We start from the raw sequence: 275,191 nt of genomic DNA on the forward strand, positions 1-275,191 counted from the left end.
ATAAGATATTGCTATGTTTATGATGTTTACAATGTGGTTTCCTCATACAATGAAACAAGATACTTCAAACTGGAAGCATCTACTCTCTCTCTCTCTCTCTCTCTCTGCTGCATGCCACCACATTAGGAACATAGAAAACACATGTATGCTTTTACTAATCTCTTCAATATTCTTCTCTCTGATCTAAAATAGAAATGATTAAGTACCAATTTGTTTTATGGTGTTGTCAACAGCATTCTCAATTTTGAACAGGAAGTATCTTCTATTGCTCAACTGTTTTCCCACTTGGAGTCAAAGAAAAACAAAAGACAAAAGTAAGCTTCATAGACTTCAGATTTCTGTCACTTTCCCATGCATCTCAATAGCATCTGCCTTGCAGAGTTGCCTTAAGCTCAGGTGCATTAATTTGTTTTCACTAGTAAAATAACATTTTTGGGGCTTGGTTGATGAGAGGTATGATTGACATGCTTTGGAAGGCCAAATTGTTGCTCATCTTATGCTAAGATTTAGAGAAATTTTGATATCAATTCACAACTTTAATCAATTGGAATGTCATACTGTGCTTTAAGAAGTTCTAAAACAAATATTTGGCATCAGAGCATCTTAGGTTCATCATTTATCAAGTGGCCTCCCATATAGTTTGTGAGCAGAATCAATCAATCAATCAATCAATCAAGCAAGCAAGCTCTACTTATTAATTACTTTACATCAGTTCTCAAAAAGACTAAAAAAGTTTTATCCTTCTTTATCTGCATTTCACTGCATAGCCTTGCATACCATAAGAAGAAGAAGAAGAACTGCCGTGACTTGAGCATATGTATTTTGCATCAGCAATAATTGTTCCCTGTTATGCCTTGCCATGGCTGCAAATGTCTGATCTTGTTCTTGTATCTGGTAGGTTTGGCTTGTGGAAGCTTCTAAATGTGTCTCATTAGCCCATGGCTGGCAACTGTGATTCCAGCATTCAATACTTTCTTGATCTAACAACTGATATAGTAGAAGAAAGCAAGTATTTACAGTCCACAAAATTGGCTCTAGATTCTGCTTTTCTCATAACAATGTCAAGGTATTGATCCTCCAGTTGTTGATGCATCCTGTGGTTTTATGCTGGCTTCAACCCCATCATTACTTTTTCAGCTGCTCTCTGCATATAATTCCACCGCTGTCTTTCACTGTCAGCAGCCACCAGCAAGAATTTACTTTTTGGAGGTCATCAAACTCCTGTAGGAAATGGAGTGTTCATGTAACTTTTATCAATGGAGTACTTTTTATCTTGTCTTGACACCAGTAATTGCAGCATCTTTCCTGGACATAACAGAGACAGGCATGAGCACAGGAGTCATGGTACCAGGTCTTTTAATTCATAGTGGGGTTGACAAGCCAATAGGGACAATTTTGCTGGTGTTGCTCTCACTTGGCCCCTTCAATTATTGAGATGAAGACTGCCATCCTGGTAAACTAACAAGATTGAAAGACATTGTGGTCAACTGAGGATTCAGACAGCAAATCCTGTGTATAAACAGATGGAGCTTCATGAAGGAAGAAGAAAAATATCAGCACATGCAGTGACTAATATTAGATGTCAAATTTGGCCAACTCTTGCAGAAAGAAAGAAGAGCACAAGGATGATCAGAATTGCATCAAAATACAGCAAACTACAACCTGAGATCAAGGTGTGCATTACCAGAAGTAATCCAACCAAGTCTGCACCATCTCTTTACCTCTTTCTGATCCTGAGAAGAGAGTGATAGTCCATAGCAAACAAATTCTTGTCTGAGAATTCAGGCAGAAGCCATCCTCAAAGCCAATATATATATCTTTTTTATGAACTGCATACTACTAATCTTACACAAAACATCAAGTTCGGCATTGCGATCCTAGCCACTGCGGTAAGTCCAAATACAAAGGGCACAAAGCTCATCATATAATGCTTTGTTGACCTACCAAGTTTACAAGCATATCTGGGAGGAACCAGCAAACAACTTCCTCACCACATACATTCTGCAAAATAAGTATTGCTCAAAACAAACATATGCAAGATCCTGCATCAATTGTAAGAAGTATCTGTTGGACAAGACTTGTGCAGCGCTCAGATGATGGTTAGTACTTAACCAATCCTTTTTGCTCAGCTACACCGAAAGGGTAGAGGTACATGGAACTACAATAGCAGTCATTTATCTTTCGATTGGTGGGCAATTGCCACTCGGTGATACCACTATTCAGACTCATGATTGAAGGGAAAATTTTCTACTAATTTTAAAAACAACAAACCAACTTGATCCCTCATGATTAGCATGAAGACTGTTAATTACAGTATTCTCAGGAAACACAAGCAAACAGAATGGGTGCTCCCACCCATTAGGTCTTATCTAAGATACATAGAGATAATGGTTAACAGTATATCAAAAGTTAAAAACTATTAAAAGAGAATACAACCATCAGAAACCCTTTGAAAGCATCAAGCAAAAGAAGCATTTACAGATATGAAACAGGTCCATAAGAATGAGAGTGAAAAATTGTGTTCCATCTTCCTATCAGAATGATGAGAATCTCATGATATAGCAGAACTATTTCCTGACAGTGCAAATTAGATTTACAAACATCATTTGACAGGGAAGAAGATCCATTCATAACTTTGTGATGCCACAGATTGCTAAGCAAACTCTAAAAAAGGGTTGCCCGGTGCATGAGTCTCCCGCCAATGCGGGATCTGGAAATGGACAATATACACGGTCATACCTCTACAAGTAGAGAGGTTGTTTCCGTGACTGAAGTTCTGATCAGCCAGGTTGCAAATGAGCAGCCATACAGTGAAGACAAGGCACCCTCAAGTTCTATGTCAAACAAAAAGATGGATACCTAGGAAAAGGTGAAGAATGAATAAATTCACGTGAAGCACCAGAATTTGTCATTTTTTCGGATAGGGAGACTCGAGGATGCATAACAAATAGAGCAAAGGTTTATATCTTCCCCTTGTGCTTCTAATTATCTCCATTTCCTGATCAAACATTCACAGCGGTTCATAATTGATTCTTTTGCTTTGAGCAGCACAAGAGGTTGCTGGTTCACTTAAATCTTTGGAAAATCTCCAGAAGAATATTTCAGCAGCTATGTTTCTGAAGTCTCTGCAATAGTGGACAGTCCATCGGTCTCGATAAAAGCAGGATCCAGAAACTTGGCCACGAATGCCCACATCCTGTATACATCCTCAAAGTTTGTGAGGAACCCAAGCGAAGCAGTAACGACCTCCACCCTAGCCACAGTGTTCTTACTATTTTTCTTACTGTCATGGTGACCATTTGCAGAATGATGGGTATCAGTTAAAACTTCTCCATGTAAATGTTTTTGATTGTCCATGACCCTTACATGACTAAGGAAGCCAATGCCCAAGGAAATTCCATTTTTCTCACCCAGCTTTTGAACAATCTCTGGTTTGATCACTGCTCCGCTAGCATCCTTCACATTGAATGCCACAGCTGCACCCCTTTCATACTTGATCTTTGGGCCATAGATCTGGACAAGAGGCAAACTGTTATCCCCAGCCGAATCTCGTAATTGCAGCTGCAGTAATGATGTCACAAGCCAGTTTATCAGATACCGTAATCTCAGAGTTGTTTTATTGAGACCCATCATGTTCACATGATCAAGATGTCTGCATACTATTTCAGGCTCTAATCTGCCCCACTCTTCAGCATCATCGTCGTAACCATCACGAATGGCATCAACATCATCGTCATCATCATCATCATCGACTAGTGCATGCCCAGACACTTCGCCAGCATCAGAACTACGATAAGATACTTCTGTAGTTTTGTTGTCCTCCACGATGAAGGATACCCTTTGGTCCATGCTCAAGACTCGGTCATTCTCTTGCACACCCAAGAGCTTACCACCTGCAAATCTGTTGTTATTTCCTTCCCTCCTCCCTAACAGCCGAAACTCACCTTCTGTTTCCCTTCTTATGGCACTCTCTTTCACCTCCATATGGTTTTCAGGGAAAATTTCAGAAGTTAAGCCATTCTCATGACCAGTGTGCTGTCCAAAAACAGAACTCGAGCTAACAATTTTGCTCCCATTGGTAGAACAGAACTTCACAGCACGTTTTCCTGATGCTTCTTTCAGTTTGTGTTCTTCCTCAATCTCACTGACATGCTGGAAGCGTGCATATTTTGGGCCATTTTCTGAAGGTCCTTCTCCTGGGTCTTCCTTTACGCGGTCCAGTTCTTGCGAGACTGATAGAACAGCTGCATCAAAGGATAGCACGTGATCATCAAAAATAGGGCTCTTTGACATCCTGGATGCAAGTTTTGGTGATGCCTTCTTATGAGTCTTCCTTCCGGTAAACCATGAAGGTGGTGCTGGAGACCCTGGCTTACCCTTGTTCAACTGCCCTGAGTGGTCTGATCCAAATGGGCTCTGACCCAAATCAATCCAGAAGGAGTTGTCGGACGATTCATCCTCACTAAAAACAGGGCTCTTCATGACCTCCCCGACCGAAATGCTCTCTGTCTCCTCAAAGATAGTACTGGCCCCATCACGGTCAGAGCTGTTGTCCTGATCCATCTCGCTCTCAAACACATCTCTCACTTGAGATGATGTGAATGCACCTGAAAAAACAGGCAACTGTGATCCTCTGTGAGTATCAGGCATGAAAGATTCATCATTCCCATTGATCGTTTCATCTTCAGTTCCATCCAACATATCCAGGCCATCCACGGAGTCACTCAAATATTGAGGAAACACAGGAACAATCCTCACCATTCCGGATCCAGTGCCACCATTCTGGTTCTGCAAGCTTCCCATCACGGATTTCTTGATTAGTAGGCATCCAAAACCTGTCGGATCCAACCCAAACACCCGGTAGAAAGACGTGATGATGAAATCCGGCCGGAAGAGTGACAGGCCAAGAGAATCCATGTCCTTTGGGCCCAGCGAACCAGCATCAAGCAACACATGCCAATGATTCTGTTGAGCCAAAGCCATCCACTGGTACGAATACTTTGCTCCGGTCACTCTCGACTGGACTGGGAACACAAAGAGCCCAACGGCTGAGTCTTTCTTCTTCCTCCGCTTGCTAGAGATCTGCTTCCTCAGCTCTGTTGAGCAGAGCTTGAGCGTGGGCCACTTGAACCATGCGCTATGGACCTTGGCTCCTTTCTCCCGCGCACTCTGGGCCATCCAATTCACAGACTGGCTCTCATGATCAAACATCGTCAACAGCTTCTTGTTCGTATGAAATGGGTAAGTCTCGGCGAGCAATTTAAAAGCAGAACCTCTACTGAAAGTAAAAACTAGGCCATACTCATTCTCGGGAATGTTCAGGTAGTCCATTATCCGGGCCTTAATGTCGTGCTCGGCAGTGCCTTTCTCAGCGCCGCCGTACAAAGCATGGTTGCCCAAGTTAGCAGTGATCTCGGAGAGGCTAAAAGCCGAAGACTCCCAGTTCTGGAAGCTCTGAAGGTAGGAGAACAAGCCAAAGCCGCAGTAATCTAGGCATACCTTGGCGCCGGTTTCCGAGAGGTGACAATACTCGTCCAATCTCAGCCTGTCGATCCTGTTCGAAGAATGGTACTTCGGGTACATGGTGACGAACTTGGACAAGGCCTCTTCGAGGGCGGGGATGGAATCGGCAGAGTGGAAGGTGCGCTCGGCAGCGAGGGCTGTGGCCTGGAGAAACTCCCGCTGGGCGTTGAGGCGGGCGAGCGATCTGGACCGGCTGACGGAGACCTCATCGGGGTTGCCGAAGGCCTCGGGGTCCATGTCTTGGGTCTTGACGAGGGAGCCATCCTCGGAGGCCTCCTCCAGGGCCTCCCGGAGCTTGTTCTCCTGCAGCTGCCGGAGCATCGAGGGCCGCCGCCTGGCCCCCTCCTCCGACGAACCCTTGCCGGAGCCACCGTCCCGCCATCGGTTCTTCTTGTCGAGGATGAGAGCGGCGCAGTGGGAGATGGGCTTCCATAGAGAGAGATGCATGTATACTGTTCATCCAAGCCCTCCCAGCCAAGAACCCTAGGAGGCCATCAGACCATCAGGTTCAGATCAAAACCCTAACTTGAGGAAAGCACAAAGAAGGTAAAAATCTGAGCTTTCTTCCAAAAAAAAAAAAACCAAACTTCAAGGTTTTCAAGATGAGATTTTGAGGGCGAAAAGAGGGGAAGGAAAGAACCCTCGGTGAGGATTCAGCAGACTTCCACTTTTCGTGACGGTAACAAGTCAATAAAAAGGGGAACATTCAAACCCTAATCTCCGGGATTCCCATCGAGAACACCCAAAGATGCCGACTCTGAGAAGGCTCCAACCTCACTTATATACGAGAAAACAATAGAGGAGATGAGCAAAGAAGCGGAGGAAAGAAAGGGGGTGAGGTAGCTACAGAACGGAGGAAGAGAAAGAAGAGGATTCCTCAGCACAAACCCCTTTTCCTTTTCCCACACCAGATCAGCGCAGGTCAAAGTGGCAACCCCCACAAAGTTGAACTCAGACCGAAGCAAGGACTTTGGAGGAAGAAAAGAAAATGGAACAGAGATCCAGCAAGCGTTCAACAATTCAAGCGGAGAACACCACCCAAAACAGATCAGAGATGGGAGGGCCGCCAAAAAGAACAGATCTTTCCCTTCCCACAGACAGCCACCGATCCTCTACTCCGCCTCAGGGATGACCTCTGCTTCTCTCACCTCTCTCTCTCTCTCTCTTCCCTTGCTCGCTTCTCTCCACCAACCCCCTTCCCTGCAGCACAATTAAAGACGGGCCATCTTTCCCATCATCTCCATTACTCCGGTGGTCAATCCATACAAACATGCATTAATTATCTGCCCCTCTCTGCCCGTTATAGCCACCTGCACAAAGACTACCCCACCTTTTGCTCCTCAGCTCTCAGTAAAAATATAAAAAAAATTCAAGTAAAAAATAAAAGAAAACAAACAAGCAATCGAGCTCATTGTTTACCAACTTTATGCTGCTCATCACAAATAAGATGATCATTGACTTCTCATCGAGCAACCCCCATTAAAGAATGTGAGGTGGGCCTCCTGCCAACTGTTGTGGTCTTGGCGTAAAGTCAATCGCTCTACCTCCCTCGCATCAATCTCAGCTCAGATGCTGCTGCCCCCATGCATTGCCGATTTGTCGCAACACTCGCTGCATTTTTCCCCTCTCGATTCATCCTGCTCTTCGATTAGGAGCAAACTATACCTAAATCTCTTGAACGAAGCAGCAAATTGGTAGGCTGTGGTCTGTCGACAGCCATGAGATATGATGAGCAGAGACCACATGAAGATTAAGGTTAATCTTTAATGATTGATCAAATGAATGATTAATCGCCCATGAGAGAAAAAAAAAAAAAAAAAAACCTTCATTTTATGTGTTATAATTAATCTTCCCTTACTAGTAAATTTCAATATACTAATCACGAACATCCTTATCCAAGGATTGATCGAGAAACACATACATTATATACTACTACTACTACATATTTGTGTCTTTTAGCTACAGGCTTGTGCTCCAATGTCAAATGCTCTCAAAAGCAAAAGTCAAACATGATCAAAGTGACAGTTCCATTGAGATTTTTTTTGGCATAAGATCACATATTCTAATCAATCAGAAGGTTAAATTGGACCACGAACCATATATGATCATTTCAGTCATTATCATTATATCAAATCAGTCTCATCTTTTAAAGAAAAAAATGCTACCTTATGTAATATGTATATATACACACATATATATATTTATATATGACTATTCTTATACCGAAACTCATGGAATCTGACCAAGAGCCGTATAGGAAGCCATCACATCGGGGAAAAAAGTCACATGGAAGTCAGCTCGTGGCTTGAATACGTTGAGATCGGAGAAGATTTTTCTGTAGGTCAGCGCAGGTTGCGTGCAGCTACTCCATCTTATTGATGCACTCAAAGCACAAGACTTGGTAACCTCGTGGCAGAAGGTTGACTGGAATCTAATCTCTCCTGTGCTTCCAAATTGATTAGTCTTTTTTTTCTCCTAAAGAAAAAAGAAACCCCAAGCAAGAGAGATAGATCCACTTGGACTTTTTATTATAGAGTTGCCAATGAGTCATCGTTCACTTTACAGCACAAACCTTGCACTTAAATGGTCGTATCAGTCGAGTGTGATTTAAAGTGGAAAAGTGTCAGCAGAGTTAAACGTACTTGATTATTTTAATCTCATGACATATTTTCACTTTTATCATTGTACATATTAACATGTAAAAAGTCAACATATACATTCATATTTACTGCAATATAATATATTTTCTGGTTGTCTTTTGACTTTTTTGGCAGCTAATTCATATTTAGGGTTGTGTTTTTTACCCCCCAACATCGTTTTCTGCCGTCCTTCAAAGCTCCTCCTTTTGCCTTGTGGACTCTTTATCTTGGCATTCTTCATCTTTACGAATGGCTCCCGCAAATCTGAAAGCACAGTGAATCCTGCAGCGTGAGAAGCATCCACTGATGTTTATGCCAAGTTTCATCGATGGGTGATGAACCAACTCAACTCGTGCGATCGGAAGAGTTTCTTAAAGGAGTGTGATCAGGTGAGATCCTAAACAGCGCGAGATTCCTTCTTCTTCTTCATCGATGCATGCACGGTGAGGTGTGTGCAGAGTGCGGCAAATGAGCCTGTCGAGGCTTAAACTATAAGGAACAAGTACCCACTTGCCATTGCCCACGTAACAACCCCACCACCATGAGATTATTGAATGTCTTCGGTGGTGGACTGGGGGAGTCTCTCGGCGAGAGCATGTCCATGGAACAGGCTCCACATCGGGGGACTTCCTCCTGTGGCTGCTAACTCACGCTTCCCCTCCCTCCCCTTCTCGTTTGTTGTCATGCGTTTGCTCTCGTAGCTGATGTCTCTCTGCGCCCTTCTCTTCCACTGCCTCGTTCCCTAAGCGAACGGTGGCGTGAGCGTATGGTCTGAAGCGTCCAAGGAAGAAGAAGCGGAGTTCTATGTTACTGTTCTCTCTATCCTCCCGAGATGGCTGTCTTCCTTAGGGACCAAAACACCTCTTCCATTGATTTCGAGACTGCTAAGAAACTTTGGCCCACTCGGTTGGGAGTATCATCCACCCCCTCATGTTTAGTGGAGGGTGCTTTATGAATCAATCAAGGGGTGTCATCTTTCTCTGAAGTGGAGCTGAGACCCCAGCTCGAGTGCAACTGGTCTGTGGTCCCTTTCTCCCTCATGTTTCTCTGTCCCTTTTCCCATGATGGCCAATACCAGGTTTATATGAAGGTGGAGCTCAAATCACATCCGCAAAGTTCACGGTCTGTGAGTCAATTGCTTGGCCACTCTTGCGGTAGTGGGTGCCTTTGGATTTGAACTCAAAAACTGAGAAGCCAGGAGTAGGTTTGGTTTGGTTTCTTTTTGCCTGCTGCACAAGGCAGAAGCCAGTCCAAACCTCCGAGGTGATGGTGTTTTAGCGGTTTGTGCTCACTAGCAGTCTGAAACATCAGCACATCTTATTTAATGGAGAAACCTCAAACACGTAGATGCTGCTATTAAAATCCATGGTTAAGAGAGAGAGAGAGAGAGAGAGAGAGAGAGATAAAATGTTGCTTCTCGTGATACGATTGCTGGACTGCTGCATGCTTGGCTCAAAAGATGTCATGATGCATGCTGAGTTGTAAGATATTATTTCCATCGAAGTTTCCATTGTCATGCATATTATTGCTCTCTGGATCGCATTCCATCGAATAGCATCACTGGGGAACTGCATAAATCACCAACGGGTGTAAATGAATCTTTCGAATTAAGTAAAATTGAGATGGATCCGTGATCAGATATAAAATGCGTTTAGTAGCCAAAGGGTTTCATCAATGACTTGGTGTTAACTTCACAAAGACATTTAGCCCTATTGTTAAACATATAACAATCCGACTTATTCTGAGTTTGACCATCTCAAAAGATTAGCATTTACGTCAACTCGACGTTAACAATGTCTTTCTACAGGGGATCTTAACTGACGATGTTTTCATGCAGCAATATTCTGGCTTCATCCACCCTCAATATCCAAAGCATGTTTGTAAACTACAAAAAGTCATTTATGGACTTCGTCGGGCTTTAAGAGCTTGGTACATCAAACTTGACTCATTTTTTGTATCAATTAGCTTCACCAACTCTATGTCTGATACCTCATTATTTCTTCGTCACCAAAGTGGAAATATATTATATCTTCTGATATATGTGGATGATATTATTGTCACTGGCAATAATCATATGGAAATCAAGGCATTCCTCAAGTATTTAGCAAATCGATTCTCCCTTAAAGATATAGGAATCTTGAGTTTTTTTTTTTTGGGAGTGGAAGCAACATATATATCTTCTGGGCTCTTCCTATCATAACGAAAGTATATTCAAGATATATTATCTAAAACAAACATGCAAGATGCAAAGGCAGTTACAACATCTCTGTCTACTGGCAAGTCGCTCAAATTATGTGATGGAAGTCTTGCTAACCCAATTCAATACCGTCAAGTCCTTGGCTCCTTACAGTACTTATCTCTCAGCCGTCCAAATATCTCATTTGCGGTCAATAAATTATCCAATTCATGCATCGACCATCTACTATGCATTGGTTTGTAGTCAAACGAATATTGCGATATCTTCACAGGACTATCAATCATAGCCTCTTTTTTTGTAAACACTCCTCCTTTCATCTCCATGCCTTTGCTGATGCTGATTGAGTAGGGAATTTTGATGGCAGAACATCAACATCGATGTATATTTTCTTTCTTGGATTTAATCCAATCAGTTGGAGTTCCAAGAAGCAAAAGACAATTGTACGTTCTACAACTGAAGTTGAATATCGTGCCATTGCCACCGTTGTTGCAGAATTCAATTGGGTCATGAATCTCCTCAAGGAATTTGGCATCAACTTCAACTTTACTCCTACAATATATTGTGATAATGTCGGAGCTATTTATCTATGCGTCAATCCGGTATTCCACTCACGCATGAAACACATCGTCATCGATTTTCACTTTGTGTGAACATCAATTATGTGTTTCTTCACTTGATGATATATCATAAATCTGTTGAGAAAAATTCATCCTTCTATAAATATGGAGTATTTTGTATTATTTCGATCAATATAATCTTCTTTTTTCTATTTCATTTATATAATAGTTAATCCTGCACACTTATCTCAACACATAGATTAGATAACAAATGACAATTGACTTCATCATCAAAATCCGAGATTCAACAGCCATTGCCACCGTTGCTGCAGAATTCAATTGGGTCATGAATCTCCTCAAGGAATTTGGCATCAACTTCAACTTTACTCCTACAATATATTGTGATAATGTCGGAGCTATTTATCTATGCGCCAATCCGGTATTCCACTCACGCATGAAACACATCGTCATCGATTTTCACTTTGTGTGAACATCAATTATGTGTTTCTTCACTTGATGATATATCATAAATCTGTTGAGAAAAATTCATCCTTCGTATTTTGTATTATTTCGATCAATATAATCTTCTTTTTTCTATTTCATTTATATAAATATGGAGGAAAATTCTCCTTTCAGGAGGCCAAAATAATTTGCATAGCTAACATTATGGTTCATAAGCCGCGAGGTTGTCATCATGGGCCCATGGATTAATGACTACCAACGATCGGGAGTTCACCTGGTCGAACAACAAAGGCTGCAACATATGAACACTACGACAGCATTTATGTGTTCTCGTGTTCTTCTGTCTACAGTAATAGAGGTCGAGGAAGAAGGATACACCACCAAGGTGATCGGACAACCCAAGAATCTACCGACAGAAAATACTGGCCGAGTAGATCGTAGAAGCCAGCATGTCCTTAATGTCAAAATGAGAGCAGAGATATCTTGCAGGACTTAAGATGCAAGACCGAACTAAACTTGGAAGAAGAGAGATACCTTTGCGTGTTGATGTCCATATAGCAGCCATAACAGGCTTCTGATTACAGAGCTTTAATTGTTTCTGATTCTGCTAGTTTCCATATGTTGCATCGCAGTAAAGATTGTTACGGTCGTAGAAAGGAACTTTCTGCAGCAAGTCTTCCATTACGACGAAAGCTTCCCTCGTTGAAACAAGAAGAAGGAATTCACACGATCTTTAGATCCTCTGTTAAAGCATATGACTTGAGGTGGCAGGAAGAAGACTCAGGAATGGTCACCATGCTTAGCTCAAGCTCATCCGTCTCAAGAGGCCCAAAACTCTTCTGCAGGCCAACTATTCTTGAGTTCGCAGGCTTACTTTTGCTGTATCTTTATCCCAATAAAAAGTATGAAAAGGTTGACAAAGACTAGGCAATAAAAAACATCTCCTGCAAAAGAGATCACCACTCACTGATCATTGTATCTTCAACAGGGCATCTACTTGCACTCCACAAGTCCGCAAAGAATCCACAAGTAGGACGACAAATCCAGTCTCCATCTTACGAGTTCCGAATGCGATGTCCAATTCTCGCATGTGTGAATGCCATGCAAACCCAATTCACGTCATAAGAGAACAGTAGCACTCTGTTTCCGCCCCCGGAGAAGCGGAACTGTGGCTTAAGATAAGGTCCGCACGCGGTAACCGTATCCCGCTGTGTCCCGCCCCCCGTTTTCCTCGTCTCGGGCCCCAATCGAACGCGAATCCGACGGCTCAGATTACGGCTATCTCCTTCGGACCTGATTATAAAAATTCGAAGATAGAAAACACACCCATCTTTTCGTACCCATCACCGTACCTGTTTACACGTCACCTCATGACATGCTTCATATCTCTGAGGTTCTTTTCTGGGGGTAACTGACGAAGTATCGTTAGTCTACATTTTTAAAGATACTTCCTTTGGTTATCCTTATCCGATCTCCTCTCGCTTTCGGGTTTTGCTTGCATGAGACTCGGCTTCGCCTAGAAGAGGGGCTGCAGAAGATCGAAACTTGGTGGTGAGAAGAGGAGGAATTGAAAGATTGAGATGCTCGGATCGGTCGCTCTACAATCTCCGCCGCTCCAGATCAGGCCGGGTTACGTGTGGGAGACCGCCGCCGCTGGCCTCTCGTCGTCGAGGCTGGCGCCGAGGTCGATCGTCGTCTGCGACGCGCAGCGGAGCCACGGGTCCATCCCCAAGCTCAAGCCTTTCAGCAGGAGCCGCTTCGAACGCTGGTTAAAGGATCCGCCTTTCTTGCAGCAGATCGAGAACGAGATCTCCGGTATGTGATGGTTCGATCTTTGATTTATGTGGCTTGTTTCTCTTTGATAATATGGATCATGAACTTGGCTAAGAAAAGATTTTTCTTGGTCGTAAAGATGATGGTGTGATTTTTGATAGATGGTGTTTAGGCATAGATAGCCCTTTTGCTACTGCTAATTGTCGTGTAAAAGATTGTAGATTATGGGGATTGAGATGAGAGTTTCGATAGAAGGTCTGATGTCAACGGACAACGAGCTAAGCTCCAGGACAAAGATTTGGTAAATGGTGTCTATTGATCACTGACTCGAGCCAAAAAGATATTGATTAGCTAAGTGACATGGTTGTAGGCCTGGCCTTATATTTGCATCAATTCGTGCCATTGAACTGCATCTGCTTGTATGCATTTTGTTGGTAAAGTCGGAAATTCCAACTTGTTTTTCATGTATAATTAGCTTTATTGTAATATATTATCTTTGAGGAATCCATATGTAGCATAAAATTGAAGTTGTTCTTCACTGATTGTATACCAAAAGCTCAGGAGATGTGCAATAAGAGCGTGTACTGCTGGCTGATTTTTGTCATATAAACCCATATTACTCTCTGATCTTTACCAGAATGGGCCTGTTGATATCCTTTTTCTTCTTCTTGGCACTAGCCACCTTTTCTTCATCTTCTGATTCTGCATCTATTTTTGTGATGTGTTGGCTATATTTGGTTGAGTTCATCCATGTGCTCTATCTCAATATGATAAAAAAGAATACCATCTCTCAGAGGTTCTTTACCCTTTTCTCTTCCCATCATTGTACTATTTAGAAGTATCAAAATGGTTGATGGAAATTCCATAATACTTCTATTTTCAAGTATTTACTGGCTTCTCCAGTAAATATGCTTAGTTAAATATGAAATAAAAGTGATATTTATTTGTGTGTTTTCTCATACGCATCTTCTGAGCATGTCTTCTATTTTAATCGATACCATTTAAAATCATTATCATGCATGCATCATACATTAGATGTGTTTCTAGATTTGCAAACCATCCTATTTTACAATAGTTCTGAGTCTGTCATCTTTGCAAACCATAAGCTGGGGTGCTACATATTCTTTGCTCATGCATTTCATCGATAAATAAAAAAGGAACGACCGATTCAGTCTCATTTAAGCTTTAGGCCTTTGGTAGTCCTCCATTATGTGTATTTCTTTGAAATATATATATTACCTGACCATCTTTTTACTCAACTTCCGTTTCTATTTCTTCATTCATTGGTGAAAGGGATGTTTCAGTTTTGTTTGATTTGACTTGGAAGGTGCATCCATCTTTTGGCATACTAATATCTGTCGCTTTTTTTAATTTTTCCAGATTACTGCACAACACTTGAAGGTGATGATTGCTATAGCTGTTGGAGGGCCTATTTTGAGCTGAAGGATCTTGAAGTATGTGTTCTTGGATTAGAATTGTCCATCGTTAGCATGCTACGCTCTGTTACATCTCCTCACTCGTTCTTTTCTTTGGTTTATTGCAGCAACAATGGCCAAAAGAAGATGTGGAGAAGCTGGTGAGGCAGGTTGGTGGAATCAAGATGCTGATTGACTGTTTGCATGGCATCACAGCAATGCTAAAGAAGAAAGAAAAAGAAACCGAACCACCGAAACCTGTGACCTCATGCCCTCAAAGAGAGAGACCTGTGACCTCATGCCCTCAAAGAGAGAGACCTTTTCCTGTTCCCGACGGATTGCCTCCGACCGAGGAAGAGCTTGAAGAAGCCGAAAGGGCCAGAATGCCGGATTCTCCTTTTACCAGACTACTCAGAAGCAAAGGGAAGTTCCCTGCTTGGTACACACCACCCCCAGACCATGAGACTGATTGAATTGTTTGTGGTACTGGTAGCTGAACTATAGAATATATGTACATATCAGACAACCTAATGTAGTGGCATATATGAAGTTGTTGAACATCTTGGAGTGTGGTTTCATCATCATTCCATGTGTGTTATGTAGTCGAACAGCTACAGACCTTTGTTTCACTTAACTGGGCATAGATTTGGATTGCATCTGATATATGCAAGTTGTTCAAAATCACTGCAAAAGGTTTCTGTTTGCATCTTTTTCCTGTCTTTATGGTTCATGCAGTAGCTGCTGAAGTGACAATAGGTATGGTTTCTTCACACCTCATGAACTAGAAAGCCTGAATCATTATCATTTAAAGGTATTCGTCTCAATAAACTGCCCTCCTTATCCTGTTTAAATGGATGGAGGAAATGTGAAAATTGATGATGGATCAATTGTTCATGCATCTATCTCATCATGCTTGTTTTTTCAAGCAGTTCTTGACAGCATAAAGCATGCAATTTTGTCTCATCAAGCTTTTATCTTGAACCCTACTTAATTGCCAGGTATCAAGTTCTGTACCAATTCGACTCAAAAGACTTATCCACCTTCTCATTTCATGAGCCTAAATGGCCCATGAGATGAGAGAGAGAGAGAGAGAGAGAGAGAGAGAGAGAGAGAGAGAGAGACTAATTCTTTTCTGTATTATAGATCAAGCAAATAAGAAGCAATTATGACTTGAATTTCTACATATAATTCAAATTACAAATAGGGATTCTTTTTCTTAGTTTTCAGATATATAATTATTTATAAATCATTGAACCTTGGAATTTTATGATTTTAAAATTATCCAAGAACTCCTATTTTTAAGATTCAGTATATTTACCAATATGCCCCTGACAAAACCCGGATTCGTGCCTTCAAAGCGGCGGCGTAGGGTTTTCTTCTTGCGGTTCGGTGAGGCTCGCAAATTCCTAACTTGAAACCCTCCTCGTGGCCAAATCAAACCTCGGGCCCCAAATTGGGATCCTGATAGAGTCGCTATCCCTGTCTCATCACCCCGCGGCGACGCTGCACCGTCGCCGGTAAGTGGGGCCGGCGGCGGAACCATCGGCCCGTGGAAGAGCGCAGATGGCGTTCTCCTTCCATACTCCACCACCCCAACTACAGCAGCCGCAGCCTTCGCCGTTCCAGACCCCGCAACAACCGTCTTCGCTCTTCCAAACGCCTCAACCGCCGCAGCAGAACTCGCTGTTTTCATCGGTCGGGCAGCAGCAGTCGCCGTTCCAGTTGCAGCCGCAGCAGCATATTCAGTTTCAGCAACCGCAGCAGGCGGCGGCTGCTGCGCCGCAGCAGCAGTTGTTGCTTTATACGAAGGATAGGGCGCCGGCAGGGTATAATACCAAGTGGGACGATCTGCACCCTGACTCGCAGAAGCTTCTTATGCTGATCGAGTATGTGTTTTTTGCCTCCTCTTTTTTTGGTTGTCTTTTTTTTTGTTAGGGTTTCGATGAAGGATTTAGTGCGATTCAGCCACAAAAAATGATGTTTTATATTAAGATTTATTGATTTGGTATATGCGTATTTCTACAATGTTGGTTCCTTTTTTGTTATTTGTTATCCTTTTCCTATCTATATTTACTTAGTCTGAGAGAGAATATCGATGACTATCGTCGATTTCTTTGCCTCCTTCTATGGTATACTAATTCATTTTAGATTATTTTTTCAATCATGTGATATAGTTATAACTGGCTATTCATTTTTGGCTAATGCTAGTGGAGGTTCGACGTCTATAGATCGGTTGTTCTTCCATTTTATTTCTTACGAGATACTGACATGTGAAAAGCCATTCTTCAGGGTGCGGATTCTCGAGTACAAGGATGAGAGCCAGAGGTTGGATCAGTGCAGTCGACTCTATGATTCATCAATATCAGGTGACAGTTTTGAGCTCACTGCCAGTAGAATCATTCAGGTTTAGTTCTTCTCTATCCTGTTTTAACATATCTTTGCAGCTCTCAGACATTTTATATTTTAAATGCATCTGTACCCCATTTTTATTCTCCTGCATTATCTTACTCTTTATATTTATCAAAAAGTGTATTTTCCATAACTTTAATCATTATTCTCTGTCCATCTTTAGCTTGGCCAGTAGTAGGTGGGTTGATGTGATACATCTTTGTTGGAAGTGTTATGTATACGCTAGATGTTTCATAAGTATGTTTAGTGATGGTATGGCACCATTATTTAGTGATTGCCATGTCAAGGCATGTTGGTGATAAGAAATGACAACAAAGATACATATTGCATTAACTACATTGATTGGAGGCAGCCAATTATTGATGCTGCTCTTGTATATTTTATACCAAAAGCAATTTTTTTTAACATAACAAGTGAATATAATATCAATTGATCTGTCTGTTTCTTAACCTATTCAGTCTGAACTTTCGCTAAGCAATGTTTGGAAAACCTTCCCAGGATTTATTTTCATTCTCAATTTTTTCTTTTGGTTGATGAGGTGAGCGTGGAGACAAAAGAGTTTTTTTTGTCTTATGTCTTCTCATAAAATGACTGTTGCTTTTGACCCACTCTATTCTACCAGTCTTACAATTTTTGTTGAAGTACTTAATGAAGCTTCCTTTAATATAGTAGTTTCTTTCTGGATGAGACTTACTAATGGCTCCACAAGTTAAAGTCTAAACCATAGTTTTTTATTTTTAAGTCTAGACCATAGGTTGATATCACGATAAAACAAGGTCTCTTTTGTAGACATACAACCAATTGATGATTAAAATGATTACATATGTTCAGCTGTTTTCCCTTTTTAAACATCTTATTTGCAAGTACTTTTTGTTCCAAATCTTCACTTTTTTTTTACAAAGTGAATTTACTGTTCTTATGAGTGATTAATATGATACATCTCCTTTTTGTTGAATTTTGTTTGTTCACAAGAATTAGTATGCTTATTTGTGAAATCTATATCATCTACATGAGTTGATGATGTACACAACTGCTGTTGCATTTTTTGACATCTTATGAAATTATAGTTTACTAAAGCAGTTCAGTAGATCATTATGGGATTATTGTAAACTATCATTTGTATACTGTAAATGAGGAAAAAAATTGCTTCAAGGACAGTCATTCAATACAGCCATTTGCCAAAAGTGAATAAAAATTAAAAAAACTTGTGTATCACAAGATTCTGTGGGAGCACAATGTTCGGTTGATCCAAAGCTCTATTACAGTTTCTTTTGTATGCAAGAGGAAGGGGTAATTTCCAGGCTAGGGATTCATTTGGGTGGTCCATCAGTTCTAAAGCTAAGGAATAGGATTTGATTTCCTAACTTATATAGGGATATAAAGGTTAAATGTGGAGCTTGGCTTTGTGCCCCTGCTTTTTCTTCCTCTCCATAATTTTTCCATGTTTCTATTTTTCTCCTCTAATATTATTTTTATTTGATAAGGACCTGCCAGTACCAGAAATATACCTTTTTTTAACACCGATGCCAAACTGGGTTTAATACGATATTCGTTGCTAATGATACATAATACTTGTCCCACATGCAAACCCATTTGAGTTTTGGTCTTGCAATGACTCACTTGAACAAGCTAGATACTTAACCAGACTCCAATTTTATTAAATGATTGGTCAGATACTATGGCATTGAATCTCAATTTCAGTCCATATAGTTGTCCAATACTGATTTAATATTTTTGTGCATTGAGGTCAACTTAAAAGGGGTGGTAGCCATTGTTCTATTTTGTTTCATTTGTTGTTTCTTTTTTTTTTTTTTTCCTTTTTCCTTTTTTCATGGGTTTTCTATGTTTGTTCAATTTGGGAACTCATGTTGTTGTTTTCGAGATTGATGATGCTGGGGCAAGCATGAAGAGGGAGTGCATGGATCTATTGTTTTACTTTCCTTACTCTCCATGAGTTATAGTTGAAACCAAGATTTTTAATTTCAAATGATACCACCCGTATCGGGCAGTACGTACCGGCCTGCACGGACCACCCACTATCGGGAGGTACCGTCGATTGGGGATATTTCTGCCATGTTACCACGCGAAATCAGTCGGTAACAGTCGAAATCCCATTATGGGGCAGTATTATTCTAGGGAGAAGGAAGAAGAGGGAGAAGAAAAGGGAGACCTTGGAGATCTGGCGTCGCTCTTCCTCGACAATCCCGATCCGTCGTCGGACATCGCAGATGAGATGTTGCCTCCTTGTTTGAGGCAATGAGGCCTCGGCGTTGTCGGTGACTTCTCCTCATCCGCGCGGGGAGAAGAAGCCTCGGCAGCTTCGTGGGAGAGGAAACGAGGCGACGTCGCCTCGACGACGTTGCCCTTTTTTTTATTTTTTAACTTTATTATATATATATATATATATATATATATATACACCAGTTATACGCTAGAGTGTACTGCTCGATATACTCATACCATACCGTACCTAGCTAAGCTTGATACTCCGGTACGATACGAAATTACGAACCTTGGTTAAAACTGTATTGATGTTGAATATTATAATATATTGTAGTTCCTTTTATGTAGATATGAAATCAAAGATTGGGTTTCTCAATACAAGTATACTGTTTTATTTAGGCACCATTCTGAAATGATCATTGTAAACAAATCTTGCATATGCTTAAGCTGATGTTCTCTTGAGGATGAGAAAATTGTATGCAATTTGGAAACCCTACACTTAGGTTCTCATTTTTCTTGCTTTTCATTACCCTTACCAACCATTATTTCATTATATCGGAACGTTTTACTGTCTCTTTATGCTACTTTGCTTATCCTTTTTGTACATTAAAGGATGTCTAATGATTCTTGATTTGATCTGTAGGAACTTGGGGTAATCAGTACCGTGATGGAAAGAGAAAAGGTTTCAATCCAAGAATTAATGGCCTCTGTGAACAAAATGATGTGGGACACAGAGTTTGCTATTCGGTCATACATGATGCTGAGGCCAAAGTTTCATCGTCAGAATGTTCCAGCTATTACAAATGTTGCATCTGGAAGTCAGAATACAGGATCAGGAATCGCTTCCAACCCAACTAATCAACTAGCTACTGGCTCTGTAGCTCCAGTTTTTGATTTTTACAGTGGGCTTCCAAAAAGACCATCTATTTTTATGGAGCATACAGTTGCTAGATTTGAGAAATATCTCACCGAGTGTTGCCAATGGATTGAAGAAGTAGAACAACTAGTCATGATGGATACTAGCAAAATGTCTTCAAGTTCTCTGGAAGCTTTACCGCAAGTCATATCAAATGTCCATGATTTTTTCATTCATGTGGCTGCCAAGGTTAGATGACAAATTTGTTCCTTATAGTGTTCAGGATGCCTCATCATTGTATCAAGGCTTGCATTTTTTAACTTTTATATAGCTTTGTACTACATGTCAGCCATATATGATATTCTTCTATATGACTACAGAGAAGAAAAACTTGTGTAGAATACTAGAATATATCAAGCTCTCATGACAGGATGGTTGATGGTTCATATAATAGAAATGTATAAATATTATTGATTTCAGTATCTATAATTGGATGATTTGTCAGTACAGTACTGGTGGCCACTAGCGTTCTCCTCTTTTGAATTACTTTAATTTTGGTATTAAAGTTGTCAATCATGTCGTGGAATGCAGGTAGAGAACCTTCACCAGTATGTTGAATCTATGAAGACAGCATATCTTGCTGATCAGCGTCGACGTGGTGATGGGAATGATCCATTTCTTGAGGCCAACAGAAGAGAAGCAGCTAAACAAGAAGCTGCTGCTAGAAGAGTTCACCCAACATTGCATTTACCAGCAATTTCTGCACAATCAACTACTCAAGTTTCTGGTGCCTTTGTTAGTTCAGCAATACCTGTGTCAAGCACTCTGCAGCCATCTGGAGCCCCTTCAGCCGCATCTTCTGGTGGTGGATTTTCATTGTTTAGCACTCCATCTTCAGCTCCTGCTGCCTCTTCCTCTTCCCTATTTTCAACTCCTACAGCTTCTGCTCCTTCAGCCTTGTTTGGTTCTTCCGGCTTTTCACCTCAGTCAACACCATTTGGAACTCCCTCTGCATCTCTGTTTGGTTCCACTCAGACTCCATCAGGGTTTGCAACTAGCACTCCATTTGGATCCACCCCTGCTGCCGGTAGCTCTTCACTGTTCTCCACTCCCACACTGACTGCCACAGGTACGAGTTAAATATCGTCATTGAATATTTATTGTAACCTTATTATTTAAAATATAAGACTCATTGTGCTCAATAAGTGTCTAATAGCAGCCAATTTAAATGGCTATCTTAGTTTGGTTTATTAATTAAGCTTTCTACACAATATTCCATACAGATTTATCATTCAATTTGTTTCCTGTTTCTTTCAGGAGTCGCACTAATATTTCTAAACCATATTATATTAATTTATTCTTGCATATGCCATGGGCAATCTGAAAATTTTAATTTGCCAATTGAGTATGCGATGATCGACTTTAATTTTGTCACCTCGAACTTGTCTTACACCTGGTGCACGTTAAATCAGTGCCTCAATTATTCTACAGTTCATTTGTAAAATTTTTCATACACTCTTTCTTCTGTGTTTAACATGGCTATTTTTCATACCTTTAGGTGCTGCAATCGGTTCGGGTGCTAGCTTTGGTCCATCTGTGAGTACAATGTTGTCGATCAATAAATCTTGTAGTATTACGCGTGTGCTCACTGTAGCAACCGGATGCAATTGTATTTTGTTCCCCATTTCTTTCTTTCTTTCTTTCTTTAATGTCTTATTTCCATCATCACTGTTTATTTGCAGAAATCATCCAGGCCAAAGACTCGCACCAGCAGGCGTTAGTCGTATGTATGCCATAACTCAAGCTGGTAATCCACAAACCGTTTGCTTAAGGAATTTGTTGTATGCCCTAAAACAGGCCAGTGATGTGGAACTCCTTGCAGATGTTTTGGACTAAGAATTTTAATTAGTAAATCAAGTGAGTCTTCTAATGCATAATCATTTTAGTCGGTGTACATTGTTCTTTAGCTTTGTGCGGTTTTGGCTTGGAATGTGTATAATTGAAGCTTTGGTGGTGTTAGCTGTCTTGGTATCCTGTGACTGAGGAAGAATGTTGAGTATATTCTTATAAAATTGTTAAGACAATCAGATTAATTGGCTGAGGTTTGGCATTAAGACAATTCGATTGCAAGGAATTAGTCCACATCACATTTGATCAGAGAACACAGGAAAGCACACAATGTGAGAAGTGCCAAAGGGGCAGCTGTTTGTTTGTTGGTGATACATACACATCCAGCTGCATAATCCTGAAAGAGTGTTGAGATACATGCTTTTTGACCAACCGATTATTAAGATTTGCTGGTTGATATGGATCACATCTTCTGGTTCAGAAACAGAGATGTAAGCACTGATGAATTCTACGATTGTTGATGTATATCCGTGCCCTTTGGAATACTCCCACCTCACCTCAGTCGCAGCAACTCCCACCTCACCTCAGTCGCAGGAACTGCCAGATGGATCTGCATGCGTGACGATCCAAGGGTGCTTCAGGATCTTTTGAAGAGACAGCCTCTTGGATGAATCCTTCACCAGTAGCTACAACAAAATCCAAACCAAGTAAAGACGACGTCAGAAACCCCGAAGGCCCAAACTTTTTTCTTCTTGCCAAAAGAAATCCGGAAAGCCCGACGACCAACACAGCTTACTTTGCAGATAAGATCCTTGGCTTCAACAGAAACAGCAGGACTGGAAGGAAACTTCAAGTCAACTTTCATTATCCTGTTTCAAAGATTCTACTCACTGTAATAATGTTTAGCAGAGAGCAGAGAGCACGAGGAAGAGTTACCGACAACCCTACCTCCTGAATGTACCGTACTCGTCTTCGGCTTCAAACGGTGGGACCCCATACAGGAACTCATAGCAGAGAATGCCCAGAGTCCAATTGTCAACCGCATGGTCATGTTCCTTCTTCTCTACCATTTCTGGGGCAAGATAGTCGATGGTACCACACATGGTGTGCCTCTTTGCATTCGACTGCACCGCCCACCCAAAATCTGCTATTTTTAGTCGACCCTGCCAATTTTCATGACACAGCTATTGAGATCGATCTATCTATCGATCTTCTCTGTTTTCACTATCCCCATCAAAACAGAGTTCATAAGATGGAACCTAAAATTTGAACCAAATCATCACCCTGACCCTGACCACTCGATCGATAGTATAGTGTTAGGCAAGAACAACTTTTGACCGGTTAAAACAAGGAGGAAGATGAAGAAGGACAAAAGACCAGATGCAATACGCCCAATTAGAGGAGGAGAAGTGCGCACACCTCAATATCCAGCAACAGGTTCTCCGGCTTGATGTCCCTGTGGATCACATGCTTCTCGTGGCAATACGCCAGCGCTCCCGCAAGGCTCGATACATACTACCAATCCGCAAAACCCTACTGTTATCCATGAATTCAAAACCCCACCTTGTAACTGTTTCCCGCAATCAGAACATCACTCACCGTGGCGGCCCGCTTCTCGGAGAAGTGGTGGAGGCTCTTGAGGAGCTTGTAGAGCTCGCCCCGCGCCGCATACTCCAAGACCAAGAAGACGCGGGTCTCGTCGTGGAACCAGGCGAAGAGGCGGAGGACGTTCGGGTGGTTCAAGCCGTGCTGGATCTCGATCTCCCGCCGGAGATGGGCGTGCGATCGGTACTTCTCCAGCTTCGCCTTGAAGATCACCTTGAGTGCCACGACGTATCCACTCTGACCACCGATTTCGACGCCAAGAAAAGCATCAGGGAGAGAAAGAAGGGATCTTTCGCAAGGAACGGGAGGATTAGAGGGTGGTGGCCAGGATCGAATCGAACCTGTTTCTCTCTCGCGAGGTAGACTTTGCCGAACTTTCCTTCGCCGATGAATTTCCCGATTTCGAAATCGGAGATGCTCCATTCTTCCTTGGCCGCCATCGGAGGACGCGATCGATGGGTTTGCGGATGAGCGCAGCGAGGGCTTCGGAATCGAGAGCGACAACAGGAGCGGGAGGTGTGCATTCAAATTGGGGATGATGAAGCGGATATCGGGCACCAATTGACCCGATTACCCTCTTGTTATCGATTATAATCCGACCCGATAATAAAGCTATGTAACAAAGCCGCCCAAGTATTTGGCATATGGGATACGGCACTCGCTAAATGTGATATCCTCTTCTTGTACACGCCGGGGATATCTCCGCTCCATGGAATAAGCGATCCATCATTACCTCGACGCCCCACCTTCTCCCATGGCATAAAGATGTTGGAGAGATCGGTTCTTCGAGTCTCAGCCAGTTAGCGAGGCGATGGCTTCTCCGCTTCCCGTGCTCCGCCTTCCCCTGCCTACTCTTCCTTTCCCCTCGTCGAGCGTAGCAGCTCAGAAGCCAAATCCCTCCGCTGCTCTTCCCAGATCCACGGGAAGCTCCTCCTCGCTCACTCTTTTTCCAATCTCTTGCATCTAAAATGTCTCTCTCCTTTTTCGATTTCTTCGCTTCCTGTGGCTCACGTGCTTCGAAGTTTTAATCTTTATCTCCACTAACTCTTACTCCGTTTATCTCTGCTGGAACAGGTGCAATGGCCAATGCCAAACCAATGTCTGACGACCGGACTTCGTGGGTTTTCCAGGTCTGATGGCGGGATATGCCTCGTTCCGCTTGCGATGAGTGCAGCAGCTTCTGGAGGTTCTGATGGTTCGACGAGATTAACTATGGGTCCCATCCGTAAGTTGTTCGATGGATTTCCTCAACCAATTAAAAGCTTTCCGTGGAAGAAAGTGATATCGATATCTCAGCGTGCCTCTTCTAGCTGTGGCATGCCTCAGCGAGATGTCATACTGTGTCCATGATAGAAAGATGGGTGTGATACCGATTCCATTCATTGTCGGGTTTACTCTTGCTGGGGTTCTTAAGAATACAGCGGAGGAGGTTCTGTCAGATCTCAAGGTGTGTGATATTCGATTCACTTACTTTTGTCAGAGTTCATGAGCGTTGCTTCGTATGCTGGTGTGCTTCTTACAATTGGTTGCCTTTCTCAGGAAGAAGGGTTTCCCTGGTATTTGTTTCTGATTGTGAGCTTCTTCACATTACTCAAATTGCCTGGCCCATATTATCCATACTGGGGCCGGTTATTGATTCCTCACTTTGCTAATGGTGGTCTTTGGAGGACTGTTTGGCTAATATTTGTGGTATAAAGGGCCTAATGTGACACCTGAAGCTTCCTTATAGGCTGTTGTTTATAGATGGATGCCTTATCTCTTTATGGTGTAAGCAACAGGTACTTTTTTTCTTTATATTACTGTAAGTGGAATAACTTATGAGTAGATCATTCTTACCATAGTGGAATACATCAATTTTGTTAAGAACATGATCCTTTGGCATTGGTCATTCTTATTTTGGTAATCGTTGTCATAACTTCTTGATGACTTGTCTAAACTCATATAGAGAACTTCAGGAAAATGATAACCAGATGCTATCATGAAGCATCATGTTTCATAGGTATAGTAGCATAAAAATTCATGCAGTGAAACTGACCTCTGGGTGCAATTCAATGTCAAGCAATATGTGGTATCATTTCACTTTTCATGTTGTTTTATTTGCAGTTTTAATATGTTAAACTATTCCCCTTTATTTTTGCAGTTGATGTGAGTAATATCTTAAACTATTTTGTTTTCTGTCAAAGAATCCTGCTGATAAGAGGAATGTTGTCTGTAGGAGGGGTTTCATCAAAGAAAACAGTGGGATGCACCTTCAAAACTTTTCTATAATCCATGAAAATGGAAAATTATGTCCAAGTGTAACTCTAACTTCTCAAACATTTCAGTTCATTAGATTGAACTGTCGAATTGCTTTCTGGTCTTTCTGCATAGCAGTACTAAACTACTAAATTTCTCAGTTATAGAGTTCTAATGTTGAAATATTGAGCTAATTTTCTAATCAGCACTTTAAGGATGCTTAGGTAGATCATTGGCTGTTATGCAAGACAAATGCATTTTAGGTGCAGCTTTAGCAGGAAAAGTGCTCGAGACCAATTTTTGATCATAACTGACAATTTTCTCCGTTGGAAATCTCGGTTTATGACGAAACGAGCAACGATAGTAAATGTATTTTAGCTCTGTTTGGTTGCTAAAATATGGTGGTTTGTTTTGCATCGTTCGGCTACTGAAATGGAGATGGTCGAGGAGAACGAGAGACCACTGGTTAAATTTTGAGGTAGTATTTCAGAGAGCACGAGAAAGAGTTCAAGTATTTGGATAACTTGTCCAAATATTTGTGCTGTCTCGAAGCTTCCCTGTCATTTCCTCTGTTTCACAGGGGCAGAACCTATTGACAACTTGTCATCAAATATGATGCAGATGATGAATGGTGGTAAGCTCAGAATTAAGCGAACTCTTTGTTCGGTTTCTCCAACTTTGTCTGTTAAATACCAACTGCTTGTCATCTTTTCTAAATTCAATATGTTCTGCTCATATTTATGAACCTTTGAAATTCTTGTGCACCGAAAATGAACATATTTGTATTGGTAGCTGCAGCAAAATAGAATCTGATTAAATTTTAAAGCAAGATTAGAAAAAGAATTTTATTCTCTGCTTTTTTTTTTTCAGATATTGTTGTAGACACACTAGTTACTAGTTCCATTATTTAGGAAGATTGTGAATTTATCAATCCATTATCTTTGCATTAAATTTCATTTTTCATTATCGTCAGTGTTCTCGCTCGCAATATTTCCCATTTATGCTCTGCTTGAAAGCTTGTTAGGAAGCTACCTTTTCTTATTGAAAAACTAGATTCAATTATTATGGCCCATGAAAAAGTACAAAGTTGACACAAAATGTAGTTTATGGTTTGTATATAACCTTCAGCATGTTTCAGCATCTTTTGTAGTAAAATATAGATCCATCTTGTAACTTACACGGAATGTCTCAGATTATGTAGCTCTTGTTTTCATAATTCAAAAAAGCTACGCATGATTTGTGTTTGGCAAAGTTCACCGGTGGTGTCAGATTCTTGTTTGGTTGTCCATTTGTGATGCCATCATAGCAAGGGATCAAAGGACAGGCTGTTGCGTTTCTGGCCCTAGTCCAAGATGTGAGCCATTGCTTTAGTTTTCATTCTCGTCATGAATGAATCCATTAGTCTAATTAATTTTATGGCTGATAGGCATCGATGAGGGAGCATGCGGAAGTCGGTCCATGCGAAGTGGGACCTCATGGAAACCATCAGCAGATTCTTTGATCCCAATTGGATACAATCTTGGATATCATCCTCGCTGCAGTCCGAAGAAGGAAACCATCAGTTTGAACTAAGTGGGAGGACAGGAACTTGGAGACTGACTCTACTTTTTCCGGATTCAACAGCTACTACGAACTCCAATTCATCATGCAGTCTCGTCATCATCATCATCATGCACCATATTCACATTGGTAAATCTTGTGAATAATAACTTACCAGTCCAAACATAACTTACTTTGCTGATCTTTTCCGTCCATGCCTTTCTCCAGATCGGAGAGCAAGTAATCTCAGCTGCCTAATGTTTATAATGGATTGGGCATTTGCCTTTGGAAATTCTTGCTTACGCTCGAACACGAAGCTAATGCTCTGCTGCAAAGTCGAATACTTGGATGTTTCTGCATTGTGTCATGAATCAGAAAGAGGAAATTAGCATCCATGACCTGGACAGTGATAAACCTGGAGCATAATACTTATATATGACTAGTGGTGGGATCGATCCGAGTGACATTTTAACCTTGAGAAGGCCATCGATCTTTGTTGTTAGTTGTGACTCTGTCTGTACATGGATACACCTCCGAGGAGGACATGGAAATTTGACATGAAAGGATAAGCTGTGAAAGCATTGCAAATCTTGAAAGGCAAAAGAGAAAGTTTTGGGTTCTTACGAACAAGGTTAAAATGTCAAAAAATCTAGCACTCCACTCCATTGGCAGGGCAAAGCAAAGGTGTGTACTTACTACTTATAAGGTGCTGTGCTTATTCCACAACCAAAGTGGCGTTGGCGTTGCTGCTTTGCTTTAGAATCCCAAACACCCAAAGCGAAATGATGAGTGGACATCCCCAAGTGGGGTTGAGTAATGTTCTGCTTTACGCAGCAGAATCTTAGCAATCTGTTCACCAACCTCTGTCCCTATCTATCTATCTATCGGAGGAGGAGATGAGATGAATAGAGCAGATTCTATCTATCTATCTATTACTTTATTCCTCCCGAGACCCCATGTAACTCGCATCTTGAGTGACCATTCATTTACCCACTCCCCCCCCCCCCCCCTTCATCCCATGTCTCGGATACCTTCTCCCATCTCCCGAGATGCCCATAAAAATTGACCATCTACTACTCGTGGGGATGACTTGCTTCTCAAGCATCATCTTGACTCGTTCGTCGTCGAGGGGACGACCGACAGTAACATCGACGGAAACCGAACTCTGGAGAGATCTGATTGCTGCCGCTTCTTTGTGGGAACAACAACAACACGATTCAACGTTTCAATCGAGACCACCATATCATCGTGGGTGGAATTCCAAGTTGTGGATTCTTTCTTAGCAGGGGACAGACGTTCGCTCGCTCGCTCGCTCGCTCGCTCGGAAGAACTCTCCGATGGCAGAGAGTAGAGTCAGAGTTTGACGAAAAGTAGCAGTCAATCAAATACTACTGCAGTCAATGGAAAATCGACCGATACTGCTTCTTCCAAACATCCCCTCTTCCATTGATTCGTACGGCCATAGCGAAAAATAAAATGACTTTTTTATTCTTCCAACCAACCATGTCTTTCTTCTTCTTCTTCTTCTTCTTCTTCTTCTTCCTTGCAGATAGATCCCAAATCACCCAAAAGAAGAAAAAGGAAAGCTTAGCTTAGCAATCTCATCGAGCTTCGATTACCACAACGATCGATGATAACTCGTAAATCGCAATAGATTGATTGGCTTTTGGGAAGAGAAGGGGGGTGGGGAGGGGTTGCTGCGTTCCTCCCATGGCATCTTCTAAGCACTCATTCCACTCTTCCCATTCGTGAACCCCTCCCTCGATAGGAGGAGGAATCAATCGAGACAAGGAAGGACGACCGTCCTTTCATGTGCCACGAGGTTATCGACCATCCATCACCACAGAACGGAAACGAAATGTTACCCCCATCTACCATCCATCCATCCATCCATCCATCCCCTCACACACCCTTCGAATTATATCTAGGCTTGTCGCATTTCCAAGATTCTTGCACGGTGGATGACCCAACACGATCTACCAAAATTAATTGCATCACGAGGGATGTTATATTTCCTACCCTTTGTTCATCTCTCTCTCTCTCTCTCTCTCTCTTTTAGGTTCTATCGAGAATAAAAAAAGAGAAATATGAATCCATACAAGTAATATAATCATGTATTTAGTGTGATTATTTTTCACAGAATAGGATCCTCTACTTTGCATCCATATGTTTCTTTTCTAATATATATATATATATATATATATATATATATATATATATATATATATATATATATATATATACAGTCTAAAATAAATTGACATCGTGATTAAATCATTACATAAAAAATATAAATAAATAATAAAAAAATAAATAAATAAAATAAAATAAAAAGGTGGCACGAAGATTCCAAGTCGAAGCGAGTTGGATGGAGAAGCGCGTGTTGGCGTCGGATGACTTACGCGACCGCTCGAGCTCGACCTCGTGGATATCCTCCCGTTCGTTTTGTCCCCTCTTCCACGATTCCCTCGAACCGGACGATTCCTCTCCGCTCCCTTTTCTTCTCCTCCGTTCAAAAAAAAAGACGACGACGACGACGGGAGGGATGATAGAGCCAGCGGCGATGGGCTCGGAGGTGGGGTTGGCGTTGCAGCTCTGCGCCATGCGGACCGTCGGCGGCTTCGTGAAGGATGCGGCGACGGAGAGCGCCGGCAGGGCGGCTAGGCTGGTGGAGTCCATCAAGATCTTGGAGGAGGAGAAGCGCAAGATCGAAGCTTTCCAGCGCGAGCTCCCTCTCTGCATGCATCTCCTCGGCGAGGGTCCGTTGGATGCCTCCTTTTCCCTTTCTTTCCATTGGATTCGTTTTCTTGCGGTTCTGAGAATTCCGGTCGCAGTGATCGACGGATTGAAGAAGGAAACGGAGCGATGCCGCGGCGGGTGTTTCGGGCGTGTTCTCCAGGAGTTGTTACCCGTGGAGAGTAGGGTCGAGGAGGATGGAGAGGTAAAAGTAGACGACAAGATGAACTGGATGAGCTCCGCCCAGCTCTGGACCGATAACTACGGCGAGAACGGCATCAGTCACGAGAATCACGAGGTGATGATCTGCGGTAAAAAAAAGGAGGAACTTTTCGTGATATTTTTTTTGCTTACATGGATCTTCCACTTCTGGTAGCGGCAGGAGGGACGCAGGCAGGGGAAGGAGAACTTGTTCTTGGAATGCAAGAGCCCCGGCGGCGACGGCGCTTTCTTACCGTTTGAAGCGCTGTCGACGGTTTCTGCGAGCTCCGAGGAGAAGAAGCCTGCCGCCGCGTTGACCGACCGCCGTGGCTGCGGTCGCGGCCCCAAAAGCGTCGGCAGAGCACCGGAGTCGTCTCCAGCTCCAGCGACGGTGTGCGGCCGCCTCGGCTTCCAGTCCCAGCATCAGCCGTCGAGGAAGGCGAGGAGGTGTTGGTCGCAGGAGCTGCATCGGCGGTTCACGCTCGCCATCCAACAGCTCGGCGGTGCCCAAGGCGAGTGGCTTTTGCAGAATTGTCCCCCTTTTTCTCTTTGCTGGTGTCGTCGATCCATCATGTTCTACTTACTCCCCGAATACACTACTATTCTTTGGCTTGGATCCGATTGTCGTGTTCGTTGATGCAGTGGCTACTCCCAAGCAGATACGGGAAGTGATGAAGGTGGAGGGGCTCACGAACGATGAGGTGAAAAGCCATCTGCAGGTGGCTTCCCAGTTCTTCCTCCTCCTCCTCCTCGTGGATTACTTACCTTACTGCTTCCTAATCCTTGTCGTGAGATGGCGTTTTCCGACGTTCTGCTCCTGCTATTTCAGAAATATCGATTGCACGCTGGAAAGCTGCCTAATGCTTCTTCATCAGCCATGGCGAGTCCACCGGGTGCGGTGGGAGGCTCATCATGCGTCCGGCTTCAGCAGCAATGCATCAGTCCTCCTCCACAGCAGAGCGTTTCGCCTTCTGGTTCTCTCTCCACAGAGCCCTCTTCAGCTGGTTAGCTCTACCCGAGCCCCGTCGATCGCTGCCGGAGATAGCTTCGAGGAAGATGGCAAACGAAGTAACATAGAGAGGTGGAATTTTGCAGGTGAGGTCGTTTGACTCCTCGGTTCTCTTTTGCTTAATTTTGGCTTCGGACAATGAAGGCATCGAGTAGAGTGTTTAGTTTCTTTTCTGATGAAGATTTCGATCGTCATCATCAAAAGAAAGATCACCAGAAATATATGAATACTGCTGGAATGGAATCATCTCGTCATTTATTATTATTATTATTATTATTATTATTAATATTATTATTATTATTAATGAAGAGAAGGAAAAAAAAAAGGTCTACACGACTGGTGCATTGCTTACCGTGGCATGTAAATGAGACGACGACATAAGAAGACGAGGATTGTCGCCGGACCAGATGTGAAGTGCTCAGTGCTCCGAGAACTCGCCTGTTATGCGGCTGGAACACGAAGCAAGCGCATTGATTTGGCCGACAATATCTTCTTTCGGATCGGGGAACCACCGCTCACAATCTTGGGAGCCTGTTGGTCAACAGTCCCAAGTCTTCCTTGTCAAACACGTCAACCGCTAATTACCACTCGATATTTAAGGAAAAGGAGCAAAAAATAATAAAGACTACGGACAACTTATACAAACTGCTGTCGTTGGATTTGACAAGGCCTCGGGGAATCAGGTGGTCGTCATCATCACCTTAATTCTTTCTAGACGTGCCCAGAAACTAAGGTCGGAATCACCTGCATTTGCATTAGCATTAGCATTAGCATTAGCATTAGCATGGGGCCACGAGCGGATCTCGAAGAAAGGACGGGTCTCACCTCAAACACGTAGGTTCCAAGCCTCTTTCCAACCTTGAGTCTTCTGAGCTGCTCACGAACAAAGGTCTTCGTGATCCTGACACCAACCTTATTCCGACTTCCTCCGGAAGTAGAGCAAGTCTCCTATGGAAACGGGAAGCTCGTTACCAGTGTCCTATCCTCGGATCGGAAAGACTATCCAAATCTCCTATTAGATTATGAACCCTTTATAATTAAATAAAATATATAATAAATCTAATTAAATTCTCATGATAAATATTGATTAATAAAAATTATATTATACTAAAATTCTTTAGAGGATAATGTGTTTGATGAAAAAAACTCTCTTAATAATTTATCCTAAACCTTATATTTTTGTCTACAAATAGACCGGGATTAAACGAGATATGTCATAAAAAAATTACAATCGAGCGATTACGATTTTTCTTTCAACCTTCCAAAACCATCAACAATAGTAATCTTTTTCATTACGAGATATGCATATCTTTCGATGTCATAGAAAACACAATACAGATCGACGACATTATGATATTCGAATCCAGATGACAGTGTTTTTGCATAATCTTTTTCATATGACATCGAAAGATGTGCATTATAAATCCGATCTAATGTTATTTGATTTCAATCCTGACATAAATTTTTTTTCGCATTACATATAACATATCACATATTTTATACAAAGAAGAAAGAATGTTCTGAATATTTTTATGTAGGCTGTAGAGAAATGCACTACATACTCTGAGATGAATCAAACATGACATGAGGAAAACAGTACTTCTGATATGTCAAACATCACGAGCTTCCTTTTTTTAAAGAATCAAAAGGATATGAAAGAGCAAGTTCGCTTAATGATGCAATTCTACTGCCATAGTGATGCCCCTAATCAGCCAAATGCATCAACAGGCAAGAGCAATGCACCTCAAGATTTTTGCTCGTGGCAATGAATCCTCATGCTGTCAGGTCCTATCCACGATTAGCAACGCCTCAAGTTCTTCCTTGCGCCGCATCAGTTCCTGTAATGATCCCACAACTTGGGGTTAGGGAACAGAAAACAGAAAAACTTGACATCACAATACTAACAAGTCATAAACTATAAAGATTTCCATTAAACCAGTGCCCAACATGGAACGATCAAGGCTACAATGACGAGGGCGACAAAAACAATAGTCTTACTGCCAACTGTTTGGAATTAGCCACATGGATTCTTCCACACCCAATATTTAGTTCAAATAAGGACGGTGTCAAGAACAGGAGACCTCCTGATCTGCACTTGCAAAGATTCTTGTTCATACTGTTTGACAGAGTTATATGCACCACTCCTTTGTTCAAGTACAAAAACATAATGTTATGTGCACACAAACAAAAGTTAAAAGCATTAATACACAATCTTGTGAGTTAAAATTAGACATCAGTTGTTAATAACGAAACATCGTCAGGGGCCATATTGCCAAAGACTTGTTTGGAATGGTCAAAGCATTCCGACTGATGATAGCACATCAAATTCATAACATAACATGATCAAAGTCATATCCGCAGGCCAACAAGACAATGACTCGAAACCATTAGAAAGCAGATAACATAAAACAAAGACTGCTTCTTGTACTAGTGTCAAACCATCCTCATCTCGACAACGTATAGCAATGTGTTCAAAAAAATATTGAGAAAGAACACATGTTCGTTGCCACCTTTAGGATAGACAGTTTGATTACACAAATTTTCTATTTGCATGCAATAAATTAAATTCACATATGACAAATGTTATCCTTTTCTGCATGGAAAACTAGGATAAGACTTTACTTTATAGGCGTTAACTCATGAAATATTAAAATTATGACCCCAGCAGGATAGTTAAATTTTCTGCATTCCAAAATGACAAACGCAACCAAATTTCCTATCACATATGACGAATGTCATCCTTTTCTACATCTAAAACTAGGATAAGATTTTACTTTATAGGAGTTAACTCAATGAAATATTTAAATTATGACCCCAGCAGCAGGATAGTTAAATTTCTGCATTCCAAAAATGACAAATGCAACCAATGTAACAAAACTTCTTATCACTTGCCTACTCGACAATTTAAGATTCTGCACTACTATCTAGAACAAAATGTTTTCTTCTTTTACCTTATTCGTTAGGACAGTCTATCAAATTGAGCAATGATTGATACAATTAGAATGTCAAGTGGGGCAATCCTTCTCAATAAACCCAGTTAACAAACAAATAAATCTTTGATTCCAGAAAACACAGCATCATCTAATACATTTATCATGACCAAGTGGCTTTCTCCCCAAGACTGCTTACCTCTAGATCTCTAGCTGCTTGCTCTCTTGTTGTTTCCTGATGCTGGCGCGATCGCTTCAAGAAACCAATGCATGATGCACCCTGAATATTTGTGCCCACGTATCAATTTGCGGAATATCAAAAATAAGATATATGAACCGATTCAAAAATATGCCAACTAATGGATTTGACATGGCCATACAGCATGCAACACATCCGGGTGCCACTCAAATATTGGGATTGTTCGATGAAGGTACAATGATCATGATTCATGTAAGGAAAACAAGGCCAAGAATTATTTGAATGTTTGTGCCCCCATATCATTTTGTGGAATATCAAAAATAAGATATATGAACCGATCCAAAAATATGCCAACTAATGGATTTGACATGGCCATACAGCATGCAACACATCCGGGTGCCACTCAAATATTGGGATTGTTCGATGAAGGTACAATGATCATGATTCATGTAAGGAAAACAAGGCCAAGAATTATTTGAATGTTTGTGCCCCCATATCATTTTGTGGAATATCAAAAATAAGATATATGAACCGATCCAAAAATATGCCAACTAATGGATTTGACATGGCCATACAGCATGCAACACATCCGGGTGGCACTCAAATATTGGGATTGTTCGATGAAGGTACAATGATCATGCTTCATGTGAGGAAAAAAAGGACAAGAATTATGCGAGTGCAGACCAACCGAGATCACATAGGTTAAGCCACAAGCAAGAAGCAAGTAGCTGGAGATCTCCTGAAGAAGCACCAGGTACCTCGGTTCTCCACTGACAACCGGGAAAGCTCTTGTCATGACAGCAACACTAGAATGGAAGAAAATCCCCAATTCAAAACCACTAATCACAGCACCAAAGAAGTTAACTTTGCCATTGATGCTTCAAACACTAAAGGTAAATATATAAACGGTATAAGAACATACAAAATCTGCAGCATGCCCCTGCATGCCCAGTACTCCAATATCTGTTCGTCATCAAAAGGAGATACGCGTTGTAAAACCTAACTGGACAAAGAATCAACAATCGAATTCAAACTGAAAGCAAAAAGAATATCAAAACAAACCCTCCAGATTTTGATGATGAAACCCCATTCGGTCTCAGCGACAGCCACGAAGAGGGAGATGGCAACCGCGTAGCATCGAAATATTCCGCCAAAGATCTATCCGAAGGAGCTCAGAACGGAAGAATCATAGATGAGAGAGAGGGATGATGTTAGAGAAGGAAGTGCGAGCCAGGGTTCGAGGGGGAGTACATCAGATCCGTTTCTGAAGGATCGGACGGCGAAGAGGGCGTTCACGAAGACACAGGCGACGGCGGCGACAGCGGTGACGAAGCTGAAGCAGCGGCAGACGATCAGCAAGGGGTCCGGCCTCGCCCGCACCCGTAGGGCCTGGATGTTGGGCGGCGGCCGCGAAGTCTCGCCGGCTTCGGCACCTCTCGCCATCAGACGGGTCCGCTCCCTTGGTTTCTTCTACTCCCTCCTCTTCTTAATCCGCTCGCTTAAGGTTTCGGATGCGGGGAGCTCGCTCACTTCGCCTCTCCTAATGGCATCCAGAAGAAGGAACGCCGCACAAGGAATCGGGAGCGTAGAGGAGGAAGCGAGCACACTTTCCTTCGGTGGCGGTTTTGGTATAAAGCGAGCTTAGCGGAGCGAGAGAGGGTTGCTTGCAGTTGGCCGGGCAAGTGGTCGATGCCCGTAGATGCGGCGCCCACACACCACACTGCCCGTCCCAAGTATTCAGACCTAACAATCAACCGCACCGAAATTATATAATTATATAATTATATATATATATATATATATATTGGCACACGAACTTTTTGGTTGCCACGTCTTTTGCTTTCTCAGAAATGACTCGAACACTTAACTTGTTCCGTATGGTGAAACCATTGGACCACGGTCCAGATGTCAAAAGAGGAGAGAGGTGACCTTTTGCGTGTGAGCCACTGTTGACCACCCCAAACCGACTTCTTCCAAGGACTTCCAAGCAAATAGGTCAAAGTTCCATGGCGATTTCAATCGACCCAACGGACCATTCACTGCCACCAGTTGGAACGCATCTCGTTCGAACAGTCCCTCATAGCTTGTCCCTCTTTACCTTCCTTCCTTGTACACGTAGTGCTGGAGCATGACGAATGGTCGTGGAAAGCAGAGCTACCGGTTGGCAATGTAGTTTAATGCGTGATTCATGTCATGAGCATCATATGATATGTGATGATGGACTTTTATGCCAATTTTCTAAGATTTACCGATCGATTAGACACCGACAAAACGACACGACGACAAAGACGACGACGGCGACGGGGGGCGTCGGACGCAAACCGAAGAATCGGGTACCGGCCGTGGGCGTCTAACCCTATAAAGAAGACGGGGGAAAATGAAAGGAAAAAAGTAATATGCCATCATCAAATTCGCATTAAAGAAAGGCCTCCATCACCGGCCACCTCCAATGAGCAGTGACGGAAAAAAGGGGGAGGAAAAGTTTTACCTGCTCTGCTCCACTCTTCATAACGTTGACTGCACTCTCCGTTTCCTCCCGTCCCCCCATTCCGCCCCCAATCCACCCCACCCCGCCCATGTTCTTCCCAGTTCCCCATAATTTACGGGGCGGATAGAATAATCCTCCGTCCTCCGTCCTCAGATCTCATCTCTGCATATCTAGGAAGCATTGAGGCGGGTGGTGGTTGTGGAGGAGTCGAGTCGGCTCATCCGTTTGTTCTTGTTCTAGGTCTGGTTTGTTGACATGGAGAGCTACCTCAACGACAATTTTGGGGGCGTCAAGTCGAAGAACTCGTCGGAGGACGCGCTCCGGCGATGGCGGAAGCTCTGCAGCGTCGTCAAGAACCCCAAGCGCCGCTTCCGCTTCACCGCCAACCTCTCCAAGCGCTCCGAGGCCGAGGCCATGAAGAAAACCAACCAGGTCCCTCTTCCTCCCCACCTCACTCGACGTTTTTCTTCTTTGGATCTGGCCTGCTGTTTCTTGATCTCTTCTTTTTGCGAGGGTTTTACTTGAGGGGTGGAGTTTAGGGTTCCGGGACATATTATATATTTTGGTTCATGAAGTCAAACTTGGCTTGTGATGTCAACCAGGCTAAGTAGCGTAAGCAACAAGGAATTAGGATATGAGAAATTTCTTTGTTGATCAGATCAAAGGAACTATATTTGAGTTTGAATGCGTGGTTTTGCCACAAGCGAAGCTGGATAATCGGCACATCAGCTCGAATCATACAAGCTGAACGTTAGAAATGCAATATATGTTGACTGGTCCTGATTCAAGTTTTGAGGATCCTTTCTGGTTCTTGATCTCGTACTAAATTTGCCAGCTCGATGCTCCCACAGCATCACAATGCGATGAAACGAGGAGTTCGTTTTTTCCTTTTAATTTACTTGTTGCATCATTCACATCTATATCACAAAGGAGATATGAGTACGAGCCATATCTGCGTGGTCTGACAGATTGTGTGATGCCGCCAGCAAAGTGATGATTTAATACAAATTTTACATCCTGTAATCGAGCCAATTTTATTGCAACTTTGTGATAATGGAACTAACCAGAGAAAATAATTAGTTCTAATAGTCAAAATTTTAAATTTCATGTTGACTTAATATCATGCATGCGTGTTATCCAGATGAGAGACATCTGCCGCCATCTAAACATGACCTGAAACTTCAAGGACAAAAACAAATCGGAGGGACATTCAAAATCATAGGCTAATCATAGATTGTTAATTTGCTTCTCTGGTGCTTCGATTTTTTGTTTTCCATTTTTTAAAATTATGTCATTTTATTTGTTTACATTTCCTTTGAATATTGGGAACTAGTCTTTTCTTCTCATTAACCTATTCTTTAATTCACATGTATCTAAAATTTCAAGCCTCTGTGAACTCCGGCTTATCCAGTCTTTCTTATGTGTGTACACGTTTGAGTAATTTCATGGTAAATTCTCACCAAGTATGCCATTTAGTTTGACAATGCTTTCCTCATGCTGTTCAATAGCTCGTGGTACTTATGGACCTCTCTGTACTCAGATTTGATTCCTAAACATTGCCACTCTATCCTTTAGCTAGAAACAACTCACAGATATTTTTTGTAGATCATCCTTGCTTTGTTGCAGATTTGACGACTGTACTTGCATTTATTTTGAGTAAAAAATTTGTTATGAGTTGTGGTTTCTGTAAAATTTACTAAGGTTGCTTCTAACCCCTTCTATCTTTTCTTTCTGATCTTTTGGAGGGATTACTCGATACAACTTTTTCTTGAATTTATCAGTTCATTTTAATGATCAAAAGTAGGTTCCTCAATCATTTGACAAGTGCCACCGAGGTACTTCATTTGTTCTCATCCCTTCGTTTCAAAAACTGCTTTGATGGTGTCTCCCAGTAGATGTGATTAATGGTGATCCTTGACCTGCTTGTAATCACAATCTGTTCTTGAGAATCTTATAAATGTATGTCGTTTCATCATTAGTAATACTTAATAGGTTTAGAGATCTTAATACTCTGCTACACTCCATTCATATAGCTTGTCTGACAACCTTGCATCAGCCATCAAATTAACTCGCTGCATTTGACAGGAGAAATTGCGGATTGCTGTTTTGGTTTCAAAAGCTGCACTACAGTTTATACAGGGTACTTTTGTAATTTCTTGTCATTCTAGCCCGTATGGATCTCTTTAGCAAGTTTGTTGATTTTACTGACATGTCACATCTGTTAAAAAATTGTAATTCCAAAATGTATTTCAGGAATCACATTACGTAGTGAATATGTCGTACCTGATATGGTAAAGGCAGCAGGTTTTCAGATTGGTGCTGATGAGTTGGGATCTATTGTCGAAGGCCATGATGTGAAGAAGTTGAAAATGCATGGTGGCGTGGACGGCATTGGAAATAAGCTTTCCACATCTACAACTAATGGACTGACTACCACCGAGGATAGGTTAAAGAGGAGGCAAGAGATTTATGGTATAAATAAGTTCACTGAAAGCAAGGTCCGGAGTTTTTGGGTATTTGTATGGGAAGCGCTTCAAGACACTACATTGATAATTCTCGCGGCTTGTGCCTTCATATCTCTAGTTGTTGGCATTGCCATGGAAGGATGGCCAAAAGGTGCCCATGATGGCCTTGGAATTGTCGCAAGCATCCTGTTAGTTGTGTTTGTCACTGCAACGAGCGACTACAGGCAGTCTTTACAATTCAAAGATTTGGATAAGGAGAAAAAGAAGATTTCTATACAAGTGACACGCGATGGTTTCAGACAGAAGATTTCTATTTATGATCTTGTTCCTGGTGATATCGTGCATTTATCAATTGGGGATCAAGTCCCTGCTGATGGGCTTTTTATATCTGGATATTCCTTATTGATCAATGAATCAAGTCTGACGGGTGAGAGTGAACCTGTTTGTGTAAATGCAGAATACCCTTTTCTTCTGTCTGGGACTAAAGTCCAGGATGGATATTGTAAAATGTTGGTAACGACCGTTGGCATGAGAACACAATGGGGTAAGCTGCTTGCTACACTCAGTGAAGGAGGAGATGATGAAACTCCATTACAGGTCAAACTGAATGGAGTTGCAACTATCATTGGAAAAATTGGTTTGTTTTTTGCAGTAATAACATTTGCAGTGCTGGCTCAAAGCCTTGTTAGTCGGAAATATCACGACGGCCTGCTATTGAGCTGGTCAGGCGATGATGCACTGGAGATGTTGGAATTTTTTGCTATTGCAGTCACAATTGTTGTGGTTGCAGTTCCAGAAGGGCTTCCCTTAGCTGTGACATTGAGCCTTGCTTTTGCAATGAAGAAGATGATGAATGATAAGGCACTAGTCCGCCACCTTGCAGCTTGTGAAACTATGGGCTCAGCGACAACAATTTGTAGTGACAAAACTGGAACGCTGACAACCAATCATATGACTGTTGTAAAAGCTTGTATCTGCAGAAATGTCGTGGAAGTAAATAGTTGTGAGAAAGTTGATGACTTAAGCTCCTATGTCCCAGATTCTGCACGTAAAACTCTTTTACAATCCATTTTTAATAACACAGGTGGTGAGGTGGTGACCAACCAGGATGGAAAGCTTGAAATCTTGGGAACACCAACAGAGACTGCCTTGTTGGAACTGGGTTTATCACTGGGTGGGGATTTTCAGGCACAACGTCAGGAAACTAAGCTTGTTAAAGTTGAGCCCTTTAATTCCATAAAGAAGAGAATGGGGGTGGTGCTCCAACTTTCTGAAGGAGGATACTGTGCACACTGTAAAGGTGCTTCTGAGATAATTTTGGGCGCTTGCGACAATTATGTAGATCCCTCAGGTAATGTCGTGCCTCTTGATGAAGCAGCTCTGAATCTTCTTAAGAGCACAATTGATAGTTTTGCTGGCGAAGCTCTTCGAACTCTGTGCCTTGCATATAAGGAAATTGGCGACAATTTCTCTGCTGAGGATAAAATTTCATTCGAAGGATATACATGTATTGGAATTGTAGGAATCAAGGATCCTGTCCGTCCGGGTGTCAAGGAGTCTGTTGCAACTTGTAGGGCTGCAGGAATTACTGTGAGAATGGTTACAGGAGACAACATAAATACAGCAAAAGCAATTGCTAGGGAATGTGGTATTCTCACTGATGAGGGTGTAGCTATAGAAGGTCCAGAGTTCCGTGAGAAGAATCTGGAAGAATTGATGGAACTGATTCCAAAAATTCAGGTTGCTCTCGTGATACTTTTGATATATCTCTTGTTGACTGTTAAATAAAGCTTGGATCTCATCAACTTGTTCATTTTTTATTTGCTAGGTAATGGCCAGATCTTCACCATTAGATAAGCATACCTTAGTAAAACACTTGCGGACCATCTTCAATGAAGTTGTTGCTGTGACTGGTGATGGCACAAATGATGCTCCTGCACTTCACGAGGCAGATATTGGACTTGCAATGGGCATTGCAGGAACCGAGGTAATTCTCAAATGGTTTTTCTCGAAACCTGATTTATTTAAAGCATTATGAAACAAAAAAAAAAGTATTATCCACCAGTGATTACCTTACCTGTCAAAGTATAGATTTCCAGTCGATATATGGAAGTAATCAGTTTTTAAAGTTCAAGAACATTCATTATTCCAAACATGGGTGTTTTAGTGCACAATGTTTTATTTGCACTGAAGCCCTTGTTTTGTGGATTAAGGATGTAAATTTATGTTGGAAACATTCCACCTCGATAGTGTTCATCAACACCTCACTGAATCTGACACACCCAATGAGTCAGCAGGTCAAGTAATTGTTTCATAATCTAACAGTAGTAAGTGGGAAGACTTCCAGGGCTCGTGTACCCAGTTTGATGGTAGTTACCTATACGAGATTAACAGTCTAATTTATACTCAGTTTTTATTTATAAAAACTGGGCTCTTGTGTACCCAGTTTGTTTTGCATGGCTCGTAGGCTTGTCAAACTATACTAGTTTGCATCACTAATGCTGCTAAATGTTGGCCATAATTTCATGTTAGCTCACTTTGAAAAATAACAAATGTGTGGCGATTATTTTGCTGCATCGGCCTAGCTTACAAAATGTAGCTTTACATGCTAAATTGCACTTCTTACATTTTTATCTAAATCTTTCTCAGCATTTGCATGTAGATAGAATTTTGATTTTGCATAAGATACAAAATTTGTACACTTTAAAGTAACATTTTGTTTTTCTTGGCACTGTGCTGATCATTAAGAGAGAAACCACCGATGACTACATTATCAAGGAATTTGTCTAGCTGAAATTGTACATATTTACTCATATAACTATTATCAAATGGATCCCATTGAACTATCAATATTTTTGTAACTGACTAGCAGATTAATATCATGTTCATTTGGCACCCGAAGTTATATTTTCCACTTACTATGTTACATCATGCAGGTAGCTAAAGAAAGTGCTGATGTCATAATTCTAGATGACAATTTCTCGACAATTGTGACTGTGGCAAAATGGGGACGTTCTATATACATTAACATTCAAAAGTTTGTACAGTTTCAGCTTACGGTTAATGTGGTCGCTCTAGTTGTTAATTTCTCCTCAGCCTGCTGGTCAGGTTAAGCATATTTAACTTGCTTTCTGGGCCAAATTTACTTTTCCAGTTTTATTTTTTATTTTTAATTTTTAGTATCATTTCCTCTTACTTTGCCCTTCTTTTGCTCTAGGAAATGCTCCACTTACTGCTGTTCAGCTACTTTGGGTGAACATGATTATGGACACCTTAGGAGCATTAGCATTAGCCACTGAACCACCACGTGATGACTTGATGCAAAGAGCACCAGTTGGAAGGACTGGGAAATTTATCAACAACACAATGTGGAGAAATATCCTGGGACAATCAATATACCAATTCATCACAATATGGTATCTCCAGACACAGGGAAAATGGTTATTTCAGCTTGATGGCCCTGACACCGATCTTACTCTTAACACTATCACATTCAATTCGTTTGTTTTCTGTCAGGTAATTCACTAGATTCTAGAATTTTATTTTCGAAACATATGTTGTTTCAGGATTCGTTAGTGTTGTTCCTACTAGAAGAAACTACTAGATATATGTGTGAACTTTTTTGAGAAAGAACTAACCTTTACATTTAAAAAAAAAAAGAAATCAATGGATAATTCATCAGTGACTTGCCTCAGGTTTAGACTGACGTAAGAATGCCATTTAACTAGGATTTCTTGTTGATTTGCACAATAAATGAGAAGAATGGTGCAAATTTGTGAACAGCACAAGTGTAATTATTGGATCTTAGATCTTCCAGATAACGTGCACACTATTTGTTTAGACACAGGATTACTTAATTTTAAATACAACCCACGAAAGATTAAAATTATTATTCACATATCATTTCAATCATTCTTGTACATCTTACAGCCTTATCCCTTTTACTCGATAGCCACTGTTATAACACTTTACACTTGTAAAATATCTTTCTAAAACCCAGCATATTGAACAATTTTTAACATCTTAGTTGTCTCAGAATTAGTAGTTTGTTTAGCAAGTTGCTCCTGTACTATCCAGAGCATGTGTTTTTTTACTTAATGAATTGTCTTATGCAGGTGTTCAATGAGATAAGCTCTAGAGAGATGGAGAAGATAAATGTATTCCGGGGCATCTTGCAGAACTATGTCTTTCTGGCCGTTCTCATCAGCACCGTCGTCTTTCAATTTATAATTGTCCAATTTCTTGGGGACTTTGCAAACACGATACCACTTACAATGTCACAGTGGTTTGTAACTGTTTTCCTTGGGTTCTTAGGAATGCCCATTGCTGCAGTCGTCAAGTTATTACCAGTAGGGTCTCTTTAAGGATCATGCAGCAGAGGTCAGGTAAACATGCCTAAATTGCTTTTTGCTGTTTTTCCAAGTTGCTTCTTTTTGATCCCCACATGGAAAGATCTACAGCATCAGTTTCTTGGTTTCTATGACGGGAAGCTACAAGTGGAAGTAAAGCCCCCTCCTTGACAACACTTCCATTCTTGGATTTTTCTTTGTTGTGGCACATTGTTAAAGATTTTGTTCGAAACTCTTTTATCAGAAAGAGGAAGATGACTCATGTAAGGTTTTACACATTGGTGGTATTGGACATGTAAGCATCATCTGACATGTTGTTTTATGTTCTATATTATCTGATTGTAGTGGATGATTTGCATGCGGTGCTTCCTCTTTTCTAAGCATTTTTTGATTTGGTGGCAGACTTCATGGATATGATAGATTGCTGGCTATGCAGATTTAACTTAACACTCTCGATAATAAATGAACATGGATGGATGTGGTTATATTTCACCTGATGATAAAAGAAAGGTACTTTTAAATGACTAGTGGGACCCCAACCTGGTTGTTAGCCTTTGATTTGGGTTCCCGCTGGTGGTGCATGCAAATACGACAAAGTCGGCCGCATACTAAAGGGAAGATACAAGTGGGACAAATGGAGATTGGACTCCTCTCTCCCTCTCTCTCGCTTCTCCTTCCGTCTCATCCAAACCCACCCCAATCTTCCTCCGATGGGACCTCCCCCGATTCCAGCGATCGCTTCCTCGTCTCATCTTGCGACAGGTAATGCACCTCGATCCCTCTTCCCTCTGTTTAGGGTTTCGTATCTTGATCTCCAACCCGCTGTTTAGGGTTCGTCCGCTCTTTCTATCTAGGACGTGAGGTCGAATGCTCTACTGGGACGGTTTTCATCCGAGGATCGGTGCCCCGTTGCTGCTTCCGCGACGACCTCTCGGTGTTCGCCGCCTGCTCGGATCGGAAGGTCCGACTAATTCCTTTGGCTCAGGTATCATCGATTTGTCCTGTTCTCCAAGAATCTTTGTCGAGATGGCTTCTTGATCCCGTTCCTTCACGGCTTTTCTTTCTGTTCTTCGTCTTTTTTTCTCGTCTCCAAGAATCTTCCTAGTACTCAAAATAAGATGGGCTTTTCTTTCCGTTCTTTGTTCGTACGAGTTTCAAGAATCTTCGGAGTATTTCAGATTAAGATCGCTCCTTGATCCCATTTCTTGCTGACCTTTGGATCGATTCGATCGCGTAATTTCTTCGACAAAATATGGGCGGGAAAATAGCAGAGAGCAATTTTATCTTAGCCCGTAAAAGAGCTTAAACTCATGTCCGTTAACCTATGGGTAATCCCGTCTTATTTCGCATCAAACTGGATCTTTGTAACCATAGGCTCCATATTTCTATCGGAACAAACTAATTTGTGTTATAAAAAATCAATTAATTTTTCGCACTTTCCTGATGCTGTTCGATCAGGGGAAGTAGTAGTAGTTCTTGAAGGCTCCAATGAGTGGATCGCAGAAATTTTTACGGGGTGATGTGAGCACGACTACCGTGGGACCAGCGACGCACGTCGTCACCGTCACAGTTTTCAGGGGTGAGCCACGCAGCAGCTAGAGGCGGTGGCCGTTATGAGTCCGTGGCTGTGTGCACGTGACAAAGTCGATCGAGTTAAAAGGAGAAATCTCCCCGCTCCCGTCCCCGCCCGACCTGTCCAAAGCCCTCTCGGTCTTTTCTCTTCTCTTTCCCCACAAGAAGAAACCCTACCCTCCATGGATCTTTCGATCCCATCCTCCATAGGAGCCTTCCCAGGTCGAATAGTTTGAGCTTTCTAATCAATCCCTCCTCCGATTGCATAACCAACCTCCCAAGAGTCTCATCGTGGGATAGGGTATGCCCCTCGACCTCTCTTCTTCCTTCCTTCGTTTAGGGTCGTTTTTATTTATTTATATATCGATCTTGGTACCGTTTCCATCGTCGTTCGTTCGACTATGTCATATGAGGTCGAATGATCTCTTGGGACGGTGAAGGTCCTCCTGCCCTCGATAACTGCTTCTGCGTTGCACTACCTGCTCGGATCACAAGGACCGGGAGCAAGAGGGAGTAACTCTGGCTATTTGTTCTGCTTTCAAAGAATTTTCGGAGTCGTGGTTGAATCAAGATCGCTTGCTGATCGCATTAACTGTACTTTTTTTTGTTCCTTGTTCCTTTTCTTCAAGAATCTTTAGAATAATGAGTATGCTCGCTTCTTGTTCGAATTCCGTGATCTTTATCGCATTGTTTGGGTTTATCTTTTTTGGTGATCAATCCCCAGGTCTGTCTGTCTGTCACAGCGATCCCCCTTAGGGTCCTAGAACAGAATCCTGTGATAGGCAGGGAGTGGTCTTTTGTGTTTTTTCATTTCTTTTTGTAAAAAAAAAGAGGGCTGTCCTTGAGGATTTAATCGGAAAGATGATGATATTTGCTTCTTGAATACGCTTTGTGACAGACATTTGGACTAATTTAACAGCATAGATCGTTAGACGATGATATTATTCATTGGGGGGGGGGGGGGAGAGCTTAGTGTGAAATGTTAAGCTGTCCAAAGAAGAGCGTGGCGTCGTATGTTATCTTTAGACTATAGACTAAATAAAAGTAGGTATGCTCTTCTGTTTCTCACCTGGTTGATATTTGAATCCGGATGATCTATGATGGATGGTTTGTTTGGGAATTTCGTGTCTCATTCTGCGAGTTTATTTCGCGTGTGAAACGGATTTGGTAATCGTACGTGATTCTTATCATTATTCTTTTGGGAGCAACTTACTTGGGTGCCCTGATGATTGATTGTTTCTGAAGGAAAAAAAATTATTTATTCATTTGTTTTGTTCCAAGAATTAGTCAAATTCTCACACTTGATTATTTCTTTCTGTTCCTTGCTCCAAAGAATCTCTAGGGTAATGAATATATATATATATATATATATATATATATATATATATATATATATATATATATATATATATATATATGTATATATGCTTGCTTCTCTTCTCGATCCAAGTTCTTGATCTTTACTGGAATGATTTAAGTTTTTTGGTCACAGCGACCCCCCCCTTTGGTTTCTTGAACATCATCATCATCATCATCCTCTCTTGTTTTCGCTTGTTGGATATTGATATCAGATCATGTTCTATCAGGTCTAGCCTCGCCAATGGCTGGGAATTAAAATCTGGAATGCACGAAGAAAGCTCCAACGAGATTCATCGAATACTCTTCTTCTTCTTCTTTTGTTTTTTTTCATCTTCCCAGCTATTTATTAGTGGATAGGCTAAGAAAGTTTAGGATTTGGAGTCAATTAATATTAGCAGTAAATTAACATGGAATCAGTTATGTTGTACGCTTTAAATAACTGACTCTTTCCAACAGTGAAACATATTTGAATCAATGATCGTCCGAGGCAATGATCGGAATGTCTGGATTCACATTCCTAGAGAACTGTCCTGATAATTGTATTTCTTCTGAACGACGCGAAATTATTATTAATTTTTACCAGACTGGTCTAAAAAATATTACTTGTGTGCGACAGCACAGTTTGGACGCCTTTATTTTATTAGCCGCAAATTTAGCCAAAATATTGTTTGGAAATAGATTAAAAATACTGGACTTCTCTGAGTTGCAAAACACACTTTGTAATTTGTATTTTAACAGAGTTTTAATATATATATATTTTCCGTAATTGGGAGCAGCTCCTGATTTTGTTCAACAAAAGCTATCATCACATTACAACTGTTTGTAAATGGATGAAACAAACAATGCACTTCGCCGAGCAAACTATCATCGCCTGCCTAACCTCTCACGTCCCCGTTCCAGCAACAAAATAAATAAATTTCATTCTGCATTTATCAAATAAAAATAGTACAAATAAAAAAAAAAGTACTATTCCCCAATAGATAAAGATATTAAACAGCGAACGTGTAACTTATGCTTACATCTTTTATCAACTGGTAAACTGGTGAGAAAGGCTTTGGACAGAGAGGACACAAAAGCACAAAAGGTATTTCGATGACACAAAAGCACAACATTCAACCACTTCAGTCATGCTTCTCATCTATCAATCTTAAAGGTATTTCGAGTAAATAAGGTATTTCCACTAACATGTACTGTTAACCTAAACGAATAAAAGACTTCAAATGGCTGACCGTTTAATCATAATCATCATGCACAATGATTTTAAAAGTGGACACAATATATAAAGCAATAACAACATGTACTGCAAAAACAAATATCTGTTCGTATAGCAGAGAGGGTCGGTCTGCATTCATCTGCCCTGTTAAGATAATCCATCCCCTAAGCCAGGAATTGCAGCTTAACCAACAAATATGTGCTTAAAACAACTTCATATTAAAGATTTCAAAATATGTGTTAAGGTAGAAATTTTGGGGAAATTTCTAATAATTTTGTGCTTAAAACAACTTCATATTAAAGATTTCTGAAACCTATCTAACTTTCAAAATACTTAAATAACAAAATTGTATTAATGTATAAATAACATAACCTATTTCACTACACATGACCATGAAAAAGTGTCTTCTATAAGAGTGGCAACTTAAACACAAATTGTACAGTTTCAGCGTACAGCTGGGAATTCCAACCGTAAACCATGTTTTGACTTGTCGTTCATCTAGCAACCTTATAAATTTCCTAAAACCCTCCAACAAAGATTTCAGATCTACTTTTTATTTTTCTAAATCAAAAGATTTCATGATATGCAATATATGACAAATATAGATAGATATAAATTTTCTTGTTATTACAACTTTATATTCAAAATAACTAAAAAATATGAAAAATACAAGAATTGCTAGAGGATCACTGAATTACCAAAATAGAGCAACACAACGCACAGAGCTTTTCTAAATAAGGGAATCCAGAAGGGCCATATTTTAGCACCCTTACCTCTCTCTGCGAAGCAACAGAGGTGGATATCTCAAACCTGAACTCATTAAGCCAACCTAATAAGTTATAATATGAGAGGGACCTGCAAGGAATATGGATCGGAACATGATCAACAAATCCTAACCCATTGATTGATCCTGCTGAGCATATGTTTCCTTTATTGTCAACTTCAACCTTATTGAATCCTTTTGTTTTTTCTTTTTGCAAATAAAATAAAGCAAATTATTCCTTAAAATACCGACCCGACATAACCCATTTTGTCCTACTCGATCCAACTCAAAACCCATATCGGTCAGATCCAGTTCAACGAATCCTGACCCATTAGACGGTTGGTCCAACTTATGGATGCAGTATACATTCATTATCCCATCTGAACCTGAGATGATCAATAATACCCAGCTTTAGCAGATAAAAAGGTTGTTTCCATGGTTTGAACAACTAACATCCAAGAAACTGTAAAGTAACCTACCATTAGCACTTAATGCTTGCCTCCAGATAACTAGATTGTTATTCTTTGAAACACTATATCAGTTGATAAGCCAGATTAAAGCAATAATTTCATTAAAAAAACATCATACAACTGGAACATGGATGGCATTACTAGAGGAAGAACCTCAGTCCAACGAAAAAGAATGTTAGTGTTATTTTTTTGCAAATATTTAATAACAAATGGAGCTTTACTTTTGAATGCTAAGAAAATATGACTTAAATCCTCAAAAATAAGAAGCAACACACAAGCATGCAGGCTTGACCAAAAAGCATGTGTATTAATTAAAACATTTGGTTAAAAATTGATGACATCTAACATTACAAAACGAACTTCTCAAAACTTATTTAAATACAATATCATTTTTTGTGGTAAAATCTACTAAATACATCAAAACATCTTTAGCCATCATGTGTGTTTATTATATTCCCAAGGTGATTGTTCTTCGTATATGTCTCCATTATCATCAATTTATTTTCCCTAAATTAAGTTGTGCGGAAGAAAAACTTTTATCATAGATAACTGCAAAATATAGATGGACACCTTTAACCATAATAGGCGGTTAAAACACTCATGTGACTGTTCCTCAACATGCATTTCCATCATTGTCAATTAATTTCCTCCAGGATGATCATATTGCACATTAGAGCGGTGATCAATGTAACCATGACACAGTGGATATAAAAGCACCTTATGACAGGAAAACCAACAGCTTGAAGAATGAATCAATGGCAAATTACCCGGGAGCCTGATTGCAGCAGATAATGTCCCTCCAGTTGCAATTAAATCATCAATGACAAGGGCTCGATCCCCTGGCTGTACAGCTCCTACATGCATTTCCATTCTGTCTGTACCATATTCTAGGGAGTATTCCTCAGAAATAACTTTCCCTAGTAAGCAACATAAATGGTTAGCTATTGTTTGCAACACACTTCTAACAAGAAAAAGATGCAAGAGAACAACATACCAGGAAGCTTCTTTGGCTTTCTCATAGGAACAAACTTCGCTCCTATAGCTAACGCAATGGGAGGGCCAAATATGAATCCTCTTGCTTCGACACCTGTTCAAACTATAGAAATCAAACTGAGGAACAACATCTTAATGCAAGTATATTTTAGTGGATATAATTATGCGTTGTGCAGTAACAGATGAACAAGAAAAGACATGATCATATTTATACACTGACAATATCAGCAATTAAAAAAATATATGATTAAGTAAATGAACATATTGTACAATAGAATTCAACTAAAAAGGGGATCTGACTTTTATTCTATCTAAAACAAAGAAAAGAAAAGAACAGCTTGTTGAATCAAAAGTTCTGTCACCAACTACTTTTGTTGGTCCCTCCAGTATCCACATCATTCATAATCAAGAAAATGAGGCGACAAGCAAATGAATGGTGAAAAGAATGCTTAATTTCCAAAACATTCAACATCCATAACCGTCTAGAGTGGCACAAAAGGAGAAGTAATCTGCTTATCCTAGAAAAGAACCTAGAATTTCCTAGGCTTCTACCCTTCCAATCTTGGGAAACGTGATGGTCTGCCTTCAGAATGTAGCAATTCAGCCTCACTCGATGTTTTTCTAGTGTTCGAATTCGTAGATTACCCCATGTCATTCTTATCTTGAACATCTTTAGGATGTAAACAAGAAGAATAGTGAAGGAAGCATATGTTCATGCATCTTCCATGCCCTTATCACAAACGAAACAGAAGGTATACAGCAAACTTCATTGGCATAATAAAACTAGATTAAGATTTACTTATAAGAATGCTGTGAACACGATTACCTGCGATAACCGTGATCTCTTGATCTCTGTACCTCTCCACGAACATATCGATGGTATCCCTGAACGCCTTGGGATCGAGCAGCAGGGTCGTGATATCTTGAAACATGATACCTACACCCACACTAAACCCATCAAGAACAGCGAAACCCGCAACCGATCGCCCCAAAACCCCGATCTCCAACACGGGGTTTTCAAGAAGCCCACTAAGGTGCCAGGGTTTCCAAGATCCGTGAATTACCAGGCTTGGGAAAGTCGGGAATGACGCGTATGGCGGACGCGATCCGCGTCAGGCGGTAGTCCTCACCGCCTTCGGAGGCCATCATTCCGACGAGAGCGACGGCGGCGGCAAGGACGCGGGGGAAGGGGGAGTGGGAGTGGGAGGGGGAGGGGAGCGGTTGGGGGTTGTTGCGGCCACTGTCGTGTGAAGCGGGCTTATAAAATGGGGCTTGGAATCGGGTCTTTTCCACCGTCCAAGATCATCCGATACCGGTGCAATCGGACCGTGCATCTGATGACGGATCTGTAATGGATCGGATCCCCAAACCCGGTACTCGTCCGCTCCGCGAAGTGGGGCCCAGATCTTGCGGGGTCATTTTTGTTGTCATTCTACACGTGTCATTCACCTGCCTTGCGATTGAAGATTGCTGCGGGCCCGACATGATGTAACTCTGACACGGGCTCGAAGGATGAGTTATATTTATGGACGGGTGTGGCGGTAAGCAAAGCAGTTTTTATGACTGATGTATGAATGTACATTACATCATACGTACAAATAACATTATATTGTTATGTTTCTTGTGATACATTAGGTGGACCGGTCGAGCATGTGTTTCGCTCTCATCCCGTTGTGTTAAGGGAAATAAAGCAAACACGATCGGAGGATGTATCTCTCTTCGCCATCCATCCTACGTAATCCCTCACGACATCCGATCGGGATCCGGTCCAACATCTGCTGCGTTGGGAACACCCCTTTCCAGCATCTGAACCATGCATCGAAGCCGCCCCCACCGTTTCTTGGAATTGCAACCGTCAGATCGAGCAACCGCTCACCGCTCATGGACGCGATCGAACGGCGGATCCAGATACAAACCTCATGCACCGCTGGCCTCGCTCTCACAACCCCATGGCCTCGGGCGGATCCTCTCGTCTCTCTCGCTCGCTATATACAGAGCAGGGAAGGAGAGTGTCTTTGTGATCGTTGTCGGATGAGATATCGATAGATAGAAGATGAGCTGCAACGGTTGCAGAGTACTGCGGAGGGGCTGCAGCGCCACCTGCATCCTCCGGCCGTGTATCCAGTGCATCGACGGCGCCGGCGCGCAGGCTCACGCCACCGCCTTCGTCGCCAAGTTCTTCGGCCGCTCCACCCTCCTTTCCTTCCTCTCCTCCGTCCCTCTTCCCCGTCGCCCCGGTGTGTACTGCTCACGTCTACCTGATAGAACTCTCTTATCGTCCTAAAAGACTGGAACTAAGCGTCGCTCTCCTGCAGCTGCCTTCCGATCCTTGCTTTACGAGGCGTGCGGCCGAACCATCAACCCCGTGACCGGCGCCACGGGGCTGCTGTGGACCGGGAACTGGCACCTGTGCCAGGCGGCGGTGGCGACAGTGCTTGGTGGTGGAACCATTCATCCGCTGCCGGAACTGGCCGGCGCAGCCGATGCGAAGGAGCTGTACGAGTATCAAAGGAGAGGGGTCTCGTCCTCGTCGTCCTCCTCCTCGCCACCACCGAGGAAGAGGAGAGATTATGATGCCAAGAGACCTCCCGCTCGCGAGCTGTACCCGATGCCAGAGTCACCAGATGGCGGCGGGGTCAACAGGCGGCGGGCGTCGACGCCATCGGCAACGTCAGCGAGCTCGGTGACGACGATAAGCGAGGGAGGATGTGGAGATCAGACCGCAGCAGAGACGCCGACGATTCTAAATCTCTTCGTATGAGGACGCGTGGCTTCTCAAAGTCCCGTGTGGTGATGAAGATGGTCGAACATCACATGCGCACATCAATCAATGTTTTCTAAGCTGTAGTGTCTTTGTTATCTTCTGATCACTTAATCGTATCATGAAAATTTGATTGATCGACTAGTCTTTATCAGTGACACGTCCTTTCGTATACGTAGATGGCAAGTATCTGATACCTTATCGAACGTCAATTTGTGGTTATCTGAACTGCTGATCGAGGTAGATGTGAGTTTATTGGCATTTCCTAAGGTAGATGTGCATGTGTATGTAGTTATCTGAGAAGAGTTCGTCGCCGTTGTGGTAATTGTTTTGTTTGGTAAGAGTACAGGTCGATCACGCCATCGAGTACGCACTCAAAAGATGTCAGTTTTTTGGTTTTAGTAGCTCATTGACATCATCTACGTAGCCAATCGAACATGTTTCAACGTCACAATGTAATGAAACATGCTGCATGCCGGCGACTGCCGTCCGATCTCGGGGTCGGGCTTCCGCAGCATCTCCCGCAGGACGTGCACGTCCTCAGCCCTGTGAACACAAGCAAAGCCAAGAGTCGTAAGGTCATCACGATTCCAGCTCCGCGGAGAAAAACTTGCCCAAAGGCTCATCGTCTTACCGGCCCTTCGGATGCCGAGACGGGCGGCGACGCCGACCGGAACTCGCCTCATGGGAAGCACCACCACTCCATCATCAAACGTCTGAAACACGCTGCTTGATCTCTCTTTCCTTCTCTGTAACACAAGATGATGGGATGTGGTGGTGCGGCTGCGGCTGCGGCAGCTTCAGCTTTGGAGAAGGGTCGAGAGAAGGCGAGTGATGGGGACATGCACGGTGGCAGTGTCCGCACACGTAGACGCCGCGTTTGGCGCTACTCGTCGGCGATGTTGCCGCGCGCGGTTGGAAGATTTTGCCGTGGACCGACACGAGCGACTCGTTTTGGATGCCGCCAAAAGCGTCCAGAAGCGCGTTTCGTGCGCGCGTCCTTACGGGTAGCGTGTCGCCATCACAAGTCATACGTGGACGCCAGAGAAGGCATCCAACGGTGGTTCCCATCATCGCTAAGGGGATTTCGACACGAGTGAAACCAAGATAGCGGATCACGGAATGCCACCGGATAGCAGAGCGTCATACGCGATTAGAGATCATGCTTGGGCTATGATGCTTTCAAAGGTTTGTTTATACGTACGTGTCTTCGAGCCGATGTGTGCTGATCGGCTGCCGAATGCATCGTATGGTAGAAACTCATATAACTATATATATAGCTCTCGGGAATATTTACTGTGCTAAATTTAAGCAACCAACAAAAATACTGTCCTAACATTCAAGAAATTCCCATACAACATGCAATCGCCTAAAAGTATATGATTAGGAATCGACATATGTATTAAATAATTAACTCATCTGCCATGGGAAAAACAAACTACAGTAACATACATGGCAACAAGGTTACGGCAATCAACCTTTCAATCCCTTCAGGCGTATTGAGCAATCTACCGACGATAATAGCTTTGCTCGGCTGGTCTGAACAACAATTCACGGATCTTTCATCAGCTGATCAAGTGGCTCCAAAAAATTTTCCCTCTTGATTCTGTCAAGAGGATCAACTCTTCCTCTTTTTTTTTTTTTACCCCTTTCCCTAATTGTTGGCCAAGTGAAATTGTCTTCTTTTTTTTTCCCATCACGTTGTTTTATACAGTAACAGGTAAATGCACAAGGAACAAATATTGAGAAATCTACACTGCAGATTACTTCTCAGTTTGATCTCTAATCCACTTTGTTGCTACCCATTTCTCTCCCTTGATCACGGGGCAGCTACCATGGAGTGATGTCTGGAAAGTAGAAAAACAGAAATATAAGTCAAATTCTCAGCATCATAATAAACTTTTAATCCCTTTTTCTTTTCTTTTTTTGCATGTATAACCCGGTTAAGTTGCATGTTATTGTGTGCAGTCAAGTTACCATTTGATCGTATGGACCTCGAAACTAGATTTTTTGGACTTGTACCTCTAACATGCATCTCAAGTCATAATGTTCCACTACCTAAGGTTAGCTACATAGATTTTCTTTCATCGTTGAATTATGTAGAAAGCAATATTTTTATTTTGATTCAAAATGTTTATATTTTATCTATAACTTCTAGTAAAACCTTTTAATGCCTCCCTCCGCATCTCCTCGTGCCACTCATACTAATTATCCTACCTCGTCTATACTAGTTATATTTTATCTATAGCTTCTAGTAAAACCTTTTAATGCCTCCCTCCGCATCTCCTCGTGCCACTCATACTAATTATCCTACCTCGTCTATCCACAATAGCTATAGGTCTTCTTAAAATATGCCCACATCCCTAACATATAATTTCTTTACGAAAAAATCATGATGTCACACCAGAAGTTGTATTGTTGATATTTCATACTTGAATAGTCAATTTTCAAGTATTGGGCAGACCCAGCTGCAAAGATCATACTTGAGAGTGGCACAAATAACACTTGGCAAACATAATAAATGCTGAAGTTTGATAAAGTTTCATTGGAAAACACACAAAATTGACAAGCATGAGATGATTCCCTATCAACACAGAACAAAACATAAACTTTGAATGCTGGAGAAGTCCCTAACTGATCAAATAACACTGCACGAATATTATAAACATAACAGTGTATGCTCATGCAAAGCAGTTCCTTTTGTTATTCTTTATCTAGAGTTTCAACTCTCAATTACACCATCATCCCATATATTTTCCTGTAGCTTGTTTAGACCTTTATATATGAAATACAAAAGTGAATGACAATTTGGCCCGTTATCTGGAGAAACCAGAGCTGCTGCTAATGCCATGTAGAATTAGAAGTACAGGACAACGCTTAACTGCCTATTGCAAACAGATAAATGCACTTCCTACCACAAGCACATTTGATGAAGCCATCGAGAGAAATGAACCGAGGGAAAACTAAGGAGAGAAAATTAAAGAATACAAGAAGCACAAATTAAACCTGTTCGTTTGAAAATAATATATTGAAAAACAACATTTAGCAAACCAAAAACCAAGTCCATTTCTGATATACTTCTCAAGTTTGCTTGGCTGTAGTTCTTGATTACACTAGCTTCCATCATACACAAGTTGCTCGAGTGATACAATGCAAGTTTGACCTGTTAGTGAATATGGCATCTATGCTAACCTACTGTCACGGACAAACTTCTAAACAGGATGTTTGATGCAGTGCTTATATATGTCCGTGTCTTTTGGTATGTTCATGCTTTGTACAGCATGTAGAGGGACGGCCGAAGGCTTAAAAGTCTCATTTTAGTTAGGTTGGTGACCGCTTTAGGCGTGTAAATAAAGGTTGTGTCATGTGGACACGTGTGAGAGATTTTCGATCTATAATGGACCATTTTACCCTTTGTTGTGCAATTGTTCAGAGCTTCTAAAGTCTGTTTGTAATTTGCATTGTCTATGAAGTGTTTTCGGAGATGTTTGCTTGTAGATCCCGAGTAAGGCGTTTTCTCTATCCTGTTCTCTCTTTTGTGGGTCCTAAGAGACCATGGGAGGATTCGGGGAGGCTGACCTTTGCGGACGAACACGCAAGGGTGCCGCACGACTTAAGCAAAACCAGCTAAGTCCATGACAGATGGAATCAGAGCGGGACAAGCACTCATAGAAACACTTAGTATGCAAACGTGGGGGACCTAGCGGGGCTGCGTTGAGGGCAGTCAGCACACGCGCGACCGTTTAGGGGAAAACGGGCATGGAGATATAGGGAAAAGGAGTCGCTCGGAGGAGCGGGCATCTGAGATTGGCATTCAGAGGAATGGCCAACCCTTCGCGCAAGAGGCATCACGAGAACAGACAAGCTTGGAAGAATATGAAGCGCACAAAGGTTGGGATGGCTGAGTTTGAGCTACGACTCAACGTTGACAACCATACTTGATGGTGCTCAAGGCAAGCGAGGCGCTTGGTAAAGGATGAGACCATGCAAGGTGGAATGAGTTGCTCAACGACCAAAAGAGTTATGCAAAGCTCACAGAGGTGAGGGGAATTGCTAGCTCGAAGAATTTGGTACTCATGCATGGGCTTGTATGCGGACGATGGAATGTTCGTGGCCATCCCAAGGCGACCGAAACTCGGTGTCATGGAGCATTGAAACTTTCTCTTCGGCATGTGAAGGATACGTCCGTAGGAGGCTGAAGTGTGCAACGAGTTCAGCATGTTGCTAGGCCTTGAGTGGTGTAGCGGGGGCTATATTGACGTGGAGTCGCAATCTAGCAAGGGCGTTTGCAGGAGGCAGAACAATGCACAGTTTGTTTAGCAGATCGGAGTAGTCCAAGGGGATGGTGGTCTCTGAAACGAAGAGAGATGTTGCTCCAACGGGACAGTTATCCAGGAGGGATAAGTCCCGGCTCTCCAGAGGGAGAATCATGTGGGACGGACCTCACAAGTTGAGGAGGAGTACCTCAACAAACAACAACTCCACGAAGCTCAATGGACTGAACAAGTGGGGAGGAGTCGTCGCATGATCTCGCTTGAGAGAATGCATTGGTGGATGCATTGCGAGATCAAGTGGAGGAGCAACCCAAAGTAACACAAATGAAGGCACACTTGGAGTCAATATGGAGATTAGACTCAAGGGAGGGCTGACCCATGGAATGGTGGACACGAGGGCCACCATCAACTCAATGCAAAAAACGAGGAGCGGAACAACTTGGGTGTAACTTGGCGAAGTACCTAAGCCGCATGAAAGGAGACAGCATAGAAGATGGAACATAGAGCAGAGGCATAGTGCTTTCCTTGGACAGAGGTCAAGGACATGAACTCTTGCAGAGGCATGAGCAAGATCATGTTGTTCCATGGGTCATTCATTCTGACGGAGCGAACTCATCTTGCATGGTGCCAAAGACGAAGGGAGCTTCTGGGCACATGCACTTTATCTCGGAGGAGCATTTGATGGAGGAACTAAAGCGACTCAATTTGCGGAGGCGAAGTTGGGTTCAGAAGGCCTTAGCACGGGGCAAGAGGACGCAGAGGCGAGTACTCTTGAAGAATATGCCACAGTGTTGCCATTCAAGTTGCTATAAAGGAAGCGGTGCACAACGAAGATTGTACTGGTATGGGTAGAGGCTCAGGATCCAGACAATGGTGCACTAATTGCAGCGAAGTCGGGGGACTTTAGGAGCTACTAGGCGACGGACTGTCCTAGAGCAGTGCTTCTTCTTGGTGTGACCCAAGAGTGGGTGGATGAAGGTCGATTGCCAAAGGAGCGAACAAAATTGAAGGTGGAAGAGACCCTGCGATGTATTGGCAGAGGCCACACATGAAGGGTTCACAATTCGAGTTCATCACACAAGGATCAGAATGCAATAGAGATGTCACCAGGAGGCGACATGGTGCAGTGGATCGTGGTGGAACAGTTCGTGGCAATACGATACACACAACCTAGCCCTGTGAGGGACTAGATCATACGGAGGTATGATCGGGAGCTACTGGAAGCTCCACTTCGGTGAACAACACGACGACAAGAAGGGCTATGGATTCAAGGAGTGAAGGCCATGTTACCGCAGAGGCGGGTCTTCCGTGCGTGTATCGAATTTTGCATCAGATGAAAGCCTTGGTTATCAGCATATGGGGGCTGTGTTCCACAAAGGGAAAAGTTCGAATGTAAGTACCAGTGAGTCCCATGGGAGGGACTTGATCATACAGCGGTATGATCGAAGCAGCTGAAGAGTTGGACTGCTCCAAAGCTCATATTCGCTTAAGGGAGCCCGACAAGTCAAAGGACAAGGTCAAGTAAACGAACATTGCTACCAAGGAAGCTAAGGAGAATATAATCGGTGCAAACCTTACAACATGATGGCAGAGACTATGCATGAGAGTTGCAGTCTGTCTTTCCATCGACCAAAGGGAGCTGCTTGAAGAACACAGAGGTGTTGAAGTAGGGGGTCGAAAGGGGCGAGGAAGCGACGACGAGTCCAGAGGGACTTAGCTACCCAAAATCAAGCATAAGATAGAATGGAGGTGGACTCAGAGGAGTACCACAGAGGCATATCTACTGATTGTGAAGAAAATGGATGTAGATGCGAGGCGACGGATAGTAGTGCCATGGGCATGGCAACGCCATGGTACCGTAGAGGCGGGACTTCCGTGAAAGTCATTGATCCCTTGCTCTTATGGAGGGAGAGCGCTTGTTCGTGAAAGGGGCCGAGGAGGTGGAGCATGCAGAGGCAAACTCCAAGTACCGAGACAAGGCTGAAGGGCAGAGGCCAAGAAACTTCGTAAGACCGATGTCAATGAGTTTCTCATCAAGATAGCCGAAAGTGAAGGACTTCGGGTCATGCAAGAGTGCACGACCAAGGAACGAAGTAGTCAGTACGCGGTGCTATACCTTCGCTACTCAGGGGAGTAGGCGGCAGGGTTGATGGAGAAGACGGTACAATCCCAGAGGCGACTAAATCTATTAGAGAATTACTCCAAGTTGGGGTGAAAACTTCCTACATTCCAGAAGTTCGATGGCATTGAGAAGGTGAATCATAGTAGCTAACTCAACGCAAGGAGTGCAAACACTTCAAGTGCTTCAGAAGTGTGAGCAAAGAGCAGGCGAAGGCTAGTAACCAGCTCGATGCATGGAGTACAACCTCGAGGAGGCGGGCGAAGTCAAGTAACCTTTGCCTTCTCAACCCTTAAGAGAATGGGCGAAACCGAGTACCCCAATTCTCTTATCTATCCAGCAGAGGAGCTCTGCACAAGTTCAAAGACCCTTCGAAGATAATGGAAGATAATAGTTGTCAAATCCTCACCAACGGTGATCAGTGCTACTGAGAGTAGATTGTCCGCTTCATTTCCCAACGAAATGCCAATCGAAAACGGAAATGATGCGAACCTACTTGGATATGACAACTAAGTGAAAGAAGAGTCAATGAGCAAATTTTGTAGAGGAAGGACCCAAAACTTCAGAAGTTTGCGAGACGATGCTCGTTAAAGCTTCAACAAGCATCCACCCAGTTCAAGCAGCATGAGGCATTTGAGAGACTGGCGCAGTAAGGATGGTCTTTTCCTTCATTTGGAGGATCCGCAGGAATCAACAAGGATCAACACAACTCAACCAACCCCACACCAGAGTCAGAGTCATTGGTGAGTTGAAGCAGCATGACAGATCAAAGGTTCGACTACTCAAAAATAGCAACGGAGAGTAGCTGGGAGCCAAGAGGCGCATTGTAGCTGGAGCAGAAGATTGAAGACTCAGCAAAGGCGAGGAGGTGCAGTGTCGGCAAAAGCTTCAACGAGGACGTCAAAGGAATAAGTGGGGGAGAATGTCACGGACAAACTTCTAAACAGGACGTTTGATGCAATGCTTATGTATGTCCATGTCTTTTGGTATATTCATGCTTTGTACAGCATGTAGAGGGACGACCGAAGGCTTAATAGTCCCATTTTAGTTAGGTTGGTGGCCGCTTTAGGCGTGTAAATAAAGGTTGTGTCATGTGGACACGTGTGAGAGATTTTCGGTCTATAATGGACCATTTTACCCTTTGTTGTGCAACTGTTCAGAGCTTGTAAAGTCTGTTTGTAATTTGCATTGTCTATGAAGTGTTTTCGGAGATGTTTGCTTGTGGATCCTGAGTGAGGCGTTTTCTCTATCATGTTTTCTCTTTTGTGGGTCCTAAGGGACCATGGGAGGCTTCGGGGAGGCTGACCTTTGCGGACGGACACGCAAGGGTGTCGTACGACTTAGGCAAAACCAGCTAAGTCCGTGACACTACAGTGCATAAGCTAGCAAGCTATTCGGGTAAAATAAAACCTTTGAGCATGATATATTCACATTTGTCGAATATAGCTTCATTAATATATGGTGCATATTTCATGAGCTCATCAAAGTAAAGGTGATTACAAGATAATGATATGTCTCACAGTCTTTAAAGGCCATAATTTTTTTTTTAAATTGGGGTTCTTATATTTAAAAGGATAATAATGACTTGTGCATGTGTTGGCCTACAATTTTTATCACTAAATGCTACAATTTTATCATATAGCATAAAAAATTAGTCAATAATCATAAAAGAATGAGATTCTGTAACTTACTGGGTCAATTGTCCCATTTGTAAACAGAGAATAAAATAAGAGCCCATCTCCTTTGCGTGGTTTCACCTTCAAGCCAATGCACTTCTCATAATCATAGGCAATGTCCATATTGGATCCATTCTGTTTGTAGTTACAAGAAATAATTTAATGCAAAAAACAAAGATAAATTAAAACACTAGACAAAATAATGTTGTTCAAGTCACAACAAATTTCAAATTGTTTACCTCATAAGGAAACATGGTTTCCCCTCCTTCCTCAACATCCGACAAGTACAATAAAAATGAAGCTACCTGAGAAGTTATTAACCTTAGGAATGAGGAAGGTGGAATTTTTATACTATAATCCCAATTAACGAAATGCAATACAAGAAAGGAATAAACACAAAGAAAATTGAAACTACTAGTAGCACTTGTTTAAATATAAATGGCGATACCATCGAAGAGAGAGGACTTAAACTATTGTTGTTTATTAAATCACACATCAAATCTTCAATAAACTTCAGACTTCTTGAAATAGTATACTTCAACCTCTAAAGTTTATTGAACTGGGGCAACGCGGACTGTCATAATTTTACACAAGCTTCAGAACTAGCCCTGTCAGACTTGAGCCTTTTAGAACCTAAAATCCCCAGGTACCATAAGCAAATTTCTCCTTTGTCCAGCCAGCATACTTGTGTTTGTATCATTAAGCAACCATCTGTCAGATTTGGACATTCTTGGACCTTGTGCCTCAAAAGTATGCAGGTTAATAACTGCCCTCACAGTCAAGGTCAATCATCAACCTCTGACAACATAGGTTGCAGAATGGGGTCAGCATATTAGAACCTTTCCGGTTTAAGTTTGATCTGTAAATAATTTGATAATTCCTCTATCACTTCAGAAAAATGAGATCAATTTGGGATTTTATAAGGCTAGTTCAGAGTTCTTATGGCTCATTACTTCTATGTGATCAAAAGAAAGAGATCTAGGATACTGTTTGCAGCGAGACAGCCAACTATGCCAATGATGACAACAGGATCATGATGCCTGAGGTAACAACTAACGAAGGAACCAACATGGGAAATTGGGAATAATTTGTTGTCCTTTTTTTCCTCTAAGTCCCTTTACCTATTTCCTTTCCTTTTCTTGCCTCTTAATTCTCCCACTAACACACCTGTGTGAGCATTGCATGTCAGCCTGTGCCAATAGCATGTACTGTGACAGCCACCACTGTTATATGGCATGCTGCTAGTAGAGTAATCCTAGCGCACAGCAATAACCTTATATCTTACCTAATTGTTCATCCATATTTCAAGCCTTTCCATTATCATATTAACAACCTACCTGGAAAATAGTTCCTTTTGTGAATACATGTTCTGTGCTCAAATTTGTATTATACCTTTCGACTTATCAACAACTGACATCTCTTGATCATCAACCTAACCAAAACAAACTTTTGAGTTTCATGCCCTAATTATCCATTATAACTATAAATGGCAAAGCTATCAAAAATTGAAAAAGCCAGGAACCAGCATTTGGCCAGTTCAGACTCCATTAATTAGGTCATCAATATCTAAAACCCATACTGGATCAGAAAACATATCAAGATAATACCTTTCTTCTGCCACCAGCGAGAAGGCCGAATCCTACCACAGCAGTGAGAATGTAAGATAAATCTAGAGTTCATCCATCAAAATTGGCTAACACATTCTGTGGCAAATTAAAGCTAGTCAAATACAGACCATTGGAAGTTGTCATGGACAGTATGAATAACCCAACCTTCCGGTTCAATCATTCTAAACTTAATCTAACCTTTCTAAAATTTTAGATCCAGGTAGAAGACTCATTGACCCAGCTATCATGGCTAAAGTAACATTCATGTTGCAAATTTTGTTGGTATTAATCACGATGATGAGGTCAATTTTCATGAAACATAAAATGAGCAGAAAGACACTACCATTTATACCATAGTGTCCAATGTTTATAGGTTCAAGTCTCAAGTCACCATTGTCGATATGCTTCAGTATAAGCAAAGGAATTCTGGAACTTCTAGGTCAAAACAAATCAATAACTTCTAAGTTTAAAATAACTCCATAGAGATGTCAACACCAGCCTACTACATAATCTGACATGCATTATGCCTGATCAGTTTTTGATTAATGATAATCGACTAATTAAACTGTTCAATATTTTCACATCTGCAGAATCAATACTCAAGTTTAAGAATGCAAAATTTAGACAGGGAAATATGTGACTATGCATTGCTGATAAGATTCTTGTTAAAATTATAGACTACCACAGCATAGTTTGTTGTGGAAAGTAGTGAGATACATACTCTTTGGCTTTTCTGAGGGCCATATTCAGCAGGGTTGAATGCATCATAGTGAGAAGCATACCTCTGCCCAATCTCATAGCGCAAGATGTTAAAGGCCTGCAACATGATGACCCATATCTTGATGTCATCCCAAAGTTGTGAAGTAACTAATTGCACCCAAAAATAATTACAGACCTATATATGTTAAAATATAAAACATGTTTTTCAAGTTGCATAATGTTATTTATTACTAACCAATAAAATTATCATTTACCAGATAATTGTGGTCAAGTAATCAATGAGCTCAATTGCTTAATGATGTTTATTCTATTTCTTGTAATGCAATCACAGACACAAAATGTTTGACTTCTAGCCATTGTTAAGTTATTTTTCCCTTGATATCAAGTATGAACTTGATAATATAATTTCAAATTACCATAAAAGCCTTGCCTAGCTATAGAGACAAACATGTCACTTGACAAGCTGAATATGTTTTACTTTAAATAGGACTTATTAAATCGGCTAAAATGCTAAACTTACTTAATCAATTAAGAAACGTTGAACTATATGAGCAATACCTCTCCCTGCTCTCTCGGAATCATTGTGGCCCTAGCAATCTTCTCCTCTATCTGGCCCAAGACACCACTTGAATCTTCAGATGCACTTATGAATGTGCCAGAACTGTTGTCAGCATCAAGAATAATAAGCTTTTGCAGTGCAGAGAAAATCAAAATCCATCATTGAAGAAGCAAGGTACTGCATTTGAAAAATGATAGCCTAAGTTGCATTTTGTGTGGCATATAATCATGGGTATAAGACTGATGGAAAAATAGCAACAAGATGTTAAAAGAGAGTTCAGATACCTTCCCAATAATATAATTTAGACCAAGACTCGTTTATACATCCAATATTCATTAGAACTCAGGGTTTTCCTTCATAAATGGGGACTAATAAGCTACAGAATTAGATGCTATTTGTCATTCATAATGACCTGTGTAGCCTATAATCCTACGCATACATGATTAGTGTACACTTGTGTCAAACTTTGGCAATGTAATTATAGGTGCCATGAGGTCCATGACCCAATATCTGTGCTCAGTCTATCCATCTTGAGATTTGTCTGCAACACAAATATTTCATCTTGACATCTATGATACTCAGTTTGATGAAGAAGATATTATTGATACCAGAAACTTTACCGCATGAATATTAGATATCAAGATAATTGAGCAGAACTACAAAGAAATAGAGGACATATAATTTATAAAAACAAAAGTGAACAAGTGCATAACAACACTTTTAACTCTCACGTAAAGGTTACGTCAGCAAGAAAAGATTCATGACCCAAACCGAAATAGTCGAAATAAAAACTTATAATGAAAATAGTAATATATCACATGTGATGCTAACAAGCCATGGATTGTGAAGAAGAACATGCAACCAGAAGAGGGAAAACAAATGATTTTGAACGTAATCAACATTAATGTTTACATCAGACATATGCATCAATAACAAATCAATTGGGTAAACATAAAACAGCAATACACAAAGAAAAAGAAAAACAGGATGATGGAGTAAGGTCCACCACAAACAAAATACATTTATAAAATATGACACAAGAAACTTAATGTCAAAATAATCGTCACCTTTACTGATTTCACAACCTTTGTCATCTTAATGAGTATTCTAAATACTGAGTCTAAACATCAATAATCTTCTTGTTACAAGGCAACAAGCGAATGTATATATTCTTGAATCCTTGAAAGGAAATTGGTAAGAGGCACCTTGTTCTTATTCCTTGAGTATTCTCTGCAGTTTCCCCGTTCCGTAAAGCTAATGTTGAAGGCCTAAGCCTAGACTTAGCTTTTTGTACAATTGTTTGGCATTGTTCTGCTGTGGCAAAATTTGGAAAATACAATGCACGAGGTTTCCAGCTCAAAACCTGCACACAAGCACTATAAAACTAGTATTTTAAATCCCTAAAAAGGTATAACTCACACTATATGGACAATTATTGCTAATCCACATGATGATGTCATATGTTCATTGTAAAACTTATATAACAAAATGTTAGTTTATATAGCATTACTCATACTCGTTCAGTTCTGGATAGAATACAACTCACTAAAATACATACATTGAAATTACAAACTTGTGTAATTTTCTGGAGCAAATTTTTCAGCATAAATATCATCTCAGGTGTTATCTTTCTGTTTCGCTTGCTCCCTACCGATCAGACACATTGTTCTGAAAGCAAATGAGTCCTATTTAAGTGACAGCACAAGCTAAACCACTTGGTGCAGACCACAGAATTTGGAGAGTTTTTTCTTTTCACAAAATTTTTAATTTTCTCATGGCAAACATTGCAGAATATTAAAAACCTATTAAACCCACAACATCTAGTGACTTTGGGAGACGGAGAACTAAAGAGAAGCAGAATAGTTTAAATCTTCTTTTGTTACTTCAGAAAACTGTGGTAGAAGATGACAAATGGTGCCAATAACTGCAACAGCTCACCGTCATGCCCTATAAATGCATTTTTTGTGTTAGAAACTCCTAACACTGTCATCTACGTCCTTTCCCCAAACCTACCGTGAGCATCTGTTGCACCGAGCATGCTGCAAAGATGGCTCGTGCCTGCTCATCTTAATTGCTTAATGATTTGTCCATGTGGAAAATCACCAACATCTTCGCCAATAATTAATTGCTTAATGATTTGTCCTTTGTCGAATCAAAATCATCAATATATTTGACATGTTTTGGAGGTTTGAATTAGGCGCTAGCTTTGCTACCATAAAATTTAGATGCAAATCTAATACTTCCCCGATAATAGTCTTCGCATATAATGCCTAATGGTATCGGTGCCCAGTCTTCATCCAAGACACAAGATAATTGTCATTGGAGAATGAGCCACCGGAGATGACTACCACCCCAGGTGCTCACCTTAAATTGATTATAGTCATATAGAGTAGATTTATTTTCCTCTTTCACGAATAAACCATTAACAATTTTATCTCAAAGAAAACATATTCTAACGAAGTCCTAAATTAAAATTCAAGATCTACGTATTCTTTAAGGTATAAAAATCTAGGGTTAGAAACATAAAGACAATGGTCGAAGAGGTTGCCGAAAACCTGGAAAGGGATCAAAGACGGGGTAGATTCCCCGGTCTTCCCGTGGGGCATCGGCGACCGCTCGGGATCCTCATCGTCGAGCTCCAGCAGCCGAGATCGGGTAAGGCGACCCCCGCCGGAAGGATCCTGCGGGCCAAAAACTCAGGAGGAGGAAGAGGCGGAGAAGATGGATCAAAGAGGAGAAGAGACCGACCTGAGAGGGAGAGGAGATGAGAATGGAGACGAAGAGGCCGGCGAGGAAGAAGACGACGCACAAGAGAAGGGCAGCGGGGAGCCTTATCTTCTCGCGTGCCAACCGAGATACTAAGGGCGACCTGGGCCCTCTGTTTCCCTTCATCGCGGCGGCCGAGGTGGGATCTTTCTCCCGGTCTCTTCGGAAGGAAAAGGAACGAAAAGGCGCGTCGACAACGAGAGAGAGAGAGAGAGAGAGAAGAGAGAGAGAGAGGGAGGCGGAGGACGAACGAAAAGAAAGAAACAAAGGGTCTCTCACATATCGTTCTTTATCGGGTGTCACGACATCAATATAAAGCGATGTCACGGTGCCAAAGTCTTCCTTTTATTTTTATTTAATTTTCCTTTTTTTTATAAATGGTAAATAATGAAGAAGAAATTTAATGTCCAGATGATAAAGCCAAAAGCACTTTCCCAATTAATATCCATTTGCCAAAAGCACTTTTCTCACACACACACACACACATATATATATATATATGTATATAGGATACAGAAAATTCTGGTCTTCTACGTGTTGCAGTCATGCGCTCACCGGCTGCAATTCTTCGTCAGCAGTGCGCCAAGTCGAATCTTTTCCGTTCTCGAGGGAATGGGGAGTGGGTTCATCGATATCTCCACAGCCTCCCCCGTCTTAACTCCCTCCGTCGCTTTTCTTCCCCCACAAGTTCCCTTTTCTCCTTGCTCGCGCCCTCGTCGTTTTCCCAACAACTCTTTCTGCCCCGCCCCCTCCTATTGAATACTGGAAGGAGGAAGGAGGGGCAGAGTGACAGGGAGAAGGAAAGTGCGTTCTTTGCATGACGATAGCTTCCAAGTTCTTCTACTGCCGGAGGACGTCTGCCTCCAGCAGGAGCTCGGAGCAAGAGCTGGATCGCGTCAACGCGGATCGAGACCGCCGCCTTCGTCGTGACCGCCGCAGCAGCCACGAGGAGCGCCGGCCTGATGGCCCTTCCCGCGCTCGGCAGCTCCTCCACCCCCGCTCCGACCGAACGGTAGATTTTCTCAGTCGGAATAGAACAATTTGTAGCTGTTATTACTTGGTGTTGGGGGTTTCTCGTTGCAATATAAACTAGAGCAGCTCGATTTCCCCAATTTTTAAGCATAAATCTTGAAACAGAAGTACTAATTTTCCTTCTGCTGAGAAAAGATCGATCTTTTCGGTCAGAAGATAGCAAGCTACTCTTTCCATGTGTCTAAATGCGAAGGATCAGATCACAAGACACTTTTAGTGTATTTTAGAGAGTTTTACTCTTTCTCTTTTACTGCTTCACTTACCTTGTTTTCCTGTCCTATAATTTTTATTGATTCCCAAAAAATTCACCAATTTAATATGTAATTGATCGAATGATTGTGATCATGAACATGCTAGTGATTTGAGAACTCCTAATTTGTATGAAAGGAGAAGAGGCATCAGGTGACAGGCATATCACCTTGATGTCTAAACTTGGTCAATCTTCTTTCTCAATTAGTTATCATCGAACAGTGGTTCTATGGTTGGATGATGTTGCCCCTATAATGAAATTTTTGGGTTCTGATGCTTACCAATAACTAAGATCGATTTTTGCCATATGTGCAAATCATGGCTAGTGGCTATCGGCTAACTGCGATTTCCCATCATTGTTCTGAATTCATACATTAATATCTACTATTGTTTGTTTCATAATACCTTCTAAGACAAGATTCTTAGTACCTGTACTTTTAAACTTCTGATACTGCAAACTGTTTAAGGTAGCACTTACGAGCTCATCTTTGTTGCACAATTACTCAAGTTAGTTATCTTCTGCTAAATCATAAATATCCTCATCAGCAATATCTCTTTACTTTCCTGATAGAGCTATAGTAACACTGGACTAGAAAGCTATAAAATCATGGAGATGGAAGAATCTTTTGGATGTTTGTGCCACTATCATGCTGATTAGCAAATTTTTGGGTCTTCTAACCTATGTCATGTCACACTTTTAAGGTCACTAAAATGAGGAAAACTTGTCTACTATAACATGAACATGTTATAAGAAAACACATGGATATTATAATTAGACATGGGAACACAACTAGTATTAGCAACATAAACAAGTATAGAGAGAAAACTAAGAATACCTCAATAAAAGATTATAAATAAAGATTTGAATTTAGGATATTGCCTACAAAGCTTAATTGACGGAAAATCATCCATGTAGTTAACCCTAAAAGATGGGACATTATAGCTTGTGTTGCACAAATTCATCCTTCCCACAGATTTTTCATGCTGTTTTCAAACGGCATTTTTTTAGTGATATGGAAGCATTTGTGTTCGCACCCCTGTTCTCCGGCTGTTTTCACTATTTTGCTTGATGTAGAATCATCATCTGCGCAAGTACAGGTCACTTTTCTCTTGGCAAAAGTTTAGGACTCTTTAAATCATATCGATAGATAACCAACCGCATGCAACCTTGGCACTGGCAGCCACATGAATCGATTGGACCGAACAAAAGCACTAGCGAACTTGAAGAAGGCAATAGCAGGAATCATCGGTATGCATCCGGTAGAGTTGTTCGGTCGTCGAGAGTGCTTGGAGACGAGTTCCATGATCATCTTCCTGATTCTGTCCTGGAAGCTAGAACTCGACTTCAAGAGAGACTGAAAGGTGTTCATCTAACGGGGAGCAGGTCATAAACTCGTTTTATCTGTATGTTCTGTGAATTCACTATCGATAAAGATAAAAATCTTCAGTGTAGACTCAGATTCTATAGACTCACAACTAGCTGATGGCTAATTTTTGTTCTCTCACCAGGCAAGAGAGCCAAGCCGCAGACATCTCTGATCACCCTCCTGCTGAAGTATCGAACGCGAGTAAATGCTATCACTGGAAAACTGCAACCGCCTCCGATCAGCTGAAACCCGGTGATCCAGCTGCTGAAATTATATTTCAAGCAGAGCAGGTATCATCTTCCGGTGATATAAACAAAAAGCCATGTGTAGTCGGTCATCGTCTGAAGGATGAGCTGTTCATCGACACAGACGGCGATGGAATTCCTAAAGGGTTACTCGAGTGTTCTATTTGTCTGGAGAAGTTCTCGGAGGGGGAAGGAGTGATCCGACTGCCGTGTGGGCATATGTATCATCATGCTTGCTTAGAACCATGGATGCAGGCTCATCAGCTTTGCCCATATTGTCGAGCAAGTGTCGTAGGCTGACCATAGAACAGAAGTCAAACTTTTTTTATAATCCAAAGCGTACGCTTGTCTGTTGTCTTAAATAATAATAGTGTAGTGTAGTGTAGTGTAAGTCTTGTTATGTGTTGGAATGGTGCTGTAGCTCTTATCGACGGCATGCATATAAATAAATCTATTACTTTTAGGTTGGAACTACGTTATGATATCTAATCATACTTAATGATCTTAAAAAATATGTTAAAACATATAGTCAATTATTTTCTAATCGTTTAAGCTTTTGGAGTTATGATCATTAAAATCATGTCTTTAAGATGGTATCAAGACATATCATGAATTGATTGGTATACCGCAAAGATTATCGAGACATATCATGAATTGTTAGAACCTACCTCTCTGACCACTAGACGAAGTGATTCCTGCTGACCCACTCCACTTCGCTTGCTTGGGACGGAGAAGATGTTCCTCTTTCTTCTACTGTGCCAACACCTCGTCTTGTTCGTCCTCATCCTCCTATTCCTTGTTGCTTTCGGGTCATCAAAGCTGCCACCACGTAGTCCGACACCGCTTCACGTTCGTCTCGTCTCGTCTCCACAGCATCGATTTTTCTTTTCGTTGCTTTCTTCTTGCAGTCGAAGCACGAGGGGCGGAAGAATCCTACGGTGAGTCCACCAGACCGTGTCTGTGTAAGAAATAGTCATTACATGTCCTGTATCACTTTAACCTTTCGCCCTGTCGTGTCAAGCGAGCACGGGCCGAGTGTCATTGGATGAAGCAAAGCATATCTTGCGTGCGTGCTTTGGCTTCCTTCCAACTTCTGTGGATGCACGTTTCCACCACCGCCACCACCTCACTCCGTATTCATCTTCTCCCGTAGTTTGTATTTCGTTTTATATTCATGCAATGGTGACATACTCGTCATTATAGGTATTAATATCACGTACCAATGTTTCCAAAGTATTATTGTGTTTGACGACGTTAGTCTGTTCCGGTTAATGAATGATATATATAATATTATTTCTAATAAATTATTAGAATTCTCACCGACAGTAGTCAACTGTGATTATTCCAACACTGCACAGAAAGAGTCAACAAGACGGAATCAGATACAAGTAGACCCACATCTCACAACCTCAAGCAAAACAGCCTCCGACAACAACACAGTCCCCTCCACTCACACCCACAGCAAAGAATCAAACCTGCCTTCCTACGCCAAGCCACCAAACATTGCTTTTATAATAAAGATTAAAAGGAAGGAAGGAAGGAAGGCAGGCAAAATAAAGGAGACAGATAGTTGGATGAGACATCAACGGTAGCAGATTATTGAACATGCAATAATATATCATCATACCCAACAACAACATATGCTATGCGGTCTAGACGACCAACATGCCGATGGATAGCAGCGCCACCCCCAAACTGTTCATCATCTTCCTCGCTCTCCCTGCTCCGCTCTGCATCACAGATGACAAGTGGTAACAGCCGATAAGAACACTAAATGGGTGCAAGAGACACACGACGCAAATGACTAGCTAGTGAAAGTGTCATGTCTCAGAGCTATGCTGTGGTCAAAGACTTATTTGCCCTCCTCGCGTATTTTCGATTTAATTACTTGCTCCGCCGCACGAATCGCGAAGCAGCTTGGCGCTGGAACTGACGGTCGGATCTCATCTTTTTTTTAAATGGAGTGTACACGTGGACACCTCCTTCCACCACTTACATCCACTGATGCGGGTGGGACACCGTGGGGACGGCGAGGATAACTACGGTTGGCGGGGAAGTAACACCGAGTCACCGGACTTCAAAGTTCACGGAGAACCCGATTTCAGTGGGGGCTCTGAGTTCCGGTTTCCGCACTTTTGCATCCTCTTTTCCGTCCGCGGGTAGACGCCAGAGCACAAGCCACGTGCGGCCGAAACGCCGGGGAATGACCGGGCACGGCCGTGTCCAAACCGACGGCTTAGGTTTTTCCGGCGCCATTTTTGGACAAATGCTGCTATCCTGTACCGTCGGTGGAGGTCGCGGTGACCGTTAAGATCGGAACCGACGGTTGGATCTGGCGGATCGTTGACGTGGGGTGTAGAGGGACTAGAGAACGTACCGTCTCTTCGGCTCCACTGGGGCCGGGCGAGGCGGCCTCGTTGGCCGGGGATGCTGCGGTACTTGACGGCGGGATGACGGCGGCCGGCGAAGAGGCAGGGGCGCCCTTCTTCGGTTTAGACGGCGCTGGAGCTGGAACCTCGGCGAGGTTCGGAGGGGCTGCGGCCGGCGCAGGGGCGGCAGCACGGACCGGGGCCGGGGCCGGGGATGGCAATGTGGGTGGAATGCTCGGTGGAGGGCTGGCGGGGACCGGCGTGGGCGGAGAAGTCGAGGGAGCCGGGGGCGGCACAGTCGGGGGCGAGGCAAGGGGAGCGGTCACATGGGAGGAGATGGGTGCGGAGGTGGGAGGGGCAGCCGTCGGTGGTGAGGAGACGGGTACGACGGTGGGAGGGGCAGCTCTCGGTGATGAGGAGACGGGTGCGGTGGTGGGAGGGGCTGCGGTCGCAGGGGAGTGGACGGGTGCGGAGGTGGGAGGGACGGCGAGAACAGGGGAGGAGACGGGTGCGGAGGTGGGAGGGGTAGCGGTCACATGAGAGGAGACGGGTGCGGAGGTGGGAGGAACAGCGATCACAGGGGAGGAGACGGGTGCGGAGGTGGGAGGGGAGGCGGTCACATGGGAGGAGACGGGTGCGGAGGTGGGAGGGGAGGCGGTCACATGGGAGGAGATGGGTGCGGAGGTGGGAGGAGAGGTGATGTGTCCGGTGGGAGCGGAGGCGGTCACATGGGAGGAGATGGGTGCGGAGGCGGGAGGAGAGGTGATGCGTCTGGTGGACTTGGTGGGTGGTTGGGCGGCGGGGGGTGGGGCGGTGGCGGTAGATCTGGCGGGGGCAGTGGCGGGGTAGAGGTGGGCGGAGGACTTAGTGGGGGAAGAGGCGGGGGAGAGGGTACTGCGTTTGGTGGGAGGAGCGGCGGGGACGGGGACAGCGAGTCTGGTTGGGGCGGGAACAGTGTGTTTGGTGGGAGCGGCAGCAGCAGAGGAAACGGGAGGGACGGCAACGGCGGCGGGGGATGCAGCCGGCGACGGTGCGACGGCGGAGGAGAGATGAAGGCAGACGAGGGCGACGGCGAGGGCGGCGTGCCTGCCCATGCTCGCTCGACCACTCTAGCCGCAGAGAGAGCGAGAGTAAGAGTGGAGCAGGGTGAGAGGGAGGGGGGAGTGCGTTAATAGGTAACATATGGTGACTCCTCGTCGCGTCCCGACTCAACCAACGATTCGGCGCTCGGTGGGCAGTACGCCAAACGCCGTGAGATCATTCGGGAAAGGAGTCACGAAGGGACGTCCACCATAACGTTCACATTCATAGACACGGTGGCCCCGTTTTCGTGGACGCCTTCTATACGACGCCAGGTTGGTCCGTATCACCGCTTTAAATGGAGGAATGCCACCCCAAGTTACGAGCAAACACACCGTACCCACGAGGACCATAAGACACGTTGCTCACGAGCAGTGTGGGGTCCAGTTCCCCGTTGCAGATTTAGGGTGGGGGCCTTCTTGGTAGGAGACCTGCAGCTATTGGAATGAGCTTTTGTGCGTGTGTGTGTGTGTGTGTGTGAGAGAGAGAGAGAGAGACAGAGGTCGGGTGGGTTAGAGTTGGTGAGTGGGCGCGGGCGGTCGATGTCAGTGAGCCTTCGGGAGACGAGCATCTCAAAGCCAAGGTGTCGTGCGTGTTCTATCACATCAGGCAGCCAACAGGGACCCGCCACGGATCCCTCGCCAAAACCATCTCATCCTACGTGCCACTCTCACCAACCCGGACACTCGGAGCTCATCAAGCACCGCAGCCTGAGGGTGTCCTGCCGGTGACTCACAGGGCTTCTATTACTTGGCGTTGGCCATCGAGCAGTACGAGAGGCATGCAGGATGACGAGAGGTACGTTCCGACGCAGAGCGTGTCTGTGGTCAGTCAAAGCTCTACCAGTGTGCGTACGGCCATTCAATCGAACATGTCAAATTCGTATAGATATAAGATGAGTGATCCAATCATACGTCGAGGTGGAATACAATTACTTGTAATTACCTTTGCATCGTAAGAAAATTATAGTGATTATTTAGCTAATGTAGACAATCCAACCTGATCAAGAACACAAGCAGGAAAGTAGGGGTTTGAAATCTCTACCATTAAAACCTTAGTCATGCCTGATTAATGATCTTTTATGTTTGTGATGGAATACATAAAAGCCATGGATACACCTCTTCACAAGGAAGACGAAGATGAAAGACTCACTAATGCAGTTATCAAATGATCAAGAATACATACATACTTGCATACATACAAACACACATATAGCATAAAACATTCAGTAAATCTATCTGCAATGTCTCAGTCAAAGAACTTTCCCTTCAACCACTCATCAATGGTTTATCTCGCAACAGACTAGTAGTAGTAGTAGTAGTAGCAGTACAATTGTAAGTAATTGAGATAAATCAACAGACTTTGATCCATGGAATCAGACATGCAAAACATATAGCATCAGATAAAACAAAGAGTTCGGTCTACAGCCACTTCTTTAGCAAGATTAAGACTCCATATGGATGGAGTAGACTAGGAAAAGTTACATCCAAGTCCACTACCAATCCACAGTTACATCAATTAGCTCAACACATCCTGAACAACTAACTTGCAAACGATTAAAAAAGCAAAACACATAGGAGAACTGAATTGGAGCCATCTCACCGGCGCACAATTCCCCAGCGAAGTTTTTCATGCACCAGAAAAAAAAAAAAAAATCGGCTTTTGATCAGGGAAGAAGTATCAACACTGACATGATCCTCTCCTTTCGGGAACAGAAGCAGCAACCTGTTAAAAAGATGAGAAGGAACAAACACTGTTCCCATTCCACAGCTGACAAACCGAAAAACACCAAACCAGTGAACCCTGCCTTCGCTTCGGAAGGATTCATCAAGGCCTGCAGGTCCAAGAGCACTGAACCACAATGCTCCAATATCAAAAAGCATCGAACCATTCTGGCACTATCTATAGGGGAAATAATCCTCCAGACCCCACAGAATTAGTCCCTAGAGATCTACATTTCATGGTCAGTCGGTCAGCGTAAACAAGCACGGTGCAGGTATAGACAATTCAATTCATATCAAATCTTATATGGTGTTAGCATTAGACTTCCACCCTCCACACGATGTTACCATCGGCGCCATCATGTGACTTCTCCAGTGCCGCGACCTTGGCCCGATGATTCCCAGCCACGGTGTTCTCCCCTCTTTCTCCCTGAGGTAGCTCACAGGCTTCGCTGATGGACCCACGTTTTATATCAGCCGGAGGGATAAAACAATCCATAGAGAGACCAGGAACATTAAAGGCAACCTCCTCGATGGTCCAAGCCTCCTCCATCCTGGTTTTCGTGTGGCTCATGGCCACTTCACCGAACCGAAAAAGAGTGACAACCGAGTGACCAGAGTGCGCAATCATCATGCCATCGACCGGGCGATAATCGTCGATGAAGGAGTTGATGGAGGTTTCCCAGTAAGCAGCATCACCGCCGGCACTTGCTTGGATTCGAGTCAGATGTGAATCCTCAATATGGATGAGTAGTCCCGTTCTCTGGCTAAAGTAACCAAATAAGACATGCCTAATGACCTCGGCAGGTCCCTCGCTCCTTGCCCTGAGCGTCTGTGGATCCGCACATAGCTTGAGGATGAAGCAATCCTCCCCGTTGACCTTCTTCTCCCCGATGCATCGTGCATTGGCGAACATGCTAGCTGTGGTCAGCGGATCAAGACCCTATTTCGTATAGCAACACAGAACCATCTCGATCATCTATCATAGTCAAAGCAATCCATCAAACACAAGGTGAAATAGGGTCATCTTCTATACCTGAAGAGCCCGACGAAGGGGCCGGACAGGGCCCTTGGCGGCATGGGCACCGAGCCATGGTGTGTGGCGCCAAACTAGCTTCCCATTACAACCGGCACGGACCTTGCTGCCACCGGCTGCGAGCTCCACATACCACATGTCAGGTGCCATCTGCCAGAGGACGAAGCTACCGGACTCTGCATCCCTGGATGCATTCCTCTTCCTCACGATCTTGGTGGCCATCTCGAGCTCGGTTGCCACCATCCTAACCTTCCCCATTGCGTAAGCATTCCTGACGGAGCTTAGCAACTTCAGACCTCCTGATGCCGCTGTATACTGCTGAAGGATGTACTGCGCCGACGACGTCTCCTGCAACAACAAATCGAGAGGAGTTGCTCACAAACCAAAGCAAGGATCGATTACAAACATGTAACCAATTGGAAACGAGATGCATTTATCACAGTGCATCATGAATTAATTGTCTATTGAATCTTTAAATAGGGAAAATTCGCATGAATGAAAGATATTGCCACGAAATCCTATGAAGAAACAAGTTGATCAAAATGCACATCCGTTACATCAAACAGAGGCACAGTATTATCGATAACCTAAGTAAAGTCTTGAAGATGAAGCCAATATCTTTGCCACACCATATAATTCGATGTTAAGGACGAACGTAAATGATGGCAAGATATGACAATCCAGGGAAGGAAGAAGGATAGGAGCGCTCACGATGGGAGTATCCTTGATACTAAGGTGAGGAAGCGGGTCGGTGGAGCAGACGTGGATGGGGGCGAGGGGCGCCGCCATGACCCCAAGAAGAAGCCGGAGGTCCGAAGGCCGGCACGAGGCGGCGGCGGAGGTGGATACGGATGGCGCCCGGGAGAGCTGTCCCTTCACCCACTGCCCCCACCCCCGCTCCTTGCGCGCCTCATCCCCCTCCCCCTCCCCCGAATCAGGGCCCTCCATCAGCGGCGCCAGGCTCCCGGATCTCGGCACCGCCGGTCCCCCCACCATCCCGCGCCGCCTCCACCGCCGCCGCGGCAGCAGCAGAAGCTCCACCACCGGCGACGGTCCCCGTCGGGGGCTCTCCGACCTCGACCTCGACCTCCCCGGCGCCCGCGCCCGGGCTGGCGTCAGCCCCCTCGCCACCTCCTCCCTCAGCGCCGAAAAGAACCCTTGCTTCTTCTCCATCCGGCCTTGCCCCTCGTCCAAAACCCTAAAAGAGGGAGAGAGATAGTAGAAGAAGACGACGAGGCGAACGGACTCTTCTAAGGGAGCGAAGACTCGGGCCAAACTCCACCAAGGAGCTACGAGTGTTTTGCGGCGTAGAGGTCGCACGAAGCCGCCAAGGAAGACAGGGAGGGACCAAGGCGTGATTATTAATCCGACCAAGGAGTGGACTTGAAGACGGAGGAGAAGAAGAAGAAGAATGGGAAAGAGACGGGGCAGAGCGCGTGACTGCGGCTGTCCGAGGACGGAGGAAAAGGAAAGCGGAGGGAGGGATGGGAATGATAAGAAAAAAGAAGGGAGGGGGTTAACTGTAAAAAAGGAAGACAGCACAGAAGGACCGAAATAGAAAAAAGAAGAAATAGAGGAACCAAAACAGAATGTGGCCACCACTAGATGAGTAGGCCCTATAGATATGATGGGTCCCGTCGATACGCTCACCTCAGGTGGGGTTAACCTTGCCAACTCTCCACTCCGAATAATAATAGTCCCCAACATATTTTCCTATTTTATGGGGCTAAAAAAAAATAAAAATAAAGAGAGAATTAATATGCTTTTAGCAGCATCAAATTACTTAGGTGCAGATAATAAATACTAAGATATGGTCTACATTGTTTTTGTGTGTCATCGAAATGAGGAGATTTCATGAACTCAGCGAGTGAATATTCAGAAGACATTCCTCCGTGGCATCAGTGCATTGAGTCTCAGAACTATGTCGTCGGTCCAACAAAAAAAGTCTCGATCACTGTTACGATGCTGTTTAAGCATCAGCGCGTGATGGAGACAATGGTTTGAGGCGAGGCATCGGCACGAGCTGAGTGCTTCCTGTTGTTCTTGGCGTCTGATGACCGAGAAAACAGTGGGGGAAAATGGAGTAATGAATCACGATAGAGTTGCTTCGTGCAGAAAAGTGCTACGTCGTCTCCACTCGGCACGCCCGGTGAAGGAAGAAGATGTTAGAGACGGCAGCGAAGAGTTTTGCAGCTTCATGCGCAGCTTTACGTAGTTTAGATGCATTCTCTGCATGGAATGCGGAGATAGATGTGTCTCGTTCTATCGTTCTCCCATCGACGTCACTCGCAGCGATGGGTGGTCGACTGTCGTCGAAAGACGAAGATGAAGTCGTTGTTTGGACAGGCATGGCCAGCAATTGGTCCAAACTTTCGAGTCATTGATTGACCTTATTATGCCTGGTTTCAAGTGAGAGTAGTGCTCGGTGACATCAAGGACAAAGGAAGCAATGGAGCTTTCAGATGCTGCTGTCACGAAGGCCAGCAGGCAGGTGAGAAGGGTGAAAACTCAGTGGAGCCAACCAGAATGACATCCATCGCTTGCTCCATCTACAAACCATTTGGTGGTCCATTCGTACCAACAAGGGTGCAGTCAGCAAAAAGGTCACCTCTTCCCTCGGCCATCACAAATCAATTCTATGTTCGCGGTGGCAGTGCAGGTTAATCAAATGACTCTTTGTTCCTAACTTCAATTCCTGGGAGAAATAGGGAGCTTGTGTTCATGCATTTACTCCTGTAGTGGTCCTTCGGAATGCATCAAAAAGCACAACTCTACAACGGCATAAAACCCGAGGAAACAACAAGCCATAATGGACAAGTTGCATAAGGGTTTTTGTGCTGCTTTCCAACTGGCTCCCTCCCTCACTTAAAAGCATGTACTTTACTTATCTCTCTCTCTCTCAGTGTCATCCTTCCAAGAACGAGTAATCCATGGATGGGGCCACAGCTAACCTAATTAGATCCAGCTTCAGCGGACGAGTAATCCAACCTCTCGATGATGATGATGATGATGATGATGATGATCGTCTCAGAGTCTCTGGTTCATGAAGTTAAGATAGGAAGATCGACGTACATCCATCAGAGGATGGGAGAAGATAAGGCGTGCATGGAGTCGCTCACCGTGCTTGGACCAGCACGGCCTTCCTCCCTTTGCAGCACATGCACAGTTCACCCTGGTTGGTGGGGGAAACGGATCTGATTCCGACACCGTTCCAGCGTCACATGAGATCACTGTGCTCGCCCTTCCCCTCTCCTTTACCCTTGTACTGTTTTGCCGTCGGTTCCATCGACAGGAGGTTGTGCAGGGAAAGCAAAAGAACTCAAAGAGAATGGAGCGCAGGAGCTTGCATGACTGCGAGCACCGTAAGCTGCACGTCGCAGTCGTGTTACACCACTGTGTGCTTTTATGATGCTTGGAGTTGAAGCGTCACAAAGTTCTTCTACTTGGCTCTTCTGGAGTGTGGTGCAAGTAAGATCGTAGAAGGGATGTACTCCTGGTCGGGAAAAGGAAGAAGACGATGGAGTAATTTTGCCCATTCACGGTGGGTGAGTGAATCTCCAGCTCGAAGAGGTACCATTAATTGCCTGCGACCATATGCTTTTGTCGCCGAGCAACGAGCAGAAAGCCATCCGCAGAACAGGAGAGAGAGAGAGAGTCTTCGATTCATATATCTCTTTCTCTCTCTATACAGATATCTAACGTGCCACGAATTCTTCCTTATCGTCGTATTATTTTCTTGAGTCGTTGCGGTTCATCGAGAGGAAATGATGAGTTCATAGACTTTTTATTCTTGTGAATCGATGGCGAATCTGCGTACAGATCCTTTTGCAGAAGTTTGCATCGGTAGAGGAGACTTCGCCATGGGTGTGGATGACGAGCATCTCCCCATCTTTTTGACAGTAAAGGGCAACGTCCTTGATCCTTTTTCTATCATCTCGAAACATTCCGCACACACCAAACCAGACAAAGATTCCTCCTCTCCTCGCTTGGGCACAGCTCTGACCGATGGACAGAGCTCGGCAGCGAAGGACGCGTCAGTAATGGCGTATTTCGTCGTGGTCAAACTTGTGTTCTCTCCAGCTGTCTGTCAGTGGTTGGTGGCGTCAGAGACGAACGTTTCCTCGCAGTGAGTCCCGACGCATCCTGGAGTGCCCTACCACCGTATGTGTATGTGTATGTGTATGTGTATGTGTATGTGTATGTGTATGTGTATGTGCATGTGCATGTGCATGTGATTGTGACGTAGGGGTTGGAATTGGTGCAAGAAAGTGATCCGGATCACTACTCACTGCGTTCGATCGAATTGATTCCCATAGGGTTTGAACCTGACGCAGCCGTCTGATGGTCGAAGAACCAAGTCATTCGGAGTGCAAACGAGGGCAGCCCAAGCCCAAGAAATCTTGATTGCAGATGTGTAAGGCAGGCTGATGACCACCATTTATTTTTATTGGGAAGCCCCTCCATTCTCCTTACGAGATCTTCTCCTTAATGAAGGCGACCGCGGAACCCTAACCCTAATAACTAGGTCAAAAGGTTACTTCCCGAGACCTTCAATATATACCAACAGTGGTATGTGTTTCTGCGGTTCAATATGGCTTTAATCGACATTCTAAAGTTGCCACCTTGGACGCAATATAACGCGAAAATAAACATGTAGATGGTTTTGAGGCATCGATACATGAACATTTATATGCTTCCGATTTCAGTCCATTATCGTATAGAATTTTAGTTTTCTAAGAGAAACGTTAAGCTTCCATTTATCCAAAATGAAAATGCCGAACATCCGTGAAACAAAGAAAGCGGCGACTCCATCCACAACTTGTTGATGGCATCATAACCATCATGACAACCTCTGGTTTCGCACATCGCAGCAACTGAAACAATATAATAATGCCAGGAGGAACGACTTGTTATGCGGAAAGAAGATTCATTCATTAATAGGATTAAACATAAAACAACGGCAGCAGGTAAGCAGAACCATAACCCGACTGCAGCATTATACAAGGAACATTAATTATTGTCCACATGATCGATCGATCTACCGTGGACTAATGTCAACCCTCATTTTATTGCTTGCTTAGGTGATCTTGCTCGCTTTGGACGCCGCGGGCTACAGAATCACCTTTGACTACGTACGTATCCTCTCCGTGGGAACTGATACGCATGCCACCCTCTTTAAAAGACGATTGGGATGACGGTTGACCTCTACGTCGAGATAGTTATTGCAGCTTCACAACTAAAAATAGCGGCAGAATGCACGTCTTTCATGGCAAGACGACAGGCTTTATGTCCCAGATGTCCTTTGCATACTCATGAATTGTCCGATCGCTGCTAAATTTGTAGGAGCCAGCTGTGTTTAAGATTGACATTTTTGTCCATCTCTGTGAAAAACCAGTTCACAACTCTTCAGTAATAACATATATAAGGGTTGATAAGCTACGTTCTTACTTCATAACAACACCAATTTCTGTAAATGTTAAGGTAGATTTTTGCACAAAAACACAAAAAAAAAGGGGTTTAAGGTATGATTATTCGAAATGTTGAAAAGTCTTTAAAACTAGTGATGCTTACCTTTTGGTCTTGATATGCCTCATCAACCTTCTCTTGGCACTCAAGGTAGCTGGGGAAATCCTTGCCAACAAGAAAATAATCTGCACGACCAAATCCTTCGTTCCCTTCCAAGGATCCCATCAACTCGTCATAATCACCAGGTCCAAAGACGCCACTACAGACAAATTTCTTGACCTCTTCAAATCGTGGGTCTGGCACAAACTGTCCACAAACGGAAACAAGCAAGCATGTTCAACAAGTTGAATAGTATTTGTCCAGCTCTAGATGAAATATATTTACCTTTCCTTCTGCTCTTTCTGTTCTTAAATCAGCAATTTCATGTGCACGAGCACCAAAGAGAAAAAAGTTGTCTTCTCCGACTTCTTCTCTTATTTCAACATTGGCTCCGTCCAAGGTTCCAATCAGAATACAGCCATTCATTGCAAATTTCATGTTGCTAGTTCCACTTGCTTCCATCCCGGCGGTACTATCCAGAAAAGATTAAGAGCGTCTTGAGTTGAAGGAAATTCACAAACTATAGCATAGGTTACTAAATTATCTAACAATACCAAGAGATTTAGCTCCAAAATCAAACAACTCAACCGCTGGTCCTACTATTGCTTGCAACTATAAATGATACAAATGTGGCGTGTCCACATTCATAACCTTTGTTAAGAAATAGGCATAATAATTTATGATTGCTTGGAACTTTTCTCCCACAAATTTGTTAAAATCATATATCATAAAGTGAATTGGATTAATGCAAATCTTTGTCAAATTAAATGAAGGTTATAAATCACCTGATATGTTGAGATAACTCACTAGCCGGTATAAGCATCTCAGCAACACTGACATTATAATCGGGAATGAAAACAACCTGGACAAAGAAACAAAATTGTTACTGATCACAAATCCAGCATTTATTTTTCACCTGACCCTGGATTAGTAGATAAGAAAATAACCAAACGAGTGATGTCAGAATCTCAAGCCAGGAAACTGACTTTTTATTTTTTTTCTTGAAGACATGAAATTATGGAGAAGAATGATTTTCCAGCTCCAAACAACTATGCAGTAAGCAATAGATGAAAAATTGAATTCAGTTAGGATTAGAGATATCTATAGGCTAGATATACCTTCAGTAGATCTCCAATATCTGGATCATGATTTATAGTAGCCCCAACATCAGTGATAAACTTTACTATTCTCTTCGCCTGTACATATGTCGCAAAGGCTTTACCACCAAATATGCAGACCCTAGGAACAAAACTGGATATTCTGTCTTCTGCAGTCATTTCTTTCATTTTTTTGTAGCGGTAGACAATTCCTAGGATATTTAACAGTTGACGCTTATATTCATGGATCCGTTTTACCTGATAAAATATGATACAGCTAAGCCAATTAGAACTGGAAGAATTGCTGGCAGTTAGAGAGATGTTGTATTCTGAACAAACCTGAATATCAAACATCGAATCTGGGCTGACAATATAGCCTGTTCTCTGTCTTATGAGTGAAACAACCTTCATTTTGTTGCTTTTTTTAGCAGCTCTCCACTCTGAATGGAGATCCTCATCGTCAGCAAACTGTCAGAAATTGTACTCATGTCAGATAATGTAAAGAAAAATGAAAAATGATGGTTCAACAATATCTGCAGAATCCCCTGGACAAAGATTAATTGTTGGATGATTCACAAGAACTAGAGCACCAATTCAAGACCAAAATCATAGCATCTGTGATGGTACATTTCTGAACAGAGAGGAAGAAGAAAGTGTTCCCATCACAAATTGATGGAAAACGATGTATATATAAATATGCTTCAAAAATCTGAAAACTAAATATGAAACAAGAACAGAGAAAAAGGGTTTGCAGAATCTGAGAAGCTAACTTAAGGAAATGAAACAGAATGTTGAAGAAATAACAAGCAGATAAAAAGTTGAAACAAGTTACAGAAGGATTTAAAAGAATAAATTAGATGAGCATGGAAAGGATGATACAAACAAGAGTCATGGCTCCATGAAAAGGAGATATGTGAATTCCAGAAGCTAGAGACTAGTTATTTTCCCACCAGTCTCAAATTCAGAATAGATATCTGATGAGTACATATTAGTGAGCTGGCAAATTGTTTAGCAAAAGAAAGCCAAGTTTAATTAAGCCAGCTACCATTACCTTTCTAAGTTCTTCGAGTTTCTCAGTGTTCAGAACCCAATCATCCGTACCAATCCACTTAGTTAATATACTACTGAGTTCAGGATTGCAAAACCTAATCCAGCGCCGAGGAGTCACACCATTTGTTTTGTTTTGAAACTTTTCAGGCCATAACTGCAATAAAAATGACAATGCTCATTTATGTCATCAGTTGCATGTTCCATCCAAATAGACAAGCAATAGAAACAAGCAAAACCAGCAAGTGTGATTGAGTTACCATAGTGGCATCAGCTGACTTGCAACAATAAAAAATATTGAAACAATGAACTTACAATATTTACCTTGTAGAAACTGTTGAAAACATCTTGTTTAACAATCTCACTATGAATTTCAGCAACCCCGTTCACCCCATGTCCGCCGACAACACAAAGATTAGCCATACGAATCATCTTAGGTAATTTTGGATTTGACTTCCAAAAGGATGGCTCTTCACCTTCAGAATCCTCTTCCTCTGGTTCAACTTCCTCAAACTCAGCTTTTTCATCCAGGAGCACACCAGAAGGCTTTAGAGGTTTCCCTAGTGGTGCTTGTTTAGGTTTAATAGGGATGTCCTTTCGGGTTTCTTTCAAAGTTTTTTTCAGGGATTCTTTTGAAGTTCCCTGGGGGGTCTCTTTCAAAGTTGCTTCTGAAGTTTCTTTTGGGGTTTCTTCCTTTGGTTTATAAAACAATTTCTGAACAGATTCTGGAAAGTCAACATTGTCTAAGATCCTCGTATCTTTCAATTTCTTCTCCAAAAGCACGAGATCTTCTTTTCCATTTTCTAAGATGATGAAGTTGATCAACTGTTTATATCGATGAACACAAATTATCAATGACCTCAAGCAATGTAACAATAATTTTCATGTCTATTTAAATGAAAATTCAAACTATACCTCCTCATCTATCATTTCTATGATCTCAACATGTCGCGGAAGTAGCTTCTGCATCAGCTCCAAACTCCACTTCTCCAAAGCTTCAGGAAGAACTGTGTGGTTTGTATATGCCATGGTTCTGAAAGGGTAAAGTTAGCAATCACAGTACAGATGACATTAGTACCTTTCGTATATAAAATTAAGTTGTTCCAACCATCAAGTTACTCAAAAATCACATCTAGTAGCTGACCATATCTTTTTTATGATAGATTTCTGTGCATGTTCATCTTGTCTATTTCGCGCCAAGAAGCATACAACCATATATAGAGTGTTATTTATGTCCTACCTTGGGAAAACTAAGCATCCTGCTGAACATTCTACATATAGTCCTATATATTTTTATATAATTATACTGCCAGTAGTAGTGTTTTTTTCTGCAAACAAAAATTAGGAAAGAACTTAGATTTAGGAAATTTAAGACAGGAAAGTACCTCTGTGTAATTTTCCAAGCTTCATTCCAGGTCAAACCTTTCACATCAATCAGTATCCTCATTAACTCTGGAATGCAGAGTGTAGGGTGAGTATCATTCATTTGGACTGCAACTTTTGTAGGAAATTCTTTCCAATTAACAGAATTTCCAGATCTCCTCTCAAAACATGCAATGATATCTTGAAGAGAGGCTGAACAAAGTGTATACTGTTGTTTCAAACGAAGAATTTTTCCCTCCATAGACTCATCTCCAGGATACAATATATAGCATATCTGAAACAAACCCCACATATCATAAATGTAAAGAGGGGAACATGAAATTAAATAGAACATATGTTTCCCACTGATAATGTTAATATAATTTAACTATACTATTTTTGAACATAAAGTAAATAATGTAATCAACATAATGCAACCACAATCAGTAAGAATGAAAACTGTTCATTAGATTTCAACTAGAAGTTCAAATAAATACCATGTGTGGTGGATTTGAATAAGTCCCTTGACATGATTTAGAGGGGAAAAGAAACTATGCCAGAAATATCTGGGACTTACGAAAATAAATGCTTTACACATTAAGCAATCAACATACTAGTCCTTTAAAACCTTTTGGAGGTATACATCAAAGACATGTGATTTTAAGATTTCATCCCATCGAAGTAACATCATATTTCATGCTTCAAGGGTTAGAAGAACCCAGGGATACAAGTTTAAAAATTAACTTTTCAGGAAAAAATATGTGAGAAATCCTTAACTATAAAAAATAACTGATCAAAGAAATTTTGATAAATCTATTTGAGGAAGTCTATACAAATTCAGATCCTGATTTAATTCATATATTCGATAATTACTGTAATGATTTCCTAAAATTTTAAAAAAAACTTCTGTGAGTGATAATGCATAAAAGAGTGGCTACAGAGAAATCAACAGTCTTAAAAGCTGCCTCAGAAGCTTTGAAACGAAATAAACCTTTTCAGCATTTTGTTGTGCCTCAGAAGCTTTGGCATGATGTCCAGCATTAAAAGCTGCCAAATCAAAATCTTCTGATGGTACTTTTGTTGACCAGAGGCGCAAGTTGATTGTGCTTTTAGTCTTGTACCCAGGTATTGGTACATCATAGGCAACGGCTTTTATATTCTCTCCACCAATCCAATGCTTCTTTCCATCTGAACCAATGATCACTTTGCCATAAAATTTCACAGGGTATGAGACATCGTTTCGTACAATTTCCCAGGGATTTCCCATCTACAACAAGAATATTTTATTTAGGAAAACCAATAAGCTTTTGTTATGGATCTAGTGTATAGAAATAAGGCTCCAACTTCAAATAACAATAGAATGATCTTACCTAGGTATTCCTGTAAACAGAGGAGAAAATAGAAACAGAATGATGTACATAGGACTATAGGAGTTGCAAGAGACATACCTCAAGCCAATTTTCTGCAACTTCCTCCTGACCATCTTTTGTGATGTTCTGCTTAAACAAACCATATCTGTATCTTAGTCCATATCCCCAAGCTGGATAATTCAATGTTGCCAAGGAATCTAAAAAACATGAAGCTAGACGTCCTAGACCACCATTGCCAAGTGCAGCATCTGGTTCCTGCAGACAATTATTGATCGCATTTTAGAAGTCCTGAGTGAGAAACAAGAGAGGCATTTACCATCAAGCTTGCTTCCTTTAGAAGGACATCATCAAATACATCACAAAAATATTACGTGGCTCTGAACCAATATTATTAAGGCAATGGGAAACATGTGTAAGGTAATGGAGAAGTCATACACCATCTGTGATATGTACTGAAATTTGTCTAACCTGCTCGGCAACATTCTCAAGATTGTGTCCAAGCTGTCTCAATGCATCTGCATAATGGCCTGTTAGCTCTAGATTACCAATTGCATTTAACAGTGCTCGTCCCTACAGAAGTGGATGAGAGAACGATGAACAAAATCAATAACATGAGAATGAAAGTTTGATTGTAGTGAATACTAGAAGTCAATTATCAAACCTGCAAAAATTCCATGGAGAGATAGTAGGCCTGTTTCACATTCATCTTTTCATAGTACTCATAAGTGGCATTCCAGTTTATTATTATTGCATCACGAACACTTTCTGCAGTAGCAATGTATGCCTTGGGAAGCTCAAAAAGTTCAGGAGAGAATGAGGGTGTGAATTCAGCATGATACTTGATACTTGATGCTACAGTGGAGGCGTTATATGCAGAATAGTTCAAGGCACTTGCAACACCTAAAAGATAAAGTTCATTTAGTCCATATGATGCAGGAATAGAAAATAAAACAACACTCTCAAATATTACATTCAGCATTGAGGTGAAGCAACAAGAAGGCATAATTACATATCTAAATAAGGGAGCACCAGAAGCAGGTCGATTAAGATTCCAGAGAAATTTGGTGGAACGGATAGCATCACAAATTTTAAAAGAAGAGATTGGATCAAGATCAATATTGCCAAACTTGCTTTCCCACCTAAGATCACAAAAGATTCATAAACTCAAATTGTAGAGGCAGATAATGTTGGATTAAGATGATATTTTTTATTAAAATAAAAATAATGTTTTTATTTTCAGTTACATTCTTTTTTTTTTTCAAATTTAGGACAATAAATAAAAATAGTATACACTATGAACAGGAACCTCCTTAAAATCAATTAAAGTTTCAGGTTAATCAGGTGAACTTACCATCCAGAAACTCTCGTAAACAGCTATACTCTAGCATTTACCTTCAAATTCGCTCTTATAGTTTGATCTCCTTTAATCTCTAAGACCGTCAAATACGACCCACGTAGCCAAGACTATGTCGAAAAATCATCTGAACCTTGTACCCTATGTCTCTTCCTATCTGCTTTAATACTAGAGCCGTAACCACTAGCTCAAAAACATTCAGTTCTACCAGTGTATGAATAATATGTGTATGGACTAGACCCACTTTCTCTTTTTACTTTTTCTATGATCCCTTCTATCTTCCCCTTTCTCTCTTCTTTTCTGCTCTTTCCGACTGCTTCTTCGTACCGTCACTTTCAACAATATTCTTCGTCGTGTCGTCGGATGCAACCAAAGCCAAGCTCCAAAGATGAACTACATAACAAACAATTATTTACCAAAACTCGTTACTCATTCGATGGAAGGTCTCAGTGGTCATTAACCAAGCCATAAAAAGGAACATTAAGCAGCAGTCTCATCTACATTTCGTGTTTTGCTCCAATGATTCACGCAAACGAAACACCAAACACAGATCGTCGACAATCCACAACGAGAGAGCAAATAGGACGGATCGAAAGTTTTACCGCCTTCCGCGACTGGATCCTTCACCTCCCGATCGCTGGCGACGCTCCTCACGGAGATCGATCTACGGGAGCGTCGCCGCCCCCTCCCGATCCCGCCGAAGAAGGGGGCCGGTACATAAACGATCGTCGATGACCGCAGTAGTGGCGACCCCGGGATGGTTCCGAGGTGGGAGTAGATCGCGGATCGAGACGGGAACGGGGACGACGACATCTAGTCCCAACGAGGAAAGCCCAACACCCGAGAAGATGACCAACAGAGAAGACCGATAGTGCGTGACTGAGAGGAGGAAGAAGACATCCTCTTATCGCCTCGTTCTTTCTGTTATATAGTGAGAGCGGGAGCTGATGGATATTTTTTGGTGGTGTCACGAACGGTCACATTGAATCCGTGAGACTCGGTAAAACCGGCTACGGTTGCGCAGCGTCAGCGACGTGGAGCTGCCTCCGGTGAGAATAAGGTGCCACCTCACCGGATTTAACAGCAATAAATCAACTAAGATTACACGCGTCACGTCTCTCTTTAATGAAATAGTGAGATTTTCTAAAAAAATACTCATATTTTTATGTATTTATATTTTTATTTACTCTATTATAATATTTTTTTTAAAAAAAATTATAATATTTTTATTGTGATTTTAAATACACTATAAACACTATAAGTGACATCTATTTGGTTGGTTGTTATTTCTCTTGTGTTATTATGATATCATATTTTTAAATTTATAATTAGTTTATTTGAATCATTTATCATGTTTTTAGTAGGTTTTATATTTTTAATATACTGACTAAGATATTATAACAAGTTATTTTTTATTTAGATGATGTTATTTTGAAAATATTATAAATATCTATCTGAATTATAGTATAACATATTAAATAATTTGTAGTGTATTTTGATTCTATCTAATTTATTTACAGTGTTTTCAAGTAAATTTTAAAGTATTTTAAATGCGATGATCAAAACATCATATCAGTTAGCTTAAGTTCACCTGTGGTGAGCATAGAAGACCGGGAAAAGCATTCATTAATTAACGTATTGGGATTGCTAATCTTTAAATGAAGTGTTAAAAGCTACATTATCCTTTTGTTTTTGGCTTCTATCGTCCGGTCCATGTTGGCCTAAGTTCACCTGCGGTGAGCATAGAAGACTAGGAGAAGCATTCATTAACGTATTGGGATCGCTAATCTTCGAGACAAGTGTTAAAAGCTACCTTATCTTTTTTGGCTCGTAATCGCTTCACATCAGTTTAGCAGTGGGGAGCGAAGTCACAGCGAGTCTGATGAGCCCAAAGGAAACAGACACTTTTATTTTGTTCGATTGTCTACGTTGTTAACAGCAAGCGAAGAGGAACAGACCACATTCATGTTTTTTTCTTATTTTTTAATTTAAAATATTATAATAATATAAGCTCTACATATATATATATATATATAGCAGTAAGATTGATAAGGGTTTATTGGACGCTTTACAGGTGAGGAGGTCAGTGATATTTTTCTAGTGCACGTCGTCGTTTCCCGTGGCAGGAGAGCCCACCACGCGTTCGTCCAAATGACTCCGAACAGAGGTGTTTGCGTGCCAAGTTTGCTAACGCTCTCCTCACCGTCCATGTTTCCCGCCCTGCTAAAAAGGTGGCTGAACGATGCGCAATTTATGTGAGCATATTCCTCTCAATCATCCATGCATCAGAAACTAATTTTGTTTTCACATATTTAACTTTATGAATCATAAAAGTTAACGTATTTATATCGATTAGTTTTAGTTAGATAATGATATATTATATAGCATTCTAATCTGCAATGTCAGTCGGTTGTAGTTTTTGCGGTCTTTTGGAGGAGTCAAAGTCACGAGAGGAAGGTTGAGATCAGCCTCGGTCATTGGCATTGGATGACTGTAGGGAACTCAGATCACGCTCTTTCCTTCTCATTCGTTTATGAGATGCATGCAGCTCGTGCTCTTTGCTTCATCGGATGGATGATGAAATCTTCTAATTGAGTTTTTGAAAGGTGCAATCTCGTTCGGGGAACTCACTCACTTGTATCCAGTAATAAATACGATGAAAGTGAAGCAAACATTTGACATTTATCTAGACACATTTAGGTACAAAAGTGACAGAAGATAAGATTTTCTCAATTATATAAGGAAATCTCTCTATTCTGTTGAAAAAAATTCTCTATTCTGTTTTGGGAATATGTTAATATAATATTTTTATTTTTTTAATAAATTTTTTTTAATAATTATTTTTATCTTCTATTATTTTCTTCAAAAACATCTGTATCCTAGTTTGGTGAGCACTCGAATACTGAACAAAGAGAGCAGCAGTGTGAACGGTCGGTCAGTCAGTCAGTTCCACCATAGTAACTGGGATCCCTAGAGGAGAAGCTCAAAGGATGTGATGCCTCAAAATAAATATACAATGCCTTCCTTCATCTTATGATACTGTTCATTTGGTCTGGACCTAATGTGGAACTTGCAGAAGCTTGTAAATGTCACACAAACACCAAATAAGCTATGCTCTGGGATTTCAGATGCTTATGCTTGTGGAAGCTGATCACGAGCTCATTCACCATCTGACCACTTCATACAAGGCCATACCAATTGAGATGTGGTTTGCGGTTCCATCTTGAACAGGAAGAGCAAATTTAGGTTGTGGCTCTGAATCAGCATGGAACACACAGTATTTATTTCTACTGTCGCCAAGTACCTGTGCTCCTCTTGATTTCGAGTGCCTGCTGACAACATGAGAACAAAATTGCCTGAGGAAACCTGCCAAAGCCAAAATGTTTGCTGCAAAGAGGATGCAGTGTCCCAAGGACATATAGAAAAATCATGTAGTCAAACAGCAAGCTTAAAAGTATTTATTCAGTAGCATAATCACACGCAGCCTTTTCCGAGCAAGCATGAGGTGGGCTGCAAGTCATTTTGGTTCCAACACAATATGGGATCTGGGGAGAGTCAAATATATGTAATCTTACATTTGATTATGAATCATTCATATAATAAAGGAGTAGATTTGTAATGATGTCAAGCTTTGCTATCATGATTTTTCTGAACTATTCTGGACATCCTGCTTGATCACAAATAGTTCAGCAATCGATGAGTAAAAGCAACAGGCCACCTGGTTGCAGCCTTCCCTTCGATCTCATTTATTCTTTCTAGTGCTTGGCAGATATAGTCAGCAAAACAGCTAGCATTCTTCCTCCAAGCTAGCATACCCTGAAACTGGCAGGCAAAAGCTTCCCTGTTATTTTGCTGCAAGGACACCAAAATCTGAAGCATAAAGGTTTTGAACATGCTCAGATTTGCTCCACAAACCAAAAGTCTCGGCAATCAATCCACCGATAAGCTTCAGAACAGCCAATGATAGTTTTGGTGCATGACTTTTCTGCATGATACATGCAACACATTTGTGGCCCTGCTCCCAAAAGGAAAACACACCAGATCAGTAATTATCACAGGCTTTAGTTTTGATGTGGACAAAATAATGAAGTCTCTATCCTCCATCTTAGTCACTTTCTCATGATTTCCTTCTTCGATTTCACATATAATATTGCCACATCTCAAGCAATCGATGCAAAAAACCATTCATTTTCATTTTCAGGTCTTATTCCTTAAAAGTTAGGGATACATCATATATATAAATATATATATATACAACATACTTTTTCCTCTCACTCACCAGTCATTATTTAGTTGGGTTGGATGAAAGTGATCACACAGAGAGGAAAAGAAGAAGATTCAATGTACCAACAGCAATTAAATGAAGGAAAATGTGTGTTGTGGATCCCATGACACAAAAGTTAAATCATGCAAATGTGTAAGACTCTCGTTAATTGTAACAGGACATCGAAAAGGACTAAAGAAGAAAAAGGATCAGACTTCCTCGAGTACCAAAGTTTTACTTTACTGCCTGCAGTCGTCGTTTGACTACAGTGGTCTGTTCTGATCAATGAACAACCAACCTTTTTGTGTTTAAGCAGAGAATATTCTTTTTCGTTTGGAATCAAAATGAACATGTCTTTTTTATAGGTATTTTTCTTTGTTGTTTCCCTGCTTTAAATTAAAAGAAAAAAAAAACAATCACTAACATGTTCACTACTGTGATTATTCCTTGGTAAATTTGGATAATTATTTTCTCAACCATTTATTTAAGAGTGAAAATAATTATAATATAAGACATAGTTCTATCATCATTTTCCATCAGATAATAATAATAATAATTATAATTATTATCATCATCATCATGTTAGATATACTAAGAGATCAGTGGCTAGTGAGGTTACTTCAAAGTGAAAGAACCGTCTTCACCTGCTTCGATCGTTACATCCAAGAATTGAGGTACCAATCAATTACCTCAGCTTATGGGATCGTTTCGACATTGGTTCCCAAATCCAAATTTTCTTTCCCTTTTATTGCCCTCAGGTCAAACTTCAAACGCCTTTAATCGTTTCGACACTGTTTATATATATATATATATATATATATATATATATATAGTAAAAAGGAAACTAATTCTTGCAATAATTATAGCATCCAATTTCCTTCACCTCTGCCTTTGGCTTCCTCCCTCCATCCATCCATCCCTCGTGTTTTCCTCCGACACCAAAGATCTCAGATCTCAAAGCTCAATGTTTGCCCGCCGGTAGAGCTGGAATCGAGGGATCAAAGCATAGTGCGCGTCAGAAACCCAATGCCGGATCGTCAGAGGCTCGCAAGATCCGATTTTGTAGCTGATGGTAGCGCGATCTCCGCTCCTGAATCCCTCGGTGATGCATTGGATTGCTGCTCCGGCGTCTTGGTAGCATGTTCTCTCGCGTAGGGCCGTTGGCGGGTCAGGATCTCGTGGTGCCGGCGCCGCCACGGCGACGGCGGCAACGGTGAGGGTCGGCGGCGGGCAGCACCGGGCGCCGGCACGGCCGCGGCGTCGGATACGACGACGATGCAGATTAGGTTCTCGCCTGGCATGAGAAGCATCACGATATCGAGCACCAATGGATTCCTCGACTTGATGAAGTTGAAGGACGCCGCCCGCCACATCTCCTACCGGACCCTCTTCCACACTGTCCTCGCCCTAGCCTTCCTCTTGCCCTTCGTTTTCATCCTCACCGCCGTCGTCACCCTCGAGAGCGTCAACAAGTGCTCCTCCTTCGGTAGGATGTTGGAACCCTTTCGCCTGTTTCTTGAATTTGTTGCAATTTGATGTCTTGGATGGGTTGCGTCGGTGCCGATGGATCTGACATAGCAATATCAAAAAAAAAATCCTTTGCGGTTGAAATGCTAAAGATGTCATTCTCAAATGATTGTATATGCTGATTTTGTCGGTCCATTTTGGTTGATCTTGAATTTGATTGTTTGCTGTTCCGTCGTACATCTTTTCTTACATCTTTACCTTTGTCGGTGGCTAGCAACTCGGTCATCCCAGTTCTTCACTTCGGCTTCAGAATTCAACATAGTTTTGGTTGTGGTTGTGCCACATGCTTCGACTTCTTAGGCTGAACATTGTTTATTGTATTGTAAATTTAAGGTGCTTAAATGAACTTAGTGATTTTTTTCGTTTATTTTTGATAGGGGTTACTTATCCTCAAAATTTCTAGTTGTACAGTCGAGAGAGTGCCATATCTTTCCTTTTTCTTCATCTTTTTCTTCTTGTATGTATTTTGAATATTAGTGGTCAATAGGGTTAACCGTGGCATCGGAGTTTAGTGGTCAATAGGTTTGGCTGTGGCATCGGAGTTTAGTGGATCTTTATTATTATTTTTTTCTCTCTTCATAGATTTTTATTTTTATTTTAGTGTTCGGTTTTACTGCATGATGCTGGTGGCTTGGCAGTATTTCCTGCCTTTTCCTTTTGGTCTTAAATAACTGTGTTAAGTAAAATACCTGGAAGTTCTTGTGTTATGTTCTTTTCATTTGTGTTGTTGCTTTTGTTTCTGTTTGCTTATTCAGTGTCTTGTTGTTGATGTGTGCATGACCTTATATTTTCAAATATTTATGCTGTTTAAATCCTATATCATGATGCCCAATATTTATTATCCTCTCAGCAGCCCCTTTCAAAGGCAACCGACTGCTGCATTTAGATTTCCATCAGTGTGTATAATGTTAATGTTGAAATCTCTTTCAGTTTTCATTTAAACATCTACCTTTCTTCCTTTGATTACCCATGAATTGTGCTGCTAATGCTTTCTGCATCTTCCTGTGTGATCTTTCCTTTGCTACCGCTTAGAAGCAGTTGTACACATGGAAAATAAGCTTGCTTGTTAGCTGTTTTGGATGCTTCAGCTCATTCAATATTTTACTCCAACACATGGGTGTCTTCTCAGTCTATGCTTTGAGCTTATTTTTCTTTTTTCTATATTCTGCTGGTTTTTAAAGGTCTTCTTCATTCTCAGTTAATCCACCTGCCTTTATCTGCAGTTTCTCATTATACTTGGATTTATGATATTCACAACATGCACCACATGATGTTAATCATGTTCATTTGTAACTGCTTTATCGATATTTGTTCATCAAGATTAGTTGTGAGTCTTGTGACAAGGTCTGCTTTTGTTTTTTCTCTTTCTTTAATATATGCTTAATTATTTAATGTCTGTATACTTGTATATGCTGATGCAATTAGCTTTTACATCCACGCTATGCTGATAGGAGTTTTTATGACCTGCTATCCGCAACATCAATAATATCTGGCTGCACTATTTTCTCACAAGTCTACCTCAAGCATGTGTTTGTAGAGAATGAATACAAATATTTAAGAAGATTATGCAAAATATTTGACTAGGTCTACTTTCTGGCTTCTACATCTAATTTTATTGAGCGTTATGACATAACTTGAATGCAATGTCTACTGCATCGGCTGATAACATTAGTTTCCTTGTTATTTTCTTATTTGGATCAGATTGTCTTGGGAGGCGGCTAGGACCAGGGTTTCTTGGAAGGGGTGGTGATGATTCCATGGTAATGTTTTCTATTGTTTTCTTTTCTAGTCATGATGGATGGATAGTTTTCTCTTTCTCCTTGTTGAAGACATAATCTTAATCTGAACCGCTTCAACACAATCACAGAAGCTTGTTAAAGACTTATACAAGATACTTGATCAAGTAAACTCTGAGGAAATTCCAGTCGGCCTGAAGTTGCCAGAATCTTTCAGTGAGTTTCTTTCAGACATGAAGAACAATCAGTATGATGCGGACACTTTTGCTGTAAGATTGAAGGCAATGGTATGCCCATTTGTTAATCTTTTATGTCCTTATTTGGTACATTTCTCCTCAGAACAAGATTGAAGATGTTCAATAAAATGTTTTACGATTCATTGACTAAACATTGAAGTATTGTTCATTTAAAAAATCATCGTGATACTGTTTTCTTCACACATGGATGTTATCTAGAGAACAATATAGAAGCTCGTCATTCTCTGCAGGATTCTTGGAACTGTCCTTCGAAAATTCCTTATTAATTTTTGTGTCTTTTTGTTTATTTTTTCTGTAAGTGTTGGCACCAGTGTTAGCTCTTAGGGATCTCTTCATGGTTCACTTCAATTGGAATGTGCTACAATGACACTATTCTTCAAACCTTCAAGTCTTTTGTGTAGCCATCTCAACTATTCACGTGGCATGTCTTAACCATTCATGTGAATATTCTTCACCAGATTCATAGCATCACTAGTGAAGAAATGAGATTCTTGAGAGTTATTGTTCAGTTAAATTTGGCTATACTTTAAGTTCAAGAAAAATGTAACTTTCTTCTGTTAAGAAAAGAAAAAAAATTAGATACGAGAAATCTGGGAACAATCTTAATCTGATTAAATATTCTTTGTTGGAATTTTTTATAAAAGAGGTGGCGCTGCCAGTCATTCTTAGAATCCATACTTGCGGACACTAAACCATTTACATGCAGCTCGTTAAGTTAATATACTTGGGGATGTTCTTTCTATCACTTGTTTGTTATATGCAGATGGAACATATGGATAGGGAGGTGAAAAGATCAAGGCTAGCAGAACAACTGCACAAACATTTTGCAGCAACTGCTGTTCCTAAAGGCATACATTGTCTCTCATTGCGCTTGACTGATGAATATTCATCCAATGCACAAGCTCGTAAACAGTTGCCACCACCAGAGTTGCTACCTTTACTCTCTGATAACTCTTATCACCATTTTGTTGTTGCCACTGATAACATTCTTGCAGCCTCTGTTGTGGTCACCTCAGTTGTACGATCTTCGTTACAGCCTGAGAGGGTTGTCTTCCATGTCATAACTGATAAAAAGACTTATCCGGGTATGCATTCATGGTTTGCCTTAAATTCTCTTTCCCCTGCTGTGATTGAGGTGAAAGGTGTTCACCAATTTGACTGGTTAACAAGAGAAAATGTGCCTGTTCTCGAAGCTATTGAAAGTCACCATGGTGTTAGAAATCACTATCATGGAGATTATATCTTGGGCACCAATGTTGGTGACAATCCAAGGGCTTTCGCTTCTAAACTGCAAGCAAGGAGTCCAAAATACATTTCTCTGCTCAACCATCTGCGCATATACCTGCCCGAGGTAAATTAGTCGGTGTACTTTTGAGATCCTTTTGCTTGATGACACTTTTTGCTAATGTAGTACTAGAGGCAATGATTCCAAAGAACCAATATAACAAAAGTATGCTTGTTTGGATGGTTATTATATCTTCAGCCTACAGCATGCTAAATTCTATTTAAGTGATTGGAGAGAAAATTGAGGAACTTAAAATGAACTGGTTTTGGGTTTTAGTTGATAAGATGCTTAGATTAGAAAGAAGTGGAAGATCCAATATGTGGCTAGAAGAATATAATCTAGCATGTTGAGAAAGAAGATTGCTATGAATTTTAAAGTAAGAATTATAAGAAGGCAGATATGTGAAGGTAAATCAACAGAATGTGTTGTCAACTTTAATTTACACATCCACCTTTCTAATTAGTGGTTCAAAAACATAATTATTCCCTCAACAAAATTATAAGATAGACACATCTTAAACATAAACGTTTCTTTTAAGTCAATAAATGAAGTAGTGATGCTTTAATCTTTCCATGTCTATGACATATTTCAAGGGCATATCTACTATCTACACTTGCATATTACGGACCAGTATGGTTATCAGCGTAGGATAGTTAGTCAACCATCAACATCAACATAAAGGTTCTAAACACCCAATAGAGGTGAGATGCAATGAGAATTTGTTTATAAAACTTTGATGTGAATATTTCCATGAAATTTTCATATATGTTTGTAGTATTTTTGTGAATGATTGTTATGCTTCTTATAAATTACTGATTTAATCATCATAAATGATCCAAGACAAAACATCTATAGTGATTTAATTATCAGCAATCAATAGAAAACATGTGATTACTATTTGCCATTTCCATACCAATATCATATGCTACTTATCCAACATTACTATGTCAGCATGTCTGTAATGGATATATCTGTGTTTGCTCTTCATAGATCCCCATATGAAGAAGCCATAATAAAATTATGGCTTTCTATTACATGTTACAATCTGTTTTGGTGTATATAACAGGTCTATTTGTTGACAAACCAAGTAATTTTTCTAAAAATGATGATAACATACTCTTCCTAACATTTTAAACAGCTCTTTCCAAGCCTCAACAAGGTTCTATTTCTCGATGATGATGTTGTTGTTCAACGTGACTTGTCACTGTTGTGGGAGATTGATTTTTCTGGAAAAGTAAACGGCGCTGTAGAAACATGCAAAGGTGAAGATACCTGGGTGATGGCTAAGCGCTTCAGGACATATTTTAATTTCTCACATCCCCTCATAGCCAATAAATTGGACCCTGACGAGTGTGCATGGGCATTTGGGATGAATATGTTTGACTTAAATGCCTGGAGGAAGACAAACATTAGGGAAACATATCACTACTGGGTGAAGGAGGTAAAGTTTCAACCATTTGTCATATCATTGTTCAGTTTATTCTGTTGTAACTTCTCTTTCTGCAAAGAACCATAATGATCTTTATGTTCTTTTTATTTTCAACGAACTCCAAGTTGCTGATGAGCTAAGTTCATTGAGCTACAATTTGGTGGTAACAGTTTAATCTTTCTAAATAGCCAGTTAAATCATATGAACGAATTTTCTCCTATACTTTACCCAAACATCTTTTGTTCTTCTGAATTTCCTATGACATTAAGGTCCATGTTTAAGCCAAATGCGACCAGAATAATTATCTTCTGATAAATATTCAGTTTGTTAATTATTCAGAACTTGTATTGGCTACACAAATTTCAAGCCTATTTTTTCTTCTAACCTGCAGATGTGAGAAAGAAATATAAATGATCAAATGTGTAAGCTGATTACCTCAACATCATAAGTTGATGTTGTAACTGTACACCTCTGCTAATTATTATCCTTTCTTTTCATTTTCATTTTGATTGCAGAATTTGAAGTCAAACCTGAAGCTGTGGAAGCTTGGAACGTTGCCACCAGCCCTCATAGCATTCAGAGGTTATGTGTATCCTATAGACCCATCATGGCACATGCTAGGTTTGGGCTATCAGGAATTGACGGACCTTGACACTGTTAGGAAGGCTGCTGTTATCCACTACAACGGCCAATGCAAACCATGGCTGGAGATTGGATATAAGCACCTCCAGCCATTTTGGACAAAGCATGTAAACTATTCCAACAACTTCGTAAGCAATTGTCATATCTTGGAGCCACAATGATCACCAGAAAACTGGACAGCGTAAACATTTAGCAGGAAAGTAGTATTATAGATACAGTGATGGCTCAGTTTTCACTCAAGATACGAGTGAAGTTACCGAGTACATTAAGAATTCAGTTATTATAGCCGAGCAGCTAAATGGTTGGCCTCCTCGTAGACCTAGCCAGTTAGATGGCTGCACTTCTGGTGCCATGCATGATTCTATTCATTTTGTTAGATAGCAATCAGCATTTGCCTATTAAAGGTTGTTCTTCCAAGTGTTCTGGAGGGTTTATTACCCTGTTCTGGAACAAATGATGTTCTTCATATTGCTGCTAATGGAGCATCAGATCACACTGACCGGTCCATACTGAAGCCAGGATTGGATTGTCTCGAGAGGCATGCCGATTATCTTTTCTTCTTTTACTTTTGAGTTTATTGATTAATTTCACTTTTAACATTTTTCTGTTCTTTATTCGTCCTCTAAATTCGGAGGTCATGGATATTAACCGTAACTGAAGCCCCTTTTGAATATTGGGGAACTCTAGGATATTTGTCTTGATTCATAAGATATTGAAATGTGCAGTTAATTCTTTGCTTACAGTGCTTTTGTTATGTTGCCCTCTCACCATGTTGTCAATTGTCTCTCACTATGTGATCAATTGTTCTGTTTCAGTGTTTCTTCTCCAATGCAATTTGATCCCTGTTGCCAATATTATGTTGATATGTTGCACCAAATATTAATTCCTGCTTGGATCTTTTTTCTACAAATTCTTTTGTCAAAGCAGATGACTTGGTGCTTCCTTCCTAAGGGATTCCTACTTTAAGTAGAAGCTGACAGATCAATATTCTTAGGGATTCAACAAGCTACTGTCATGTGCTAAAGACAAGTCACCTATCTAAATCAATTGAAAAGGCACACCGTTCATGTAAAATGACAACTACACTTGGTGTTCTGCATCAAACTTCCATCAAAGAAAACATGGAATTAAAGTAGGACAACCTTCTCCAAGCCAATATGAAACATGGAATAGAGTCTCATGCTAAAACATCAATCACACATCTTATTTAGCTCTCCTGAAGAACTTACACAACTTATTTGATCCCATGGCCAAGCTGTTATACAATATAAATTTGGTGCAATAAATCATCCATCATTTACAACAGCAGGATGCACCATTGCCTTGTGCATCCTCTTCAGCTGCAAGCTTGAGCTTCAAAGTTGGGGAGTACTACAAATGCTATAGACAAGGGAGCAACATGCAAAGGGGAGCTTGCTGGAACATACACAGGATTCAGAGGTGGAATCTTGCCATCCTCAGTAAGCTCCAACGGTATTCCATTCAACAGCACTGTTTGGCTTAGATGGTCGCGGCCCTTCCCGGTCAGATGATACTCCTCTCTGCTTTCAGATTCAGATGATGCTTTTCTGCCCATCCAGGAGAGTACTCTCTTAAAGCTGTGGACGAAAGAATTGTCGGTTTGAATGTCTCCTCCCTCGGCAGGAATGGCATTGACATTGTCTCGGACGGTCACAATGAACTTGGTGGATTTGCTTAGGTTGATCAAGAGTAGAGTGACGCCTGCCTGTATGTATTGTGAAGCACATTAGAAACAACCGAGTCTTTAGATCGGTATCGACTGACTCCAGGAGTGCATTACAAGGTTAAATAGTAAAGATTATCGTCACAATCAGAAGGTTCTTCTTATGGATATCAAAATGAATAAATAAAATAAAATAAAATCTTGAAAGACAGTTATCTACTAATGCAAAATCAGTGGTAGAACACAGGATAGAAGTTTCCAAATGCTGCAATTCTTGAAAGAGCAATCTTTTTATCCTGAAGTTGTATCGTATCAGATGGCAATCGGTTCGGTTCCCACAAATTTCACCGAAACCTGACTATGTCTTCTCATCAGAACTCATCCCAAACCTGATTAAAGGGCATTCAAACTTCAATTAACTGGATCATGTAGCCCCGGATATCTGAAATTGGTTAGCTGCTACGCACCACAAACCCAAACCCAAACACCACTTGAAACATATTCCCCTATCTAAACTAAGGAAATCTGACTAAAGCGTCGGTTCGACTATCTATTCAAAAACCAAACTACTGTCATCATTGGTATTGTAATGAAAGTAAAGTAGTTATTGAGTATATCTGCAGCAAGTTTAATGTAAACTTAAGGTTTTTGAAAAACATCAGCTGCATAAATCAAGACAATATAGAAATCAATCAAGAATGGTGTCGATAGAATTCTGTACCTTTCCCTTCCTGCAATGACCGTATGCTCGCAAGTATGATGAGCCACTGATGTCGATGGAGAGAACTCCTTTCCCCATTAGCCGATGCCACAATAGTGCACTGGTAAGAAGACTCAAAGAGGATCAACTAGGTGACTTAAAATTTGCTCATGTTTCCAAGCATATGACTATAAGATAATTGGTGACTTGGATGCTTGCCTGTAGTAATCAGGATTTGGTGTGAGAGTGTGTGTGTCGAGGAGACCATAATTCCCTCCAATCAAGGTCTGTCTGCAATAGACCTTAGTGTTGTACTTTGATGCCATGCCCAGTTGATCCAAGTACCTATACTATGTCAAATAAGTTTTTTGTCTGCAATTTCACATGAAACTGGGGATGCAAGAAGAAAAAAAAGTAAATTACCAGAAGCTGTCGAGAAATTTATTTGACACACGACGACTTCCACTGTTGTAAGCACCACCAGCTTCTCCAACCCAAGCGGATGACCATGGTCCATGTCTTTCTATCGTAAGTTGGAGATTTCTGAATGTATCTGTTATCCGACTTAAATATTGGGGATCCAGTATCTTACTCTCGATACGGTAATCATCACCTGCAGCAGTCGAGCTGATGTTTAATCATTTATAATGTCTCCCTGTCTATACAGAAATTCCTTTGGTCATAAACTGCCCAATATTACCACCAAGGGATTCTGAATTATTGACGCAAAAATTTTTTGGCATAACAATGAGATCATTCAAGTTTCTAGTAGTCTTGTCTTCTTTAGAATTCCAAATGCCTTTCCTGTATACATGATTCTCCCGGAGGAGCAACACATAAACAATAGTTGTGCAATTCTACTTCTTCTATATTGCTATACATGAAAAATTGGTCTTACAGATGGCCTTATTTGCTCCATCTGATACCACGATGATCCAATCAAAAGGAAACATTAAAACTTTTAGTTGGCAAGTGGATGGTTTTCCAATTGATCAGAGGATGATGTTGCGGGAATAAGTATAATAATCCCTTGACTACAGGACTTTCTTTTATAAGGACTCAACATTGCATACTGTCAGGTGATGAGTTCATAAGCATGAAGATTTCATTTTTAGCACGAATTCTTATTCAAAACGGTAGAAGAAGAGAAGAGCATGATCAATACAAAGCTTAGATATCAAACAGAAGTCCAGTAACAAGCTAAATGTCTTATTTCTGGTTTAATAATTGGGAATAGCAATTCCTAGATTTGATGTTTGTAATTTCACCTAATAAATACATGCCAAAGGTAATGTGGTAAGGGAAACAAAGACACAGATAAATCAGATCTTTCCCATTTTCTTCTCTCTTATGTGTCTTAAGTCATCAAAGAGAATTCTCCAATGGACAGCGTCTTCTACATTCTACGCAAATTTCTACACTCACCTGGGCCAAGATTATATATATGATGTGTCAAAGCATTGACGACACCCCGACCTGAAGCTTGTAATAGCTGAGTATACCATTTTTGATCAAAGAATCCTCCAGGGGCAACTAGCAACGGTCGCATGCGTGAATTTTTATATAACTCCTTAAGAAGAGTTTGAAGGCCAATCAGATCTTTTGCATACTGTTCGGCGCTAACCCTTGCACTAACACCGCTTCCGCTCAATTCATTTCCTGATGCATCAAACAGGACACATTTAGGTTTTGGTAGAATGGATTTTCTTGCAGAAAAGAGTGTGTAGAAAAGACATACCGAATTCCCATGAATCAACCGGATATCCTCTTGAAATTGTGTACTTAATGAAATCACGAGCATTTGTGGAGTTCCAGTTACCGACCCACATACCATTGTGTACAGGGTGCCTCCCATTTAGTGCATTCAGACCAAATGTGATTATCGCCCTGCAAACACAAAATCACATAACTATGATCATTTTATATTTTTGATAACAAGAAAAATACAGACATTTAAGTGATATGATGCACGATACAGAATGTTATAATTTCAAAAGTACATATTAGAACTCAAATGTTATTTCCTAACATCAGGAATTACTTAGAAAGTTTATCAAAATGCAGTCATGGAATAAAGCAATTAATACAGAGAAAAAATGCTTATGTGGTTAGCCATTTTGGGTAGAGTACTTTGACGAGTCTGCTTCATGCTTTATGCATCTGGCAATTAATCGATCCAGGAATAAGCTAATATCTTTATGTAATTGACTACCATTCCAAATTTATGCTCATCACAGTAGCAATAAACTTATTTAACCCAACACGTCATAAAAGCATCTAATTTGAATACATGAAGCATGAAATGCAGATAATTAAACTAGATCTTGGAGCTGATATCTTCCTGATCAACTCATGTATGAAAAGAAAATTCATACATTTCAACGGTGATTGCTTAAACAGCTAAAAATGATGTAGTTGAAACAGATAAATTTGTGATCAGGCTTTTGATCGATGTCCAGATAATTTCAGATCGAGGTTTTGATCAATGTCAACTCTGATCCATCTCAATTTAGCATGACGAAAATGACAGCTAGAAGAAATAAAGAAACTTTGATGCAAACCTACCCCGTCCTCTGAAACAGAAGGTTTAGCTTGTCCCATCTTGACATGCTCAAACATCCTTCGGAGAAACCAAACAAACCACCGCTCATCTTGGAAAAAGGAAGACAGGGATGTCCCAATGTCGGCACACCATACACTACTTGGTCTTGCAAAGAGCCTCCAATTCTTATCCGCAAATGTTCAAAAGCTGAAATTTTACAAACAAAAACATAAAACGATATGCATGCTCACATGGCACAGTTTCATACTTTCTCAAACAGATCTAGTGGTAGTTCTTAGGGAACATCACATAAAAAAGAATAAGAAATTCCTAGCATAAAGGTGATGATTCAACTATGAGAATTAACATTTATGACATGTTGAAGCTAAATGCTGAAACAAAGAAGTCGTTACCTTGAATGGCATTAGATAGGAATGGATGGGTTAAGTCCTGCATAAACCATGGAACCACAAATTGTTGTTACTATTTCCTGCAGAGTGCAAAGAAGACGAGATATTCTGGACTAACTAGACGATACCGAAAAGAAATTTACCAGATTCAGAACTGACGACTGTCCCCATGGACATTGGTTATAGTTACACTTCTGAGGAGGCCACCAATCGAGCGTGGCACAAACAAAACTATCATCAGTCTCAGCAACTATATCAGATCCTTTGACTATGATTGTTACATATGGGGATTCCTCTGATAAAGTTCCACTGATGAAACAGAGGATAGAGAGCAGAAGCCGAAGAATCATTCCTCCGGATCCAAAGTTTTGATGCTCCGATTAAAGAAGAAACTGAAGAGCACAAGAAAAAACGAAGAGCAGTTAAATCAACAAACACAAGAAAATATGAACTGTTGTTATGTTACTCTTTCCCAAGAAAAAGCGAGTAAACCCATACTGCCTCGAATTCTTTGCTTCAAGATTAAGATAGACCACAAGAAATTATAGAGTATATCTGAAGTTACATGGGCTAATTAATCAGCGAAAGCATGGATACTTGAATGCTTGTCACCGAAGTCAATCTAAGAGCATCTAATTCCATCGCAACCCTTAAATTCAATGAACAATCAGCCAGGTGATGTTGTCACCTTAAAACATGTGTGAAATGTGAAAATCTAAACCTTCTCTCTCTCTCTCTCTCTCTCTCTCTCTCTCTCTCTCTCTCTCTTACACACACACACACACATACAGAATCCGAATCTTGAATCTCACCATTATGTGAATGGAATCAAGATCTGACTTTAGGAAAGGCCAACATCTTAAAGATCGAATCCTGAGAGCAACCAAGATCAAAGATTGGACACAGTCATATGAAACGGCACAAGATATACACAATAAAGTGGGCATTTTGTCGGAAATTTCGACCTCTACAAACAGAAGAGAAGAGCTTCGACTAATAAGCAACAACAGTATCGACCATCACAGATCCCAATCTTTCTAATCTTGGAAGATAAATCTAACAAAAGCTAATGCCAAGAGCTGCGAGTCGACTAACCGAAGCAATCGAAAGAAGGACCTCGCACCAAACCTCCGACGCAACCCAGCGCTTCAGCTGCTATCCTGATGGGAATCCTCGCATGCACAATAACAGCTTTTCTTATGCGAAAACTCGCAGCCTTTCTTCCTCTGATGCTTACTCTATCTCCGTCGGATCCCGACAAGATAAGTATGTCTCACTGCGGTAAAATGTGTGGGTGGATAGATCTTGCCAACTCGAATTAGATTCGGTTAATTTAGCAGTAGGTCCGAGGTATCTTTTTCCCATTGGTCCATTTAATGCTGTCCCATTATGACATCATAAGATATTTTCGTACAATAATATATTAATCAATCCAAATATTTTAATAAAAATAATCAATATTATTCTTAATCTCTAAATAAACAGTGAGCAGAAAAGAGAAGAAAAAAAAAATCCTTTCAGAATGTCTTAATATCGAAAATAAAAAATAAATAGATATCAAAGAAAGATCATTAAAAAAAAAGCTAATTCTCTTAATATCGACAATAAGCTCTTATTAAACTGTGAGCAGAGAAACTATATATATACATACATACGGAATATTTATAATATCTTGACCTCCTAAAAAAAGAAAAAAAGATTGATCTCAAGATGACAGAAAAAGGATCACAGAGGACAATATTTATTAGATTACTTGCATTTATTGGCCAAAGAGGAGAAGAGTTTGAAGAAGCCTGCAGTCGCTTCAGTAGCAGAGAATAAATACATATATATACACAAGAGACTTTTCAGAATGTCTTGATTCACAACAAGAATAGATACATCTCAAGATGAGAGATGTTAGAAGATCACTGGCATCTCATTAACAATCGACCAAGGAGAACAGATGGGCAGCTTTGGAGTCATTTCAGTGAATCTTGATCTCCACAACAAAAATTTTATGGATAGATTGACAATGTTATGACACTTATCATTTTATTAATGATATGGACAACTCTGCAGTCACTTTCAGTAGGTAGCAGGTAGCATCCAAAAAGGCATTTTTTTTTTTGTCTTTTGGTAGATAAATGTACACTTGGTTAAGGTTATTTTACCGAGGGAATAAGTCCAACAAATTCTACCTAAGCTCTCATTCATAAACAGAAGATATGCATGCCATCCAACTCTCGGAGGAATTCCACTTTCCATTGACCCTCTTTTTTTACTGGAATAGATGTGACTCACAAAAGCAGAACATGAAAGACATGTCTGTTCCTCATCCTGAGTTTTTGCTGGCTTGACTTTTGTCTCCCGTGTGGATCTGTTCATGCATACATACTCTTTTATGTCTCTAAACTTGAGTCTTCACTCCTGTATATTGACTGAAGACTGCCAACCACCATGATTAAATGCTCTAGATCCAATTATTAGGCACAAAGTCCCATTTACACTGTCCTCACTCCTCTTTTTGATGTTAACATTTCTCCTTTTTCTCATCTTTTTTGATGTTAACAGACAGCCAGCCAGCCAGCCAGTTATGCACACTTTCTGTGCAGAGGACAGGAAAATTATGTGATCAACAACACAGTACGAAGCCTGAGGCTGTACAAGGAGGCCAGTCACAAAGAGTACAAACAAACACAAGGATCTGTTCTTGACGAAGAGAATCAAAACCCTGTACAAACCTAGAAAAAGTTAAGGAATCAGCAACATCCTTGCACGTTTATAACTTCATACATTCTTGATTTCTTTCGTAAAAGACAAGGGTCACCCAAGCATAAACAAGAAAGAAGGGGAGCAAAGAACAAAAGAATACACAACTTATTTATTGTTCAACCACTAAAAATATGTGGATCTGATGAGTATGGAACATGCAACGTCCAATTATTACCCAAGTAGGAAAACAAGGGACAGAATTTCTATGAACAATTAATAAGCCTGTTGAGCCTATTCTCAAGTTTATTCCTGTTTCTTGATACATATGGAAACCTTCTGTTCGTTGCATATTGTTTTGCAATCCAATCTCCTAAAGATTCAATACCGCAGGTAGAAATTTATATGCCAAACAGTCGCCAAAACTAAGCATCACAAAGAATTCATGGAGCTGCAAGCGAAGCTCCTTTGCTTTCTTGGAGAGAGATGACACTTTCAAAAGCACCAACCAGGGCCTTCACCTTGCTCTTCCTGGTCTCAACAAGTTTACTTGCAGTTTCCTCGATCACCTGATTCAACAAACCTTTTGTGTCTTTCTTTTCCCGCACATCTTGATGTCTCAAAACAACAGTAGGTGCTCTCGATACAGGGGTATATGAGCCACCGGAACCTGGCCCTGGCCCACTCCTGTAGCCCTTTGTCTGTACATCTCCTTTAGAATTTTTCTTGTTGCTTGTTGTTCTAGCCAACCTAAATCTGAGTATTCTTGGAGCATTGTTCTCATGTTGCAAGCTAATAACCTTACCTCTGCTGAACTTTAATTTGTAGGCCGTGGAAATTTTATCTCCCGAGTCAACAGTTGCAGTTCTTCTATTTTTGCTCTGGATTTCACCCTTTGAAATAACACTAGACATTCTCTGTGTTACAGCTTTTTGCAAACCAGATTTACTCACTTCACCTAATTTAGGCCCAGAGTTGCAATCTTTCTCATCTGATGGATGCGAATTGTGCTTCTTCAGATTTTGCTTCGTAGTCTTGAGATTTACTTTCTCAGATTTCGGCTCACTAACACTTGACGCTTCTTTCTTCTTTGCTGGTTTTCCAGATCTTGTTTCATTTTTCACTTGGGAGGCAGGCCTCACATTCCTGTGTATCCATGACTTTGTGGTCGAGACTCTACTAGTATGAGGCTTCAGCGACCGAGAAGATAATGACTGGCCCAGTACTTTCTCCCTTCGATCTGGCTGACTTGAAACTTGGGTTATCTTCTTGTTCCTATGAGTGAGTCCTCCTGAAGAAGTTGATTGGGATGCAGCTTTAAAAGAGAGATTCTTGATTTTTATCGAGGTGGCACGTTGAACAGATGCATCATGGTCCTTGCTCGCCGATGTAGCTTTTTTCCTGACTACTCTAGGAATTACAGGTGTCATCCTCTGTTTAGTCTCTGGCTTGACAGAAGATACTGTTTTCCGTAGAGTTGGTGCAATCCTGCCATCTGGCCCCCCAGATAGATCGGTCTTCGCTTGCCTAATGACTTTAGGTCTGTTGGAAGCACCTACTACTTTGTTTGGTCTCTTGATCTTGTCCGCATCTCTCTTTGCTTTGACACCCATACCAGACCCACTTGCCTGTTTTCCTTTCTTAGATAATCCTTCCTCTTGATAGACAAATGAACCTGTAGCCATTCCAGTGGAACATGTTGCTTCTTGTTTCACAGCTATATCTTCCTCGATATATCCTTCTGCACCATTGGCATGTCGATTCCCGGCCGACGTCACATCCTCAGAATTCTCAGGTTTCATGCTTGAGAGTAAATCAGATGATCTGAGTGATCCTATCGATTCATCAGGTGATGTGTATGATCGGCAGGATGCTATATGCTCAGCAGATCCTTTGTCTTCCATGACAGTCATATGCATTGATGATGAAATCATAAACTTTATTATAACAGGTTCAGCAGATGATTCTTCCGTAGGTGCAAGCTCACCATTCTCAGTTGCTTTCTGAACAAGATTGATGCTTGCATTCGTCTCAGATGATCTTTCTGATCGATTACTTGGTTTCTGCTTGGTAGATTCATTGCTCGTCGAGACGAACGATAGGGTCATTAGCTTGATGCTAGTTGATGCATCTAATGTTTCATCAGCTTGACTTCCAGGTGAATGCCCAAGAAAGGCATCCATCGCCTGGTCATCTGAAGGAAAATTAAACTTATAACTTGAGGATTCTTGAACTGATCCATCTCCCAGATTTGCAAGTGAGTCAGAAATCTGAATTATCTTCTCTGGTGGCACATCATTCTCTTCAACAACCACAGGCTTCTTGGTGCCTTGATTTTTTTCCTTAGACACCACTGGCTTAGGATTTTCTTTCTTCTGCTTCTCTTGTTGGGTTGCAACATTCGTTTTATTATTTCCATCTTCAGATATCTCTTTATTGGCCAAAAACTTCTGACGAACAGGATGTCTTTTCTTGATTTCAAGATCATTCTTTTTTCCATACTTGCAAAAATCATGGCAAGAACTTGTAGAGGATCTGAGGTAATGGGGAAGAGGCTTTTCCTCACCTTCCGGAAAAGATGGTGAGGCTCTGGATTTCGTTTTCCCTGTTGAGTTTCTCCCTACGGAACTTCTAGGCTTTGGTACCTCAGGGGTTACAGGTTCAATAACCCTCTCCATTGCTTCTTCACTCATTGAAAACAGGGAAACTTAGTATGAGAAATGCAGACTTCTGCAACAAAGATAAAGTAGGCAAGTAAGAAAAACTCGAGTTTTATAAGCCAGCAACTGAACATCAAGAAATCAAGAGGAATTGGAGAAAAACAAGCACTGTGGTACCACTTTGTAACAAGACTGAAAAAGAAATTTTGTTGGAGCATGGACAAAAGCCTAAAATAATAATCTGTGATTCATGTTCTACCAGATGAAAATAAATGCTAAAATCAACAAGGTGAGAAAAAGAAGTGATATCAACAGAGCAAAATTTTTACGCTTAAACATAGAGAGAATGACAACAACAACGAGATCGTTTATGCATTAACAGAGTTGCAATTGATAATCAAGACATTTTTAGCACACTAATTTTTGCAAATCAAATATCCAGTAGCATTGAGGTAAGACCCTCCTGAGCAAGCATATAGGAGGCTCTTTCTTCTAACGATGCATACATTCTCAGAAATTGTTTTCAACCTAATCAGTAAATCAGCATAAAAAGAGTTAAGAAGGACACTTAATCTACTAACCCTGAACAGAAACAGAAGCAAAGAGACTAATACAAACACCCACCTACTTAATGCAAACCATATTGGGAAACCCTCAATTATATCCTACTGTATTTAAGCTGTAAAGAATAGCCACAATGTGTCGAATTTCCTAGAACACTCAATACCTTTCTCAAATGGTTTTATCCAAAAACACCGCTTGCAACTAAAAATATTTATGCCTTACAACCAAATCTTTGTATTGTTGCAGAACCAACAAGTAAACAGGTGATAGTATTAACAGTGTCTTGTATGCGTGTCCTCAACTCAGAAGCCATTTCATAAACAACTAGTGAGAACCAAACAGCCAACCAATATCTACTCCTCAATCCATGTTAGCTCTTTCTTTTAACATGAATTGTTATAGTTGTTATAGAGCACTGCTCACCATATGGGAGAATATTGGCAAATATAAATGCAGTACTTCAACAACTTGCATTTTATGTGTAATCTCACTCGTTTTTTAAGACAGTCGACCTCCAAACAGCTGCAAGCACAAAACTTATTTGGTTGCTAATTCTATATAAATATTGAGGGGAAAAAAATCTACATAAGAATGTTGCATAAAAATGACAAAGTAACAACTAATGGTATCTTCAAAACTACTGAATATAATTTCATCCAACTTAGAAGTATAGGAAAATTGATATCAAATTCTGATGTCTTGCAACCACCAATGTAGAAAAAGGAGAAATGGCATAAATTATATCTTTCAGTGGGGCATAAAAACGAAAATAGAAATTACTTCCATATGTGAATGAAGATAATAAGAGATAAATTGTAACATATGAATGTCAAACTTTTACAATCCATGATTTAGATAAAAAAAAAAGAAAATCATTAACACAAAACTAGAGAGGCAAGAATTTCCGAATCCAAACAAGTCCATCAACTTAAATTTCCTTGTAAAATTGTGAACTAAAACCTTCATTAACTCTAACAGAAGTAAGACCACTTTTGGTACAAAGAAGTAAAAGAGAACATCTTTGGCAGATGAATATGCGTCACTTTCAATTTCTTTCAACACATGCCCTTATAGGAAAAAAAATAAATCCTCAAAAATCTCAAAGGATAAATTCCAATTATCAGAATCTCTTGGTCATCCTCACGCCATCAAAAGAAGGAATGAAACTATAATTGTGTAAATTAGATGAATGAAATCTTCTTTACAATTAATTTTACCTCGTATTAAAGAAGAAGGAAGAAAGGTTTGATGCAAGATCTGTGTACGTCGAAGCAACGAACGAGTACGAACAGTCCCAATAGTTTACAAAGCTACACCACACCCTTAGTGTTCTACCAGAAACCGATTCAGATATCTAAGTGACAGCCATCAAGATCCAATCTCGGTACCACTCCCTCCACCAACATGAACAAGAACGCCATATTCCTTCTTGTCTCCGAAAGAAAAAAATAAATAAAGGGAGAAAACCATCATGAAATCAAGAACTCAGAAATACTCGACAGGAGAACAACAAACGGCATCAAATTCTTTGATTTCGGAGACTTCTTTTTGGATGCAAAAGGAGGGAAAAGGAGAATCATCTGAAAGTTGCGGCAGTCTGCAAACGCAGGTTTGTCGCAGAAATCAAGAAGAGGGGAGAAGGTCGATCCGGATCCAAAGAAAGACCGATCGGTGGAAGCGAAGCAGAGAAGGACTACCTCCGGATTACACGAAGACTATGTCTCTGCTAGACAGTCAGAGAAGCTGCGAAAGACTCGTCAATATCGCATCATTGTACGAATTCCGTGTGCTACAGCGAGGAGAAAAAGAGGAACCGGTGGATCCCCTTTCCAGGATCGTGCGCGCAACGGTGGCGTCTCGAGGAGACTGTCCGCTTGCAGCGTGCTTTCTTCGCCCGAGAGAAGTGCAAACAGACGCAACCCACAGAAAGAGAAAAGAGAAAGAAAAGGAGAAGAGACAAGCGATAGATAGGTCAATGGGACCCGCACCCAAACCTTCCTTGAATGGGACCCAAAGTGGTGAGGCCCATTCCAAGAAGATTAACCCCAAATTTGCGGTCCTGCCATGTGCCGTCATCTGATTGCAATTATAAGACTCAGTAGAGCATCAATTAAAATACTATTATGTCATCAAATAATCGAAGGATCATCAAACATATTAAGTTGAGCAATTGTAAGTTAGATTTCCAAAGCATGCAATCAATGCTGTAGCAAAACTTAACTCCGTGATCGATCAACTGCAAGGCGATTAAATCCGCTGCAAGATTAAGACAACCAAACAATCCAATCCATTTGGGATGCTCGACGACTCTGCATTCACCGATTTGATATGATGAAGTGTATGAACCGTTCCAGGCTATACCGACGGTGCCTACTCACCGACACAATCATTATAATATATATATATATATATATATATATATATATATATATATATATATATATATATATATAAAAGCGGTTTCCGTTACATATGTGATAAGCGAATCGGTGGGCGCATGTTTCTGAAGCGTTATAAACTTCCGTTATATTGGATGCGGTTTTATGGGCGTTATATTGTCGAAGCAGGGGAGGAGAGGGTAAAGGGATGGGGGGGCGAGAAGAGGAAGGCAGAGAAATGGAAGGTCTCAATCTCTATGTCCTCTTCCTATCCTTCTCCTCCTCCGCGTCCTTCGCTATATCGGTACGCTATTCCTTGTTTGATAGGTACGAACGGCTTTTTATTCGATTCTTTACGTGATTGATTCGCTCGTTTGCAAAGAAGTGTTTTTTTTTTATGGAAATGGCAACATTTTTTACTGTTTAAGTTGGTTTGAGTGGAATTCATGTGTGATGTGTGGGTTTGTCTTCTGAATTCTTGGTCTAGCTTCTTAGCTTCTTGGCCTCTGGTAAAAGTTTTGTAATTTCAAGCCGTTTATGCGCTTTTGTTTGGGACTTCACAGCAATCGGTGTAGTTTTTAGGATGATGTTGTCATCATATCAATTTTTTATTCTTAGTTTTCGTTGGATGTGATCGGAATTTGAGACATTGGAGCAAAATTTTCTGGTTAATTCTGTCACTGGTTTATTTTGGAACACGTTTTTAGCTTGATGGGTTATCTATACAACCGGTGATTTGTGTGTTGTGATTTGTTGCCATATGCCAACTATTATTAATGCCGTAGTTTAGTTTGTACTGTGTTTTTCATGGAAAGCATGAACCAGTTAGAAGTTTGGTTTATGGCTACAGGTTTATTAGATTTATTTGATTCACCAAATTAGACTTCAATCATTGTTTCTTTACTGGTCCATGTTGAAGCGGAGTTTAACAGTCAGTCTGTCTCTATGATGCAACTATATTAAAAGGAATACACCACTCATAAAACTTGGTTTTGTGTGGCCATGCTGGAGGAAATCCACCATAACAAGAAGGAATCTTTTATTTTCAGGACTGAACTGAATGCCATAGTATGCCGATTGGTAGTTCTGGACCTTTCTTGGTTTTTGTGTTTTTATTACAACATTGTAGATTAAGTGGTACGTCTGATCTGATATATGGAAGCTTGCTATTATAGAGTAGCGATCCAGACATGGCGAAGCTAGAGGGAGATATTGATATTTTAAGTCCCCCTTCCTACAAGGCTAAACTTTTGGTTGAAGTTTTCAAGTTTTCTCATGTTTACTGGATTTATCTTGTTAATAATGGTGTGGTTCAGCTGATGAATGATGTTTTCTTGAGAATCTGGCAGCAAGTTAGATATGATATTTTGCTCTTTGTTCCGAATAGAAAGTTGGTTCTACTGATTGTCACTTTTTCTTCTTAGCCATCTTTTTTTAGTAAAAGAGATATATATATATTAACCTGTGTTTGTTTTCCAAGTTTTTTTCTGTTACAAATTGTGGCCACAGGCAACATTAAGAAGAATCAAGTCAGGTCTAACATTTTGCTCTTTGTGCTGAATGTAAAGTTAGCTCTAGCGGTTGCCGTCTCTCTCTTCTGAGCACAACATTTTCAGTAATAGAAATATATCAACCTGTGTTTGTTTTCCAAGCCTTTTTCCCTGTTACAAATTGATAGTGATATATGAAGATTGTTACCACTGCAACTGATACGTATGCGGAAGTTTGTGTCCCTTCCTCAAGTAATTTTGATTTTGGTTCCAGATGTGCCCTTAATGAATAGCTTTTGCATCTCCGATTGTTCGCTTGCCAAAAGATGTCAACCTCATGATGCTGCCACCAATTCAATAAGAATGTGGAGTTTTGCTTCGAATGCCATAGCTGGAAGTTTAGGGTCCAGGAGAGATTTGTTGAAGCCAAGGCAGGTTAATCCTGTTTGTTCTGATGATGAAGCCTCTCCATGTGCCAGCAGGGATGAAGGTCTTGAATGCCCCATTTGCTGGGAATCTTTCAACATTGTGGACAATGTGCCATATGTATTATGGTGTGGGCACACCCTCTGCAAGAACTGTGTTCTGGGACTTCAGTGGGCTGTTGTGAAATTTCCAACTTTACCAATTCAACTGCCACTCTTCATTTCATGCCCATGGTGCCAGTTCTTGTCATTTCGGCTGGTTTACAGAGGCCAATTAAAGTTTCCACGGAAGAACTTTTTCTTACTCCAGATGGTTGAGAGCCTGAACATTGAGCAAGCAAGATGGTGCTCTTCATTTATTCGGGACTGCCAATCTATCTCTAATTCTAACAGTCGCTCATCCGTGGAAAGCAGTGATCACCATCACCAATGCAGCATACGGAGAAGCCCTCAGTATATGCATTCAGATAATTCGCGGTCCAATGCCAGTCTAACAAGTCTGATCGTTAGATGCTGGAATGTTGCGAATATCAAGTTGTCTCTGCGAAATTCACTGGCTTTCCTTGTTCACCTGATTGCAAAGTTCCCATTGGTTGTCATATTCCTTTTCATTGTGGTTTATGTGATGCCAGTAAGTGTGGGCATCTTGGTGCTGCATATCCTCATTACTATCCTGTTTGGTTTCCCTTCCTTCTTGATACTGTACTTTGCTTATCCTGGTTTAGATTGGCTTGTAAGAGAAATAACCTCATGAGTTGGTATGCTACCGACACAAAGATGTACAAATTTGCAGCCTCCTGCTTGTGTTTCTTATCAAACAGTAACCATTGCTGATATAAGCCTGCTGCTGTTTCCATTACCCAAAATCTTAATGACCATTTGTGAATATGATGATTCTTGAATGGGCTTCCATGCGGAGCCTTGGCACTTGCACACCTATTTATGGTTGGATAGCTCAGTTTCTTCAACTGTCGATAGATTTATAATGCCTCTGGAATGTAACGCAGAGATTATTTGCTTGTTCTTCTTTAAGGGATAATTTGGAACTGCACGTTATGGTTGAGTGAATGGATCTAATCTCACTCTGATCAAACACTACATAAACCATCCTTTGCCTTTCCAAAAAAGGCACGAGGCATGCATGTATTATATTTGCAATTTGATGACATCCACAATGCACTGTTTCTTTCTGAACAAATGTTAGGAGAATGCTCATTCTGCTGCTATATATCTGCAAAAAATTACACATGCACACAATACAATGAGGCAATAGTTGCAGATAATATCAAGGTCTAAAATCCCAGATATTTACTAGAATCCTAAAAGTATTCGTTTAGTGGTGGAAAAGCTACTCGTGATACTCATATGAGGCTACTGAAGTACTCATTTCAACCTCTCATTTATGATCCCAAGCATAAATCATTGCTAGCAAGGCCATGCCAAAAGAGTGAAAGTAAATTAAAAGAAAATAATTCAACAATTAGAGATTACAACAAAATCTTTAAAAAAAAACTTGTACTCTCTTTCTCTAATGATCTTCAACAATATTCAGCTGAACAGTAGTGTAACAGATTTTCTTATATAAAATCACTCTATAATATTTTCTTATATCAGATTACAGAGGATTCAAATGTCTTCTACAAGCACAAGCAGTACTTCAATTTATTTCCTCATTCAACAGCATTTATATTCCCAGAACATATGATTCAATCGAGCCTATGCAGCAAATATTCCACTTGAACTTCCTTTGTTAATGGCATGATCCAATTGCCATAGAGTTCGGCGACTAAACTAGGCTTTATTTTATACTCCGGGAGTGCTCCGTTCTTCTCGCCAACTGTAACCTCCTGCCCAAAGATCATTACCTTTGCCTCTACCCTTTGTTTGATTGCAGTTTCCACGGATTCGTATGTTAGAAGATGCATTAACTGATTACTGTCCTGAAAACAAAAAAAAATACAGATCAATAAGCTTAGGGTTATGAAGGCACAGGATAAAGAATCATACTTGTGCCCTTATTGCAGGTTCATAGACATCGGGCGACTCTCGGAATTTTGCCTCAGCTACAAACTTCCCATAATGGATTCGTTTTGAAAGAGCCTGCACAAAACAGTTAACACATGTCAATTGTTGATTAGGAAGGTCCTAGGACAAACATTACAAGTTGCACATATGAAGAACCAATAATGTCCAGATGGTGCTTCAACACAAATCTTTATCTTTGTTGTGAAGAGCAGCATCCATTTGCAAAATTACCAAACAAGTTTTAAAATAAAATTAACATTTATAAAGGGTCTAAGCAGTTGTAGCTACAATAGTTTTAGAGTATCCCAAAACTGCTTCTGAAGTCAATAAATTGATGTTTTACTATGCAGCATATTTAATTTTAACACCCAAAAGGATATTGTAGCAGTCTAAGATAAAGGCCAGCCGAATTCTCCCTTGGAATGAGGCCATAATGTGTTACTAAATGACATGCCACTTCTTGCATTAAGAAAAGGGTAGAAAGCACCCAAGATCAACAGAAATTGGCGGAAGAATGGCCATCACACCAACCTCGAATTTATACAATTTCACACAATGATCTCTCTCTCTCTCTCTCTCTCTCTCTCTCTCTCTCTCTCTCTCTCTCTACATACATATATATACATATGTATATATACATGTGTATATACATATGTATATACACATGTATATATACATATGTATATACATATGTATATATATGTATGTAGAGAGAGAGAGAGATCATCGTGTGAAATTGTATAAATTTGAGGTTGGTGTGATGGCCATTCTCTCTCTCTCTCTCTCTCTCTCTCTCTACATACATATATAGACATATATATACATATGTATATATACATATACACACACAAACATTGCACTGGACAGATAAGCAAAGTAACTTGGCAAACACTCAGAAACACATTGGCATTTATTTTTTAATTGCAATACAGGCATACCTGCAGACAGATTGTATCACAAACAGCACTTGAGCCACAATTGCCATCACTTCCTTCTCTAACCAATCTTGGGAGTAGATTACAAAAGTACATTTCCCATATCTTCTTGTTTATATTGATGGAATCAGCAATGGGGTGTAGAACCTAGATTAATCAAAAAAGAAAATCTGTAACCGTAAGATTATTACCAATATAATAAATTGCATAGCATAAAGTTCATTGCAAACATAATAATTAAATGTCGTTTGACATTAATACTAAATCCATATTTATAGAAGAATAACCAGATTAGTCAACCAACTTTGTGTAAGTTAAACAGAGCAGAGAGATGAATATGGAAGTAAAGCACAACTTTTATGTACCTAATATTAATTTTTTAAGGATTGTTTTCACAAGATCCTTCCATGGATGCAAAAAGATCAAAATCGTATCATGAATCAATGATGTCACAATGCATCCTCTTCACTGGTGATTAATAAAAAATGTACAACATAATAGAGAAGAGCACTAGTGAACCGACCGATAGAGCTAAATAAGAATTCAGCAATCAAGCATTCCATCTCAGTGATTCTTAATATGTATGGTTTCTGATATGCTGATTCGTTCTCGATCTTAGCTAATCCTTTGTTTATGTTAGTCCATTCAAACTGATTCATGAGCATTTAAAAAACCATCGGTTCCCTCATTCCCACAAGAAAAGAGTGACTGCATACATATCTTTTGCCCTTATTTCCAACTATGGTTCTCACCCTACAATGCCAGAACTTTCATCTATATATGATTTCTTTTGTTAGAAAAAAACTGTATGCTCTTCTTTATCATCATTATATGGTCATTCAATGTTAGGCATACATTAGCAAGTACCAGAGCACTGCTAGATATAGTAAATCAGTTTACCCTGCTTATTTCCGAATAAGAATAAGGAAAACCATTAGATACATCTACCTTACTATAGAATAATAATTAATGTAACATATATCTACCTTTGGATATCGCATAGGTGGCAACATGGGCTCAGGCAAACCATCTGGAAAGAAAGGATGCTCATCTGGGCTCTTGTACCTACCAACCTGTATTCAAAAGTGATCAACATGTCAAAAGGAGAATGGTAAAAGAGTTCGACTACTGTTAACTTTCTTTTCAAGGTATGGCTTACCTGCGCATGCAGTTTTTCGGTTTCTCTAACCATGAATTCGACCAATGAGTCATGGGAGCCATCCATGAATGAAGCATTTTGATCATATGTATCAGCATTGTAACAGTACAGTGCCCTCTCTAATAAATTAAATATAATTGTGTCCTCCTGCCTGATTAGAGAGTGTCGTATGCTCTCTAAGGTTAAGATTGCGCTTTGGTCTACCCTTTCTTTATCGACACTAAATAAAAGCGAGATCATCAAAGTAAGTCAGATGCTGGTATGTCGTGATGTCATCATAAATCTTAATAAGAGGCAAAGACAACTTGATACACATGAAATTGTACAAGCATACAAATCATTGACATCTTCAATGCACTCCTTATGACAAGAAGAAAAATCAGGTCCCTGCACATTATTTCTGAGTACCATAGGTAAACAACTCAGGTTTGCTTTATGTCTACTTTTTTTATATTAAGGTAGACTTACTGTGTAAATGAGGAATACTGCTTTTGGTTCTACTTTTGTTGGTTATCCAAAAACCCAGAAAAATCAACAGCAATCTTTTTGAGTTGCTCATAACCAACAGAGCACAGGATCATCATAGTTCCTTAGCGTTCCATGACCATATATTTCGCGAGTAGATATAACTCTAATCCCCAATAACAGAAATCAAGAGGAAGAAGCATAGACGTTGCCGATGCTTGATCAACAGAGAAGAAATATACGTAAGAAACAAGAATGTACCAACGGGTATGATTTCGAGGTTGCTTTCCCAACCAATCAATAATCCTTGAACAAAAACGCTTTACTATGAATTCTATTATGTGCGCGTGGTAGACGGAGATACGAATAAAGAATCAGCGGCATCACAAAACCTAAACCTGAAGAACGGAGCGAAAGGAGGCAATTTTAAGCTTCCTAATGCAGCTAGCAGAACCAGAGGAACAGAACGCGAAGATCCAAGTGACCGTAGATCCACATGTGAACATACTTTGCCCTAAAAAGACACCAACTTTGACCTAACACACGGGTAAAAACGGCGAAACCGGATCAAAGGTGGCAACTTTCTTATACCTGGAAGGAGAAATGGAGCTTTGGATCGAATGGAGCTTTGTCCCCGATCTAATCGATACCGAGAGAGGAGACCCCCCAAGGCGGAGCCTTTGCGCGGTCCCATTGCAGAACAAGAGGCTGGGTCTGGGCGATTTCAAGACCCGATGGGCGTTCAGAGAGGAAGGAGAGAGCTGGGAGAGCTTGAGCTCCATCGGGTAGAGGGGCAGACGAGCCTTCGAGGCGAAGGAAGAGGAAAGGAGGCGGAGGAGAAGAAGGGGACGCACAAGGGAACGAGCGAAGGCCAGGGGAGGCCTTAAAACGAGGTCACACCGACGGTGGGGGCCATGGTACATCGAAGAGTAGGTGCGGTAAGCGACGAGAGAACGGTAGGTGAGCAGGACTCGACTCCGTCGGCGCCGTCGTCACCTCGCAGCGCGTGTGACAGACAATATTTGGGGGACAAAAAGGAAGGGAAAATTGGTTTTCTCCAAATAATAAGCATTAAAAATATAAATATTTTTTATCTCGAGAATTCGTGAGCATTGCAGTTGGAATATAGGATTCTATCGCACATCAACAGTTCTAAATTAGCAAGGGATAAAGAATTTGAGAGCTATTAAGATGATTAAAGAAGATTTGTGCATATTGAGACGGGGTGAAAAAGATTGTAAGCTCCTGAGATGGTTAATAGTGTTTTGAGTCGAGAATTCTATTGCAGATTGGCAGTGAGATAATGGCATGGGATGAAAAGCTTGTGAGATTGCTGAAGGGAGTTCAGACTTCAGTTACAGATTGAGAGTAGTAATGCACTGACACCATCCGGAAGAGTTTTGTAAGCTACTGAGGAGGCTCAGAAGAACTGTAGTTCTGAAATCAGAGTTTTTCTGACAGATTCGCAATGATATACTGACTTGAGATAAAGATTAAAAAAAAGAGTCTTTAATCTACTGACATAGCTAAAAAGGATTACAGTTTTGTGTTCAGATTGACAGTGTTTATTTTGGCATAGGTTCAGAATTCTATCATAATAAATGTTCATGTCAGGATTCCTCCAGATGTTGGAAAAGGATCGGTTGCAGTCCAATTCTGGTTGCCTCCATCTTCAGGCGCTGTTTCTGGGAAACAGCTGAATACTATTGAGCATGAGATGTTGATCTCCAGATGTGGCAGGCAGTCCTGTCAGTAGCCAACCACCCATTGCTGCTGACTCACAGAAGCTTGAAGGGTTCCCCGAGAACAGAAGAGGCCAATGTGAGCTTTCTCATGGACATGCTTTCCGGAGCAAGAAGAGGTTTCCTTCAACATGCTTAGTGGGAAACCTCATTTCAGACGATAAGCTTTTGCGTCAAGGAAGAGGATTCATATGACATTAACTAAGCAGCTTCAGGAACAGTGTTTCTCGATAAGAACTCCACCACCAATCCCTTTCAAAAACTGTGCAAGACAGGTTTATACTTTCTCAGCTTTGGATATTGATAAGTCAATAGGTGCAAGCACGAGATCTCATCTATTGTCTTCTTGCAAAGAGATAAGTGATAAATTATTAATTTTTCTTATAATTTTGATTTTATATCCGAGGGATAAGAATGAATGCATGTATCTCTTTAAAGTATATTGGATACATATTTTTCTATTTCGAATGAATGTATATATCTCTTATGTCATAGGATGACTTCTCTTTTAGGTGGATGCATCGGAAGCCTTAAATACTTGTTTATCCTTGGAAGACACGTCATGGGGGATGTCTTGGATTGCATTGGACATTTTTAAAATTTTTTGATCCTAAAAAGATATATTGTGTGCAAATTAAACTTTTTGAGGTATAGTTGTGCCATAACCATGACAACTTTTAAAAGAGAAAATACGTCGGTTAACGACGTCCCTTATTTCACTTTAGTTTAGGGATAAACGATATCTATATCCACTTCCTTCAAAAGACTATATTGACTTTTTTACGACGAAACCATTTTAAATGTCAAATTAGTATGTATCCACAAATGACTAAAGCTCGTATATCTTGATTTAGTTTATTTATAATTATCGTATATTATTTTAGAGATTATTGATGTGAGATGTCGAGTGAATTCTGGGACTAAATTTGCTATATTGAATCCCAGGTTAATATCAAATACATGAGTAATGAGAAGAATCGAAGATATTGCAAAGATCCCAAACAAAAGCTGAATGCACATTACGAACAAAGGTCCCAAGTTGAGATGTAAGAGCAAAGGAACTAATGTTGCACATTTTTAATGAAGGAATGAATATGTTCATGCCTCCATCCAAATAGAGCTCTAAGATGCTGCTGTGTGTATGTTCTTCCATGTTTTGTGTGTCCCTCTGGAACCATTTCAGCATTGATACCTCATAGAAAAGCTATATAAGATGGCTAATCCACATAGAAAAGCTAATCTTGGCATTAAGACTTGTATTTATAGAAGGAGATGCTCATCCTTGCCTTTGGTGTAAGTGTTGCTTGTGGCTCTCAAATACAATAAAAGAAGAGTTATAATAGAAACAAATGAATGGAAGAAAATGTAAGTAAAGAAAGGGAAAGAAGTAATAGAAAGATCATTTTGAGTTTTCCTCAAAATCTAACAAGGAAAGAAAAAAAAGAAAGAGTGATATATATATAGATTTTTCTTGTGCTTGCAAACTACACACGTCGCACTATAGCCAAATCAACAAGGAGAGCACCCTCACACGCCAAGTCAGATTCCATATCGAGACATTGTTTTGTACGTCCCATCCCAAAGCTCGGGACGACGACGACATGAAGGTATCGTGTCAACCCTCGAGGATCAACCACCATGTCAACCCGCGTATGACTAACCCTCGTATAGTAGTATAAAAGTCCATGGCCGACATTCGATCGGAGAGGTAGAAAAAAAGAAAAAGAGAGGAACCAACTAACTTGCTCGTTAGAGGAGCCAAAGTCGGGAATCACCTGACGAAGGTCATTTTTATAGGAAAGCAGCCACCCTCGAGCTGCGAGCATCTTAACCTGGGAATCGCCATCTAGTATACAAAATCAAGTTGTCAATCACTCTAGAGACAGAGAGACACAGCTCAGCATAAACGGTGCCCGGATCGGCACATCGAGAAACACTGATCAACCCCCCATCGCAAGGGCCTGGCCGATCTCGGCATCCAACTTAGCCGATCAAAGACTCCCGACATCGACCCGTGGATCAGGCCATGCTGACTCATCAGTCACGACACATCTGTTCACCAACAGGTGTTGGTTGCACTCAGACTCAGCCAATGTATTTAGAGAGGCTGAAAATATTTCAGGTAGTCATAGAGGATTTAGTTGCTGTAAGAAGTAACCCTGTCAGTGTTTGCCTCCACAGTTCATGATAGAACACCAGTTCAACAGCACTGCAAAGACCATAAATGAATTGCTCATGCTGTTCTTGCCTTTTTCTTTCGTTTATGATAAGTTTTGGATTTGACTTGATCTTATGTTGGTTTCCCAGCAAGTTCAGTAAAAGAGTGCGTCATTCTTGGTGAGTGTATGTTGCAAGTCTGCTGCAGGTTCAGAGAAGTGTTAGCTGGATGTTGTGGGTGTGTTCTGTTTAGGTGTGTCTCCGAGACCACTCTCGAGTTCTCCAGATGTGAGTCGATGGATGGTTCATGCTCGGACTGCTGCAGATATGTGGAGGAGAATGCTTCAAGGTTCTGCAAGCAAGCTAGATGGAACACACGAAAAGGTAAAACATATTATCAGCAGGTACACAACACATGAAGCACACAAAGATGTTTTCATCTTGTGCATTGCCTGTTCTTGCACTTTTCTTTCTCCAATGGACATCTTGACTTTATGTCACTTTTCAGATCTACTTTAAAGAAGACTGAAGTCAGTAAAGAATGGTTGGAGATGCTTAAGTTCTGTCTTCTATCAGTTGGTGGGGATCATTGGAGGAGGAGTCTATGGACCTCTTTTCAGGAAAATTATACCAATGCTGACAGCATCATGCACTATGGAAAAGATGATTTTGTTTGACCCAATGAGTGGATTGTACTGCAAGCATTTTTGATTGAGCTTTGGATCTCCTTTCTCTGGTCACTGGAGTTTGGAAGGGGAAACAGGTCATTCCCACGATTACTCTGGCCAAACAGGGGAAACAGGTCACTGGATGTCCGTTCGTCTGTAGTTAGCTAGCTCTTGACAGGAAGAGGAAGAAGACTCATGAACCATCACCTCGTCAGTGTTCTTGCTGCAACTCTCGGCACATCATCCCTTAGTGCTACCGTTCATGCGTCTTATGCCCGGTTGTAGATCTTGGATTAAGGAACCATTCAAAGTTTTGTCAGAAAGGTACACGCCCATGATCTAAAAGAGACTGTGGAGCTCAAGATCATAAAGAGCTCTTACTTATGATGGTCTACGCCACCAATGCCCGGTGACTCCTTTTACTGTGTGTCATGTTCACCACATTCGACATCTCCTCCTGCAGAATCTGAGCAGTAGCTCAAGAGTTCACGGCGAAGATTGCCATCGAAGCATGATGACATTATCTACCCACCCTCCCCGAGTCTCAATCATATGTCCCAGAAACCACACAGCTGGCCGTTGCCTTCACGCCTTGTCTATGACTAAGCTGTAGCAGGTCATCATCTTAAACAGACACAGGACACGCAGCTGGATGAGGCTCGATGAGGATGTTGGATGTCCTAAGAGCCTTTTTTTGATCTACTGCGGTGATACGAAGCAGAGATGTTCATCATCCGAAGCAGTCCTTTTTCAGATGGCAACCCACACATGCATCCGAGGCCCTGTCGATCACCACCGAAGGACAATTAATTCCAGACCTAACGACGGGACTAAACAAGCGTTGCATCACAGCCACAGGAGTCTTCCATAAATACTAGTAAAAAGGCTTTCCCATTACCAGCTCCCCCTGTAACATCATCTAACAGGGGAGGATGGTAGAGGGAGAGGGAGACAGGCCTTGCAATGGTCTGATGTGGTAATTACATGCCATACAAGATGGCATTCCCACTTCCACCCAAAATGTGTTTGGCCTCTTTTGGGATGCCTTCCGTCTCAGTGGGCCCCACATCATCAGGCCACCATTTGGCAGCAGCAGCAGCATCAGCAACAGAACATAGGATCCGACGAAGACAAGAGAGAACCCATCACAAAATCTTGTCATAAATCGAGTGCTAAATCACCTTCTGTACCATAATCCAAGTGGTTAGCGATTAGAGGAAAGGTAAAAAAGACTGGGATGTTTCCTTGAAACTGCAGACGTCAGGTGGAAGGCAGTGGCGCTGTGTTGTTCTGCTTTTGTGTTGGGACGGAGGGAGGGAGGAGGAGAGAATCTCTGAGCCTGCAATGAAAATAAAATAAAAAATCCTATTTTGATCGCTTCTCCCGGAACCCGATAAAGGATACTCACTGGAAAGGAGGAGAAGGCAATCAACGGAGACACAGGGAGGTGGAAAAGGCAGAGAATCAAAAGACCAGATGCGGACAAATTTCCTGTCACTGTTGTTCTTAGAAGGTCGTTCGTTCTTGTGAGAGATTTTTCCTCTATCTCGGATCTCTCTCTCTCTCTCTCTCTCTCTCTCTCTCTCTCGTCTACCTTTCCTTGTGGCCCAGGGACTCGAAATCACTCGATCCGCGGCTGCGCCCGGTGCCTATGGCCAATTCCAGGTGCCCATTTCTTCTTCTTTAGCGCATTTCGATCCCAAAAATTCGATCTTTTTGGCGGAGCCTTTGCTGTTCTTGGTGGCGCTACTGTCCTTTGGCGTTGCTTGTCGTCTCCTGGATTGCTGCAGCCGCGGCCGGCGCTCGAACGGGCGGGGCACTTAGAGATTTGGCGTTTTCCATGGCGGAAGGCCTGCGGCCGCTTGAATTCTCGGTGTTCCGCGTCCTGATGCTGAATCCGCTTCAGCAATGTTCGCAAGCTGGATGGGGAGGACAAGTGATGTGGGCTGAGGTAATTTATTTCTGGTTCATCTGTGTGTATTATATTTTCTTGATTTGGTGGTTTCTTGACTTGGATTATGATAGATTCTTTGATATCTGTACTTTTGGCTTGAGGTCGTTGGACTTTTGCTATGTTCCTCCTTCTTGTTTGTGTGGATTTCCTTATGATGTAGGATTTTGAGAGCATGTTTTAACTTAATTCTTGTTTGGTTAGAGTGGAAGACATGTTTTGTCAGATTGTTAGATTATCTCAATTCATGATGTGTTTGGTTTAAGCCTCTTTCCTCTATGCCAATTTGCCTTTTTTTTTTTTTTTTTCTCTTTTTGTTGAGACGATGGATTTTCTTTGTGATGGTCTGCGGCGTGAGGATTGGGTTCAAAATAAACGGATTTGCTCATCTTAAGTTGCTGACCTCGAGATTAAATATCTCATGTACCTTCTCTGTGATTTTACAAGAATCTTCTTTGTTGTTACACTTTACTAATTGAAGTATCTCTTAATTCGGATTCGGATAATGATGCATGCGAGGATTTTGTATACTTCCTTAGGGTGCCGAAGCCTGAAGTTCAATTAAATTTGGAAAGTATACTTCCTTCTGCACTGCCTGCTACAAAATCTTCAGTTAATTGCTGCAGCGATGTCGAACAATTCTGCAATCAGCATTTGATGGGATTCACATCAATGTGGCTACAGTCTGTTGCTAATACGATTGGTAATTCCCAATGTCCCATTCTTTTGAGCTAGATTCTAGTTTCTATAAGCTTGTAGAGTGTTACTTCATGTAGGCAGTTGTTAGCATAAGGCTTTCTATCTCAACATTCTTTTATATAAATTCCTATGTATCATCTGTAGTGACAACTATGCTGTCTTTGCATGCTTTTCTTGTACCATAACCTTTTTAGTGATCTTCTATGACGGTGTCATTATGGGCTTGGGAATCATTTGCAAGTGTTGCAGTTGAACATTGTTGCTCCAGGCATATCTTATCTTTTCCTGGATTCACATATTCATATGTTTAGCTGCTAGATCTGCGACATATATTTGGGGCATAATGTTGTCTGATAATGTGGATGTATTTATTTTTTCATCATTAACAACTATTATTTTCTTTGATAATGTGGAGAAGGTGGTGGTTCATTTTATCCCTTTTCTCCATTGCAAAATTTCCATCTTGTTAACGGCCAGATGAATCTCCTAAGGGCGAAGGGATAACTTATGCCTTTATGTTGAACATGAAATGTACGTAAAATTTGCAAAACTGACATTATTGTACTAATTTATTTATGCCGAATGAAAGAACTTTTGACATTCCAGTGTTCGTCATTCTCTACTGTCCACTTTTTTCTTTTTTCTAGACAAGGAATTCTATCATGAATCTTTTTGATTCCATATTCTTGCTATGCTGACTGGTTTTACAACTTGCAGAAATGGCGACAAAAGTGCAGAGTAAAAATTACCTTCCAGGGTATCATTCCATGCAGGATATTAAGGAGGATGCACCAAGTAGTTGGTCTAGTTATTATAAGGACAAAAAGTTTAGCGATCATCTCTACAACACTTACGTGTCAAGGTTGACAAATGGACACTTAGAAGATGATAAAGAAATGATAAAGCGGATGATGCTTGAACATGAAGCTATATTTAGGAAGCAGGTAAAGATATTAATGTTCTTCAGATTTGTTTGAGAAAGAAATGATCTCAGGTTGAGTCAAAAATTCCATCTCAACCTGTACTATTCTTGGGTTGCACCTTATCTCTGTTTTTTGGGTGAAATGACTTGATTGTTATATCTCATCTCTGCTTGATGGTTTGGAAATAATAGTCTCAAAAATATAGTTTTGTTTACATCAAATTTGTGTTGAAGTGTTCTAGTCAACTGTCCTGGTCGATTTGGGTACATTAAGCTCTAGAATATGACCACATAGTTATCATTATTAGCTGAAATGAGTTGCCATTATGTCACAGATGGGATTTCATCATATATTCTGGGAGAAAACTTTTGAAGTCCGCTAAATTACAAGTTTCAACTTGAGACATTTCTTATCATATTTGTCGGTCAGGTTGAAGGAATCGATTTTAGCTGCAGATGGATTCAAAAAAAGAAAAAATGAAAATCCTCCTCGATGTATTCTTAATTAGCTTTTAACTGGAAGCTTTTCTTGTTCCAAACAGATATTGAAATGCATGTTGTATCTTTAAAATTCTCACCTGATTACTTATTTAGCATGAGGATAGGAGCAGTTAAAGCTTATTTTGCCTAAGAGACTCATTGATATGTTTATATGTTGATAAAATAATTAATATATGATAAATATCACTTATATGATTCAATCAAGGATAATACAGATTGTTTACCTAGTACATTAAAAATTAACATACTCTATTTTGACTTTTGTCTTGCTTTTGCAGATTGCCTCAACTCTTGAATAGTTTTGATTAAATGATTTCTTTTACGAATGTATCCCTTTCTGAAGATTTGTACAAATACCTAAATTATTTTGTCTGGTACTCTCTTATTTGGATAGTTCGTTTGCAAACTCTAAAAGGCAGAAAGTGCCCGCTGCTCCTGTTTTTTACAACTAGAGCATTTTAATATATAGATCAAGGTCCAGAACCTGATGTAGTTCAATCTTGAGATACTACAATGTAATCCATCTACATTTTCATCCTAAAATATAGATTCCTGAAAATTCTTCTTTTTGATTCTGGAATAGGATAGCCTTTGGTAGCTATTTTTATCCCACCAAAGTTCCAACTTCCATGTTATTATTCACTTCCGTTTGTTTGAAAAATCCACTATTTTCTGTAGCAATTGTACTTACAAGTTAAAGAGGAATGCTTATTTGGAGGAGACTTTCTGTTCTGTTTTTTGGTTAAATATTGGTCTTAAGTTGTATAGGGTTAAGGAAGTCGAAACCAAAATAGTATAGCATAAAGGAACCTGGAAAACAAGATTGTTATCGGGAAGAAGCAGGCCCTCTTCCTTTTTCATCTGATATTATTCCAGAATTAAGCTTAGCCTAACGCTGCAGACTGAATTACCTATAAGTTTGATTGCTGTGCAAGCACATGCACATGCAGACTGTCCAAAACAAGAAAACAAAGGAATGCCATGCATATGTCACCACCCAATATTCAACTGTACACTTTATGTAGATAGGCTGCACTTGGAGAGGAAAGCAAATAAACATATTTTGCCTCTCTTATTACTTTCAAGCTTTTGATGTGTTCTTCTGTAATAATTGTTGTTTCACTTGCCATTCAGGTCTACGAGCTCCATCGTCTTTATAGAATACAGAAAGACCTGATGACTGAGATTCAAACTAGAGGGTTTTATGGATCATCCATACCGGCAGAAGCCTCACTATCAAGTTCTCTTTCATCTCAAATGTGTTCTGAGTGTAGCCAAAAGATACCACAGATGTCTCACCTTACTGTAGGAAACACCAGTCATGGAAAGACACATTTTTCAGGCAATGGGAGGTCCCACTTTAGTGTCACAAGGGAAGGCAGCACTCAATCTGATCAGATCCCATTAGACAATGGAGTTTTACTAAAGGACAGCAAGGCACCTGACCACAAACCTCAAAAGAAAAGAACGTTTGACCTTCAACTTCCAGCTGATGTATATATAGACGTTGAAGATACTGATGGAGCCGGGCAGATGAGTACTGTTGAGTCATCACATAGTGCTAGTATTTTCAAGAACAGGAATTGCTCTCTCTATGAGAATGATGTGAAGCTCACTCTAGGGAATGCTCGCACAGAAGAACATCAGATCCCAAATTCACCGACACAAGTTGGTATATCAGCCTGCAGCACAGTTGATCTAAATAAACCTACAACAGAAATATGTTGTGAAAGTCCAGAAAATTCGGCTTCTGTTCAATTATTTGGCTTGAAGTCTCGCAGCGAACGGAATCAAGGGAACCATTCATCTACAAAATCGAAGACTAGTTTTGTTGAGAGGCATGGCAAACAACAGACTACTTCTGACCTCTTGTATACGGATGGACATACAAAAAGAGAATGGCCAGTTTTCAATCATGAACCTGGTAATGTTTTGATCTCCTAAACTTGTTTACTTAGTCCTAATTTTTTACTTGGCCTAAACCATCATATTGATCAGATATCTTGTTTGAGTAGGCATCATCTCCAACATTTGTCAAAAAAAAGAAAAACAGACAACCTTGCATATTTAACTGTCTGCATTGGAGGCTTGTCTTCATGAATTTGATTGCATGGTTACTATAGACCATCTGTATGCAAAGATGTCATGTCTTCTCCAACCAATCACGAGCCTGATAGGTTGCATTAGTAGCTGATAACCAGCACTATCCTTGCTAGCACATTTATAAACATGTACATATGATGGACATACACTTCATGCGACCGGCATATACGGTGTGTGTCTATTGGTGGATTGAACTCATGGGACTGACTATGAAGAAAGTTGAAAGTAAATGAGACAAACATGTTTCTTGTGATCCAATTGTTTTTTTAGAATATCACTGCAGTATGTTAAGTAATTATAATATGATAAGCACAGAATATTCAGCCAAATTGTACAATTTTTTAACTGCATAATATTTGTTTATTGATCCCCCCAAACCCAAATTGCTGGCAGCGTCGTGCATTGATCGACCTTTTTTAACCAATTGTACAGTCCTTTCATGTGCAACCAAATGCTAGTCTGCCTATCCTTTTGTTTTTTATTCTGTTTTCACTGTTATCTTTTTTATTGTGTTAAAGCATAATTTAGATCCTGCTTTAATATTTAGCTAGTTATGCTTTCTTAATTGCTGGAGACTTTTTTTTTTTCTCATACTCAATATTTTGGTAATTTGTATACAGAAAAAAATAGGAGCACTCTGGATTATTTTGCTCAGGTTCCAACATTACAAGTGAACACTAAGAAACGTCACAATTTCTTTACATTTGACCATAATAATCCAGAAACACAGTCTAGAGAAGAGCCAACTCACAATATCCATACATGTCCGAGAGTGCCTCATTTTGCCTGCTCAAATCCATCTCTGATGTCTCCCTCGATGCCTTCTACAATCACAACTCCCCAGGCCGATTTAATCAGTTGTGCATCTTCATTTGTTTCATCTTGGAGAAAACCTGTTACCAGCATAAACAACACCCCGGTTGCGGTTCGAGCTCTTCCATGCTTCAGTGGGTCATCAAACTTCAGTAATGAGAGCTTGAGTTCCAAGATAGATGTCACTAGTCAAAAGCGGCCAAGTAGTAGGAACCTGGCCACAAGCCTAGGTTCTGGTGTTAGGGTGCCTCACAAAAATGGATTTCACCATGGTCTTCACCTGGATTGTAATTCTGCACAACATACAGAAGTTGCATTTTGTAAGCCATATCAGATTGATGACAGTAACAGAGATCTTCATGATCATTTACCTAGAGACTACGTAAAGTATTACCAAAGCAGGGATTTGAAAGTCCCAATAAACCTGAACCTGAATCAAGCGTTTCCAAGTGGTACTGAAGATAGGCTTACTCTCAGACAAGAAACAGTTATTTATGTTGATGATAAAATGCCAGGGGATCCATCATGTCTCAGAAACAAAGCATCTTCCAATGAGTCTGTTAACTTGAAGAAACATGACTACAGAGAAGATTGTCAGCTCACTTCCAGCTCCAATGTTGCTTCTGAAATCCAGAAGAAAGAGGAGTTAGAATTTTCTGTATGTAACCTACAGGAAGTCGCATCAACTTCACAGTTTCAGTATCACGGAATGCAGGGAAACTTCGTTTCTGGTAACAATGGGAAAAGACTTCTTGGTTTTCCTATTCATGATACAATTCAGCAAAGCGGCATATCTGTTTCTATCCAACAAATGGAAAAACATTTTACTGACAATACTAAGATTCTGAAGAATGATATCATTGACTTGACTTGTGATGCAAAAGCAGTGAATTCACAGGAAAAATTCCACAATAGTGATTCGGTCACCGAAATGTGTGGCAGAAACAGAGGTGCAAACTTAAGGAAACACATTAATCTTAATGCTGAATTTTCATGTACAGATGATCCTATATTTCTGGAGGTATCACCTCAAGATGAACTAGAGGTTCAGTCATCAAACTCTATTCCAACTTTAGCTGCTAAAATTGACATTGATTTTGAAGCACCCATTTCCCAGGTTGAAATGGCTACCGTAAGTCCGCATAAATACATTCCGTCAAGCAAGAAAGGTGTCTTAAAGGAAAAGGTCTCTTCCAGTGGTACACTTGATAGACTGGCTGCAGAGAATTTAGTTGCCATGTCACTTGAATGGAATGGCCACCCAGATGAAATCAATTCTCACCTGCCATCTCTGCCTCGATTTGACACCTTGTGTTGGTTTGCTGACGTATCCTGCAACGCAGAAAAGCGAGAGCATTTGGGTGATGAGGGAGATGATGGTACTCAATTTTTTGATGATGATGGTCTGGATCTCTTTGAGGCCATGACACTGAAGCTCCAGGAAACTAAGATGGATCAGTATTGGTATAGATCAGAGGATCTCGAGAGCAAAGATGGAAAGGAAGACAAAAAAGATACAGGTGCAGCTTCACTGCTTTTCACAAGGGCTCGGCGTGGCCAGGCAAGAAAGAGGAGGCAGCGGCGGGACTTCCAGAAAGATATCCTGCCGGGTCTTGCATCACTGTCAAGACACGAAATAACAGAGGATCTTCAAACTATTGGAGGGATGATGAAATTATCAGGTATGCATTGGCAGACAGGTACAGGTTTAACCAGACGAAACATGGGTCGAAATGGAGCAAACTCCCAAACGAAGGGAAGGAGGCAGCTCGAAAGCCCAGCCACCGCCACCGCCACCGCCACCGAGGAGGTTCGAATCAGCCTCCATCCACCATCACAACCCAGCAACTCTGAGATAGGAGTGGATGGAAGAAGCATGATTGGATGGGGAAGGACGACAAGGCGATGCCGTAGGCAGAGATGCCTTCCTGGTGATCTTTCTGCTCCTTTGACATAGGAAGGAGCATCATATTTGCTGTGCTTGTTTTATAGAGGAATTCAGACTAGTTTCTTTATGGCACAGATGGAAGATGCTTGTTCATGAAATGTGGTTTCATATATGTCTATTGATTCTGATTTGCTCTTGGTCCTACTTATAACAGCTTGTACATTCCATAATAAATGCTGCATCATACCACATGAAACAGCCAAGAACATGCAACTGAGGGACTAGATTTGTTAGGAAGATCCCATGAAGCCTATGCTTCTTTATAGTAGGGAACACTTGAGATGAAGTAATGTTCTACCTCCCTCTTCTTTTATTTGTTGCTGTTGCTATGGTATGTGTTCTATGAACTTTGTGCTAAAAGAAATGCTTTATGATTCCCATTTTTTATGACACTTTTTCTCATCAAGTATAGATTCATGGATGTTTAATTGGCTAAAAATCATGTCTTTTCATTACTTATGGAGAGAATGAGTACATGAATATATTTTTTACGAAATAGATTATTTTCAAATTGCTTGTTATAATGGTTCTAGACTTGCATTGATGTAGCTTAATCAATCTCAAATATCCTTTAATATCTTAAGGTTCCTACATTTATTATTATTTTTTTTTTAAAAGAAAATTTTCTAATATCGATCCAAGCATCTCTTAACAATTAATTAGAGAAATTTATAACTTCAAAATGATTTTGGATTCGTTTCTATATATATATATATATATATATATATATATATATATGTGTGTAAATCATTTATGAGCAGTATGTACGGAGAAAAAGACAATTAAAATTGGGAACCATGTTAAGAAACCTGACTCAATTATCATTGGGATCTGGTCCCAAATCCAATTGGAATACAGCATGTCCCGTACGGACAAAAGCGATCGGGCCGAGCCTTTTCACCGTTGCATCGGCAGTTCCCGAATCTTGATGCCACACCCGGCACGTCATCCATTCGGGGCCCAGTGTTTTTTATTATTATTTATGAGCAATTCTGTACACCCGCACGGTGACTCGCGGATCAATGTGGAGCCCGCCTCGGAACACAGGGGTGATTTTGTTCGAAAAGTATTTTTTGTTGGTTTTCCTTGGAACTGGAAGCAAACAAGGGAGTCCCCACGCGCCAACGCACGTGCGGGGACCGTCGCATCCCCATGAGGTCCCCTCCTTGAACGCGCGATTGCTCGACCTACCCGTCTCTCGCCACCCTTTCGGTACCCGTGCGCTGAGTGGTGAATGTGCGTCTCAACCGTGAGTGCAGACCGAGTGCGTACGTCCCCGTCTGGGGGTACGAATGAGGATTTCATTTGGTAAATTTATGAAGCTAACGAAAGGGCCCCACGCCAGGAATCGGGTAAAGACCCGACACGTCAACGAATGCAACGCGCTGTTAGAGGTTCATCAGCTGAGCTGGCCTATTTAGCCTCCTAATCTCTGGGGAAAATAAAAGGATTAAAAGAAGGAAACGTAGCAAGGAGAACGCCGCCGTTAACCACCTCCAAATCGCCGATCTCCCCTCCTCTTCCTCTTCTTGCCCTCGTGCTATTCTGAAACCCTAACCGATCCCCGCGTTCCCCCCTCCCAACAATTCTATCCTATTTCCTCTTTTTGCCTCTCGGGCACTCTGGTTCGCCCCCCTGGTCCCGTTTCTTGATCCCGTCTTCGCGTGGCATTGGCGCCGGCGTGGTCGTAGGCCGACGGAGACCTCGAATTTGGATCGGACGGGCGGAGCCACGGCCGCCGGTGGCGGCGCCGGCGGATGGCGCTCTTCAGGAGGCTCTTCTACCGGAAGCCGCCCGATCGGCTTCTGGAAATTACCGAGAGGGTCTACGGTAATCGCTTTCCCTACCATTTTGCACGTTTCTGATCCTGGAAGCTCGATTCTCTATGCGCGTCTTGCCCGTCGTTTTAGAATGAGGAAGTGACCAATTTATAGGGCTTCCATTTCCGTTATTGACGAATGCCAACCTTTTTTGGTAGTTATCCCGGTGCTTATATGCCATTGGAAGTCTTTCTGAATTTGTTGTGAAACCGTGGATGTCCCTTTTCGTGTGAACACCTTGGAGCAATTTGTGATTTTTCGTTATTTTCGATGTTATCTGCATTTATGACACAACAATCAACGTGCTTGCCGGAGACTTTGAGTACTGGAACCTTTACGTTTGTGCAACTTCCATTTCAAGTGGGGTTAAGTCGATACTACTTGATACTTCACGACAATGTTGCTAGTGTTTTGGCTTCTTGGTTCTCTTTTGAAATTTTTTGCATGCACTAGATCTCTCCACTTGCTGCTTCAGAATGGTGGCTAGTTCTTTCTTTTTCTTATTGAAATCCTTTTCGTGCATGAATTTAATTAAGTTTTATTTGAAACTAGTCTCATAACCTCAGATCTAAATTGGCTTTTACTTATTATTCGTCTAACAAGCTCCCGGCTGCCACACACAGATTATGAAAGTATGCTTATCTTGTCGTTTGTTCTTTGACAATTAGAGATTCCACCCAATTGACTCTTTGCACTTGCAGTGTTCGATTGTTGCTTTTCTTCGGATATTATGGAAGAAGATGATTACAGGAAGTACATGGATGACATTGTTACTCAACTTCATGAGCATTTCCCTGATGCTTCATTTTTGGTAATCAACTTCAAGGGTGAAGTCGAGAGCAAAATTTCAGATATCTTGGCCCAATATGGCATCACTGTCAGGGGGTACCCTCGCCATTATGAAGGGTGTCCAGTGCTTCCTTTGGAGATAATTCACCACTTCTTGAGGTTATGTGAGAACTGGCTAACTTTGGAAAGGCAGCAAAATGTCTTGCTAATGCATTGTGAGAGAGGAGGATGGCCTATTCTTGCATTTATGCTTGCAAGTCTTCTGCTTTACAGGAAACATTACAGCGGGGAACAAAGGACTCTGGAAATGGTGTATAAGCAGGCTCCGAAGGAGCTCCTTCAGATTTTGTGTCCGTTGAACCCACAATCTTCGCATCTTAGATATCTCCAATACATAACTAGAATAGGCAGTGAGACATGGCCTCCGCAGGATACTCCTTTCACATTGGATTGCCTAATTCTGAGAGTTATTCCGAATATTGATGGAGAAGGGGGTTGCAGGCCTATAGTACGTGTCTATGGTCAAGACCCTCTGTTCCCAGCTGACAGGAGTTCTAAGGTTCTTTTCTCGACAGCAAAGACAAAGAAACATGTTCAGCATTTCAGACAGGTAAACCTTAATTCCTGGACTAAATGATGCCACTATTCTGAAAAAAATAAAAAAATTAGTTTCTCTGTTTCTCATGTAACTGCAGGCCGAGGATGCACCGATAAAATTAAATGTCCGCTGCTGTGTTCAAGGTGATCTGGTCCTTGAATGCATCAATGTGGATGAGTATCTGGAAGATGAGGAGCTAATGTTCAGGGTAATGTTCAACACGGCCTTTATACAGTCTCATATTTTGCTGTTGAATCCTGAGGATATTGACATTCCTTGGGAAGCTGAAGACCGCTTCTCGAAGGACTTCAAAGCAGAGGTAGGGCTGTCTTCTTTTACTAACACAGAGGGATGTTCTATTTTACCCATACTGTGGGGTTGAAAGCACTTCGTTCCTGAACCAGGTACTCTTTTCAGAGTTTGATGCTGAGTCTGATACTTCCACGGGAACAGGAGCAACGGATGAGGTTGAGATGGAAGTTGGCTCAACAGAGGAGTTCTTCGAGGCAGAAGAGATCTTCAGCAGCCCTGACTGGCATGATGGACAGAAGGATCTCGATATTCAGACAGCTGTATTTTCAAACACACTAGAAACTTTCAGTCCAAGATCTGAAATGTCAAATCCTGAAGCTGATGGACGGAGCCAGTTAGAATCTTTTTATTCTGAACATGTGACTCTTGTGGATGAAGAAACTCTGGTTCTAGATTTACTTACAGGGGTAAGCATGGACTTAGACCATGCTGATCATGAAAATAACCCTGGTGTAAAGGCATTGAACACTCTGGATGATATGTTTAATGAAGCAAAGAGCACGACTTTGGCAGGTGAAGAGAGTACATCAGACAACTCCAAACAGGATACTACTGACAACATTAGTCTAGCAGTTGAAGAGATAACCTCATCAGCGAGTAGCAGTTTTGAACAGGATAGAGTATGGCAAAGGGCAATATTGACTTCAGATCATGTGGCTCATGAATTAGGGGTCTCATTTTTGGCAGATGACCAAATGAGCAGCCGAAGTGTTAGAGATTCAATAGAGGATACAGGGAATAATTCAGATGAAGTTAGGTGCAAAGTAGAAATGTGTGATGTCACAAATAATACAAGAAACTTTGCCACTGAAAATAGGACAGATTCTGGGTTAGCATATCAGAGGTTGGATTCTGATATTGAAGGCCAGAATTCTGAGAAGCTCAAGCATCATATGTCAAATGAAGCACTTACAGTCGACATTGGACAATCTCCTTTCTCAGTTTTATACAAAGAGAAGGATGAAAAGCCGGAGCCATTAGGCAATTCCATAGAATTATTAAACAAAAGGACAATATCTCAGTCATTCCATCCAAGCCGAGGCATCGATGCAATTTTGGTGGATGCATCATCTCAACCTGAAATTCAATTTGCAGGAAAAACTGTAAGTACATCCAGAGTTACTGCTACAAGTATGACAATAACTGGTTCGTCTCCATCAGAACCATTGTCACCACCTTCAATTGAGGCACTTCTTGAGGCATCATCTACTCCATGTACAGGTCCTCTTTTTGTTTCAATACAACCATCCAACTCACCCACTCTTTCGGTTGCTTCACCTCTTTCATCCACACCTCCACCTCCACCTCTGCCTCCACCTCCATCTTCACCACATATATATTCACGAATTAGGAGAAAAGTCCCTCCCCATCCATCATTGCTTGCCTCCTATGGAGCCTTGTCATTTGCTCTATCTCGACCTTTACAAATACATGATGTATTCCAAAATCCTGACCAACATCTTGGTCCTCAAATGATATGTGATTCTGTTGCCATAAGTGCTACTTCATCTTCACATTTACCTCACCAACCTCCATCCATGCAACTAGACTCTTTGTTGTTGCCTCCTTTGTTACCTTCTCAAGGCCAATCACTCCCTTCACCTCATCATCTGTCTCATTCATCGCCACCTACAGCTATAATACCATCCTCCAACTATCCCCTAGAACTTTCCCCTCCCCTTGCTTCAAGGACTCTTTTTCCACCATCCCCTCATTCTAGTAACACCATATATGACCCTTCATATCTCTCGTCAACAGAGCCTGAAAGTGGATTAAACAAAATCTCTGATCCTTCTCCCCCTACCTCACTTCCTTCCTCATCTCCTCCTGGACAAAATGTTGACATATTCATTTCTCCTCTGTCAAATTTATCCACAAAAAAGGATCCATTTGATCCACCACCAGTAGCTGCTTCACCACCACCAAATACAATTTGGCATAACATACCAATGTTTGCTAACATTACACTGTCTGATCCACCTTTTACTCATGGAGGTCCCTCACCAACATGTTCACTCCATGATGCAAGCAAGGAAGTTCTAGCAGCATCACAAGATTTTGCATCATATTCATGTTCTCTACAACTATCACCATCTAAGGCTATATGTAAAGGCGTTCCACCTCCATCTCCACCTCCTCCCCCTCATCCGACAACTCCACCTAGACCTCAACATCCACCTCCTCCACCACCTCCATTAGGCCTCCCTGAACCACATACAAGAGCAACACCTCTAACTTTATCCCCACCTCCACCTCCAACAAATTCCCACAGAGCACATATAAGAGTTCCTCCTCCACCTCCACCTCCACCTCCATTGTTCCCTCCAACTCTAAGAGATCTCCCTAAAGGACATATAAGATCTCCATCATCCTCTTATCTGGAAGTTGACAAAAGCTCATTGATTTTACCAACATCTCTACCTCCTCAAGCAGATGAACATGGAATTGCTCCAAATCCAAAACCATTCACTATAGTACATGAAACAACCACACCTGCAACCTCTTCTCCCATGGAACATATAATGTCTCCTCCACCACCTCAAGGAGCCTCACTTCGATTGCCATTAATTGGAGAAAATGGGAAGGCTCCACCGCCACCATCTTTTCTTGAAAATTTTGGGCAATCTCCACCTCCACCATCTCTTCCTGGAAGTTATGAACGACCTCCACCTCCGCCACCTCCACCACCTCCCCTTCGATGTTGTGGAGGAGCATCTTTGCCACCTTTACTTGGAGATACTAGTGAAGCACCATCTTCACTATCATTCGTTGGAGCATTCGAGAAAGCTCAAAGCCCACCACTTCACCCAAAAGATCATATGCAAGATCCACCTCCAGAACCACCCCCTCCGCCGCCTCCCCCAGGAGGAGGTCTATTTGCTCCTTCACCTCTATTGCTTCACCTTAAAGGAGGTCAGGGAGGCATATCCATTCCTCTACTTTCGGCACCTCATCTTGGAGGACACCATGTAGGTGTACCTATTCCACCTCCACCACCTCCCCTTAGAGATGTGATCTCTCCACCTTTACTATCACACCATAGAGTTGTATATGCTCCTCTATCTACCCGCGGAGGTGTATCAACTGATTCGTCTTCTCCCATGGTTCAGAGAGGTGTATCAGCTCCTCCACCTTCGTCGTCTCCCTCTGGAGTTGTATCTTGTCCTCCACCTCCACCCCCACTTCCAAGTCCACCTCCTAGTGATGTATTCATTTCACCTTCACAGCCTCCTTCTAGAGTTGTATCTATTTCTCCACTATCGTCGCCTCCCTTTGGAGTTGTACATGCTCATCCTCCGCCCCCTCCACCCCCTCCACCGCCTTTGGCCCCACCTCCACCACATTTAATCCCACCTCCTATTGATGTATTTATTTCACCTCCGCAGCCCCCTTCTCAATTTGTATCTATTCCATTGCTGTCGCCTTCCACTGGAGTTGTACATGCTCATCCTCCACCACTTTCACCTCCACCGCCTCCATCTGGAGTTGTAGTTGCTCATCCTCCACCACCTCCACCTCCACCTCTGTCGCCTCCCTTCAAAGTTCTAGTTGCTCATGTTCCATCACTGCCACCTCTATCGCCTCCCTTTGGAGTTATAGTTGCTCATCCTCCACCACCTTCACCTCCAACTCCACCACCTCCACCTCTACCTCCACCTCCACCTCCATTGCCATCCTTTGGAGTTGTATCTCCTCTGTCGCCATCCTCTGGAGTTGTATCTCCTCCTTCACTGTGGCCTCCCCTTGGAGGAGCCATGTCTACTCCTCCGCTGCCACCGCCTCCTCCTAAAGGAGTTGTGTTTGCTCCTCCTATGTCGCCTCCCTCTAGAGCAAGTGTATCCACTCCTCCGCTGCCTCCCCTTGGAAGTGTATCCACTCCTCCACCTTCACTGCCTCCTCTCGGAGGAGATGTATCTACACCTCCACCTCTGCCTCCGCCTCCACCTCCATCGCCTTCCCTTGGAGCAAATGTATGTACCCCTCCACCTCCATCTCCACCTCCATCGCCTTCCCCTGGAGCAAATGTATCTACCCCTCTACCTCCACCTCCACCTCCGCCTCTGCCTCCACCTCCATCGCCTTCCCCTGGAGCAAATGTATCTACCCCTCCACCTCCACCTCCACCTCCGCCTCTGCCTCCACCTCCGCCTCCACCTCCATCGCCTTCCCTTGGAGCAAATGTATGTTACCCTCCACCTCCGCCTCCGCCTCTGCCTCCACCTCCATCGCCTTCCCTTGGAGCAAATGTATGTTACCCTCCACCTCCACCTCCACCTCCACCTCCGCCTCCGCCTCCACCTCCATCGCCTTCCCTTAGAGCAAATGTATGTTACCCTCCACCTCCACCTCCATCTCCACCTCCACCGCCTTCCCTTAGAGCAAATGTATCTACCCCTCCACCTCTACCTCCACCTCCACCTCCACCTCCGCCACCATTGTCTCCTTATGAAGGAGGTGTATTTGGTCCACCTACAACACCTCCTCCTAGAGGAGGTGTATTCGCACCACCACCTCCACCACCTCCCATTGGAGGAGGTGTATTTGCACCACCCCCTCCACTGCCTCCCCTTGGAGAAGGTGTAGTCGCATCGCCACCTCCACCGCCTCCCCCTGGAGGAGGTGTAGTCGCACCGCCACCTCCACCGCCTCCCGCTGGAGGAGGTGTAGTCGCACCGCCACCTCCACCGCCTCCCCTTGGAGGGGGCGTATTTGTGCAACCACCACCTCCTCCGCCTACCCCCGGAGGAGGTGTATTCATGACACCACCTCCACCGCCTCCCCCTGGAGGAGGTGTATTTGCTCCACCTCCACTTCCTCCTCCCGGAGGAGGTGGGCAAGCTCCACCTCCACCACCTCCCCCTGGAGGTGTATTTGCTCCACCTCCGCCACCTCTCCCCGGAGGCTGTGGGCAAGCTCCACCTCCTCCACCTCCTCCTGGAGGAGCTGTGTCTACTCCTCCACCTCCACCTAGGGCTCCTGGTGCTCCACCCCCACCAAGGGCTCCAGGTGCTCCACCTCCACCTGGGGCTCCAGGTGCTCCTCCGCCTCCTCAAGCTGGCATAAGAGGCTTACCTCCAAATTCCATGGCTGGGGGAAGGGGAAACATGCTTGCACGTCCTGGAGGACCAGGTATGTCAGCAGCCCGAAGGTCACCATTTAAGCCATTGCATTGGGTGAAAGTATCAAGAGCCATGCAAGGAAGCTTATGGGCCGAGTTACAGAAACATGCTGACGCTCACAGGTATCTCTATTTTACAATTGCTGATCTGGTGTATCAAAAGTTTTTTTCATCTTACGTTTCTTGGTACCAACCACCAAATGAGTATAGGAATATTATTCTGGAGTTTCTAACAAACATTTATTGGTTAAAAGCTATTTCTGAGATGCCAAAACTTATGTCTTATTTTGTACTTTGGTATGTTTTTAACTTCTTATTAATATTTAGAATTATAGGTTACCTTTATTCTCAGCTGCAAACTTATTCTTTACATCTGCTTCCTAAAAAGCCAACCTTTTGAATACAGCACTTCAGAATTTGATGTGTCAGAACTTGAAAGTCTCTTCTCTGCAGTAGTTCCAAAGTCAAAGGATAGCTCAAAATCTGATGGCCGACAAAAATCTGCTGGATCTAAATCTGATAAAGTTCACCTGGTAACTCTTTGGAGCATAGTACCTACTGCCAAATAAGTACTACAAGATTTGTCAATTTTAGTAACTTCTTTTCATGTTGTAACTTATGCTGTAGGCTCCTAGCAGTAGCTTGAAGGACTTGTGTGGTCCATGCAGCCATTTCCTATCATGTACATTATAATGTCTAATTGGCAACTCTAAATTGTTATCCTTTTATACTTCAAGCATCACCAGGAGAACTCAAGACATGGTAAATGTGAAAGAAAATGGTACTTGACTACAAAGAACGATAAGGGGAAAAATGAGCATAATCTAGTCAAGTTAATAATATTAATATATGCTAAGTTGTTTTGTTGCTTTGACTTTCTGCAACGTTAGTATTGTTAAATTGGTTATTGGTATGGGAAATCACAGATCAAATTGGATAATTTTAATACCTAATCAACCAAACTGTCCATAGTTGCTGAATTTTTGTTAGTATACATTCAATAAGGATTTATCTTTTGCTGATACTTTGTCATAAATTATGAAAGTTTAAAATCGTTAGTCTGATATCATTTTGATCTCTTGTCAGCTAGTATGGGAATATGAACTGGTATACAAGGTGGTATAGCAATCTGTATTATCCTGTATTACTAAAAAGATGATAAAATGTGGAGACTGTCTGATACTGAGATATTGATCCTGTACTGGTTCTTGGTCAGACAAGTAAATACTGGTCAACACATATCAGTCCAACTAGTAATTGAAACACTAATTCTGAAAAATAGAATCTGATAAATTATTGCACTTACTTTTTGCACTGAAAAATTGCAACTGAAGTCTGACCTCAATTTGGATTTCTGCAACTCCAACATATGCATTTATTCACATTCTTTGGTTCCATGTAATCATACATGAGTGCTTTTGCATTTGGAATAGAGGTCTTTGCATTTTGATGTGCAACTAGGGAACAAGCATGTTAAATTGTGGATTACAACTTAAGGCTGCAACTGATGAGACCTATTTGGACTTCTGTCATCTCTTTGACCATTGACTGACCATCACTGTTTTTCTTGCCACTTAATTTGGCCATGGTCATCCATCCTGAACACTGCCATATAGTCTACCTACCATGGTTATTGTTGCTTCATTCACGTGTTACTACTGTCCAACTACAATCCATCTTGGCCATCACCACCTTTCAGGCATTCACCTGGACCATCATCATCCCTCTTCTAGCTGCTCGTCACCAGTTTTGTGATGAGTGCTGCACCTTCTGCCTTTACTTCTCCTCTCGCCACCATTCTTGCCACTGTTGTTCCTTCTAGTATACAGCTTGGCCTTCATTGTCCCATTTGGCCACTAGCATCCATCATGTTGCCAACCCACCTGTTGTTGGCCTTCTTATTGCTCATCTTGATGATTATTATCATTGTCACACCCCAGTCCCTGTTTTGATCACTTTAGTCCTCCCAACCGTCTGATCAGCACTCACTCCCTGAATTATGTTGCATCTGTTACCATCCACTCTGATCGCATCACCGCCAACTGTTCAATTGCCCATCTCTTCCAATCACTTGCAAGTCCCACTTGTGATGAGCCAAACAGACAGATCAAATGATTATGTGTGACATTTATAAATTTGAATTACCTTAGTTGGGGTTAAATCTAATTATGTAACCAAATGTCTCATTTAATTCCGTTTTATGAACCTGTCCTCTACCTGTCTGAACTATCTGCTATATCTTTCTATGATCCAAATTGCAGATGATTGGCCTATGTACATGTTCTATAGTATGATACAGAAAATAAGAAGGCTGATCACTAACTCATTTCTTGAGATCTGCAACCTGTCGCTTTTTCTGTATTAGTTTCAGAAAAACAAGAAACAAGGTCTTAATGAAATCCATTAATTTTATGTATACTCAAGTACTTTTAAGTTGTAACTATAATTCAACTACTGAAGAAGTCTTATGGGAGATTTCAGTTGAAATACTGATTATTACTGACCAATCATGGAACTCTTATACCAAGATAGAAGCAAGGTATATTTTGTAGTCTGCTAGGTGTGATGTTGGCCAACTCCAATAAAAGCCCATTCTTAGAATCTAAATTATTTTGTTCATATTATCATGTTCCAGTCTGTTGGCCTATTGTGCTGCTTACCCTATGTGCTTGGCTTTAAGTCTAACCTTGTCACAGCAATTTGGATTTAGGCTATTTTTCCTTAGCTTTCTGTTAATAACTTGATCCTTATACATTGTGAAGCATGACCTCAATTTTCTAAAACAAATGCTTATCAGTCAAATCATTTTCATGTTTTTACCTACCACGATATTATTACCTGTTTGTAGATCGAACTAAGGCGAGCCAATAATACTGAAATCATGCTGACAAAAATCAAGATGCCACTGTCTGATATGATGGTAATCTAAATCTTGGTCTTTCTCCCCTTTTTGTCATTTAATCTATGTGTTCATAATTTTTTTTAAAGGAAAATATGCTCATACATTTTTCCATTGAGATAGTATGATGAAGATTTTTTTAATCTTTTCACTTGTTTTACATCTTAGAGCTTGTGCATTTGATTGCTAACAAGAATATTGATTTATACTTCAGATTTAATTCTTGATAATAACATTTGAATCACATGCAATTTTTCGAATTTTGGCATCTCAAATCATTGTGTGGAATTATTTTTTTGGGCTTTACGTGTTCTACTTTCTGGGACGCTTATGCTGATAATTACAGAATTTGTTTCTTTTTTTTTTTCTATTCAGTACTCGTTATGTTCTGAAGGAACTAGGTGAAACGTTACTCAAGTAACTGACTATTATCATGAGGGCATGTACCACATGACTTTGGTTTTGTTGGACACTATGACTAAGTCTCGAAGAATATTTGAAAAAAGATTATGCTAACTCAATCTGCAAAAATATCAAGCTTAAGATAGTCTGATCTTTGGTGAGTTCCTGATCAGAGATATGGGAGAATAAAGAAAGAGAGAAGCTAAAAAGAAACTCTGATGTACTTGTTTCTTTTAAATGTCTGCTGTACTGATCATCTCCAGACCAAAAGATCAAAGATATGGACATTATGACCAAATACATGCATCCTCATTTAGCAAGCTAGGCATGTTATAATTCAATTACAATCAGATTTAGAACTAATCGGATAGGATCTAATGGCTAGATTGCAGATGATTCGAGTTCTCAAGGCAAGAGTGGAGAGAGATCATAAGTAGTGACTATGATAGAGAGTTATGTAAAAGCAAGAACATAAAAGAAAAAGGTTGGAGTGCAGCTAAAATGAACTGACCATTAAATATATTCACAATGGCATTGTTGACTATTTTTATTATAGGGTTAAGGTCCATTTTAGCTCCTGTGATTTTGGCCATAGACCACTTAAGCCTTTATGGTTTATTCGTGTCTAAAATAACCTCTATATTTTTAAAAAAATAGCATATAAACTTTTTCCGTCAAATATGAGTTAATAGATATTATAGTCTGCTTATGTGGCATGCTGACCCACAATAAACCATTAATATAATAACACATGTAATTTAAGTTTTTTTTAAAAAAACTGAGATCACCATCAATGACGAGAGGAGGCGTCGTCATGGAAACGACTACCAGCAGCAACATCGAGTCGTTGCTGCCTAACAAGGCGTCATACGCACGTAGCCTCTCCCATGTTGATAATGAGCTCAGGAGTTTCCTATCCTACCTTAGGTGGATGTGCGTCGACTTGTCCGACGCTAGGCACGCAATGGTTTCCTGGTCCCTCTTCCTCCTCCTAGACATCTTCGTCCCCACCACCTCCCACTTTGTCCTCTCCTGTGCCCCCATTTGTCGCGCCTACGACATGGTGGTCCAGCTCTCCTTCACCTCTGCCTTCGACCTCTTTTACCTCTGCCTCTCTGCCTTCGTCCGCCGCTACGACCTCCATCGCTTCCTCTTCCTTGACAAAATGGACCTTAACCCTTTTTAAAACTTAAATTACACGTGTCATTATATTAATGATTTATTATGAGTCAAAATGTCACGTAAGCAGACTCTAATGTCTATTAACCCAGACTTGACGCGAGGGGTTTATATACTACGTTTTTTAAAATGTATGGGTTATTTTAGACACGAGTAAATCATAAGGGCTTAAGTGGGCTATGGTCAAAACCACGTGGCTAAAATAGATCTTAACCTTTTTTTAAATTTAAATTATACGTATCATTATATTAATAATTTATTGTGAGTCAGCATGTCACGTAAGCAAACTCTAATGTCTGTTAACCCAAACTTGACGAAATGAGCTTATATACTACGTTTTTGAAAATATAGGGGTTATTTTAGACACGAGTAAATTATAAGGGTTTAAGTGGTTCACAACTAAAATAACAAGGGCTAAAATGGACCTTAACCATTTATTATAAGTTCCAAAGCAAATTTAGCCATGACTTTATTAAATAAATCATAGGGGCAATCATAGTCGAGAAAATAAAAGGAGTATATAGATTTCCTTCTATGCACTGTTACAAATTTCTTGTCTGGTTAAATTTAGAGAAAAAGAAAACCCGACAAAATAATAAAAACTAAAACAAACCAAATAAGACCAAATTGGCTCATTAAGAAACAACTAAATGTAGCCCGATAAAACTAATTATAAAGAGATATTTTGTTTATTTTACACTTTTTTTTATAAAACTGAGGCATTTTAATTGGATCACTTACTATACCTACCTTATTTGTTTATTGTATATGTCTCCTTAGCTAATGTGTGCGAAAACTTGGGTTGCGGAGCTCCCTGAGCTTTAGGGAAATTGAACAAGTGCTAAACAAGTAGAAAGTACATCTCAGGCTCTTGTCTCAACCATGTTTGATAGAGATGTGGTTAATTCCATTAGTATTTTTTTATGTTGAACCTTAAATCTTGAGTCGCGAGAGTATATTCTCATAAAATTTGGTTTATATTGTGACAAGTATGGTCAGGCCATACAAACACATGAAAGGGGTCAAACTCAAGGAAGGGGATTTGGCTATCTTTCAGGAACTTATATTCAGTAAAATAATTTCTGATATTAATGAATGAATGTGTTCTCTTATACACAATTTTCAGCTTAATGGTCAGTCATTACTCCCGAAAACTAGAAAAAAATCTTTATTAGTGAACTTTTCTTCTATTTTTGCCTTGTAAATCACATAATAGTCTTGTACAAATAAATAATTCACATAGAATAGATTTGGGCACAAGTTCTTAAACTGAACTCTGTTTTAGCTATTCCAAAGTCATGAAATTCGGTACTATACTTAAACCTGTCTTTTCTTCCAACTTGTAGAGTGCTGTTCTTGCGTTGGATGATTCACTTCTTGATGCTGATCAAGTAGAAAACTTGATAAAGTTTTGTCCCACCAAAGAGGAAATGGAACTTCTTAAGGTATGCGTAGAACATCATACTCATTTACACTTGTTCACTATTTTGGCCATTGAACTTCTTGTTTTTTTGTATTTGGATTCAAATTATTTATAAAAGGACTTACTTCTGTCATTGCAACTTTTTCTAGGGCTACAGTGGCAACAAGGAAAACCTTGGGAAATGTGAGCAGGTAAATTCTTGAGACTTTTAACCTGTTAGTTGAATATTGCTTTTCAAGACTGAAGATAGCAAAATAACAAAGTGCTCCAAGAACAGTATTGAACATGTTGAAAAAGGAGATTGCAAGGTTATAGGGCATATTAATATCTTTTGTGCATCAACGATGAGATGAATTTGTTAAGGGCAACAAAATGTTGTTATCAAAGTCCATCTATGCATCAACTAAATTTGACAACATTGATATATCAAATAAGATAATTACACAAACAATTTAATACCCTTTGGATAAGTTATACTCATTTTGCTACAAATCTAGGTTTCCAACAGGTGGCTAACTTTCTTGGTAAATAGCACATACACAATGTGATACATGTATGCCCTCTCCTTATAACTTGGGGATTATAATATCATAATAGGTGTTTGTCAGTTTTTCTTTTTCCCTGTTGTTATTCTCTTCGTTTTCAACTATAGCTTTTAACTTATTTTTGCATTGTATCTTCTTTTTTATTCTCTCATTGCACTTATTGAAACCAAGGATCTGAATGTTGCATGTTTGGACACGCATGTCAATTTAGAGTGACGTCAAATGTCTTAACAATTGTGGTTAAAATGTATACTCATATTAGAACTTATGATATTGTTTCAATCAACAACCAATAGCCCCATGCACAAGGTTCCCACCGGCCATGACTATGGGATTTAGGGAGAATCAATGAGACTATACCCATGACTGGAACCTTGGTCACCTGAATATTCTTCAATTAACGATCATCAAAAAATGAAGGTTGTAATTGCATATAAAATTGTCTGGCAACAAATCAAGGTTTACAGTTTTAGGTACCAGTGCTATGTCCATAGTCGGATTGCTACGGGCATATCCATGCTAGTGTATTAACACGTGCTGTGCTAGCACGTACTGTGGTACCAAGAAAGGAGGGAAGAGGAGGAAAAGGAGAGAAGGGTACCAGGAGGGCAGAGGGGTTGGTGGTGCCAGTGGCAGGGAAAGCAGGCAACATTGCAAGGCACGAGGATTTTGCAAGCTGGAAGAGATGTAATTAGGGCCTCGTCATGACTCTCGTCTCTTTTTTAAACTGGGAGATTAAGAAAATAATAATAATGGATCGATCTGTCCAAAAATGGGTGGTCCTTATCCCAGTTCATGCCCGAACCAATAAATACTGATCAGTATATTATCGGTCTAGGTGAAATGACAAATCTTGGTCAAGATGTGGTTGTTGAGATTGATGTGTAAGTTTATTAAGAATTTAGAAATAACTAATAAAAGAAGTTACTTCCATGAACAATTAGTTTTAGTTCCAATAAAGGATAAAATAATGGAGAATGATTTAATATGATACGGATATGTCTAAAAGGAGACTTATAAACTCAATAAAGACATTTAAAATAATAAGAAGAGACTTGACTGCTCTTTATTTGACTAAAATATTGTCTTAAACATAGCTTAAGGGTGGAAAAAGATACATGTAACAGACCAAATAGTTCTAATATTACCGTTTGTTGTTGTTAATGTTGTACATATGAAAATCTGACCATGGGCATATGAATATAACGTTGCTCAAAGAAATACTAAGAGTACATCTTGTCCCATTTTGGTGGGACCTTATCAAGTAGATATCATTGATAGTATGAATGTATCATGTACATTTTGAGGTCCTCCTGACCTAAATGTATTGATCGTCTTTTAAAATTATGATTTTTCTAGGATATTTCTTTTATGGGTAGAGTATTTCCCCAAAGTACATTATCCCTATGTTTCCAGGGCCAGATTCACTACAGTTTTCAGAATTGAATTGGGTTTTGGTTTAAGATTTTGACTCAGGATGACTTGGAAGTCTGATATAAGTTAATTATCAGGCTAGATCTGATCATATCTAACTTTGAGCAGGTAGACAGAATTTGGAACTATTTATTTTCACTTCTATTCCTGTTCATTCTAATCCAATTGAAACATTCCAAGTTCACATACTCAGTCCACCTATAGCATTGTGCACATTTCAAAAAATAATTGATTTATGGATACAAAGGTCAAAATCAGGTGTATAGTTTGATTATTTGAGTGTGTTGTAACTCTGATCACGCACAGTAAAATAGAAAATTTCATGTAATTCATCCACGATGACATATAGTTGCATGTTTAACTTGGGTGGTGATCAACCACTGTTGATGATTTGCAACCACCCTTTAGTCGTCTTTGTAAAAGAAACATAGAATTGCAGCTGATGACACTTGTGCAGAACATGCTCTCCATGAATTTAAACTTCACTTAAATTATTCTGCTTCACTTTATCCTGAATGTTCACATGCTCACATATGCTGAGAATGAGTCTTAGGACTACTTATTTCCACCTTTTCTGCTTTAAATTCTATACACAGTAACTTTGTACTGCACTTTCTATGAAAAATTTTTGGTTTCAAATTACCCCTATATTTTGAAACTCTTAGGCTTTTATTGGTGGCAATCACTATGACTAGGTAATCCATTCCACATCTATGAGGTGCTTTTCTTTAGCCAATTTCTATCTGTGCATTACAGGCTTCATAGAACTCTTTTGCATATATGAGCTTTACTGTGTGATAGAAGTTTCATCAGCACATGTATGCATTTCCTTGAATCTGTTACCTTTGAAGATTCTTTTTAGCTGCTATTTGGAATTAAAATAATAATTTTTTGGAACTTCTGAACTACAGTTCTTTTTGGAGTTGATGAAAGTACCACGGGTTGAATCCAAACTACGGGTATTTGCATTCAAGATTCAGTTCAACTCACAGGTAACGTACTTTCTCTATTTTCCATATAGTGTGCTTCTTAATGCACATAAAATGTATGTTTACACAGCATATATTGCTACAAATTGGTCAGTGATTGCAGGCCTCCTGACTTATCATCTAGATTTTCTTACCTCTTTCTTTTCAGATTTCAGATATTAGAAAGATTTTGCACACTGTAGATTCTGCTTGTGAAGAGGTAAAAATTTTAAAGTTCATTTTCTGAGATATATCTGATAAGTAACTGCTTTTCATATGACTTGTCAGGTCCGGGGCTCTGAGAAATTAAAGGAAATAATGAAGAAGATTCTGCATCTTGGAAATACACTAAACCAGGGAACTGCAAGAGGTAATGGAATTTCTCTCTGTGCTAAATCTATTAAAAGTTTAAAACTATTGAAGCTGTCTCAGGTAAAAGAAATACATGTTTGGGAAAAGATGGGTATGGCCACTCTCTTTTAGCTAAGAAAAATGAGAAAAGGGTATAAAGTAAAGAATATCTTAGAGGAAAATAAGTAGAAAATAAAGCATATAAAGATTGTGAAGATAAGCTTCTGCAGCAAAACTGATGGCATACCTACAAAAAAATGTTAAATCAAAATAAGTTAAAAATAACTCGGATTGAAAAAACTGAAGAAAATTAAGAAACTCATGAAAAATAGCTTTTTAAATGACTACAAAGGCAATAACGTTATCACATTTTAGATGTTTTGATTTCCACAGATATTTAAGTGATTGGGGAAGTGGTCTTATAAAGAGTGATTGCTGCACCATTATCAATCTAAAATTGCATTATCATCAATCAGGCTAAAAATTTGATTTCTACATGTGAAACTTCACATTTTAGCATATTTACTTGGACAATGATGTGGTGCTATGTACACTTGAATGGATACCAAATAAGTGTTTTTCCTCCGAAGGACATCACATTGTTTACAAAGATATCACCTCTTTATTCAAGAAAATCAAGGTCATATTTGTCAATTAGCTTTTTCGAAACCAGGGATGGACATAAACTAAAGCTGAGTCCATTTTCGAGTTAGCCTAGTATACATGTTATCTATGGCTTCCTAACTTCTTCAAAATAGCATACTTCGACTATGGTACTAGACTACTAGTATTGTGGATATATAAAGAGCAATTGAAAAGAAATTATTGTCGAGAAAAGAGGCACATCATTGTTTTCTCTAACTGAGATAAACATAAAAGCTCATGGAGTCAGAGATTTAAACTATTCATGTATAGGTATAAACTATTTATCTTTCATGTTTCTTGTGATACATAACCAGGATGTATGTCACTTTGTTTCTTCAGAAGAAGCCAAATCTGTGAAGGACTAATAAGTATAAGAAAGAGGAGGGTTTCAGTAGGGCGGTGACAGCAGATATAAAGTTTAGTGAGATGAGTCATGGATCTCCACTGATTTCATTCTATGTAGATATTAAGAAGTGACAAAAAAATGTCTTCACAAACCAAATTCCATGAGAAGCAAATGTGGGCTAGGTTGAAGAAACCAATTACAGTAGTCAATAGAGGTCAATGGCACAAAAGATCCACGGAGCCAACCCCGAATGTTTGGAACTTTATGATATTTTTGTAGTCATACCTCATCCTCATACCATTTGTAAAACCTCATGAAGTCTAGTTTACTTAGCAGATATAAAGTTGTAATCTTTTGAAGTATTAATCTTAACATGTTGCACCTTGTAGGATTGTACTATTTTTCTACAAGGGTCTCCTCACCATTTTTTCTCTTTTACAGGTTCTGCTGTCGGTTTTCGTTTGGATAGCCTTCTTAAACTTTCAGATACTCGTGCGACTAATAACAGGATGACCTTGATGCATTACTTATGTAAGGTGTGGGCACAATTATTCTCTTTGCATATTCGTTAGTATGGTATTTCAAGGTTCCTTATTTTCTTATGTTAGAGAGGGCAGCCAATATATCAAAGTGTTGAGTTTGTTATGTAAAAAGGGAAGCAGCCAAATGCATGAGGTTTGCATCGATCTAGGGTCTAGGATTGATCAATATATGGTTTAAAATGTTGGTTGGGCTGTTATGTATTGATCAGTATTTAATGGTCCAACCAAGCAATGGTAGTGGACCATATAGCTTGGTTACACTTGGGATATCACTGTTTTCCCTTTTTTTTAATAATACCAATTAGTTCAAACTGGTACATTGTCTGGTATCTGGGCATCGTAGTAGTCCAATAGGTCATGAAAGTAGGCATTGAAATGGTATTTAAAACATTTTAATATATAAGCTAGTGATCTAATTGCATGCCAAGTCCGTTTTGGATTATAGAATGTAAGATATGATGTCGATACAGATTGCTGTAAAGTTATTAACTGGTTGTCCATACAGAAGATTTTGTAATTTTGACTTGCTGAAGCAATTTCACAAAAAAAAGGGAAATATTTGAAAAAAATAACCTGGCTCTTCAACATTTTTCAAATCTACAGAATGGAACAGACTAAGAAATTCAGGACTATTTAGATGTTTCTTAGTCAAAGAAATGAATGTTTTTTTTTTCGTTGGTTAAATTGATCTTTGCTTGAAGTATACACCTTTCTAGCTACACCTTTAACTTAGTTCATACTTTCTCTTTTTCTCACACCATAAATAAATTATTTAGAATTGATTTAATCTGATGGTACACCGGTATGTTATCAATTTCGCTAAGCTATCAATTGTATGATATTAGTATGCTAGGTGCGAATATCTGTCTGCACACACTGACATATAAGCTATCATTCTTACATGTCCAAATCATCTTAATAGGGTAATGGACAACTCAGCTATATTTTCAAGCCTTATCAATTCACACTTTGATGCCTAAAAGCCTTCTTGTTTGAAACACCTAGGTCCACCACATGTAACCATTTCATCTATAGGTCTCATTAGAACATGTTCACATGAATTTAAATGATTTTTCATCATTATATCTTCTGTGGGATTTATGTCTAATTGTTCATACATGTAAATATATTATTTTCTATCGTTATAGTAACTACACACCTACCACAACTCTTATCATTTTCTCGACACTTTTTGTACATTTTGCTCTTCTAAAGCATGACTGATCAAATAATATATAACATGGAGACCAATCTTATATATAACTGGTGAGTTCATCTATTACCAACATAAAAAGACAAAAACTTAAAGTTGATACTTGATGTCATTCTATACTAATAGTAAACTCATTAAGCACACTTCTTACCATAAGAAAGAATTAAAATAACTATTTTTTTTTTCACATGGCAGAGAATTTGTCATGTCTACCAGTCAGTTCAGAGAATTAAACTAACTATAAGAAAAGTTTCAGGTCCTTGCTGAGAAGTCAGCACATCTTTTGGACTTTCATGAGGATCTTGTCAGTTTGGAAGCTGCATCAAAGGTTTTGAACTGTTTTTCTGAGTCTACCACTAGAAGTTTCAGTTCTTGTTATATTGGAGTATCTTTTTCATGCAGATACAACTGAAGTCAATGGCTGAAGAGCAGCAAGCCATCGTCAAAGGGTTAGAGAAGGTTGAATTGGAACTAACTGCTTCAGAAAGTGATGGTCCAGTATCAGAAATCTTTTGCAAAGTATATGCTCCTGTTCTGGCCCAATGTTTTTCTTCAAATCTTGTTTTCATTTTCTTCCTGCCTAAAGGATTGCTGCTTGTTCCAACAGGATATGAAGTATTTGAGTTTATGTCTTATCAAATCCTCACTAGATGTTCTATTGCATTCATGGCTTGCATATTGAATCTTTTCTGCATTTTTTTTTCTGATGAAGCTAAAAATATTCTTGATACTATCCAATTCCTAACATATTCTTATCCTAATCAAGAAACTTATGTTTAGACTTTGAAGGAGTTCACTGCTGTTTCTGGTGCAGAAGTGCGATCCTTGACATCACTTTATAATGCAGTCGTATGCTTCTGAAATCTCATCTCTACCAATTGACTTATCTAACTTTTCTAATATTTCAATGTGTGATATGATATTTGCGCATGTTTTAAAACTCTTACAGGGTAAAAATGCAGATTCACTTGCAATGTATTTTGGTGAAGATCCTGCACGCTGCCCCTTTGAACAAGGTACATTTTCTAGATGTATTTATTGAGCCATGCAATTTAGAGTTCCTCTGTACAAAAAAGTTGGGAAGAAGCTAAACTTGCCCAGTTAAGGAGTAGCGAAATACTTCTGTGTAAGCAGAAAGTGTTTAGATAAGAGTTAAAATGAGAATGTTCAATCATTGTAATGCATTTGTCTTCAAGAAACTAGTTTTGGAAAAAGAAAATAATGAAACCTTGATTTTTTGCATAAGCATTTTAGTGTTATTATTTTGCAGGATTCTGCAACGAGGTTAGCTCTAAGAGTAGTTAGTTCTGTTAGTTGTTTAGACACTAGAGGGTTGATAAAATGGAGCGACATTTCCTCTCTTCTCTTTGATCTTCAGGGTTTTGTATTGATTTACAATGTGACACCATTGAAAAATTGAACAGTGGATGTCTTTACCATTAGTCATTTATTTTCCAGTTGATGTATCTGGTGATGTTCCAACAAATAAAACCCAATGTTAACTAAAAGAATTAAAAGATTTATGGGGGACCTGATGTCCACTGGTAAAAAAGCCAACCCTGTCATTAGGAATCATTGTGGTGGTTCCTCATTGCTCAATGTAAGGCTTTTTTTTATTAGTGATTAACACTAACTATATCAAAGTTGTTCCTTTGCTATCTGCGAGACCAGAGTTTGAGTCATAGAAATAGCTTCTATATTTAGAAAAAAGACTACATACATTGACCCTCCTCAAACCCTTGCATTGGGAGTCTCGTACACTGGGTCTGTCTTTCTTTTTTACATCAATGGATTTCATAGTAACTTGTACTCATCTGTCCAGTTTTCTATAGCTATTCACATGCCCTTTCGAAAGACTTTTAGCAGACTGTAAAGAAACCAGTTCTAAAAAAACACATACTGAAAGTGGATCAACTTTTAAATCAATATGTAGGTTAAGATGTTCTTGACTTGAATGAGGTTTCCTAGTCAGCTAAATATTGATTAATTAGAAATCCAAAGATATCATGTTCTTCTTCAGGGGAATTGTTGAATCGTGTATGGGCCCCTTGAAGCATATTATTCAATCTTTTATCTGCTGCAGAAGGCAAAATCGTTTCAAGTTGCACTAAATATTATTAGCATCATGAAGATTAACATGGTGTAAGCAAGTCTATTGTTTACATCACTAAATAATAATGTTCCGCTAGTTTCATCCGGATGAAATCCAATCGAAGTTTAGGGCTGTCAAATCTTAAATATGTCCTTGAAATTTTTTATAAATGATGTTCCTGCTATTTAACAGTAAATGTCACGCTTGATGTATATTTTGACATGTCATGTAGTTCCTAATCATAGTCAAAAGTTCAGTGTTTGGCAGTATTTCAGCAAAGTTGGATTATTTGTAATTCAAAGACAATGATAAATTTGGAATATTTTCGTGAAAAGTGCAGAGTAATAAAAATTTGTTGAAGTAGATAGTTATATGATCAACTTTTGCACTTTTATGACAAACTTCATGGTGGCACACATCATTTACCTAAACAATATGATAATTATTTAATTCATAAACAATTTGTTTTATTTTGTATTTACATAATTTGAGTATCGATCACAGACATGCAAACAGATTGCTAAACCTTTTGGTGAAGAAAGAATTTGGAAATTTTCAATTATTTGACAAATTTTGTATCTACACATTTTGTAGTCTCTGCTGTGTAGTTGGAAGGCATCTCCATGTTGTACCTATTTTCCCTATATCCGGACTTCACATGTCTAGATCACTAAAACGGATTTGTCTAATCAATAATTATGGAGTCTCTTGTTTGCACCTCTACATATTCTCATTTTTTTCTACTGATGTGATAATTGGAATGTATTTACTATTAGTTATGGGCCTCCAATTATGCCTGCCATCCTCGATGCAGTGTGCTTGTTCTCCATTTTGAAACTGGGACATACTTTATCACTTCATATTTCTACCAATAACTTCTATTTTTGATGTCAAAACTTTGCAGTGGTCTCTACTCTTCTTAATTTTGTGCGGATATTCCGAAAGGCACACGATGAGAACCGCAAGCAGGCCGAACTTGAGAAGAAGAAAGCCCAGAAAGAGGCCGAAACAGAGAAGTCCAAAGAGGCAAACATAGCAAAAAATGTTTCTAGATGACATCTAGTTTGCCTGCCCTTGCATGACTTATCACCTTGTGCTTGGGATACATGCTGTTTTGGCCAGCAACCAAGCATTTGTGCAGATAACTTGCGCAACTGCTTCAGAATTTGCACCACTCTTGTACGAGGAAACTGAATTGCACCGCACCTACGGGGAAACAAAGTGGTAAGTATCGCTCATTCCACTTTGTTATGCACTTTCATGAAAGATAGTACTATTATCTGACAGAACAAATAAACTCTATAACAAATATCAATATCATATGATTTCTTCATCAAGTTTTGGACGACTGAGTTTGTTTTGCTGCCCATTTCCGACAGGTATGTCTCAGGCAATGGGCAATTGTTTGGCATTCTGGCTAATGGAGCCTCAAATTTTGTATCTGTAACCTTTGTACAGAGCTAACCCGACAGCTCACATGATTCTTTTTGTACAGTTCCTATTAGATTTTCTTTTTTAAACTTAGGTAGATATGAGAGTAGATCAGAAACTGTTGTACAATGAGGATGAAAGAGAAGCAAAATACGAAAAATTGTAGCTCTCTTGAAGTAGGTCACAGGAATAAATATTCTTTTTTTCTGTACTCTTATGAGAAATTTTGTAATTTAAATCATTTTTGAAGAATCAAGAAGTCATGTGTTGCTGGAGGTGCATGCCTCTTCCTCATCCTACACCTCAACAAACACCCGAAATCGGGTGCTGGCTATGCTTTGTCAGGCACACTCTCTTGGGTATTATTGTTGAATTTTATTCTGAATTGAAAAGTTCTCTTGTCAGTTAACATTTGAGGACATATTAGTTTGTTTAGCAGACATTTGGTGTGCAACTATCTTGGGCAGCCTGATACTAGTGTGGATATCTGAAATCAAATAGCATAGTTACTGCCTCGTGTTTACTTGAACAATTGTCAACAGTAGCACCACTTTGCTTTGGTTAAAGTGCTGGTCATCTTCAGTTTACGCATGAAGTTAGTACATAACAAATTTCTATTGTACGTAGGTGAGTTATCAAATATCGTATATAATCTCCGTCGAAGAAAACAGAAGGAATGCCATGTCATCGTATCAGGACTTCATTTGCCATGCATGTAGTACATATCTGTTTATTATCTGTGGAATTGCCCCCAGTCATCTAAGTACATAGTTAACCAAGCATTGAGTAGAAGCTTATTTATTGCTTGATGTTTATCGGATTCGGGTTCGTGTTTGGCTCGATCCAGTTCGGATTCCTCATGTTGAATGCGCCGGACGACGTGGCATTTTTGGTCCTGTCGCGTGCTATCTCTCGAACCTTCGATCCCCGCCACCGCGCTGCCCTCTTTTGAACTCCTCGAATCAGAAGTGCCCAATCCCCTTCCTCAATTCGAACGAGACTCGTGCTGCAACGGCGTCCGTGCTGGTACTGTTCTATCGATCCTCGACCTTTGTGTTCTCCCGGCGTTCGAAGCTATTGCGATCGCTGATCTGGATCCTCGATGCGATGTCTGCAGCAGCCCTCAGGTCATACTGCTGAACGAGGGGGACAACACGTCGTCCCAGGGGAAGGCACAGATGACGAGCAGCATCAACGCCTCCGCCGCCGGTGGCCGACGACGGCGCCACAAATGATGGATCTCCTCGACATCGTCCATACCGCCGCCAAGATCCTCGTCGGCGGTTGCCAAGTCGCAAGACTCCGAGGTAACTTGCCCGGCCTGGGATCACGAACGAACGGTAGGGCACGAGCAAAAGGTGCCAACGCCTGAAGATCAAGATGGAAACCAAAGTGTGTTTATTATGTCAACAAGAACCCATCGATTGATCAAGAAAGCAACGAACTGCTGATCCGGGTTTAACCGCTGTCAGATGGATCATGGATGCATCTCGCATCAGCAGTTTTCTTATGCACACAACGGTGACTTCTTGTAAGTAGCTTTGGGTACCGACTACAGAGTCACACACTCTGAACCTTGTACAGGTGGGTGATGGAACTACTACCACTGTAGTTCTTGCTGGGTGAGCTCTCTCAGAAGAGGCTAAAACCTGTTCTTGGAGATGGGAGTCCTTTCACAGAGTCTAATCCGAAGTTGCAGGACTGCACTCAGTATCTCACTGCTCTCTCTCTCTCTCTCTTTCTTGGTAATGAATGCTCATTGAAATTGAATAACATGTTTTGCAGGGCATTAACAAAAAATAAAGAAGTAGGTCTCACCGTAGAAGCGATGGGCCTTTTGAGGAAAGCTATCATTCTGGGGTATGTATATCTTTACTGGCAATTTCTAAATATCTTATTGAAGCGTCTTAAATTATGCTGTTGGCTTTAGTGGCTTCCATACTAAATAGATTAATGACAGACATGTCACATATATATATATATATATATATATATATATATTCGATGGAAGTCCATACCACTGACATCACAAGGAATGTTTTGATCATATGTGAGATAAAAATAAGATACAATCGAGCTGGAGACAAAGCCTGTTTTACATGCAAACGTAGTGTCATTCACACCAACAAAATCAGAAACGAAGAAATATGATAATTACTCTGTTGTTGTCGGGAAGAACGCTGATAAATACTTGTCATGGCTGCCTCTGATCGAAGAACAGAAGAAGGTTTCTTTCTCTCTTCACCTCCCTTGGAACAGTGGACCGGCAATCGGGGTCGAGTCATCGTTGATCACGGCGTGGCCCTCATCTCCTTTGCGAACTGGGCTCTCTCGTGCGACGTTGTTGGCTTTCTCGTCGGAGGAACCCTCACCGGGATGTTCCATGACCGCGTCCTGCAGCTGCAAGGCGTACTCGATGTTCCATAAGACATCGCCCATGGACGGCCGATCGACTCCGTGGTCGGCCAAGCACTTCTCCGCAGCCTCCACATACTTCTTCAGAGACGCTGGGCTGATGGTGCCAACCAGGTGGGGGTCGATGATCTTCTCCAGCTGACCCTTGCGGTGGCACTGCATCGCCCACTCCGCCAAGTTCACCTGCTCCCTTGGGAGCGCCGGGTTGATGGCGGACCTCGCGCACAGCACCTCGAAGAGCACCACCCCGAAGGAGTACACGTCCGACTTCTCCGTCAGCTGCTGGCGCCGGAAGTACTCGGGGTCCAAGTAACCGAAGCTTCCCTTCACGGCGGTGCTGACATGGGTCTGCTCCAGGGACGGGGCGGCCTTGGAGAGGCCGAAGTCGGCGACCTTCGCCACCAGGTTTTCGTCGAGCAGGATGTTGGTTGTCTTGACGTCCCGGTGGATGATGCCCTGTGAAGCACCGGTGTGGAGGTAATGCAGGCCTCTCGCGGCCCCGATGCAGACCTCCAGCCGCTGTTTCCATGATAGCGGAGGGTGGCTGGCGCTGCCGTAGAGATGGTCCCTCAACGGGCCGTTGGCCATGAACTCGTACACCAGGATCATCTCGTTGTTCTCGTCGCAGCAGCCGATGAGTGACACTAGGTGGCGGTGCCGAAGCTTCGACAGCATTTGGATCTCTGTTTGGAACTCATTGATCCCCTGCTCCGACGACGGATTCCCTCGTTTGATGGCCAATTGGGTGCCGTCGTCTTGCATGCCCAGGTAAACCTTTCCGAAACCCCCGATGCCGATCACCTCCTTCTCGTCGAAGTTCTTCGTGGCTTCCCTTACCTCCGCTAACGTGAAGATCTTACCGAGGCCAATGGTACCGGAGGAGAAGACGCCCGAGTAGCCGCTCTTGCTCTTGTGGGATCCGAAGCGGTTCCTGTAGCTCCCTTTGCTACAGCTGCTGCTTCTGCTGCTCATGAAGCTGCACTGGCTCGCGTGGAGCGGGAGGAGCCACGACGAGAAGCTGTTCCTCTTCTGCCAATCCGCTGGCCGCCGCCTCCACCGGCAGAACATCACCACCACCAGGCCCATCGTCAAGGCGCCCAACGCGAGGCCAACACCCGGTGCAACCTTCGTCACGATGCTACCGGGGGCCGCACCGCCATGGTAAGACCCGTCCACCGCAAACAGGCCGTCCAAACTCCCCGCCGCGTTGCTCATCTTCATCACCTCGAGTCCGTTGAGGATGGCGTTGGGAGTTCCGGACGCCGAGTCGGGGGTCGGCCCGACCTGCACCAGGATGGTCGAGTTGGTTATGGTGGTGGCGTTGACGGCGAAGTCCTTGTAGTAGGCGACTGCGAGGCCTGAGGTCAACGACGAGAGGTCGAGGGTGGAGACGGCCATCAGCCCGTTGATGTACACGTTGAAGTAGAGCGTGTTGAGGCTCTTGCTGACGATGTCGCACAAGTGCATGCGGATCAAGTACGAGAAGGCTGGGTCAGCAACCATCTCCCATGTGATGTTGAAGTTGGGAACGGCCGTGTTCGAGTTGGCCATCTCATCCGCACTCGAGTAGACCGTGCTCGGCGCGATCAACGGCGTCACCGACCCGTCGTCGGGGTACTTTATCGTCTTGGTGGACACCGACACGTTCTGGGCGGCTGCGGGGACCTTCAGGAATCCGCCGTCGGTCCGCCATTTCCTCCCCAGCGTGTCGTCGACGGGCACGATCTCCCGTCCCCCGACGTTGAGCCGGTAGGCGACCTCGAGAGCCAACTTGGAGACGCCATTAAATTGGCCAGCGGGAGAGATGGCCGCGGCGAAATCGGCGATGAGATTGTCCGGCGCCGACACGACCTCGACAGCGTTGATGAACGCGAGGGACCCCTTCTTGGGCGCGAATGTGAGGGAGACCTTGTCGCCGGAGACGACGACCAGGTACTCCTTGACGACAGCGGAGGCCGGCGAGTCCGGGGTGAAGTCATGGAGGAGGACAATGTCGTCGGTGCTCACGGTGAAGACGGCGGACGTGAGGTTGTACTTGGCGTTTGCGAACGCGTACAAGTAGAGGCGGATCCAGTGGCGGCCGGGCTTGGAGACGAAGAAGCTGTAGGTGGAGCGGCCGTTGAAGACCCTGGCGGTGAGGTACAAAGGCGAAACAGAGGAGTCAGCGGTGGAATTGTCGGCGGAGACGTTGATATCCTCATTGGTGGAGAGGAAGGAGGAGGACTGCGGGTCGGAGCGGAAGACGCGGCCGTCATTGAGCTGGGTGCTCGTGGACGCGCCGCAGTCGAGGAGGTAGTTGTCGGAGGGGGTAAACTTCACCGAGGCCGAAGCCGACGACGCAACATTGGTGTCGGTGGCGAGGAGGAGGAAGAAGAGAAGGGAGACAACGACCGGTCTTATCGTCGCCACCCCATGCTTCTCTCCTGCAGGCATTCTAGGATCGGTATGAACGCTCAAAAGCCAGAATGCCCGCCGGCGTGCATGGGGAGCCCGTGACACCGGCAGCTCCTAACGCTTTGCAGTTCTGCGGACGGAATCGCAGGAGGAAGCGGAAGTAGCAGCGAGGCCGAGGAGGACGGAGAGTGAAAGAAATAGAATTCGGGAGTCAGCTTGGTTGGAAGCACGTAGTGGAGGCGAATGCGAGCAGACTTGGGGGCGACAGGCTTCTTGATTATTCTTCAAGTTCTCGTTAACTAGACACCCGACGTCCTACCCGCCTTGTGGGACGGGAGAGAGCGAGTGGGCCCACACATTCCCTCCAGTCAGTTGTCAGGTAAGCAATCCGAGCAACTCCCTTAGCGGCGTAGAAGCCTGAGATTGGAGGAGAAGCGTAGTGGCTAGATGGAGCGCGACGTAGGCTCGATGGGAGAAGCCAGAGTGGATCGAGATGGGGAGAAGGGACCTACCGGCATAAAGTCAATCGGACGCTTGTGGTTGGACGTGGGGGCCTCGATGCCCCGCCGCGTTCCAGCTGGGGATGTCTCCTTCCTATCCTTCATCATCATCATCATCTTCTTCTTCTTCTTCTTCTTCTTCTTCTTCTTCTACCTGTCAGTTAATTGCGTTGCTGTTGTTAATGAATGAAGGGGGGGCGTTCCATTGGCTGACACAGGAGAACTGGCAGAAGCGATGAGAGGGACGCATCGGGAAGAGTCCTCCTAATTGGATCTCCCAAGAGGCCAATTCTTGTCTCAGTAACCCTTCACATCAAGTTGGCGTTTATAGGAATGAAGCTGTGTACATTAATTCTTTACCGATCCCTGCAGTAAATAATTGTCTTACCAATGACCAATGGTGTCTTGTCTCAGTAGCCCAAAGCCGTTGTCTGGGGGTCTAATGGAGTCGATCATCTAACCTGTAACTCTTTTCCGTGAGTTCCTCATTTCTCGTTCCTATACTGCAAGCTGAAACGTGTAGGACTTGCTATTTCAGTATTTTTCTTAATCTTAAAAGATTGCTATCCCATAATTTTGTGGAAGGCACAAATCAGTGAAGCTTTCTTGGTCCTCGAGAACATGAGTGGCACTTCCTCCACGGCTGTAGAACATATAAAACACTAGGCTCGAACTAATAAATGGGACCAAATTAGTGTTTGTGCCACACATGTCTTGGCCTCTGGTCCTCCAAGATTTGAATCATCTACCTACTTATTCTTCTGATCTCTTTCTTCTACCTTGACATGGTCCATGTTCTTCAATTTTGTTACTGACCAAAATTATTAGAACCTACCGACGATCTTAAGCCGTTCAATTTTTAATTTTTATTTTTTATTTATAAATTAAAATTAATTATAAAAATCATCCATTCCAAAATATTAAAATTACAAAATCATCGATTTTGATATATATATATATAATTTTAGTTTTTCAAACCTATGAATCGAATCATCTCGAGATGATTCTCGAGCAATTAATGACTACTCTGTTTGGAATCGATAAATCGTTAGGCCGATTCGATTTCAGTTTTAGTTCGAATCGAATCAATGGAATTTTTTTTCCTATATTCTAAATATTAAGTTCAAAATTAAAAAAATACATAAAATATTCTTCAAGGTAAATTATTTTTATGCTTTTTTATGATCACTACATCGGCAACAATCCCTCCTGTTCTTCATTCATGAACCTCAAACAGTGTGCAACCGTCGCTGCTGGGGTCCCTTCTCATGGTGAGCCAAGCAACATCGAGTTGGTTCCCGGCTTCCCCGGTTGTTTGCCACTGATGACAGCGAGCGACAGGCCACAAGGCGATCATCGCTCCTGATGGCGGCCGGCCGAGAACAGAGGAAGAAGGAAACACAGAGAGAGGTGATGAGGTCACTGGCGACATCAACTACAGCTACTTGCAAATGCGCTTACCACACTGCCTGTCTTCTTCGCCCTATTTTTGATCTGTGTCAGCATCTCTGTTCCATCCCTGACGCTTCAACCAACTTCGCCTCCTCACAGGTTACTACATCTCATCCGACCAGCGATGCAAAACTACAGGAAGTTAGGTGCAACTTACAATGTCTCATGTTATCAACTGATCATGTTTGCCCTTTTCTCCTTCCTCCTTTTCTTGGCTACAGAGCGACAGACAGACATGGCAGGAGGTTTGCGTTGAATCCAACACAAACATGACGGACACATGTTTGTTAAAATGCCTTGCAGCGGGCAAACGTAAAGACACGACCCCGAGTCCAGTTCAATCCACGACGATACCATAAAGAAAACATATACATACATGTGGTAGAGGCTTTTGAGGCCGAGCGGAGGGAAATGTTTCCGAAGAAAGCAGTAACAGGTGCATTCATCTCTGGACATGAGCTCTGTCTTCTTGCCAAGATTACCAACAAATGCATCATCCGAAGCTCTGTTTCCAGGGATGTTTATAGCAAGGAGAAAACAACGAGCGTGCTGGGCTATTACTCGCTGACAGTGACAATGCCCATTCTCCTTCATCCACGCCATGACAGCGACGCATGGAGACACGGGAATTAAATAAGAGCCCAACGGAGGCGAGTGTTTTGAGTTAGAACTCGAGAAGCGACACCGAGGCACGGTTTCTGATTCTATAGGGTTTGGGGTGGCGGTTTTGACCGACTGGAATTGCACCGAAACCGAAGCAGCGCCACAGCGATCAGCGTCCTTCGCCACCAACGGCACGAACCGGCACACATGCGACGGATCCCACCCCTTCGTTCTCCCATCCACGGTCGGGGTACGGCAGAGGAAGATATAGAAGCGCAGAGGTCATGGAGACGACCTCTCGGCTTCGGCTGAGACCTCCCCCTGCCCTTTCCGCTTCCAAAGAGGACTGTTTGCTGGTGCTCAGTGCGTGCTCAGTTCGAGCGTGTGGAGGGGTGAAAAGATTAGGAGAAAGACCACTGACTTGACAGCACTGCTCTCGTCTTCCCCCCCCGCCTCCCCCCGCGTCGCTTCGGGTGAAGTGTTTCCATGGAAGAAGAGGATGGATTCGACCACATGGAGGAAGGAGGATTCTTGGAGTTGCTGGGCTCCGGAGGCGAACAGGGCGGCTACCTCTTCGACGCGCCTTCTTCCCTCTCTTCCCCGTCGTCTTCTTGCTACTCTTCTCTGACAGCGGCGCAGATGCTTTGTTTCGGTGGGAAGGAAGAGGCGGCTCTTGCACCGCACGGAGCGCTTGCCCAGAGATCAGCAGACAATTCCTCCATCTCTTCCCTCTCCTCCTCGCCTAACTCCACCGCCGCCACCACCACCACCACCATTAATATCAACAGCGGCAGTTCTAAGACATCAAAGGTACCCGATTAAGCTCGACTTCATCCACCTATTTGCCTGTCGTCATGCTTTGTTGCTATAAACATGGTTTGGTTGGCTGATCGCCCTGTTTCACATAGAAGAAGGCCGGGAGTGGGGGAGGTGGTGGAGGGAGGAGAACAGCGAGTGCGACGACGACTTCAACCACTCTCAACGCGAACAAGAAGCCAAAGACTGAGGCCTGTGCTTCTGCTAGTCATGGCGCTATCAAGGTGTCTGTTCTTCAACTGTTCAGTACTCGGTCTACGTAATTGGTCCTTTTACATTGGTTCACGGGTTGTTCTACCGTTACTGTTTCCCATTGATAAGATTGGGTGCGAACCATGTGCAGGTGAGGAAGGAGAAGCTGGGAGATCGAATTATGGCATTGCAGCAGCTGGTGTCTCCCTTTGGCAAGGTCTCTTGCGTCAATCTCCTCTTCTTTGCTTTGCTTCTCTTCTCATTCTCGTTTGCACTTAATTGCAAGAGGCCGCCTTTGCTTGTTGTCTCTGCCTCTTGGCGTTGGTGTTCACCAACAACAAGCAATCATACAAGGTATCAGTTTTCTGGTCCCTTTTGACCTTGACCGACGCTGTGCAAATTTGGCAGTCTGATACGGCCTCGGTCCTGCACGAAGCAATGGGCTACATCCGCTTCCTGCATGACCAAGTCCAGGTATATACGTGTACCCTCCCTCTCGCTCTCCTTCTCCCTCTCACATTGATACATGTTCTTTCCGTCTCTCGTATTAATGAAGAGCTCTCTCTCTCTCTCTCTCTCTCTCTCTCTCTCTCTCTTACAGTTCCGTGTTGTTTTGTGTCAGGTTCTGAGCTCTCCGTACCTGCAAGGCATGTCATCTTCGGATCACATCCAAGTATGAAGAATTAGACATGTTTTTACTGCTTCAGCTCTCATCTTTAATTTGAGCAAACGTAGGTGATTTATTTGGTGTCGATCGTGATGATGAAGGATGGGCGAGGGAACGATCTGAGAAGCCGGGGCTTGTGCCTGGTCCCCATCTCATGCACGGAGCACGTAACAAGCAGCAATGGTGCTGATCTATGGTCCCCGGCCATGGGAGGTGGCGAGCCCTCTCCTTCTCCTTCTTCGAAGCACTAAGCAAGCGTCTTCTCTTCTTTCCTTGGTGTAGTGTACTCTTTTCTTCTTGTGTTTTGGGCCTCTTCTCCTTGTTTGTCTTTAACACCCCGTCTCGGGTTGCTGCTTGTTCTCTTCAGGCGTGGGAACATTAACAGAAGAAAAAGGAAGCTAATCATACATACATAGGGTAAGTATGGCTTCTCAACTTCATATAGCTTCAGCATATTAACTTGCTTCTATAGAAGAAGAAGAACAAAAAAAAAAAAGGCATGTTTAGAAGATAATTAACATCAGGAAGATGCAAAACAGCAATTTTTTGTGGGGTTCTCCCTCTGTTCTTCTATTGTACTGCTTTCAAGTTGGAAGGTGGGAGTTTTTCGTGTTTGATTAACCACATGAAGAGAGACCTCATGTTGTTTTCAGAAAGGATCGGAGACCTAACTTGCTCGATCTTGGTTGCGTTTTGACTCTTGGGATTATTCGGAATCTATGCATCATCCCTTTGTTGACTTTAAACCTCATGTTGGTTGGAGTTGCATACATGCACTGAGATTTATCTTCACCTCACAATCAACAAGTTGTAGCTGTTGCACAAAATTGAAGGGAAGGGAAAACAATGAGACAATAGTTTTACACCGGTGGTCACTCTTGCTCATTTGAGGGGGGTTTGCATGAGAGCAAACTGTGTTTTACTGATGATGAGACTCTCAACTGGACTTGTAAGTGTTTGGGTTTGATGGAAGAGGCAGGCCACCACTCTCAAGCTAAATATAGATATATCCCTACTCGGAGGGATAAGAGCGACTTAGATGTCGTGGACCCTCCGAGATCGGGTGGACGGGCTTTTCGATCCGATTCCTTCTATACTCAAGTCAATAAAATAAAGAACAGAGTAATTCTAGTGAATAGTTATTAACTTTGATTTCTACGATATGATGAGCTTTCTCTAGCGGGTTTAACCTAGATTGGGTTGTCGTGTGTAGAGATTGTATTGGAGTGAATGTTTTTTTTTTATATCATTTGTCTCCCCAAGATGTATTTTCGGAATTCTCTTAGAGCGATTCATTTATCTCTCTAACGCTTCGCTTAGTGTGGTCCGGGGCGGGTGTGTCGAATGGTGGGAGGAAACAACACCACGTAAAACTATTACAACACTGCTTAGGAGTTTACATTAGACGGTGGAGTACCTCGATTGGTTGATCGACTAGTCCATCCACTTCAACACGTGATGGAGGGTTGAGGGCTTGATCGTCGCGTAGAGTAGCTCGATTGATCCGTCCACTTACCTTGGCTGATCCGATTGCCAAAGTACCCACTTCACTGCAGGAGAGAGAGAGAGAGAGAGAGAGAGAGAGAGAGAGAGAGAGAGAGAGTTTCAGCCAGCTTGTTAACAAGCCAAGGCTCCTACATCATGTAGTTGTTGTCACCGGGACGCATGGGTTCAGCAAATGTGTGCAATTTCAATATTGCAAACAATCTGACAGAGCATGTGGCGACCATGTCCGAGAAGACGAAGAGGGCGTCGCGGTGGAGGGTGTAGGCGTGGCCGCCGGCAGTCGAGCCGAGAGGTGGATCGGCCGACAGGTCGGACTGACCCATGGGGTGGTGGTGGAGCTTCGCTCGGAGAATGGTGGCGTGGAAGGACCAGTGGCACGAGGGCGACGGCCCAATGCGGGCGGGCGTCTCGGCGGCGTGCTCTTTCCTGCCACCATCCCGTGCGCCTCGTCCAAGTTCTGTTGGTTGAGAAGGTCACATGCGTTTTAGGTGAGCTTACCACCTGCCACACAAGGAGAAAGCGCCTTCGAAAAAAATTAAATCTTTCCAAAATCGTCCATGAAATGGTTTCTTACTCTCACCTTCGGTCACCGGATTCGACTGCCAAGGACCGGGCGCTCACTTCCAAGGACCGCACGCGCACGCGCACGCGCACGCGCACGCTCACTTGAGGTTACGACGGTTCATTTTTCGGGCCTTAATCGGACTAGAACGACCAAACTCTATAGGATCGAAGACGGTAGGCGGAGCTTACCCCAAAACATTTGACTCAACACGCATATACACCAGTAGGCAAAAACATCCGCATGAAATCCCCTACAAAAAAAGATTGATCAAACTATACACCAAACTAATCGGACTTTCAATATAAGAACACATCCATCCAGCCATCCATCCATCCATCAATAGCTGGTGGATAGCCAAATGCCGTGCCATAGTAGCACCCCCCATACTACTCGCCGAATGAGGTTCCTCACCTCAGTCGGGACAGACAATTGCCATGCTAAAATGGCTGATGATGATGACTGTTGGTACAACATGGTTCAATCAATTTTTTTTTTTAGGCTAGTGTACAAATAAGTACAAACAAGGATCTCAGACTGCTTCCATCGCTGCCCAACCTCTTGAGAAGAAGAAGCAGCAGCGGGAGGAGATTTCTCCTGCCAGCGAGCACCCGATCAGCAATGTCAATTTGCTCAGAACTGCCTCAATGTCTGTAATCGACTAACGGATTGTCTTGAGTTCAGAAATGTTTTGGGCGAACAAAGCTTGCAACTAAGTTTCGTCACTCCAAACCTCAGAAGCATCCACCAGACTGCAATCCTGCTCATCGGAATGCAAGTATCTTAACCTACTATTTCTTCTCCTTCTCAGCTCCCATCCCCACGCCTTCCGCCCGTCGTTTGTCTGCTGTTTCTTTTTTTAGGTTCAACTTCATTCTTCCAATTATGTGCTTCAGGTGATCCTTTCTCATTGCTCACATTGGCAGAGGAGCCTTCAGTGTTCCCTTTGCTCGACTTAGTGTTCTTTCTGCTGAGTTTGATCAAGGTGTTTCCTCCAACGGGATTAGCAGATCAGGTCCTTTATCAGGAATCGTTCGAGAAGTTGCTGCAAAACCATCTCCTGATCTGCAGAGGAAGCATCATAGCAGTACAGTTGTGTGTTCAGAAGAGAGAAGAAGAAAGGGTTAGAAAAAACAAGAAACAGATAAAACAGTGAAAGAAAAGCAAGGTGTAGACCTTTCTAGCAGTCACCCCTAGTTCTCCTGCAAAACCTTCTTTTGCCTCATGGTTAGGATATTAATTTTCTTTTAAGATTTCCTTAAGTTTCTGCAAACATATATAATGATCGATTCACATGTTTCCCAATAGAGGTTTTAGTCACTATGGGCTCGGACAAGATACATGTAATAATAGTGTAATAACTCAACTTCAGTCCCACATCAAAAGCAGAATAAAACTTTAGTTAATAGGCATACTATCATCGACTTGAACTTAAGTATTTTGGACCAATGATTCATGTTTGAAAGAGTTATTAGGCCATGAATGGAATCAAAACCAACAAATAATAATTCAAATAGAAAAGGAATACCCGTGGCCATGACCAAAGGGTCATGATAAGAGCCACTGCTGGGTTGGGCTTTGTGTGCACCATACTACAGTTTTGGATTTGATTCACCTTGATCTCACATGGGAACGTGAAGAAGAGTTAAGTTAGTTTATAAGCGATTTAGACTTAAACATTTTGACCGGTGATTCAAGCTCAACAAAATTTAATAAATTAATGGATCGATTATCCCATTGAAACCGCATCATGATAATAGTACAAAAATCAATGAAAAAGATCCTTTATGGCATGATCATTAACAGTAAAGCAACAACAAAGTAAACCACGCGCTTCCCATGAAAGTACTGGATAGTGAAAGAAACACTCTCCATTATTGAAAAGGCTAGAACATATGTACAGCAGCAGCCATGATATCAGGGAACTTACGATGGGAACAAAAGCAGGAAACTAGATGCCCTGACAAAATTGTGACAATATTGAGAGATGCATAAAGCAAACAAAGGGTTTACTAAAAATTCAATGTCACATTTTCATTGACTCGTTCAGAGTCCTGACATAAACTATCCAAAGAATAGGCAATCAAAAACATATACATCCAGTCAATTACTTCTATCTACATTCATATATTGATTGATATTTAAAACAGAACCTGCAAATATAAGATGGAACTCATCATTTTAGCATAAAACACTCATTCTCACTGTTGAAGGTTCAAAGAACCAAGGTGCAGTGAAGTGCCAACCTATACATGTACACATAGCAAAGCAAGACACATATCACCACATTAAAGATGGGACAAACCTAATATTAATTAAGTTCACTAATTTATGTGCAAAAATGTATTGTGGCTCACTAATTGAAGTATAGAATGTTGCATCAATTAGACGAAGAAAACAACATTGATATACGAGAAAAGAAAAAAAAATAATGACAAAAAGAAAGGATATAGGAGCGAGGAGGATGACTAGACATGTCCTTGTTTAGTGACATAACCCTTCCCAATTAAGGTAAAAAACTTCTCCGGTAGCTGGTCTCCTTTCTTTTCTCAAAGAACATTACTTTGACCACATGGATCACACAGATCTTACATGTATTAATGACAACAAAACTGGTAACATTATAGTTTGTAACATCTCGCTAGACTCTTATGATCACACCTTAAGCACACCCCTACTGAGACTGATGCTCATGCTAGTAGTTTTATGTTGATCAAAGACGAAACACGAGGTGCCCAAACTCAACCTCGATCCAGAGAACATTTCATCTAGAACATAGAACTAAAGACTTTGAGCTAAGCCTAGTTAAAGGGTAAGCCTAATACACAAGGTGCCAGTGCAAGGTTTGGAGAGTTGGTATATACAACTTTACCCCACAAACAGAGAAACCTTCTAGTCTAGCTAAGATTAGTCTAACTTGAACTGATTGCCAAAGAAAAGGTTTCAAGAATGATGGTCATCTCATAACATGAGGGAAAGAAAAGGGAAGGAAAACATGGGCACTAGCCCCAAAATTGCAAGCATGTCAAAGATGCCTAGGCCTCCAATGCACCTACAAGTTAGGCAAAAATCATCTAACACATCATATGAAAAATTAATTTGCCCGTTCAAAGCCACCATTTTGTATGAGTTCATTCATCAAGGTATAATATTGTTACACATTTCCTGCTCCATGAGTAATAAACCAGTTTGCTTTCTTGTGCATGAATGGAGAACTATTGCCATTAAACACATAGCATAAAAGAACAGAATTTAGGTCCAATGTAACGATAAGCACTTTTAGGGCTAGATTAATATTTTTTATTATTTAGGATGACAAAAAGGTCTAATAAATAATGTAGGGGCAATATTGGAAAAAAATAGTTAAGATTTTCTACTTATTTTCTACTTAAGGAGGACCCCCACCCCTATTTTTTCACCTTGGACACGTGGAGCCATTGTTGTTGGTGGCAGCAGCTCAGCCTCATCAAGATCAAGGAGCCCTAAATTTAGAGACAAATAAGGGGATCAACAAAGGGATCCGGTAAGATCTCTTTAATTTCGATTTAACGAGTAGTGCAGTTTTTTCTTCCTTCTTTTGGTAAACCCTAAAATCCAAACCCTAGCTAACCCTCTCTCAAAAACATCTCATGAAGTATTTGGTTTTTTACTTCTTTTTGTAAATATTAGCATCGTCTAAAGTAGCCCGGTTACATTTTTCTCATCTTTAGATTTTGTTGCTTCTTTGGTGTCATTCCCATCTCAAACAAATATTTTAACTCTTCAAACTAAGCACATTTATAAACATTAGCTTTAATGTATCTTTACTTCAAAATATGCGTATTTTGTCATACTCATCATATAAGAAACACATTCAACAACCAACGAGTTAATTGTATTATACATTAAGATGTGGACTACTAAATGCTCGATTCAAGCCTCTTAGTATCTACGTATACCTATATTCCCAGGGACTAGATTGATCCCACCAAATGACTATGGATTGAGCCAACTTGAGTCTAACCTCATCACCCCAAGTAGCACAAAACAAAGGCATTCAAGGTGTACGCATACAATATGTTATAGCAACATGTCACACCATACAAGCACAACTAGAAGTCCATAACTATAGTTGATAACAACCTAAACTACATAGTCCATGAGTTTCAACACACATAAAAAAACTTCCAATTCAAATGAAAAGCAAGTAACAAGAATGCTACTGTCAAACAGTCTCCAACAGTTTATTACTTCTATATTTGCTTTTTAATAGAGGTCTTGGACCCATTCATTTGACTTAGTCGCTGCCACTTCCTGATTATTAGTCGTTCCATTCATGCTTGTGTTGAGTTCATGATTTTCACTTATATTTAAAGCTGGTTCTGTCACAAGCATAGAGATATCTTCATTTGAAAGAAAAATCAACAAGAGCGAGACGAGTATTTACAAAAAATACTCAATAAGCGCGCACACCTCCCTCGTAGGGCGACTAAGCAAAAATTTAAACACGTTAAAACTATTCATGTCACATCGTAAAACATAATAATATATATATCATATACTTTTCATATTCCTTTCAGAAAATATAATAACTAGATAGTCAAGTACATACTAAATCCAAGGGAATCAAGCCCCAATCTGTGGACAATAACCTTGGTGGACTTAAGTGTCACCCCACATGTCAGGTTACGGGTTTAGCACCCAAAGGTACTTTTCTCATAAGATGATAGTATATTACCTTAGAAAATCATCTTATAACATATTTTCTTTATAATTCTCCCTACAAGACTACTTCTAGGTATCACTTATACTACCTCATTGCCTCTGCCTTGGTGGACTTAAACGTCATCCCTTCTATCACAAACAAAGCTATATATTAGGTGTTCGATGAAATGCTCACGTATGTCCGTGTCTTTCGGTTTTGTTCATGCTTTGTACAACATGTAGAGGGCTTGCAGTAGATTTGGCAGCGTCATCCCTTCTATCACAACAAAGCTATATATTAGGTGTTCGATGAAATGCTCGCGTATGTCCGTGTCTTTCGGTTTTGTTCATGCTTTGTACAGTAGAGGACTTGCAGTAGATTTGGCGAGGAAAAACTACTCAATAACAGGCCATTCAGGCAACCATTTTAAGGGTTTTCTAGCTTCGCAGAGTGGTATGAAGTGTCAGCCAACATAACACCCAAGAAACTTACCCGAGTGGCACATAGCTAGATGAGTCTTTTGTCACGACCCGAGCCTGATGGGCCCTAGCATAATGCATGTGAGGCGTAGCCCAGTGGTGGCTCCACGCCGTGACGAGTCCTCTGACTTCATCTACGAGTAGCCCTTTCCTACTCGAGCCCCCTCACCATGCCCAAATGCTAGGTCGACTCTGATATCAAATGTCACGACTCGAGCCTGATGGGGCTAACTAGCCTATCAACTTCGTTTGGCCTAAACCACTGACCAAAATGCTTAAGCTGAAGTTGATAGTAGTACACTCATCAGACCCTTATAAGCCAATCTTAATTTTGTCCACTTTCAATGTGGGACTAATCAGGGGTGTTACACCTTTGGGGTAGTGTCTAAGGTTGGTTCACTGTCTTGTTCTACAATAGTGTCATATGGACACTTATGGAAACTTTTGACAATGGCAGACCACCTTGGACCCTTTGTCGTTCGACCGTTCAGAGCTTACAAAGTCTATGTTTGTACTTTGCATTGTCTATCAAGTACTTGCTGAAATGACTGCTTGTGGATCATAAGTTAAATGCATCCTCTAACTCGTATTTTCTTTTGCAAGTCCTTAAGGGACCATAAAAGGTTTCGGGGAGGCTGACCCTTTGTTATATATATATATATATATATATATATATATATATATATATATAATGTTATCATTTATCTTTGCACTTGCTATAAACATGTCTTTTCTCATAAAAGAATTTATGACTAAAATAAAAATTCATGATTAAAACAATCATACATAGACAACAGTTTAATAACTAGCACATCATGGAAGCATGTCATAACACAAACATTAAGACATGGATCATCTTTAAACTAGAACATATAATACTTTATCATATCCAAACAATAGAAATACATGCTTATCCTGATTTGTTTACTATTCAAAAATAATAATTAAAATATTATTTCAAAAGCAACTATTTAGGCTGACAAGCCACTTACCTCAAGTCTAGGCTTTCAACCAATCTATCATTCAAGCCCTAAAGAAAAAGATAAGGATTTGATTATTTAATTATACCATAATCATAAAATAAAAAATTACCTTTTCTCTTTATATTTAGTTTTACCTTTTTTAAAACCATAATAATATATTTTAATATCATTAGCCTTAATTAGTTTTACACTCTAACTTAACTTATCTTTGTATGAAGAATGGGTTGTACTCTAGTCATCATTAAATTTGGCATTTTTAACCAATTGCCATGACAATTAATTTTTTGTATTGTTTTCTTGGTTTTGGAAAAACTTTTTATGATGTCAAACACAATAAACACCATTAGCATATCTATGTTCCACGTACCAGAATTTTGAATTTAATGATCATTATTTTTTGTTTGTTAACATAATAAAATCATAAAGTCACATTGGTAGAACAAAATAAACTCATATGTTGTAGCTAATTAGATTAGAATAAAACCAAATTAAAAAATTATCTACTCAATCTTGCACAAAGTCAGATGCAATCATGGTAGAAAGATAAAGTTTGTATTTACAATGATTCAATATTTTCACTTACCATGGTGATCAGTAGCAAGAGGCAATTAATTGCCCGTGTCGGCCTCCTACAACCATTGGGTGTGACTGGTGCAAAATAGTCTTCCTTGTTTTTTGCTTTATTGTTGCCTCTGAATTTGGATGCCTCTGAACTTGGACGGTGGAAGACTTACACTTAAACAACATAGGCTAGAATTCAAAGATTGATATTTGCAAACAAACGTTATAAAGTAATTCTTCTCTTATGAAGAGCTAGTGAATATTAGAAAGATTATTCATGGTAGGGGTGTTCAGATCGAACCAACCGAACCAAAACTAAACCAAAATTGAATCGGTCTAGATCCAATTCGGCCAAAACTGGTTCATCAATAGTTCGATCTTGAAGTCTATAAATGGTTCTGATTTAGAAGAGTACTCTTCTTAGATTCGGTTAACCGGTTCGGACCAAACCAAACCGAAGAAGAAGAAAAAACTACACTCTTTATTAAATCAAAATTAAAGAGATCTTATCGGATATTTTTGTTGATTCCCCTCTTCATCTCTAAATCAATGGGCTACTTGATCTTGATAAGAATGAGCCGTCGACGGTTCCACATGTCCAAGGTGAAAAAAAATAGAAGGCAGGATCCTCCTCAAGTAGAAAACCCTTTCTTTCAGTATTGCCTCTACATTATTTATTAGACCTTTTGACATCCTAAATAAAAAAAAAAATATTAATGTAGTCCTAAAATTGCTTACTGTTACATCCTAGGATGTTGTAATCTTCAGACTCAACAAGACCAAGAAAACCTAGATTCGAAGAACACTCAATTGCCAATTTCCCAAACTTTACAATCCACAATTCCACTTGCTCAAAAGCTGCTTCCATTAAATTCTTTACCGTATGCAGGTACAATATTTCTCGAGGCATTGCTGTGTGTGAAATCCAACGCTATGCTGTTAGGGCACAAGTATGTCCAAGAGAATTATTCTATCAGTAGAGGACTTTTCCCTTTGAATGTAATTGAAATCAGGAAGAAGAAGAAGAAAAAAACACATACCCAACTCACAAGATGAATCTTCAATGCATCTACAGTTATCTTTTAGAAGCTCAGAGAGTTCATACCGAGAATGGTAAGAACACATACTCTCTTGAGAAACTCTCGTCTCCCCATCCTCCTACATATCACACTCCTTTCCCTTCCTCACACAACAATTTACTTTACCCACAAATCTTCTGCTACTCCCCGATCAAACTTCAGGGTTTCACCGATCAAACAATCAAGCAGCTCAAGAGATGTCCACAGACATTCAATTCCGCATCTATTCCGACCAAATCCTAGAACGCAACCCCTCCTCCTCTCACTCTGTTCGTTCTCCATTTTCTCACCTCTGATCACACATCTCAACATAGCGCATCCAGCTCCTAAACCCCTTCCTTTCTTTTTCTCTTTCCTTCCTCCCTGGGGCACAAGACGATACACATGCCACGGCAAACCCATCTTTCACACACACCACAACCAAAACAAATCGTAAGCCAGCAAGACGCCCAGAAAACAACAAAAGAAGAAGGAGAAGAGGTGAGGATTTGAAAGAGAAAGGGGTGCCAAAGGCGGCGACGATCGATCTTTTCTGGGTACTCTTGTTCTTACTTGGGCTGATCGTGACGCCGCTTCTTGCGCTCGGTGGGTGTTCGTTTCTTTCCGCTGAATAATATATAGATCCATCCGCATGTACGACCTATTTGTCACGATCGACCTAAAAAAAGGGCGGGACGCCGCAGAGCGTGGGAAAGGGGGTGTGCGGCGCAGAGAAAACAGAGAACAAAGGTCGATGGACTCATGTGGCCTCCTTCATTCATCGCTTCTTATGGGCCTCCAATAGAATCGAAGGCCCATTTATAGCAATTATTAAAATTTGATCCCAAATAGATTTATTTATTTTTATAAAATCATTTCATTGAAAAAAAGAAGAAGAATTAAATCATCCGAAAAAGCTGAGCTATGTCTAATTGGGGTTCGGATTAGATCCGACCATCGTTACTATCTCTCTGATGATCCACTTTGGAGATAAACATACTATAAAGCCTCCATTTTATCCATTACGGTGTGGCATCACCATTCATCAGGAACTGCTTGCCCTTCTTCGATCAGGGAAGTATGGGAAAAAAAAAAAGAATGGAAAGATATTTTTGGAAACAATGAGTTCAGTAAGTGTCTTTAATTCAACAGGAGAACTGACATGATCTCACAACAGGTGATAATGACAAGCTCTGGGTCTAAGAAAAACCATACTCTATCATGTAGATCATATATCATGTAATATTGACTTGTTCTTCTAATCAAGCTTTATGTCATAATCATTCACAAAGGTCTAAGCTGCACATTAACTCATAATAATTATACAAAAGTATACGAGTGTAATGATATTAGTAGCTTTTGGGCCACACTTCGGATCATCTCTCTTACATGAAGAGCTAGGATCCTATGTGGACTCATTTGCGACTCGATGCACAAGTCAGCATCATAGGTTGTCATTCCAACTGTTGTTGCACCATCCATGATTGACACTCTTAATTTTTGTGCTGTATTTTCGTCTTCTTTTTACGTCACCAATCATCCTAATCGTTTATTCCTTTAGAAATAGAAACTTCAAGTTGAGCTTAGAAGGTAGGTTGTCATGCTCAAGTTGATTAGGGTTCATAGACAAGGAGCAGCCATTAGCATATATAATATGATGCTACTTGAAGACTCATCCTTCTAGGGTTCTATCTATCTTAATGCAGCAGCTTGTGTCAGCTAACTATCTATCACTCAAAGTTATACCTAAACAAAATCCTATGTGAAGTAGGAGTCAGATCTCTCCACCTATCATATATTTTGATGAGAAAATAAGTGTGGATTTCATTGTTTTTCGCCTTGCAAATTCTGTTCTTTTTGTTTATTTATTTCTGTCGATAAGGTCATGGAATCAACCAAAGTGTGCAGGTTGACTGCGGGAAGAAAACGAAGGCAGTAGATGGATCAGTTAAAATATGGAGCAACAGCTGATGCACTTGCAGCGGATTTCTTGGTTAAACGAGGATGATGGAAGAGAGTCGCTGTGAAACACCATGGGAGTTGTGCTGACACAAGGAAAGGAGAACACGAGAGAGATCTTCCCTTTCTCTTTTGTTTACTTTGGCCATCGGAATACACCACATGGCTTGACCAAACTCCATGTGGCCGGTTAGGGTTTTAGCGTCTATCTTATGATCCTTCGACTCGGGAGGAACACGAGTGAAAATGTGAATCGACCCTTCATATCTTCTTGTACTGAATCATCGTCATATCTCGGGCCACGAAAGTCCTGCTCGATCATGAAACTTGATGACATTGCATGCGAGCAACAGTTTCTCCTCGGACACAAGAATGTTTCCGCCGGTGGATGATTTCATATGGTGAAGCAGCAGACACTGTTTGAGTGCCTCAATGGAGTTGTCTGCACTTTAGACATTGGCGATCAAAGCTTGATATTTAACTGGTTAAGTAGAAAGCTTGCCGTCCTCCTTGCTTGGGGAGATAAAACTCCCATAAAACAAACACAAAAGTTTGGGACTTTGGGGGGGTCGTCCGTCGTTGAAAACCAAGGATGCTTGTGCCAGAACAAGAGCTGGATTCAGCGTCAGACATGGAGAACAGCTAGAGCTCGTGTACAAGAAACCAGCATGCCTAACTCCACTTCTGTGAGCAAATAATGGGTTCTTCCTTTAGGTGGTTTGTTGAAACGTCAATTGTTATCCCACTGCTTTGAAAAACCAAGACAATTCCAACACCAAAAAGATAAAAAGGGAAAGAGACAGATCAGCTTTCCCCATCAGGCCAATCTCTGCAATCAGCCATTTTTTTTTTTCTTCTATTGATTAATCCTCTTGATGGAGCTGAAGATTCCCGGCCCTAATTCAGCTACCAAACCCTACCATTGTTTACCGTCAATCAACTGAAACAGGGAGTCAATGTTGGGTGCATGCCTTGAATGTGATCAGATCCGCAGGGAGATAGATAGATCATTGTGCACTGCACTGTTTGGTGTCCTGCATGTGGCATCAGTAGACTATGAGCCACCATTTTCCACCTCTGTTTGCAGGGCACGATACCATCAACTTGATGGCAACTGTAGCTGAGTCATATTCCTTCTGCTCCTACTGAGGTATCACCTCAGATAGCACTTATCATGACATCAAGAACAGTAACCATCCTACAACAAGCGGAGGATACACAATGCCACTGTCGGCCTGCACCAAGCCACACCGTTCCATCATATTCATTTTCCTCCCTGAGACGCAACCTCTCTCCAGCAAAAGTAACCCCTCGAGAGCATTGTCATGCACTGTTAGGTGGTGTGGGTGGAAAGGAGAAGAGAAGGGTCAAAAGTTGTGTGTGTGCAGGTTGAATCCGCCTACATATATATAAATAATATGCATTCCGTGCATGAGATTTCTGGCTTTTTGAGGTGCGCGCAAGGGGTGCATGGTTAGAGGGAAACAGGTGAAGATGGCTCTGCCAAAAATAGAGTGATGAGGAATATGTTGTTTTGGCAAACCTAAAACCATGTTACGATTGCCTAGTATGTATGCTAGGGCAAGCGATCAAAGCACCTCATCCCCTTCGATTCATCTTCTGCTGCTGAACTAAGAAGCTGAAATGTGGAAGAATTCCATGTTTTGTTTGGCGGCATGATATCTATCATTCATGCAGCCAGTGACCGGCGCAGGCAGAAACAAATGGCCAGCTAAAAGAAAGAAAATTAAAAGCCACAAACCCCTATCTATCCATTCTCATTACAAAATCATCAAGTTATTCGCACTCTCGATAAAGTTCTATGTCAGCATGTCATTCTAAGGAATGCTCTCATCAACACACTTAATCTCTTCGTATACGTATTCCAAACTCTCTCTAACTTATTTGAGCTATCTCTTCGATCTTCGTGTTTCACGTGATCATTGTCTACGATGTTAAGTTTTCGTAGGGAGCATCGGACTTTCACCAAACTTGGTGTAACTCATGGTCAAGCATGGGAGGCCGGGCTGACTTTTCTATCATATCCTAGACTAAAGTGAACTCCTTGCTGACTCCAAACATCACAAGATTCAAAAAACATAAATCGAGTCTGATCATCTTTTGTCATGTTAGGTTAAGGATGAAAAATAATAATACCAAATTGGTTGGAATCATGGGATTCCTCAAGAACATGTTAGGAAGGAGTCTCCTTTCATGACCTTGGGTGCTACGGCAGGCTTTGAATCGGAGGCCTTAACCTGCTCGTCCGAGGGAGCGTAGATTCATATCACCATCGTTGACTCTTCAACAACCATAGATTTTAACTCCGTACACCCAATACAACATATGCCTATTAATGCATTCGTCTATATGTAAGCAACAATAATCGACATCTTCGGTCTCGACAAACATAAATAATATGACGTTAATCCGTAGTCAGGGACTCGACACATCAAGTCATAGTCGATAATAAATAATGTTAGGAAGGATCGACATACATAAATTATCCTTATAAAAACAATTGTAGATTGACTGAGTCGTAGATAAAGAGCGTTGCATAGCAGGTAAAGCCTCTTTTTCTATCCAAACCTCATGCGTGGGATGCACATATCTTACACCCACACCTTCGTTCTAGCTAGCATCAGAAAGAGAAGGGATCGATTGGAATGAGAAATATTCTCTCATATCTCGTAACACACGAAACACGAGTCCGTCCTTGTAGTACCAGACACAATAGTAAAGGTTTGTCTCTCATATTATCTTGTCACGCAAGACTTCCCACTGAGACGGATGCCGGTTACTGTTCCTGTTTCTTCTACGGCAGTCATTGCTGTTTGTGCATGGAATGGGCCTCAATGATATGCGCGGCTGTGGCGCTACTCGATCCACTCCGTCATCTGATCGGCCTCCCATGATTTGTGTGCATGCCGTGAAGTCACACGCCATCAGCTTTTTTACGTGACCTTCCCAACACAGGCAGGTTTCCAACGCACCCTGGAGTCGACACGTGGATCCCCGCCACTGCGGGTCCCACAGGCTGGGCCTCCGCGTGGGCGACGCCGTCGGAGGGCGAGGGGGACGACGTCACGCGGAACGGCAGCTGCCTGTGCCGCCGGCAGCCAGTCCTTATCGCGGGCCACCGCTGGTGACGCGCATCGCGACAGGGGTCCGACGAGGCCGGCGCCTACGTGTCCGGCACGCTGGCCCGCCTGTCCCCTCCAATCCCTCCACTGACGCCACTGTGGGCCACCGCCTGCCCCTCCCCCGCCCTACACGCCCCCGACCTCCCCTATGTCTCCTTGCGCCCCCTACGTGCATGGTTCCATCCCCACTCCCCCTCTATAAATACCCCTCGCCCTCGCCTCCTCTTCCCCACCTATCTCATAGCATCACCATCATCCTCCTCCTCCTCCTCCTCCTCCTCTACATCTCGAGTATGACCATAGTCGACCGATCCATGGAGGTGAGACCCGCGAACTCCACCAGGCTGGGTCCGGCGGCCTGCGAGAAGGACGCCGAGAAGCTGGGGTTCATAGAAGAGATGACCGTGAACGCGGACAAGGTTCAGGAGAAGGTGTTGGCGGAGATCTTGGGCCAGAACGCGGAGACGGAGTACCTGCAGAGGTACAAGCTCGGCGGCGCCGCGGATCGGAAGACGTTCAAGTCCAAGATACCCATGGTGACCTACGAGGACCTACGGCCGGAGATCCAGAGGATCGCCAACGGCGACCGGTCCGCCATCCTCTCGGCTCACCCCATATCGGAGTTCCTCACCAGGTGCTACTCGATCACTTGGTTGAATTTGATCCGAGAGATGGTGACTTAATTCTTTACGTGTGGGATATCTTTATATATATACAGTTCGGGGACGTCGGCCGGCGAGCGGAAGCTGATGCCGACCATCCAAGAAGAGCTGGACCGGCGGCAGCTCCTCTACAGTCTTCTCATGCCCGTTATGAACCTGTGGGTATCTCTTCCTCCTTGTTTTCTTTTAGCTAGCGATGGTTTGTATACTGATCAGGACTCCCATCTCCATCTGCGTCGGCTACATACATCTTTTCATTATTGTGGTAGATGATTCCTCCAGTGGACTATGGGCTTAAACAAATTTAATGTCTGCGCCTTCTCAAAAACAAAACCACAAGTCGAGATCAGAAAGTAGTTAATATTTTCCTTCTTCTTCTTCTTCTTCTTCTTCAATCTATTCTATAGTCCGAGTTGCAACCAACCCTATCTAACTCGCACTAAACAAATTTGTAGGATATATCTTATTATAGATTTCGCTTGCTAGTCTATTGCTGTTTAGATTTGCAAACAATTTTGTGTTTGTTGACAAAGCCTCTTTGGTGCAACAACTTGTCCATATATTGAATCGCATGTTGAAGGAGTCTCACAATGAGAAATCCATCATCTTAATTGAGGTCAAACTTGGAGATGGTGATAGTATTTTGGTTATCCATGTGGTTTGTCAATGGTCAGATACGTGGCTGGGCTGGACAATGGGAAGGGGCTCTACTTCCTGTTTGTCAAGTCGGAGAGCAAGACGCCCGGCGGCCTCCCCGCCCGCCCGGTGCTCACCAGCTACTACAAGAGCCACCACTTCCGCGCCCGCCCCTTCGACCCCTACAACGTCTACACCAGCCCCACCGCCGCCATCCTCTGCGCCGACGCCTTCCAGAGCATGTACTCCCAGATGCTCTGCGGCCTCCTCGACCGCCTCGCCGTCCTCCGCGTGGGCGCCGTCTTCGCCTCCGGCCTCCTCCGCGCCATCCGCTTCCTCCAGCTCCACTGGCAGGAGTTCGCCCACGACATCGCCACCGGCACACTCAGCTCCATGGTCACCGACGCCGCGGTCCGCGACGCCGTGGCCGAGGTGCTCAAGCCCGACCCCGGCCTCGCTGAGTTCATCGTGTCGGAGTGCGCTGCCGGCGACTGGGCCGGCATCATCACCAGGATCTGGCCCAACACCAAGTACCTTGATGTGATCGTCACGGGCGCCATGGCGCAGTACATTCCCACCCTCGAATACTACAGCGGCGGCTTGCCGATGACATGCACCATGTACGCGTCCTCCGAGTGCTACTTCGGCATCAACCTCCGCCCCATGTGCAAGCCCAGGGAGGTCGCCTACACCATAATGCCCAACATGGCTTACTTCGAGTTCCTGCCCCTCGACTCAGCGGCGGCCGCGGCGTCCGGACCTCCGCCGCAGCTCGTGGACCTGGCCGACGTCGAGGTCGGGAAGGAGTACGAGCTGGTGATCACGACCTACGCGGGGCTCTACCGCTACCGGGTGGGCGACATCCTGCACGTCACCGGCTTCCACAACGCGGCGCCGCAGTTCCGGTTCGTGCGGCGAAAGAACGTGCTGCTGAGCATCGAGTCGGACAAGACGGACGAGGCGGAGCTGCAGCGGGCGGTGGAGAGGGCGACGGAGCTGCTGAAGCCGTGGGGGGCGACGGTGGTGGAGTACACGAGCCAGGCGGACACGAGGGCCATCCCGGGGCACTACGTCATCTATTGGGAGCTGATGGTGAAGGAAGGAGAAGGGGGGAGGTGGCCGGGGAAGGAGGCGCTGGAGGCGTGCTGCCTGGAGATGGAGGAGGCCATGAACACGGTGTACCGGCAGAGCCGGGCGGCGGACGGCTCGATCGGGCCGCTGGAGATACGGGTGGTGCGGGGCGGCACCTTCGAAGAGCTCATGGATTACGCCATCGCCAGGGGTGCGTCCATCAACCAGTACAAGGTGCCGCGCTGCGTCACCTTCCCCCCTATCATCGAGCTACTGGACTCGAGGGTGGTGGAGGCACACTTCAGCCCCGCCACCCCTAAGTGGACCCCTCGCCGGAACTACTAGCCGTGCGCCATTTTAGTGCTTAGTTTGCTCGGTGATAAGGTGTGTGTGTGTTGCAGATGGACTTAACCCGTCAACGGGACGCAGTGGGTAAAGGGATCCTAATAAATGGACAAAACCACCTACCCGTGGGTTTAGATTTTAGATGTATGACAACGCATCCGTTCCATCTTCCTTCTCAGTCGTCCGCTCCTTTGTTTCTTTGGAAACATTATGTGGTTGACTCTTTCTCAGAATATATCCATACAAGTCTCTGTTACTTGGGGACCCCACCCACCCCCCTCTCTTTGTGCTCGCTCCTCCTCATTGAATCCCTGGACAAACAAACAACTAGAGTGCATTTGGTAAGACGATTCCGACCCCTTCTCTTTCTCTTCTTCTCCCTCTGTCCCGCTCGTGAGCTGCAAGAGTGATTGGCCCGAAAAGATCGTCATGGGACAATTGCTCCCACTGCGCTGCATGCAATCATGACATCCCAGACAAACGCACCCAACTTTGTGGGCGACAGCATTAGCAACCGGAGGAGGAAGAAGCACGACGACATGCATGAGACAGTCGCGGGTCATGTGAGAAAAGACGATCGGCAATAAGGTGTTGCGCAAAAAGTCTGGAAGATAACCTTCGTAACAAGAGAGTCAGAATGTAAAGTTACCTTCATGCCGGGAGACAAGCATTAACACTCGGGCAGCTCTCCAGTTGTCGAGTGGAAGGACTGACTAAACGCTGGGAGAATCCGACAAAGACGTCTGCACACAGATAGAAGCACCAAAATGAGAAAAAAAGAAGAAAATGACTAGACATGCGTGAAGTTGGTCTTTAGGGTGCATATGTCGTTTTGCATCCATAAAACACAAAACATGTACAATATATGACAACTGCTTCGAGTTGATAAGGACTTCACGAAATATCGACAGAAATGAAGTATCCATCATTACCTGGCCCGCCTTGAAAATTAAATGGAAAACACTAAATGTACTTGAGCAATTAATCTACTCATTGATAGAGAGCAAAAAATTGCAGCTTTGATGTCCGATTACTAGGCAAGGCTTTTTGATCTGAGAGTTGCTATATGGCCACTCTCTTTCGGAGTTAATTTCAGCTGCCAAATTTGTTACCAGTTTAAGCGCAATCAAACCTTCATCCCTGCCGAATAAGGGTCATACTTGGCTCATCAAACAGTCTTCTTCGGCAAACCGAAAAAATTAGAGTCGTCTGAAGCTCTCGAGCATCATTGTCACCTTCTTGGGATATAGTTTCTACTTTGACAGACTCTCTGAAAAGTTGCATGAGCTCCAACAGGTACTCGAGGCCTCTAAGGTGGTGGCCCAAGAGCATGCACCTTATGCCAACACCAAAGACAAGTTTAAATTCACTATTGAAAAGCATGAATTGCAATCACAAAAGTCTGCTGTGCCATCCATATACCAGAAAAGAAGGCATGCAAGAGAATCCCATGGGACTGATACGAGAGGCTGAAACTGAATCCAAGTGTTCTCGACAACTTCTGCACATTCATCTTTTCCAACATTTAAGGCACCATCTGTCATATTATCATAGTGAGGTGGGGGCTTTCTTAAAATGCATCTTTGGAGGGAGAGAGAGAGAGAGAGAGAGAGAGAGAGAGAGTTGCAAGGAGGCCATGTACCACAGTGAATAGTTTCTTCCACCCCCAGGCAGGTTGATTCTGAAAATTCAGCTACCTACAGAAAAACCAGTTTAGTTAGGTACACCACATTGCTCAAAAAAAGATATTACCTCAAATTGATTATTCTGCAATAAGTGAATTACTCAAAAAGGTCAACTTGATGAGAACACCAAGGGCTTAAGAACAAAATATCAGGACAATAATATTTAGCTTTGAAAATCTTTCTTATATTGATACTTCGGAAATTTTACCCATCATCATATTGGAGATTGATTCAGTTCACATTCAAAGTCTCTTATCTGCAAGTTGACTTTAACAGGAACATGCAACTGCTTTGTTTAGCACACTTCTTTACACTGTGAATATAACAAACTGGATTACCCAGTGCAACAGAGCCCATAGATGGGATGTAACTACAAGCTCCATCTTTGTCATGGAATTCAAAGGATTAACAAAACAAAATCAATGGTTACTGGTTGACCATGATTAGAAAAAAGTTTGCAGTCATGATCTATTATCTGATGCATAGGAATCATAGAAAATTATACTTATAACAAGCATGAACAATATTATAGTATCCATGTGAAAACACAGAGAAATTATACTTTAATGCCAATAAAGATCAATTTTTGGACTCTGGACTCTGGAGGCACCATAAATCATACCTTTTCAAGTCTATGTGCTCTAAATTACCACTAAAGGATGGACTTGAGGAATTACAATATTTCACAGAGGAGCTGCTATATACTAAGTTTAACTTCATTAGGCAATAATGAACAGATAAGGGTAATAACTGTTACACATGAAGATAAGTTCATCTTCATGTACAGCGAAACCTCGCTGAAGAACAACAGTGTGCAAGACCTAAAGCCAGTTTTTTCTTCTTTCTTCTTTTTTGAAATTGTGCAGTAATTAGGGCCTCCAAAATCATTATTGGTTAGTAAAAGCAACACGTGAAGGTCAACACACCTCAGCATAAGAGCCAGCCAACGGTTATGTGCTATCACCTGTAGATTAATTCTTTCCATGAGTAAAACAATTTTGTCAACTATCTTGGATAAATGTGATCCTATACTGAGTAATCAAGGCTTTCCTTGGACATAGGTTACAAACAAATATCTTAGTATCTACTTTGATAAGAAATTGCTGAAGGTCAAGTTGGCAAATAACTATTTAGTAACGTATCACAGAACCCCCAAATAGTCCCCAGAATTCTTTGCAAATAATACCCCTATCGGCATTAAGGCAGATTGCTAAATAAAATTTGCTAATTTAGCAATTTATAATATTGTTAAGTATAGACCATCACAGAAAAAGAATTTAAATTCCACTGGTTGATAATCCTTCAAACTAATAAGGTATTGCAGAAAGAACAGATAAAGTAGTTCCATGTAGTTTGCTTTTGTTTTTCCTTCAAGTTAAGTTGGAAATTGCTAAATTAATGATGTTTGGATTAACCGTATCAAGAGACTACAATTGGCAGTGTTAGCAGGAAAATGCTTGAAGGAAATACAGCAGGCAGGACCAGACCATGCCAGTCATATGCAACATATAACATTGTTTCTCAGTAGAGACCCGAAAGATTCTTTTTGAAAAGTCATTGATCAACTTGTAAAATGTTGTAGGTAACACAACCTACTTTCTCAGGTTGCTGTGATCTTAGATAATCCAACAGGTCGTTCTTTTGAAACAAGATCCTAGCTTATGTGAATGGCAGTTGACGATGCTGACAGATAGCCTGTACAAGAAAGTCTAAGAGCCAGATTCATCCTCAATATATCGAACTAAAGACAAGTTGACAAATGTTTGATTTTGAAACTATATAAATATATACAAATATACATGAGGAATCAATTCATCACATATAAGTATGCTCTTCAAAATATCTAGGGTGTTTAGCAAGAACAGTATCAGTAGAGTGAGACAGTTATCCTTAAGAATAAGAATGCATCCATATGGAGATTCCACATAAGGTCAGCAACGCTGCAAACTGCAGTTGAACAGCCATGGAACTGACTGACCATTTTTCTATTACTAGAGAAACTATCAGTGGACGTTGCTAAATGACCATCTAGATAGGGATATTATTTACCAATTTTATTTACAAACAATCAGTGGACAAGTGGTCAAGTCCAACAACACCTTGAGTTTTGAGTAAAAGAAAACATTAACATTAGTTCACAACAGAGGATATTGCTTAAATGTAAAGTTAAGCTATATGTGGGCTTAGAACATATGTGAAGGATTAATGTGTGTAAAAGAGTAAAACAAGGATAGTTGGACACCACCTATACAGATGCAAAACTTGGATACTAGCGCAGGAACTATATTTAAGACCATGAATCCTCCTATGGTTAACACTAACAAACAATGGTTGTTTGTGAAGGATTGCTATCATTGTCTGTACAAAGAAATGGATGTTTAATTGAAGAGTCAGGATAAGGTAATCCCTCCATGATAGTAACATCCATTTGTTTTCACAACATATAGGAAACAATAAAAAAACCATAAATTTACAGAATAAAGGTAAAACCTCCCTTTATATAGACTATTTGTACCATATGGGCATTTTAAAAACAGGCAGCCTAATGCATAAGGCTCTCACCAATATTGGCTTCGCAGAGGGTTAATGTGCACAGTCTTATCCATGCAAATAGAATAGGTGATTTCTGCTACAGAATGGCTGTCGTTTTTCCTAGTTAAGATATAGATGTTTGATTTAAAAAATTTAACATAGCACTCACATCTTTCTAAATAAGATTCTGTTGTTTCTGAATCAAATTAAAAGCTGGACAAAAATGACTTTTTTGTTAAACAAAAGAGAGATTTCCCAACAGACTCCAAATAATTACCAAAGAGGCTTGCAAATTTTTATCTTATGACAACATCATGAAAAATAATCAATTAAAAACATGAACCTTTCATTACTCATTCTTGCTTTCCAACAAAGAGCAGCATGTTTTGGGTCCAAGCAATTGCCTATACTTCCCTTCCCCATATAATAAAAAGCCTAGCAGGGTGCAAATGTATGGATCAATTAAAAAGTTAGCTGTCTAAATGCACAGATCAGAGTTTAGTTGAGTTTGGTGTTCTAGAACCCCAAACAAGGCAATTGGGTTTCCTACTAACCATATGCAACTGATCCTTATAAAAAAGTATATGACATAGGCCAACTTGGAAGGACTGATGTAAAAATTTGTGAAAATGTTTGAATATAATGTCATATGCATTTTTGTTGCCTACACTGTCTTCATCAAAGAAACCAATAACTTGAAGAATAGTTCCCAGCGAGCTTCCACCAGGACATGAAACTGGTTGGATGGAAGAAGAACCAACATGCCTGAAATAGCCCTTTTCATTCAATCCACTGTATCAGCTGATACATTTTCTTCGATGAGGCTCATGTCCAAAGGCCCTATCTCTTGCATCGAGTCGAAGAGCATGAACTTCTGACAGATCATCAATGTAGCTCTTGAGGAGATCAAGTTGCATCAGATATACTGGTGTTAAAAGACAAGGTCCCAAAAAAAGAGCTATGGCCAACTATATATTTTGTACAATTGCAAGATCCTACTATCATGCTACCATATTGTATTCACTCAATCTTAATAAATTTCACAAGTTGATTGTCTTATAACTCTGGAAGCTTTACTTTCTTAGAAATTAAAAGCTTTTATCAGAACCTATATCTTACTGGGTTCAGCTCCTATCTCCATAAGTGCTAACCAATAGCATAGTGTATGTATTAAGTATTCTTGCAAAAAGCATGTACTATGTAGGTACAGTTTGACATCCACATTCAATAAATGCAAAACTTAGGAAGAAGTTACATCAAGTGTAGTGCATGACATGGTTTTACGGTTTGAAGGCATTGTCTCATTATGAACTGAAAATACCCAAAAAATTCATGCCTGACAAACAGCATGTCTAAGCATTCTTTTCCATCCAAGCTTATCGAATCCATCAAAATTCAGAGTTTTATTTATAATTTTCAAACTAAGTGAGCTTTTTCACTTCTCTCTATATCAACACATGATTTCACACAACTACTTCCCGACAGATACGTAGATTGCATCGGTATTGAAGGAACAGTCGTCTCGAGATTGTATTGGTTTCCGTACTGGCAATAAAATTTTGAGTGGAAACCAAAATTTCACCATACACCACTGAAATCAAATTAATACCAAATTGGCCTTCATCCGGTACGTAAATCTATCTCCGTCCCAAGGTATCACCCGTTGATCCACAAGAATTGAACATCGACCAAAAGAAAACCCACGGGTCAATGAATTCAATCTAGTTTGAGACAAGAAACCAAGCTGCTCAAAGAAAGAATCTTACAGGCGCTTTGACATGCAGAAAGCATGGGAGACCGATAAGCAAAGAACCATAGCAGTACCGAGTTCAAGGAAGCAGACAATTCAAGAAGGGTTCAAGAACTAACCTTGCACAATTGCTTCTGGGCTCTGACCTTGGCCTCGAATTCATTGAAGGGAGCGGCGGTGCAGGCGACGATGATGGGCAACCGGGGCTTCGAGGGTTCAAAGGGGGAACCGGAAGGGGAACGTAAAGACGCCGACGGACGGCAGCAGAGAGACAGCGAAACGGAGGAGGAGGCCGCGGTCACGAGAGTAACGAAGACAGGGGGTAGAAACGCGACGGTCGTCGGCATGTTCTCTACCGTCCCTCTCGCCCCTCTCTCTCTCTCTCTCTCTCTCTATCTCTCTCCGGCAGCTCGGTCTTACCCTTTCTGTTGTCGTGGCGTGCGTTGGCGCTCGTTAGGGAAGTCCAGCCCGCAGGGCTTGTATCTGCCACGTGGTGACGCCACGAGGATACTGTGCCACACCCGTCGTAGGAGCGATGCCACCTGGCATGCCACTGCAACAACCGTCGATGCCTGTGTCTCGGCCGACGGACCAAACACACGAACACGGTTTCTCATTGCCCGGCACATGCGGGACCCGCGTGTAGGGTGCCCTGATGTACATGGCTTGCAACCCCTTCGATTAAAAATTACCGCACTATATCTGTATTCGTTCTCTTATTCATTTTTTTGATAATAATAAATAATAAAAATCGAAATGTATACGTGTCGGTCGGACATCATGTCAAAACAGATCCGAATGGCGACGCCAATCTGCCCTTATTCTCCGCGTGCGACTCGCTGGTCCGAGTACGAACACCCAACCCCGTACAGTCGCGCATCACCAGGATATCGCTGTCGCTGCAGCACCATCGATCCGATTCGGCCCCTTTTATCACCAAGCCATCAATTCCCTGCCTTCCTTATCTTCCCACCACTTTCTCCGGACAATGAGCGCTCCTCAAAGCAGTCGGATGCCGATGCCCGTCGTCCATTTTAACATCACACTTTGAGGTACGAAGGAAAAATGCTGCAAGAAGGATGAGCGGACCATGTCGTGACAGCTCAAAAGCGTCACGAAATTCGTCGCCGATGACTTCTTCCTCACGCCCGTCACCCATTCTCACCTTCTACAGACTTCTACCCGCACGCAACCGATTTGGTGCGTATCGATTGGATCCCGCGTTGGGCTCCAGATGCTGGCCCGTTTATAAGGCAGGTGGATAAGTGAGCTTCTTATGAACGGGCTGCGTCGATACCTCCTACGATTAAGCCCTACGGTCTTTTAGCCATTTTCCTACCATTGCTTTTGTTAATAGCGACGATTCGTGTGGCTGCGGGTCAGAAGCTTTACATCGTGATTTAGGAGTAACGAAAGGAAAAGCGTTAGACGGAAGGGCGCACAGAGAGAGAGAGAGAGAGAGAGCGCACATCACCAAACACCTCGCTGAGTGTCCCACGTCGCCGATTGCCGATGGCGTCCTCCCTCGACGCCGACGATAAGTCCCGCCCCGTTTCGTTCCCCCTTCGCCTCCTCTCGCCGCCTTCCACGTTTCCTCAGAAGCCTCATGAAGAGGAGGCGGAGGAGAAGGAGGCGAAGCCCCTCCTCCCGATCAGATCTGATGGGAAGGAGCTCAAAGGCAGCGGCTGCGACGACGACGACGACGAGGAGGCGTCGGAGCGTGCGTATGAGGCCAGCGAGAAGGTTGTCATCGCCGAGGACGACGCCGAGGGTGACGGATCCGCGCCGCCGCCATTCTCGTGGAAGAAGCTGTGGCTATTCACCGGGCCGGGGTTCTTGATGAGCATAGCGTTCCTGGATCCGGGGAACCTGGAGGGGGATCTCCAGGCCGGCGCCATCGCGGGGTACTCGTTGCTGTGGCTGCTGCTGTGGGCGACGGCGATGGGGCTCTTGATCCAGATGCTGTCGGCGAGGCTGGGCGTCGCCACGGGGCGGCACCTCGCGGAGCTTTGCCGGGAGGAGTACCCTAGGTGGGCGCGGCTGGCGCTGTGGTTCATGGCGGAGGTGGCCATGATCGGGGCGGACATCCAGGAGGTGATCGGGAGCGCCATCGCGATCAAGATCCTGAGCCGTGGTGTTCTTCCGCTCTGGGTTGGGGTCATCATCACGGCTATGGATTGGTAGGACCTCAATTAGTTCGTTAGAGTTGCTGTTAGTTACTCTATTTCTTACCGGAAAGAAAAAAAATCACATCTTTTATTTGCAAGTGAAGATAAGTTTGCGTTGTCCAGGAATATGCTTTATGTCTCTCCTTCGCTATTGGAAATTTAATGTCCTTCTGTTGATGCATTATAAGCTGCAAAATCACATTGACTGAACAGTATTCTCTTTCTGTCGACGTCATATAATTGTATAGACTAATAGAAGAAATAAAATAAGATATCATGATCATAAAATAATTTGGTGTTGCAGCTTATTTGATTATGTTAAGATACATATTGATATTAGTTTATCAGTTAATTTCCTTTCACAGTTGACTGGGAATTCACTACTTATTTCAATATAATATGGCATGTCATTATTTGTTCTGTTAACACATAGTTATACCTATAACTTCTCTTGCAGCTTTATTTTTCTGTTCCTTGAGAACTATGGTGTGAGGAAGTTAGAAGGCTTTTTTGCAGTTCTCATTACAACAATGGCTTCTTCGTTTGCATGGATGTTCAGAGAAGCCAAGCCTAGTGAAAAGGAGCTTCTGATCGGTACACAACCCATTCCAATGTTATGATATGTGATTGTGATTTGCTCATTCCTTGCTTTAAGCTTGGTTGGCTCTAGACCAAAAGTTTCTCTTGTTTTGTCTTTGCAGGTGTTTTGGTTCCAAAACTAGGCTCGAAAACAATAAGGCAGGCTGTTGGAGTCGTTGGTTGTGTGATAATGCCCCACAATGTCTTCCTGCATTCTGCTCTTGTACAATCAAGAAAGGTTGACCCTGACAAGAAAAGCCACGTTCGAGAGGCACTAAGATATTACTCCATAGAGTCAGCAATTGCCCTAATTATCTCATTCATGATAAATCTATTTGTTACAACAGTTTTTGCAAAGGGATTTTATGGTACTAAAGAAGCAGAAAATATAGGTCTCGAGAATGCTGGGAAATTTCTACAAGAGAAGTATGGGGGAGGTATATTTCCTATTTTATATATCTGGGGAATAGGTTTACTAGCAGCTGGGCAAAGTAGTACGCTTACTGGCACATATGCTGGACAATTTATCATGGGTGGATTTCTAAATCTTCGTTTGAAAAAATGGATCAGGTCACTGATCACCAGAAGCTTTGCGATTGTCCCAACTATAGTCGTTGCTCTATTCTTCGATACATCTGACTCCGCATTAGATGTTTTGAATCAGTGGCTTAATGTACTTCAGTCGGTTCAGATACCATTTGCTCTCATTCCACTCCTAACTTTGGTGTCGAAGGAGCAAGTTATGGGAGACTTTAAGATCAGCCGTGCCATTCAAGTAAGCCATGAGTTCCAAACTCCTATGGAGTACTGTTTTATTATCTTTTTCCACATATATTAAATTAAATTAACCCATATTATGATTTAATTCAACCAGAAACTTATCATATACAATAAAAAATGGGGTAACCCTTTTTCCCTTCCTGGACCATTTAGTAAGGTCATGATTTGACTTATTTTTTTACATATTATACATAATGGATTTACTTGGACCAATACATGATATTCTTGTAGCATTTCTGGGGTCAGTTCTTGTATTAGGTGGTCTGAGGGTAGTATTACTTACCAATCTTATCTATTCTGCTTTTTCGTTGGGATTGGTTCTTGTTTGTATATCCTTATTGTACATTCCATCAAACTCCTTTTTTGTAGCTGCCGCACAGCTTCTTATTTGTGGTAATGTTCATGAATGGTTTAGAATATTCCAATGATTCATATTTTTGGACCATTCGAGATGGAGTCACTTCAGTGGTTTGTACAAGTATTCTTTTTTCACTAATTACTACTATATCAGATACGTCATGGTATGGAATTATTTGGAATTTTGGATTACAAGATCAAACCAGATTATAGAACAGGACCTAATAAGTAATGATCAACAAATTGGGATTCATTTATCGACAGATTTTTATCTTCCCTTTGAACTAATTTCTATAATTCTTTTAGTTTTCTTGATAGGTGCAATTACTATGGCTCACCAATAATAAATTCTTAGAATTTAAAAAGAATTAAATTTTTTTTAGAAGTTTCATGCTATTACCCTTATTTGTTAATTTGGGTTCTTAACTGGCAAATATCTTTGTTCTTAATTTTTGAACATGTCACCTTTATCAGATCTAGTGTGAAATATGACTTGGAAAGATTTACAAAAATTTTAGTTCTGAGAGAAGGGATGTCATTTCATGTTGCTATGGTGTGTTACACCAACTCTTTGGGAACTATGCTTTGGATATGAAGCTTTTACCCAACTGTGTAGCATGTCAGCATGTTCTAGATTCTTTTCATGTCTAGTGGAATCTGTAGGGTCTGCTTCATATATCCTTGAATCCCCATAGGGCCGGTCAAGAGAGGTCTACTTTATAGAAAACCTAAAATCCCTTAGGGTTTTTGTGCTTGGGAAATTATGTCTAGTGACTACTAAAGCATACCCGGTGCATGAGGCTCCTGCTAATTCATGGTCTTGAGAGGGTCAACATATGGTTGTTTTCGAGATCCGAACCCTGGTCTCCCAGGTTGCAAAGGAGCAAACTCATTGTTGCAATGTCCACCCTCTTGATGGTGACCACTCTTGCACCAAAATTCTTCTTATGTGAACCTGTCAAATGACCAACAAAGCGTGATTTACAAAATCCTTACGCCACTAAGAGAGTTACCATGTAGAATTTTTTCTTTATTATATTTTTTGAACATAAGTCCCCTAATCTCTATTCCTTCTCTACCTCAAGAATGATTGGCCTCTTTACTTTAGCTCTTTAAAGGAAACATGGCCTTTCATTTTTTGATAAGAAATTTAAGATAATATACCCCTCCCTGTATGCACCTGGAGAATTTTCTGGCCAATTGTCGGCTGTGATTTTAGTAGCTTTTATTGGTGCTTTCCTACTGTTGGCATACAGATTACAGAATAATACAATAAATAAATGAGATAAATTGTAAAGGAGGTCCTGCTGTTCATGTGTCTTATCCTAAGCATTTTTCCTTCATAATTGTTCTAAAATCAAATTAAGGGTGTCATGTTCTATCAGGAAATAAGTCCATGCTGTACACCATCATGTAGATTGTTAGGTTGTCTCATTTTTGTCTTCAATATTTGATTCGCTCATACAAAAGCTTGACATTTAGAATAGAATGGGTTGGCTATGTTTGTGTTTATTCTTGTTCGCTGTATATCCTTTGTGCACTTGGTAATTCTATGGATTAAAGATGTTGGATATTTTGTTTTAAACATCTGTATTTTATATTTCTTTAACAAAGAACCAAACATATCAAAACATCAGGGGTGAATTGGTGATGTTTGCTTAAGGAAGACTAGACTGACAATGATCATGAACAAGCTTTCTTGTGATGGAATACATGGACTAGTAGAAAATAAGCCACATGCGGATAGATTTTCAACTGAACAACTGACTGTTGGTTTTTCCCATAGTTGATCTGATAAGCTTGTTGACCACACTTGTGGTTCCAAGAAATCGTTTTTAGTTGTAGCATAGTGAAAATAGGATGAAATATATACAAAGTTCTGGTGAAAATTCATCAGCAGCATTGTCATCCACTTTGTTCTTCTATGTTAAGATTCCAGCAAGTTCACCCTCATCCTTCGGTTAATATATATTCACTACCTTCTACTAGGGTGGTTAGTCATGCTGTGTGTTCTTGCTAACATCATTGACCTCAGTCATTGTTTGTGTTCGCTGCAGATGCTAATGTGGATTGTTGCTGCCCTCCTAATAATAATCAACGGCTATCTTTTGCTGGAATTCTTTTCCACTGAGATACGTGGTCTGCTGCTAGGCTCAATATGCTCTGCTGCCATAGCCGTATATACAATATTTGTTATTTATCTCATTTTGTACGGTGGTGACTTTGCCACTCAGCTTGCTTCAGCAATTCACAGGAGATTTCGGCCATGGCAGAATTACTTTTGTAGCATTTTGTGAGATACAGAGAATAGTTTTTTGATCAATACATGTCTATGGGTCCTCGGATAGTTTCCAAATGCCAGGAGTTCGTGTTATTCAATCGGCCATCCTGATTCATCAAATCAGGATTTGCTAAACCATGGCATAGCTACGATCAAGGTAGGCTTACCATGCCATCATAGATGAACTCCACCCTGATATTGCCAATGGATTTTGCAATCACACAAACTACAATTTCACAATGTATCTTGGCCAAGGTAAGCTTTGCTGATGAGAAGCCCACCGGAGCGGGAGTGCAGGACACCTAACGGTTATTCCTAGCACGATTGGTCGTGTTTTGTGTAATATACATCTATCTGAACAAGCCCGTAGAAATAAGCAGATAAGTTAATGACACAGTTATATTCCAAGCTCGTCATATAGTGTTATCATCCTTTGCAGAATATAGCCTGTGGTTTGCAAGAGGCAGAGTTTAGGAGAAATCTCGGCATGGTGATTGATTTCCCTGTTGCCCTTTTATGATAGTAATATTTGTGGTGTGTTTTAGTATTGCGACAAAATTCAATGTTCTTTTTGCTTAAAAACTACCAACTTGAAGCCCCTCTTCTGTGGTGCCAATTAATAGGTAACCTGTCTTTTTAACCTCCACCCATGTTGGGCAGTAAGAGGACTTGGAACTACAGCAATATATCTGCATGTAATAGGAGAACCTATGTGAAGTCTGCAGCCTTTTATTTCGTAATACTAGAAGAAGAGTCCTCTTTAGATTTGATGCAAATAGGAAGCCATTAGTTTCTTTACATCTCTGCTGTCACACTAAACCATTAATCAAAAGATGAGTTTGAACAAGAAGATGGTTTGTGGTTCCATCAATTATTGGCTGATTAATTGTTGTTCTTCTTCAGTCTTATGGTGAACAACCATTCCTCAAATTCTGATTCATCAACATCATAATTGTATTATTATTCTACCACAGTATCTCATCAGTCAAGCTCAGGATGCTTGTACTTCTTTTATGCATGTGTGTGAGAGTTGCAAGATGGATAAGAAGTCCTCTCTCTCTCTCTCTCTCTCATCAACAAGGGTCATCCCCTCCAAAGCCAAAAAAATTCAAGAAATTTGCCCTCACCATAAAGATGTGTGCAAACACTAGTTCACTTGGTGAGAGCATTGGGGAGAAGATGAAGACACCAACATAGGTGAGGGAGATGGGTTGTCACTTGTCTGGGTAGACAAGTGAGCAACCAATCTCAGATCACATGCCATCACAAACATTAATAAAAATGCCTAAGTTGATTGTTAACCAGAGAGTGCTGATGATTTTGGCAGCTCAATCATTTCCACCCTCCCCAAGTGGAAGATTCCCATGCCAATGCAGCTATTGGTTTGATGGCAAAGGCAGCTCACTATCTTGCTTTTAAGATGCCAGGAAACGATGCTGCTCCCACTGTTGCTGATCTTAATTCTCTCTCTCCAAAACATGAGAGTGGAAAATGCATTGTTTCATTTCCAGTGCTGCCACTTGATCAACAAACATTACTAAACTGCTGACTGATCTCAACAGTCATTGCAAATGATTAAAAAACCACAGAGAAAGCAGTCAGGACATGTCCTCCTCTGCATTTCGTCAGTTCTGACACCAGAAGATTAGTATAACTGAGAAGAGAAGCTTTCAGCAATGGAAGTGCTCATTGCAGAGAAACAAAAAAAGAAGAAAAAAAACGGAACAAACACATCACAAGTGGTCCTCCAGCTTAACCAGAGTAAAGCAATTTAAGCATGAACGAGTCTTGCAAGAACCACAGCTTACAAGACATAGGCACAGAATTCAAGCATCAACCTACTGAAGCATCTCCAACAGGAGCATTTTACACCCCCTTTACATCCACCTAATTGAATCAAATTGTTCATAAAAACTGTAATATTGGAAAAAGAAAATCCCTGTGATCCCTTTAAAGTAAGAAATCAACATTTTGAGAATGAAAAGAAAGAATCAAACTTGCCTGAAGTGATGTTGAACACCAATCAATCAGTAATTCTACCTAACAACATTGAGGAAGAGCAACTTGGAAATCTCAGAAGCAAGTGAAGCTGTTACCTCATCCACAAATCCAAGAACAAAGAATGCAGCAGCAGCGACTCGTAAACTGTCTGAAGAATCTGTACACACCCCTTCGGCCTCTCTCCTCAGTTGGAAACCACACCGACCAGTGTCTCATGCTTGAGGTTTTCCCCGATCCACCATGACTTAGATTCGGTGCTCCCAGCGTTAGTACTATTAGAATCTCCATCGGCCGCCGTCGCCGGAAGATTCAGATCAAGCAAATCTGACATCTCATGTGGCTGCTGCTGCTGCTGCTGCTGAATCAGTATATGATAAGCAGCATTGCCTGCAGCATCAGAGGTTGCGACGAGGTGACGCCTCTTGTGACCACCCAGAGCCTGGCCGGAGCTGAAGACTTTCCCACATATCAAGCACTCATGCTCCTTGCTCTTCCTCGACCACCCCAAGCTGGATTCGGAGACCTCACCTCGATCCACCAACTCCTCAGTTGCCGTGCTGTTCTTGCTACCGTCGGTCCTGCTCCCGGGACAATTCTTCGTCCTCTTGTAGCTCGCCCGATGACCTCCGAGAGCTTGGTAGGAGCCGAAGGTCTTCTTGCAGGCCGCGCACTCGAACCGACTTCTCTTCTCGGTCGCATGATCCGTCTCCAATTTAGCATCAATGCCGCTTGAAGAACACTTCACGGCCTCAAGATCGTTCTTCGGAGCTATAGACAAAGAATTCGGATCGTTTCTCTCAGGACGGCCCTTCCTGGCTTCGTCGCGGGAGCCGTCGAAGTCATCTGTGTCAGACGAGCAAATCTTGGGCTTCTTGAGCTCATCAAGATCGTCGCCAGCAAAGTGATCATCGGATGCGTCGGACTCCATCTTCTTGAACCCGTTCCTGTTCGCATCGTCCAACTCGGATCCCTTCCTCTCAGTTCCATCGAGGACGAAATCTCCGGTCTCCAACACCACCGAGTTCTTGACGGAGGACTCGCTGCTGCCGCTGCCGCCGTTGCCCCAGGGTCCGACATCTCTCGAGAGCATCATGAGACTGATGGCACCATCCTCGTCCTCGCGGTCACGCTCGGAGCCCGACAAGGAGCAAGATGCCGCCGCAGGCGTCCGTCTCGTCCGCCGCCGCCGCCTCGGCACCGCGATCGGCGTGACCTCGCAATTGGATTGCTTCTCGAGCTCTTCTACCGCCTCCTCGGAAGCGTGGTTAGGCCTCCCGGAGTGGCACTTCATGTGCCCAAACAGAGCTCTCCAAGACAAGAACTCCTTCCCACACTCCCCGCAGCACTTCTCCCCATCTCCGCCACGAGAATCCGACAGCCTCCAAGTCTTCTTGGGGTTCTCTCTCAGGCCATACGAGCTCTGTGGCCGCTCATCGCCGTCCCCGACGATCGCCAGGTTACCGTGGGACCTCATGTGGCCACCCAGAGATCTCCCGCACGGGAAGCTCTTCTTGCAGAACTTGCAGCGGTGCACCGCTGACGGCGGCGGCGGCAGCCGATCTCCTTCCATCTGAAACAGAAACAGGGAGGACAGAACAGGGGCAGGTGACTGACCAAGATCGGGACGAGTCAATGGAGGAGCTCAGAGGGCTTCAAGAACTCGCCCTGGATCTCTGATACCCGCGCCGGTAACTTCATGGAGTGGTTTGTCTGCAGGGGGATGAGATCTGAATCCCGCTCCAACTCATTCAATTCTCTGCTTCCGACTGCGATCTGCTTCTCTTCCTTTCTTGGGGAGTGTGAGCAGATCCAACAGAAGTATGGGACTGCATCAGCCTCTCTTTGAGCTGGTATAGAGAGAGAGAGAGAGAGAGAGAGAGAGATGGGTTGGTTCCTTTGAGCTACTCTCTGTGTCTTCCTCTTTGTTGTCTCTGTTTGGTGAATGGATGGGAGGAGAAATCCATGCATGGAAGCAAAGTTAAAACAGGACAGAGAGGTGAGAGAGAGAGAGGCAGAAGAAAGTAGTAGCACGTGTAAACGACCGAGGATCCTACGCCATCGAATCAGACGGCTGCCATCGTGCCACGCGGGGCGGAGTGGGGGTTGGATCTTCCGCCAAAGGCCAACTGCCCTTTAACTATTCCTTGCTTTGTCTCTTATCCTTTGCCCATAGGAACAAAGCAGAGGAAGCCAAGTGTTGCTTCAAGATATGCTAAGGGTGTTCTAAGATTAGTGCATATTATTATTATTATTATTATTAAAATTTTATTTCATTTATAAAATTATAACAGAAGATAAAATAAGAAAAAATCATCTGAAGATCAATTATTAAAAGACCGACAAGTTCTAAAAAATCATAGGAAGGATTATAAATAAAATTTTAAATGATATTTAATTTACAAAACTCGATGATAGAAATATATATATATATATATATATATATATATATATATATATATTCAATCCTAAAATAGTTACATTTGTTCTTTTTGTGAGTTCAAGCTTCTGATTGATACGGAATTTTAGATGAATTTTAAAGCATGGTTGGATTTGGAAGAGGTCTAATCTGGACTTTAATTGGAGAGAGAGTTCCAGTATAATCAGATTAGATCATACATGGAGAAGCAGGAGACAGATGATGGCAACCTATGACTGGAGGAGGAGGAGGAAGAGGAGGATTGAAGTGGAAGGGGTGGTCCATCAATTTCTGGGTAAGAGAGTTTTTGGTCAAGGGTCATAGCAAGTATTATCTTAGTGCTTTTCGATTGAGTGCCGAGAACAATTTGCAGAGGGTTATTATTCTTCTTGTAGTTGGGTTTCAGGAATCTGATAAATAAGAAATTACATATCATAAAGTCTGAATACATGCTTTTTAGACATGGAAAAAAAAAAAGAAAAAAGGAGGCTGAGTTGGGGTTTCTATTAAGTAAGTAGCTCTCAAAGATCAGCTTAGTGTTCTCTGATAAAAGATTCAGCTGGTGCTTACAATCCTCCTTTCAGATTCAATATAAATAAATGTAGCATAAAAGATAAATAGTGAGGCCATGACAGTGTGATATGTGCAGCCAGCATGGAAGCAACAACTCTCTTCTTGGTTGTGGCAACTGTGAGACCTGCAAAATATCTTGAGCTTGTTTGTGGGGTCAAATAAAATGGATCTAATGAAAGGGTGTTGGGAGCTTTGTCAATGGTCACAGGACCCATTCCAACATAAGCTTGGGGAACTCGCAAACTATTGAAAGAGAAGCTTGGAATAACTTTGTAGGGATGGATGGATGGATGCATTACCACCACACAAAACTCTCATGCATTCCCTGCTCAACCTTGGGATGCACTCCTCCTTTCTCTGTGCGTCGATTTAGGAGAACAACCAGGGAAAAGCATACATCAGAAATGGAATGTGTCCTGTTCGATCATGGAGCATAGTCTGCTGCAACACTGAAATATACTGACTGCACCAAGATTGAAGCTTCTTCGTATATACAAGAGTGCATGCAACTGTGAGTATCCTTTGTTTTTACTTTTTATCTGGGCTCTAATGATATACCATAATTAGATAATTGATATGATGCTTATTCTTCTCTCTGTTCGGTACTCCACATACAAATCCTGAAATAAAAAGTAATTAATATCTTTAATGTTATGATTAATATATGTTTAATGCTTATTTAAAAAAAAAAAATAGATACTTATTGAGTCAAATCTTTATATTTCATTCATAATAAGTTTAATTAGGTTTTAATTAAATTTTTCTAATTTTATAATTAATAATTTTAATGATGATTTAATCAAAATTTGATCCATATTAGATTGATTTAATATTTTTAATACCTATTTAGGTATTTGTCATGTTTATACCGATAAAAAAAACTAATTAGGGATTAATTAATTATATTAATACTATAATTAGTATATTTAATGTTTATTTAATTAAAATTTGATCTATATTGAGTTAATTAAATATTTTTAATTTCTATTAGAGTGTTAGACATCATGTGAAAGAGGAATAATTAGAAAGTAATTAGCTATATTAATGGTGAAATTAGTATATTTAATAGTAATTTCATCCTAATTTAAGGATCATATTTACATATTAAATATATTCTAGACTGTTTAATATATTTAGAGTGGTAAAATAGGAATCGTCAAAATCTAATTAAGTTTTTAATACTATAATTAGTATATTTGATGATAAATTTATCATTATTTGATCTTTTATTGGATCAATTTTATGCATTTAATAATTATTAAAATGTTTGACATGTTTATTATGGTAAAAGAGAACTGATTAGAAAGTAATTAGTATTTTTAATATTATAATTAGTGCATATAATTTTGAATCCATCTTAGTTTGATCTATATTGAGTCTATTTTATGTATTTAATGCTAAATATATTGATTGTCATGTTTATAATGAAAAAATGGGGTTCATCATGCATCTTATTATTTCAAAATAAGATTAATTATAGTTTACTTATTTGATTCAATTTTAATATACAGAATAAATATATGATATACTTAGATCGTTGTCACGAAAATCGATCATTAGTAGTGTATTTATTGTGACAACATCAACAAATTAGGGTTAATTGTAGCTTGCTTATTATTTAATACGAAATAATATTATGTATTTAATGCTAAATATATTGATTGACATGTTTATAGTAAAAAAAAATAGGGTTCACATCTTATTATTTCAAAATAAGACTAATTATAGCTGACTTATTTGATATATTTTTAATATGCATCAAAGGAACAAACATATGTACTTGAGATTATTATCATGAAAATCATTATCATTAATAGTGCATTTATTATGACAACATCGATAAATTAGAGTTAATCGTAGCTTGCTTATTTAATTCAATTTTGATAGACACTAAAAAAATAAACACAAGTTGATACTTGAGTTTCATTGTCCAAAAGATAGACAGGAATTGTCATCATTAGTAGTATATTTTTATTGTGACTATGTCGATAAGGATAAAAGAATCACTTGATTCAGTATACATTTGGTTAGCAGTTCATAACAACTTACAATAGATAAGAGAAGATATAATTAAAAAGAATGCAAGAGTTACACATGAATTAATTTATGATGATATCAATCCAGATCTCAAAACTAGTATTTGTGCATCATTAGAGTATCAATACATGTACAAACAATGAGGCATCGATAACTAAACTCGGAATAGGAGTATGACGATGATGGTGGATCTACATCGTAGGAATTCCAAAGGTTGGCCAATATGAGGCAGCCAATAGCCCATCCTCCTCAATTGAGTCAGATTGATAATATGAGGTAAGGTAGATACTATGGTTTCATAAGAGTATTTAAAAGGAGGTCAACAAAAGTTTTTATTTACATTGATCCATAAACTTATCATCCATAAATAGTAAAGCATACATAAATTGATGATCCATATACAAACGAGAAGTAGGATATTGAAAAATCAATAGCTAAATTATTCAACTTTCACAATATTCCAACAATATGAAATCCTTTAAGATAGTAGGACGAATATATGATGACATTGATATATGATAATTAGATAAGGTTAATAAAAATGAGTATCATTAATTTTCTTATGTAAAACCAAAAACCAATGATTTTTCAAAAGTCAATTAATTCTCTTGAGAATATTCAAGATATAAACTATATCAAAAACCTAATAAATATCATAGTAAAAGAGATCAAACTATAGTACATTTTCTAGAATATATGATGATATTGATGTATGATAGTTATATAAAGCCAACAAAAATAAGTATCATCAATTTTCTTGTGTAAAATATAAAAAATGAGTGATTTTTCAAAAGTCAATTAATGCTTTTGAGAATATTCAAGATATAAATTATATTGAAATCCTAATGAATATAGTGGTAGAGGAGATCAAATTATAGTATATTTTTTAGATAGTCACAAATGAAACCAATTTTAAGAATGTGGATTTATAATTGATTGAGAAAAAAATTGACGAGCTATCGTCAATTACCAAGTATATAGCTTGGGTAGTGTTAATGACAAAGTTTATATATAATCTTAATTGAGTTTATTCTTTAATACAAAAGTATATAAATGATGAGATGCTCCGTTCAGAATCATTGGATTTTCTATAAATTTTATTATCTTAAGGTCAAAATAGCAAAAGAGGTAAAGTCTTAAGACAATGGTCACCTCATATGAATGGTCTGATTCTATGTATTTGAGATCAAGTGATGAAAGAAAAAAATAAAAAAAGACTATTCTTTCTTTTAGATTTTAAGATATTATGAATGAAATTATAATATGAGTGAAACAACTTTACGTTGTCCTTCGTAAAATCAATATGGATAAGTATCCTCATATGTTTTATCTTAGATATATACTAATTAAGTAAGAGATGATGTCAAGAAAGCATTTATATATGATTTTAAGACCGAACAATACTTACATATCATCGATTGTATGACTGAAATTCATATGGACTAAGACATCAATAATGCAAGTAAATTCATATCTTATGTAATTTAATTCATAATTATTTTATATTTAAAAGTTCTTACTAATGAAATTATTTATCTTGTAATGTAGTATCTATATCTAACCATTCAATTTTGGTATAATATTGGAACATGATCAATATTAAAAATATTATATATTGAGTCTTATCAAATATTGTTGATGTAGCCGATGTTACTATTGAGGGCCAATTATTCTAGTAAATAATCTATTCATTATTTGATAGTGTAGCTATATTGTATCATTATAATATGAATCCTTATAACAGAAAGTTCCACACATGTTGTTTATAAACTATTTTTTATATTAATTATTTATTATATTAATAAAATTTTATTTATATTCTTTTTAGTCAAATGGTAGTTGTAATTTGTAGGGGATGTACCAAATTTAAGGAAGGTTAATGTCCATATATTTTTATAAATGACGACATCAAAATATTGTGAACGTAACTAATTAACATTCACAGTATTCACATAAAGGTTCATAATAAACTTTCTATCGTATAAATGATTAGAGAAACTAGAATATATCCACTACAATATATGATTAAGGTTATAATATATCGAGCTATATAAGGAGTAAAAAGAACTAAAGATTGATCTTATGGACACAAAGATTCATAGTTTATGTTAGAGTGAATCAAATAAATGAAGGACCAAGAGAATCCTCAACTTATGAAGTGGGAGATCCTTTACATCTTTATCATTTTATCACTGAGGCAATAGAAGAAGATAAAGCACATCCCTAGCAAGAGGAAGATCACCCTCGATCAGAATATGCAAAGTTAAAAGCAAAGAAGAAAGTAGTAGCATCAATCACACTGTTAAAAAGAATCGAGTCGAACGATGAGACAAATCCTCAATCACATTCAATAACCCACTTGGTTTGAAGACATGGTATTGACATGGATAATAGTGACGATGATACTTGGGAGTTGATAGTTCTATCTATATAATTTGAGAGTGGTGCATGGACCAATGAATAATATTTTATACATGCCACCTAAAATTCATATCATGGAGCTCAATAAAAACCTAATCAAGTTTATGTACAGAAGGAAAAAGTAATTGATAGTTTTGAACAAATAGAATAATACCTATATGATGTAAACACAGAGCGAAACTCATCATATTCATAATCATCGTATTATGGAGAACCGTATAACCAACAACAATATGGTGATAGTTGGTCATTCTTCTCCAAACAATAGTACGGTGATCGATCTTATGATATGGAGCAACAAATTAATGGTGAAGTAAAAGTTTTGATATTCTCCAACCTTCGCACCAATAGATATATCATGACGATCAAACTATGATCATCACCACATTGATGCACCAATAGCATATGTTGTATCAGTATATTATATCATATGATCAATTTCAAGATTAAATCAGACAAACATATCAAATTAATATACAGATAAATAAGATCGAGGATCACGACCCACCACTTATATAGTCTCATATCAAATTAATATACAGATAAACATATCAATTGGTCAATTATTTAATTCATTTAAAATTTAAAGTTTAAATTATTTAATAAATACTTGATTCATTTAAATCTTAAAATTTAAATTATTTAATAAATTATTTAATAATTTAAATTATTTGTTTATAAATAATTGAATATCAATGAAAAGATATTATGAAACATACAACAAAACTAGTCAAAACTTTGAAAAAAATATATGTTACTATCCTATTATTATCTAAATTATTTTTTGTTAAAACTATACTAAATTTATATTTATTTTTAACTTAAAACCTCAATCTATTTTTTTTATTTTTAAGAATTTTAAAATTATTTTTAATTATTTTTCATATCATCAATACGTCAATACAAAACGATGAATACCAAATAAAGACCGATAAGACGAACCTTGCCAAAGACGAATTCAAAATTCAAAAGACAGATTACCACAGATGTAGTGACATAAGTAACCAAACTCCATGTACAGTTAATGGGAATCTTCCTTTCATTGTTACAATTATTATTATTCAGCAAGCAAGCAGTTTGGATGCTTGTTTATGTAGCCAGCACGTCCAAGAACAGGAGGTCATGCAGGCACTATTCTGAGTCCCCCTGTTGCCACAGCCATACTGTCTCTCAGCCATTTTGTTAAACAAAGCGAAATAACTTTCAAGCTATCTGCAATTATTTATGCATAAATTGGCCGGCAGGATCATATGTGGTGTGTCCATCGACTCCTGAAATGTCTCTGGACCACCAATTAGCCATCACCTCTTGAATAGTAGGTTTAGTGACTCAAACAATACGCATAGATATCCATGGACTCCATACATAGTCCCGGGAGGAGGAGATGCTAAGGTCAGATGTGTTCTTGAAGTAACAGTTGTTCTCCTCTGCTTGTGCTGAGTCTGGATCCAGAAGATGTAGTGCCTGATACCACTTTCCAAGGTAACCTGATGAAAAGTAAAGTTAAGAGTGTGTGGCTGCTAAAAGGAAAACCAATTTGATGGAATAAATGATGTAGAAATACATGATCTGCAGAAGAATGGACAGGAACACACGAGCAAATGCTACTTCAAAAACTCCAGAACTCATTAGCAAATGCTAAACATCTGCAAAAGAACATATCTTTCAGGAATTTGGAAAAGATAAACTAAAATAGGTACCAATATTAGCCAAATCTCATGACGGTGGATAGCAACCTGTTGTGTTTAACTTTGGTTGTTGATCTGCTAAACAATAACAAATGCCACATTTTAGCAGCACAAAGATGTGCACCGAAATCAAGGAGCTTTACTTGAGAGCAAAGTCTCACTATGGAAAAAGGAGGTACCCTGTTCCTAGCCAGCAAAAGTTGTCAAAGCTTTTTCTGTTAGAGCATCTTCACATTATTGAGTGGTGATGATATATATAATTTTGTTCGACTGAATGTAACACTCAGTCCAATCCAATCCTTGTCCTTTTCCAAGTAAGCACCACATGAGAGTTTAGGATGCTCAAATTGCCAACCTCGAGCTGACTTGCAAAAGAACACAAGAGATTGTCAGAAACAACAGAGTCCTCTAATGCCCAAGTGATAGTGAGAATTAGTTTGGATAGAACAGTAAACATAAAGTAAATGCAAAAGTAACCATAGTCAGAGACAGATAAAGGAGTTGGTGTGTAAACAGAAGAGTTAATTCACTACCTGAAGACTCCTTTATATACATCCATATATCCATACGAAGGCTAACAGATCCAATGGGATGTACCATGGTGATGACTTATGAATGTTGTGTGGTCAGTCTAATGATATGACTGGACCAGCATTACAGACTGAAGTAAACAGGAGAGTTGATAACTGATGTTGTCAGTAATGTGAAAATTAAATACTTGTCGCATTCATTCCCGAGATTAACCACTGGAACAAGGCCCCTTTGAGTAGGCCCCATCATGCTTAACCCACGTCCTTCCTAATCTATAAACCATCTTGCATATTTCATAAACAACCTAGATCAACTCTGAGACCATGCTTCTAATGCAATTTTTTATCATAAAGGCCTCTTTAACACAATTGCATGAGATGCATGAAGCTTCTGATAATTTCTTTTCTTTCCTTCAGTGATATTGATTTCTACTCTATATATCATCCTAGACATTTCATTCAACCATCGTCTGCCCGATCTGATTGAAAAGGCCACAAGTGGGAGCTTACTAGATGACTGGCTGTTGAACTTCTTCCTTTGCTTGAAATGCAAGAAATGCACCACCACCAACTTGCTGGAGAAAAGTAATTGGATATTTGAGTTATAGTTCAAAGTTTTCACTGATCACACCCACCTGCAGAAAAAGAGTGGTCATAAAATTAAGTGATTCAAATAAGCTCTCACTTAAACATTGCTGTGATGTAGTCATCCAGAAACGTGACCATGATCCATTATCTAACTTCCATAACAATTTTCTTTGAAAGAAAAAAAGCAATCTTTTTTCTAAGTATCTATCTGAACAGAACCTTAACTCTCATCAAACGGGATCGAGGAAGACTTGCAAGTTAGAGTGTCCGCAGATAATTCAACTCATCTGCAGGTTAAGATAAACAGTGGTTAATCTGCAGCTATGACCACTGTATAAAGTACAGAAAGAACAGAAGTTCATTTCAAAATTCTGTATAAATTCCACATGGTTGCATTCGGAATCTAACTTGTAAAATTCACTTTAACAAAATAGGACTTAATGTTCCAGCTTTCAAGATTAGTCTGTTTCTTGGAATGAGCATAATATAAGCATATTCATAGTGGCAGGTGGTTTGATTAGATCATTGAAGATCTTGAAACTGAGATCAGGTTGTACAACCCACCCTCAGCTTAGAAGCTTCTCCCATCTTCCTTCTAGCGTAGGCTGCACAGGATCTATCAAGCGCTTGCCACGTCCTCATCTATGATTAATACCTCATAAATACATGAGGAATGATCGTTTTTTATTGCACACACAAAAGAAAAGTAGCTGTCATCCTGAAATTAGTATCAACTCACACAAAATATCAAAACTCATGATAGTGTAACTCATTATGCACCATTGCAAGGATTGGTAATGAAGATAGAAACAAATGGACATGGATGCGAAATATAATTAGAGGCAATGACACAGTCCATAAATCCATTATATTGTATACTATATATGGCCCAAATCTGAAGTCCATCAATACGATATTTTGGTAAATCGTACATATGTCACAATCTGAATCATAAAGGTCGTTGTGTTTCACTTCTACATGATCCAATTATATTTTACAATGGAATGGAAATGGTTTGTGACCGTCGATGGCCTGAATCCCCACTTCAAGCATCGCACAAGCACAGTGCTGCAGAACAAGCGAGTTATGTGTATTTTGTAAAACGAATATCACAGGTATCCTTAAATTTAGTGTTTGCAAAGTTCTACATTTTGGTAATTTAGTCCATGAAAGATATCTTTTTGTCATTATCAACATTTTCGTAAAGTTTCTCTTCTGCATATTAAGGTTTATTTTTCTTCTGATGATAAGAAGAAAAAATCAAACACCATGTAATGCGCGGTCGCGCTTAATGAAGCTTAGAAGATTGACCCTAAGGAAATCAGCATTTTGTCAAAAATCTTGTTTAGTTTAGAACCAAGTCCCTGACATGATCTACATCCAGAGTCGCTGTATGACCAGCAGCTACATCCAGCCTTCACAATCACAAAATTACCAATGTTGAAGCACTCCAAACATATAATGACTCAAAAATAAAAAAGAATCAAAAGAAAAAAAGAAAAAGATGGGGTCTTTTAGTTACCATAGTCTTCCCACTACCATCGAACTTTTTTTTTTTTTTCTCAAACCTAGAATCTTTAGAACACTGAAATAAGATTTCAGAATCAAAATGGGGGGATAAATGCGCGAAATAATCCATACGGTGGGGGAGAAGGAAGATCTTACTATCAAAACGATAAAAGAAACGAATGTTAAACGCTGATCCATCTCATCGCGACCTTTTGCACCCTCCGTTTCTTTATAGTATTCGGGAACCTCGGGGCTTCCGAAACGCTCTCTTCCGCAGCTTTTGAGCGAACCCGTCGAAAGAAGCTTCTGCTGTCCCACGACGTGTCTCTATGCAGTTGGCTAGCGTGTGGGCCCATCTTGGACCCATTTCGTGTTTCTCTCTCTACGTTCGGCCAGCGCACGGGGCCCAACTTCGACCCAATTCGTCCGTGTCTATACAGTTGGCCAACCCATGGAGCCCATGTTTGACCCAATTCGTCCGTTCGTGACGTGCCAGTATGTTATTGGAAACAGTCACCGGAGCCCACGCGGGTCCCACTAGAGCAGTGCGCCTGTCTGTACACGACGAGAGAGCGACACATGGATCACCCTCGTATCCTTGGGCATCCGGCGAGAAGTCGATATGCACACAGTAGCACAAACAGTGAGACAAGTAGAATTATAGTAATCCTGATACACATCATAAGTTGCCAATAGACACAGGACTTTTCATGGTGAAACCCACATTTATCTCGAACCCAAAGAAAGAGATACTTGAATGCAAGAAGCCTCTCATGTCTTTCACATTCTATCGAATGTTACACAACCCCATTGCCAGAAACCCTAGAACAGAAAGGATCCACAACAGATGGATCAAATTTACCCTTCACTGACTAAATATACCGCCTAAACGCGTCCAGCAACAGATGGATCAAGATCGCGCTGCCCCCGAGAAGTTATCGTCCCTACCACTGGAAGGAAGGTGCAAAAACACACATGATTAGTTGCATAAACTTTCTCCTGAAACAAAGACAGCAAGATGGAATGAATACCAAAGACATTACCCTCTACAACCGAATGGCTATCCTGAAACATCAACCTCAACCAAGGTTTATCATGGCTCATTCATGGATCATACAACGAGGCAACAATAGTTCCAAGTTTCATGGAACTATTTAGGTCTGCATATCTCCCAAAGGAGACATTAACCATGAAAAGGTGCAAATTGGTCCTAAATAGCACAAGTCAACAAGTATTGTCTCTTCATCGAGCAATATAAATTCTTGCACTAAAACTATATGTATATATATATATTAAAAAAAAAAAAGGTTTAGAATAACAACAAAAAGGGATGTTTAACCGATCAAAAAAACACCAATATGAACTCTATAATCGCATGCAACGCTCACCCTTTGGGGTCGATTTCAGTGATATTCATCCTCTGCAATTGTTGTAGTATGTGAACGAGGAGCAATCGCTCCGCCGTTCTTACAGAAATGTGGTGGCCTGATTCCGTTCCTCTTACGGCCTCCATACATCTTTTGGAAACCACCATCTTCAATCCAATGCCTTGCCTCAAGCATGCATTCCCTGCCATTGACGCTACAAATGTGAAGTGGAGAATTACAAGGACTCTAGGTGGAACTCTGTAATCTTTTCTTTAAATCAATCAATTAATCAATAAAATATTATTTCAGTATGTGAACAAACCTTAGGAGGTCGATCCCCTTGAAGCGATCAAGAAGGTCGATCCCCTCGAAGTGATCATTATAATTTCTCTTTCTCTCTTTCTTCCACGATAAGATATTAGGGTCTTATCAATTGGTATCAGAGCATTTTACGATAAGATTTTATGGTCTTAACATTTGGTATCAGAGCTCTTCTTTCTTTAACGATAAAACTTTATGGTCTTAACATTTGGTATCAGAGTTCTTCCTTCTTTTACGATAAGATCTTAGGGTCTTATCATTTCATATCATAGCATTTTACGATAAGACTTTAGAGCCTTAACATTTGGTATGAGAGCTCTTTCTTTTTTTACGATAAGACCTTAGGGTCTTATCATTTAGTATCAGAGTATTTTATAATAAGATTTTAGGGTCTTAACATTTAGTATCAGAGTAATGATCCTTGGCGTTCTCGCTATAGTGTTGCCGTAGCTATAAAAAAGGAAAAAAAAAATTATGTGAGGAAGGGTGAAGCCGGTAGCCACGAACGTCAATCTTTCTCAACCAAGAAGAACCTCCGAGTCTTGTCAGCGACCATCTTTGCCCCTTAAACACCGTCGTCGCTGCCTAGCCAGTAGCCGCCACCACTACCGCTGCCCCCTTGTTGTAGTTATCTTCATGTTCGGATAAAAAAAAAAGAAAAGAAGAAGAAGCTGCAGCCACCCCTGCTTCGCCTGTCGGACCCCTGCTTCCGGCCAGCCCACCCGCCGCCACTACTTCTCGGTCGAGGGACCACCACTGCCGTCGCTATTGCCCAGCTAGCAGCCACCGTCGCCGCCGCTGCCCCCATCCGGCCAACGACCTCTCCTCCTCGCTTCCCCATCTCGCTCGAGCGAGGACTGCCGACGTCGTTTCCCAACCAGCGGATCACCCCATCGTCGCTTATACCATCGGCAACACTGCCCTAGTCCACCATCGTGCCACACCCTACACAACCAACCCACCCACCCCCCACCCCCCTTGGGTCACAGTCGCAGCCTCCAATTGTCACAGCCCTTCCTTGCAGCGGTTGCAGAAACAGAGCTTCCTCTGTTTCCGCAGCCCCTCTTCGATCCCAGACAGCAGACCATCCCATCGCCGCTTCTACCGTCGGCGACGTTGACCTAGTCCGCCATCGTACTGCGCACCCCCCCGTTGGGTCGCAGTCGTAGCCGCCGGTTGCCGCAGCCCCTCCTTGCAATGATTATAGAAATAGAGCTTCCTCTGTTGCCCCGCAGCCCCTCGTCAATCACAGCCGCGCCTCCTCCAGCACTCCTCTTCCCCTCGAGTGCCATCGCCCCCCAACTGACCCACCACCACTGCCAGCCATCGTGCGATGACCGTCGCTCACCTCCCAGCCATCGCTTCCCCTTGCTCTGCATCTTTTGTAACCGAAACAGAGCAAGCACAAGCAACTCACCTTGCTGCCCATGTTTCCAACCGCACCACAGTCGTGGTTCCCCTTGCTGGTGCGAACGTTGGTTACCGCCACCGTCGCTGCTACTGCCTAGCCAGTGATGACGCTGCTCGCCGCCCAGCTATGGCCCTCGCAACCTCCCCCTTGCTCTGGTGACAGAAACAAACAGGGCAAATCATCGATTGCCCTTGTTCCTATAGTGCCACCATCGATTCCTATTCTCCACTGCAACCTTAACCCCAGCCACTTCAACGCTGCCTCTCCCTTGCTCTGCCTCCGCTGCCACAATCGTCGGATGCCATCATCGTAGCTTGACTATTTAGCAATCGCTCCCGTGAGTCATAACAGTTTCAGTCGTCGCCTTCCGGCCCCCGACGCTCTCATCGCATGCAGCGACTGAAACATAGGGCGGATGCGGATGCCCTTGACTAGACATCCTCGGCAACTTGACAGCTATAGTGTGGATGCCCTTGACTAGACATCAGAAATAAGAATCGGGGATTACCGACTTACAATCGTATGTAATGGCTATCGATAACTCAGTGAAAGCACAAATGAGAGCGTTAGAAATTAGAATTGAGAATCGACTACAAGAAATACTTAATGATTTCAAAAAGAGCCTATTGGAGAGGCTTAGCAAATTTCAACAAATTGAGGGCTCAAGTTCTACGTTGTAAAGATCTAAAAATACAAGAAAAGGGCCCAAAGATTATGACACAAACTACTCATACATAAAGGTAGAATTTTCGAGATGGAAAGATGGGGATCCAACCAGTTAGATCTCTAGAGTGGAAAAATGTTTTCCGTTTTCATAGAACCCTAGAAGAATCTAAGGTAGAAGTTGTCTCAATCTAGCTCGATGGAATCCAATGGTACGATCGGTATGAAATTTTCCACAGAGTTCATTCGTGGGAGTAGTTCAAAAAAGGGCTTCTTGTTCGCTTCGATCCATCAGAATATAAGAATGTTGATGGACAGCTAGTCAAAATTCGCCGACTTCTACGGTGCTAGAATATCAGAGTAGGTTTGAAAGATTGTCAAATCACCCTGTTCTTTCTTTCTAGCATCTTCATTTAACAAACTATCTTTAACCATATCTATATTTAGAGTCTTCATGGAGTTATAAATTGTTACCACAAACATTTCCTAACTTTCATAATCCTTGCATCTCATCATCTATATTCATTTTCATACAACCAGCTTATTTGCAAGAATCTAAAATAGGTTTATATGCTCAACAATATTATCATCATCTTTATACTTTAAATTTACAAGCCTTGGGAGAGAAATTCTATTTCCTACTGTCTTTTTCGCAAAGAGATTTTCTAAACTTTGCTTAACAACATCAACTCTTGTTTCATCAGAAATATGCTCATGCAAATTTATATTCATCCATCTTCTAATATAGGCAATTGTTTTTCTATGTTGAATTTCTCATTCTTAATCATTCATAGTAGAAGGTTTAACTTTAATCTTGATAGGCTTATACAAATCTTTGTAATAAAATAAATCTTCCATCATACGTCTCCAAGTAAAATAATTTGATAAATTTAATTTAATCATACTATTTGATTACTCCATTTCAATCACACAAGAAAAAAACTAGCACCAAATAATCTACTGCTCTGATATCACTTGTTAGAAAAAACATGTTAAAGCGGAATAATCCATTTCCCTATTTGTATATCAAAATGGGTTCCTCATTATCACGTGGATCACCACTAGAGAGGATGATAGTTGACTTTTTTTATCCTTTCCTACGAATCTATAGGATTTTAGGGATATACGATCTCCTTATGTAACACATATCCCTTAATATATGTGATTTTTCAGTTTTATGAGTTTTTACGTACTAATCTTCGCTCGATGATGAAACATTCTTTTCTATAAAAAAAATTATGTTTTTTTTTTTTTCCTTTCGCTACGCATGTGATTTCCTAACACAATCATCGCACGCGGCTTCGTCCACTAGTATGTTGCATCTCTCCAAGTTCACTTCGGACGTCTTTCTATACCATTTATCTAGTCGAGAATGTCATCCCTAAGTCTACCATCTTCAACAAAGATCATGACATCCTCATCCACCACATCATTAAAGTGGTCGTTATATCTAAGCATTTGATGTCATGCATTCGACAAGACTCGATATGCTCACATATCTCTTATTATCACATATGTCATGCATTCAACTGTTCAAGTCAACACTCTTAATGTCAACGCTTGCGTCCTACGTTTGACACCATCGACACACATGGTTCAAACCAACAAGCTTTGATACATTCATATGTCTCATGCACCTCACATCGCTTATATCTAACAATCGGCATGCATCAATACTTTTGTATATCTCATATGTAAATCATAATTAACCAATCAAGATTCAACACATCATAATGCTTAGTCGGCGATGAGAGCCCCCTTAGGTGATGATGTGGGTCACTTAGGCCCATCTAGTTAGGTAGATAATGATATAGTCTTATATAAACATATACAATCGTATGATATCTAAAAAGAAAGGATTATTCATCTTTGAGAGGAGTGCCTCTCCAAGAATTCATTCATCTCTGTACACCTATAAAGTCTCGAAACCGGCCTACTTCTTTGTTGACAGGTCCTTTCGGCTTCATGATTTCATGACTTCTTTGTTGACTTCATGATTTCATGATTACATAATTTTGTAGGGTCCTTTTGGCTTCATGATTTCATGACTTCTTTATTGATTTCATGATTACATAATTTTGTAGGGTCATTTGGCTCAAGATTTTGTAGGTTCCTCACAGCAGATAGATCCATATTATGACATTTTTTGGATTGATTTACACTGACCCAAAAAAAAATATTATGGATTATTATAGAAATATCTAAAATATTCTCTCTTGGATATGTAACTCGACGTCTTAAACTCCATAAATATTAAATCGATATAACAAACATAAAAAAAATTATTTTTTATCACCTCATCTTTAGATCGTCTCATTTGATTATTAATTTATTTTTTACATTACACTTATGTAAAAAAATATCTTATGAATGTTTTTTACATAGCAAAATGTGATTTCTATTGGTGATCTTCATTTTTATATTTAATATATTTATTTTAATTTTTTTAATAGTCCTAAAATATCTTTTTTGAAAAAGAACATAAATAATCGCATTGTCTCTTTCTAATCGCGAGCGACCAAAGATATGTTAAAAAAAGGGATGTGAAAAATAAAATGATAAGATCGGTAATCGATGGGTTATAAATAATAAAATTATATTTTTTGGGATTCCCAATATGGGTTGTCAATAGATAGAGAGTTAGGCTCAACCTTATGAAGAAATGAGCCTCTCGTTGGTGGATATATATATATATATATATATATATATATATATATATATATATATATATATATATATATATATATATATATATATTGTTAGAAAGAGTAAATAATAGAGACAATAATTCCAACTTAGAATCTTACAATATATTAATTATCAAAGACAGACGGACTTTACACCCTTTGACCGTTCATCTCTTCCACGATGCGCTTCAAGTTGGTGTAGGAAGACCCTCCTTCACCCACACTCTTGCGAGCTATGTCTTTCCACATCATCGCCCTCGCCTTGATCCCCTCGTCGCCGAGCAACTCTTCCAGCTTCACTCGGATCTGCTCCCGTGAGATTTCTGTCCCTTTGTCATCAGCGTTCAGGCTCAATCCAATCTTCCAAACATCACAGATGTAGACCTGGTTGAGGAACTGGTCGGTGAAGTATGGCCAGCAGAGGAATGGAACCCCGTTCCACACTCCTTCCATGGTGGAGTTCCAACCACAGTGAGACAGGAAGCAGGCGATGGAAGGGTGAGCCAGTATCTGCTGCTGCGGCGACCAGCTCACCATCTTCCCTCGGCCGGCGGTTCGTTCCCGGAAGCTATCTAACCAAGCAACGCTCGCCTCGCTTGCCAGTTCCGGTCTCACGACCCACAGGAACGGCCGGCGAGAGAGCTCGAGCCCGAGCGCGAGCTCTTGGAGCTGGCGGTAGTCGAACACCGTGAAGGTCCCGAAGGCGACGTAGATGACGGAGTTGGCAGGCTGCTCGTCGAGCCACTTCACGCAGGTCGTGTCCTCGGGCCAGAAATGCCCCATGGGCTTGTGATCGAGTCTTTGGCGCGAAATCAGAGGTCCCACGGGCAGGATATTGGGGAAGAGGGCGAAGACGGGTGACTCCATCTCGTGGACTGTGTTACAGATGATGAATTCAGCAAGCTCGAGCAGGCGGTTGCTGTTGACGACTAGCTGGAAGATGATCTTTTGGCCTTGGGCATCACCAGCACAGTTCCAGGCGAACTGAGTCGTGCTGACGGATGGCATGCCAGGGCTCAGCTGGTACTTGCCATGCCTCCTTGGGAGCCCTGCAAGAGACTCAGATCATGGTCTTCGTCCAAACTAACAGCCAAGAAGAAGAAGATGTGTACCATCGGCACCAAGGATGCCCTCTCGGATCATCTTGGGAATGCTCATCATCGTCGCGAGCATGGCTGCAGATGCGGTCCAGTAACAGGCTGCTCTGATCCCCATCTTCTTGGCCACCTCCAAAGCCCACGCCATGTTCTCATCGGCGATCATCCATCCGATCCCGTCTCCTTCTCCTCCACCGGACTCGTTGATGCTTGTTATGAGCTCCTCGAGGCACCCGGGCATGACCCTCAAGTAGCCGTCCACAAGCTTCCCGAGATCGTTGCGGTCGTCGCCGGGAGCCAATCCATCTGGTATGGCGACCATGCGTATTCCTCCTTGTCCGGCAGCGTCACAACCCTTGTCGGACATGGCAGCTGCGATTCGGCCGTGGTTGAACTCGGTGTTGACGAACGTGATCCTGAAGCCCTGCTCGACCAAGCCGCGCGACAGCGACATGAAGGAGACGACATGGCCTTGGGCTGGGAAAGGCAAGACGAGCACTTGAGGAGGCGGGCTCATTGCTGCAGTGCCAAAGGTCAGGTTCGATATGGGATAAGATTTAAGCGACTGAGAGAGCAGGTCGGAGTGGAGAAGAACGAGGAGGATGGCCTCCACTGTTTGGATCCACAATGAATGGCGCAGCGGTGGTAAAAAACGAAAGGCGTAGGTTGACTGATCCATGACTCTGCTTGGTACCGTGCCAGCGAAGTAGCCGGTAGGAACTCTCCTGGATGATTCAGTGTGTGATCTCAGCAGGGATAAGGAGGACAAGGAAAAGTCATCTCTGTCCCCAACATGTCCGAATTGTATACAAGTTGGGCACGTCTCCGAATCGAACGTGGAAGTAGTCATCAACAGATCGTCACTAGTACGTTATATACATTAAAAAAAACTTTAGAAAAGTGATTAGCATAAGAAAATTTCATTACAATCTTGAATACATTAAAACAATTTCGTCATCAACATACCGTCACTAGTACATTATATACATTAAAAAAACGTCAGATCCACATTAAAACAATTTCGTCATCAAGATACCATGGGTACATTATTTGCATTAAAAAAACGTTAGATCCAAATATATGATAGCCATTGGCATAAGAAAATTTCGTCACAATCTTGAATGCATTAAAACAATTTCGTCATCAACATACCATCGGTACATTATTTGCATTAAAAAAACGTTAGATCCAATATATGATAGCGATTGGCATAAGAAAATTTCGTCACAATCTTGAAGAAAAAGTACTTACTCTTTCGGTGCTTGCCGTCATCGTCCCTCCTTAGGACGAGTGCTCATCCGGAGTCTCCCAACCTTAGGAACATGAGTTGATCACAAGCCACCGATAGATAGGTTTATCAAATAAATGATTTAACAATAATCACAAGAAATGCCTCAACATAAACAAAAACCACTTGACGAGATGCAGTGTGACCGTCGAGAACCTCGACCTCAGCTGCTCATTCCTCGTAGAACACTATGTATACTCTAGGCAGCATGGAACTAATACAACAGCCCAACACAAATACCAGAACGAGATTGAATTTATAAGTTACAACTAAATAAAGATTAAATGTGTTTCTGTAAATAATTTTTACACGGGGGATGGAGAGAGTAAAAATTCTAGCATGGATCTCTGCAGTAAAATTCCACAAAACGGGCACAGGGGTCGGCAAAAGTCGAGCTTCATCTCATCATCCGTGCCCCAAGGAGGCTCGGACATCATAAAAAAAGTTTGAGGCATTGTGTCCGTGGCTGACCTGTGGCAACATATACAAAACCACATTGGCGCTGCAACAGAGCAGAGCCGCATGGAAACTGCACACCTCGATAACCTATGCCTTTCTTTTGAACCGCTGCAGTCGAGCTTGTGACCCTCGCACCAGGCAACATCCGCTGATTCAAATGGAACAGGGGTGGAGCAGAAGCTGCAACTCTCCTCTTTTACATATTCACAGATAGAACTGATCCTGGAAGGAGAAAGATAATGAGAATTGTACTAATGGTAACTAGGCTGTCAAAGAGTGTGTTTACATATAGAAGGCGTTCAGATACCTGCTTCCGAGGACCCTAAGTTCAGATCCAAGAACGTTTAGCTGATTGTGCACCAGCCCAGCATTTAGGAGAACCCAGCACTCCATTTGTGCCACTCCAACGGGGAACCATTTTTTACCAACTTGAAACGCATCAGATGAATGAGAGGCATGATTAAGAACAGCCCTGAAAGTAAATGACACAGCCCTTTGTTGCAGTTCCAATTCGTTGTTGACAAGCAAGTTACTCCATGGAGCAAGCTTCCCTTCATTTTTTGGTTCACTTGATTTGAGCTGTTCTCCATTGTGCATGTCAGCTTTGGCATCACTTATCATTAATCTTCTACAGATAATGTTCAGAAGAAAAATTTTGCGAGAACTGATCTCTGAAAGCATGCTCACAACATGAAGCAAGATCTTATCGATGGAATCATCAGAAAGATGGCATGAAAACCAACCAGAGATCCATTTGAAGAGTAGATTTTCCACAAATGATGGACTGGACTTGTTAAATTCTAGTAATGCTGCAAGACTGTCCCATAGAACCAGTGGATTTTCTGCATCTTCAAAATACTGTAGGGACCATAAAATGTTGGATTCCCAACACGACAGGTCTCTCTCAGATAAAGCCAAAGTGGATTCACCAGTATTGTCTGATGAAATTTCCAACGACTGCCCACCGGCCCAGAAAAACTCTATGACTGCTTTCTGGGTCCTGCTTGTTACCAATAAGAAAATTTAGTCTAAAAACTTGTATAGTGATCTGCTGCCAAAAAATGCATCGGCTAAGCATACTATTAGCAATTGTTCATTCTTCTTATAAAGATATATTACCTTGCCTGATACATTTGGTGCAGAAGATTTACGTCAAAACTGCGAACCTGACATGGCACACTTCACGTTAAACATCTGCTTAAGTGCATATAAGGATGAAAATTATCGCATACAAAATAAAATAAGAAATAAAATGAGAAAGTATCGATAACTTGCAGGTCGTCACATTTATTGTTAATATTGCAACAGGCCTGCATACACCATTAATTGGAGTACGTTTTACCTCGCTATAAACAGTACATGAGATATATCTACAAACACTAGAACTTACCTCAATGGTGTACCCAAAAAAAGCTCACATCAAACACAATAAAATGGAAACAGATAAATGGATTATCAAGCAGAAAATAAAGTTTACAAAACCAAGTATAATGGCTAATATGCTCCATACGCAACAGAGCTGCAACCTCACTCCAATATAGCTAATTAACAATATAACAGACTGAATAATACATAAGGATTCCAGAAAAGTCAAAAGTCCAAGTCAAAATTCTATGTAAACAACAAGCTTACCACAGCAATCATTAGTCCTCCAGGGGACAGTACAAGACCAAAGCATTGATCAGATACTAGTGAAAGCTGCAAGAACAATATGTACTCCATTTTAGAAACAAAGGAGATCTGGCAGAAGAGGAAGAGAAGCACAAACTCATGGTCAGTTCCCTCCATACATTGGTAGAGTTTCTGAACCCGGGAAATTTTGAGGGGAAGGTGACTTTATGAAGATAGTCTCCATGCAACACCCAGCTCTGGACTGAATTATCCTGTTATCAGAAATCAAAAGTGACTTTTGAGATGTCCAATTGCTTCCTGAAAAAGCAACTTAGCTACAAAATAAAACTAAACTTATGAAAACTTTATATACACAAGAATAGTGCGATGAAAAGAACAATAAACCATCATTATTCCACAAGTACAACAGAAATGCATAAAATTAACTCTCTCCCATACAGACATTAGGGGAAAACTTATGACGACAGGGTATACACCAAAAAAAGAAACATCAGAATGGCATGTTTAAATTTTAGATATAAAGACATTGGTTTGGTTACAGCTGTGGTAGATATGTCTTTTACTTTTTCCAGAACTGTTTATCAAGTTTAAAAAACAAATGAACATGAAAAGAATATCGAAAGACAAATGCATGCATTTTTGACATATTAGTTCCTCATAATTATTTAACCAAGATCTAGCTGCAGATATATCAATAAAACTGGTTTCCAGGATGTTTCAAGACTGAAGATTCCTAGACAATTGACAAACCTAAGTAAGATGAACTCAAATCAGCAACCAACTCAGTATCTTGCATGCGTAAGACAGTGATATGGTGCTGTACAAATCATGAGGAATTTTTAAGATGGTCGCATTTCGGAGACTGAGGTAGAGATGTTCTTCGTGAAATGAAGATAAGGTTCCACTGCTACCGGACAAAATTGAAAGCAAATTCTGACTGAAAGTATTGAACATGGTCTGGTGATCTTTCCCTTGTGACATGCAAAAAGGCTCAACATGCAAGTGAGTCATAAAGAGGCTACCAACCAAATTGGTAATACAGTTGAGGTAGCAGGACAAATCATCAATTGGTATCAAACTATTTCCAGGAGTTTGATAAAATTAGTGATAGGAATTGATTAACTGAACACAATAGGTGAGTGCCATAACATCAGATTGCAGTAATTAATTGTAATGAGAGAATTAGGAGATATGCATTCATTTGGATAAGGGCGGGGACACTATCATAGGTTTTATGCTAGAAGGTCATCAGCCATGGTATCTAATACCTTATCTTTGATTAAGTGTAACTTCCATTGATCCTCTGGACCCAAACTTCATGAAATACAAGAGCTTGACGGTTGATGAATACATGTCCTGAGTGGCAGGAACTGATGAAAGATGCAACCACTGGCTAGACTGATTATACACTTTGCCTAAGAGGCACTAGCCCAATTCTACACCTGTTGGCCTGAAGAATCATCAGGTTGACTTGACTTCGTGCTCGTGGATTAGGAAAATTGAACAAAAAAGAATTTGGACAGAACTTGATTTTGCAGACCAAAAATATCAACAAATGAGAAGCACATGAAGCTTGCATGAGTACATTTTGCAGTTTTTGAGCATATTTATTACATGAATTATGTATTATTTAAAAGCAGACTAGGAACAATTTAAGTGGTCCAAAACTGACCTGGCTGCAACTGTACAAGCAACGACCACCAAATGCCCAAGCTAGACCTGTCACCTGTTGATTTAAAGGATATGTCAAATTCTGTTAGAACCATCACAAGACAAAGTGAGATAAATGTACCACTTGGTCATGTGCATCATAGACACCAGCACAGTGAATTTTTTTGCCAAACACATTACATATCCATGCTTCAAGCGATCCAGATCCTTTCCCAATTGCTAAGACAATATTTTCTTGAGAATGTCTTGGCACAACCAGTGAAATTGTTGATATTGGGGCAGGAATGGCAACTGTCAACTAATAAGAAAACAATGAATTAAAATGATAAATTGATTTCAATTAGATATTTATCCGCTGTGCGGAAAAATCAAAACTAGCTCAAAATGTTTTACCTCATTTATTAAGGAAAAGGAAATTTTATTAGCCTCTGAAGAACTGGCCAAGTCTTCAACATCAGCTGACCATATCTTCACACTGAGGAAACAATGGTCTATTGTGACTGTTGCTGAAGAGAACCATCAACCATGTAACATATAACAGAGTAGGGATGACATAGTTAAAAGGGAAAATAGTCTTAGACAAGCCTTTTCTTCACACTCTATGATCTTCTACTAGTAGAAAAGATAATAGTCTTACACAAGTAATTGCTTCAGTACTCTATGATGTTCTATCATAGTACCAACTTTTAAATCCAGAGACATTTTTAGTTAGAATGTCAAATTACTCCACAATAATGTAAGACTAAGCTCCAATAGAACGTCACAAATGATAAGAACTGCCAAGCCACACCTCTTTTCTTAAAGTACTATCAGAACCTGTTCATGAACACATAGCTGAAATGACATGTTCATAAAGATATTGCAGTAATACAAGTATCTTTTTCCAGAAACGTTAAGGTTTCATTCAATACTCTACCTAAACATAGGATGGTTTTAGATTTTACGACATACTATCTTTACTAACTCAGTAACTGTACTATACTGATCTGATTACTTACACTATACCAATATACATATGATATCAATCTGTACCAACATACTTTACCATTTTGTGTTGGGAATGCAAAAGTGTTCAAACTGCTTGTGTCTTGATAATATTCGTAATAATGATTATTTAAACCAGCAGGTCACGAATTGCATCTTTCAAAGCTCAGGTATGATTTAATTCTCAGAGCAGAAAACTGATAGGAACCACAACATCAACCAAATCAACCGCAAAACAAAGAGTTTAGTACACAACAAGAAAGAATAGAAGAGCTGCCACCACAAAAACATGAATAGATTACATGTCTTAAATAAATTTGCAATCAGCTGAGAACTGCACATTTCCAAAAAAATGTAACAAAGAAGGAATGCAGGATTTTTCTAACTCATAATGAGATTAACAAAACCCTTGACAATTCATACAGATAGTTCCAGCTGCCCTAGGTATACATCACCAGTGGATAAAGGAGCAAGCTGACATGCATAGACAAACTTGAGTGAATCTCAACAGTCTCACTTCTATGTATCAAGACATGGCAACAAAGTTCATTAAATAATAGGAAATGCTGAACAAATAACATGTATGACCTACAATAGTCAATTTAATGATCTGACCATATTAAATTGGACAAAAGAAAAAGAAAGCACATCCCCTTGTCATCAGGTTAGTTTCTGTTTCTGACATGAATACCACTTTAAAAGTCAGAAATACAAGTCTGGAATTAGCTTAACTGATCCAATGATGTATGTTAGGGAACATAAATTGCAATTCACAAACAAAACATCTCAATTTTATCAAAGACTTCCAGTTTAATCAGATTATATACCCTTCAATCACAAATCATACAAGACGATTAAAAAAATATGCATCAAAGACAGAACGAGCAATCCAACTGGCAATAGAATTTGAAACAAGAAAGAGACCATTGACCATATATGACCAGTATAGTAAAACCACCTTCCATCCGAACTTCCAGTGGCCAAGATCAACTGGGACATTCTCAGGCGTGCTGCAAGCATTTCCCAACTAATTGTAGTGATCCATGCGTTATGAGCCTGGATAAGTCCAACGAGCATTGGATCAACAGAAACTCTGCCATGCTCAATAGTGTAGCATTCCGGTTCACAGAGTTTCCAGAGAGAGATTTTACCAGACTTCCCCCCAACAGCAAGAATAGCGTATCTGTTGGAAAAGCCAGGCTGGATTCGAGATGACTGCAATACTGGTGACCAAGCTACAACGAGGCCTGATAACAAAGCACTACGAGAAGCATACTGCTCTGGGGTGATCATAGGGACATAATTTTGCCTTCCTTCTGGAAGCAGGCCTTCAGGTATTGGAGAAATCTGTTTGCTCACCATGGCATTATTGGAGCTGACCTCAATAACCTGAAACTAAATGTTATTACAAACAAACTTCATAGCAGGTAATAGGATTTCTGGCAGTATATAACAAGGCCTACTTAGTCCCTATAGGCATCAATTACAAAAGTATGTAATGGTTAAACACCTCCTCAGAAGAAACTTGATTGATGATGGAGCAAGGCCTAATGATAGATTCTGTACTAGCGGCAACAGGTTTATCAGTAACTGATAATGCTGTAAGGTCATCGCCACTATCATGCCATCCATCTTCATGAGAGTCCTCTCCATTTGCGCCATCGTTCAGTGCCTCTCCTAGTGATTTGTGGTGATTGATTCCCTTGCTTCTGTAAAGCATTAAAGTTCTAACAGTGACAATCAAATTCCTATAAATGGCCTAACAGAAAATATGAAATAACTAGATATTAAGGAATCAACATATGAAGAATAAATTCCATGGGTTAGAAGGTTAAGAACTGTGGCAAAAGAAAATAAAGTTTTAAAATAGACTGTCAGGTGGTGTACATAATAAAAGGCTAAGTAATTGAGAACTAAAGGTTTAGATGATGTCAAGACAAAAAGAATTCACAAAAACACAGTGTAAAACAAAAAAAAACAATTTCTCTACTCCAAACAAGGTTCAGGTTCTAAATATTTGTTTAACACCAATTCGGATGACCAAATATACCAACCTACACCACTGGTACGATCATGAAATATGATAAAAAATGAAATACCAACTGGTACCAACCTATATAGTCCAACATCAGTCCTTGGTGGCAAGGTTTGCCGTACATACTGTACCTCCTGGTACGGGCGGTACGTACCGGTCCGACAGGCCAGCGGTACGCGGACCGCCCCGTACCGTACCGAGTACTGTAGCAGTGCACTGTAGCACTGTAGCAATGTACAGTGCTCGGTACACGTGAGTGTACCGCTCGGTACACCTGGGTGTACCGAGCGGTATACCATACCGTACCAGTACCGAGCCCGGGTCGAAACGCCGGTATGGTACGGTACGGCGAACCTTGCTTGGTGGAACCTGCATATGCTCAAGTTGAATAGTTGCCGAATGTAATGGTTCATTTCAAGGTTTGTGATTTCGAATTGTCATACTGCCCGTACCGGGCAGTACGTACCGGTCCGCTTGATATAATGGCCTAACTACAGCGAGGTTAAGGGAGAAGCGTCGAAGAAGGAAGAAGAAGGAGAGGGCGTTCGAAGAAGAGGGAGAATCGGGAGAACATCGGCGCGAACTTGTTTCCATGCCTGTTCTCGATCCCGATCCGACACCACCCTCCCTCGATGATCCCGATCCAGGAGGTAACGGCAAGGAGAGTTGCAAAGAGGAGGATCTGGAGGCACAAGGATCAAGGGAGGCAGCAGCTAGAGCAGCAGAAGAGGCAGTCTCCTTCATCGCCTCGTCTGCGACTCTGTGGCCTTCTTCTTCGCCACGTTCTTTGTTGAAGGCCGGAGACGTCTGTGGCCTTTGACGTCTTCGTCGCGTTCTTCGCCGAATGCCGCAGATGAGGCGACGAGAAGAGAGGCAACGTCGTCGAGGCTGCATACGCCTTTTTTTAAATATTTTTATATATTGATTTTTATTTTTTTTATATAAAAATATATATTATATATGTTTATATATTAATTATATTTATTTATTTAGGCATATCGCTTGGTATAACGTACCATATCGTACCGAGCAAAGCTCGATACACCGGTACGGTACGAAATTTCAAACCTTGATTCATTTTTTATTAGTAGCAGTTGCACAAATCTCTGATTTTATAGGTTTTAACGTGTGGCATCAAAGGTTAGCATTACATTGCACCTACATCAACTACTGGTATTCGAAACCTTGCCCTATGAATAAGCACAAATACAACAAATCATAAGACTGAGCAAAATGACAGCTAAAAAATGAGGATGCTGAGATGATTCCATCTATTAGATATTTAGATGAAGAATATGTAGCCAAAAATTGTTGCATGCAACAAGAACATCTTGTCTCATAAAAACCAGGTTATAACAATTAGTCATCAACCTAAGTACCTTACATAATTCTTCTATCATTGCTAATGCTAATGACATTCTTCAATTACAGTAAACCACTTGGTAAGGGCAGACTGTGAAATCAAAAAAGACATTACAGGAATATAAACATGAGCACAGTTCCGGAAGCAAGCCACAGTAAAGAAAGTCAGAAAAACGTTAACCTACTGACCATTCCATACTCTATAGCTATCATCTTTTGTCACTTCAACATAGAATTAGCAGCATTTTAAAGTCAAGCTGTTACACTTTTCTCAGAATCCTTCACTTGAGGAACTCTGATGTTATATTCGAGTTGATGTCATTCACATCCTTATGCACCAGCACCATTCTAGTGATTTATGGTGCAGCACCCTTCTATTTTGTTATAATTGTCCTCTCAATCATGTTATCCATTGTTACGAGTAATCTCACCCACAGGTATTAACTGCATTGAACACACCCAGGACTTATGGCATCCTGCATTCTTCTTCAGTAACATAACTTAAACACCTACATGTAACATGTGAACCTTATTAGTTACAAGCCTACTTTAATTTCATGTGATGAAATTCTGTGTCCTCATACCATTAGCATAAGGTAATACAAATACACACCTGTATGTTTTTTTCATGTATTTGCTACAACGAAAACTACATCCAAATCCAATTCTCATCTGTTTTATGAAAGTTGAGATACTACCCAACAATGTCAAAATGTCAAGTCCCAACTGAAAAAGGTATTTAATCCATGCATAAAAGTATCTGACCATAAGTTGATTTTTCAGCTGCCGAAGGTAAAACAAGCATGACTGTATCTTCCTTTCATATTTCTGTTACAATGGAGACTACATCCATGTTCAATTCCTCACATATGTTTCCACACTATCAAACAATATTAAACTGTAATGTCCCAACTAAAATAGGTACAAGTCCATGGTCTCGAGATATGATGAAGTCTTGAGTTAGTCATTAGCAGCCTAACACAATCCTCCCTTGTTTCTGCATTAGTTAGTTGTTAGCTGTTTAACACAGCCCTCCTTTCCAGGCTCAAGACTGCAATGAAAAACATTTGACAATAAGCATGCACAAACATAGTTGTCGTTGTACATATTGGCAAGTTGGAAACTTCTCATAAAACTTTAAGTTTCTAAACACCAACTAATATGATGTCAGTAATAATGGACCTCTTTGACCGGAAGGCCCTTTATAAGCCACTCAGGTTTCTGTATCTGTTCCAACTGACTTCTGTCCCTTTCATCAGCTATAGAACATGACAAGCATAAACAAGGTTCAATATAAAATACTCTTAACTCTTAAGGGCAGCTAAACAGCTTCTCATTGATTTCTTTGTTTTGCAATTCATTATTCACATTGTTTCCACCATTATGTGCATTGATATTTGATATTTCTATGCATAAGGACTTGATTCTGTAGCCAGCACTTTGCATTCCTCAATTAATTATTCGATACCTTACGCACCATTTAGGCAAAAATGCTTTCTCTATATTGTTTCCTAGTTAGCCTTGTACATATTTTACACTCAAAATGGAAAATCTATCACAGTGACTGTGCTCTACTCAATTATAACAAGACAAGAAAAGAATCCACATAACACCATACACTAAAAAGATCAAACAGGGATAGCTTCTCCAGACTGTTTCATGTGTACTGTATTATACAAGGACCATGAGCAAAACATGAATATTCTCCAAGAATAAACGACAAGATTTCTTTGATTAACTCATCACTATGGATGGTGTTTCAAACTAGTCTCATAAACAAGAATGGACCATCAACTGAAACAATAGCAACAAAAACTTTTGCCGTGTACTACACTTCTATGGTACAACTCAATCATTCCTACTACACTTTACAAATTTACAATAGCCGAGTGTACTACACTTCTATGGTACAACTCAATCATTCCTACTACACTTTACAAATTTACAATAGCCGAGGATCGTATGCAAGTTGAATCAGTAGGTAAAAGATAAAAACAGAAGAACCTAACAAGAAAAGAATTCATAATAATTATGTAATACCCTAGTTTTTAACTAGGGATATTTCTATAAATAAAGTTAAACAAAATGGTATATTTAGGGTTAGGGTTAGCAACCTCCTCTTTATATAAATCCACCTCTCCTCTCAAATCTTAGTGGAGAGCTAGATTGGTTATAGAAAAGAGGCGATGACGATGGAAGGGCATAGCCTTCAAGGGAAATTAGTAGGAATCCTTAGATCCATATCATCCTCTACTTTTCCCTCCAGAAGCAATGGAGGGAAAAGTAGAAGATAAAGGAGAACAAAGGATCCCTACTAATTTCCTTCAATGACAATGCTTTTATCGTCATCCCCTCTTTTCTAAGCCGATCTAGCTCTCCAAAATAATTCGAGAGGAGAGTATGGATGTATATATATAGAGGAGACGGTAAACCCTAACCCTAAATAATCCCTTTAATTAAATATTAACTCTATTTACATAATACCCTTAACTAAAAAATTAGGGTATTACCGATTAAGCAGATGGAGAACACAAGTATCCAAATATATTCAAAAAGGAAAAACATTACTGGGTAACATATCAGGTTATAACCAACCAAACCACGAGTGGACATAAATTAAAAAAAGAAAAAGAAAAAGAGGTAAAGGAGAGACTAGCAAGATACAAGAAACCACTAAGCAAAGAATTTATGGTTTATGTAAAATGTTTACCTTCTGCTTACCCCATTTCTTTTGAATGTAGGTTCTTTGCTAGAACTACAATCTTGGGACTCGATGACACGTTTTTTGCTTGATTTGGAGCTTGCACTAGTTTCTTTCTGATTTAGGTATAAATGCATAATAGTAAGTAATTGCAACAAGAATCACAAAAAATGCAACTTTCCAAAACAGCGCAAGAAAAAAAACCAGTAGCAACAAAGGATGTTCTTGATTTAATATAATAGGCAAAAGCACATTACATGTTAGGCAAGACAGCTGTGAGGAACTCACTTGAGCAAACGATGTTGAAAGCAAACTCTGTTCCCCAAAATTTGTTCTTTCAAAATAATTAAACAGCAAGTCAGATATATCAACAACCTACAAAAAATTACAGCACAATGAAGCACATGTTGCAAAAACTTCAAAAATATGTCATCTCTAGCATCGGGCAGCATACTTAGAGTGATCGAGGCTAAGAAACAGATAATAACTTGGGGAATACAACTTATAACCGAGTTGCATGAGAACATGAATAAAGTCCTCCTTCCCCACAGATAGCAACAACATCCTATTACAGGATTCTGCAGCAGCCCTATGGTGAGAAACACCAACATTGCCAAACCCAAATAGTTGGCACATAACGCCATTTTTCACATATGTAGCAAAATTGTTGTTTAGCAGTTAGGAGCCAGAAAAGTCTTCAAAAGAAAGAATTTAAAAATAACTAACATGTTTTGGTTAGAAAATTCACAAGATCATAGCCTCGTAGCAAGAGCCAAACTCACATAAGAACATAAATTAATGAAATAAATCAAAAAGAAGAAGAATTAATCTATTACGATGAATTTATAAGAAATCATTTAAAATTAAAAATAAAACCATGAAATTTCATTATAAGATTATGCAGCAGAAGGGCAGTCTATTTACATCGTTAGGATTATACGATCAACTTCTCCAAGTGAAAAAAAATACACAAAAGCTTTCATCAAAATAAAGATTTAAAATTTTATCTAATTGACTCCATCAAAGCCCTTAGTGAAGTTAAAATCATATGACAGCAAAGTCTTTCTCCTTTGGGTTCTCAAGTCTCAACTACATAAGGCCAATCATTGTAAAGCAATTTTTTCAAGAATCTCCAAATGGTATGGTTTTGCCACCGTGTTCTGCTAGAGCCATTTTGATGACCCTAAATCTCTCAAATTTGAGAACTATTACATCGCATCTATAATTGATCCCAATTTCATTAAATAACAGGCATATTGTTCGATAATGACACTCCACAACCTAAGGTATCAAGGCTAAACTTTAAGTTATTATCTATTGTTTTCATTTATTTGTAAAATTGACTGGCACATTAACTAAATTGATCAACTGTTTTGCAAAGGCCTGAGTTGAGGACATAAAAGGGCCAATTCATTAAATTTTATAAGGCCAAACAACCTTTCAGTTAACGATTACTTTCTCCTCCTGATGCATGCATATTCATTTAATAACCTTGCTTTTTTACAAAAAAAAAGTAATCCAACAACATTTTCTCAAAAGTATCTACCAGAGAAAACTACAGATACCTCCGACTCATCTACTAACACCAAGTGCATTTTTAATGTCACCTATATTTAAACGTTCAATGAAACAGATGTCAAGTTTTTACAACTATTTCCCATATCCCAAGGATCCCCTCAAAATGCTGGTCTCTCTTTATCTTCTCTGCCAAAGGGAGTGCCGAAAGAAACCAAGATAGTGCTCACAAAGGACGATCTAGTCTGTAAATGATTTGTCAATGAAAGAACCACATCACAAAACTAATGGCATGACATTGTAACAGATAGAAAAATTCAGTGTTTTAAATAGATGTCAAATCAAAAAATTTGAGGAAACACTCTGTTTACAGTTTCTAATTCATGTGTAGCAATTTCCTATAGTTGCTTACCTCAACCCATTCAGCTCGAAATTCACAAAACGGTGCTCGATACAGCTTTATACGACCTTCACTAGTGCAAACAGCCAACAAACATCTGCAAATGATTCACGGAGAACAAACAATGTCTTCAAAAACACCCAAAAAAAATAAACAACTATGCTTGGACGATAAGCACTAGATGTTAGCCATGAGCAATAACTTTGTACCACCATATAATAAATTTAGAGAAACAAGTTTGCATATTGGAGGCATTGATTAGTGCAGTTGGATTGATGGAAATCTGTTCAACATCATGGATACGAGTTTAGCAAAACACCCTACCCTGAATTAGAAGCAAACCCTGGTTGGGACCATGAAATGGATCGAGCACATGGACGAGTGTCACGTGACAAGCAAGTAGGCATCAGACATGGAGTCAAAAGATCTGCAAATATTTCCATAGGCTCATAAATCAGGAAGCAAATCACATAAAAAAGAGTTGCCTAAACATGAGCATAATCCAGGAAGCAACTGAATACAGATCTTAAAGCTTACATCAAGGACTACAGGACAGCTTACTAGAAAATTATGTCTTTGCTGGACCTGCCTAGCCAAAGCCATAAAGTTTCCATATTGCAAAGACAGACCATCTAGAGGCACTTCTAGAAATAATATCCAACAAAAATACAGGCATTAAGTTGGACAAAGAATTCCAATACTATAAAAGAATTCCTGAACAATAGTATCATATATACTTGATTAGCTATTTGAACCAGGTAACCAAATTTTTTCCTTCCTTCCAACTTAATTGGATGGATGAAGGCCAACATAAGACAAATTACTCATTGTAGTACTTATAATCCTACTATAAGTTATATTAGGAATCAACTCTGTAGTTGGTTAAGGCATCAATGTTAGTAATTGAATATCTTATAAGCTGATTGTCACCTTAGAAAATTAAGGAATTAAAAAGAGCTCCATAGATACTATTTGATGAACACAAACTGCAAGGGTAGCACATCAAAACCATTTTCTATATTTTATATCATTAGCGTGTGGGCATGCAAATTGGTAGCTATAATATTCTGAAGATGATCACATGGGTTAATTAAAGAAAACTAACCTTCTCTTCTTACGAAGCCTATTGGAAATGGCTTGTTGGGTGAAAGAGTAATCAATCCTCTAGGACCATCAAGCAAAGCAGGATTCTGAGGAATTAAAATGAAGAAATGAATTGATGAATGTGATAAACTATAACCATCTCCCTACCATCCACCAAAACGAAAAAGGTAGGCTCATCATTATAATTAACAAAAGAAAAGACACATGACACCTACAACTATAGTGACGATATGTCCCGAAGCAACAGCCACCAAGTTTTCATTTGACCATGCAATGGAGTTTGGATATGACGGAGAAGCAACCAGGGGAACAGCCTGCCAGTGTGAAGCCATAGCACGTGACACCTGAAAACAGGAATACAAAATGACATAAAAAGGAGCAAAGGATACAAAAAAAGAGGATAAATAGCTTCATATGTGCATCTGCAAAGCAAATAATTAAAGATAGCTGACTTCTACAAGCACTTTTCCTTCTCAACAAGTCTATACCATGGGCAAATTCATAATCTGGTTCTACCGTTCTCGACGACCTTATACCATTAGCAAACTTGAACAGAGTACCGTGCTTCTGGGAGGCTGGGGATATATTAATTAGGATCTTATATCGATCAGTGTCCTCTAGGGAAAAGTTTAGCACATTGAAATATCAACTTGCTTGTGAAGTAGTTAAAGCCGATGAGAGAAGAGGAGGATCGCGACGGAGGTTCCAGATCCACGGCCAATAGAGGAGAGGGTGGAGGGGAGCGAGGGGACGCCAAAAAGGGCGGAGCACTGTGGCAGCGGCTCTAGGCCACGGCTGAGAGAGAGAGAGAGAGAGACGTCTAACCTCTTGACGGCAACCGGTCAGGCGACTTCTGGTGTTCCGAAGGAGCCAGCGGTCTTTCGCCGGTCGGTTATCGGAGAGAAACAACCGCCGGGACGATTGGCCATAGGACAAAGGAAGGCGGTGGGGCTCTTCGCGTAGGCACGAGGGAATAGGCGTGGAGCGAGTCCGTTTAGGGTTTTTCAAACAATGACACGGCCAACTCGGTTCGACTCGTACGAGTTAACCGAATTACCGAGTCAACTGCTCAGTCGGGTCAGATAACCCGGGTCAACTCGATCGGATGAATCTGGACCGTCAGATCATGAAGACAATAAATTGCCGTGGTTGGACGTCCCGTTGACTTGGCACTAAAAATATTAGAGGTCCGTAATACCCAAATAATTCAAAAAGAAGAAGATATAATAAATAAAAATATATCAAATACACTAAATTAATTTCTTATTCGCTACCATCATGTAATTCGATGGCACATATAAAGATCAATCATATGCTAACCTAATTTTATTAGCCGAAACGTCTTCAAATTATTTTCTATATAAGTAACATGTGGTTGCAATATATGATAGATTAAGAATCCATACCTATCTCGCTTGGCGATCCTACTGGTATATCCTTGAATGATTGATGTAAGACGATCGCATGAGAATTTATAGGAGTTGAATGACTCTAAAAATCTATTTCTATCGAAATTAGGATTCAATTAGAAGTATAACACAAATAAACTAGAATTATTTTCATATTTATGATTTTATTTTTAATAATATTTTTTTTTATTGATATTTATTACGAGAAAATATCATTGATGACTTAATCCGTTCAATATGATTTATACCTATGCTTATAAGATTGTTCAAGTTACTTTCGATATGAAAATATCGATTTCTCAATGTGCCATCTACGTAAAGATCTTGGTAGGAAGAGATTTCAGAATTCGATTTTTTCTATGTCCAAATTAGTTTCCTGAGATATGTACATGTAAACGTAACGGTAAAAAAAATCATTTACGACTATGTTAAAAATAAGTTTTTGTATCTAATTATAAAAAAAATTATAAAGAAATAATCCTCGTATTGACATTTTCTCTACTTGAATGTTAAAGAGGAGATTACCTGGCTTGACCCATTGTCTACTTAGGCAAATCATGATAGAGAATTGTTTTCATCTCCTTTTTATGATATAAACATCACTTAGAGATCACATGTTAAATAATGATTGGACAACGATATTCTTCCTATAAGTACCAAACTAATATTTTAAATATAAAAAATTATAGAATAAAATTTGAATATTATTTTTTAATAATTTCTTGATTGAGAATTGTTTCTACTGTTCTATCGAGAGCTCATAAGGATAATGGAGGAGGAGGTTTCTACGTTATTAGACCAAAAGCCACAAGTCGTGCTAATTTCTGCAGTGTTCAGAAAGCAAAGGCTATCAAAAACTGGTTTTAGCCATTCACAAGCAAAGGAGGCTTCTAAATTATTAGGGGGGTGCCAAAGTCAGAGATTACATGCATCGATAAAGATTCGAGCCACTTCATTCAGCAATCATACATGACTTGATTCAGCCATTCATATCCAATGCCAGTGTGGAAGATTTGTTGTTCCCTCTGTCAATCTCAAAAGGATGATGAAAAGAAGTAACCCTCTTTCCTCCTTCCGCTTGAAGCTTGCAAGGAATCACCGACAAGACTAACAAGGTTTGATTCATACAGCCCAGACCAACATGAAAAGTAACATTAAGTTTCTTGCCATAGTTTGGCTCGATTGATTCTATTCAACGTTAGGCTGTTGGTTCTCCATCTCGGGCAATGATAAGAAGGCTCAATAGAAAGATACCCTTCCCATCTTCTCCAACCAGGTGAGAGAAAAGCATGAGGCATTGCTGCTGTAGCTCATTTACAAAAAGCTTTATTCTTAGTCCCGAAACAACACTTTACATTTGATCATCATATCATGCTTGCTATCTGGAATAGTCTGGTTCTCTCAACATCAAGAGTTGTACACGCCGTTGCCTACTTGCGACAGCACACCAACAACGGGCCGAAAAGATGAGAGGCGTGTTGCGTCCGGACCACCTCAACCGGAGCAGGGAAGAGATGGTGAGTTGGGTTCAGAGTTGGACGGAGGAATCCTTTCTTGACTCCACACATGGGTTTACGACCGTTCATAAAGGAGGTGGCGAAAAAGCTGCTTTTGATCGCTTTCCAAGGACGCACATAGGCAGCGACGCAGGCGGAAAAACTATTAGGCGAATGAATAGTTAATTGGGCTTGAAATGAGATACTGTATACTTAAGTACAACATCACTCTACCTGCCTGTTTCGGAGTCTTCTTTTGTTGTCCACAGCTTCCTCTCCTTCTCCCTTCCCCTCTCTCTCTCTCTCTCTCTCTCTCTCTCCAGAGACTTGTGCTTCTTTCCCTGTCATGGCTGCTCTAGCTTTTGCAGTTCTCATGTTGGCCATGATCGGTGGATCAGGTATGCTGTACTTCCTTTCGACACTCATCTCTAAGGAATTATTTATAACAATTTTTTTCCTTTTTTGAGATCGGGACTTATATTCTGGCCTTTTGCTCTGTATTTTCTTCTCTTTCTTGAATATTTGGTGTCTTTGATGATGCTCCAAGATCTACGAGCTCTTTCCTCTACCATGGCCTTCTCTAAGAAGTTCTTCTTTGGGTTAAAAAAGGACGGAAAAGAATTCCACACTGTTTCTGTTTACTCTCGAAATTTCTCTGCTTTCTTAAAGAAAAATCTTTGGTTATTGAAGTTGTTGCAGCAAGATGTTAATCTCCAAAGAACACACAGATGCCTGGTTTCCTTTTGTTTTTAGCTATGCGGCCAAAAGGTGGCTTCTTTTGGTGATGGTAATATTTTCTCAGTTTCTGTAGAGAAGATTTCAGGTTGGACTATCATGATTTCTCAATCTTTTTGGAGGAGAGTTGTTGCGTCTCTCTCCCCATATTCCACAAATTAACATGGAAAATGATGATGATCTGACGGTCTTCTTTTGTGGTGGCAGAGGGTGCTTGGTGTATCTGTAAGCCTGAGCTGGGTGACACTGCTCTGCAGAAGACACTGGACTATGCTTGTGGAGCTGGGGCTGACTGCACCCCCATCCTCCAAAATGGAGCTTGTTACAGTCCCAACACAGTGAAAGACCATTGCTCGTATGCTGTGAACAGTTACTACCAGAGGAAGGGGCAGACACAACAGGCTTGTGATTTCTCAAGCACTGCTACTCTTACTACCACGGATCCTAGTGAGTTCCTAACCCTTGTAAACCTCTGTGCATGAACAACACCTTTGTCCATGTAAACTGGAGACTAATCTTGATGCAATTGCCTGTAGGTAAGAATGGTTGCACTTACCCTGCAACTTCCAGGTATACATGTATTTATATGTCTGAGTAAAATATACATCCAACATCATGTTTGAGTTTGATCCCACTCGCTTCGCTTCCTCCAGCGCTGCAGGCACAAGCAATTCTACACCAGCAACAAGCACCCCGGGCACAACCCCCGGCACCTTCACTCCAACCACCGGAGGACTGAGTGGATTAGGGCCCACGAGCAGCATTTCCACCGACAATAACAATGGTGGTTTCCTCCCAAAGGCAGGGATGGATTCCCTCCTCCTCCTCCTGATTGCCATTTGCTCAGGGATGGGTTTGTTGGGTTGATGAACAGCTGTAGTGGAAGTCAGATGCTGAGTATTTATTGAGAGCTGATGGCTGTGCAAAAAGTTGGGTGATCCCGTTGTTGTAAAATGGTTTGATCCAGAGACATTTCTCATCTATTCCATGTTCCTTCTTTCCCAAGTGGACAGCAGAATCGGTTCCATTTTGAGTGCTAGGGTGGATTCTTCTCGCTTCTCCTTCTCCTTCCATGTGAACCAGGGTGGCAGAAAGAAACTATACTACGTGACACATGCTTTCTCTGTTATTTCATCCTAATCTATCAAACGATGGAACGGACGGAGAGCAGCTACATGAAGTGAAGCAGCACAAGAAGAGAAACATCAAGCATCCCTATTTGTATGCAATTTTTAACCCGCTGCACCTCAAATCATTGAGCTCGTTGGTGTCGTATGGGAATGATTGATTGGGTTGTGGAAAGCTTCTTTGGGCGGAAGAAGGAAGACGTGGACGTGGAGGTGGTTGCAATGTCAAGAGAGAAGACGAATGGCCAGGATGGATTGGCCATGCCGAGAATAATTAATACTGTCAATTCCCGGTGATACAGATGTGATTGACTAAACTTGGGCTTCAGCTCTTAAAGATAAGGCAACTTGAAAGGTTTAGTTGCTGGGCACAAGCAACATGACATGGATAGTTTCTTGTCGTGATTTCTCTCCCAAAACATTTCGTTGGAATAGAATACATATTTAGTACATATGAAAAGAAAATTGGGGATAATGTATCTTAAAAATTGTTTCTATAATTGTAATATCCCTAATTAGTCCGACATCGAAAATGAACAGGATCAAGATCGACTTATAAGGGTTATGTTAGGATTTAATGAGGATGTTAAGCCTTTGAGTGGGATGATTGTAGTACTTTTGATTATAAAGGTACGATGAGTGTACTACTATCAATTTTAACTTAGATGATTTTATTAAAAAATTAAAATTTTAAGATAAGTTTAGAGAAAAAAAAATTCTAAGAATTTTCTAAATAGCATCCTTGAATAATTTTTTTTAAAATAAATATTTTGCCCTCCTTAGTCATTATCATTCGTTTTGTCAATCACCGATGACCCCCCTTCATTAGACCCACATAATAATGGAGGTTACGAGTGAAGGTGGGTCACCTCCCCTCCTTCCTCGTCGGTGGTCACCGACGAGGAAGGGGCACGAGGAGGCTACACCGCTCCTTTATGCCTAACGACGAATGCTATGGACGAGAGCAAGTCATGTCCACTCCTTCCTCACATGTGACAGATGGTAAAAGATGTTGCAAGTGACAGCGATAGCGATGGTTGCGAGGTCCAATGGGGTTCAGCAAAAGGACTTACTAAAAAATAAGGATAATTGGTGGGCAAAAGTAATGATGATTCTAATGAAGATACAAGTAAAATGATCTTTTAATATGATTAGAGGTACTTTTATGAAAAAATTTTAAAGTTAGGGTATTCTATGAAAAATTCTTAAATTCAAACATTTTTTTTCAAAAATTTACCCAACTTTTTATTCAACAAAGCCATGTCTTTATTGAAAAATTATTAATTTTATTCAAGTTTTAGCCTCCATTCAAAATTATTTTTTATTTAATTCTTTAAATAGGTTTACTAAATCTCTTTGGTTCATTGAATTGATTCACTAAATTGACTAGACCCTAAATTGAACCTCTTATCCTTCTCTTTCAACGTTGTTCCTTTTTCTTTCTCCCTCACCTTTTTTCCATCCTCTTTTCTCCTCTTATTGTCTCTTTTTTATACTCTAATTAGTGATAGAGGGGCAAGCTAAAAAAAGAAGGAAGAAAAATTTATATCGAATTGGTCTTTAGTTTAATTAAAATTAATATAAAACTACCTAATAATCCTAAAAGTTCAAGGGTATATTTATCCATTCATGAAAATATTTTTGGATAAATTCTAAAGATTACTATTTACAACCCTAACTTTACCATTTACAATCTTATTTTAACAATTTTTAATATAAATAAACTATCCCTTTATAAATGTACCAATATTCTTCAATTCTTTCTCCTCTTTTTCTTCAATTATTTTCTTCTCTTTATTTTCATAATTATCATCTTCTTATTCTCCTCCTTTTCCGTAGACAATAAAGTCGAGGGGAATGGTATAAGTAAAAAATCAGTGACAATGACTTTCTCTTCTTTCACACCTAGTAGAGTCGATGGTATAAGTGAAAGATCGACGACAAGTGGGTCAGTTGGAGTTGATGATCGGTGACAATGGTTTTCATTTCTTTTGCAACCAATAGAGCCAAGAGCCAGTGATGGTGTAAGTGAAAGATTGGTGGCAAGAGGGTAGGCTGCGGTTGATGGTCAGTAAGGCTTTCTTTTATTCCGTAGCTAGTGAAGCTGGTGATGTCATCAATAGAAGATCGACGATAGGCAAGGTAGGCTGGGGAAGATGATCACAGCAATGACTTCTTTCTTCTGTAGCCGGTACAAATAACAATGATGATATCAATAGAAGATTATCAATAAATGGGTAAGCTAAGGGTGGCGATCGTTCACAATGAGTAATGAGGACAAGGTTGGGGGTGCTTCAATTTTGAGGAAGAAAAAGAGAGAAGAACGAGAAGGTTAAAATAAAATTAGAGAGGTTATGAGGAGTAAATTATTATTATTAATCTAAGGGATAATTAATAGTAAGTATGTGATTTTAAATAATAAGCTCCTAAATTCTCAATAGAAAGGTGTGTGCTCCGTTAAAACTAATTCACGAGAACTTTTTTTTTTAATATAAATTATTAAAAAAATCAATTCGAATGTTTTAGAGTAATGAAGAGCCAATCATATATTTATATTGTCACTTGGCAACATTAAATAGATAACAAGTAAAATAAATAAATAAATGAAGCAAAATAGAAAAGAAATGAAGATTAACATATATAAAGATGAAAATTATTTGACAATGTAATTATGAAAAATCATCTTTAAAAAAAAAATACGACCGAACACAATACCTTATTAATTATTATGTTTCTTTTTGTAATTGGGTTCATATAAAAAGGCCAGAAATTGTAATGAGAAGACAACTTTTGAACGGATAAGTAGGCCCCAGAATCGTCCGCGAAGGAGACAGAACCACTCATGGCATTCTTCTTGATCTAAGTACTAAGCCTCGAATTATAGTGTTTGTGCTTTATTGCTTAAGTTAAAAGATTTCTATTTTGTTCGTCTCCCTCCCTCTTTTGGTTTTACTTTTTTTGCACCTATTGCCTATGTTTTCACCCAATTCTCATAACATTAATTTCAAGAACACTGAAAATAGTGTCAATTAAAGAAGAAGAAATATAATTATATAATAATTATTATTTTTTTATACTTATGCTTTGCATGATCATTCTCTCATATCAGAGTCAAAGTCTCAATTAGGATGGTATAAGAGTTTGCAATGCTGTTCTCATGACTTCATCGACCGTATAACAATAGAACATAAAGGGATTCGGTCCAATTTGAGTTATTGGGTCACGAATGAGTACTCTGGTCGTGGAGGAAACGTGCTCGCCAACTCGCGCATCTTGACCGTCCAAACGCACGTTCTCGCATCGTCAGCCGTGGATCTGACCCGACCTACCTGCTCTTAAAATACGAAAACCCTCATAAATAAACCACGTCATCGTTTTCCATGCTCCGACATCCAGCAAATATTTGGGGTTAAGGAATTAAGATGCCCTGCAATCGCGTTTGCAACGGTGTCTTGACAGCTAATCGTATGTCGTCCACAATAACGACGTCCCGTTCAACATTGACGTTTAGATGGATAACGAAAATGAGTCGTCACCTAGCACGACCATTTGTGCAGCAGATCCCGTGGTCAAGAAGCTCATCGCCTTAAAAACACCCGAATTCGATCCCTGGCGACGTCCTGACTTGTTCGAGTTGCTTGATTCAGTACGGTTCTCGCTTGGCTCAATTCCAAGCATTCGAATGTTTGTCTCTTGTTTTCGTCTTCTGGAAGCGTTATTGATTATTCGTCATTTCTCAGCTTCTTTTCTTTGGATTTTGGGTGAAATTTCGAGTCGGCGACTTGTTTTCTTCCTCCAGAACAGAATCTTTTTTTTGGTGTTTTGTGGGTTTTTGATTTGATTCTGTAGATTCCTTCCCGGTCCCTGCGGAGTTGGTTGATGTGGATTGGCTAACATGTTCCTTAATTTTAGATTTTTATTGAATATTATTTCTTCTCGAGGAATTATGGTCTCGGAAATGAATTGTATGGATATCTAATGGTTGTTTCGATGTGATTTCGGGGGTTTCCCTTGTTGTTACTTGATGTTTCTTTGGGGGAAAAGATCTAATCTATGAGTTGAGTTACTTTATCAAAAGATCTAATCTATGTTTCTTTGGTTTTGTGTGTTGAAAATTCATCATGAAACCTTCGTTTATTTGAGATTTGTTAGTTTACGACTTTCGGTGGTAGATATTTGATTCTGAGGTCTGGTTCTTGAAATATCTGCTTATTTATTGGCATGGTAATGGTTGAAAATTCGTCATGAAACCTTCGTTTATTTGAGATTTGTTAGTTTACGACTTTCGGTGGTGGATATTTGATTCTGAGGTCTGGTTCTTGAAATATCTGCTTATTTATTGGCATGGTAATGGTTGAAAATTCGTCATGAAACCTTCGTTTATTTGGGATTTGTTAGTTTACGACTTTCGGTGGTGGATATTTGATTCTGAGGTCTGGTTCTTGAAATATTTGCTTTTTTGTTGGCATGGTAATGGATGACTGCAGGAGTTTGCCCGCGATGAGGTCGCATGGCTTGATTCTGTTGGCGATTGTATTGGCCTTATATTGCTGTTCCACAACGGGGCACAACGGAGAACAGCCCCTTTCAAAAATTGCCATCCGTAAGACTACATTGGCTACGACTGTCTCAGCTCGTATCAGAGCCTCTCCCTTGGTACTTGGGCTGCAGGTATGCCTTTAGAATTTGCATGAGTTTTTTTGGGAACTTTATGAATCCTCTGAGTTTACCATGAGCTTTACATTTGACTTGTGGTTTCATGTCTAAATAAACAAAACCACTTCGGACATTGGCATCCATCATATTGGGTTAAATTGTTAATGATGAATGGCCGTGTCAGATTTGAGCTGGCATCTAAACAAGTAGGGTTATATCAGATACTTTTGACAAGCTTTCTGCATATATGAAGGCAAGAGACAAATGCATCGTGATTGAATTGCTTAGTGGACGACCGGATCAAAGTTTTTACTTTTGGATCATATTTCAGATACATTGGTAGACTGCATACAGGGGATGAGACGTGACTATATTACACAATCCTTCAAAACTTGGTGATTTGTTCCTAAATAATGCAACATTAACATAAAAACAGAAAATTGACAATCTCATGTAGCAAACTTTTGTGTCGCAAATAACCAACTGGTTGTAGTTCTTATGGGTCTAAAAAAAAACTTATAAAACATAACATTGTAGAATCAGGGAAAGATATTATATATTTATAGTTTTAGTCTTGATTACATGGAATTCTTTATCATGTAACAGGGTCAAACTAGTGAGTGGGTAACTGTGAAATTCAGCCACCCAAATCCATCAAACGATGATTGGGTAGGGGTTTTCTCTCCTGCAAATTTCAGGTAATAACATTTTCTGGATCATGTGTTGATTACTTGATTACTTACATGAACTTGGTTCCTGAAGATGCAAAAAAGTATGAACAGATTTTACTCATATTGCAGATTTTTTAGCTTAAAGCTTAAATAACTAGTGTTGTCACTTTGTTTGACTAGTCAAATATGAAGAAATAGGAATCAAGCATAGTCCTTAAACATGTAGTTCTTTGATAACCTTGACTGATAACTTTCACTGTTTAATTCTCAGTGCAACAACATGTGAGAAAGAAAATTTTAGAGAATATGAGCCTCTACTATGTACAGCCCCCATTAAGGTTAGTAGCTGCCTTATATAATGGCTCCTCTACTGGGTTGTTGAATAAAAAAAATTATATTTTCTTATTGATGTTGTTGTATAATAACTGCTGAATATGTACCTATTTTGCAGTATCAGTATGCAAATTATAAAAATGACGACTACAACAAAACTGGAAGGGGATCTCTGAAGCTTCAATTGATCAATCAAAGAGCAGATTTTTCTTTTGTACTGTTCTCTGGTGGTATTTCAAATGTATGTCACTAAATGGATACACTGGTAGTTGATTTTTAAGATCCCTCTCTTAGAGTTATCAGAAATTACTATTGTGTATGCTGTCCAGTTCTATGTTATTTTTTAAGCTTTGTGGTGGACTTTATCATAAAGCATTTTGAGTTCATAAATTTCATTTTATCAGAGATTAGCACAAGATTCAAAATTTTAAGTCCACCTGCACATGATTCCTCTTTTTTCAATTAAGTTATACCATTAGGATCTCATGGAATTTGGATGAAAAATGGACTAGTCTCTGAAATATTATGATCAAATTTTGAAACATCTGTTAGGTAATCATACAATTTTGTCATCATAGAATATAAAGACAACTGAATCGTTTTTGTGCAGGCAACAAACAAATTACTAATATTACCCATAGGAGGAAGACATACTAGTCTATTCTCTTTTTTCTTTTCAATCCCAGGCCTGATTATATGTTTAATTTGATATATTTTTTTTCAACCAAGAATGTGCATATTGCCGACTAATGATTCTTTTGGGAATAACAGCCCAAGCTTGTCGCAGTCTCTAACACCATTAGTTTTGCCAATCCGAAGGCCCCTGTTTACCCTCGTCTGGCTCAAGGAAAATCCTGGAACGAGGTAAGCTGCATCTTCTTTGATTTATTCCTTGGATTAGTTCTTTGATTCTATTTGCATGCTCACTTCTTGAAGTTCTAGTTTATTTTACACAAAATTTGAAGTGCTTGCATGAAAAATTGAAAGGCATAAAAGATGTTCTTTACAGACATCTTTGATGCGCAAGTCTTAAAGAATAAAGCTCAACAATCTCGATAACCCTTGCTTGTTTTTATTTTTCAAGAAAGCAATCTAACATATGTGCTATTGTGAAATTAATGATTCCCAGTTTAGGTTCTTTATTGAGTATGCTCCTTGAAAAGTTCTTTATTTACTTGGACAAGTTAGTATAATTCTTCCTCTAATTAATTCCACTATTTAGCATCGCTGTGGTTGCATGGACCTAAATTGTGAAGGGTGCCATAATTACACCGGAAGAGGTAGTACAACATGCCATGCCTGAACTTTGACTGTTTTAGAGGTGATGAGAACTTTTTTGTCAAATTTTCAAATCAAATCAAGTATCACTTGGCAGCCACTGTTTACACAATTTGGCCAAGACTCATAGGAATCAGCTGATGGAGATTTCAGAAATCTATTAGATACTAGAGGTATGCATGAGAAAAAGGTGATTTTTGTGCATGGATGTGATCCATGATATTAGTCATATAGATAATCTAAAAGAAAGAGAATATGTGAACCAAGGCTTTTAATTTCGTATCGTACTTGCTCAGTACGGTACGTATCAACATACCGAGTAGCAAGGTATGCAATACCGTACCGTACCAGTATTTCGAGGTTGGATCAGTACGGTACGGTACCGGTGTACCGAGCGATACACCAGGGCATACTGAACGGTACACCAGGGCTTACCCAGCGATTTCCTCTTACTGTAGCAATGTAGCATTGTAAGAGCGATTTCCTCTTATAATCAGTGTAGCACTGTAACACTGCTGCAATGTATTACTGTAGCACTGTAGTATGGTCCGTCCAGTAGCGAGCGGTCCGCGTATCGATATGCCGTCGAACCGGTACGTACCGCCCGTACCGGGCGGTGCCATTCGAAATTGCATACCATGCTGAGTAGTACGTCAAGCGTACCGAGCGGTACACCTAAAATAGGCATAAAATCCTCCTAAAACATATGAGAAATAGAAAAAAAAAGTTAGGATACGGTTTTTAAGCCAGAAATAAATATACATTTAGTATAGTTTTAGCAAAACTAATGTAAATTAGGTAAGAATAGTGCCACATATCTTTTTCGGGCTTTGAGGAGTAGCCTTGTGCAAGGTTCGCAATTTTGGTTTGTTCTGGATCATCAAATCGTTACTTTGTTGAGTTTAGAAGGGTGAAAATGTGAGAATAAGAGAGAGATTACAAGTAAAAATGAGTTTGAGAAAGTTTAAGAGAGTATGAAAGTGAAATGATTGAAAGAGGGTGGAGGAAAGGGTTTTAAAACCCTTTATGATGCCTCCAACGGTCAAATTGACCATTTGAAAATTGATATAAATCAGTAACAATCGGTTTCAACCATTATCGCCCAGTACAGGCGATAGGGGGCCAAGATTTTGGTACCACCTAGTAGCGAGTTGTCCGCGTGCCGATAGGTTGGCAGACTGGTATGTACCGCCCGTATCAGGCAGTTCGATACGAAATTAAAAACCTTGTTATGAACTTATAATGTGTTTATGCATTTAGATCCAAATAAGCATGTGAGATGTAATTGGTTATTTAGAGAGGAAGTTGTAAGTTCAATCAGTTGCTTTGGTCCATTTGATTAAATGCTTGCAACCAAGTCAGATTGAAGGACAGTTGTCCACATTGTGCAAACAAGACAAAACTAGAAGAATTTACCAATTTTGCTTATTGTGAAAACAAGACAAAAAATTTGAAGAAAAGGACAAATTTCACATTGTGCAGGAAGGACAAGTTGGGTATGCTTTGGACTACTTTCTGATAGTAAGGTGGTAGTTCATTTTAACATTGCATTTTTTATCCATTTGTTGTTGCATGCAGCTATTATGTTTTGTTGTTCAGAATCTGACTTGGTGGACATGAAACCAGATGGCTGTTACTTGGACAAGTGGATATAGTACAGAAGAGGCAGTACCTTTTGTTGAGTGGGGTGAACTAGGAGGACCCCAAATACGTTCAGCGGCTGGGACTTTAACCTTCAGTAGAGCCCACATGTGTGGTAAGCTTTGTTCCCCTCACTTCCTCCCTCCCTTCATCTTTTATATGTAAGAATTAAGAACTTTATACTTGTCATGCCAGTATCTGATGTTAGTTTTATTGTAAAAGAAAAAGTAGGAAACTTCATTATTCTGTGTGTGTATATCAGTGCTTCCAAACTGGAGAAAGATGAATATGGCCAACATGGAATGTGCAACTAGCAGAGCACCTTGCATTTCCTTTAGCAAGTGATCACTTAGCAAGAAAGAGTATGACAGAAACACTAGAAAGTCACATATGTAAGATCGAGAATCAATAGTTTCAGAATGTTGTGCACTAGAAATCATGCTGGCATACTGTACCATTCTTTGAATGGTATACCAGTGCGCTAGAAACCATATTGGCATACTGTTCCATTCTGTCAGTGGACCGTAGATGGGATGCACTGGTATTTGAGTTTTCTGGCAAAACACCATCTGCCATCCAGCATCTTGTGAGGGACAATGGTTTCCTAGAGCATTGTAGTTAAGTTACTAACACTCAGACCACCTTTCTCGGCTTCCACTCTGTTGAGAAGCTTTTATACAATTGGCCATCTTTTTGTCATGCAATTGTTTGTTACTTGTTCTTGGGGTCAATTCTTATTGTAATTTGAACTTTTCTAATAATTGTTTGCAGATTCACCTGCACGAACTGTGGGATGGCGTGATCCTGGTTTCATCCACACAAGTTTTCTGAAGGACTTGTGGCCTAATTTATTGTATGCTCTCCCAAATGATACTTTAAGAATGTCATTCTCTGATTCAGCAGGATGAATGTTTTTGGCCATTGTCATCTAACTGGTTTCCATTCATCAATCAGTTCTCAAATTAGTCTTCACGTATTCTTACACATTGTTGCAGGTATACCTACAAGCTTGGTCATAGATTGTACAATGGCTCTTATATATGGAGTCAGTCATACACCTTCAGAGCATCTCCTTACCCTGGACAAGATTCTTTACAGCGTGTTGTCATTTTTGGTGATATGGGAAAGGTAACTATTTTATTTCATACGTGATTTCAGAAATTGAAATTTGACTTCCATTTGTATGAGATAAAGCTAGTGTTTATGTTCTGATGCATTATATTTTCATCAGCTCATAAGATTTCTAATACAGCTCCATGTATTGAGTTGTTAAGTGTTATTGTTTTGATTGCTTATGTCTTTCTTTTGTTGGAAGGTAAAGAATAGTAGAATACTACCCTAATGATGATTGAAATGTGTGGTAATTCTCATGATGACTTGCATCCTAAGAAAACTCATTTACTTTCATGCCGTAGGAAGGAGTTGTGAGAATTCTTCATTTCTTTTCATTTTATCTGTGCTTTTAAACTTGAAGAAGGAATGACCCTCAAAAGTGGCTTTGGAGAAAGGCAAAATGAAAATTGAATGAATAACCCTCAATGTAGGATCTTGGGAGGGTTTAAACCAAAACAATGTCATCAGTTAAAACATTATTAGCTAGCTATCCACCTAATATCATTTAAGTTCTTGTCAATTATAACAATATCATCAACAAATAAAATATACCAAGGAAGTCTATCTGATAGACTCTATCATGTATATGACTCGTAAATTCATCTATTTTATTACCAATATGAAAAGGTAAGGACTCGATATGAATCCTCGATATAGTCCCATATAAATAAGAAATTTACTAGACACTGTATTTTTTAAAGGAATGACTATACTATCATGCATATACTTTGTAACATAAATTATTAATTTCTTTTTTAAAACCCTCCACAATAATCTCTATGAACATCATCATAAGTCTTCTCTAAATCAATAGAAATCATATGCAATTCTTTCTTCTTTTCTCTTTAATTTTCCATTGATTGTCTTAGTCAGTAAATAACTTTTGTTGTTCATCTTCTATGGAGAGAATCAGAGGTAGTATTGAGAGGATGATAGTAAAAGAATCAGATGGAGAAACAGGGAAGAGACGAATAAACTGTACAAGAGAGAAGGAATTCCGAAACATGACACTCAAGTATTTTTTGTGTGTTATCTCTCAGATAGATTTTTTGGTTGTTCTATATATGCAAGTTCGTTGATTGAAGAAACCCAGTGGTGATTGTTGGTGGAACATAAAATTTGAACTACCTCTGACTATCTCTCCATCTCCTTCCTTTTCATTTTAATTATCTCTTCCATCTTGGCTATTACATGATCATGAGATACGACAGTTCTACACTGTCAACGGCCTATATATACAACCCTCCACCTTCTGGTTGCAGCTCCAGTCCTCTCCCTTATATGTGAATTGAGATGCCAATACACAATCTGATTAGAGTTTTTTTTTTCTTCCATTTATTGGCCCAGAAGTCAAATCAAGGTAAAATCATGAATATGATAGTTAACGTTGGCAAGGAAATAATTGTTCAATGTACTAATCTCATTAAAATTGCTTCGAGTAATTCTTTGACAGATCATGTGATAGGTGAGAGTATGCGATCTCAAAACAGATGTGAAAGCAATTGTAAAGTTTATAATGTAATTTTGCTTATTACTATTACAATAATGTATTCAGGCAGAGGCAGACGGTTCCAACGAGTATAACAATTACCAGCCAGGCTCACTTAATACTACATACCAGCTTATCAAGGACTTAAAGAATATTGACATAGTTTTCCATATTGGGGACCTATCTTATGCAAATGGTTATCTGTCACAATGGGATCAATTTACGGCACAAGTGGAACCAATTGCTTCAACTGTGCCTTATATGGTCGGAAGGTTAGTTCTATTGATATAAGCAATCCAATATAACTAATATGATAGTCATTTTCCCAGAATATAATCCTCTTATGCTCCTCTTTTGCAGTGGTAACCACGAACGAGATTGGCCTGGGACTGGATCCTTCTACGCCAATATGGATTCTGGTGGAGAATGTGGAGTTTTAGCAGAAACAATGTTTTATGTTCCTGCTGAAAATAGGCAAAAGTTCTGGTATATGACTTCAGAAAAGCAACTAAGTTTGGTTGTTTGAATACATTGTTTCTTTTACAGGATAACTTTTAATAATATGACTGTCTATAAGCATTATATAATATTTGATCAGATTGAAATTCGAACAACTAGACAAATCATTCTGGATCTAACTGCTGTAATACTTGATTGTTGCACTGGTTATTTTTTTCCTCCTTCCTATTACTTGCATATAAGGAAAAAACCAATTCTTCTACATTGCTTTTGTTAAAAACTTATAAATATTGCCCATATCTTATTATTCTGGATGTCATTTTCTTCCTTCTATGCATATCTTTTGATGGTTGCACTGTGAATTGTGCTATAAGGCATTCATCAAATTGAGTTAACATATCAATGGATTCACAATTATTTACTGTTTTTTGATCACTTAAAAAATGGCATGTTAATTGCTGTTTGGTTTATACTTTCTGGCTTTCTGGTTGTGTTGTCTTTAAGCATGTGATTTGTCAGTTGTATAAACTTTGATATTATAATACTTCCCAGGTACAAAACAGATTTTGGCATGTTCCGCTTCTGTATAGTTGATACTGAGCATGATTGGAGACCGGGAACAGAACAATATAAATTTATTGAGCACTGTCTGTCAACAGCAGACAGGGAAAAACAGCCATGGCTGATCTTTCTCGCACATAGGGTGCTTGGTTATTCTTCTGGTGAATTTTATGGTATTGAAGGAACCTTCGAGGAGCCAATGGGGAGAGACAGCCTTCAAGAACTCTGGCAAAAGTATAAGGTTGACATTGCCTTGTATGGTCATGTCCATAACTATGAGAGAACATGCCCAATTTACCAGGTAAATATGTTAAACGAATTTTCTTGAACTGGTTGTGACTTGATTCCGCATGCAATGTTGGTTTGATAGTTGATAGTCTGAAGTATCAAGGATGTTATTGTTTGATTGAGTTGATACCCTTCTTTTTGAATACATGATTCTTATCTTGGTTACAGAGTACATGTGTCCGTGAAGCTGCACACCATTACACGGGTCCCTTTGAAGCAACCACCCATGTTGTTGTTGGAGGTGGAGGTTCCGGCCTTGCTAAATTTACCCCTCTCCGGACTAGATGGAGTTACTATCAAGACTATGACTTCGGGTTTGTGAAATTGACCGCTTTCAACCAGTCGACGCTGTTGCTCGAGTACAAGAAAAGCAGAGATGGTTTGGTGTATGATTACTTCACAATAACACGTGATTATCGTGACATATTGGATTGCGCTGTGGACAGCTGTTCAAAGACATCCATGTCTAGTTGAGCAGGCCCCTTGATTGCACTAGTATATTGAAGGTTGTTGACAATATCTGTATATGAGGTGAAGCAAATGAATGATTATAGAGGAGCATCCTGTGTATTAATGTCATATATTGACTACCAGGCAAAACTTGGATGATCCAAGAATACCTCATTGTTTAAATGATTTAATTTGTATATGAAGCTGGAAACTGTTATTAATGAGATTGTATCTATGGAAATATCTGCTTTGTGATTCCTGTGTCATTGTTATGCAGAATCCTCCCACTTCCAGACTCTGTGCACACTCTCAAGAAACTCATTGAATTCCATGACCAGCAAAGTCATGTCTCAATTTGGGTTGGAATCAGCTGTCCATGATAATGGATTTACAGTTTCTTTAAATACAATGGACAAATTGATTGGATTCACCTCTCAGTTCCCATATGAGTTAAAATTCTAGGATCCTTCATTCAAGCAGATCAAAAAAATTTCATTGAATTAGTTGGAAAAGTCTTGAAAAGTATGTTAGGGGGGGGCAAAAAAAAGAAAGAAAAAACAAAAATCCTTACATGGACATCTCTAGTAGCCATGCAATCCTTCTGAGATGTTAATTGATGTAGCAATCATTATTCATATGCTCGATTCAGTATACTTAAAGCTCAAGTTAATAATAATTACATTTAAAATTAATTTAATTATAAACTTATGATGCAAAAAATCCTTAAAGTTAATAATGGTTGAATATAAGATTAATATAATAATAAAAAAAGAAGACTACAAACATGTGATGCAAAAATCCTCGAAGAAGCGTATGAATGTGAACCAAGAACTAAAAGTCGTTTTCCGCTCAACAAGCCACGACCAAAACCCCAGCTTTTGTCTGTTCTGCTTCAGATTTGATGCATCATACGGCCCACATCGATCGACATCCAAACATCCTTCCTCCCCATCACAATAATATTTATTTACTAATTGCCTAATATATTTTGATTCCCATGGACACGACCTTGGGTGGCCGCGGGTCATGGGATCCTAGCCGTTCTCAAACGGCGAAGATGAGGCATCGATGGCTGAGATCAGTTGGGCCTCGGAAGCTCCTCCCCGCGGTCCCATCGGGAATCTCAACCAGAAAGACCTTTTCCACCCGCTTTTTTCATACCCGTTTTCGTACCTGTTCATTGGGAACCAGGTGGTCCCCATTTTCTATCCGATAATAACGCAAATGCAGAAAACGTGTAAACGAAGAAGGGTACCGAAGTTATTATTCAATCTCAAACGCAAAAAAGAACATCAAAATAAGAATAAAAAAGAGAGAAGAATAATTGAAGCAAATCTCTCTCTCTCTCTCTTTGGGTGTCTCAGTCTCGCCCTCTCTTGGTTTGGGATTGGAGTTCCTCTTTGGACGCGAGGGAAAAGACGGGTGCGGTTTTCGGAGGGTTTCCAGGCCGTCATTGCTAGGTTGGTTGGTGTCGGGTTCTTATCCCCCGTTTTCGGAAGCCCAACCCTCTCTTTCGCTCCCTCTCTCCTTGTTCTCTTTTAAGTTGGAGCGCCGCTGGTTGCTCTGTTGTGGTCGAGTTCTTCCATCGGCGGCTTCTTTCTACGCCAAGATCGGCTTTTCCTCCTTATATGGATCGTTTTCCGGCGGAAAAATTGAATCTTTGATGGTGACGGCAGAAGGGGCGGTGCTGGATTGGTTGATTGCTTATTATTTGCCCTAAAGATCTGATATTTTTATTGTTGTGGTGTTCATTATCGGCAATCTGGGTTTTAGGGTTCTGAAGTGCCGTGGTAATGTTGCTTGAGGTGTGTGGTGCTCTCTCGTTTTCAAATTTTTAGTTTTCGGGGCTGTTTTCTTTTGGCATGGATTCATGAGCTTTTTGCATCTAGCTAGTCTCTTGCTTTGGAGATCTGATTGAACGGTAAAGATAAGACTTTGTAGGTCCGGAAGCTTTGCTCGGTGATGTTTTATCTTCAAGCAAGGAGCAGAAATTGTGCAGTAAGTGGTGTCGAGCAATTTTAGTTCAGCATTGTCTCACTATTTGGTAAATAGGGAGGAGAATATCTTATCAGAAGCATTTATTTCAGTTCTTTCATGAGACAATTCAAGCTAGTTTTCTAAATGGATAAGCAGACCAATCACAAGAGAGTTGAATCTGGAGGCAGTATTTTTCGGAGATTAATCTGTAAGCAAGCCACAGAAGATGCTTCTTCCAATGAAGATAAGGTTCCTTGCAACACCCCCAGAAGATCTGTGGGGTCTAGAACTGATTCTTCATTTGAGGGAATGGCTTCCGGTAGTAGTGTTAATGGAGATAACCTTATGAGTTCAGGTAGGTATGTGAGGGACCATGGTTCTCTTCTGAGTTTGCAGCCTTGGATTTTCAGAAAAGGAAATTTTTCGACAGATGAGGAAACTGGGAAGGCAAATGGTAAGTGTTCTGAGAAATGTAGGTATGACATGGATGGTTTCATGTATAACTCATCTGCAGAGTTCTCTCCACTGAGTGTTAGTCTGGGTCATTCATGTGGTAGAGGTCGAAGCTCTCTTAGAACCAGGCGCCCTCGCCAACACTCAATTAAGCCCCTTTCTTCCTTGGAGAACTGCCTTGTTCCTCAAATTTACAGCGAGAACTTTGAATTTGAAGAGTTTGTTTTTAGTTCATTTCCTTCTCCTGCTGCTCCAGCCTTGAGGCCATTTGTCATAACAGATGGGAGCAAGATAATCAGCAAATCTAGTTTTGGAGATATGGATATACCTTTTGGAAGTGGAATACAGGAGAGGAATATGAAGAGAGTGATGGGTGTTTCATCTCTTCCTGAGCCGAGGACACCAAAACGAAAGAGTAGGGAGACACCAGATGAAAAGTTAGAGTCTTTCAACTCCCAGAGATCATGCAGGGGCTGTCATCAGAAAGGTATTAAGACACCATGTCTTCATGTGTTTTTGTACCAAATAAGCTTGCATCTCTGATTTGTTTTAGACACTAGATCTACTTAAGTAGCTGAGGAATATATTTAGATAACAGTAAAACTTATTAGGAAGTTGTTTAGGTTGTGAAGCAACATTGAAACTTTGAAGAAATAGTATATGGTACTATGCTTGTATCTCTGATTTGTTTTCGACACTAGATCTACTTAACACATTGCATGCTGTATTATGTACTTATCAAATGTCCATCTCAACATATAATTCTTCTGACAATTAGTTTGAAGGTACATTGGATACTTTTATTTTTATTCCATGTGGATGCCATCAATGATTGCTTGAGTATATACATCGGCCTTGTTAATTTCTCAATTTAAAGATTACTAAAATGGAAAGTTCTATCATGTTTAGTTCTTTTTAAATCTTGTCTACAGAAGTCAAACTTTTTAATACGATCTCTGTATATTTTCTATTCCAGACTTCTTTTAATCCTGACCTGGCTTGCCACATTGCAAACTGTATTACATACTTATCAAATTTGCATCTCATCGTGTCATTCTTCCATCAATTAGTTTGAAATACTGGATATATTTTGATTCCGAGTGGATGTCATTGGTGATTGCCTGACTATATACAGCAGCCTAGGAATTGTCCTCTGAAGCATATAAAAAATGTGAAATCCTGTTGTGCTTAATTCTTTCTAGATCAACTGTTGCCATTATTGTCTGCAGATGTGAAAGTTCTTAATGCTTTAACCATTTTTTAATGCCTTCTTATTATAACATTTATTGCTTGTCTTTTAGAGTGAAATAACTGTATTTCGTATAAGGGACTACTAATTATGTAGATGGTGTTCTAGAACCCTAGGACATGACTTGTTGTCAAAATAGATGTTGGTTGATATGATGCCAAATAAGGGTTGCAGTCTTGTATCACGGTAACCTTGTACCATTGGGATATACCAAAGACTCGAATAGTAAGAAGAAGAGGAAGAGGTGGTGGTGAAGGAAGGAGGAAGAGGAAGGAGGAGGAAGAAGAGGAGGTGGTGGAGGAAGCGGGGAGGAAGAGGAAAGAAAAAGGAGGAGGCGAAGGAGGAGGAGGAAGGAGGAAGATGAATGAAGGAGAGGTGATGATGGAGGAAGGAGGAAGAGGAAGGAAGAAGAGGAGGCAGTGAAGGAAGAGGAAGGAGGAAGAGGAAAGAAGAAGAGGAGGCAGTGAAGGAAGTGGAAGGAGGAAGAGGAAAGAAGAAGAGGAGGGGGGGAAGAGGAGGATGTGGTGAAGGGGAGTTGGATGAGGAAGGAGGAATAGGAAAGAGGAGGAAGAGAAAGGAAGAACAGAAGGCGGCAGAGGAAGAAGATAAGAGGAGCATACCTGCTTGGTGGTGCACAGTGGGTAGAGGGTGAGGTAGGCTGCGACGGATGGTGGCAGGCGAGTTTCTTGCACACAATAGATAGTGGGTGTTGAGGTCTTGCAATTCACGATTAGGGTTATAGGCTTTCTCTTAGTACAGACCAGACCTGACTGCCCGAAATGGGTTGGGTTCGTGTAGAACTTCATGCCCAAACCAGTAAATACTGGTCGGTATAGCAAAAAGGATTTCTCTGATTCCTGATATATCCTTCTCTGCAGAAGAGTTGTCAATTAATGTTGTCATGAATGTTTCTCAAATGAAAATGTCTTTGGGTGGCTAATTTCCTTTCATTATTTTGTTTTATTCTCTTCTTGATTTCTTCCTAGGACTACCACTGTTACCTTCTTTCCTTTCAGCCTTCTAGCTTCATTTACTATAAATGATGCTCATCATTTATGAACAAAATGATGGGTCTGGATTTTGGCCAGTAACCATGAGGCCAATCAGTTATAATGATTAATAAACTATTTTGGATAATTAACTTGTATCTATCAGTTGAATTTGTTGAACAATTAGTGATAATTATCATGATCATATATTGAATAATCAGTTATAATGATCATTTAAATCAAAACACTACATGACATGATAAAGCATAAGAAAATATAAATGAAATTGGAATATTTTTTATTGTCAGTTCAGTTCATGAAGAATATACATTTATATTTAGTAGTGTTACATTTATTAACATTGTTACATTCCAATAGCAATCTGAATTGTTATCCAAGTTGTTGTTTACAAATCTATTTTGACAAGAAAAATTCAATATGTTTAATTGTCTTGTGAATAAGCTGCAACAGTATGTCAGTTTGGCATTTATCATCAATTTTCTTTGAAAGTGTTTTGCTGCAAAACCAGCATTGTCATCTATTGCTGTTGATGTATCTTACAAAAATGTTTTCATTTATTATTTAAGTCCTAAAATAATATATTGCATTCCTTTTGTTACAATTTTCCAAGATCTTTTAATTGCTTCAACTTCCAAATAATTTCTCAGTTAAAAGCAATTTTTGTTCTTTTGGTCATTTTATTCAGCACATATATTCTTTCCAGGTTCACTTGATGGGATGCATATCTTTTCTGTTGGAGTCAGCCTCGGATTCGTATCTGCTATACTATCAAATAGAAAAGAAATAGAGAAGTTAAACAACATGTTGAAGAGCTCAGAAAACTTGGTTCAAGATTTGGAAGAGGAGTTGGAGATGAAAGAATCCATAATTGTTAAAGAGCTTGCTGATGAAGCTTGTGGGTGCCAGGAACCAAGTGATATCATTGCTGAAATAGAAACTACTGAATCTTCCAGGATTCAAGTTTCTTCATCTTATTTTCTCACCCAAAACAATGAGCACAACCTGCTGCTGTTGCCCAAGGAAGATTCAAGGAGTAAGATTGAAGCAGAGCTTGAGATAGAGCTCGAGAGGCTGGAACTGAACATAGCTTCCAGTTTGAATGGAGAAATGTCAACATTTAATGAGGTAAGGCCAAAATTCCTTTATTCTTTGTGATCCTGAACTTTGTAAATAAAAGGAAAATTTTATTTGCCATCTAGTCATTGAAATGGTAATATCTTCAAATGAAGAAGGAATATTTTCTTGTACATCTTTAGATAACATTTGGTGCAACATCTTTGTTTCTATTACTTTCCATTTCTTCCATGATCAATCATTCCCTTAGAATAATGTTTTCTTCATTATGTGATCCTTAAATTTGATACGAGTGTTCTCTTTCTCCGCTTTGTTGGAGCTGAATTCAAAGTTTCTGTAGCCACTAAATTTTATAAACTGCAGAGTGTTATGTTACCTACTCAAATGACAATATGTTGAAGTTTATTCACACATTAATATTACTTGAACTTTAACATGAGAACATGATCTTCTTGATTATCTGCTTTCTGCTCATTTAAGCATCCTTGTTATGATGTTCTATTTATGCTTTTGGACATACTTCTTTGAGAAATGCTTTTGATCGTGCCTTGTATCTTTATGGCTGAATTTTGTAAGTTCATCACATAAGAAAATTGTTTGTCTATAAATTAGTAAACAAAATCTTCTGCCTCAACCATTGTTATCAATTTGTGTCACAATGCACAACTACGAGGCTTCATGAATAATGTCATAACCAAGGTTTGTAATTTCGTACCATATCGGAGTTTCGAGCTCAGTTCGGTACGGTATGGTATAAATATACTAAGCGATACATTTCAGTATACCGCTCGGTATACCACGTGAGGAGCCGCGGGGGAAAAAAAAAAGGGAAAGGGGAGGGTTTTCCCGCGTAAAGGGAAAGACGACGTCGCCTCGGTTTCCCTGCGCAAAAATAAAGAAAAGGGAAAGGCGACGTCGCCTCGGTTTCCCCACGTAAAAAAAAAAGAAAAAGAAAAGGGCAAGGTGACGTCGCTCGGTTTCCCTGCGCGAAAAAAAAAGAAAGGCGTCGCCTCACTTGGTTTCTTCTGCTGTGGAGAAGAAATCGCTTCTCCTCGTGACATCGCCAAGGCTTCGTCGTTGTGTTGGATCTCCAGGTTATCTTCTTCTCACTTTCTTTCTTCTCCCTTTCTTTCTTCTCCGTCACTGATCAATGCTACCGCCTGGTAGCGGACAGTCCATGTACCGGTCTGCTAATGGACCGGTTCATATCGCCCAGTATAGGCGGTATTATTCAAAATTAAAATCCTTGATCATAACAATATTTTCCAATGTTCTCATTTGTGTTCTAAATATGCATGGGACTGTTAATGATACAATTAGGTATCGTGTATGTTAGAAGTTTATATTGTGATTTTAGATACATTTTTGTTTATGATGTTTATGTTGTTCTGCTCTTTTTGACAATGTCTGGCCATTTGATTTTCCAATATGTATGAATCAGTCAGCGTAGCTTGATGGGGCACACTACATACGTTTCTAAGCTCATGTTTGGAATATATCATGTTACAGATTGATCCAGACCTGATAGCCGATGTGGTACATGGGGACCTAAAAGCAGATCTGCTTCCGGGTGGGGCACCTGAGGAGTATGCTGATAATGCAAGTGACAGCAAGAGTGCATCCACAACCTATACCAACAATTTTAACTATGCGGTTTCACCACGAGAGCTTAGCTTGCGATTGTACGAAGTGATCCAACACAGACTAGAAGAACGCATTAAAGAGCTAGAAATAGAACTTCAGAAAACCCAGAAACAACTCCAGTTGGTAGAATCCGAACACGTCTCACGAAGAGCTTTCTCAAGCAGCGACATGGGATCCTCCTCCAACCAGGACAGCCCAATGGATCTCACCGCAGACACTGCTTTCTCTCGGCCATTTTGCTTAAACCTTGCTGGAGATGCTCTGGATGCATACGACGAAGCTTATGAAGAGTTCATGAGGGTTGCAACCACGGAGGAGAAGCTGCCGTCCACAACTAATTCCGATAATGAACACCAATATGGCTTACCGTCATCTGATCGAAGTTTAATATGGGGAATGGAAGGACCAAAATATCGTGGAAGCGCTCCCACGTGGGAGCAGAATCTGAAGAAAAGGGAACCCGATGTCACTCATGAGATATACACAGCATACGAAGATGATGATGATGATGAAATGAAGACATTAATCGAACAAATTATGGAGAGAACAAGGCAAGGCTCAACTATTGTAGTAAATGCTCAAAGAATGCTCTTTTCGATGGATGATTAATTCGAAGGCTGTTGCCCATCGAATAAAGTGCAACGGTCGGTAATTAATAATCGAATATTTAACCTGTCTTTTATCTTTTAACCTGCCATTCCTTTCCCCATACAGCCTTAGCCTCATTCATTTTGGATCTATACAACTCGGTCTTTCTTTTGTTCTTCATTTTGTTACAGATATACCTTTTTTTTTTGTCATCAAGCCCAGAAAAGTGTAATCTGAGCACATCTTACAACAAAAGTAAGTTATCTTTTCAGTGTTACATAGCAATTGGATTGCGCCAAAGTACAGATCTAAACTGAGTTGGATTCAGTGTCTTCTGTTCTTCTTTGTGATCACTCGGTTTGATTGCAGATACTTGTTATTTGTCATTTTAGATCTGAACATTAAGCTAATTTGTAGTTTGGCAATGTTGCGAAGAAACTATTTATTGAATCTGTTGGGAATGAATTGATAGATATAGCCTCCCATCCCCTGAAAGCCCCAATTCTCAAACCCTAGAAAGCTTCCAACTTCCCTTCCCTGCACGACCTTATAATATCACCTTCTCCTTTTTACATCGTTCCCATTCGGCCCCTGACAGGCCGGAGTGAGAGAGAACCATTTAACACGTAGTTCCCGTTCTGTCCCCGTGAAGTCGGCGGTTTACGTAAATTGACCCCGCAAACTTTAACCCTCGTTATCACTCCACGGCGGCCACCGTTCCCCAAATGCCCCTCCCCTCCCTCACCCACAACGACACTCCGCTGAGATCTCGACGCCGGCAACAGATCTTCCGCCGGGAGCTACTCTCTCACTGGTAATTCTCGATCTTCTCTCTCCCGATTTCGTGCTCTCGGTTCGCTCAATTGATTCAAAGTTGCTTATTCTTTACGGTTCTTGTCAATGTGAAATGACTGGAATCGGAAGTGGATCTCCACGCTCGGCTTGGAATCTGGGGTTTGGTTTCGGGGACTTGGGTTAGGGCTAGGGCTGCGGCGATGGTGGCCGGTGAGAAGGCGAAGCTGCTCTGTAGCTTCGGCGGCGACTTCGTGAACCAACATGGGAGGTCGTTGTATGTTGGGGGGAAGACTAGGCTGGTCTCGATCGATCGGTCGGCGAGCTTCCGGACGTTTATTTCGAAGATGTCAGAACTCTGCGATGTCGATCCCCGCTGCCTGGATGTCAGATTTCAGCTCCCCGACAGCGGTCTCGACTCCCGACTTATCTCGGTCGAGAATGATAATGATGTGAGGAATATGATGGAGGAGTTCGATTCCAACAGAAAGATCCCAATTTTCCTCTTCATTGATAAGAGTGAGCATTCCGATGACGAGATTGCTGTTGTCTATAGGGAGCCTGCATCAGAAGCTGATATCGCAGAAACCCTCAGGTATTGACCTCTCGAATCCATGATTATGCTTGTGGTTATGTTTTGTAAGAAGTTTTGTCCGAAATAAGATAGCTTCTTGAGTTGTTCATCTTGTTGTTCCTTGTCCTTGTGCAAGTTTTGAGGCTTAATCAGATTGAGTAAACTGCAGAGAGACAGCAACTGTGATTGCGGAAGGGCCGCTCATCGGCCAGCATGGTCCCAGTACTTCTGTGGCATCCTCCGGAAGAGATTATGCGAGGCATCCGCCGGTCGGCTTAAGCATGTCGGGTGAGATGTTCAGGAAAGACTCTCAGTCATTAGTTGTTGGTCAAGAATATCAGGAAGTGCAGACATTTCGCAATGCACTCACTAGTGCTGCCATTGCTGCAAATTTTGAGCTTTATATGATCCGGTCAGACCAGCGTCGTGTCACAGCAAGGTTGATCTCGACTTCCTGATTTGTCAGTAGTTTGGTTTTGTGATTATTAACTCAATTCTAATGCACGAGCAACCGTGCTTTTGTATCGAGATATCTCCTTGTGATAGTATCAATTTCAGTTGATCTATTCATAAAGACAGTTAGTTGGCATCCATGAAGTTTGGTGAAGATACGATCATCTAAGAATACAATTCATGATACATCCATTTTTGTGTTGGTTTGCAAGTCCTGAGCTAGGTAGTCTTAACACAAAGTCAGGGTGTCATGCATTTATGATGGTATAGAAAGGAAAGACAGTTTGTCTGAGCAATTGGAGTTAATCCTCAATCCTGTCATTCAGAACTTTGGAGTCACCAGAGGTTGGACTTGGCGTTGGTCTTCAAACCGCTATCTCATGTTCCCTGTCTTCCCTTGGAGATAATTCATATGGGAAATTCATAAAAATAATGGTAAAAGAGGAAAGGCCATTGTTTTTTTTTTTGTACGCGTTTTTCTACATTGTTATCAGTAGCTTTATTGTGCTTTCCTGGATGCAAAAGCATAGGCTGCTTAGACAGATCTGATCAGAAGACAAACAGACTTCTCATCTCTCTACCGAACCATCCCTGTTCTTCAAAATAATCCCCAAAGCCAATGCTTGTCCGTTTAGTCAAAATGTTGTTAGTGCTATTCATTTGACACACTCTACGTGCATGTAGTTTCAAAATTGTCATGTGATCTATGTCACATGTGACCAAGAAATGGATGCACAATTTTCTTTTTTCACATATTAGGACACTGTATTGCCCTCAACAGTTTTCACTGGTGGTAAATGATCCACCATCCATGCAGCCAAGCCCAAATGATCGTGACTTACAAATTACTACTTTTTGTTCAGATCTACTAAAACACACTGGTCCTGTATTCATCGAGTAACTTAGTCCTTCATCTGGTTGTAGCTTTGTGCATTTTTGGTATCGACGATGTTGATTAAAGCGAGTATTTTGGTTATCTTGGCAGGTGTGCTGCAGAAGGATGTACATGGCGGGTCCATGCATCGAAGCTCCCACAGGTCAGCACATTCAGAATAAGGACCCTGACACCAGAGCACACTTGTATAAGATCAAATGATGCTGGTCACAGGCAGGCGACTGCAAAGTGGATCGCCAATTGCATAAGAGATAAGCTCCGTCAAAATCGAAATTACAAACCGAGAGAAATTATAAATGACATTCATCGTGAGTATGGGGTGCTTATTACATACAAGAGGGCTTTCCTTGGTAGGCAGAAGGCATTGGAAGAGTTACATGATGAGCCAGGAAGGGATATGGTTCTGGCGGATAATGATTACGAGCATATCATGGATAACAACAATGAAGAAATTCAAACATGGAGCGATTTAGATGATCCTCCTAGAAAGAAACGAGGTTACCAGCCGCATCAGTCTAAGGAAGTGCGTGCATTGCATTGTACTAGATGTAACCAGATCGGGCATAATAGAAGAACCTGTACAATTCCTGAGTCAATTCAAGGTTGAGCTTTTCTTGATTTGTTTGATCTGTCTGATAACAGTTACTTAATGGTCTCTGCTTACAGACTCTTGCATTGCTTTACAGGTGGAATAAGGTAGAACAAGTTATCCACCATGTTATGTGTGATAGAGATCCTTTGGGGTTCCTGACCTACTAAATCATGAGGAATTGATTCTTCATACTTTTGGTGAGCTATGAATGGTCGATACTTGGAAGAATCCTTTCTGGGCCAGTGCCATTTCAGAATATGCTTATTTTAATTGCTTTAATAACTGTATCATAAGGTGCATGTGGGTAATATTACAGGATTGATAGAAAGAACAACACTCAATTGATGTAGATTACTTGCAAGCTTTCAGTTTATAATTGTAGACATTTGCAAGGCTGACTGCAACTTCCAATAAGCTTTGGGTTTCCTTGTAAGTTTGTATGCATGTTCATCCGTTCAAGTGACCGTTCCAGGTTTTCACTCTTGGAGTTAAAAATCCAAGTTTTCTTCTGGTGATGGGTATGAAACTTGGTGTATCCTGCATATTCATGAAGTTTTGTTATGCCGATCATCAAGTGCTAATGAACTAAATTAGGATGTTTTTGAAATGACATTGGACATGTCTGGTGGTGGATATCACCATTTAATTGAAGGAAGATATCATCATTTAATTTAGACATGCTGGTTCCACTTTGCATTGGACACCACCTCCATGCTGCATGGTTTCATTCTTCTACCTCAGCAAAGGAATGCTTTTCTTTGATCTGTTCTTTGGTAAATTTTGAACATGATGCAGAGATTCTTAGCATAATGGATTACCAAATGCAGATCTTTTCGGCAAATTCAGGTAAGGTTAACATTCATTTGACCGCAGCTTAATATTCCAGATTTCACAAGCAAGAGTTGGGGAAGGTATGACTTGTCATCATTGTAAGTTGATCACATTGCAAGTTCATGACTATGACTCCAGTTGAATTTGATTTGCAGAACATTTGATGCCAGTCCATCTCAACTGTGTGCCACAATTGCAGCAGCTCTCCGGATGATCACATGGTTAGTCTTTTGTTTTTCTTTTGTGCTTTGGCAGGGCCACATCTTCACCGGTTTGTGTTGGACTCTTTCCCTTGTGGAAGCAGTAATTGGCTGCAGAAGCCGCATCCCACATCACCTCAACCACAACAATTATTATTTCCTCTCTGGTTCGAGTCCCTCCACAAGTAAGTCTCTCGAACCTTGGCGTCTCCCTCGTCTTGTCTGCATTCGCCCGACCTCGTGTTGGGAGGAAAAGAGAACTACTATTCCGAGGTTGGAAGTGGTCACAAGTCACAGGTCTTTCCATGGACTCACTGCGTCGCACATGATGCAGCCAGTATATGTGATGTGACAGACACCCTTGTGTCGATGATGTGTGGCCTTGTCCACATGACCATTCGACCGACTTAAATGCTCTTTTTCTTTCTAGATCTTCACAATCATCATCATCATCATCATCATCATCATCATCATATAGGAGAATAGTCTGAGCAAAACCAAGACTGAAGAAATGAAATTGGAATTTGACTTATTCGTCTCGATAATCATCTTCTCTTTTTTTTCTTCGACCGATCAAAGATACAAGAAGATGAATAAACGAAGGCCATAGCTTTTATGTTACCCTTGACAAGAAAATAGAGAAGAAATGATTTTGGATTGATCTTTTCTTTTGGAACAAAAAGAGTTTTCTTTTTCTTTTTTTTTTCTTCTTCTGATAATAGAAATATATTTCTTGCAAGACCAGATTTAAGTTCTTGTTTTCCTACAATTTATACATTATAATAGTAGATGGAAATACTACGGTACCTGTTAACGCTTAATTTCATTCCACTCTTACTTAAGTAATTATTGGATGATTAATTCTTTAGGTTTCGGTTTGTGGGACGGAGCCAATCATCAGCGATTCAAAGTCACGAATGGCTGATGTGGTGCGAACACGGCCCACCTCCGCACCCGCTACCAAGTGTGGACCGGTTTGACTGAGCCGCCTCCTTGACTGCCTAATGCGCGGTTTGACCGTAGTCGGCCCCACCGACGCCTCTTTCCTCTCCCTTTGCTTGGCAGGTGACATCCCTTTCCACCATTTATGTTACTTCACGTCATTTGCTTGCGGGCTCCACCAAGTTCTCTGCAACTGCACGATCACTCTGTTCTTCGTCGCTGTTCTGTGCTTGCAGCTGATCCTCTGGCGTTGTCCCACCGGGGACCCACAGCGGAGAATGGTGGAAGAAGCAGCACGAGCAAAATTTCTCGGTGGAACGAACCACAAATGAATCGTAACTTTACGTAAACTCATCAGCGGAATGAAGGAAAATAAGAGCGAAGAAGCTACGAAGAATTCTTCTTCTTCTTCTTCTTCTTCTTCTTCTTCTTCCTCCTCCACCTCCATCCATGTAAGGTTAGGGTTAGGTTTTTAGGTTTCTGCCACCTCGACGCCCTCTTCCTCCTCTGTAGGCTTTTCGCCGAAATGCCGATGCCACCACGCCGGAGAACCCTTGCTTCCTCCTTCCTCGTCGTCCTCCTCCTCTTGATGGCCATCGCTTCCTTCGGCGACAAAGCCGAACTGGACACTCGTGGAGCGGAGCGATCCGCGCTGCTTGGTTTCAAGGGCCACGTCTCGGCTGACCCCGCCGGGCTACTCCGCCGCTGGGGCCCCGGCCCCGACCACTGCTCCTGGCCCGGCGTCGGTTGCGACGACCGGTCCCGGGTCGTCTCCCTCAATATCTCCGCGAAAGATGGCGGTTTTCTTCTTCCCTGCTCCCGGTCTGGCCCGTATCGTCGGAGCTGCGGCGATCCCCGACGAAGGCTGGCGGGAACGTTGAGCTCCGCCATCGGGAATCTTTCCGACCTAAGGGTGCTGTCCTTGCCGTTCCATGGCTTTGATGGCGTGATCCCTGGCGAGGTCTGGGGTTTGGAGAACCTGGAAGTGCTTGACCTCGAGAGTAGCTCGTTCTCTGGTAGGCTTCCCTCGCTTTTCCCTAGAAAGTTGCGTGTGCTAAATCTGGGGTCCAATTTGCTTCAAGGTGAGATCCCTCCCTCCCTCTCGAGATGTGTGGAATTAGAGACCCTAGACCTATCCGGCAACCAGATCAATGGAACGATTCCAGGGTTTCTTAATGGTTTTTCCAAACTAAGAGAGCTGTATCTCTCTTTTAATCGTCTCGGAGGATCGATTCCTGAGGAGATTGGCTATGGGTACCGTAGTCTTCAGATTTTGGACTTGTCTGGAAATTTATTGGTCGGAAGCATTCCAACCAAACTAGGCAACTGCGCCAAGCTGCGTGTTCTGTTGCTGTCCTCCAATCTTTTGGATGGCTCTATTCCTTCTGAGCTTGGGCGATTGAGCAAGCTTGAAGTTTTAGATGTCTCCAGGAACCGTTTGAATGGATTCGTCCCTGCAGAGCTGGGGAACTGCTTAGAATTGTCTGTCCTTGTTCTTCTGAATCTACATGATCCCATGTCGGATGATGAAGCTTCAAATTCTGTTGATAAGGATGAATATAATTATTTCCAAGGCAAACTTGCCGAAAACATCACGGCTCTGCCGAAGCTTAGGGTGCTTTGGGCACCAAGGGCAACGTTTGAAGGGGAGATTCCTGGCAACTGGGGTTCTTGTGAGAGCTTGGAAACAGTTAACTTGGGTGAGAATCGTTTCACAGGAATGGTACCTAAAGTGTTTGGCCAGTGCCGAAACCTCAGATTTCTTAATCTAAGCTCAAACAATTTGGTGGGTTGCCTTGACAAGGAGCTTCCTGTGTCCTGTATGGATGTCTTTGATGTCAGCAGGAATCAGTTATCTGCCTCCATCCCAAGGTCTACTCACGAGCAATGCCCTTCATCTCGGATCCCCGCACACGACCTGTCTTCGTCTTATTCTTCATTCTTTGCTTATAAGAGTCGCAGTGGACTTGCCTTTCCTTCTCCTGAAACTGCTGGTGAATTTTTCATATATCACAATTTTGGAAGGAATAATTTTACAGGTACTCTGCCTTCTTTACCATTGGACAATCATAGGCATGCTAACCAGACTATTTATGCATTTCTGGCTAATGGGAACCATCTCTCTGGCTCACTTAGTGCTTTTGCCTTGGGGATGTGCAACAAAGTGAATCACCTAATCATTGACATCAGCGACAACATGATATCTGGTGGGTTTACATCAGAAGTAGGTGCAAAATGCAGGTCTCTTGTGGTTCTGAAAGTTGCTAGCAATCAGATTTCAGAAACAATTCCTGCAAGTATTGGGTTACTAGAAAATCTTGTTAGTCTGGATTTAAGTAGGAATTGGCTGCAGGGTGAGATACCTGCCAGTCTTAAACAGTTACAAAGTTTGAAATATCTCTCATTAGCTGGTAACAATCTTAGTGGCCATGTCCCATCTGGCTTGGGTCAGTTGCAATCCCTCAAGGTTTTGGATCTCTCATCAAATTCCCTCACTGGTTATATTCCTAGTGATCTTGTGAAGATGGAAAATCTTACCACCCTTTTACTTAACAACAACAATCTTTCTGGGATTATTCCTTCTGCTTTTGCTAAAGTGGCATCACTTTCTAGGTTCAATGTTTCCTTCAATAATTTGTCTGGATCATTGCCTTTTAATGCCAGTACATTGAGATGTGATAGTCTTCATGGTAATCCATTTCTCCAGTCTTGTCATATCTATGCTCTCTCTGTTCCATCCTCTGATTTGCTGGGGAGCAGCCAGAGTTCGCAACTATTTACCAACTCACCAACAGGAAACTCTTCAGATGACAGCAGCAGTGGTGGCTTTAGTTCTGTTGAAATTGCTGCAATTGCTTCAGCTGCAGCCATAGTTTCAGTCATTCTAGCTCTAATTGTTCTCTATATTTATGCAAGAAAGTGCATACCTAGGCCCCCCATTGGAGCTTCTGGAAGAAAGGAAGTGACTGTTTTTGTGGATATTGGTGTTCCGCTAACCTATGAGAGTGTTGTCCTAGCCACAGGGGGTTTCAATGCTAGCAACTGCATTGGCAGTGGAGGATTCGGGGCTACATATAAGGCTGAGATTTCACCAGGCATTCTGGTTGCTATAAAGAGGCTTGCAGTAGGGAGGTTTCAAGGTGTTCAACAGTTTCATGCAGAAATCAAGACCCTTGGGAGATGGCAGCACCCTAATCTTGTGACCCTAATAGGATACCATGTTAGCGACTCTGAGATGTTTCTTATATATAATTATTTTCCAGGAGGTAATTTAGAGAGATTTATACAGGAAAGATCAAAAAGGTCTGTGGATTGGAGGATGCTTCACAAGATTGCTTTAAACATTGCATGTGCACTTGTTCATCTGCATGATCAGTGCATGCCCCGCATCCTTCATCGAGATGTTAAACCTAGCAACATACTGTTGGACGATGAATGTAATGCTTATCTCTCTGACTTTGGATTGGCGAGGCTTCTAGGAAATTCTGAAACCCATGCGACCACTGGTGTCAAGGGAACATTTGGTTATGTTGCTCCGGAGTATGCAATGACTTGTCGAGTGTCTGATAAAGCAGATGTATATAGCTACGGTGTGGTGCTGTTGGAATTAATTTCAGACAAAAAAGCATTGGATCCTTCCTTCTCTCCATATGGTGATGGCTTCAATATTGTTACCTGGGCATGCATGCTGCTGCAAAAAGGCCGTGCTCACGAATTTTTCACTGAGGGACTGTGGGATGTGGCTCCGCATGATGATTTGGTAGGGATTTTGCACCTAGGTGTCAAGTGTACTGTTGAATCACTTTCTATTAGGCCCACAATGAAGCAAGTTGTTAAGAAGCTAAGGGAAATCCAACCTCCACATTATGGGCATGGTTAACATATACACGCTTAAGAGAGGTATGGTTCTTCAATGTTTATCAATTCTATTATTCATCAAGCTAGGATATGAAAAGTAGCAACTGTCTGTGCAGCATAAACTTTGATTTTTCAGTTGCCCATGTTTACCCATTCAGCAGTTTGTTGTTGAGTTTGCTATTACTGTAAATATCCAAGTGCTGAATAGAGGGTTGATCAAATTTGCATAACTTCATCTTTTGAAACTTATAAATACTCAGAAATTGTGCACTTTTAGTTCTCGAGGGTGAATCATTGTTGTATCTCTTCGTCAAGTTGTACAGGTAACAAATGCAGGTGTTGTTGGACTCTGTCAATAATGGAGAAAGCAAAATTTCAAAATACTTTGGCTAGTAAACTAGATGATTGCAACCGCACACGAATTTCTATAAAATCTGAGTGACTTGTATGTTTTATGCTGAACCTTTTATTGGCCAGATTTCAAAGATGAAACTAACCTAGATATTTTCATTAGCTAAATTATATGTGTATCTGAGAAGTGTTTGAGATTCATCATATTGAGCAAACGTACTCGCTATCTAAGAAAACTAATGTGCAGAAATAGTTATGTCTTGATGCAGTTTGATTCAGGTGATTTTTAGTTTCACGTACTCCTTTATGATGACTTTTATCTCATTGCAGCTTCTGCTCCAAGAACAAGTTCTGCATGATATGGGAGGTAATACTTCACATTTTGTTGGGTATTTTTATTAAATATTTTTTATTTATTGTTGCTGAAAAATCATAACAGAGATTTCTAAATTTGACAACAGGTGATATATCACATACTTTTACGTCGTCTAACCGTTGAAGTAACTGAGCTATTCTAAGGTTGCAATGTCATGGAGTTTCAACTGAGTTTTCTTGAGTGTAATATCACTGGTATGTCATTTGATGGAGAGTTCTTTTGCCATATGATCAATCATTAAGGTATGTTTTTATTTTCCTAGTCATGTTATCTGATGCTGAAATCTGCTTTTTGGCATATTAAATGTTTTTTTAATTATTTCTTCTCCAGACTTCTAAGAAATATAATCAATTTTTAAGTTGTCTGAAGTTCTTAAGAATAAAAAAATTGTTACAGAAACCTTTCCGCTGGCATCATGACTTCATAAAATCACTGTTAGATGGGTTTGCTTAAAGGATTACCATTCCACATGTACAAATATTGGCATACTTATGCTATTAGGACTTGAGGTATCACATATAAGTCTCTTGATTAAAAAAATAGCATATACTTTACAACTATTGTATGTGAAACTAGTTATATAGCCTGCAGGCCCTTGTCCCTTTCTCCTCTCCTATTTCTTTCTTATTTCTTTGGCCTTCTTAAATTCTTTTTTTATAATTCTTTGTTGTAGGTAACAAATATTTCTTTTTTGTTGTGGAAATTTGTCTCAGCAGATTACTGACTTTTATTAGTCCTAATCGGTTTAGTTTTGATTGATTATGGCCCCAATCTGATACATACTTCTGGATAACAAAGATTTCACTGTAATGGACCTATTGGAAACTGTCGGATGAATAGGGTTGATTAGCAGTAGTCAGCTGGTGCTTATCATTCGCTTCGATGCACCGGAGATCATCAACTTCATCAAAGGAATTAACCAGCCACCATGGCACATCAGTCTATAATCAAGGACATTTTGAGGGCTGCTCATGATTTTTGCTATGTGAAATTGTCATATTAGGAGAAATGTGACTGTGGCAGCACAAAATCTTGCCCTTTTTTTGGTAGAATCCAAGAGCTGACTATCTCCTGGGGCTCTGACTTCAATCCCAGGTTGTATACGGACACTGGTCCGGCTTTAGTGATCTAATGAAGTAATTCTCTTTTCAGAAAAAAAGGCAATAGTCAGCTGGTAAGGGTAACTACCCATACCAACTGTTGTGATATTCTAATGTCAATAATTATTAATCTGTAACAAAGATTTCTGCTAGTTTCCCATTATTTTTATGGTGCTATTGTTGTGACCCAAGGAACCTTCTGATCTATTGACTTATGAAGAAAAGACAGCCACAAATGCACTCCATATATTAGAAAAGCTTCCTATCTCTTTTACATACAAATGTCATTTGTTGAATTGGTCGATGATCCTGTCAACCATGAATTAACTAGAGTTAATGATTAAACAGATAAGCCAAGTCTTGATTTATCCCTCTGGCCTGGTTGGTGAGAGACTTGGGTTTGTTAGAGGATCTTTTGGGTTTCTCATCCACGGTCATTCAAATTATATATAAATGGGAAGACAACGGTAGGGGTAAAGGTACAAATAAAGAGCAGATGTTGCGGTGAGTGAATGCTAAAAACCAAAAAGGAGACTACAAGGGGCTTGCGGGTTATATATATTTTTTATTTACTGATCTCACATGATGCTAGCAAAAATGATGCATCTTTTGGAACCATTTGGAATTGATGCGTAATCTGAATTACTGAGTATGATTTCTGAAGACCTCATTGTTCTTACTGCAGGCAATAAGAGAGAAATTACTCGAAGGGACAGCTGCAGGCCTTACATATATCTATCAGCTATGCCTTGCAGGGCAAATATCCTGATAACAGGTTATGGTTCTCCTGTTACGAGCAAGTTTTACTTGCTCGATTCGAATGAGGAACTTCTGCAGGGCTATATAAGTAAAGATGCTTTTCAAAGGTTAGTCAAGGCCAGAAGGACACAAACCCACTCATCTCGGTCAATGATCGTGACAGTAAGCTTTAGTTTGCCGATAAAAAGTCATGACATATTACAATATTCTGGAATTCTTGTGCAAATGATTGTATAGCCTGTTGAACTCATCATCATGTTTGACACAGTAGAATAATTGGGTTGGTCTTGCCGCCACAGCTGTTGTTGATGGAACATGGCCTCACCGAAGACCAACGGGTTCTTCGTGTAAAGGCTATTGTTTCAAGGACGTGAGTCAATTTTTTCTTCATTTTCCAACAATTATAATCTGACACGAATACTAACCTGATCATATATATATATATATATATATATATGATGATGATGATGATGATGATGACGATGATGATGAGTTATAGTGGGTTCACTCACTGCCCACTGTTATTATGGGAAGCTGATACCTATGAGTTGTGTTATTGCTAGGTCGCATCGTCAGGATTCCACCACTAGGAGTGCTGGAAGGTATGATCCGAAGACTTTTTCCATCATAATATTTATTGGCTTCTGCTTTTACGTGAGATATATTTAGATGAACCGACGCAGTGTTTGGATTCTTTTATGGTGTTGGTTTACTGACGCTGCACATATCAGTATGTTCACTGCACCATCAAACTGAATTAGAACCGACAACGCACAAAGCCATCAATTCCATATTAATTTGCAGGGATTATGTTGAAATGGAGCTCATGATGGCAATTCTTTTTTGTTTCTTATTCTTTGAATTCTTAACTTATCTTAACATTTGGTTCAAATGTTCACAAGCCTCTCCTTGTGTGTGTATATATATATATATATATATATATATATATATATATATATATATATATATATATATATATATATATATATATATATATATATATATATATATGTGTGTGTGTGTGTGTGTGTGTGTGGATAGGTCTTGAACATTAGGCATAAAGTTGGTGCCAAATTATGATGTCAAACATATCATATGGCGACTGTCATTGAAATCTCATCTTACACCTTGGTAAGAGAGAAGAAGCTCACAAATGAGAGCAGTTCAATTGATAACAAAAGGGAGAAGGAAGATAAAAGATCTGCTCGCTCACCATAGCCATGGAAGACGAGAAGGGTCTTAAAAGACCAACCCATTACAGGAATGCCGAGGGGAAGGGGTTGACCACAATGTGTCTGAGTGGGTGCGCCACATCTCCACCTCCGGCGTGCTTGACGAACTCAGCAGGGGTGAAGAATCTGCCATGGCACACGCACACGATCCTTACATCCTCCCCTTTCCTGTACTTGTAGAGGAACCCTTCGATCCTTGTTCCATTTGGTCCATCTCCCGTAGCAGAGACGCATGGCAACATGTCCCTCTCTACCTCTTTCGTGTCTCCCATCACCCTTCCAGCATTCATCGCAGTAGCATTGACTGCTTTCGTGGGTTTGCTTTCCTCTATGCCTGCATTAGAAATCACACACTGTTACTGCACTAGAAATCAAAAACCAACCCACACCATGTTCTCCTTGCTAAACACGCAAGAAGCCGAAACCATTGTACCTTGCTTTGCCCCGCAGTTGAACTCGGAGACGCCGGAGCAGCCGCTCCCCTGAGATCCGATGGATGCTTGCGTTTCCGGCCTGAAGCACTTGGAACCGTCGACCATTCCAGCTCTGGGCTTCGTCGCCAATGCCGGCGGAACGACGCCATTCGCCGCCGCAGATGGCCTCTGCCCGTCCTCCATCTCCTCGTCCAAAATATCACCTTTCCTGTCTCTCTTCTCCGACCTCGTCCTCTTCCGGCTCTGCAGCTCCTTTCGCTTCCTCTTCCTCTGCTCCTCGGCATCCGCAGGCACCGCCACAGCCTCAGGGAGGGCCTTCCGGAGAGGAAACACGGAGGCCGTGCACCTATCGTTGGGCTCGTTCCCGGAGCAACCGCCCAACGAGAGGCCGAGGCTGTGCTCCACCTCGGAGGGCTCTCCCCTCTTGGCCTCCGTCAGCTCCTCTCCGCCACCACTCCCGAAACGCCTCAGGAAATCCCTCGGGCAGCACTGTACCGGAGACGAGACCTCCTCCTCCTCCTCCATGGAGAACCAACAAGGAACACCAGCGTATTCCTTTATGACGCCGGATCTCAACAAGGTTTCGGGTCAAAGTTCAAATTTTACCACAAAAACACTCGGGAAATCCACCGAAGAAGCCAGGATAACGCCTCATGACAATTCCTCGGACATCGTTGTGCCCCAGCCAAAACCTCTTCATCGATCGAAAGAAACGGACACGACGAAAGACCCAACTTTTACCCTAAAATCGCACGTATTCTCACCTATTTCAGATCAAAGATCAGGTTTTGCCCAAGAAAACATGCGAAATCTATCGGTCAGACCACGCCCTCTGACAGGATCTTCCCGTGATCAGACATCGGTGTTTCATCGATTATGGAGAAATAGAAGAGAGACCGTCGCTTGATCAACTCCCGTAGAAATGAAGACGACGACGAGAGAGAGATTGAGACAGAAGGTGGGGGTACGGTGGAGGGTGTTTCAAAGTGTCTTGGATCGTGTGGGCTCCCGAGAGTGCCCTGCCCGGAGCTTGCGACATCCGCCACGCGTCGAGGTTGGATGGTTCGCGGCGACAAGACGATAGGCGCGCCCGCGACGACAGGGTAACCCTACCATGCTCACCGTGCCCCCCACCGACACGCGTCCGCTCTTCTCCCCGCTGAGCAGCTGGTCGACACCAATGCGCACGTGTCGAGCATTTCATGCGGCTGGTTCCTCGATCCTCGTGGGCCCCTATTTAACTCATATCTTTTTTCTCTTCTTTTTTTTCCACGGCTCACTATGCACCCTCTCACTACCAGCCTCGTGACTTGACGAAGAGTGGTGGGACCCACGCCTGGCTAGACTGTGTGCCTGAAGTTGTAGTGTATCTATGCACGACACGTAGTCGTTGCGTAGATCTGGAGCGTACCACTTAGGGTCATTCTCAGAACATAACGACGTGTTGGGAAAAGCGAGGGACAGGGAACAGACGACGACGACATGTCGTGGTGGCTGTCAGGGTTCTTCAGGAGATCTAGCCAGAGACGTCAGCGACGTGACGACCACAAGAGCGAATCCCGAGGACACGCGTCGACCTGGAGTGCGGTGTGATGTGAACGGGCCTGGCGGGAATCCAGCACAGATTGACATGTAGCTGCTTTCAGATCTTCAGGTTGATACGGCAGGACGGACGCGTGGACAGAAAGTGCTACTTCTCTTACCGACGGTCGGCAACGGCGAGATCCATAGCTGATCGATGGGTCCCGTGCCGCTTCTCCATTCACCACAAGGGTAAGAGGCATAGGTTCAGATCGTGGCACGTTGAGAAATAAAAAACCTTCGTGGGTGTATCTCATTCGGTTTAACTCATCATAACTCTTATCACTTGTCTATAATAGATGCATAAATATTTATCTTGAACCCTTATCACGATGATAAATATAGAGTAACTTTCATTTTTTTTTTTTATTAATATCATTTAACGATTATATGTTGGATAACGATTAGCTAACAGTGTATTCTTTATCATTTATCTTCTCATCCTGTCAAGACGTACTTTGGGACTCTTACGAGAAGAATTTGAAATACGACGTCTTGTTTATTCAACACGTCAAGCTTGTACATCTTCAATCTATTGTCAATCGAGTGACACATATAGTTTATCTGACACGAGTTCATCCGATATGTTTGTCCAAGATTGTCTTTCCCTAGCATTGTTGGTGGTGATTCATTAACGACCTACCTCTCGTATTATTGAAGGACGCACATTGGTCGGATGAGGTCAGGTTTTTTCGACCTTATCGTCTCTTCTCGACCTCCATGCCTTGGTGAATTCAGAGATCGAGCTTCTTGACCTCCATGCCTTGGAAGAAGATAGGAGTTAGGTTTCCAACCTTTCTCACCTCAAGTGGAGGTGAGGGTCAAGCTTCCTAACTTCCAAGCCTCGGGCGAACGTGGGGATGAAGCTTCTTGAGCTCTCCGTCTCTAGCAAAGGAGGGGTTTAAACTTTTCAACCTCTATGCCTCGAGTGAAGGTGAGGATCAAGCTTCTATAGTTACCCACCTCGGGGGAAGGCGAGGGTCGGACTTCCTGACCTCCATGCCTTGGGAGAAGGCATGGGTTGGACTTTTAATCTCCAAACATTTAGAGAAGGTGGGGGTTAGGCTTCTCGACCTCCATGCCTCAAGTGAAGGTGGGGGATGGGCTTCCCAACCTTTATGCCTTGAATGAGGCAAGGGTCGAGCTTCTCAACCTCCATGCATCGAGTAGAGGTGGAGGTCGGGTTTTCTCAACTCACGTGCCTCAAGCATATTTTATTTTTTGTCTCCTACTATGGTAAGTTTCTTCTAATGTAGGTCAGTTTTTTTCGACTCATACGTCTCGAGGACGTTTTGATTTGTGCCTCCCACCATGACAAGTTTTTTCTAATAGCATATCAGCTCTATAACACCTCGATCTTCTATTATCCTATTCTTTCACCTTTACAGGTTGGGATGCCTTTCCTTTCTCGCACCATCTCTTTCTAATATCATGGCCGCCGAATAGTTAAGGAGGTTGACTCTCTATCCTTGGACAACCCAAGAGTGGAGGAAGTCTCAATCTCCCCCTCATTAGGGGTGTTAGTTCTCATGAACCCAAAGGTTCTTCATGACTTAGAGTATATAAAAAGAATATATAATAAAGACTCAATAGTATACAACTCCTAAATCACTTGCAGACTAAGTACTCTATCCCAATCGAGTTAATCTACAAGTCCATCGGTTGGTCACCATCCATTCTACCTATATTCAAGTCATTTTGTTTGTCTTCTAACACTCTAGAGGTGGGACTTCATTTTTCCCTCCACCTAGCGATAGTGTCTTACTTCCAATGGTAGAGAATATTGCCCTCACAGATGACACCTAGCTGACCTATCGAATTCGACCCCAAATATACTATTACAGCCAAGATGAGAGGGTTTGTAAGAGAGGCAAAAAATATGGGGAGATAGCGGAGCCACAAAGCAATACTGCAAGGGGCCCTTATTCTTGTGAGTGATGAAGCAGATTTACCATTCCCCATTGAAGGTTTTGATCAACACATGTTACTGCAATGAAGTGCTAATAAGTTAAGTCATGGCTAGTCCCTTTAGTTTCTCGTTGCTTACCCCTTTGTTTTTGGTTTGTAGCAATACCATTATGTCACGACTCTTACTAATCACATATGAGACGTCAGCTTCATCATTCACTAGCAGTCCCTTATGATCGATAATCTCTGTGAAAAAGTAGATGTGCTGAAGAAGTAAAGGGGAGACCCTATGCTTATTGTCAAGATAGAGGCTGGACGATTTAAGCTAGCAAGGCATTTAGAGGATGTCGATCAATGCCTCACTGACTATGCCTAGTAGTTGAAAGGGGTTCCGAGCAACAGCCAAAATATGAAGAACGAGGTGTTGTGACTTACTTGAAAGTTGGATTCGATAAGGACATAAAACTCGAAACTCATCGAGCAAGTTACTATGACTAATGAGTGGGTCATGAGTATCAGTGAGCAAGTTCAGGGTATAAAAGAGGTGCCAGAGGCTAAGCAAAGCATGATATCGAGGTATTGGGAGGAAGTAATCGTCGACTACAAGGCCTCCATCGGGCTTAGGAAGCCTAGAGAGATTAGGGGTCATCTCGTATCAATATGGGTACTATATCACCATAGCCCATTTTAAATTGAAATATCCTAAGGTGAAGATTGAGGAAGATCTGTTCATTAATTACCCCCAAGATCAAAATGTCCTTATGGTGCTTGAAATGCCTTTTGAGGATAGTTTTGACTCGCAATGACACCTAACTTGTTATCTTATAATGTGTTGGTCTCTATTGAGTCATCAGGTCTATCTATCCGACTTATTCCTTGTGTGTTTTGCTTGTAACATTGTCGGGCTTGTCCGTCTGACCAGTCTTCCATCTTGGTAGGTCGAGATCTAATTTTTGATATAGAGGCTCAATCGAATTGGTGTAGTCCTTTTAAAAGTAATGAAACATTCTTTCCTGAACTTGCAACACTCACATCTTAAAAATATACA

At 40.8% G+C, this 275,191-nt stretch overlaps 35 protein-coding genes and 1 long non-coding RNA gene across 75 annotated transcripts; 19 read left to right on the forward strand and 17 right to left on the reverse strand.

The window, feature by feature from the left end:
- Positions 1-2,419: 2,419 nt before the first annotated feature.
- On the reverse strand, positions 2,420-6,808 carry LOC135671906 (uncharacterized). Its single transcript, XM_065180288.1, has 2 exons — positions 6,412-6,808; positions 2,420-6,006 (listed from the first exon to the last, which is right to left on the reverse strand). The coding sequence occupies exon 2, from the start codon at positions 5,968-5,970 to the stop codon at positions 3,109-3,111; it is 2,862 nt and encodes a 953-aa protein (XP_065036360.1). The 5' UTR covers positions 5,971-6,006; positions 6,412-6,808; the 3' UTR covers positions 2,420-3,108.
- Positions 6,809-12,860: 6,052 nt separating this feature from the next.
- Positions 12,861-15,229, forward strand: LOC135671907 (CCG-binding protein 1-like). Its single transcript, XM_065180289.1, has 3 exons — positions 12,861-13,193; positions 14,532-14,605; positions 14,695-15,229. The coding sequence occupies exons 1-3, from the start codon at positions 12,959-12,961 to the stop codon at positions 15,037-15,039; spliced, it is 654 nt and encodes a 217-aa protein (XP_065036361.1). The 5' UTR covers positions 12,861-12,958; the 3' UTR covers positions 15,040-15,229.
- Positions 15,230-15,935: 706 nt separating this feature from the next.
- LOC135671908 (nuclear pore complex protein NUP58-like) lies at positions 15,936-21,994 on the forward strand. Its single transcript, XM_065180291.1, has 6 exons — positions 15,936-16,452; positions 16,856-16,970; positions 19,842-20,303; positions 20,646-21,183; positions 21,613-21,650; positions 21,797-21,994. Exons 1-6 carry the CDS (start codon positions 16,130-16,132, stop codon positions 21,833-21,835), a joined length of 1,515 nt encoding a protein of 504 aa, XP_065036363.1. The 5' UTR covers positions 15,936-16,129; the 3' UTR covers positions 21,836-21,994.
- Positions 21,995-22,243: 249 nt separating this feature from the next.
- Positions 22,244-24,102, reverse strand: LOC103982181 (serine/threonine-protein kinase Aurora-3). 2 transcript variants are annotated; one of them, XM_018825306.2, is made up of 6 exons: positions 23,849-24,102; positions 23,502-23,744; positions 23,322-23,417; positions 22,851-23,026; positions 22,699-22,771; positions 22,244-22,588 (listed from the first exon to the last, which is right to left on the reverse strand). In XM_018825306.2, the coding sequence occupies exons 1-6, from the start codon at positions 24,029-24,031 to the stop codon at positions 22,487-22,489; spliced, it is 873 nt and encodes a 290-aa protein (XP_018680851.2). In that variant the 5' UTR covers positions 24,032-24,102; the 3' UTR covers positions 22,244-22,486. The 2 variants fall into 2 exon arrangements, with proteins under 2 accessions (XP_018680851.2, XP_009397292.3); XM_009399017.3 differs by having other exon boundaries at positions 22,851-23,065.
- A 74-nt stretch (positions 24,103-24,176) lies between these two features.
- Positions 24,177-27,911, forward strand: LOC135671912 (uncharacterized). 2 transcript variants are annotated; one of them, XR_010512888.1, is made up of 5 exons: positions 24,177-24,954; positions 25,047-25,285; positions 26,935-27,096; positions 27,169-27,431; positions 27,510-27,911. It is a non-coding gene; the product is annotated as an uncharacterized LOC135671912 (long non-coding RNA). The 2 variants fall into 2 exon arrangements; XR_010512889.1 differs by lacking the exon at positions 26,935-27,096 and having other exon boundaries at positions 24,179-24,954; positions 27,510-27,884.
- Positions 27,912-29,577: 1,666 nt separating this feature from the next.
- Positions 29,578-31,476, forward strand: LOC103982178 (transcription factor NIGTH1). 3 transcript variants are annotated; one of them, XM_065180294.1, is made up of 5 exons: positions 29,827-30,040; positions 30,116-30,315; positions 30,394-30,730; positions 30,861-30,937; positions 31,048-31,476. In XM_065180294.1, the coding sequence occupies exons 1-5, from the start codon at positions 29,827-29,829 to the stop codon at positions 31,225-31,227; spliced, it is 1,008 nt and encodes a 335-aa protein (XP_065036366.1). In that variant the 3' UTR covers positions 31,228-31,476. The 3 variants fall into 3 exon arrangements, with proteins under 3 accessions (XP_065036365.1, XP_065036364.1, XP_065036366.1); XM_065180293.1 differs by having other exon boundaries at positions 29,578-30,040; positions 30,400-30,730; positions 30,861-31,476; XM_065180292.1 differs by having other exon boundaries at positions 29,589-30,040; positions 30,861-31,476.
- LOC135671911 (uncharacterized) lies at positions 29,670-36,096 on the reverse strand. Of its 5 annotated transcripts, none has more exons than XR_010512887.1 (11): positions 35,608-36,096; positions 35,419-35,514; positions 35,279-35,319; positions 35,045-35,162; positions 34,357-34,437; positions 32,971-33,065; positions 32,053-32,175; positions 31,861-31,971; positions 31,580-31,758; positions 30,372-31,356; positions 29,670-30,278 (listed from the first exon to the last, which is right to left on the reverse strand). XR_010512887.1 is itself a non-coding variant. In XM_065180300.1 (6 exons), exons 1-6 carry the CDS (start codon positions 35,797-35,799, stop codon positions 33,009-33,011), a joined length of 585 nt encoding a protein of 194 aa, XP_065036372.1. In that variant the 5' UTR covers positions 35,800-36,095; the 3' UTR covers positions 32,681-33,008. The 5 variants fall into 5 exon arrangements, 1 of the variants encoding a protein (XP_065036372.1); XR_010512886.1 differs by having other exon boundaries at positions 31,580-31,780; XR_010512884.1 differs by having other exon boundaries at positions 31,580-31,971.
- Positions 36,097-36,807: 711 nt separating this feature from the next.
- LOC103982175 (calcium-transporting ATPase 10, plasma membrane-type-like) lies at positions 36,808-47,064 on the forward strand. 3 transcript variants are annotated; one of them, XR_010512883.1, is made up of 10 exons: positions 36,808-37,276; positions 38,930-38,984; positions 39,098-41,049; positions 41,138-41,296; positions 42,246-42,417; positions 42,527-42,825; positions 43,425-43,953; positions 44,061-44,420; positions 44,489-44,643; positions 46,817-47,064. XR_010512883.1 is itself a non-coding variant. In XM_065180290.1 (7 exons), exons 1-7 carry the CDS (start codon positions 37,100-37,102, stop codon positions 43,671-43,673), a joined length of 3,063 nt encoding a protein of 1,020 aa, XP_065036362.1. In that variant the 5' UTR covers positions 36,808-37,099; the 3' UTR covers positions 43,674-44,016. The 3 variants fall into 3 exon arrangements, 1 of the variants encoding a protein (XP_065036362.1); XR_010512882.1 differs by having other exon boundaries at positions 44,513-44,643; XM_065180290.1 differs by lacking the exons at positions 44,061-44,420; positions 44,489-44,643; positions 46,817-47,064 and having other exon boundaries at positions 43,425-44,016.
- A 252-nt stretch (positions 47,065-47,316) lies between these two features.
- On the reverse strand, positions 47,317-51,269 carry LOC135671909 (adenine phosphoribosyltransferase 1, chloroplastic-like). Of its 3 annotated transcripts, none has more exons than XM_065180297.1 (5): positions 51,093-51,268; positions 50,855-50,965; positions 50,030-50,122; positions 49,803-49,952; positions 47,317-47,512 (listed from the first exon to the last, which is right to left on the reverse strand). In XM_065180297.1, exons 1-5 carry the CDS (start codon positions 51,175-51,177, stop codon positions 47,508-47,510), a joined length of 444 nt encoding a protein of 147 aa, XP_065036369.1. In that variant the 5' UTR covers positions 51,178-51,268; the 3' UTR covers positions 47,317-47,507. The 3 variants fall into 3 exon arrangements, with proteins under 3 accessions (XP_065036369.1, XP_065036368.1, XP_065036370.1); XM_065180296.1 differs by lacking the exon at positions 47,317-47,512 and adding an exon at positions 47,815-48,951 and having other exon boundaries at positions 49,803-49,946; positions 51,093-51,269; XM_065180298.1 differs by lacking the exon at positions 47,317-47,512 and adding an exon at positions 47,815-48,951 and having other exon boundaries at positions 51,093-51,267.
- Positions 51,270-52,004: 735 nt separating this feature from the next.
- LOC135671910 (LOB domain-containing protein 37-like) lies at positions 52,005-52,926 on the forward strand. Its single transcript, XM_065180299.1, has 2 exons — positions 52,005-52,265; positions 52,344-52,926. The coding sequence occupies exons 1-2, from the start codon at positions 52,082-52,084 to the stop codon at positions 52,787-52,789; spliced, it is 630 nt and encodes a 209-aa protein (XP_065036371.1). The 5' UTR covers positions 52,005-52,081; the 3' UTR covers positions 52,790-52,926.
- Positions 52,927-54,167: 1,241 nt separating this feature from the next.
- Positions 54,168-66,789, reverse strand: LOC135671914 (probable prolyl 4-hydroxylase 9). The gene is made up of 8 exons (XM_065180301.1): positions 66,493-66,789; positions 66,300-66,425; positions 64,950-65,107; positions 63,744-63,846; positions 63,187-63,282; positions 61,098-61,163; positions 60,874-60,993; positions 54,168-54,636 (listed from the first exon to the last, which is right to left on the reverse strand). The coding sequence occupies exons 1-8, from the start codon at positions 66,634-66,636 to the stop codon at positions 54,553-54,555; spliced, it is 897 nt and encodes a 298-aa protein (XP_065036373.1). The 5' UTR covers positions 66,637-66,789; the 3' UTR covers positions 54,168-54,552.
- A 266-nt stretch (positions 66,790-67,055) lies between these two features.
- On the forward strand, positions 67,056-69,866 carry LOC135671915 (probable E3 ubiquitin-protein ligase RHY1A). The gene is made up of 3 exons (XM_065180302.1): positions 67,056-67,522; positions 68,973-69,175; positions 69,301-69,866. Exons 1-3 carry the CDS (start codon positions 67,328-67,330, stop codon positions 69,701-69,703), a joined length of 801 nt encoding a protein of 266 aa, XP_065036374.1. The 5' UTR covers positions 67,056-67,327; the 3' UTR covers positions 69,704-69,866.
- Positions 69,867-70,767: 901 nt separating this feature from the next.
- LOC135671916 (lysine-rich arabinogalactan protein 19-like) lies at positions 70,768-73,012 on the reverse strand. The gene is made up of 2 exons (XM_065180303.1): positions 71,781-73,012; positions 70,768-71,133 (listed from the first exon to the last, which is right to left on the reverse strand). The coding sequence occupies exons 1-2, from the start codon at positions 72,864-72,866 to the stop codon at positions 71,056-71,058; spliced, it is 1,164 nt and encodes a 387-aa protein (XP_065036375.1). The 5' UTR covers positions 72,867-73,012; the 3' UTR covers positions 70,768-71,055.
- Positions 73,013-74,580: 1,568 nt separating this feature from the next.
- LOC135671917 (uncharacterized) lies at positions 74,581-77,069 on the reverse strand. The gene is made up of 3 exons (XM_065180305.1): positions 76,321-77,069; positions 75,610-75,957; positions 74,581-75,516 (listed from the first exon to the last, which is right to left on the reverse strand). The coding sequence occupies exons 1-3, from the start codon at positions 76,780-76,782 to the stop codon at positions 74,893-74,895; spliced, it is 1,434 nt and encodes a 477-aa protein (XP_065036377.1). The 5' UTR covers positions 76,783-77,069; the 3' UTR covers positions 74,581-74,892.
- Positions 77,070-80,516: 3,447 nt separating this feature from the next.
- On the reverse strand, positions 80,517-88,304 carry LOC135671918 (alpha-1,4 glucan phosphorylase L isozyme, chloroplastic/amyloplastic-like). Its single transcript, XM_065180306.1, has 15 exons — positions 88,007-88,304; positions 86,712-86,950; positions 86,519-86,620; positions 86,129-86,305; positions 85,672-85,947; positions 84,704-84,975; positions 84,234-84,351; positions 83,643-84,143; positions 83,323-83,475; positions 82,611-82,739; positions 82,293-82,529; positions 81,960-82,036; positions 81,460-81,646; positions 81,181-81,381; positions 80,517-80,990 (listed from the first exon to the last, which is right to left on the reverse strand). The coding sequence occupies exons 1-15, from the start codon at positions 88,215-88,217 to the stop codon at positions 80,874-80,876; spliced, it is 2,997 nt and encodes a 998-aa protein (XP_065036378.1). The 5' UTR covers positions 88,218-88,304; the 3' UTR covers positions 80,517-80,873.
- A 4,218-nt stretch (positions 88,305-92,522) lies between these two features.
- On the forward strand, positions 92,523-99,286 carry LOC135581486 (probable galacturonosyltransferase 13). Its single transcript, XM_065180307.1, has 6 exons — positions 92,523-93,154; positions 94,897-94,955; positions 95,063-95,218; positions 95,952-96,539; positions 97,612-97,914; positions 98,418-99,286. The coding sequence occupies exons 1-6, from the start codon at positions 92,944-92,946 to the stop codon at positions 98,703-98,705; spliced, it is 1,605 nt and encodes a 534-aa protein (XP_065036379.1). The 5' UTR covers positions 92,523-92,943; the 3' UTR covers positions 98,706-99,286.
- A 441-nt stretch (positions 99,287-99,727) lies between these two features.
- Positions 99,728-105,124, reverse strand: LOC135671919 (heparanase-like protein 2). Its single transcript, XM_065180308.1, has 10 exons — positions 104,976-105,124; positions 104,024-104,272; positions 103,884-103,920; positions 103,494-103,677; positions 102,667-102,815; positions 102,354-102,587; positions 101,352-101,541; positions 101,148-101,273; positions 100,950-101,049; positions 99,728-100,270 (listed from the first exon to the last, which is right to left on the reverse strand). Exons 2-10 carry the CDS (start codon positions 104,228-104,230, stop codon positions 99,881-99,883), a joined length of 1,617 nt encoding a protein of 538 aa, XP_065036380.1. The 5' UTR covers positions 104,231-104,272; positions 104,976-105,124; the 3' UTR covers positions 99,728-99,880.
- Positions 105,125-106,720: 1,596 nt separating this feature from the next.
- On the reverse strand, positions 106,721-111,716 carry LOC103982166 (uncharacterized). 2 transcript variants are annotated; one of them, XM_009399000.3, is made up of 2 exons: positions 111,493-111,716; positions 106,721-109,301 (listed from the first exon to the last, which is right to left on the reverse strand). In XM_009399000.3, exon 2 carries the CDS (start codon positions 109,262-109,264, stop codon positions 107,015-107,017), a length of 2,250 nt encoding a protein of 749 aa, XP_009397275.2. In that variant the 5' UTR covers positions 109,265-109,301; positions 111,493-111,716; the 3' UTR covers positions 106,721-107,014. The 2 variants fall into 2 exon arrangements, with proteins under 2 accessions (XP_009397275.2, XP_009397276.2); XM_009399001.3 differs by having other exon boundaries at positions 111,013-111,716.
- A 599-nt stretch (positions 111,717-112,315) lies between these two features.
- LOC135581490 (uncharacterized) lies at positions 112,316-114,954 on the forward strand. 2 transcript variants are annotated; one of them, XM_065180311.1, is made up of 2 exons: positions 112,316-112,500; positions 113,938-114,954. In XM_065180311.1, exons 1-2 carry the CDS (start codon positions 112,329-112,331, stop codon positions 114,840-114,842), a joined length of 1,077 nt encoding a protein of 358 aa, XP_065036383.1. In that variant the 5' UTR covers positions 112,316-112,328; the 3' UTR covers positions 114,843-114,954. The 2 variants fall into 2 exon arrangements, with proteins under 2 accessions (XP_065036383.1, XP_065036384.1); XM_065180312.1 differs by having other exon boundaries at positions 112,353-112,477.
- Positions 114,955-115,635: 681 nt separating this feature from the next.
- Positions 115,636-119,653, reverse strand: LOC135671921 (chorismate mutase 1, chloroplastic-like). Its single transcript, XM_065180310.1, has 6 exons — positions 119,264-119,653; positions 118,208-118,427; positions 118,035-118,121; positions 117,052-117,195; positions 116,096-116,188; positions 115,636-116,028 (listed from the first exon to the last, which is right to left on the reverse strand). Exons 1-6 carry the CDS (start codon positions 119,593-119,595, stop codon positions 115,795-115,797), a joined length of 1,110 nt encoding a protein of 369 aa, XP_065036382.1. The 5' UTR covers positions 119,596-119,653; the 3' UTR covers positions 115,636-115,794.
- Positions 119,654-124,466: 4,813 nt separating this feature from the next.
- On the forward strand, positions 124,467-132,489 carry LOC103982163 (uncharacterized). Of its 2 annotated transcripts, XM_009398996.3 has the most exons (6): positions 124,468-124,904; positions 125,030-125,190; positions 125,730-125,893; positions 126,607-126,833; positions 128,447-129,236; positions 130,036-132,489. In XM_009398996.3, exons 3-6 carry the CDS (start codon positions 125,848-125,850, stop codon positions 132,183-132,185), a joined length of 3,213 nt encoding a protein of 1,070 aa, XP_009397271.2. In that variant the 5' UTR covers positions 124,468-124,904; positions 125,030-125,190; positions 125,730-125,847; the 3' UTR covers positions 132,186-132,489. The 2 variants fall into 2 exon arrangements, with proteins under 2 accessions (XP_065036381.1, XP_009397271.2); XM_065180309.1 differs by having other exon boundaries at positions 124,467-125,190; positions 125,817-125,893.
- Positions 132,490-133,642: 1,153 nt separating this feature from the next.
- On the forward strand, positions 133,643-156,435 carry LOC135581498 (formin-like protein 20). 7 transcript variants are annotated; one of them, XM_065180313.1, is made up of 18 exons: positions 133,643-134,006; positions 134,698-135,395; positions 135,481-135,702; positions 135,788-140,937; positions 141,221-141,347; positions 143,663-143,734; positions 146,641-146,739; positions 146,867-146,908; positions 149,608-149,688; positions 149,834-149,884; positions 149,953-150,034; positions 151,448-151,542; positions 153,018-153,089; positions 153,164-153,280; positions 153,542-153,610; positions 153,711-153,777; positions 155,758-156,077; positions 156,233-156,435. In XM_065180313.1, the coding sequence occupies exons 1-17, from the start codon at positions 133,934-133,936 to the stop codon at positions 155,907-155,909; spliced, it is 7,269 nt and encodes a 2,422-aa protein (XP_065036385.1). In that variant the 5' UTR covers positions 133,643-133,933; the 3' UTR covers positions 155,910-156,077; positions 156,233-156,435. The 7 variants fall into 7 exon arrangements, with proteins under 7 accessions (XP_065036385.1, XP_065036386.1, XP_065036387.1 ...); XM_065180317.1 differs by lacking the exon at positions 133,643-134,006 and having other exon boundaries at positions 134,816-134,949; positions 135,059-135,395; XM_065180314.1 differs by lacking the exon at positions 149,834-149,884.
- A 1,894-nt stretch (positions 156,436-158,329) lies between these two features.
- LOC135672250 (probable receptor-like protein kinase At5g61350) lies at positions 158,330-161,132 on the reverse strand. Its single transcript, XM_065180708.1, has one exon. It carries the CDS (start codon positions 161,130-161,132, stop codon positions 158,526-158,528), a length of 2,607 nt encoding a protein of 868 aa, XP_065036780.1. The 3' UTR covers positions 158,330-158,525.
- Positions 161,133-162,810: 1,678 nt separating this feature from the next.
- Positions 162,811-166,003, forward strand: LOC135586599 (transcription factor bHLH113-like). 4 transcript variants are annotated; one of them, XM_065180322.1, is made up of 8 exons: positions 162,811-163,144; positions 163,267-164,458; positions 164,557-164,688; positions 164,808-164,873; positions 165,065-165,130; positions 165,279-165,329; positions 165,425-165,601; positions 165,691-166,003. In XM_065180322.1, the coding sequence occupies exons 2-7, from the start codon at positions 164,135-164,137 to the stop codon at positions 165,572-165,574; spliced, it is 789 nt and encodes a 262-aa protein (XP_065036394.1). In that variant the 5' UTR covers positions 162,811-163,144; positions 163,267-164,134; the 3' UTR covers positions 165,575-165,601; positions 165,691-166,003. The 4 variants fall into 4 exon arrangements, with proteins under 4 accessions (XP_065036394.1, XP_065036393.1, XP_065036392.1 ...); XM_065180321.1 differs by having other exon boundaries at positions 163,267-163,481; positions 163,561-164,458; positions 165,425-166,003; XM_065180320.1 differs by having other exon boundaries at positions 165,425-166,003.
- Positions 166,004-180,504: 14,501 nt separating this feature from the next.
- Positions 180,505-183,119, forward strand: LOC135671923 (probable indole-3-acetic acid-amido synthetase GH3.1). The gene is made up of 3 exons (XM_065180325.1): positions 180,505-180,892; positions 180,977-181,078; positions 181,595-183,119. The coding sequence occupies exons 1-3, from the start codon at positions 180,552-180,554 to the stop codon at positions 182,970-182,972; spliced, it is 1,821 nt and encodes a 606-aa protein (XP_065036397.1). The 5' UTR covers positions 180,505-180,551; the 3' UTR covers positions 182,973-183,119.
- A 128-nt stretch (positions 183,120-183,247) lies between these two features.
- On the reverse strand, positions 183,248-189,513 carry LOC103982155 (uncharacterized). 7 transcript variants are annotated; one of them, XR_010512894.1, is made up of 6 exons: positions 189,059-189,513; positions 186,250-186,366; positions 184,615-184,665; positions 184,395-184,509; positions 183,622-184,308; positions 183,248-183,462 (listed from the first exon to the last, which is right to left on the reverse strand). XR_010512894.1 is itself a non-coding variant. In XM_065180326.1 (6 exons), exons 1-5 carry the CDS (start codon positions 189,284-189,286, stop codon positions 183,624-183,626), a joined length of 666 nt encoding a protein of 221 aa, XP_065036398.1. In that variant the 5' UTR covers positions 189,287-189,513; the 3' UTR covers positions 183,261-183,462; positions 183,622-183,623. The 7 variants fall into 7 exon arrangements, 3 of the variants coding, with proteins under 3 accessions (XP_065036399.1, XP_065036398.1, XP_065036400.1); XR_010512893.1 differs by having other exon boundaries at positions 183,249-183,462; positions 186,250-186,352; XM_065180326.1 differs by lacking the exon at positions 186,250-186,366 and having other exon boundaries at positions 183,261-183,462; positions 183,622-183,715; positions 184,133-184,308; positions 184,615-184,669.
- A 767-nt stretch (positions 189,514-190,280) lies between these two features.
- On the forward strand, positions 190,281-195,566 carry LOC103982154 (metal transporter Nramp6). Its single transcript, XM_009398986.3, has 4 exons — positions 190,281-191,119; positions 191,565-191,701; positions 191,809-192,461; positions 194,881-195,566. The coding sequence occupies exons 1-4, from the start codon at positions 190,452-190,454 to the stop codon at positions 195,118-195,120; spliced, it is 1,698 nt and encodes a 565-aa protein (XP_009397261.2). The 5' UTR covers positions 190,281-190,451; the 3' UTR covers positions 195,121-195,566.
- A 1,380-nt stretch (positions 195,567-196,946) lies between these two features.
- On the reverse strand, positions 196,947-199,085 carry LOC135671924 (zinc finger protein ZAT9-like). Its single transcript, XM_065180329.1, has one exon. The coding sequence runs from the start codon at positions 198,673-198,675 to the stop codon at positions 197,290-197,292; it is 1,386 nt and encodes a 461-aa protein (XP_065036401.1). The 5' UTR covers positions 198,676-199,085; the 3' UTR covers positions 196,947-197,289.
- Positions 199,086-215,417: 16,332 nt separating this feature from the next.
- Positions 215,418-217,263, reverse strand: LOC135671925 (UDP-glycosyltransferase 83A1-like). Its single transcript, XM_065180330.1, has 2 exons — positions 216,429-217,263; positions 215,418-216,365 (listed from the first exon to the last, which is right to left on the reverse strand). The coding sequence occupies exons 1-2, from the start codon at positions 217,261-217,263 to the stop codon at positions 215,467-215,469; spliced, it is 1,734 nt and encodes a 577-aa protein (XP_065036402.1). The 3' UTR covers positions 215,418-215,466.
- Positions 217,264-217,916: 653 nt separating this feature from the next.
- On the reverse strand, positions 217,917-232,540 carry LOC103982151 (uncharacterized). Its single transcript, XM_009398982.3, has 17 exons — positions 232,390-232,540; positions 231,780-231,908; positions 231,566-231,650; positions 230,785-230,887; positions 230,473-230,557; positions 228,834-228,920; positions 228,555-228,661; positions 223,958-224,156; positions 223,406-223,836; positions 221,857-221,938; positions 221,585-221,761; positions 221,465-221,518; positions 219,951-220,043; positions 219,793-219,858; positions 219,280-219,326; positions 218,468-219,160; positions 217,917-218,382 (listed from the first exon to the last, which is right to left on the reverse strand). Exons 2-17 carry the CDS (start codon positions 231,894-231,896, stop codon positions 218,007-218,009), a joined length of 2,802 nt encoding a protein of 933 aa, XP_009397257.2. The 5' UTR covers positions 231,897-231,908; positions 232,390-232,540; the 3' UTR covers positions 217,917-218,006.
- Positions 232,541-234,619: 2,079 nt separating this feature from the next.
- Positions 234,620-236,209, forward strand: LOC135671926 (PLASMODESMATA CALLOSE-BINDING PROTEIN 3-like). The gene is made up of 4 exons (XM_065180331.1): positions 234,620-234,867; positions 235,412-235,651; positions 235,741-235,774; positions 235,858-236,209. The coding sequence occupies exons 1-4, from the start codon at positions 234,816-234,818 to the stop codon at positions 236,069-236,071; spliced, it is 540 nt and encodes a 179-aa protein (XP_065036403.1). The 5' UTR covers positions 234,620-234,815; the 3' UTR covers positions 236,072-236,209.
- A 3,618-nt stretch (positions 236,210-239,827) lies between these two features.
- Positions 239,828-249,529, forward strand: LOC135585902 (probable inactive purple acid phosphatase 27). 3 transcript variants are annotated; one of them, XM_065180332.1, is made up of 13 exons: positions 239,828-240,015; positions 240,819-241,002; positions 241,594-241,685; positions 241,930-241,996; positions 242,110-242,232; positions 242,763-242,855; positions 244,896-245,025; positions 245,682-245,763; positions 245,906-246,038; positions 247,579-247,784; positions 247,873-247,998; positions 248,524-248,833; positions 248,989-249,529. In XM_065180332.1, exons 1-13 carry the CDS (start codon positions 239,843-239,845, stop codon positions 249,292-249,294), a joined length of 2,025 nt encoding a protein of 674 aa, XP_065036404.1. In that variant the 5' UTR covers positions 239,828-239,842; the 3' UTR covers positions 249,295-249,529. The 3 variants fall into 3 exon arrangements, with proteins under 3 accessions (XP_065036404.1, XP_065036405.1, XP_065036406.1); XM_065180333.1 differs by having other exon boundaries at positions 239,846-239,977; XM_065180334.1 differs by lacking the exon at positions 239,828-240,015 and adding an exon at positions 240,414-240,678.
- Positions 249,530-250,604: 1,075 nt separating this feature from the next.
- LOC135671928 (uncharacterized) lies at positions 250,605-257,365 on the forward strand. 6 transcript variants are annotated; one of them, XM_065180341.1, is made up of 5 exons: positions 250,605-251,075; positions 251,203-251,268; positions 251,358-252,187; positions 254,663-255,084; positions 256,543-257,365. In XM_065180341.1, the coding sequence occupies exons 3-5, from the start codon at positions 251,392-251,394 to the stop codon at positions 257,284-257,286; spliced, it is 1,962 nt and encodes a 653-aa protein (XP_065036413.1). In that variant the 5' UTR covers positions 250,605-251,075; positions 251,203-251,268; positions 251,358-251,391; the 3' UTR covers positions 257,287-257,365. The 6 variants fall into 6 exon arrangements, with proteins under 6 accessions (XP_065036413.1, XP_065036412.1, XP_065036411.1 ...); XM_065180340.1 differs by having other exon boundaries at positions 251,212-251,268; XM_065180339.1 differs by having other exon boundaries at positions 250,605-251,268.
- Positions 257,366-257,659: 294 nt separating this feature from the next.
- On the forward strand, positions 257,660-261,050 carry LOC135581514 (uncharacterized). 3 transcript variants are annotated; one of them, XM_065180344.1, is made up of 5 exons: positions 257,660-258,079; positions 258,190-258,652; positions 258,785-258,919; positions 260,070-260,581; positions 260,666-261,050. In XM_065180344.1, exons 2-5 carry the CDS (start codon positions 258,261-258,263, stop codon positions 260,677-260,679), a joined length of 1,053 nt encoding a protein of 350 aa, XP_065036416.1. In that variant the 5' UTR covers positions 257,660-258,079; positions 258,190-258,260; the 3' UTR covers positions 260,680-261,050. The 3 variants fall into 3 exon arrangements, with proteins under 3 accessions (XP_065036416.1, XP_065036415.1, XP_065036414.1); XM_065180342.1 differs by having other exon boundaries at positions 257,761-258,079; positions 258,801-259,070; XM_065180343.1 differs by having other exon boundaries at positions 257,760-258,652; positions 258,801-259,070.
- A 136-nt stretch (positions 261,051-261,186) lies between these two features.
- LOC103982145 (LRR receptor-like serine/threonine-protein kinase RPK2) lies at positions 261,187-269,284 on the forward strand. Its single transcript, XM_065180335.1, has 8 exons — positions 261,187-261,482; positions 261,558-261,623; positions 261,707-261,787; positions 262,472-262,667; positions 262,781-266,444; positions 267,084-267,120; positions 267,215-267,371; positions 268,915-269,284. The coding sequence occupies exon 5, from the start codon at positions 263,071-263,073 to the stop codon at positions 266,422-266,424; it is 3,354 nt and encodes a 1,117-aa protein (XP_065036407.1). The 5' UTR covers positions 261,187-261,482; positions 261,558-261,623; positions 261,707-261,787; positions 262,472-262,667; positions 262,781-263,070; the 3' UTR covers positions 266,425-266,444; positions 267,084-267,120; positions 267,215-267,371; positions 268,915-269,284.
- Positions 269,285-270,096: 812 nt separating this feature from the next.
- On the reverse strand, positions 270,097-271,597 carry LOC135672685 (ninja-family protein AFP3-like). The gene is made up of 2 exons (XM_065181184.1): positions 270,654-271,597; positions 270,097-270,554 (listed from the first exon to the last, which is right to left on the reverse strand). The coding sequence occupies exons 1-2, from the start codon at positions 271,177-271,179 to the stop codon at positions 270,244-270,246; spliced, it is 837 nt and encodes a 278-aa protein (XP_065037256.1). The 5' UTR covers positions 271,180-271,597; the 3' UTR covers positions 270,097-270,243.
- Between the last annotated feature and the right edge of the window lie 3,594 nt (positions 271,598-275,191).

This window comes from Musa acuminata, chromosome BXJ1-4, assembly GCF_036884655.1.
Source record: "Musa acuminata AAA Group cultivar baxijiao chromosome BXJ1-4, Cavendish_Baxijiao_AAA, whole genome shotgun sequence".
Lineage (NCBI taxonomy): Eukaryota > Viridiplantae > Streptophyta > Magnoliopsida > Zingiberales > Musaceae > Musa > Musa acuminata.

Bases quoted from the DNA above. Each gene is read 5' to 3' on its own strand.
- LOC103982155 (XM_065180327.1), bottom strand. From the start codon at position 189,286: ATGCCGACGACCGTCGCGTTTCTACCCCCTGTCTTCGTTACTCTCGTG. The intron at 184,510-184,614 runs GTACATGGCCTC...ATAATATGACAG, and splicing joins GGAAGAAACTATTCACTGTG to ATGGTGCCTTAAATGTTGGA. The intron at 184,309-184,394 runs GTATATGGATGG...TGTTGGCATAAG, and splicing joins CTTGCATGCCTTCTTTTCTG to GTGCATGCTCTTGGGCCACC.
- LOC135671923 (XM_065180325.1), top strand. From the start codon at position 180,552: ATGACCATAGTCGACCGATCCATGGAGGTGAGACCCGCGAACTCCACC. The intron at 180,893-180,976 runs GTGCTACTCGAT...ATATATATACAG, and splicing joins ATATCGGAGTTCCTCACCAG to TTCGGGGACGTCGGCCGGCG. The intron at 181,079-181,594 runs GTGGGTATCTCT...GTCAATGGTCAG, and splicing joins CTCATGCCCGTTATGAACCT to ATACGTGGCTGGGCTGGACA.
- LOC103982154 (XM_009398986.3), top strand. From the start codon at position 190,452: ATGGCGTCCTCCCTCGACGCCGACGATAAGTCCCGCCCCGTTTCGTTC. The intron at 191,120-191,564 runs GTAGGACCTCAA...CTTCTCTTGCAG, and splicing joins ATCATCACGGCTATGGATTG to CTTTATTTTTCTGTTCCTTG. The intron at 191,702-191,808 runs GTACACAACCCA...TTGTCTTTGCAG, and splicing joins TGAAAAGGAGCTTCTGATCG to GTGTTTTGGTTCCAAAACTA.
- LOC135671921 (XM_065180310.1), bottom strand. From the start codon at position 119,595: ATGTACCATGGCCCCCACCGTCGGTGTGACCTCGTTTTAAGGCCTCCC. The intron at 117,196-118,034 runs GTAGATATATGT...TGATTAATCTAG, and splicing joins CACCTATGCGATATCCAAAG to GTTCTACACCCCATTGCTGA. The intron at 116,029-116,095 runs GTATGATTCTTT...TTTTGTTTTCAG, and splicing joins AACCTGCAATAAGGGCACAA to GACAGTAATCAGTTAATGCA.
- LOC103982181 (XM_009399017.3), bottom strand. From the start codon at position 24,031: ATGCACACCTCCCGCTCCTGTTGTCGCTCTCGATTCCGAAGCCCTCGC. The intron at 23,745-23,848 runs GTTCGATTCGAT...ATCGGTGGTCAG, and splicing joins ACCTCGCGAGAGAGAAACAG to AGTGGATACGTCGTGGCACT. The intron at 22,772-22,850 runs GTAGGGTTGTCG...TCTTTGAAACAG, and splicing joins GAGTACGGTACATTCAGGAG to GATAATGAAAGTTGACTTGA.
- LOC135671925 (XM_065180330.1), bottom strand. From the start codon at position 217,263: ATGACTACTTCCACGTTCGATTCGGAGACGTGCCCAACTTGTATACAA. The intron at 216,366-216,428 runs GTACACATCTTC...AGTCTCTTGCAG, and splicing joins GGGCATCCTTGGTGCCGATG to GGCTCCCAAGGAGGCATGGC.
- LOC135581490 (XM_065180311.1), top strand. From the start codon at position 112,329: ATGCGGTTTTATGGGCGTTATATTGTCGAAGCAGGGGAGGAGAGGGTA. The intron at 112,501-113,937 runs GTACGAACGGCT...TTTTGGTTCCAG, and splicing joins CGCTATTCCTTGTTTGATAG to ATGTGCCCTTAATGAATAGC.
- LOC103982178 (XM_065180292.1), top strand. From the start codon at position 29,650: ATGGAGAAGCGCGTGTTGGCGTCGGATGACTTACGCGACCGCTCGAGC. The intron at 30,316-30,393 runs GTGATGATCTGC...CACTTCTGGTAG, and splicing joins TCAGTCACGAGAATCACGAG to CGGCAGGAGGGACGCAGGCA. The intron at 30,731-30,860 runs GCGAGTGGCTTT...TCGTTGATGCAG, and splicing joins ACAGCTCGGCGGTGCCCAAG to TGGCTACTCCCAAGCAGATA.
- LOC135671909 (XM_065180298.1), bottom strand. From the start codon at position 51,177: ATGATGGCCTCCGAAGGCGGTGAGGACTACCGCCTGACGCGGATCGCG. The intron at 49,953-50,029 runs GTATGTTGTTCT...GTTGCTTACTAG, and splicing joins AAAGCCAAAGAAGCTTCCTG to GGAAAGTTATTTCTGAGGAA. The intron at 48,952-49,802 runs GTAATTTGCCAT...TGATCATCTCAG, and splicing joins TGCTGCAATCAGGCTCCCGG to GTTCAGATGGGATAATGAAT.
- LOC135671908 (XM_065180291.1), top strand. From the start codon at position 16,130: ATGGCGTTCTCCTTCCATACTCCACCACCCCAACTACAGCAGCCGCAG. The intron at 16,453-16,855 runs GTATGTGTTTTT...GCCATTCTTCAG, and splicing joins AAGCTTCTTATGCTGATCGA to GGTGCGGATTCTCGAGTACA. The intron at 20,304-20,645 runs GTTAGATGACAA...CGTGGAATGCAG, and splicing joins TCATTCATGTGGCTGCCAAG to GTAGAGAACCTTCACCAGTA.
- LOC135671915 (XM_065180302.1), top strand. From the start codon at position 67,328: ATGACGATAGCTTCCAAGTTCTTCTACTGCCGGAGGACGTCTGCCTCC. The intron at 67,523-68,972 runs GTAGATTTTCTC...TGGCACTGGCAG, and splicing joins ACCCCCGCTCCGACCGAACG to CCACATGAATCGATTGGACC. The intron at 69,176-69,300 runs GTCATAAACTCG...TTCTCTCACCAG, and splicing joins GTTCATCTAACGGGGAGCAG to GCAAGAGAGCCAAGCCGCAG.
- LOC135581514 (XM_065180343.1), top strand. From the start codon at position 258,261: ATGGTGGCCGGTGAGAAGGCGAAGCTGCTCTGTAGCTTCGGCGGCGAC. The intron at 258,653-258,800 runs GTATTGACCTCT...AGTAAACTGCAG, and splicing joins GATATCGCAGAAACCCTCAG to AGAGACAGCAACTGTGATTG. The intron at 259,071-260,069 runs GTTGATCTCGAC...TTATCTTGGCAG, and splicing joins CAGCGTCGTGTCACAGCAAG to GTGTGCTGCAGAAGGATGTA.
- LOC103982166 (XM_009399000.3), bottom strand. From the start codon at position 109,264: ATGAGTGAAGAAGCAATGGAGAGGGTTATTGAACCTGTAACCCCTGAG.
- LOC135585902 (XM_065180332.1), top strand. From the start codon at position 239,843: ATGGATAACGAAAATGAGTCGTCACCTAGCACGACCATTTGTGCAGCA. The intron at 241,003-241,593 runs GTATGCCTTTAG...ATCATGTAACAG, and splicing joins CCTTGGTACTTGGGCTGCAG to GGTCAAACTAGTGAGTGGGT. The intron at 241,997-242,109 runs GTTAGTAGCTGC...CCTATTTTGCAG, and splicing joins TATGTACAGCCCCCATTAAG to TATCAGTATGCAAATTATAA.
- LOC135671917 (XM_065180305.1), bottom strand. From the start codon at position 76,782: ATGGAGAAGAAGCAAGGGTTCTTTTCGGCGCTGAGGGAGGAGGTGGCG. The intron at 75,958-76,320 runs GTGAGCGCTCCT...TTGTTGTTGCAG, and splicing joins GTATCAAGGATACTCCCATC to GAGACGTCGTCGGCGCAGTA. The intron at 75,517-75,609 runs GTATAGAAGATG...TATACGAAATAG, and splicing joins CCCTTCGTCGGGCTCTTCAG to GGTCTTGATCCGCTGACCAC.
- LOC103982175 (XM_065180290.1), top strand. From the start codon at position 37,100: ATGGAGAGCTACCTCAACGACAATTTTGGGGGCGTCAAGTCGAAGAAC. The intron at 38,985-39,097 runs GTACTTTTGTAA...AATGTATTTCAG, and splicing joins TGCACTACAGTTTATACAGG to GAATCACATTACGTAGTGAA. The intron at 42,826-43,424 runs GTAATTCACTAG...TGTCTTATGCAG, and splicing joins ATTCGTTTGTTTTCTGTCAG to GTGTTCAATGAGATAAGCTC.
- LOC135671916 (XM_065180303.1), bottom strand. From the start codon at position 72,866: ATGGGCAGGCACGCCGCCCTCGCCGTCGCCCTCGTCTGCCTTCATCTC. The intron at 71,134-71,780 runs GTACGTTCTCTA...TCTGTGATGCAG, and splicing joins CCAGTGGAGCCGAAGAGACG to AGCGGAGCAGGGAGAGCGAG.
- LOC135672250 (XM_065180708.1), bottom strand. From the start codon at position 161,132: ATGCCTGCAGGAGAGAAGCATGGGGTGGCGACGATAAGACCGGTCGTT.
- LOC103982163 (XM_065180309.1), top strand. From the start codon at position 125,848: ATGGGATTCACATCAATGTGGCTACAGTCTGTTGCTAATACGATTG. The intron at 126,834-128,446 runs GTAAAGATATTA...CTTGCCATTCAG, and splicing joins AAGCTATATTTAGGAAGCAG to GTCTACGAGCTCCATCGTCT. The intron at 129,237-130,035 runs GTAATGTTTTGA...ATTTGTATACAG, and splicing joins AGTTTTCAATCATGAACCTG to AAAAAAATAGGAGCACTCTG.
- LOC135581486 (XM_065180307.1), top strand. From the start codon at position 92,944: ATGCAGATTAGGTTCTCGCCTGGCATGAGAAGCATCACGATATCGAGC. The intron at 94,956-95,062 runs GTAATGTTTTCT...ACACAATCACAG, and splicing joins GGGGTGGTGATGATTCCATG to AAGCTTGTTAAAGACTTATA. The intron at 97,915-98,417 runs GTAAAGTTTCAA...TTTTGATTGCAG, and splicing joins ATCACTACTGGGTGAAGGAG to AATTTGAAGTCAAACCTGAA.
- LOC135671918 (XM_065180306.1), bottom strand. From the start codon at position 88,217: ATGTCGTCGTCCCCGTTCCCGTCTCGATCCGCGATCTACTCCCACCTC. The intron at 82,037-82,292 runs GTATATCTAGCC...TTCTTTGTCCAG, and splicing joins ATATTGGAGATCTACTGAAG to GTTGTTTTCATTCCCGATTA. The intron at 81,647-81,959 runs GTGATTTATAAC...TTTTCTGGATAG, and splicing joins GAGTTATCTCAACATATCAG to TACCGCCGGGATGGAAGCAA.
- LOC135581498 (XM_065180313.1), top strand. From the start codon at position 133,934: ATGGCGCTCTTCAGGAGGCTCTTCTACCGGAAGCCGCCCGATCGGCTT. The intron at 143,735-146,640 runs GTAATCTAAATC...TCCAACTTGTAG, and splicing joins TGCCACTGTCTGATATGATG to AGTGCTGTTCTTGCGTTGGA. The intron at 153,090-153,163 runs GTTTTGAACTGT...TTTTTCATGCAG, and splicing joins GTTTGGAAGCTGCATCAAAG to ATACAACTGAAGTCAATGGC.
- LOC135672685 (XM_065181184.1), bottom strand. From the start codon at position 271,179: ATGGAGGAGGAGGAGGAGGTCTCGTCTCCGGTACAGTGCTGCCCGAGG. The intron at 270,555-270,653 runs GTACAATGGTTT...TTTCTAATGCAG, and splicing joins CAACTGCGGGGCAAAGCAAG to GCATAGAGGAAAGCAAACCC.
- LOC135586599 (XM_065180320.1), top strand. From the start codon at position 164,135: ATGGAAGAAGAGGATGGATTCGACCACATGGAGGAAGGAGGATTCTTG. The intron at 164,689-164,807 runs GTGTCTGTTCTT...AACCATGTGCAG, and splicing joins CTAGTCATGGCGCTATCAAG to GTGAGGAAGGAGAAGCTGGG. The intron at 165,330-165,424 runs GTATGAAGAATT...GTGATGATGAAG, and splicing joins CATCTTCGGATCACATCCAA to GATGGGCGAGGGAACGATCT.
- LOC135671924 (XM_065180329.1), bottom strand. From the start codon at position 198,675: ATGGAAGGAGATCGGCTGCCGCCGCCGCCGTCAGCGGTGCACCGCTGC.
- LOC135671919 (XM_065180308.1), bottom strand. From the start codon at position 104,230: ATGATTCTTCGGCTTCTGCTCTCTATCCTCTGTTTCATCAGTGGAACT. The intron at 103,921-104,023 runs GTAAATTTCTTT...TGGTTTATGCAG, and splicing joins AGTCGTCAGTTCTGAATCTG to GACTTAACCCATCCATTCCT. The intron at 101,050-101,147 runs GCAAGCATCCAA...TCTTCTTACCAG, and splicing joins CCAAATCCTGATTACTACAG to TGCACTATTGTGGCATCGGC.
- LOC135671910 (XM_065180299.1), top strand. From the start codon at position 52,082: ATGAGCTGCAACGGTTGCAGAGTACTGCGGAGGGGCTGCAGCGCCACC. The intron at 52,266-52,343 runs GTGTGTACTGCT...GCTCTCCTGCAG, and splicing joins CCCTCTTCCCCGTCGCCCCG to CTGCCTTCCGATCCTTGCTT.
- LOC135671926 (XM_065180331.1), top strand. From the start codon at position 234,816: ATGGCTGCTCTAGCTTTTGCAGTTCTCATGTTGGCCATGATCGGTGGA. The intron at 235,652-235,740 runs GTGAGTTCCTAA...AATTGCCTGTAG, and splicing joins TCTTACTACCACGGATCCTA to GTAAGAATGGTTGCACTTAC. The intron at 235,775-235,857 runs GTATACATGTAT...CGCTTCCTCCAG, and splicing joins ACTTACCCTGCAACTTCCAG to CGCTGCAGGCACAAGCAATT.
- LOC103982145 (XM_065180335.1), top strand. From the start codon at position 263,071: ATGCCGATGCCACCACGCCGGAGAACCCTTGCTTCCTCCTTCCTCGTC.
- LOC103982151 (XM_009398982.3), bottom strand. From the start codon at position 231,896: ATGGCTTCACACTGGCAGGCTGTTCCCCTGGTTGCTTCTCCGTCATAT. The intron at 231,651-231,779 runs GTAGGTGTCATG...TTAATTCCTCAG, and splicing joins GACATATCGTCACTATAGTT to AATCCTGCTTTGCTTGATGG. The intron at 221,939-223,405 runs GTGGTTTTACTA...TTGTTTCCTCAG, and splicing joins ACTGGAAGTTCGGATGGAAG to TGTGAAGATATGGTCAGCTG.
- LOC135671914 (XM_065180301.1), bottom strand. From the start codon at position 66,636: ATGAAGGGAAACAGAGGGCCCAGGTCGCCCTTAGTATCTCGGTTGGCA. The intron at 63,283-63,743 runs GTATTGCTCATA...ATCATGTTGCAG, and splicing joins TTCCGAGAGAGCAGGGAGAG to GCCTTTAACATCTTGCGCTA. The intron at 54,637-60,873 runs GTAAGTTACAGA...TCTACTTTCCAG, and splicing joins CAAATGGGACAATTGACCCA to ACATCACTCCATGGTAGCTG.
- LOC135671906 (XM_065180288.1), bottom strand. From the start codon at position 5,970: ATGCATCTCTCTCTATGGAAGCCCATCTCCCACTGCGCCGCTCTCATC.
- LOC135671907 (XM_065180289.1), top strand. From the start codon at position 12,959: ATGCTCGGATCGGTCGCTCTACAATCTCCGCCGCTCCAGATCAGGCCG. The intron at 13,194-14,531 runs GTATGTGATGGT...TAATTTTTCCAG, and splicing joins GATCGAGAACGAGATCTCCG to ATTACTGCACAACACTTGAA. The intron at 14,606-14,694 runs GTATGTGTTCTT...GGTTTATTGCAG, and splicing joins TTGAGCTGAAGGATCTTGAA to CAACAATGGCCAAAAGAAGA.
- LOC135671911 (XM_065180300.1), bottom strand. From the start codon at position 35,799: ATGGCGAGAGGTGCCGAAGCCGGCGAGACTTCGCGGCCGCCGCCCAAC. The intron at 35,515-35,607 runs GTACTCCCCCTC...TCCTTCGGATAG, and splicing joins CCTTCAGAAACGGATCTGAT to ATCTTTGGCGGAATATTTCG. The intron at 35,163-35,278 runs GTATGTTCTTAT...CTTCCATTCTAG, and splicing joins AGGGGCATGCTGCAGATTTT to TGTTGCTGTCATGACAAGAG.
- LOC135671928 (XM_065180336.1), top strand. From the start codon at position 251,392: ATGGATAAGCAGACCAATCACAAGAGAGTTGAATCTGGAGGCAGTATT. The intron at 252,188-254,662 runs GTATTAAGACAC...TATTCTTTCCAG, and splicing joins CAGGGGCTGTCATCAGAAAG to GTTCACTTGATGGGATGCAT. The intron at 255,085-256,542 runs GTAAGGCCAAAA...ATCATGTTACAG, and splicing joins AAATGTCAACATTTAATGAG to ATTGATCCAGACCTGATAGC.